Raw genomic sequence first — 232569 nt, 5'->3', positions numbered from 1 at the left:
GTTCCCACCTCGCTACAGCCTCCTTTCAGGGAGTTGTAGACAGCAATGAGGTCTCCCCTGAGCCTCCTCTTCTTCAGGCTGAACAGCCCCAGCTCTCTCAGCCTCTCCTCATAGGGCCTGTGTTCGAGTCCCTTCACCAGCCTGGTTGCCCTCCTTTGGACCTGTTCCAGGACCTCTACATCCTTCTTAAACTGAGGGGCCCAGAACTGGACACAGTACTCGAGGTGTGGCCTCACCAGTGCTGAGTACAGGGGCAGAATCACCTCCCTGGACCTGCTGGTGACGCAGTTTTTGATACAGGCCAGGATGCCATTGGCCTTCTTGGCCACCTGGGCACACTGCTGGCTAATTAGTTTTCTGTCTCAGTGAGAGAAGCACCCACGACCCCAGAAATTAAATTTGGCCCCTGAGCTAGATTTGGTGGCTCTCACAACCTGGAAAGCCCAGGCTGTGCTACCAGGGGGAAAAAAAACCTCTTGGAAGAAGAACTTTTCCTTCTTTTGAAGTCAGAATGGATTTGCAAGGGTCTTATGTGACGAGGGGACAGTTTTAAGTAGAGGGGATATGTGTATAATTTTAACCATGTAAATAGTCCTTTTGCAGCCTGGGAATCTTCAGAGTTTTGGAGGCTTTAAGAAGTTGGCCCTGCATACTTGTTAAAATCAGTTTAACCACTTGCCAAGAGGTTTAAAGAAAGAAGACACCTATTTTGCATGAATAGTAATATTACTCTGATGAATTTAGTTATACTAATGGGAGAGCTTAAAGAATATGCTCCTGCCCACGATGGGTTTTTTTTTTTTTTAAGGCAAATAATAAGGTTCTGGAGGGTGTAACCTAAAATAGACATTTCATAAAAGATTCATCCTTGAACAAAAATGTCATGAAAGCATGAAATGAAATATAGACGACAATCAGAGTTCCTCTTGAAGTGCTTTGTAGTAATTATTTTTAAAAATCCTCACAAAAGGCTCTCTTTTCAATTGCAGAATAGCAAGTGAGGTCTGGACAGTTCAAGGCCAAATAATTTCTGCAATGGAAAAAAAAAAAAAAAACCAAACCAGCTTCAGCTCTTCAGCCCTGATGGAAGGTATTTAAATGGGCACAGGCTTCAATTATTGAATTATTGCTTCCTTCTCCCCAGCTTCTGTGGGACATTGACTGCCCCCAGCTAAAAGCCTTGCTCTGCAAAGGGATGACCAGCATCATCTGCAGCTCTGATGCTCCTGATTCCATCATGACACTGATTTATCCTTCAGAGAAGGATCAAGGGGCTGGGGGCATCAATTACAGGGCTGGAGACCCCCCCTGTGCTGCTCCTCAGCAGATGATCCTTGCTCCTGGGTGACTAAGAATAGACAAGGGTGGGAGGGTTGGAGCCTTTTTTCTCTCTGGCCTCTCCACAACCATCTCCTTGCATGTTCCTGGAGGGTCAGGGGCTGCTCCACTTCCAGCCCTTGGGAAAGGAGACCATGAAAGCAGCATCTCCATAACTCTGGAGAGGGGTCTAACGGAGAAAATCAGCTCCCCACCAGCCTTTCCTCAGCATCCTTTCCCCTCTTGTCTTCTTGTTTATGCTTTTTGCCCCTTTGGCAATTCTAATTTTGCACTGAAAATCCTCCTGGTCCTTCTTAAACCTCGGGCTGACCCACGTTTAAGACTTCAGTGTTTGAAGCAGGACCTATTCCCCACCAGAAGATTTTAATTTTAAGCTAACTGCTGTGCTTTGTTTCCAAATGCTTTATTTAAAATTGCTTCAATGTGCAGCTTTCCAAAAAATTATTTTCCCTTTTCTGAGGCTTTTCTGGCTTTGGATTTTTCCCCCTCCTGATTTTTAAAGAGTTTGCTTTCTCCTTTCCCAGGGAAACCATACCCCCCCTGAACCACATCTCCTGCAAACTGCCTCCGGGCTTTCCCGCAGCAGCATCACCTCCTGTGCCTCAGTTTCCAGAGGTGTAAAAACCCAGGGAACATCATTTCCCTGCCTCAAAGAAGTACACTGAAACTTAATTAAACTAACTGCTGCCTACAAAGGGATCCCATATCCTCAGGTGGACAATCTGCATGGCAAACACACTTCCAAGGGAGCCCTATGAGCATTTCAGGATGAAGCTCCAGCAGCAGGAGATCACAGGGACTTGGCCACGCTCCTCCTCCAGCACCAGCACTGCCTGAGCATCTGTTTCCCCTGAGGGACTCATTCAGAGCCTTTGGAAGGGAGCTGGGTGCCAGGTCTCACTCCTGGGATGCTCCTTGGGAAGGGCCATGGGACTGAGGAGCTGTGGAAGTGCCTGCAGGAAGAGGAGTCGGGGCTGGGATGCTGCTGGAGGGCATCAACAGCTCCAACCCCAAACTTCAGGTCTTCCCTTCATCCAAAACCCCTTCAAAGACTTCAGAAAGGACCAAAATGTTGTTTTCCTGTGGTGTGACAGCAAGAGGAGAAGCACTTGGGATCCTGGAGGAGCTGAGCCTGATTTAAGGCAGGACCTGAAGAGGGACCCAGGACCATGCTGGGGGCTGAACCCCAGCAGCAACTGGGGAGGAAGAGGTGACCTAACCTGCTACTGCTGGACCTGAGGCACCAGGTAACTCTTCCCAGGGGAAGGTAACTGTTAATATGTATGAACACAACCCAGAAGGCAAAAAAAGCAAAAAAAAAAAGTATGTTTTCTGAGAGACAACAACACACTTGTCACTCTCTCAGCAAAACTGCTGCCTAGGTGATAAACACCAGCCCATGCCCCTCTGCATGTGCTTGGAGATGCACATCTCATTACACCTATGACAAAAGTAATTATTGATTACTTCATGGCCTCAATGGCATTTTCTTTTTTTTTTTTTGAAGCATGTGAATAGATTAAACCTTATTCCCAGCAAAAAGGAAAAGCTATGGATCATTATAAGCTGGAGCAAACAGACCTGATGTTACTCATTGTTATGTGTTTAGCTAAGTCAGTACTATCTGCATGGCTGAAATAACCTTAACAAGTATTTTTCCTCAGTGGCTGCCAGAAGCACTGCTCTACATTCTGCAGTCAGAAGCAAACACTGTATTTCTAGTTTTAAAACTGTTTAGGAAGCTAAATCAACCCCAGGTGACAGGAGGTGCCTGCCTTAAACCCAATCCTTCAGCTGGATCCACGGCAAGGGTGGTTGGGATGGAAGATGCAAAACACCATAATTATTTATTTATTGCACATGGCTCCCTTGCTGGCTTTTTAGGAGAAGCAGCAACAAAAGGGTTTTCCCACATTCCCTGGACACTGATGTTTTCTTTCCTAATTTCTCCTGTAATTTGAGCAAAATCTGGGCCAGCCATATGGAAAAGCTTGGGAAATCTCTGTGTCTCTGTGCCCTGGTGCTGAGGAAGATGGTCTAGACCTCCCCTCACCACCAGTCCCACATCCAGCCAGGCTTTTGGAAAGCTCTGGTTTTAAACTAATCTCTGTTCCTCCTGCCTGGCTCTGTCTGGAAAGGTGTTTCAGGACCTTACTTCCCTGGAGGCTCCAAACCCCTTCTACATCTCAGCCTACATTTGCAAAGTGACTTTGTGCATTTCCCCTCCTGATTCCTGGAGATTTTCATGGCAAAGGCAGCCAATGCTCTCTGAATCCATCCTCACCTCTCCTGATTTTCCCCCTGCCTGCTCTTTCAATGTGCATTTTCCCCCATTTATCCCCAGTTCCACTCTTCCCTTCAGGACAGAGATCTGGTGATGCTTTTGCTCATTTGCAGCCAAACCTCAGCTCCAAATACAAGATGAGTCCCACTGGAAAGTTAAAGCTAGGAAGAAGCTCTTGAAGTAATCTACAAAGTAAAATACAAACTTCAAGCAGTCACCATGGGGATAAAATGTTCAAGTGACAGTTTAAGCTGTCAAACATTAACAAGTGATGCTGTTCATTACCTTCCATTGGCTACCTCCTGCACATCACCCATCACACTAATGACTTTTCTGTTATTAACCAGGGCTTTCATGGTCATTAACTCGAGTTCAGCTAGTCACAGATGACTTTATTAGGCATGGCTTTGTTAATCAGCATTTTAATTGCCCAAGCTGTCCTCTGTGCCCACCCTCCTGAACACAAGGTATCTTAAAGTTGCAGGAATGTTTTCCTTTCCATTGGGCAGCTCTGTGCCATCCCATGGGACACTTTGCCACCAAAGGAAACCAAATAAAATAGTTCAGGGTAAGGGTTTACACACTTCTGGGCTGCCCTGAGGTCTGAGCCACATCTGATCAGTGACTCAGCAGAAGTGAGACCACAAACCCCACATTCTGCTCAAGGTTTTAATACAAAGCTTAGTGGGAAAAGGAGGGGAGAGGGGGCTCAGTCAACAGAGTGGATCAGGCTTGTGGTCACCAAGTCCAGCAGCAAGTCAACAATGGAGAACAAACCTGTCTGCTTCAAAAAAACTACAGCAAAAAAGCTTTTTACAAGCAATCACACAGCAAGTGGCTGTGCCAACCCTGCAAGAGGTCACACCAGGACCAAACCCCACGTTGGCATTGCTAAAACAAACTGTCCTTGTGCAAATTCCCCTTCCTTACACCACTTCACCCCAAGAAGTGTCCGAGATGAGCACCTCATCCCTTTTGCTTGGCTCAGATAGAAGTGGTTCTCTTTTTCAAGGAAAACATGGATTAAAACTACAACTGAAGTGAGAGGTGAGCAAGTCATGCACTTGGTTATCAGCACTGGGGCTTGGCTGGGTCTCAAGCAGCATCTCATGGGTGCTGCCATCATCAGCAGAGCACAAATATTCTGATTTTGCAGCTTCTGGGTGGGAGAGGTTCCCTGCCCCTCACCCAACCACTCAAACACCAACCCCCATGGACAGAGCTTTCCAGGCAAGTAGGAGATCTCATCAGAAAGTCACTCTCTACCCCTCTCCTCTGCAGAGGAAATGGTCCAACTTGATTTGGTTATCAAGAAGATACAAAACAAAGAAAAAAAACCACCCCCAAACCACAAATTTCAATACACCAACCAACCAAAACATCCCCCAAACAGAGGGGGAAAAAAAAAAAGTTTAGAAAGTTGATATTTTTCCTACTATACCATGACCTCCACGGAATGTGATTTCTGTGAAACTTCAACATTTTGAAGTGTAAGAAAAAGTGGATAAATTTCCACCAAACTGGATTCCACACCGAGCAGGGCACGGACAAATTCATTTCTGCATGAACTGAGTTAAAGCACATTTACCTCCTCAGGGCATGGAAACACGAGGTTACCACGCTGCAGCTGACACAAGCCCTGATATAATCCTCAGCTCTCAAAAAAAAAAAAAAAAAAGAATACAAACCCCAATAAAACCCCAAAATAAAAAAAAAACAACCCACCTCCCAACAGCTACAGCACAACCCAGGTCAACAGATCTTTCCACAGGAAGTTTTCATGGCTATACTACAGGACCACATCCTTAGATCTCCCCTTCAATCCCAGCTGGATCACTTCTGCCTTTTATAGAGACCCTTCCTGATAACTTTTATTGCCCAGTTTAAGGATGTAATACAGCATGTGAGAAATACTTGTGCTTGCTCTGCACACACAAATGGTTTTAACTTGCAGCTTCTCCTCAGTAATGAGTGTCAGGGTATTGTGTTAATAAAAAATTAAATCACAGTAGTGGGGTGTCAGGATACATAATTTTGTAACCTAATGCTGTTCAAGTTTTCATGTCATGTGAGCTGTAATATACAGTAGCAATGAGCAGACATTCCCTTTCCCTTTGGATTGTGCAGATGTTTTGTGCTCCCAGAGAGCATTCTAAAGAGAGACAGACTCCCCGAGTATGTATCTATTATAACATTATTAGCCACACTCCTAATTAATCCTTAGGAATTCCAGGCATTTTTCATTTAGTTCTTAGGAAAGGAAAGGGGGGAAAAAGGGTGTCTTAACAACTATTTGCGTCGTAGAGTTCATAAATGAGCCCATCACCCTATACCAGAACTGCTATAATTTTATCGGAATGAAAACCATTCTCTTTGATCTCCTCCAGTTCTTAAATCCAGCAGTTGTGTATTCAAACATCAATGGAAATGTGGTTTCAAGCTTCCTCTTTCATTATCTTTCTCAAAGATAAAAAAGAGCAAAAGAAAAAAAGAAAAAAAAAGTTCTGAGCTTCAGAGATGAGGCAATATTTTTACAGTAATTTCTTTATCTGATTTCATCCTGTTTACAGAAGCTGCTGTTTGGAAGATTCTCTTCCCCCCCCCCCCCTCTCCTCCATTTTCAAGATGGCTTTTCTTTAAATAAACGTATATTAAAAAATAGAACAGACAACAGAGTCAGCTTCCTGCTCTTTCCTTATTGTAAGGGAGATAAGGCTGCTAAATGCTCTGCTATCTGCCTGGGGTTCAGTGCGTGACCTACATGGATCAAGATGGAAATTTAATCATTAAACTTTACTACTTTATCTTCAGCAAAGGGGAGGAGGAAAGAGTACCCAAACAAACTACTTATGTGCTGGCCTGATAGAATTAGAGTTGGACACAATAATTAACTCTCTGGCACATTCCTGCCAGGCTGCAGATGGCATTAATGGCTCTGAAATGTCCCCTCAGCTCTTCCAGAACAAGCAAGTACTCTACAGAGGATCCTGGTTGGCAAAATGCTTTTCAGCCCTTCTTAGCTGATTCATCCAGACCACAGGTGAGTTTTGTGGTTCCTATACCACTGATAGACAGAATTAGGAGCAAACTCAATTAAAACAATTCATGTCCTTGATCTCCCAAACCCACAGCTTTTAATCCCTTCCGTCCAAGGCCCTCAACTCCATCTCCCTGCTTGCTTCTTTACAGCTCTTGAAATACATCTTCATCCCTCACACCCAGATAACATGACCCTTTTTGCTTCCTGTTACACATCCAGTGTCTCTGAACAAACTACAAGAAATACTCCTTTAGGTGGTTCCAAGGCTGCTCCTCCTTCTCCCTCCCAAGCCCATTGCAAGTAGATCCTCAGAATCTTGAATTAATTTGCTACAATGCAAACTTCAAAAGGGCTGGCACTCAACTTGCAGTGGGTTGGGAAAACTACACATCCTTCTGCATGCAGCTCTTGTGCAAAACAAAACAAAACAAAAGGCAAAGCACCCCAAAAATCCAAGCAAACTCAAAGTCCACCTGGGTTCACCATAGGCCTCCTGAGTTTGGAAGAGTCCAGATCAAACTGTGGACACTGGCAGTGGTTTTGTTGGTTTTGTTGTGGCTTTTTTTGGGTTTTTTTTTGCATGAAAGCCACATGACATGCAGCAAGCTTAATGAAGTTTGTTCTTAGCATTATTTCAAACCTCCAGGGCTGCTGTCACCCACGTGGATCAAACCAGGAGGATTTATTTGCATCAACTCCCACTGGAAACAGAAAGCAGCAACCACGAGGAGCAACATCCAGAAGAGCAACAAACTCCCTGCACCTCCAACACCAAAAAAGATGAGGATTACATCAAAAGCACAACTCCCTCTCCACCTCAGAGCACCAAAGTTCATTAAAGGAGAGAACAAATTTAAGATCTTACCTTCCAGAAATCCCTGCAGAGCTGCCACAGCAGCCATCTCAGGTGCCAGAGTCCCAGGGCAGCCCCAGCAGCACTTTGCACCCTCCCTGCCCAGCTGGGAGCATTTTCCTTCATTAACAAACCCACATACAGCTGAGAGCAGCATTTCTGCCCCCTCCTCCTCCTCCTGAGGTGTTAGCATAAAACCCCAGCTGCCCCCAGTTGGGAGAGCTTGATTAGTATGAAAAGGTTTGTAGGAAAACTGGTTTTGTCTCTGTTTTTTTTTTCTGCTACCGTGCTTGGAGCAAGGTGGGAAGAGAAGTTGTCCTGGTGCTACACTGTTGGGTGGTTCTTCCATTTCCTGGTAAGCAGCCTGGATGAAAAGTGAGTTGATTATTTTTATTTTTTTTTCACTTCCAGGAGCTTTTCCTCCCCTTTTTAACATCCCCCCCCCCACGTTCCTCACCTCCCTCTGACCACATCCCAAAAATTTGACTGGGACATCCAGTGCCAGCTTAATCCTAGAGCCCATTCCTGGTTAAAAGTGTTGAAAGGAAGCAGCCTGAAGACACACACAGTGCTTGCTCCTCATCAGGGCAGAGGAATTCCATCCTAGAATGTCACAAATACTGTCAGAGCCAGAAACTGAGCTGCTTCTAGAAGCTGCTCTTTGGTAGAGGGGAGCTGATGCAGTGGTGGCCATCATGCAGCTCTTTAATTACATTAAATTACATTATTTTGGGTTCCCTGCATCACCTGGTGTCAGCTCATTGTCTTCTTAGCTTTAGAATCCTCTGGACAACAACCACAGATTGGCAGCTTAGTGCTAAGGTATCCATTAACTGGTGATGAGAAGCCAGATTTTGGTGTTAAAAAAAATAAATAAATGAGAGGGGATAACTCTGTGATTAACCCCATCAGTCCCATGTCTTTCTAAAAGAACTGTGGGAAGAAGAGATTTAAAGAGATGACCTGGTTAAAGGTAGGATGTAAGATGTCTGACTGAGGGCTGGGAAGTTAAGGCAATGCCCAAGTGAAACTTCAGGATGAAGTTTTGGAGTCACCTATGGAACAGCTAACCTGTTTCCCTTTTAAATCTTATTACATGGCTTCTTAAAAATGAGGCATTTGGCAAGGGAGAGCCAAGAGAAGGGAGGTTTTTCCAGCCTTGAGGAAAGAAAATCAGAAATCCTTCTATGCTGCCCCAACTGGGCTGGTGAAGGGACTGGAGCACAGACCCTGTGAGGAGAGGCTGAGGGAGCTGGGGGTGTTGAGGCTGGAGAAGAGGAGGCTCAGGGGAGACCTCATCACTCTCTACAACTCCCTGAAAGGAGGTTGGAGCCAGGGGGGGGTTGGGCTCTTTTCCCAGGCAACTCTCAGCAAGACAAGAGGGCAGGGTCTCAAGTTGTGCCAGGGGAGGTTTAGGTTGGAGATGAGAAAGAATTTCTTTCTGGAGAGGGTGATCAGCCATTGGAATGGGCTGCCCAGGGAAGTAGTGGATTCTCCGTGTCTGGAGATATTTCCAAAGAGCCTGGATGTGGCACTGAGTGCCATGGGCTGGGAACTGCAGTGGGAGTGGATCAAGGGTTGGACTTGATGATCTCTGAGGTCCCTTCCAACCCAGACAATTCTATGATTATGAACTCTATGACCCACGTTGCTTGTCACACTGATAAATTGGGGACGTTGCATGAAATAAAATAGAAAACAATTAAATGGCACATGGCTCCCCGAGGGGGTAGCTTTACTTTGCAGAACTTGCATCAACATTTTCTTTGGCTCCAATCCAGGCTGCTCAGAACCCCTTTGAGTCACTTAAACAAACCCAACCTTGAAAGCAAAACTCTGCCAGAACTTCCGAGTCTCCCCCAGCTTCACGTTCACGCCAGGGGAATGGTCAATCCCACACGTGAGGTGGTTGCAAAGGGCCACAAATCTTCTCCCAGGGTTTCTGCACAAACATGAAAAAAATTCCTTGCAGTTATCACATGGTTTTTAAGCTTTTTGATAAAGATTCAACACAACCCCATCCAATCTCATGCCCAGCTTTCTGGGCAGGGTTGGGATGGAGGGATAAAGCTCAGCTCCACCTTGAATATTTAAGTTTCAAGGAGATGGGCAGATCAGGGGTTTTTGCTCCAGAAGAAGGTGGAGGGGGTTCTGACCCTATGAGGAGAGGCTGAGGGAGCTGGGGGTGTTCAGCCTAAGGAAGAGGAGGCTCAGGGGAGACCTCATCACTCTCTACAACTCCCTCAAAGGAGGTTGGAGCCAGGGGGGGTTGGGCTCTTTTCCCAGGCAACTCTCAGCAAGACAAGAGGGCAGGGTCTCAAGTTGTGCCAGGGGAGGTTTAGGTTGGAGATTAGAGAGAATTTCTTTCTGGAGAGGGTGATCAGGCATTGGAATGGGCTGCCCAGGGAAGTAGTGGATTCTCCGTGTCTGGAGATATTTCCAAAGAGCCTGGATGTGGCACTGAGTGCCATGGGCTGAGAACTGCAGTGGGAGTGGATCAAGGGTTGGACTCGATGATCTCTGAGGTCCCTTCCAACCCAGCCAATTCTATGATTCTATGATGTTGGGTCTGGATGTGGCCCCTTTGCCTGAGGCTGAGGGATGAGCTGGGGCTCAGCAGTGACAGAAGTTCTGATGCACAGGGAATAAGCAAACTGGTGCTTATTAAACCCCAGCCAGTTTGCTCCAGCAGATAGTGAGGATTTGTTTGGTTTATGGCAAAGTTTGCAAGTTCTAGAGCAAACTTTTTGTTCCATAAAGCTCAGAGCAAGCTGCTGGCTCACACTAATAACAATATTTTGGGCCCTGTTATTATTTTATTTAGAGGTTTGGTTTTTTTTTTTGCAATTAACCTCAGCCCTCAATGTTTTTTTCTTTTGATGAGGTTATTTTCATACAGTGCAGGTTGAAAGGGGGCTTTGACAGCTCCATATATGTATTATAATCATATTTGAGCCATTTGTGTTCTTCATCTGTTTAATGTCATCTGCACTGCCAAAGTTGTTAAGCTCCTCCAGGGCAAAACTGCCTAATGGGAACTGACTTTCCTGATTTACTGTCTCTCTCTGCAGCTATGGGAGAGAGGCATTGCTAGGTCAGAGCTCTCCCATCCTTATTACTCTATTACTGTTACTTTTACAACTGAATGTTACCCTCCTGATCCCCATTAGCTGCTGTCAGATGCTGCCTGTGTCCACAAATAGCTGGTTAGATAGGAATGGGAATTTGGCCCCCAAATGAAAATCCAGACTTGGGTTTTTCCAGCACTTGGGAAGAACTCTGAGGCCACAGGCAAGGAGATTTGGACTAATAAGTGATTGGGATAAGGGGGAGATTGTATGGAAGCAAATCCTTCCTTTCTGATGGGCTCAGACCCCATCCTGGGACACAGACACAAACTCCACTCTCACACCACTGCTGCTCCAACCCAAAGTTTTGGGGTCTGGATCCATTTCCCACATCTGTGCTCAAGCTGTGAATGTTGAGTTAGCTCCAGCCTCCTGGAGGAGATGTGAGGAGGGGGATGTGAAGGGGAGGTTGTATCATGTGCTCTGCTTTAGACATCTCTGCTTGACAATTAATAAACAAATGTCAAAATCTGCCCTCAAAAGTGCCTGTGCCCTGATGTCACAAGTGATGGGCAACACGAGGCTGGAGTGATGGGATGGAGCTGTCTGGCAACAGATGGGTCTCCTCTTGCCATTCTGCTTCATGAAGCCATCCAGAAACTTGGGGTAAAAGAGTTCTGGGGTGGAAGAGATGAAAGTTTAATTTTCTCCCTGTCCTGTGTGGCAGATCTGCCTTCATCCCCCCAGCAGGGTGAACTCCTTCCTCATCACCTCCTCATCCCTCTCCTTCCTCATCACCTCCTCATCCCTCTCCTTCCTCATCACCTCCTCATCCCTCTCCTTCCTCATCACCTCCTCACCCCCCTCCTTCCTCATCACCTCCTCACCCCTCTCCTTCCTCATCACCTCCTCACCCCTCTCCTTCCTCATCACCTCCTCACCCCTCTCCTTCCTCATCACCTCCTCATCCCTCTCCTTCCTCATCACCTCCTCATCCCTCTCCTTCCTCATCACCTCCTCATCCCTCTCCTTCCTCATCACCTCCTCATCCCTCTCCTTCCTCATCACCTCCTCATCCCTCTCCTTCCTCATCACCTCCTCACCCCCCTCCTTCCTCATCACCTCCTCATCCCCCTCCTTCCTCATCACCTCCTCATCCCTCTCCTTCCTCATCACCTCCTCATCCCCCTCCTTCCTCATCACCTCCTCACCCCCCTCCTTCCTTTGCTTGTACTTCCAAACCATGCCACCAGAAGTCCTTTCTTAGGTCCTTCTCATCTGCCTCGATGTTCCCTGAGCACATGAAGTCATTTAACAACCTGGAGTAGTAATTGAAGCAATTACTCTAACACAGAGGTAAACACAGGTTCTAACACCCTCCCAGAGAGGCTCTGAGTGAATTTGCTTAATGCTTTTAATTACAGTTGTTAATATGACAGATTGACAAGACTTTTGACAGCTTCTGTTTTGGCTGGGATGTTCTGGTAGTAAATGCTCCAAAGCAGCAGCACAGGAGACTGAGTCACAACCATTTCCCAGGGCATTCTATCAAATTCAAACTATTTTCTTCTTCTCTTTTCAGTGGGGAGTTTTTACTCCTTCACCTCCCAGTGTGAATGTGGATGTCTGAGCAACGAGTAGCAATGGGAAAGGAAATGCAGAGAAACCACACAACCATTTACTGGGGCTTTAGGAAAATATTATCATTCTTCATGTTTGTCAGCATGTGACAATTTTCTTTGAACCAGGGATAGTTTAAATTCCTTCTTGCTTTGAAGACTTAATTTTCTCCCATAAAGATTATGGAGAGTGTCCTGGATAATTTGAGGACTTAGGCACACTGTTTGCTGAGCTCAGGCATGTTTTGCACCCTGTATGTTTTCCTTGCCACCTGCCAGCTAGTGTCCACATTTTCCTGAAATCTGGAGGTCATGGACAAATCCTGAGCAAAGTTTTTTGCTCTGGCTTGTACCCTGTGCTGGACATCCCCAGCCTGAGCACCCAGCAGGCAAGTACCACTTGAGAAATAACATTTCCAGGCATGGGAGAAGTCCCAACCTTGCCCACAGTGGTGACACTTTGCAGACACATAAATCCACAACCAGGGGTCTCCTGGTGGTGATGCAGAACCCCCCAAGCTCAGTGAGTGAAGATGGGTAGGGAAGCAAGGTTGGGAACCTGAAAAAATGTCTCAGTTCCTCAGGACTTCTGCCACACTCTGGTCTGGCCAATGCAGAACAGTCAAGAAATGTTTGGAGATGACAAAAAAAAAAAAAAAATCACCATGACCCTGGTATTAAGTAGAAGATGGAGCTGCAGGAAGCATTTCAGAGTAAAACATCTGGGTCATTGGTTAGGAGGGGAGCACAGTGGGAAGAATAAAAAGATGAAACCTGAGGCAGCCAAAACAGAGCCCACAGATACAGCAGTCATTGTAGGGTATTTCTGAATGACTATTGTGCCTATGGTTGTGTCTGCAGATGGTTAAATAGAGGGAGATTTTTGTCTTTATTCACACACATTCCCTTGCCCTGAGCTAACTTCCTTGTGCCCAGAAATAAATTGTCATAACCACTGAGCTGAAGTGCCAAGCTGAAGCTCCTGGCTCCAATGTCTTCTCCACTCAAGACCAGTTTCCTCCTTTGAAGTGATGCTTTTGCCAAGCACAAGTTGTACCTCAGTGAGACACCACTTATTGGACTTGATACGGATGGAATCTAACAGCCCATGAAATAAAGATCAGCAGGGAAAAAAAAGAAAAAGTTATTGAATGGGTTCTTCTGGCTTCAAGTCTATGAATCTGCAAAAGGTTGGTGACTCGTAGCCACTGTCATGGTGTTTTTCATGGTATCCTTTGATAAAGGGATTAGGAAGGACCAATATTAGTTCAAAAAAGCTGCTAAAAAGTCCCTGACATTTGGTCATTACCAACCCTGAGTCTCTATTGATTGGTGCCTGCTCCAGAGCTGCTTCATCCCATGCAGGGAGGGACCAGAGGCAGATGCAAGGGATCAATATTGGACCAGAGGGATGCTCTGCTCTCTGCTGCTTGTGATGGGAGCCTAACACTTGCTGTAGGTGTTTTAATAAGCCAGGCCCAGTTGGTTGGTTCTGTTTTTTTGGTATTTTAGCAGATTATTCTGCCAAGCCCTCTGGGCAGCATCTTCATTTCTCAGACCAGGAATCACCATTTTGCTGCTCCCAAAGAAGTTACCAGAAGCAAACCCTCTGCAAAGAAGAGTGGTCCTGAAGCATGAATATTTCATGGGACTGGTTTGGGGGAGATTACTTATGGTTGAGTTTCCGTGGCCAAAAATTAGATTTTTGTGACTATCAGCACTTCTTTGGTAATCTAAAATTCACTTGAAAAGAGAAAGGAGCAAAGTGAGGCTGTATGAGTACAGCCAAGGTCTTGTGCTCCTACAATCCTGTGATAAAAGTATATTGGTTCAAAAGTATACTTTGGAATATTTAAGAGAGCAGCAGCAGGAAATACATACCCATGTATATGTATAAAACTAACATTTTGTGAAGGGTGTGGGAAGGAGAACGTTTGGGAATCAGCACATTTCTCACCAACTCTATTAAGGGCACCCAAGGGTGATTTTTAAATTTATTTTCCTTTAGAAACACCCCCTGTAGTGCTTTGGGTTTCTGGACATGAAAACTAACAATGAGCTTTACAAACACACAAATCACAAAACCTCTCTCAAAGCAAAGTGGACACAGGGGCCACCCTGCTTTGCCCCAGCCCCTTCCCACAGACATGGTTTGGGTCCCAAAGAGCTCAGATTTCTCCTCAAAAGACTTAAACCTGCCTGGACCTGGTGGCTGGGACAATTGGAGGCTTTTCCTGCTGCTTGCAGGAGCCATCCCACTGTGCCTCCCCCATCACCCACCCCCAGCCAGGAGCATTTCTGTCTGGATTTTCAAGGCAAGAATTCCTGTTGAATGGGAAGTCTCATCTTTGTGTGCACATCTGTCAGAAACATCTCTGGGCTTGAGTGGTGCTGAAAGCTTGGACTAAATATTTGAACCATGTTTAGTGCAGTTTTACCAGGGACATAACAATTGTGATAAAACTCTTCCTTGGAGACATTTCTCAGCTCCCTCCTTGCTTCCCAGACAGAATAATTAATAAGCCAGGAGCACAGAGAACTGCACTGGCATCCTGAGAAAGTGTTCTCCCTTGCTATAGGGGGATAGCTTCTCTCAGTCTCTCCTATTTGGATTATTCTACTTTCAGAAATCATCGAATTATCCTTTTTTTCTTTTCATTCTTTTTCCAGGAACTGGAATAAAAAAATCCATCAGAAAACAAGGAGGAAAAGATCTGCAGGATTTGTCCTGGGGGTTAGGACACTCAACTTGCAGTTTTCTCTCTTTCTCACTCATGTACCAATGGTGCCAGTGGAGCTACTCCTGGTGGCCACTGCTGAGAAGTGTCAGGAGAAGTCAGTCTGGCTTCTGCCTTGCTTCAGCACCAAGCCAAGCCCAAGCTACTGCTTTTTCCCCTCTCCTTCCTAGTGTATTTCACCTTCACATTAAGTGGTCAATGGCCTGGCCTGATCTTGGCCAGGTGTCTCCTCTCCTTGTACCATAATTGGGATGGGAAGCCCTGCCTGGGGACCACAAGTTTGCAGAAGGGACCCTGAGATCTTCCAGACCTTTGGTGCATTTGCTCATTTCCCTCTCAGCTCTCTTCCTCTTGCTTTTCAAATGAAGGTGCACAGGAAAGCAGAGTGGTTTCTGATCTCTCCTCCACCTAAAAAATTAGAACATCAAAACCAGTTTTACCAGCAATAAACGAAGCTACTTTGAAAAGGGAGGCAAAGGGATCTATCTGGAGTCAGTAAGACATTGTTAGGATCTCTTTGATCGGGAGCCTTAAATGAAAATTATCAAATGGTGCTTTAAAACATACACCCTTTTGTTTGATTAGCCTGCTGCAGATAACCTTTATTAAACCTGATCTAAAATTACAGCCATGCACTGGTGGTTCTTTGATGCCTTGGCTGTTTCATTTCCTGTTTATACTATGATACACGTTGCACTAGGAGATAAAGCACTTCTGAAGGATATTAAGACATGAAAGTCCCTTGGCTATTTGCTGGCACTGTTTTGATGTTTTCTTGCTCTCTAGAAATTAGCATATCCTTTTCAAAGCCTGCCTCTGATGAGAGTAATCCTTTGCCATGATGTATTTGCTAAAAGTCATAAATGATAGTATATTGTGTAAAGAAATGACACATAAAAGGGACGATGCTAGATTATTGATAATGAGGCAACTCGTGCAACTCTGCTTTTGGCTTTTATAAACCACATTTTTGACACCCTAAATACATTGAGCTGATATTAATGAGGATTTAATACTTCTGAGATTTTTAGAAACTTGCTTAGAACAACTTTTCAAAAGAAAGGGTTTTGGGGGGAAGTTTAATGTTTTTGCTAATTTTGATAAGATGTTCTGTTAGTCACGTTTTGCTGCCTTCCTAACGAGGGATGATGGAAAGGTTTTTAGCACAGCTTTGCCAGAATTAGACCTCGTTGGGATATTTATTTTATTTATTTGTATAGCATCTGTTGCCATGGGAACGAGGTGCCTTAATTATAGGAATTTGCAACAAAATCCCACCTTTCAGAAAGAGAAGGAAAAGAACTTTGACACAGATAAAAGCAAAACAGGAGGAGCTGATATCTCTAGGTCTAAGTAAGGATTGCTCCATGGAAGCTTTGAAGTGACAGTGATTTACATCACCAAAAGATCTGTCTCCTCTTGTCACTAACAAATGACCTGAGCATTTTCACAGAAGAGAAAGCCATGACTGGATGACCTAGAAAATAAAGACCAAGGTGTTGGGATGATAGAGGGATGAAGAAGAGCAACAACAGCTTGGAGATCTTCACCAGTCTCTGTTCCGAGGCACTTTCCAGGACTTTTCCAAGGTGACACATTCTAAATCAGACTATGAAATTCCTGTAACTCTATGAAAATCATCATCACCTTTCCAGAGCTTTCCTTGCCCAAACCCTCTCCCATCACACTCAAAAGCATGAGGAGGTTTGGACTCTGCTGGGGGTGATGTGGGTCAGGGATGGTGGCAGTGCTGGTTCCACTCTCTGCAGTGATTTCCCTGGGGTGTGGTGAAGATTTACACTTTGCTTTACATAAAGAGCTTTTTGTAGACAGGCTCAGGGACCTGAAGTTTGTGTTTTTCAACATACCCGAGGCTGTGTGTAACACACCTGAGGATGAGGGGGTTTTTTTGGTACCTAAATTAACCAGGTGATTTTGCAGTGACTCAGGATACCTGAACTCACCCCTCCTAAAAACCCAGGCCCTTATCTGTAGCCTTTAAGTGGAGCTGAGACCTCACCTTAGATATCCCAAGTTGATAATCCTGCCCTGGGGAGCCAAATATCTCATCTGATATCCCCTGAAATCAATGGAGCAATTGACTGTGGATGGCTGCTCCAAGGAGCCCTGAGGGGTAGAAAGGTCCCAGCCAACCTTACAGCACAGATGTCACCAGTACCTTCCCAGTAAGCACCAGCACAGACCATTTAGAGTTGTGACCATGCTCATCAGACTCTAATCATCTCCCTGCATCCCACCAGCTTGGGGCAGGGACCAGATTTTGGTTGGATCAGGTAAAAACTGCAGCTGGCCATGAAGGGAAGGGAGGAAGGAGCAATGGGAAAGGCAGAACCAGATTGTTCCTCCTGTGATGAAAGGCAGTGCAGTGAGGCAAGGAGAGTGCCAAGATGATTGCAAGTTAAGCATGAATTAAGCAAACATCTCTCCTTCCTTCCAGGCCTCCAGTGGAATTGCCTTCTCCTACAGTTTGCAGGAGTGAAAACTCATGGAATGACAAAATTACATTTTTTAATGGCTGCAAAAAGAAAAAAAAAAAAATCAGAAGCAGTTGACAATTCAAGAGAAAAAGACTTTTTAAAAATTGATGTGTGGGGTTTTTTTTTTCTGTATCCTTATCAGAAAGCCTTTCAACTTCTCCCTTGGAACGCAGAGACATGAAGAAGGTGCTGGAAAAAGGATTTCTGCAGAGGCACCTGCTGTTATTACTGCAAGCAGTGGCAGGGAGCAAAGCCACTTAGGATTAGTCCCTTAAGAAATGGTGATTATCAGGACTACTTTCTGCAGGACCTTTGCTCATCAGCCTACGTGCCACCCTGTAACAGGATTTGCCTGACTCCAGACAGCTACTTGGAGAATCTGTCCCATTCCAGAGCTTTACCAGATGTCATCCAGGATTCGTGGCAATGAGCATGACTCACAAGATCAGCTCACGCCTCTATAAGGTTTTTCTGCAAATTTGGGGTGGTTTAACTAAAAGTAACACATGCAAGGCTCACCCTGAGCTCCTATTCCAACCAAAATAAAAAGGAGTGAAGGAAGGCAATGAGCAGAAAGCATGTGATGCCCTCGAAGCCAAGGGACTGAGGTTCTCTTGGAGGTCCTTGACAGAATCCTGAAGTTGTCCCCTGAACCACCCACAGGTCTGCATGGGCCCGAGCCAGAGGAACCCAGTACTGCTCTGGAATCCATCCCTGCTCATCCCAGCCATCCCCAAAGCATCCATGAGGGAGGTTGGACACTCCCTGCTGTAACGGAGCCTTCCAAGAGCCTCCCAGCCCAGCCAGCAGGAGAGAGGCAGCCAAGTCCTCTGTCCTGCCAGGATGTCACAAGACTGGTGAGTCAGGGGAGGATCACAAAGTGTTGGTCTCATAATAGAGCCTAAGAACAGCCAGGGTTAAGGTGAAAGCACCTGTGGATGAGGCAGTGCTTGACTCTGTAGCCTTGCAACAGCTCTGCTGGGATGCTCGAGCTCAAAGGTCTCTGAACTCGCTTCATCCCTGCTTGGTTTTGGAGGGGGTTTGAGTTCCAAGTGCTGCTATCTTTATTTCCAGCCTGCCAGCCAGACAGGAGCTCCAGAACCAGCAACAAGAGCTCACCAGGTAACACAGTCCCTAAAAGCCATTCAGGTGCCTGGGGGAGGACATTGGGTCACCTGCAGATTTTCCTGCTCATTTGCTGCCACTGAGGATGCCCCTAGCTCCTCCTTGGCATGCTCAGTGCTGCATCCTAATCATTCAGACATCATCCAGAAGATTTGGGTCCAAAAGTTGACCTTTCCCTTTGGAGTTCCTCCAAACCCACACCCAAGGCACGCCCTTTGTTTGCCTCCTGAGCATCCTTAGGGTTCACTCATGATCTCAGAAGTGCTAAGCTGATAATCATCCACCTCAGCTACTCCACACACTCTGTCAGGCACATTGGTAACAAAAACATCAGGAGTAAAGATCTCCCCTTCCCAAGGTAATGGAAAACCTGAGTGGAGACTGACATTAGAAACGAGACCGGCGGCCGGAGCAGCCAAGTAAAAAGCAGGAACATCTGGTTCTGTTTTAGTTTGTGAAATTATCTCACACTGACCAAGAAGTACCTTCTCTGAAGTATATAAACGTTGAAGACACACACACATGGTTGTTATCAAATGGTATTGTGCGAAATTAAATTGGCTACTTTATGGTGAAATGGAGAAGGAAAGCAGGCATTGCAAACACATGCGTGGCTCTCAGCGAGGTCTGGAAGCGATCAGGATGCAAGGATGGCTACTTTAAAATATCTACAAATAGTTAAGGCCATTCTGTGAGATGAATAAGCTGGGGCTGAATTTAATAAAGTTATCAAGGCCATAATAACACAGGGGCCAGTGCCTGAAACTAATAAGTGGTTTGGTGAGCATGAGATAGTTCATATGTGCAAAGCATTCCTCCAGCCCTGACTTGCAAAGGTAAAAGCACCGTGCCAAATTCCTCTAACTTCACCAAGATGTGCTGAGGGGCTGCAGGAGGGGACATTCAGCATGGCTTTGTCACAGGGGTTGTCACAAGGCTGGCATCTCCTTGGCTGAATCCAGCTGGCAGGTCCCCTGCATCAGGAACAGGTTTGTCCTTAGCACGTGTGCTCACCATGGCAGTTGGTAGCACGTTAAGGATTTAAGAAGAGAGTAAAAGAAAATCTGCACCAGAAACAACCTGATAGGTCAAATTTTTATCTGATGTTTTTCATCAGAAGCTTGGGTAGGTTCCTCAAGGCTCCAACCTCCCTGCCCATCCCCACCAGAGCTGTGGGACCTTGCTGGTCCTTGGAGCTGGGCAGGAGATGAGGATGCTGTGCTGGCAGCTGACCATGGGTGTGGAGGAATGTTCTCCTTTGCATTCTCCAAAAAAATTAAATTTTCCATTTATGGAAAATTCCACATCTCTGATTTTTATTTTTTTTTCCCCCTAATTCAGAGGAATATTTTAGATATGAGAAATTTTCTCTGGACTGGCAGTTCCCGTTACCACACATGTGGAGAGGAAAGTGTTCAGTTTTTCCAGCAGGCTGGTGGCAGAGCAGGAAGGAGGGCTTGGATTTCCTGAATTCCACTCCAGAGCTCTGTTCATCCAGCCACACAGCCTCTGCAAGACTTTTGTTTGGATAAACCCACCTTTCCCACAGAGCTGCAAACCTGGGCGAGGAGTAAAGTAACAACCCTATCTTTTTTTTTTTTTTTTTCTTTAAATTTCAGATTCAGCAGCAAAAAACCCAAGAGCAGAGTCAGGGCTGGCTTCAGGGAATGCAATTCTCCTTCCTTTGAAAATTCTTGTTCTGCCAGTTGGGAGTTTTGTTCAGCATTTCCCTTCCCAGTTGGTTTTGTGAGGCTGAGCTTTCTTAAGATGTTGACTATGAGGGAAGAAGAAAACAGAAGGCAGATTTTGTCTAACTTGGCTTTACCTGGGGAGTGATTTGCTTCCAGAGATTCTAACCTGAAACCTCTTCTTCCCACTCCCCTCTGTAGTAGTTTACAATCTCTGATGTATTCAGGGATGGATCATGGCTCTGTTAGCACCAACAGGACAGGCCAAGCACCAGGGGAAGGGAGAGGTTGGCATTTTGGGTCACCAAATTAAGGATCAAATTTATCACAGCCATGGCTAAGGCTCAGAACAGTGCTGGGCATCCCACTCCACACTGAAAATCACAGCATCCATATAAAACCCTGAATTTCATGCTCTGTAACCAAGTTTGCCTGGGTAGGGGAGTCCAGGTGAGCTTCTGGACATCTGCTGGGGCTGATTCTGCTGCATTTAAGCCTAAAACTCTCCATTGCATCTCCCCAAAAAGGCAGGAGAGGCAGATGTGTCCTTCAGAAGGAATGGTTTACTGAGAAAACTTTCAAATTGCCTTGGGAAACATAACTCTGAGCCCCAAGTTTCAATGGAAACACAGTAAAGGAAACCTCAAAAAGCAAACTACAAGCTCCTCTCCCAGATTTCCTTTTCCTTTCATGGTGCAAATTAGAGAATACAAACTTGGTGGAATTGCAGGCATCTAAGAATAGCTTTGATTTTCCTAAACATTTACAATTCTGTTTTATGTACCTCGTCAGAAAAGGAGCAAGGAAATACAAAATGTAAATCTTTAAATGAACCTGAATACCAAGGAGACTTTACATATCTGCTTGTAACAAAGGGGGTGTTGCAGCTAAATCTCAAACAGGGGAATCAGAGAGTTTCAATAGGCGTGGATGCACGGAGTATAATCAGACATAGGATGTCTCATGTAGGGTCCTTCTCTCCCTCCTTCCCCTCCTTTGCAGGTTAAAAATATTTTTGTGGCTTGCTACAGATCTTGCTGCCTGAATCCCATCTCCAGTTCAGCAACAACAAGCTCAACTGGACACCAAAATCCTCCCTGGAAAAGGGGCTGGGGGTCATCCTGGTCTTTCTGGGATGCACAAGGGATGGATCCCCTGTCACACACACCAAAACCCACCCAGAAGCTGCAGGTCTGAAACCACCTCCAGAGGCAGAAGATTTGCAGGAGTTCCAGAGAGCCTGTTGGGTTATCTTTGATAAAAAGTCACCTTCCCAACAGGGATATTGTACTGCAAGGCTGAGAGGAAAATAGAATCTGGGAGGAGATATTAGCCCTTTCCTCAGCAGGACAGAGCAGAAGGCATTAAGAAAGCAATTTAAAAGACATAATTCTCAGGAAGCACCTAATTTTACTACCAGCTGGGTGTTAAATTAATTGTGTGCAAGTCGAACGTGGCACAGGGTGGAAAAGTCAGGCTTTGCAGGATGGGTTTTTGGGTTTTTTTTTCTCGGAGAGGTTTTGTTTCTGGGTTGAAAGCAAGGAGTGTATCTCATGGAAAGCATCAGGTGATCAGCAGAATGATATCATGATGGATTAGCCCAGTTCATGCTTGCCTGGAAATGCTCAGAGGTCAGGAGCAGGTTATAACTCTCTCCAAGGCTGAGTTCTGTGTTTCCATCCCTCTGGTTGGGTTTTTGGAGGGGGAAGGAGCCTGGGAGGGCTGGGCAGTGATTCACGTGTCTCAGCAGACTGAGTGAACACAGAGGAGTGAAACCTGGGATACCACAGAGCCTGATAAGTGTTCCCACTCCCATTTTCTCCCTGGGTAAACTGAGGTCAGAGATGCTTTTTGACTTGCCCAGGGTCATGTGTAAATCAGTGGCAGAGCCAAGACCTAAAAGCCCCCCGGTTCCTTTCACTGCCGCCACGTTTTCAGTCGCAGGTGCAGAAATGTTGCTGTTCAAAAAGAAGCCATTCCCTGGCTGCAGGACCTGCAGAAACCTCAAGAGAGATCAAATAGCCCCGTGCTGGAAAGGCATCCAAGAGGAGCTGCCTGCCTGCTCAGTGCCTTTTAGCTGGGGATGGCTGCAGCAGCATCACTCCTGGGTCCCACCGAACACTCTTAACTGAGATGGATGCAAGCAAGAAACTTTCACTTAGACATGAAACTTCCATACTTGCTCAAAACAACCAGAAATGTTATTTATACCAAATTTACAGCTCAAAGCTACCCACTGCTAAAGCCCCTCTCTGCCATAAGTTTTTTTTTTTAATGTATTTATTGGTCAGGGTCTGGTTTTGGCAATACCCCAGACTGTCCTTGTTTTGCTTGTCCTGTATTACATGGATGAGGTGCCAGCCCTGAAGCCCTGCCAGATAAAATCAGGCATCTTCTAGCACTGAAAGGAACTTTCCTGAGATTATTTATCAGTCAGGTCACCCTGCAAGTGCTCTGCACAGAGGGCAACACTAAAAATGTCAGGGAAACCCAACCACTTCAGTGCCCAGGGCTTACATTTGGGGTGATCCAGGGTCTCAAGCAAGGCTGTGCACCCCTTGAATTCCCCCCAGGGATGGGAAATCCAACCACCATCTCCTCAACTCCTTGTCCAGCTCTGGGCAATGTTTGCCTCCTGGTGGGTTTGGAGCCCAAATGATGGTTGGTTCAAGCCTGAGGCCCAGATTCCCTAAAAAGATCTGAGTTTTGATGAACATTTTAACTAACTTGGCCCAAACTCCAAGCTCAGAGCAGAACACAGCCTTGGAGAAGAAAGATTCATCTGGCTCTTGAGTTGGCTCTGGGTCTGGATGTGTCTCCTGGGTCACTCAGGGAGGGTGGATGTGGGCTGACCCCAGCATTGCCATCACAGCTGGACAAGCAGAGCAGCTTGCTTGTTTTTCTCAATTTGAAGTGATTTTTAGTTCCACTTGGTCTTTACTTTAACTTAATTTTGGCCTCCTGAATGATCCCTTCAGAAATCCAGCTTTCTCTCTGCATTTTCTCTTGCACAGATCTCAAGGTGTAGGTGTGATATCTTAGCAAAGAAGAAGGATTTTTATTATTATTTTATTTTTTTTTCCTGGATAACTGTGATGGGCAGGAAATAAAAATGAGCTCTGCTGAAGGAGGTCCTTGGGGTACTTTGGGGTACTTGTGCATGTCACCAGCTTGCTGACCTGTAATCAGCTTGGCTCAAGTCTGGCTCAGAAACCCAAACTATAAAGACAAGTGGTTTTGAGGCACCTCTTTCCTGAAAGAATATATCAGAAGCCTTTCTAGGAGCAATTGCTGAAGTCCCTCCTGTGATCTCACACAGAAGACCTAAAAAGTAGATTAAGAAATGTACCAAGCTAAAGGAAAAAACAGAGTGGTTTGATCATTTATTTTATACATTAAGGAGAACACTGACCTTTGAGATCTCTTTTTTTTTTTTTCCTTCATTTTCATGGTGATGAATAGAATGTATTCTGACTTTAAATGAAACAGAGTGCTTTAAAAAGAGAGAAAATTAGCAACATATGGGCCAAAGGACCTGAAGAAACGAGGAAAAAAAGGAAGGGGAAGAGAATGACTGGAAGTTTCAGATGTTGCTGTGATCCTGCAGCAGAAGATTTGATGTTGATGCTTTTAGGAGTGGTCAGACCCCCCCTTTGGACATCTCCCCTTGCATCACAGGTGATGAAGCCTCTCCCTGGGCAAGACAGAGCAGAAATGACCCTTCCTTCACTGCAAAGGCTCCTTTGCCCTGCTGGACTGGCAGATGCCATGGAAGAAAGAAGGATTTTCCAAACAAGGTGGTTTTTTCTTTCCCTATCCCCTCACTGCTGTGAACCAGAGATGCTCTGTAATGTAAGATGCAACCTGCACTCACACATATTCTATTTTTTAGGAAATAAAAATAAAAAACCAACCAACCAAAAAACCATATTTCCACATCCTGTCCCTACTATAAATTTTACCATAAATTTTCCTGAATTTTTTTTTATTTTATTCTCTGAGAGAGGGGGAATTTCAGTGGTTTTTTCCAAATGACACCTGAAAAAGTCTGATTTCTAAAAGATAAAGTGCACTCCATGAGGCACGGGGGGGTTAAAAGTCATTAATGCCACAAATGAACATTAATGACCTGGACCTTTTTGCTTCTGGAAATCCTCATCAAACTGAGACCTAGCTAAAGCTAGGAGCTGAAATATCAAACTCTTCACAGCTAAATCTGTGTAATCATTTAAGTGTCTTATTCATTACCTCAATATTCATAATTAAATTCCCAAACACTCCCATTTTAATAAAGAACTTGGAGTTAGGACTCCCAGCTTCATCCTTGCAGCATATGTGTTTAGAGAGGCCAAATCCTGATGGGAAATACCTCCCTGGGAGGGGTATTTAGGGCAGAGGATCCAACCTGGCTGCCAGCTCCACACTGACCCTGGGAAACATCACATTTGTACATTATTCAGACAGCTCTGAGACACAAAGTGTTGGGCTTTTTCCCCCAGCTAACCCAAATCTGGGTAAAATTAACATTCTATCTGGGCTCGTGTATTTAGTCCAGATCCAAGGCTGCTTATTTTTTCCATTCTTCCTCTCTCATTTTAGCTTATTTGTCTCTCAGCTGAAAAATGAAGGGGAAAAAAAAAGTCCTTTACTATTGCACAAGCATGAAAACAGTTCTGTGCTCCCTACAACACCTCTGAGCTTATGGATCCTCTGTACCTCCCATAATATAGATTAAATGACTATTTTTTATTTATTTATTTTCCACAGCCCTGCTATTACATTACTTTTCCCCCCACTATATTTTGGAGCATCTACTTAAAACTTACTTTGGGGCTTTGCTTCTCCTCCAGGCCATTGATACGTTTTGCTTTTGCATAGGATGCACAAATAGTTCTCAGAAAACCTTTTTTTTTTCCTTTTTTTCAAGTGCTACTCCCTCTTTCCAGAGCAGCACATGTAGAAATCAGCCAGAGTCTTAACAGCAAGAAAGTAAATAGGAAAACTCCACCAAAATACTCTACAGCTCTCACAGTAATAGCATAAACTCATTTTACCATTAACCATGGCCCAGTTTCAGGAGGGACAGGAGAGAATTTCATCCCCTCTTGGCTTTGGCACTTTGTAGGAGGTTGTTGATGGCTCATGGATTATGGAAATCCATCAGCAAATGGGCTCTCAGAGCAGCTCCAAGTCTTGGCCAATTCTCAAAGTGGAAGTTAAAGTTCTAAGATAGGGTTTGAAATGATGAATTTCAGGACCAGATGAATAAAAACTCCTCCAGCCTTTGGTTTCACCACCAGCTATTGCAGAACTCAAACTTCTTTCTCAGGGATCTGCTCAAAACTCCAGCCAGCTCCACCTGCTGCTCCCTTGGGCATGGAAAGGAAGCCCCCCACCCTTTCTTATCCAAACTCCTCCAGATGGCCATGCTAGGGATAAAAAAGAGTGATGGAAACAGCACTCAGAGGTCATGTTTTGCCCAGGATGAAGCTCAGCATCCCTGGCTGGGCTCAGGAGGAAGGATGCCTGCAGCCCAAGGACATCAGGCCATAAACCTGGCCAAAACATGGCATCCTGAGCCCTGTGCCATCCTCTCCACCTCCAAGCCTCTCCCAGGCTTTCAGGAGGCAATTCCTTTCCCTGACTCTTCCCACAGCTCTGCTCACATCACTTCACGTGGAAGATCTGCAGGTGATGACCATGCTTATCCTCTCAGCTCAGAGATGTGACCAGGGAGAAGCTATTTGCACTCAGCTTGTTCTCCACCAGTTTCTCCACATCCCCTTAGGTCTTGCCTTGGGGACCAGAAGGATTTGGGGAAGGTGAGTGCCCCAACCCAATGGTGCCCTCACCTGGCTGAGGCTCCTGAGTGCTAAATATCCACTGTAAATATTCCTCCTCATCCTCCTCTCCATACCAGGAACAAGAGGCACAGCCCCAGCTGGGCTGAGATGTGCTCGTGCATCATGTCCAAGGTGGGCTGGCCCCACAGAAGCCTTTTTCCACTCATGCTGCTTGGCTGCTTTCCCAGCTCCCTCTCCCCCTCTCCCTGGCCTCTCCAACTCCATGCTGTGCCCTAAAAGTCCTCAGGTTAGGGTTTTTAGGGTCAGATCCTTTTGCTTCCCCAAAGGGCATCAGGAGGAGCCCCGAGAGCAGAGCCGAGGGGCAGCGTGTGCCAAGCAACCTCTCTCAGACAGGGTTGGAAAATGTCAGCAGGAGTTTTTTGGGGCTTTTGTATTTTGGTTGCCTTTATTTTTTGGTCTTTTTTTTTTTTTTTTTTTTTTTTTGCCTTTCAAAAACTCACTCTTGTGGTTCCTTCCACTGATGTTGCTGGAAGAGATAAGGCTGCTTGTTTGGCCAGGGGCCAACTCAACTGTTGACGGAGCCGTAGGGTTCAGCTCTGAGCTGCAGGACTCTTCCTCCAGAAGAAAGGGTCCTTTTTTTTTCAGTTTATAGACACAAATAGATGAAGAAAGGCATATTTCAGGCGTGATGTCTGAGGATATCAATCAGATAACTGGAACTGGCGTGCGTGTGGAGAAATTCCTGACGTCATCTAAGTTGTACAAAGAAGAAAGGAGCTTTCATTAATCCCCTCCTTGGAATGTCACTTGTGCACCAATAAGTGATTCAGTAAGAACTTGGAAAAACAAATGAAGCCATCGCTTTCAGCTATGCAGGAGCCTCCCAAATTACAAGAGCAAGTGACTGCACAGGGTTCACAAACAGACAGAGATTGCCAGGCCCCAGAGAGGGCTAGAGAACTAGCAGAAAATGCAGAGCAGGTATGCATAAATTATGCTGATGTGTCCCAAAGAGAAAATGAAACAAATTGACAATATTGGCTCTTTTCTGGTTTTCTGGGAGGAAGAAGTCACCATAATCCTGCAAAAGGAGTAAGATCGTGAGGATGGGAGCTGAGGAAAATCCTGCTTCAAATCATCTTTTGTAGTGAGTATAGAAGGGATGTGCTGACTCCTGACAAGATTAAGAACTTCCTACATTCAGGTGTTGTGTCCTGTTGGGATTTCCAGTTGGAGACAGACCCTTCCATCCTGCCCTTCTAGCCCCAAGAACACAGGAGAACTGCCAGGCCCCGGGGCACTCTCACAAGCACTAACAGTGGATTCACCCTGCAAAATCCAGTGCTGGATATAGGTTTAAACATCCTGAAGTGCAGTAAGTTTGGGTTTACTAAAAAGCAGGACATTAAAAATAAATGAAAAATTTTATTTGAGCCAAAGAAAGGAAATTGAATTTAAGCGGAAATTCCAGCATCAAAAATTCCTGCACTGAGCCTCAGCCTTTTGGCACCTACAGGATGGTAAATGTGGTTTTGTACTCTTTGGCCATCTCCTTAAGTGCCTTTTGTGGAAGCACAAGATGATGGATTAATAATATTATGATATCTTTGAGAGTTTTTTCTTGTCTGACAGACTCTTACGATTACTTTCCTGTCATCTTTTCTTATTTAAGAGGGGTATTTATAAGGTGGCCAACACGTGGATATCCAAGTGTCAGGTTTTTTGCTTGGGTTCTTTGATTTCTTTTTTAAAAAGGTAATTTCATACCAAGTAAATGAAGTTTTCATTTTCAAAAGTATTAAGAGAATTGTTATTAATAAGGAGGAAACATCTCTCCAGGGACAGGCTGTATCTGCTTTACAGCTGTTGTGGCCCATTCCAGCACTTCCCTAAATGTGGTTATGCACCATTGATGGTCCATGGCATATTTGCTGGAGCTCCACAGAGATCTTGGCTCTCTTCCTCATTTTTGGCTCCTAAACTATATAAAGAGACAGCTTAAAACTACACATTATTTCTTAAGGGAGCTTTTCCAGCTCAGCAGCTGCTGCCCTTGACAGAAGGAACTCTGGTGGGGCAGGAAGGTAATCTGTACAGCTACAAAAAGGGAATGTAGGGGCAAGAAAAGTAGGAATTTTTATCTGGGAAGATAACTGGGAGTATTGGAAGATCTCCCCCAGGATAGGCTGCTGTCCACACAGAAGGATGCAGCTGTCCCATTGCTGGTCTCGTGCTCCTGCCAGTGACCACGTGAAGGGAACACAAACTGCAGAATAAACTTTTGAGTTCTTTGCCTGTTTTTCAGGTTCAGCAAATGTGGCTCCATCCACCAAAAGCCTCCTGGATGCTCTTAGTGTTGGATCACTCTTGCAATGAAACATGAAGTAGCAGCAAGGGATGCAAGTAAGCAGCAAGATAAGAGAGGACAGGTTGTAAAGGGTTAATTTCCCAATCACCAGCATAAAAGGCAATAGCACTGATCAATGAGAGTGCTGGGAGAGCAATCAGTGACAGCAGTGATCAAAAAAAAATAAAAGGTGCTGGTGCTTTGGGGTGAATAAAGTGATTTTAGCAACTCCCATATTGGTAACGTTCTGGTCCTTTTTCTGCCACTGAGAGGAGAGCTGAGGAGAGGGGGGTTTGTAACTTCATGGAAACCTTTTTCATGGGAAGATGAGGAATCTCAGTGTGGTCAAGGCTGGATCTGGAGCTCACTGCCAGGGCCAGGTGATGATGGAGGAGCAGCTCTGGGGCTACCTCATCTCTGTCTTTGGTTCTGATTCATTCCTCTGTTTGGGGTGAATAAAGTGATTTTAGCAACCCCCATATTGGTAACGTTCTGGTCCTTTTTCTGCCATTGAGAGGAGAGCTGAGGAGAGGGGGGTTTGTAACTTCATGGAAACCTTTTTCATGGGAAGATGAGGAATCTCAGTGTGGTCAAGGCTGGATCTGGAGCTCACTGCCAGGGCCAGGTGATGATGGAGGAGCAGCTCTGGGGCCACCTCAACTCTGTCTTTGGTTCTGATTCATTCCTCTGTTTGGGGTGAATAAAGTGATTTTAGCAACTCTCGTATCGGTAACATTCTGGTCCCTCTTCTGCCACTGAGAGGAGAGCTGAGGAGAGGGGGGTTTGTAACTTCATGGAAACCTTTTTCATGGGAAGATGAGGAACCTCAGTGTGGTCAGGGCTGGATCTGGAGCTCACTGCCAGGGCCAGGTGATGGTGGAGGAGCAGCTCTGGGGCCACCTCATCTCTGTCTTTGATTCTGATCCATTCCTCTGGGGTGAATAAAGTGATTTTAGCAACTCCCATATTGGTAACATTCTAGTCCCTTTTCTGCCACTGAGAGGAGAGCTGAGGAGAGGGGGGTTTGCAGCTTCGTGGAAACCTTTTTCATGGGAAGATGAGGAACCTCAGTGTGGTCAGGGCTGGATCTGGAGCTCACTGCCAGGGCCAGGTGATGGTGGAGGAGCAGCTCCGGGGCCACCTCACCTCTGTCTTTGGTTCTGATCCATTCCTCTGCAAAGGAGGAGATGTTTCCAGCCAAATCCTTAAACATTCAGCTCAAATCTCCTAGGGTATTTGGGAACACCTTGCCTGGAAGCAGGCTCAGCACCAGCAATCCCTTCAGAGTTCTCTGATGAGCCAGGACTCGTGGCTCTGCCATCACTGGGGTCATTTTCTGGCTGTCCTCAGGGATTTGTCCAGGTTGGGAATGTGAACACAGGGACACAACCAATTGCCCAAGGACCACTCTGGTGCCCTGAGTGCTGCCATGATGCCTGTCTTGTCATTCCCTCTGCTTCTGCAGAGCATCAGAAAGGACTCTGCCCACTTCAAAGGGAAATGGTAGCAATTATGCTGAGCTAATTGTATCTTGGTAAGAACACCAGCTCCATTATTCCATCCTGGTTCACATTTTCATATCTAACTTCTGTTTATTCAGAGTAAACTCCCTCAAATTGGGCTTTCTTACCATTTTTATTTCCAGGGATACATGTTCATTAGAGATAAGGTGATTATAAAAAAAAAATCATTTTATATTGCTAATTGGTAAGCAGAAAACAATAAGCTCCTCATGAAATACACACAAATAATGGACCACTCAGGCCTCTGATACTGGAAGTTCAGTAATTGGGTTTTTGATAAAATGTTTTCAACTTGTTAGTATTATTTTTATAGCTTGAAATCTACTTTTTCAGACAATGGGCTGGGAACCCATATTCCCTGCATGTTTTAGACAAATAACTCACACACGACCAAAAGCAATGGAAGAATGGTTCCTGCCTGGTGGGTATTATATTTTTTAATCTCCCAATAAGTTTTGTTTTTCTTTCATTTTGGACTTTTCCATCAAGCAGTTGCAAACTGTAAGCCACAACTGACCTAACTACTTATTAAAAATGCTAATATGCTTTTGTGCTTTGATGTCTGGTGAACAATGAAAGGGAGAGAGTTACTCTGGGACACTGTAATCCTTTATTTGTCACTAAGTTATGACACCCAGCAGAGCTGTGTGACAGTCCAAATCAATCATCCCCCGTGCACTGCAGGCCCTCGCTGCCTCCTGCAGAGCCTATGCAGTTTAATTAGCTTTTTTTCACACTAGCATAATGTACATCTGCAGCTTCAGCAAGAAAAAGAAATGGAGGATAGTTCACTGGGATACGGTGCCTTAAAAAAAAAAAGTTCATATTAAAAAAAAAAAAAAAAAAGTCTGAAAGAAGAAACATCACAATCCTTTGTAGTTTACTTCAGAGGAGTTTGCAGTAGAAATCTACAGGACTGGGTACTCTATATTGTTAAATGTAGATTTTTTTTTTTTTTAACCTAATAAAGGCCTTTTCAGCTAAAATCTCAGATGGCATTTAAAGCCTTGTTCTTTTCTAATGGTCTATATCTTTTATACCTTCTTCTCGTGGTTGATCATGCAGCAGCTCATTATCTGCTCCTCTTCCCCTCCCCACGGTGGAGCTGCTACAATGGAGCCTTCAAACCCATATTTGCTGGCTCAAAATTGCTGCCCCCATCCCCAGGCTGGAGGAGCCCAAGCTGTGTCCCCTCTCCCCAGCACCCAGAGCATCAGGTGATGGGTCCATGGCAACTAAAGCCTCTCTACAAGTAGCCCAGCACCAAGAGCACTGGTTGAGGGGGAGGCTGAGCCCATGGCATCCCCTCAGCTGGAGAACAAAGTCATGGGAGAGAAGGTCCTCAGGAAAATGGGAATTTATCCTCCAAAATATTTCTGGCCAGCAGATCTGGTGTCTATCCAAGGAAAAATGAGTGAGTCAGGCCCTGTCTCACTTCAGAAAGGGCAATATCCTCTTCCAGCCATCCCAGCTGATAGAGCTTGTTAACTTGATGGCACAAGCTAATGGTCTTTGGCTTTTATTTATCTTTTCTACCCTTTGTGCACCACAATGAAGGTTTAAAGGCACCGTTCCCTGCTCTGTTCCCCCGAGTGTGACCACAAAGGAGTCACCTGCAGAACACAGCAGCTGCTTTAGTCAAATAATAGATTGTATTACTGGAGGCTTGTCACTCCTAATAACCTCCCAACAGGGAAATGCATCTGGGGAGGCGATGGGTTGGGTTCAGACAGGAACATTCATCCCCATTCTGTGGGGATGCTCCTCAATGGAAGCACTTTGGAAAAGCTCTGGCTGCAGATGGGTCCAGAGGGTCACAGAGTCCATCACAAAAAAAGTGGTCCAAGACCTTGATCACCCCCTTGATTTTTAAGTAGAATTCCACCCACAAATCACACAGCAATTTGCTTGATTTCTTCTAGGACTGGGACATTTCCTTCCAGCACCTTTGTCTGCAAAGCACAGACCTGATCTACAAATTCTGGGCATTAATGACAGCACAGGAGCAGTGACCAGACCTACTGTCAAAGTCCCTTTCAGAACCATACCTTAAATTGTCTTTTAAGCAGCACCTCTCTAATCCTTCAGTGCAAAAAAATACTTTATCCTCTTGTGGGAATTATATATATTTCTCAGTTCAAAGAGGTATGAAATATAAATGTACTTCTGTACAATTCTGCATTAATAGGAGTAAATAGTGTACACTGCCTTTTCATCTTTAGATTTCAAGTTGCTTAAGCACTTAGAGACTACAGCTGGCATTTCTTGATGTGCTGCTTCTTGCTCTAATGCTATTATTGAAAATACTTTTATCCCAGGCCTTGGCTTGGGTAATTCATTTGAAACATCTCACTCCACACTTAGGCCAGCAATTCTTCACCCTTTTCCCCCTTTTAAAACAGATAAGTCATTAAGACCATAATATGCAGTTTTAATATGCTTTCAGTTTGGGGTCTGGTGGATGTGAGCAGAGTTCTTGTTCAGAAGTGAAGCATTTTGAAACTATAAAAGGGATCTGGCTGAGCTGTGGGGACTGAAGAGCATCCATGATCCACATGAGAGACCCCCAAGGGTCACCCCCTTCAGCCACCTCCTGGGTACATCAATTCAGGTCCCCATTTCCCTCCCAAAGTACCACAAAGCTCAGCAGACAAGATCTTCAAGGACTTGAAGAAAGACAAGGAGAGAAGGAACATCTCTCAGCTGTGCTCTCAGGTATGTTGGAATTCTAAGGAACCCAACCAGAAGTGCTGCACCAACTCCTTCTGCTCTTTCTCCAGACACCAAATGAGTTCCATGGACATTTTGTCAGCCAACACCTTTCTCCTGGCCCATCTGCCCAAACCACCACATTCCCAGTTCCTCTTCCCAGGAAGAGCCTGAGGGATTTTCTTTTCATTTCTAACCCCTTCCTTCCTGGCCAGAGGACAACCCTCACCCCAAAACAGGCTCTGAGACAGGTATTGCAGGGTGCTGAGGAGTGTCACTTGATTAGAGGAAAGGATGAAAAGTGAGATGAAGCTTCACCCCTTCCTCTTCCTTATGCTCTGGTAGTGGAAATCTTTTGGGTATGAGGAACAAAAGAGAACTTTATGAGATGATTTAAAAGAGAAAGTATTTTTCTTTGTCAGTCAGCAGGTTAAACATTAAAGTGAAAAAAAATAATAATAAAATAATTTGTGAACCTCTGAATACCTTTGTCTGGTTCAGGGAAAACATTGCTTTGGTGAAGAGCAGCCTGAGGAAGAGGAGGAGAGGCTGGTTCTGGGAAGAGGATGAAATGACTGATTCTCTTTTTCAGAAGGTCAGGGGAGAAGGTGCTTCCCCTGGAAGATGACACAGTGAGACAGGGGAGACAAGTTGGAGCATTTACCCTCTGTTGCCACACCACACTTTCCTTCTGGGAGGTCCAAAAAGGAGAATTTAGGGCTCCAGCCCTATTAGGGCTCCAGCAGGGGAGATGTGCAAAGATGCTGGTGCTGGTGCTGTCCCATCACCTCCCTGAGCTGCCCCTGGGGGAGATTTCTGCTCCTGTGGTGCAGGGAACCAAAGGCTGAGCCTGGCAGAACAAATCTCCTTTCCTCCCTCACCCATCCCAGTGAAGTCACTGGGTTTTTGTGTTGCCAGCTCCAGCAGGGAGTGGTGGGCAGAGGGTAGGACAGCTAGAAGGGGAAGTGAAGGTGTGATAACATCACCAACCACCCTGGCAGGATTTGCCAGAATTCACCTGCCAGACCCCCTGAGTCAGACAGGAGAGGGTTGGATCCCTCTCCAGGGTTGGGTGGTGGCCTCCAGCAAAGCCCAGACCTGCTGTTCCAGTGAGGGTGCATCAGAAGGATCCATCCCACCCTACTCCTGATTTTGTAGCTTCCACTTTGCTGACACTGGAAAGGCATCAGAGGAGATAGGAGGATACTTATGCAAAGCCTTCTATCAATGGGGAGGCCCAGCTTCAAAGCTTTGATTCTACCAGGTGCTGGCAGCCCTTCTGAGAGCTGTTCTTGCTTGGGGGGATTCCATCTCAGAGTCTTCACATCACAGGAAGGGGAGTCCTACTTTGAAGGCTCTCACCAGCAATGGGCCAAGCCTCCTATTTGCATTTCATTTTTTGGCTCTCTGAGGGCTGCTCCCTGGCACCAAACAAGCATTTTGCAATCTTTTTCAAGCAACGAGGTGTGGTGTTTGCTGACACAGCTCAACACCAGGACTTGGATGTGTGCATCCAACTGAGAAAGTCACCAGCAGTTTAGGCAGGTGTGGGTGAGTGAAATTGGAGTTAAAACAAAAGTACTGGTGCAGTTGGAGTATGCCCATCAAGTTGCAACAAGCAAAAATGTAATGTTAAATTAAAGGATCTGCTTGTAGTGTTTGCACTCGGTGGTTTGGTTCCTGAAGTGAAACCACAAAGAGAATTTAAGGTTGAATTTCTTTTAAGGCTACTTTGAGTTGCCTTGCTGACAGTCCTGGGAATCTGTGTCACATTGGACCGGGGCAGAATTTCTGCTGGATCCCCAGCACTGCCAATGGGACCTGTCTGGTCAGGGAGCAGCATCCTGCAACATTTCAGAAGTACAAAAGGCATCGCCAAAGGCCACTCGATCTCCTTTTTAACTCCAGCTTTGTCCAACTCAAAGTTTCTTTAATTTCCTAAAGGTTCTTAGAATATAGGGCAGTGCTGACATAATCAAAGCAGCCAAGTCTCCTGGCTCAGACACTGCCTTTGACCTGTCAGTGGCTCATTTTCCCTCTGCTACTTACTTTGCAGTGGAATTGCAGAGCTTCACCCTCTAGTATTTGAGGAGGAGTTTGGAAGGCATTTAAGAAATGAAGGTTATTAGACATTACCTTTCCTACTGCAAGCCCTTGCATGATGCACAGAGGATTATTATGCCATTGCCCTTTGGTGTAAACAAACCTTTGAGATGTTCTTTGCAATGCTTGTGACCAGAACAAAGCCCTTTGCCTTGTTAAACCTCTAACATAAGAGAGACTCAAGGAAAAGCTGTTTATCATGCATAACACAAGAAAGGTTCCTGAATAATCCAAGACAAAAGGTCTGTGCTGGGAAAGTACAGAGGTGGGACTGCTGGTTTCCCTTTTATGAGGATCCCCAGATTCCCCACTTCTCCATTTGCCTGGCACAAAGAGCCTGGAGCTCCTGGTCCTCCTTTGCTCTGTTCTCTGTCTATAGAAGACTTCAAGGAGTGCAACAAATTATATGTCAGGTTCAGAAATCCCTTGTGGAATTGGTGATCTCTGAGTGCCTGGGGACAAGTGGAGAGAAAAGGGAGTTCCCAGGGAGGCAGAGCTTTGCCCTGAACACTTCATGCACAAAGAAACTGCTTTGAACTGTGTGTGACTTGGGTCCTGCTGCAGAAAAAAAAATTCTTTTAGGTTGGGCTGAGCTTGAAGCCCAAAATTTGGTTCAGAAAACCCATGGAGGGGGTGTGGGCCAGCTCAGCTTCCCAGGGAACAACCTGGAGGGCAACACCAGAGCCAGCTATGGAGCTGAGGAACTTTCCAGCCCCATTGGGCAGTCCTGGGTCATCTCACAGCCCCTTTTATTGCTGCACCAGAGCTCTGAGCAGCAGAGAGGTACAAACCACCTCCTTTTGCCTTCATTTTCAATTATTCACCTTCATCTCCATGCATGGTCCTGCTGCAGGAGGCCGTGGAGGAGATGGCTCTGGTTGGTGGGCATGGGACTGGGCTGGCAGGGACTTTGCAGAGCTTCCTGCTGTCCCCAGCACAGAGATGGCAATCAAAGCCCTGCACACAAAGGCAGGTCTGAAAGGAGGAGGTCTTCTGCTGCTTTGTTTAAATCCTGGCCCATTTGTTGACTTGGAGGCACCCAGTCCTTAGGGGTGGCAGCAGCAGTGAAATCAGAGAGCACTCTAATGAGCGTCCCTTCAATAACCATTGCCCTGAGTTTTGATACCTGGAGAGAAGATGCACCAGCTAGGGAAGAATTTATCAAAACCACACCACTGACTAGACATCAGAGGGAACCTCAAAGGGACAGTGAACTAGAACAAAGAACAAAAACATTTACAGAAGTGCTACGACAAAAAAAAAAAAAAAAAAAAAAAAAAAAAAAAAAGGGAAAGGAAAAAACTGAACTAACAACAGTAACAAGGTCAGCCATAAAACTTGAATTAAAAGGCACTGCTGGGGAAAAGACGACGACTCAAAAAAGCACCAAGAACTAAGAACACAGCTTGCCAATCAGATCTACACAGATTCCCCTTGATATCTTCCCACTAACAGCCTTTTCTGCAGGACAAGTAAAAAGTTTAAGCAACTGCTCTGGGGAAGTGGGCTGGAAGCCAGGGGAGCAGCACTCATAGTTTTTAACACAGATTTTCAGGTTCTGCATCACTGGGATGGCTCAAAGGAGCAGGGGTTCTGGGAGCAGGGCTGGGAGCAGCTCTCCAGCGAGGCACCAGCCACAGCAACCCCCCTGAGGGCCACTTTGTGATTGGAATTATTATTATTATTATTATTATTAACAGAGTTCATCACTGGAGGGGACTGGCTGTATCCTCACTGGCTGCCTTTGCTGCTCCTCTGACTCCAAGCTGGGAGGATGCTCCAGTGTAAATCAGCACAAATAAAGGGCCAAGCCTGAGCTTCACCAAAGTAGGGCTGAAATGAGGATTGGATGAAGTCTTGCAGAAAAGCATTTCCTGCAGCAATGGAAGTTTTCTACTCCACAAACAAAAGCTGAATATTATTTTTTTTTTAATTTTTTTTTTAAGATTTCAACCAGTTTGTGGGGATGTGAAAGTTTTTTGCCTTCCACTAAAATACCCAGGAGCTTTCCTACACAGAAAGGTCGTGACACAACAGCCCTCTCTGCCTCCTGTGCTCCAGAATGAAGATTTACCTTCTGTGCATCCATCCCTCCCTCCTGTCAGCCTTGGTGCTGACATCCCTACAGCAGATAAGGATCCTCCCCCTATGGTTGTGCAAACCAGGTAGACCCCATATGAAAAACTAAAGGAAGAAAATCAGCTTGAGATGTTAACTCTGAGTTTTCCTTTTCCCTCCTCATTGCAGAGTCAAAGGCAATTCCCAGCAAACACTGGTACCAAACTGTGAGTGTTCTGGGCACAGATGACAGAGAAACTTTCAAAGTCAAAGCATCTTCCCACTTTAGTCCTGTACTCTGGGCTCCTCATTTTTCCTCATAGAAATGCCAAGAAAACTGAGTGAATTTCCCCCAGAAGCAAGAGCTTTTCTGTCTCCCAGGCCCTGCTGCCACCCCATCCATCCCAGGCAGGCACCACGTCACATCTGGGTGGAGCTGTGCTTAAAGATGGGTGAGCAGATGGAGGTTTGAGGTGCCCAATCTCTGCACATCCCCTCAGCAGGAAGGAGTCTCCCAGCAGCTCCTATCACCCCCACCAGCCTGGGCAGAGCTCCTGTGTGCCCTGAGGAGTCCAAACTGAGCTGAAATACCCACACCTAGGTCACAGGGCTGATATCCCAGAGCTTGAACTATCAGCATCAGCAGGAGAGCTGGTTCCCTCGGCTCAGCAGTGAAGACCAACAGGTTCCTCCAGAGGAGGAGAACAGGAGCCAACCCCATCCTGCAGGAGCCCCTCTCTCACCAGGAGTGATGCTCTGAACACCCAAGATGAAGCAGTGTGAGTACCCTGTAACCATCCACCTCCCACCAATACCTCTGAATTCAGGACCATTTCTATGAGCTAATATTGTTGGGTACTAACATTTCATTTTTAAAGTCGGTCCTGCTTGCTTTTTTTTTTTCTTTTTTTCCCCCCATTGCTTCCCCACAAAGCTGTGCTTGTTAGCAAAAGTGAGGAGACTTTTGATTTCTAAAGCCAATGTTAGAAAGTGCATTTCCCCGTGAGAGCACCTGGTTCTCCTCTTTAATGAGTAAACACAAGGAAACAGGCTCAAAGAATGATTGTTCCCAACATCATTACTTCTGAACCCGACATTAAAGAGAAGTAAAAGACAACAGCACAGCAGTTCTTTGTTTTGCCACCACTCTTCCTTTAAAAAAAAAAATATATATATAAAAAAAAATGTCTTTAATGAGACACATTTGAAGTCTAACACGGGGCCCTTCTCCTAGATTCTAATTGATAAATCTCCCAAAGTGGTGTTGGGGAAGAGATTGTGTAATCATCACTTGTTTCTTTTGAGGAAATAAATAAAATATGAAAAGTGTCATTACAAAAGCAGCAGCACAATGGGCTGAGCGGGTTTCCTGCCGACCGGAGAGCCAGGATTTCCAAAGCCTCCCAGCCAGAGCAGTGTGGGACACGAGGAGGCTTTTGCTGCTGCTTCTCTTTGTTTTCCAAGTGCCAACCATTGCAGTTGGAGTCAGGGGTTTGTTTGAAGCCCTCGTGTTTACTCCTGTAAATTCCTGTTGCTAAAGATGGGAACAAATCCTTCCCCTCTGTGGGCTGGGGGTTGTTGCCTCCTCCCAGCAGTTCCCCGGGCAGATGGGGGTGATGGGGACATTCCTGTCCCCCTGGCATGGTGGGAGGTGTGACATTCCCTGTGCAGGTATGGTTTGCCTTGCCCCCCAGCTCCTCTTTGCTCTGCTCCCCCCATTCCCAAATTTTCAGACCAAACCAGGCTGTGGTTTCACCCCACAGTGCAGCTCAGCTCTGCCCCTTCCCCATCTTGCTCTCTGTTGGGGTTTTACACCACTGACCCTGCCCTGGGACGTGCACCCCAAAAACCCAAAACACCAGAAAATGATCATTGAGTTCTTCCTGCTGGAGCATCTCCACCATGCAGATCCTGCTGGCAGCAGTGCTCCCAGTTTACCACTTCCCTCTCCTTCCTATGGAACAGAATTCTTGCTCTGGTTACTTTAGAGAAAAACACAAAACCTATTGGGAAGACTCAGACTGGGAAAGTTGCTGTTTCTGATGAGACACAAAGATTTTTCCTGATTTTTTTCACCAGAGCAGCCTTAGCCCTGGCTGAGCTGGAGCCAGGACCTTCTGGGAATCCACCTCTTCTCCCCTGTGCAGCATGGAAAGTTCCTGCCCCACTTCAGTCAATGAATTGTTTGGGAATTCTCAGCCTAACCCACAGATAAAACTTTCATTCAGCCTTAAACTAGTTCAAGTACCAGCTTTCTGATTCCCAGATAAAGCTGTCAGATCTATATTCAAATATATATATTCATGCCTTCCAGACCTTTTCCTTTTCTTGCTTTTTTAACCATTGCTTTGAACAACAACATGCAAATTTAATAGATTTAGAAGGCTTCAAGCCAATTCTCCCCTTCCTAATTTTGTAAAGTGTTATCATAAATGTTTTATGGTGTTTAAAAAAAATAATAATAAATCTTTCCTTAAAGTAACAATTTAAATTTTTCATGCCCAATGAAGACCTTTATCTTATTCACAGTTGTCATTTTCTGTTTAGCATCACAACACAATACTAATAAACAAATGCAATTGGATTGCCTGAAGCAGTTTTGCTGATTTTAATGTATGGTCCCAGCTTTGTTTGTGTTATTCCTTTCTATAAGAGCATCCTCAGATCTTTCTTCCCCAAGAACACCATTTACTGGGCTTTGGAGAGGGTATGTTACCTACAGACTGTGCCTTCCCTACAAGAAAAAACCCCCCAAAATACATCACTTTTGGATTCAGATAGCAACTGGTAAAATTCTAGCAAAGACAGTGATAGAAAGACAGAAAATATATAACTTTTCTGAATTATAATCATGCTGTTTGGTCTTGACCCTGCAAATTCCAGGCTGATGAACACCCAGGAGCAATTTTCAGCACAGTGATAGAAAGTATTTCACTATGAAACCAAAGACAGAGCAGTGTTTGCCTGCAGAACAAACATTTCTTGGCTGAGTTTCCTCCTCATCTGTTGATCCAGAAAAGCATTTGGCTACAAATAAGCTTGAAAGGCTCTGAAAACTCCTCCTCTAAACCTAAGCTACAGGTAAATTCATCTTGGAAGTACCAAAACATGGGGCAGGACAAGAAGTATGAGCCCAGGGAGAGTCCCACATATGAGAATGGTCTCAGGAATGAGAAATCCCCAGGGATAGAGGCTGTTCCCTGTGGTGCTGGAGAATCATAGAATCATAGAATGGGCTGGGTTGGAAGGGACCTCAGAGATCATCAAGTCCAACCCTTGAACCACTCCTGCTGCAGTTCCCAGCCCATGGCACTCAGTGCCACATCCAGGCTCTTTGGAAATATCTCCAGACACGGAGAATCCACTACTTCCCTGGGCAGCCCATTCCAATGCCTGATCACCCTCTCCAGAAAGAAATTCTTTCTCATCTCCAACCTAAACCTCCCCTGGCACAACTTGAGACCCTGCCCTCTTGTCTTGCTGAGAGTTGCCTGGGAAAAGAGCCCAACCCCCCCCTGGCTCCAACCTCCTTTCAGGGAGTTGGAGAGAGTGATGAGGTCTCCCCTGAGCCTCCTCTTCTCCAGCCTCAACACCCCCAGCTCCCTCAGCCCTTCCTCACAGGAATTCTGCTGGATCCCTTCACAGCCTCCTTGCTCTTCTCTGGACCTGCTCCAGCACCTCAATCTCCTTCCTGAGCTGAGGGGCCCAGAACTGGACACAGGACTCAAGCTGTGGCCTCACCAGAGCTGAGCACAGGGGCAGAATCCCTTCCCTGGACCTGCTGGCCACGCTGTTCCTGAGCCAGCCCAGGATGCCATTGGCCTTCTTGGCCACCTGGGCACACTGCTGGCTCCTCTTCAGCTTCCTGGCAATCCAAACTCCCATGGAGAAGAAATGGATCTCTTGGGTCTCCCAATGGAACAGATTTGCAGCTTTCCAGGCTCTGGGCTCCGAAGTGCATTTCTTTCAAGTTCCCAGGCAGCAGATTTTTTTCTCTCCATCTTTTGCTTTTGAGAATTCTAGGAGCATCTTCCATTAAACACAAAGATGCTTAGCCTTTTAACCCTCTAAATGTGATAGCACAGGCTCTAGTGATCTTTTGTCAGTTAAATTCACCCTCTCCACTTTCTACTCCAGCCTCTCTCTTGGATTTCCTTCCCTGCTGCGTGCACTTATCCCCGTGTTGAAAATACTAAGACAAACTATTGGTTATTTTTAGGTATCAAAGCCTTTTTCTCAAGATCTTTCTTCATTAATTCACTAATTCACTTTTTTTTTTTTTTTTCTTGATCCCATTTGCCCCGTGTTCTTTATTATCTCTTAACCCTGTTGCTCAAAAGGTGCCACCACAGATTAACAGGGAGGCTGATAGCTTCTGGAGAGCAGCATTTCATCTTCTCCTGCATCCTTTAATCAGGTTTAAACTCTTGTGGCCTTCTGCTTAAGTTCAGTTTCAAAATAGCCAGTGATCCTCAAATAAAACACCAAATAAAATCCATCAGCATCCCCCCTCCCTTTTTTTTTTTTTTTTTTTTGTTTGTTTCCAAATACCCAGCAGTGCAATAGGAGGAAGAAAAGGAAAACATTGCAGTGGGAAACTCTTGCCCCTTCTATTAGTTCTGGAAATAATTTTGCTTGAGTTAGCTAATGAGAAGGGAAGAATCAAAATGAGATGGCACAGAAAAACCTCCATCCTACCTCCTGCCTGGCAAATCAAGTATTGAGGCCAGGAGATAAGTTCTGCAGAAGCTGTGCCCTAGGTCTCTGCTATGGACATCTCTGGAAATCCACAGTAATAGATCCCCAAGCTCCAACTCTTCTGCTTCACCACTCTGAGGCTTTTCAGTATTCAATCCTGCAAATCCTCTGAATTTGCAGCTCGAGTCCATCTCGAATCACAGCCCAGTCCTGAATAATCCATTCTTGTAAAAATGGTGACTCTATCCCCATAGATTCCCTGCCCCATGAGCAGCTTTTTTCCCAATTGCTTTTCCCATGCCAGGATGAGGCAAGGCTGAGCTAGGAGTTAAAGCAAGGGATTGTGAGCTGGGGGTCTGGGGTCTAATCCCAGCTCAGCTCCTCATATATTTGGGAAAACACTTTGCTTTTCTGACCAAAAAAAAAAAAAATAATGAGGTGACACTACTTTGTGCTGAGACTCAGTTCATGAAAGTTTGCAAATGGCTTTGAAATCCCTAACTGAAAGGTCAGAGTCTAATTATAAAATAGCTAATAACCTCTTCTGATTTCCTATTGCTGGGCCTAGCTTAAGAAAAATAATTTAGAATAAAACCTTGGGAATCTAGGAAGACTTATGAGAAACCTGAACTGGCACAAATCTTTCCCATATGGATGTCCCAGTGATTGATTTGGCCTGAGCAGTCCTGGAATTATCTCCTTGGAAAGTTTCAGGTTCTTTCTCCAGTCAGAGAGCCCAAAGAGGCTGAAAGGGACTTCAGGGAAGTGCTCAGCAAGGGCAAGAGCTGCTCAGGCTGGGGAAGAGAGGACAAATTAAAAGGGATCTCGTGCTATTATTTCAGAATAATTTCATTCATTGCTCAGCTTGGGCAATGCCTTGGCAGTGATGGTGAGAGAGCCCCAAACAGCTCAGGCAAGGGCTAAGCCCGGGGTCTGTGCAGGCAGAGCTGCTGAGGACACCCGTGCTGGGGGAAAACCTCTCCTGGGAAAGCACCAGAAGATTTCTGGAGTAGTAGAGACCACTTTCTGCTTCCTCAAGCTAAGGGTGAAGCCTTGGGCAGCCCCGGCTAAGCTGGGGCAATCTCCCGAGCTGCTCCGCTCGAGTGCCCGCACTCTGCTTTCTCTTGGTATCCAAAAAAAAAAAAAAAAGAAAAAAGTCAGTTTCTGCTAAGCAGCACATCCTTGTCACCCCACCTCTGCCAATCACCAGATAAAAGGAGTCATTATTTTAAGACCCCTGCAGATGTCTGTCTGTCTTTTGTAATGAACTCCTGAGCAGCAGCCCCGGTCCCGGCCCCGCTAATGGGAGCGCCCAGCGTGCATCCCGCCTGTGTCCCATCACTCCTGCCTCTTCCAGCAGGTCTGCTTTACAGCCAGACATCCATGTCTGCACACATTTGGAGCCAGGTGTCTCCAGAAAACCAGGCCAGGTTCCTTTGGGAGATTTCTCAGCTCAATGTCTTCCAGAAACCTGCTCCCCATCTCCTCCCGGGGTTGACAAGGTGTCCCATTAGCTTTATGGAAACCAGAACCAGGTGGCCACCCAAGCACTTCAGCTTCTGCCTGGCTTCCACCTGCAGCAATAAGTTCAATCAGATAATTAATAGCAGCCTTTTCTACCTGCACTACTGGAACTGCCAGGGAGAACACAGTTTTGTTGTTTTTTTAAAGAGCTTTCATGTTGTTACTGGGATTTACGAGAAAAATCCTCACCCCTCCTGATAGCTGTGTCTGTACAACTTGCTTTGTATTTTTCTCCCCCCCTTTCCATTATTTTTGGGTTTTCAAACCATGTAACATTGACATGGCACTGGGAGAACAGGGAAAGAACAGAATCATCACAGAGATGTTTGAAAACCCAACAAAACAATTCAGCAGCAGGTCTGGGTTAGTTAGCAGCTTTGCTTAGTTTGATTTCAACTTGAAATGTATTTACCAGAGAAAACCTGGCTCCAAGATGCCATGTCTGCTTTTCCACTGAGGATGTTCCAGCATTTTTTTTTTTTTTTTTCCAAGAAGCAAGTGAGGAAATCAGGGCCACTCCTCTGGAGTGATCAGACAGCCACAAATTACAAGTCAAGAAGAGATGCCTGGACCTGAGCACACGAGGGGTCTGGCTTGTTTTGTTGAGCTTTTTTTTCTTGTTATTATTTTGGACTTCTTGTGATCAAGCACAAAGTTGCCTCCTTTGTGAAACCAGGCTTAGCAGTCAAGGGTCATGATGAAAGCTGGAAGTCAAGGTTCCCAGTGCCTTTTCTCAGTGCTTTAGGGACAAAAAGGCATTTTTAGAGCCTACATGGTGAACAGGAGAGTTAATCTAGCCCTGCATCACCCAAACTAAAACTGGGCTTGGACCATGCTGCCTTCCCCTTTCCCATCAAGAGAAGGGACCAGGAGGTGGGATGGTGTGGTTGAGACCTTGGTGGGAAGGAATGCATCACTCTCAAGAAGCAGTGGGAAAGGTTTCAGTTCTTTTGAATAAAGCAATTCTTTTGAAATACAAGTTTGTTATTTCCTGAGAGTCAAGTTAAAATCAAATCTATTAAATACCTGTCAGCCAAATCCTGACCTTAACTTGAGAGAACATTCAGGCACACGTTCCTCAAGTGTTTAGGTGGATACATGACCATTCCTCAGGGAAATGGTACAGGTCCCACCCTGCCCAACTACACTGTAGAGATGAGTGCAGTGATGCTGGAAATGTCCTGCAAGCTTTCTTCTGAAGTTGTAAAGAGAAAAAGGTGATGGCACACAAGGTGTGTTGGGTTAGGGTGTTGCAGGGACCCTCAACAAACCTTGAAGTTTCAAGCCTTGAATGTTATCTGAAAGCAAACATCAGACCAAGTATTTTAAGTATTTTGTTAATCAGGCTCCTAAACCATTCAGGAGGAAAGAGAAAGAGTCCCACATGACAGAGCTAATTTGCTAATGCCGAAGGAACAATGAAATTTAACTCTTTCAGAATAACCAGAGAAAATAAATAAGATACAAAGACGTGCAAATAGTTTGGAGTAATAAATAGCTGTAGCGTTCTCTATCACTGACCCTCTGGATTCTCTGGTGAACTCTCTGCTTCAAGGGAAAAGTTCAGCTTCTTTTCTTTAGCCATCAGCACTGCAAACATCAGCTGCAGGCTGAGAGCAACCAGTTTGACTGGGAAGTGGGAGCAGTGGGGAGTTGTGGCTCACTCTGAAGCAAGGAAGAGCAGAGCATCACCTCCAGGAACACGCCAAGGAGTTAACAACACTCCCCAGAAAAGGCCACTCTGACAACACAACCTCATCCATCCCAGCCTCCTGAGGACAGCTTTATAGCTGTTAGGAACCAGCCTGGTAATTACAACACAGAAATGCAGCACTCAGGGTGTTCAGAGACCAAATGGCCCAGGGGCAGACATCTGCATCTCCATCATCCCTGGGAGCAGCACTGGTTCTGCTCTGGCACTGCCCAAGCTCTTGGGGCTCTTTGATACTAAAAAGGGCAAAACTGCAGGCTCAGAGAGGAGGAATGATGAAGACAGAGGCATCTCCTTGTGTCTTGCTCTGCCACATGGATCCAAACACCTGGCTGAGAGGGCAGCATCACACCATGGCACAGCCTCCCTGATGGGGAATTGGGGGACCTTTTCCTTCCCTCCCCAACACCAGAGCATGCACCAGGCCAGGGAAAATAAATGGAAACACTCTGGGTTTAGCTGCATTGTTGGCATCTGATGCACTGTTCTGAGCAAGGGCTTTAAATCCAGCCCTGGCTTCTGGGGGCTGTCCTGGGATCTCCCCCTGGGTGCAGGGACCCCCCAGGGTCTGGGAAAGACAGAACTTGCATCCTGAATCAGACCTTCCCCATTAATTACAGCTTTGTAGGGAGGCTGCCAATGGGAAAGCATTGCACAGATGGAAGAGCTGCAGCCTGCTCCATCCCCTCCTTTTATGCTTCAAAGATGGGCCAAGCAATCTGGTAGCACATGGAGAAGCTATCAGCTTCTCATTATTCCCAAAGCCTCTGGGCTCTCTGTGCATGGAGAGCCAGAGTTAAACTCTCCCTGGAAAGGTAACAGAGCATGGATCCCGACAGGAAAATCACCAAGAACACAGAATGTTTGCAAGGGCCTGAGACCCTGCATGTCAATATTTAGAAGTCTGTCCAAAATCCTGAGTTCTAAACTTAGCTCCAAACATAGCACACACAGATCTGAATCTGTTTTGTCTCTGCCAGAATAAAATGTTCTGCAGATTTTATTATTTATTCATCTCATTTCTTTCCCTTGGTCATCCAGAACACAAGATGGGAATTATTTTCAGCCAAGATCCTGGCTAGCTGCAATTAGTCTTTTACCATTACAAGAAAAGCATGTTCTGGGGAATTTTCAAGTTTGGAAAACTGGCATGGAGGCTTCCCAAGGCACCAACACAGCAGGACCCAACACACCCAGCAGCTCCCCAGGGAGAAGGAACAGAAATGCAACCCCTGACTCAGCATCCATGGGGGGACAGGATCTGCAGAGCCTCCCAGCTCAGGTCCTTCCCACCAGACAGATGCTCCATGGCCCCCAGAAGATGCAGTCTGCTTCTCCAGCATCCATTTCCTCCCAGTCACTGTTGTTATCTTTGCTTTTCATCAGGACTTCTAAGTGTGGGTAACTTGATCTGCAGCTTCAGTATTCCTGATTTGTCTATTTGGGTCAGATTGGGCTTTATCCCATGGGTTTGATCACTGGAAGGATCTGTCTGACACACTAATAACCTCCAGGGAAGTTGGGAAGCCTTGACAAACACCAGCTAAGGACGTGGCTTCTAGTCCCAGTTCTCCTTTGATTTTTCCCAGCACCAGAACCAAGAACACTTTCACTGCTCAAAGTACAACCTCAGCAAAGGCCCAACAAAGCTGCCAAGAGAGAAACAGGGCTGCTCAAAAGGCTTCTTGGAGAAAAGGAAAGGCTCAGCACTACGTGGTGATGGCAGCTCAGCCAGGTCCATCCAGAGGAGGATGGACTCCCAGCAGGAGCAGCTGGCATCCCATCTTCTCCCAGGCCTTTGCTACAAGTGGAGCAACTGCTTCATTTTATTTTATTGTTCCCATGATATCACTAATTGCAACCAGCAACATTCCTCTTGCTGTGCTTCCAAGGGCAAATTGCCTTTTTTTGGTTTGTTTTTTTTTCCCCCTAGTGATGAGATCAGTTGACAGATGCTGTGGGTCCAAGGCAGAAAGGGGAAGGAAGTCCTGGGAGCCAACCCAAGGCAGGCTGAGGAGAGCCATAGAAAAGTGTCAACATACATCTATGGTAGGCATAAGCTTGCATACAACCTATAAAACTCATGAGAACTGTTCAACAGCTTCACATTCAGCAGGAAAAATGGGATCTTGGGTGACATCCCCATCAGCCAGGGGATGGAAGCATCATGGAACCAGAGCTGCTGGTCCCCAGGGATGCCCCAAGCTGTTGGGCTACAAGGAAAGTTCCTCCAGCCCAAGCATCACTCACCTCAGCTGTGTGAGGGGAATGGACACACCTGAGAGCAGAAGGGTATGGAATGAATATTTGTAATTCCTTGGAGAGCCTCAGATCACAAGTACCACTAGAGGAGGGCAAAGCATTGTATTAGCAAGAGCTGGTTGTCATCCTCTGCTCTTGAGATCTGCACCATGCCCAGGCCATTCTGGTTGCTGAGGATTTTTTTCCTTTTGCATTTTCCCTAACTGAAAACTGGAAGCTGGCAATGCCACGTGCCTGCATTCAGAGGGATCCAAGTCCTTGCTAAACAGAGGCAGCCTTCATCTGTCCCCATCTCTCCCTGCTGCTTATCAGTGAGCTGAACCTTTAATAGAGGCACAAGAAAGGGAAGAGGCTTGAGCTGGAACATGGGTTCAGTCCAACTCTTAGATCCTGAGAATGGAAAACTTGCAGTCCCTGAAGAAGAGGGAGGATGGATTGTGGTTTCTAGAGGGAGAAATTTAATACAAGTTTGTAGAGTAAATAAACTGCAGCCTCATCCCTACCCCTGGCATGTGAGAACCTACAAGGAGGAAAAAAAAAATCCTGTCTTTAGTGGGTGCTGAAGCAAAGCAAAAGCAGCTGGAAGGGCAGGACCAGCCCAGGCAGCCCCAAATCTTTTGGGCTGCTCCTTCCCAAGGGCTCCACATGTGCTGGGAGGTGATGGAAGCTGCTGCTCACAGGAGCCCTGGGCTGGGGATGAAGATGAGGATGCTTGGTCCTGCTTCAGGGGATGGGACAGGGACAGGAAATTTCCCTAACTCCTCTTTCATCCCACCTGTGTGTCCCAGAGCAACACTGTTAGCTTAAAAAATACCCACCTGCAAACTTCTCCTTCCTATAAAAATACTGAGCTGAAGAGCAGGGTTTGAAGTCAGTGGCCATCTCTGCAAACTGTTGGTCCTGGATTTATGTTCCTGAAGTGTCTCATTTCTCTCCCTCTCCAAAGGGAGCAGGAAAAATCCTCTTTCTCCCCTTTCTTTCTCTCCTCCTCACAGTTGCTCTTTGAGTAAGGCCGTACCTAACAATTACTCAGGGAAATGTTATGTTGACATTACTGTTTATAAAATAAAAAAGGGTTTTTAAAGCTAGAGAGTAACATCATGACCATACAGCACTGGTGAATGATTAAAAATTTAGATGACTGCCTTTGAAACAATAAAAAGCTTTGGAAGCTCCTTAATGAGCAGCTATCAGAAAGGAAGCATTTAAAACTTCAGAAAGTGCCTCTGTGGAAATTTCATTGTCTTTGATGCTGTAAAATAACTGCAGGGTGGATTCATTTCAAGTTCTTTTTAGCATACTGGTCGTTTAGAAATATTGGGAGATATCTTTCTTAGCAATATGTGGGGAAAAACAATGTCTTGGTCGCTTTCATTTATCTGCAATTTGACAGGAGTGCAGTTTATTAACTTGAAAAGAGACAGATACATTATCTGAAACACAGAGAGTACAGTGGGTATTGCCTCCTTTGCAGAGCAGTGGGAGTCCATGACACTTTGAACTTGCTCACCATTAAACGCCTTCCTGAGTTGTTGAAGAGGCCTTTAAAAAGGGAGCCTGTGCATTTATGATGTAAATTCCTTATTTTGACACTCTTTGAAATCTGTCATATTCACGTCCAATTTAATGCACTGCAAAAAATTCTTTTCTTTTAAAATACTTTTCTTTTAAGATTTCAAAGCCATTTTCATGTAGAAAACTATTGTTATACCTAATATATCCTGAAAGTGTTTTAGCAAAGGAACTTATATGATTCTGTTTTAAGTCATGTCAGGTTTTAAAACATGTCATTTCTTCAAATAAGCTTTGACCAGGCTATCTTTTTTTTTTTTTATTTTATTTCATTAGTTAAAGTGCACTTGATTTCCATGGACACAATTAGTCAGAATATATGCCAGAGGATCATCATGGGATCAAACAGGCTCCTTTCAGGCTGTATTGGGTGAAGCAATTGCCCACATATCCGAGATCAATGCAGCCCAGCACACAGGTAGACAGAGATGCAGAGAGCTGAGGGCTGGTTGGGAAAGTCAGGAATTGGAGTGGAACACAGAGGATTTAACCAGAACCTGGACCAGTGGGAAAATTAAACTGCTCCTTTCAAACCCCTGAGCTCTGAGTATTTCCTCTAAACCTGGAGTGGGGCGAGGAGGAGCAGGCCAGGAGGGGGCTGTGCAGCATCTGATGAAATCCAAGTTGAGTTTAATGCTGGGCAAATCCAAGCTTCATCCATTTCAACTCCATCTTCAATCCAAACAAACCTCCTTAGGCTCCCTAATCCTTATTACACAGTGGATTTTAGCTGTACCTGCACTTCTTTATCAGTTTGCAAGATATTTTCAGCTGGTATAGAGGTCTTCATGCAGCTCTGCTTCAAAGCAGTGTACAGAGGAGGTTCTGTACTGAGTTTCAGAGAGTGTTTACAGATGCCTTATCACTCTGGGAGAGGAGGAAGGTGGGCAGGAGGAACACATTTCTCCAAAGCAGTGAAGAATCATCCTAATCTGGGGAAACGATCAAATAAGAGTTTCAAAGATCTCATGCTACAAAGGAAGGCATTAAGCTCACTCCTTGCCTGCCCAGGCTCTGGGGCTGGTTTAGAATACATGGAAATGTCTCTTTTCTATGATGGGACCTTGCACTGAGGGTTTAAGCACCATTTCATGTGTCCCCAGTGGCTGGGTTTGAAATGCAGTGGATCCTGAGTGAGATAAACCAGGAGAATCATTACTTCAGTGGCATTTAACCCTATAATTGGGTGTTTTTTTTTTTCCTGCACTGATTTTATAAGGTCACCCTGTTATTTCCTTTGCTGGCTGGCTTGTGATGGTGCTCTCATGTTATTACTCTCTTCCATCACAAGGAATGATATTTTGGGATTGAAAGGGGGAAAGATTTGTCAAAGGACTGTCCTTTCCCACACTGTGATTGCCTGAAAGCTTCAAACAGTCAAAGGCTGAGTGTAAAGGTGCTTTAGATGGTGTCTCTGGGGCAGAAATCATACCTGGTCTAGGGGTGGGGAAGAACTGTAAAAGGATCTGATCATTTTATAGCTGGATCCCCTTGTCACTCTGCAAAGGCAGGATGTGCTTTCTTGATGGAGCTTGTGGTGGATAATAAAGCAAAAAAGCCATCCAACCTCACACCTTGAAACAGGCAGCTTGATCCTTGAAGCAGGAGATCCTGCAGTGCTTGCTGCCATCTAACCTGATGGTCTGGCTCTGTTCACTCACCAGATTCATTCCTGCTATCATTTCCCCCACTTTCAGATTTTGTTGGCACAAAAAAACCCCAAAAAAACCTTGGGCTGCCTGAGCAAACACTTTGAAATGGTGCCTAATTGGTTTGGGTCTGGTTCAAGAATATAGCACACCACAGAAACCACCATAACATCAATCAGAGGCAGAGAGGATGTCCCCACGTTTGGCTTAAACTCCAGGGTATTTCCTTTGCCAAGAGCATTTTAATCACACTTAAGTATAGGTTTGTTGGGGCAAAAAAGACCGACCCTGTTCCACTCCTTGATTTTTCCCACAGAAGGAAACTTCTGTAGGGCAGCAGAACAGCCCAGGGTTCATTGCCCCAACAGCACTGCCTTCCCCAGCCTTATCATATCTCTCTCCTTGGTTCCCCTCTGCACTCCCAAGCCATGTTTTGTGCTCTGTCAGAGTCCTCTTCCCATCCAAGCTTGATGGCATTAAACTCAGTTTCTGGGATCCATGCTCCCTTCCCCCCTTTTCCTGGGTTTTCTGCCCTTTCCCCTCTCCAATTAGTGCTGGTTAGCTCTGATAGTGTCTCCCTGGTAGAGAGGAAACAGGGGCCAGTTGTCAGGAATATTAAAAAAAGTTATTTCAGGATGACTGCTGAAGGCAGACAAAATCCTGTGGTTCTCTTGGTTGTGCTTACCCTGCCCCAGGGAGCCTGTCTGCACCCAAAATTCTGACATCTTCAAGCCCCAGGAGGCTCAGAGATGAACCACTCACTCCTTTAGTGATTTTCATTGTCAGACACGACTGTTGGGTTGAAATGTCTCAATTTTTGGTCATGAGAATGTCAGACCCTCACATTTTCTCTAAGCTTTGAGTCACCTCTGTGAAAACCAAGGTCTCAGATAGAAGCAATCACAATCCCATTTGAGAAGTCACCCCCATGGCTGTTGTCACAAAGCCACCAAGGGGCTGATCCTGCCTTAGAGCAACAGCTCAGTGACAGCAACACTTGGGCTGAGGTCAGTTCTAGGACAAGTGACACTGCAGACTGTTTTATTATTGCCATAGCTGGAGTTACTGAGCAGTCAGTCCCTTCCTGGGCATGCAGGGAGCAATCAGCAATAACTGTTCCACTGCCCAGCTCAGACAAGAACCCTCCTCTTTATGTCATGAAACAGTAAAAATTGGTTTACAAGGGAGCAAGGGAGACAGGAGGGGAATGGGGGAATGGAGCCACCCTGATAAATCAGCCATGCAGCAGGAGGAAGGATGAAAACTTCAAAGAATAAAAGCCCAGATTTCTAAGCAAGCCATATACAAACCCAACCATCTTATGCCATGGTGTAGGAGAGTCCTGGGCTTGTGTGTCTGCAGCAGCACAGGGACATAAATGACAATTCTGTCCCTGCTGATGCCACCCTTAATTTCTAACCTCTAAGGTTATCAAGTCCAGCTACCAACCCAACACAGCCACTAAACCATGGCCTGAAGTGCCACATTTACACTTTTTTAACACATCCAGCATTTCTCTGGGCAAAGAACCCCATTTAATAAGCAGCCTACCAAGTCCTGCTCTCCAGTAACTCCTAAAAGGCTTTGAGGCACAGACCAGGTCCTGTCCAAATGGGAAAAAGAGTGGCTTCCAGGAAGCCCAAGGAACAGATGTTATCATCCTGCAGCCCTAGGTCCTATTGCAGCCCTGGGTCTGGATCCTAAGTCCTGTACTTGACATCAGCACCTCTGGGACTGGAAGGAAACACCACTTGTACTCATTTAGGAAAGAACTCTTCATGCTAATGCAAATATTGCCCAATTGTGTGAGAGGCCTCAGCCTCAGACACACGGATGCAATTCAGGAAAGAATCCAAAGGAGGCAGGATCAAGGAATCCTGATCTCTTGTGCAATGGGAAGCAAAGAACAAATCTGAAGAGGCACTGAGGAACATGATGTGTCCAGTTCTGGCCCCTCAGCTCAAGAAGGAGATTGAGGTCCTGGAGCGGGTCCAAAGGAGGCAACTGGGCTGGGGAAGGGATCCAGCACAGATCCTATGAGGAGAGGCTGAGGGAGCTGGGGGTGTTGAGGCTGGAGAAGAGGAGGCTCAGGGGAGACCTCATCACTCTCTCCAACTCCCTGAAAGGAGGTTGGAGCCAGGGGGGGGTTGGGCTCTTTTCCCAGGCAACTCTCAGCAAGACAAGAGGGCAGGGTCTCAAGTTGTGCCAGGGGAGGTTTAGGTTGGAGATGAGAAAGAATTTCTTTCTGGAGAGGGTGATCAGGCATTGGAATGGGCTGCCCAGGGAAGTAGTGGATTCTCCGTGTCTGGAGATATTTCCAAAGAGCCTGGATGTGGCACTCAGTGCCATGGTCTAGCAACCGCAACGGTGGTTCAAGGGTTGGACTTGATGATCTCTGAGGTCCCTTCCAACCCAGCCCATTCTATCATTCTATGAAATCCCCACCCCACTCTCCCCAGTTTTTCTTGGGCCTCCTCACATCTTACCCCCTCACCCAGGCTGTGAAGTTTTAGAGCAGTAATGCAGGTAACAAGCAAAAAAATAATAATAATAAAAAAAAAAAAATAGGGGGAACTGGGCAGATTTTCTTTTGTCAGAAGGTCTCCCTCTCACCCTCCTCTGCCAGGAGCTGTGGAAAGCTCTGCTGATGTTCAGCCTCAGTTTTTTTCCTGGGGAAGGGAGGGGGAAGGTTTTGTTTCCCAGATTTTCTCCTGCACTTACATGTTTGTCCATAAAAAGAGAAAATAAATAAAAATCCTCTATTGTAAAACTTGTCAGATGAGACCACCCAAGTGGCTGAAGGGAAGGATCTGGGAAGGAGAAAGAAATGCCTTGAAAACCATTTTCTTTTTGATGGTTTAGAAAGGGAATTGAATGTTATTGTCTCACTTTAAATATGTTCTTTATGAGGAGGTCATGGAGCAGGCACATCATTTCCTAATTACAACCATGCAGATAACATGGAAACAAAATAGAGAGATTTTCCAAAACAGAGGATGCATTTTCAAACAATACACTGTACAGTTCATCTTCCAAGCCCCAAATCAAAGAGCTTTACTCAGAAGGAACTAGGTAGAGTTGTAAGCTCTTAGTTGCTTCCTTTTACCCACTGTTTTGTTGTCAATAAACTCAGTCACTGGATAATAGCTGGAAAATGTTGGCTGGGTTTTGGGGGAGTTTTCTTAGGAGGTGCTGGTGCTGTCCATGGAAGCAGCCAGGCTAAACCCACAAAGAAAAGAACTCAGATCCACTGTGATCCTGAGAGAATTGCAGGATCAAAGCTTAAATTGTCAGGAAATGAAGCTGGAGTGAAAACTGGGTTTGCATTTGCCCACCATCTCCCCAGTGCTGCCTCCTCCCAGCCCAGGTTTGTTGGGTAGAAGTGAGGTGTCCTGCACTGTCCCCATCCCCTGGGACACCTCCAGGGTCTCACCAGCAGGGTGGGACATGCTCTGGAATTAAAGGAGCCACCACTCAGCTCTGGTGAGGCCACAGCTTGAGTCCTGTGTCCAGTGCTGGGCCCCTCAGCTCAGGAAGGAGATTGAGGTGCTGGAGCAGGTCCAAAGGAGGCAACTGGGCTGGTGAAGGGACTCGAGCACAGACCCTGTGAGGAGAGGCTGAGGGAGCTGGGGGTGTTGAGGCTGGAGAAGAGGAGGCTCAGGGGAGACCTCATCACTCTCTGCAACTCCCTGAAAGGAGGTTGGAGCCAGGGGGGGGTTGGGCTCTTTTCCCAGGCAACTCTCAGCAAGACAAGAGGGCAGGGTCTCAAGTTGTGCCAGGGGAGGTTTAGGTTGGAGATGAGAAAGAATTTCTTTCTGGAGAGGGTGATCAGGCATTGGAATGGGCTGCCCAGGGAAGTAGTGGATTCTCCGTGTCTGGAGATATTTCCAAAGAGCCTGGATGTGGCACTGAGTGCCATGGGCTGGGAACTGCAGTGGGAGTGGATCAGGGGTTGGACTTGATGATCTCTGAGGTCCCTTCCAACCCAGCCAATTCTATGATTCTATGAATTCTATGATTAATGGAATTCCATAACATTTGGTCCAACACTTGTCTGGGTTTTAGAAGGCAGCAACGACCAAGTGCCTGGGCCCAATGCAATCCCAGTCTGTCCATGGAGATGGAAAGCAGTGGGAAAGAGGTGGGAATGTGTCCCTAGGATGTTTCTCTTGGTCTGTCCTACCTGCTGAGGTTGAACATAGGCACCCATTTGGGTAGAAAATCAGGTCACAGGTTATCTGGGATTTTAGCTCTCCCCAGATCTGTCTCCAGCAAGAAAGGCATCCCATGAGTTGCAGGGCTGACAAAGATTTTGTGCAAAGCCCCATCTCTGGTGGAAACAGGGAAAGTCTCATCCTGGGGCACATCAGAAGGACCAACATGGAGCAAGGCAGCTACTGACTGCTCCAAGAGTTTTTCAACAGGAAAATCCTTCCCCACAGGAGATGAGAGGATTTACTGCTTGTGTTTGTTTAGTGGCTCTCCAACATTCATTTTCCCAGCAGACAAAAAAACCTTAAAGAATCCCTCTGTCTCTGTCCAGCTGAAGTTGACCATAATCAGAGTTTTGCAAAGAGGGTGAATTTAAATGTGTTTGCATGGCCACAACCCCCCTGCTTTATTTGGCTGAGATGCTCAGGATGAAGGGGCTGTCCCTGCTCTCTCTGTATCTGAAGCATCACAGTAGTTTGTGATTGAGAGGAGAAGATTTTCAGGCTAAACTGTTCTGCTTACAATCCTGTGTCATGATAAATTATCAAGCAGATGCTGAGCTGGATTCTGAGCTTCTGATTTGGGAGAACTTAAAGATACCTCTCAGGTTTCTTTATTCTCAGCCCTCCCCATGAGAAGGAAACCCATCCTTCTCCTCCACCTCTTTTCCTGGGGCTCAGGACAGGAAACTTCACACACACAACAGCTTAATGGGCTGGCAGCTTCTGACAGAAGGACAAAAATCCCCCTTTGATAGCCCCCTAAGTAAGTGGTGCAACCAACACACACCTACTGCTCCTGCTGGTTGCAGTTACAACACTGAGTAAAGCTCACGTAACCCAACTTTCCCTATGGCCTTAAGAAATGAGAACCAAAAATACAATGGCATAGATTTGTTGTAGGATGAAAAAAGAGGGAGAAAAGCCTTGAATGAAGCAAAAGGAAACCACATTGATTAAGGAAATAAAAAAAAAAATAAAAAAAAGAACAGCAAAGGACAGAAAGGGAAAGCAGGATCATGCTCCAGGCAAAGTAAGCTGCTCTTTTTGTTTAACTCTTTTCTCTCCAAGCCTGCCCAGCATGAAAATCCCCTTTTTAAAAGGAGGCAGAGTTGGAATTCACACCTGTAAGCTGGACCTGCTGCTCCTGGCCTCGGGATGGCCACAAAGCCCCAAGTCAGCTTGGATCAGTGTCAGGGCAGCAGGGACAGAAAGGGAGCTGAGCCCTTCCCTTTCCACTGCATTACTCCAGAAGAAAGCTGCATTTGTTTGAGGTGCTCTGAATAGGCTTGGGGGGGGAGGTTCTGGTTTGAGTTTTGGGTTTTTTTTTTTTAGTGGCTTGCTTTTGTTTCATTTGGGTTATTTTGTTGTTGCTTTTGAGTTGTTTTGCTCGGGTAGATTTTTGTTCTTGTTGGGGTGGGTTTGTTTTTTTGTTTGTTTGTTTGTTTGTTGTTTTTAAATCCACTTTGTATCTATTTCTGTTCCCAAAAGGGAAGCGAGTTCTGCAAATTGACATTAAAGCTTCCTCAGACAGCAGCCAGGAGGCTGTTCTGTCCCTGTCCCCTTGAGCAGGAGCACAACTCACCAGGATGCTCCAGTAAAACCCCTCATGCCCATGAACCAGCTTTAAGAGATCACTGACTCCATCCCAAACTCCATTCCCTGATCTCACACCACCAGATCTGTTCATTGCAAACTATTTTGAGCCTGGAGATGATTCCATGCCCAAGATCCCAGAAAAACTGCTGCTTTTCTAACCCAAATGATGCTCCCAACCCAGCTCCATGGAAACACTCAGGGGGATTTGTGCCAAAGCTGGGGCCAAGGTGTTCTGATATCCTGGCATTGTACATTTCCATGGATTTTTGGCTGCTACAGGACTGTCATATACCCACAAGCCTGGTACCCCTCAAGGACAAGTCCCTGAGCATCTCAGGGTGCAGCTTTTCCCCCTGATGCTTTACAGGAGCCACCAGACTGCCCCCAGTCCCATTCCAAGGCACTGAGTCACTTCTCCAAGCCCTCAGAAACCACAAGAGGTATTAATGACCAATCAATCCATGCTGTAATTTCTGTCCTTAGCTTGGGACAATTCAAAGCCCAGCATCTGCCTTGTTCTGCACATTTCTATCACCAAGCAATTCTAATGAGGTCAAAATTATTTTCCTTCCTTTGCTCTAATCTCCTCCAAGAACAAAAAGAAATAGGAAAAGAAAACACAATATTTTTTGTAAATCAGTGACTTCTGCATTAAATGATCAAAGTGTGTTTGCTGCACACTTGAAGTTCAGATGCAAAGGGATTTCCAACTTAAATAAATAAAAGATTGTTTTTCTGTAATGCAAATTGAGAAGGAGCAAGCCACCCCAAGCAGTCAGACAGGCTCTGCAGAAGGACAGTCCCACTCCTATACCCCACAGATTTTGCATGCCTGATGCTCTTAATCTTTTTCAAAAGAAACACCACCCCACCAGGGCATGGTCCTGTGTGCCAAGGGGGGGCAGAGTGGACTCTACTTGAGGTTTGATGACAATATGCAGCTTAATCACATAATTTCTCAGTGCAGATATTGATCCTTGGGAGAGAAGCAATGTAGGGAATAGATTGAAGCAGGGGGTGGAGAAATATCTGCTGCCTGTTTTCTCATCTAACAACTCCCCAAAGAGCCCCAGCATTACCCATCCCACATATTCCAGTGTGACAAGGGATCAGAACTCACTGGGGACATGCACGGGGCCTTTCAGGTAGGTTATACCATTATTAATGATCATAAAAGAACCTATCAAGGTATTTTGCATTTCTTTCATCTGGTAAGCCTGAGGAGCACGGTTATTAATTGAGGAAGCCTGACTTTTCTGCAAGGGAGATTTTACTATTTCTTTTCTACATCCAGGAAAACAAAGCAGAGGGGTTGTACTGCTTGCTGAGCATCCCCTGGGCAGGGGGCACAGCCCCACAGTGTCATGGAGCAGCATTGTCCCTTGACATGGGAAGGAGAAACTGCCCTGCTCCCAAAGCTCAGCTTCCAGCCAGCCTGCTCAGGTGCCAGGCTGGTGGGAGATAAAAAGCCCCACTCAAAGTTGGAATCTACTCCATATTCCCCCAAAATGCAGGTCTCAGGTCATCCAGCCCTGCTTTCCCCCCCAGCCCCATCCCCACCATCACCCTTCACTTCTCAAGGAGAGCCAGAGCTGAGAAACTTCTCCCACTTCAACAAAATGGCATTTTCTCCTTTCATGTGTTTTTAGGAGTTGTTCTGGTTAACCCCCCAATCACCACAGCTACTGGCATCTCATGTGTCAGGAGCACTCCCTCATCTCCAGGAGACAGATGGAACCTGAAGTCACCGGAAAAAAATCCCCACTGAAGATTAGGGACACCCTCACATCAATATGTCCAAAGGGCAGCAAGGGGATTAGAGCATCAAAGTGAGTAATTAGGGGAGTGGGTTACTTCTGAAATGAGGCCAGCTTCAAATTGAGGGCTGTGAAATGGAAATTGAACCTGAAATATCTGTGGCAGACTTTTGGTTCCTGGGAAAACCAGTACACATGTTTCCCTGCACAGAACTGAGGGCTCCTGTTAAGAGGGGGGAAGCAAAACATGTGCTTAAGTGTTTGCAGAATTCAGGATTGAATCTAAAACCGATGGAGATCAACATTTGAGGAGGATAACTTACCCTCCACAACTTCAAGCAAGCCATCTCCCAAGATCCATTAAGGAAGGGCAAAGTTCAACCACAACATAGCCCAAGCTCACTTGTACAAGTCCAAACTTTGTCAAAACTACCCCAGAATTTTCCAGTTTTTTTCACAAAACCAGTGTGGCTCCAGGCCCTGCCCAAGGATCCTGCTGCAGAGCTTGGATCCAGACCAAAACTCCTCCAAAGCTCAGGACTCTCCTGTCTCCATGGTTTACAGCCTCCAGCCCTACAATGCCCTTACCCAGACCTTGCTCAGCCCAAGAACAATCTGTCACAGCCTCCTGGGATTTTCTTACCATGACCACCAGGAGCTGAGCACAGGCACTGCATTTTAAGTCAGCTACAGCATCATCCTCTGTGCCCCAGCTGGCAGGAGCAGCAATGGACCCAGCTCAGCAGGATGCTCTTTGGCTGCAAGTCCAGAAGGGGCCTTTTCCTTATGGATCTGGGTGAAGGGCTGTATTAACACTTAATTTTTTTTTCAAATGGAATAAAAAGACACTCGTATACAAATTAGACATTGCTCTATGTGTGCCCCCTAATTAGCAGGTAATATTCACTCTTTACCTTCAAAAATAAATTGTTATGCTAAGTAGAAGGATTTTTGCCTAATTACAGGCTAATCCCATTTCCTCAGAACATGTGATATTTTCTTATCTCCCCAAATGGAACAGGCACACTTGAATGGGAAGGATGTTTGAGTGTTTTCCTACAACACACACATTCAGAGGGGTCAGAATTTTCTGCCCAGCTGCTTGCTGGGGAATAACAAGACAATCCCTAAAGCAACACAGCCCAGGGGGCAGAGGATGCTCCTGGGTTTGGCCAACCCTTGCTCCAGGTTCCTGGCTCAGCCTGATGCTCCCTCCATGACACTCATCATCAGCAAGCCTGGGGATGAAATTAGAGGGTTTGACCCTTATCTGAGCAGTTGATGCATCAATCTTCATGCTGCAAAGCCTCAGTTCCTACCCCCAAGAAGGGGACAAAAGATTTCAGGAGATGAAACATGCTGAGGATCCTGCAGTGTGAGCATCCTTCATCATCTTGGTGCCCAGCACAGCTTTGGTGCTGAGGTTGCCATCCTGGGTACCACATCCAGCCATGGACAGGGAGGTTGAGCAGCCTGGGAGGATTTTCAGACATATTCATCAGTTTATATCTTGCTAGAAAGCTTTGATTGCCTTTGAAGACAGGCAGCAGGGCTGATTAAACAAGAGGTCCTCCTTAATATCTGTTATTTCCCCAAAGGCCCAAGGAATTGAGAAGTACAAATGACTTAACCTGCACAAGTCTTTTGGTTGGAAGAGTTTATCCTGCCCAATTACAGCTAAGAAAAACCAAGGTCCAGAGAAGCAAGGCAGAAACCTCCTGTGGGGTCAGCAGCAGGGACAAACTCACCAGCCAGGCCCTGGCTGGCAGCACCTTCCTCTAACCACTGCTCTCAGTGGCTTTTGTGTTTCTCCTTTCCATTATGCATACCCTTCCCTTAATGATTTAGTGATGTTTGTTCCCTCACACTGTGCACAGAGCTTGCAGATCAAAATAGCCAGTCATCTAAAAAAAATTTCTTTCTCCTTTGTTCTTCAAAGAAACCAAATAATCTCAATCCTTTGAGAAAACTCAAAGGGTGAAGGCAAAGCATCAGGACTGATGAGAACAATAGCAGTGTATCCCCTGATGAACAAGCATCTCTGGTGCTCTGTGGTTATTAAGAAATAAATTCCTTGTAGTGAAAATTCTTGGGTCAATTACTTGTTGCCACGGGGAGATTTCCTAGGAGTTTTATTGTTATTATCACTGTTCACTGATTATATGTAGCAACACAAAAGTGAATTTTTATGTGAAGAGATGCAATGTTTGGTAAATCTTAAACAACAGAAAGTAAAAGGGGGTGGAGTGATGGGGGATCAAAGGCCTTGTGATTCCTGTAACGTTTTAGAGCCAATGCTAAGCACTTACTGCTGCTTGCAGGGGTCTGAAGTATTTTCTCTCACTTTGGAAGGTTAAGGAGTAGGCTGATAGCAACTGAACATACCAACACAACATTTCTGCAGTCAGCACTGGCTTTTTTGGCCAAAGACACTCTCACTGCTCTGTCCTCAGCTTGCAGAAACTGGAGGAAAACCTTTCAGATCCCCTCAAAAAAAAAAAAAAATCAAAGCAGAGTTTTCCAAAGCACCCATGATGTCATTTTGAGAAGGACACAGCTCTGTCTGGACTGAGAACATTGTTTCCAACCATCACTTACCTCTGCTTTGGTTTTTACCCATCCATTTTGGAGCCCTTCATGCTCTCAGCATCAGTGCAGAGCCCACATCCACCCCTTGGAGCTCAGAGCCAGCTCCCCACCACACCACTTGCACTCCAGCTCCTCCAGATCCCTCTCCTCTCAGCAGAAAGTGCTTTTTTTTGATCCAAATACAAATCACCTCCAATTCTCTTTTTGGTCTGGGTTGGCACACACTGAACACCTTTGCAGAACCTGCCTGCAGGGTTTGGGAAAGGCTGCTTTGCCTTTGCTTTCTGAAGGAAGGCTCAGAAAGGGAAGAGGCTAAAAAACATTTCCACACATACTGTGGACACAGAACTGATGCTTTTCCCAGTAACCTGATCCCAATTCTTTCCCTTTCTCCTGCTAGGAACACAATTTGCACATCAGAATCCCATCCCAGGGGAGCCTGGGGTACCCCAGTCACTCAGAGCACCCAAGGTACTTTGCCATCACAAGCCTGGCAGAAGCAGGGCCAGGAGAAGGAAATGGTTCCCACTTCACTGGGTGCCTGAAAAGAATGAATCTGGTGAATGTGTGCTCTGAGAAAGCTTGGTTGGGATGTGAATGAGAGGAAATGCTCCCTAGGTATCAAACAGGAAGGTGAAATATGTCTATCAAGCCAGCATTCTTTGATCATCAGAAGTCACTCATCATTTACACATCACAGGAGGATGCTCAACTCCAGTCAGTCAGAGGGGAAGAAGGATCAGCTGAGTATTTGTGCCTTAACAATGTGCAGCCATTAAATAAACACCAAAAAATCACCACCAAGCCTCTAAGGGCAGCAGCACCTTACACTCAATTTACACATGTGCCACACAACCATTAACTCCAGTGCTCAGCAAAGAGGGAAGAGGTGTTTTCATTCCTAGTGTCACAGAACAATCTCACTCCCAATTCCTCCTACAAAATCATCCCACAGGATCTCTCCTACATTATTTACAGCCTCTCAAGAGCTGCTCCATAGCTGACTGGCAGGACAGTGTTTCAGAGACAGGTTTTGTGGCCAGGAGTCAACTCAAACCAAATTCAAACCAAGTTCCAGGGGTATGACCACCTGCAGCTCATGGAATGGCATCCCAACACACACCACAGTACTAAAGGAAACCTCCAGGAAAGCTGGGGAGGGACTTTTTATAAGGACATAGCAATAGGACAAGGGGTAATGGCTTTAAACTGAATTTTTTAGGTAGAATTCATTTAGATATTAGGAAGAAATTCTGTAATGTGAGAAAAGGCAGAGCCTGGCCCAGGTTGCCCCATCCCTGGCAGTGTTGATGGGGTTTGGAGCACCCTGGGCTGGTGGGAGGTGTCCCTGCCCAGGGCAGGGGGGGTGGAACTGGATGAGTTTTAAGGTCCCTTCCAACCCAAACCAACCTGGGAGTCCCTGAGCATCCCAGCTTGCTTTTCCTACACGATCAAGAATGAGTGCAACACAAGGGATTTTTAGACTATGTGGTTAAAAACCCTTTCAAACCAACATCTTCTAAGGGTAAATAAAACGTCCACTGCTTGGGAGGAGGGAAGACTTCTCTGCCTGCTCTCACACTGCTCCCAGCACACAAACTGCAGACACAACCCACCCACCCTAAGGCAGGGGCCCTGGCAGAAACTCACCCACTGGTCTTCTCCTCCTGGCCCTTCAGAGGGGATGCTCACCAAAGCACAGGTAAGGACAACCCCATATTGGGGTTCTCTGCCCTCATATTGGGGTTCTCTGCCCCCCACCTCCCAGGGAAGGAGCTGGGAACTTCTGCAGCTGCTTTTAAGCACAGGTTCATTGGGGCTCCGTGTGCTCACAGCCTCATCAAGGCAAAACAAGAGACACCTGAGCTCCTTTCCCCTCCCAGCCACCCTCTGGGAAGGGTCCTTACCCCCACCACCCTCCTCACTCCCCACCTGGGCACAAACCAGCTCCCAGCCTCCTCTTAAATGCCCATCTCTGGGCATTTCAGTACAAACCCCCCCAACTCTGTCTCTGCTGGCTCCTTGTTGGAATTTGAGTGTTCAGCTGAGCTTTGTCCAAAGCTTTTTGCTCAAGTTTGCAAGCTCCTTGAGTGAACCTGGTCCCAATTTTGAGCTGGTTTGAACTCAATTTGAGCTGATTTATAGTTCAGCATTAGAAAACAACAACAACAACAACTCTTTAAAATGGCAACTTTGACCATAATTTATGCAAGGCCAGATGGAACTTGATGTTCCCAATTAACTTTCAGCTGGGTTTTGTAATTTTAGGTTTTGTTCAGAGCAAAACATGTAAGGAGGGCTGGAAAACAGCAATGAACTCACATAAAACATAATGGGGTAGGTATACAAATGGCTTGTAACAGAGTGGTGTCCTCCCATCTCTGTCGAGCTGCAAATGAAGGACAACAGTGGAAGTGTTGCTTTGGGTTTGTCCCCATCCTCCTTGGCCAGAATTTCTTTCCAGATGCCAAACCTGACTTTGCAGCCCCCTTGGATCAAGTTTGCCACACACCACACTGCTGCCCAAGCTTTGGGTCCTTTCCTTGAGATCCCTATATTTTAATAGGTAGGATCAGATCCCAGGAGAAGCTGAACCTCTGACATTTCTTCCTAGCAAGCAGCTCATCAACTGATGCTGATATTTGACTGTGCTCAGCAGAGAGCAAATCAACACTTCCAAACTTCACTCCTCCCCGAGGAGCTGAGCCCTGGGTATTTTGTTTTTGCAGGGGAATATCTGGAACCTTTTAATGGATTAAAAATAAGTTGCAGTGGAGCATTTGTTTGCAAGACAGAAAAGGCTTCAAAGATACACGAGCGGATTAAGCAGACGTGTTCAGATGATTCACAAGCTGATACAGGCCGCCAGTCAGGAAGTGTCTCAGATGACTTGTTCCTTTGTGCCCACATCAAAGCCCCACGGGGTGACTGGCAGCATCCCTCCTGGCCACCTGCCCAGGGGGACAGAGGTGGCAGCTCTGCAAGGAGCAAGGTGGGGAGGAGAGAATTCAGCTCCCTGCTCACCCTGGTGCAGTGCATCTGCACTTTGTAAGGAGAAGCTGGTGCTAAAGTTTGGTTTAGAGCTGGCACCTTCTCCTCCCTTTGTTCTTCTCTCTCTGCTTCATCTTCTCAGCCCCTCTTTGTCCTTTTGTTTTTGGCTGGCCAAGATGAAGCCACGTGAAAGCAAAAGTCTGCAGCCTCAACTACTCACCCTCTTGGCCCTTGTCCCGTAGCCAGGGCTCCTGTGCCAAGAAATGTCACCCCAGAGGGCATGGTGGCACAGAGGCAGGAGGTGGCTGAGGGTCACCTCGAGGGAGTGGGACTTAGAACCCAGTGAAGTCAATGAGAAGAACACCAGTGACATAACTGGGATGTGGGTGATGCCTTGGGCTGACTGATTTGGGAAAACACCAGTGAAGGGTTGGAGAAGAGAAGCATCCAAACTGGAGAAGTGCTGCTGGCAAGTTCTGAATCTACAAAATCTCCCTTTTTCTTTCTTTCTGCTCTTGTTTTGAAGCTTCTAGGAGGAGAAGGGAGCTCTCTGCAACCTCAGCCCTCCAAACCTGGGCACAGATGAGTAAGAGCAAAGGTTAAGGTTAGGATTATGGTTAGGGTTAAGGTTAGGGTTAGGGTTAAGGTGGGATAACAGCAAATTGCAGCTCCTCAGGAGCAATGCCAGCCTTGGTGAGTCAAGCATTGTGTGGGTAGGTAGAATCAGTTTAGATATTAGGAAGAAATTCTGCACTGAGAGTAGGCTGGCCCAGGTTGTGTGCCCCAAGCATTGTGTGGTTCAAGGAGAGGGTCCTAAAGTGGCTGAGGATTCATTCATCTGAGTTTCCAGGAGTTGGCATTTCCCAAGGTCAAACTTGTGCTCAAAAGCTGGCAAGGAAAAGTTGGCCCACGGGGTTAAGAGGCAGAGAAAGCTCACTAGAAGGGATTTGTGTGGCCCTGGGACCTGATTCTGGAGGCCAAGGATTAAGCCCATTGATCTTTGCACAAAGGCTGCTGGAGATGAAGGCTGCCCACAGTAATTCAAGGCAGATACACAAGCAGCAGCCACATGTGCCATGTGGCAGGAAGAACCTTCAGAGTTCATGGCAAAGGATGATTAAATGGAGTATACTGTGAAATTAGCAAGGAAAACTCTACCTAGAGGGAGGAGGGATATTGCATATCCAGTGTGTGAGATCATTAAATTACAGAGACTTTCAACACCGTCTCATAAGGAGACACTGAAAAAGCCCTTACAAGAGACTAAAAAAATCCTGCACCTCTTAACACCCTGCACTTTTAACCAAAGGCTTAACTTGCACAGAGAGCAATGCTTTTCATATTTAAATCCCATCAGCACGATGGCAGGCCAGGAGGAAATCTATCCAGGCTTTGGAGCCCAGCTATGAAGGGGGAACATATAAAAAAATGGGGTCAGCTGGGAAAAGAAGCTGGCAGACACCCCAGTGCAGCCACCAGTTCACTTTCTGGTTTTGAAAGGCAGTGAGTTCCTCTGTTCTACCAGCTCCCCTTCATCCTAACGTGGATCTGGTGCAGCAGCTGCTCTCTGAAAGAGCAGGAGCTGCTCCCCCACCAGCAGGAGAAACTTCTGGCCAAGCCCCCCCGTGCTTCACAGTGATTTGTAAAGTTCTGAGTGGAGCTTTAATGGTGAGGGGAAGTCATGGAAACCCCTGGCTGTTCCCTCCTGTGTCAGCTCAAGTGACCTCTGCAGCAGGCAGAGCAAACAAGGGTGGCTCTGACCCCCATCCTGCAGCCTCCAACCCTGCTGATGCTGCCCAAGCAACAGGAGCCCAAGCACAAGGGCCTGCAGGTTCCTCTCTTGGCAATCCCTCTGCCAAGCTCTCCAGCCCTTCTCCTCTTGGATTCATGCTCACAATGCAGCTTCCAGCTACTGGACCTGATGTTGCTTTCATTTGCTGCCAGAGAAAACTCTCAAGCCACAGCTCTGCCCAACCATAGGGCTTGCAGCTTCCCAGCTCTTTCAGAGCAGCTCTTTATTTTGAGTTTGGTGAATCCATTGGCTTTGGCAGGAGCTGCTGCTTCTCTGTGGATCTGGGGTACCTCTTCAAATGGCTGTGGCTCCCTCTGATCCTTTGGGCATGGTGAGTGTTGGACACCTTGCCTCAGCTCCCCACACGTGGAGATTTTCAGATGTCTCCCTTGCCCACCCCAGGGTGGCTGCACAGGAGGGTGCTGCCAGCTGAGCAGAGTCCAGAGGTTAAGGGCAGGTGGGGAAAGAGCCTTCTAATGTGTCTCAATAGTTGATGCTTCTTAACAAAGCAAAAAAAAAGAGGGAATCTTAATTAGATGTGGAAAGTACATCAAGCTCATTAACTAATTACAAGGGAAAGTCCCTGCAGCAGATGCCTGGATTGCCTGAAGTGCTGCTTGCTCTTAACTTTGGAAAAGGATTCTGCTATTAAAGCATTATTTGGTTCCAGAAGCACAACAAAGTCATTTATTTCTTTTTTATCATGTCTATCCAAACTAACCCCTCATGGCTTTTATAAAGTGTGTGTGTGTAAGGCAGGGGGCTGGGAGCATGGGAAGACATCCACACATTCCTGGGACCAGTCACAAATGGCACCAGCTGCTTTTGGAGAGACCATCCAGTACCTGGCAGCCATGATCTGGGCTTCAACTGGTGCCTCTCCAGCTCTGTCAGGAGCAAAACACCAAATGACCTGAGGGATGAAAGCTGAAGCATCAAGTTATCAAGTGGCCAAGAATAAACTCAGCCAATAACCTCCCTGTGATCATCAGGAGACCTTCCCCTTTTCCTTCCTACTGCTAGCTGGCAAAGCAGGAGCAGATGAATCTTTGGGGGTGACAATCTCAGGGGTGACAATGACACCAGCACTGAACAGCACAGAGGAGGCAAAGGAGAGGCTGTCTGTGAAAACCAGAGGATTGAGGCAGGGATCAGCTCCTTGCTATGGGATTTCTGGGCACTCCTGTCACCCCAATAACACTTCCTCCCTATTCAGTCCTAACAAGAATAAGGGAAGTTTCAGAGAACTGCAAAAAAAGAACCCTAATTTTGCAATAGCTTGTCCCAGCATAAACTTCTGGAGCCTGAGGGACCTCTGATTCTTCATCAGGAACAGCAGCTTGAGCTCATGGCTGCTTCCCAGCCCATCCCTGGAGAAAGAGCCAACACCCTCCACCAGCAGCCCTACGTAGGAAAGCTCTTCAGATGTTTATTCCCTGAACTGCAGACACCAAACCCTAAATATTTGTCCTCCTCCCCTCTTGGGGCTGAAGGAATGCCTTCAAACAGTTTGAACTGTGTAATCTCAGCCATCACATGACCTCAGCCAGAGAAAATGGCCAAATTCAGAGGAAAATCTGCTTAAAACTCTCATTAGCTCCTCCCTCCCCTTTCCCAACCCGTTTTAAATAAACAAACAAACAAACGAAAAACCTCACAGCCCTTACAGCTGTTGTTGTTTTCCTTTCCCTGGAAAACCTGAGGAATTGCACGGGGAGGGCACTTGGAGCTATTTGAAGAGGCCACAAAATCCCCCCCTCCAGCCCCCTGCTTACGGGAGCATCAGCCCTAAGGAAAGTCATAAATCACCCCCCTGAACAGGAACCCAAAGACCAAAGCCACGTAAGTCAAAGAGGCTCAAAGCAAAAAAAGTCCCTTTTAGTGTCAGGGTGGTCTGTGTAAAGTTAGGAGACACCTGCTAGCAAGTCCTGAGACACCAGCATCTGTGTAAACTCGCCCCCTCCCTGCGCCCGCAGCCCCTGCAAGGTGTTGAATGAAGGAGTTTCATGAAAAAAGGCTCTGTCTGGGGCAGCTCTAAGGCTTACAGAGCCCTAAGGAAAACAGAGCCAGAGCTGTGCAGCCCTGGGATGGATTACCAGGGACCACAGGGAGGGCTGTGAATTATGGTGACAAGCTGATCTGCTTGCTGACTGGTGGCTCGGGGTGGGTGTGCAGGAGATAAGAGCCAAGGGGTTGGGGAGAGCAGAATAAATTGGAGAGGATCTGAGGAAAAAGGAGCAGGAGGGGAGAACCTGAAGCTGTACAGATATATCCAGCTGGGGATGGAGAGCTGGTGGGATCAGCCCCAGCTTCCCCTGCACCAGGGACCTGCTGCAGGACCAGACCGTGCTGCTTCCCCACCTCAAATCAGGAGTTGAACATTAATTTATTTTTAATTGGAAAGTAAAAGCTAAAGAGTGAAACCTCAGCATGCAAGGCCACGGCACTTCCTTATGAATTAAACAGTGAAGACTCTTGAACACCAGTGAAGCTGAAATCTGGAAATACCAATATTTCACCAAAGTGTTTTTTTTAACATGCACAAGTGTCACCCACACTGCTCTGAAGTTTCCTAGCTGTAGGTGAAATCTTCTCATCATCAGCTCTCAATATAAAATGCGTTTATCTTAAAGGACATTTGCTTTCCTGTGCTTACAGACTGTATTTGAATTGTCAAATGACACTTTGCTGAAATTATTAAAACCCAGAGGTCACAGAGAACCTGACTTGAAAGGAGGAACACACATTCTTTCGTCTGAGCAAAAGTGCATATCTGGAATTTTAAATGCAAATTTTTTCTTTTTTTTTCTTTTTTTCTGGAGGAAGAATCACTTCTCTGGCAGCCAAGCACAGACGACAGAGCATTTGAAAGAAGATTCTGCTTTAATTTCTGACAAGTGCTGTGAATATATACTCTGCTGTTCAAGGGAAGGGACAGAGCAGAGCCCTGGCTGCAGCTATGGGGAGCAGGGACTGTCACACAACCTCTCTGCTTGGGCACACAGCAGATCCCCCCCTGGACATCATGGTCCCTTGGAGGGGCTGTGCTGTGCCCTGTGTCCCCCCCCCCAGCCCTACAACTCTGGTGTTGAGCCCCTGCAGAGAGCCAGGCTCAGGCTGCTGGGATGCCCACAGGGCTGGGGCTGAGGAAAGGCAGGAGGTGTCTGGTTTCTATATGCTGACTGCAGGAATGTTTTCTTTCTGAGGGATAAGGCTTATCTGTTCCCCTGGCTCATGCTGCCTTTTAGGGTGTTCAGCAAACAGATAGGAAGGGGAAGGAAAGGATGTTCAGCATCTCTCTCTCTCAGAAAAAATAATATTCAAGTCCAACCACCTCCCAGGACATTTGCAGATTGGTCCTATCCTCCCTGTTGTGCCTCTTGGTGGGATGTGCCAAGGGGCATCACCAGTCTGCCAGATGGTGCCCAAAATGCTCAAGCCCAGGAGTGATGAGCCAGTGAACTTGAAAGAGGAGGAGAAGTAAAACCTGGGTGCCAAACCAGGTCTGAGCTGCATGTTAGAGGACAACTGGGGGGCAAAGCCTGAGCCAGCAGAGCAGAGAAGCCTCAGAAGGTTTGAGTGCAGATTTTCCCCAAGAGGTCTCAGTTTCCCCCCCATGCTGGGCTAGATTTAAGACTGTAACATCTTGCACCAAAGCTTCAGAAGCTTCTGGCAAGGCTCCATTTGTCTAGGAGCTGCAGTGTGTGTGTATCTGCCTCCTCCTCAGCATCACTACAGAGCGACTGCTCCAGGGAAGGAGCAGAGAGGAGCCAGGGTGCAGGGGTGTGGATTTTAACTGTGCAGAGCTAAAGATGAGACCCTTGAGGCAGAGGATGAAGATTCAGCTTCCTACAGCCTTGAGAGGAGTGCTGGTGACTTCTGTGCTACCTCACCTACAGGCTCCAGGAGAGGACTCAGTGTCAGCCTCAGCCTCAGGACAAGGAGCAATGATTTGGAGGTCACTCTGAAGAAGAGGAGATGGAGGAAATCTGCACATGATGGCAGAGCAGAGCAAGGAAGAAATTTCCTCTCATGAAAGGCCCTTCCTTTCCTCCTCTTCTTCTGCTACAAATAAAGATGTGGTTTGAGGTGTGCAGACTCCAGCCCTACCTTGCTCCAGCTGCACCATTATCACCACTACACTTACCAGTGCACCTGCAAATCCACTCCATTTTCTATCCCCTGCTGAAATCCCAGCTGCTCACCTCCAGGTACCTCATCTACCCAACCTGCATTTTTTTTGCAGAGATGAGCTTGCAATCACCCCTTCCTTTTGCTCTGAATCCCAAACCCATCCTCCCCAACATAATGCAACCTGACTCGACTCTGACACTCCTCATCCCAGTGTCTTCCCAGTGAGGAGGAAGGCAATGATGCTGCCTGCCAGCTTCACACCCTCCTCACAAGCAGCAAAGCCTGCTCCTGGGCTCTGTTTTCATGCCTCCTGGAGAGCTCCTCGGTGCTGATCTGAAGTTTGGATGCAGTGTTGTTTTTATATATAAATGACATTATGACAAATGATGAAGGATTAAATTACACTTCAATCAAATCAAGACAAACCAGTAGGGATCAAGGTCCCAGTGGAAAGTATACATGGAGTTCCTGATTTGAATGACTTTGTTCTTCTTCCAGAGGAAGGAGGGGGGGGGGGACATGACAAAGAAGAAGAGAGGGGAAAGGGAGAGGAGGGGGGAATTTGGCCTAAAATGAAACATTTTCCTTTTAAGTTGAACATTTGAAAATGGCTGGGAGGAAAGAACTGAAACACTGTAATGGCTGATACTGAAGAACAGCCTGGGACTTTTGCTTTTCGAGAACAGACGCCAGGGAGAGAGCTGTGGTGTGAAAAAGACAACGCTGTGTGCCTTGAAGGGGAAGGTGTTTGCAGCAGCCCATCTCCTGCAGACACTGAAAACCCCCTGCAAGGCACTAACCCAATTAGCTTTGCAAGGAGCTGTGCTGTGTAAAGGCAAAGGCACTGACAGTGGTTTTGGTAAAGGCTAAAGACAGCTTCACTCTGCCTTGCACTCCCATCACTGTCACTTCATTAGCTTTGTGTTACCAGATCTTGCAAAGGTTGGCTCAAGAGCCTTTAGATCTGCAGCTCTGTCCAGCCAGGAAGCCTCTCCTAGCATCAGGCTGGCTTGCAGAACTGTTTTGAACATGGGAGCATTTTTTAGATGCTACAGAAATAGTTATTCCATGAATGAGTCTGTCTGCAGTAAGTGGATAGGCAGACAGACAGACAGACAGATGGGCAGGAAGATGCTGTGCTCTAGGGTTTGCATCAGGTTCTTTGCTCCAGAGGTTTTATGAAATACTCCCCTCTGTGTTCTGATTTCTGGGTGAAAATCTTGGGTGTTGTGTACAATAGATCCCATCCCAGCTAAAGCCCTACCAAGGGAGGCAGAATACATCATGGTTGTCTCTGAGACAGCCCACCAGGCTGACAGAGCTGTGACACACTTCACCCTTCCAGGATGGAAGCTGTCTGATGAGCTCAGCCAAACTCAAAACCTTCCTGGCAGATGAGGACAACATTTCAGAAAACATTTCTTAAAACTTTGGCACTGTGTCTGCAGGTGAATCCATCACATGCTGTCTGAGCCAGAGCAGGTAGAAAACCTTTTCCCACCTCTTCATTTGCTAATATTGCCTTCAAACAAGATGCACACCAGCACTTGGTGTCATCCAGTGACCTGCAGAAGGAGTGATGGACAAGTTTCTCTTTGTTTAAAGGACACTTTACATTATTCTGGTCCTAAGAGTCATGCCAGCCATGTGCTTTCCTTCTAGGAGGCCCTCTTCCATTTCAGGAATGAAAATTTTAGTCTTCCCAATATGAAAGGCAAAAAGGACACTTCAGCAGAGCTAGAAAATCACTCTTGGTACATGGTAAAGCCAATTCCACTGAGAAAATAAATGGAACCCACAAAAGCACCCACGTGCACACGTGTCTACTCGTGTGCTCAGGCACAGACCCCAGCCTGCAGCTCGATGGGGTGAAAAGCAGAAGATCACCCCTTTCTGAAAGTCTTTTTGCTCTGAATTTTCTCCCTGTATTAATAAGCTTTGCAAAGTATTTTAAGGAATAACTTAAGCAATAATTGCCAGGAAACCATTAGTTACCTATGGTTCACATCCAGCCCGTTCACATTACATCTCAACTTTCTGACACAAAAATCAAGGAGAACACTTGCAAGAAATCAAGATCCAAATTGGTTCAGCCTCTAAGGATAATAAAGACTTAGAAATATGTATAAGTTTAAGTGGTTTTGAATAAGGACAGCATTTCAAAAAGCAGTTGAATTGTTACTTTGAAATAAGCCATTATTTTCGGCTTCTTAAAATTCTCTTCTTTTATAGGGGACGAGATCCAGACCGCCAAGAACCAAGGAGAGTTTTTGATGCAAATGAAAAGCAGCATTTAAGAAGTACAAGTATCCCATAATAGAACTCATATCAAATTGCCAGCTCCCAGACTTGCCTGGAACATTCAGGGGTCCATCCAGCCTGGAAGATGAGAGCAGGAGGGTTTAGAGGTCCCATCCCCTCAAACATCTCCAGCTGAAGAGTGCAGAAGACACCAAACACAGGCAGATGTTGCCATGGCAGGAAAGGTCTGGGAGAAGAGACCCTAAAGTCCCCTCAAACTCTTTTTGTTCATCTTGTCCTTACCCAATGTCCCCAAAACTCCTTTGTTTTATTGGGATTTATGAAAGAAATCCTTTTTCTCCCATAGCACTGCATTTGGTGAAAAAACATCTGGCAAGGAAACGTTGCATGAGCATCAGTGGTTCACAAATCCTTGAATGCCCCACATTCTGGGGGTCTGACCCCAGCACACATGCAGGAGGAAAGTGGGGAACAGGGAGGGGATCTCCTGGAGCAGAACATGGGGAGCCCTTCTGGAAGCCCCAGAAGCTGTGGCTGCCCCACCCCTGGCAGTGTTGAAGGTTGGCTGGGGCTGGTGGGAGGTGTCCCTGCCCATGCAAGGGGGTTGGAACTGGATGAGTTTTAAGATCCCTTCCAACTCAAACCATTCTAGGACTCTACGAGAGCAAAAAAGGCCCAATTAGCTGTCCTCCTGCAAACAAACAGCCCCTCAGCCCAACTTTTCCAAAGATGGCTCAGAAAGGAAAAGGGCCACAGCACTGGAGGGATCAACCTAAGTCATGTACATCTATTTAACAAGAAAAGTCATTGATAAGCAAACCACCTGATGCTTGCACAGCAGAAAAGAAAACACCTGGTTCTGCCTGTGGGTTGATAAGCCAATATCTTTAATCTTTTTTTTTTTTTTTTCTTTTTTTTTTTTTCTCTTGATGACTGAAGTACACACTCTGTGCGGCCCTATGCTCCAGCCACATTGGTAATAGTAACAAAGCTTTGATGTCCCCCTCATTCAACAGAATGTTGTTTAGTTCAAAGCGAAGAACAGAGGCAATTCTTTGCTTTTAAATTATTAGCTCCCTAAGTCTTCTGTAATGATATAGTTTGACTGAAGTGTGCAGTTTATTAACTACATAAAGACGATATTATTAGAGCGGAGAAAGGCAGCCGAAAGTTTTGCCTTTCAGCTCAGCAGCAGGGGTTTGTGATACTTTGATCTCAATCAATGCTAAATGTCTTTGTGAGATAGAGGGAGCAGCAGAAATTACCTTTGGCACCATGACTACATCAATTATTTAGCTCTTTTTCTTATAAATTAAAGTGTTCTTCAACTTTTGGCCCAATTTTTTCTTCTTTTTTTTTTTTTCCTTTTTTTTTTTTCCCTTCAGTTGATTGGGAAAAAAAAAAAAAAGAATTTAAAAAGCTGACTGGAAGAAGTCTGGCTGAGAACATTAATAAAAATCCCACTGACCTTTCCCAGTCCTGGTCTGGGGTGAGGAGATGGATTCATGTGAACAACAACAGCAAAAATCCACTGTGTTGTTTAACCAAATGACAACACAGGTTGTGTTTGCACATTTGTCTATGTCTAGCCTGGTTTTTTTTTTCTTTGTCTTTTCCAATATTGCTGGCAAGAATGCAGCCAGAGAAATGGGACACCTGATGGAAACAAAAGGATTGTTCTAAGCAGGATTTAAAGTGGTAGTGGGGTTTTTTTAAAAGTTCTTTCCATCACTCCCCACATAACAGAGGGAAATTTTAAGAGCAAGAATGAAGCAGTCCCATCTTGGGGAACAAGAAGAATAAATGGAAGTGTCCTAAGGCTTCCAGCAGAGCTTGCAGAGAACCAAATCAGTGTAGCAGGGGCTGCAGCAGCTGTATGGGTGCTATACGTGTCATTAAAGTGCTATATGAGTGCTATATGTGTCACTAAAGCCTTGGGTGTCAGTGCCCATATATCCAAATCCCACACACACAAACTGTCACCAAATCCTACCCATACAGAAGTTGTGTCCAGACTTGAGTCAGCCTCCTGCAGCCTTTTCCAAAATTCTCACCCCATCCTAAGCTGGGTGACTGACCCCATCCCTGGGGACAGAGGGACCCCAGCATGATGGGACTGGAGGTGAGTGGGGCTAATGCAGCCCAGTGCTTCTGCTGGATGACAACAAAGTCATCTCTTTTTCATGGAATTTGTGCTCTTTTAACACTCCAGGGAAGAGGCCAGGCTGATGGCCAGAGAGCAGAGCCAAGGGAGGGTATTCCTGTAATTTTGGGGACAGGAGCTGGTGGCTGGGCCTCAGTGCTGTGCTGTACCAGAGTGTGTTAGAAACCACTGGAACCAGAACCTCAACTGGCAAGACAAGCAGCAGGCCCAGGGAGATGCTGAGGAGACAGCTTTATACCAAGGCTCAGCCTGCTGAAGCTCAGAGCCTTACAATGCTGGCCTTTGGCCAGGGAAATGTTTTGTGAGTGAGGAATAAAAGAGGTCTTTGCAGAGATGTTGAAGCATGAACTATGGGAACTTCAGTATATTTATATGTAGAACATGTTGGAGAACAACATAATTCTGTTTTCATGGTGATCAAAGTTTTGCAAGAAGGAGGACTTCAGACAGTGTGCTAAGCTGCTATGGCAACATGAATTTTAAAAAGTAAACTGACTTGCAAGAGCTTATCTTTGCCTTTTTAGTGTGGTGCAGAGCAGATCTGGGAACCTCCACCCTCAAAAGGACCCTGTGAGGTGCTCACCTCTGTTTCCAGGACAGGCATGTTGTAAAATGCCTTAAACATCCCTCAGGGCAAGGGGAAAATTACCTCAGTGACTGAGCTTCTTCCTGCACCCCAAAAAGCCAAGTCACGGTGACTCCTTCATAATATCCTTATCATCATTCAGATATTCAGATGTTGGGGTGAACGTACCATGAACCACCACAGTTTGACTGACATCCTATTCTGAGACCCAAGGAGGATGTAAGGTGATGCAGCACCTGCAGAGAGGTGAAAATTCCACCCACACAGCACCCTTCCCAAGAGCATCGTGACGTGGGCTCAGCTTTCATCCCACCCGCAGAAAATCTAAAGGCAAAGGGTGTCAGGAGTGTTCCTGAGGGCTCCTCCTTTCACAAGGGGAAGCTGTGAAGAGCTGTCATGCTCTGAGTCAGCTGTTCTGCCAGGGCTGGCATTTCAGGCAGGAAGAGCCCTGCTGCAGAGCTATCCCAACCACGCCGCCTGCCAAAACCACACTGGGAATCTCATGGGAACGAGCCCTCTCCTGAGCCAGCTGGTACTTCCTGCTCCTCAGGCCTGATCCTGCTGGATGCTGAGCATTCTTTGTTCCATTTTTAAATTAACGAGACTTGAGCAATGCGAAGCCCAAGACTTCAGAGGGAGAGCAGTGCCTCCGTGGTTTGGGCACCCGGGTTTTTACATCCCAGCTGGAGAGGAGAGAGTGAAATGTCAGATTGAAAGGGAGGTTTTGAGAGACAGAGATCGCCTGGAAAACAGATCTCCAGTTTGGACCTCTGGATCAGGGTCACCAAGCTGGCCATGCCCCTGCAGACACCTCTCCTCCCACTACCATGGCTCCTACCCCAGCCCCCAGTACAGCTCCAGCACAGGATCCACCTCCTGCCTATGACTCTAGCAAGAGGCTGAGGTTCAGAAGCTTGGGACTTGCTCCCATCCTATCCCAACAGTGTCCCCTTGAGGCTGATGGCTGAGGCGACCTGGAAAAGCCCTCACTGAGGTCTGGAGGAACCCCAGAAGCTGTTTTGGCTTTTCAGGCTGGCCCATCACTGCAGGGTGAGCATGCAAACAGATGCCAGCAGCATCCAGGGGTCAGCCTGAGCAAAAGACATTGTTGGAACCTCCCACGAGTGGGGTGTGGGACTTCCACAGGAGTGGAGCACGTTGTAGAACCACGTGGCTGATGAAACACCCTCCAGGTTCATTCAAACAATATCCCAAATCCCACCATCGTGGCTCTTCTTGCAGCCCATCAGCTCAGACTTGAAGTCTGGGGAGCTCTTCCAGGACCTGGAGCAAGGCCATGGCTGCTCCATGGATCCGTGCCAGGCAGGAGCCCCCCCAGAAGTGGGAAGGAGGGGAGCAGAGCTGCTGTGGTGAGGGCATGGGGCTTGCCTTGCTGCTGCTGCTGCTGCTGCTGGAGTCTCCTTTCTTCTGTCAGCCAAGCAGCAGGGAGTTTTCTGAGAAACTGCCCACAGGGAGCGATCACTTTTTCCAGTCATTAACCTTACACATCCCTCCCATTATGGGAATACCTTGGATGTGGAAGTTTGCTGCAGTGAGCTCATTCTGCCAGGTGACTCCAGGCAGCGTTAAATGGGCTCCTGCACAGCGAGGGGATTTGAACTGCCTGAGCTGAAAGCACTCCTGACTCCAGCACGCCAGACCTCCAGCAGGGCCAGAGCCTCAGATGTCACCGTGTGAGAGCAGAAAGGTGGCAGGAGGGATCCAGGGCCTCCAGAGAAGCAGCTTTCAACCTGCAGCTGGCAGGAGCCTGGAGGGGTCCATGGGTGGGAGGAAGGGAGGGAGGAAAGCGAAGCACAGGCTTGAGATGCCTGGCACCAGGAAAAGAATTGTAAGGGTCCCCAGGTTGAAGGAGACTGGGGATAAAAAGCAGTGCCCTGAAGGGATAAATGTTGAGGACCCCCAGTGCTGGCCTCTGGGACAAGTGTGTACCTGTCTGTCTGGATCTGTTGTCATCAAGCCCTGACAGAGCAGTCAGTGTTGGAGCACTGAAGCCCTTCCTCTGGTTCTTAAGATAAGCATGAGGCCAAAATCATCACTGTGTGATTCTCTGGCAAAGATGGGGACATCTTCATAGTCCATCCCCTAAGGAGCAGAAGAGGTGACCAGAGAGCATGAGTGTCCCTGTCACCTGTGTGTGAGCCAGGCTGGTCTCAGGCCAGCAGCCACAAAGTCATTGCTGCAAATGAGCTGCCCCAGGTCACTGGAAATAAACTCAGTGATATTTCTACAAATATTCCCCCCTGTGCCTCCTTACAGTGAAGGAAGTGCCACTGGGGCCAGAGGGGATGAGTGTCATCCTGCTTGACAAGGGTTTCTTGGTGTGTCTCCTCTCCCCTGGGGCTTGTGAACTGTAGGTGGCTACAAGAAGGTCCCCGTGGTGGCTGGTGACACACAGCACCAGTTATGTTACTCTTGCTAAGCACATAACAAGAGCAGTGCCCAGGCTCCTCATGGAGAACATGTGCTCACCAGCATGGGAAACACAGACTTGTGTCTTCCTCAGCAAACTGAGGACATCAGGAGCAAAGGTGTTGAGGAAGGTTGAGTGTTGAATGCCCACCTTGGTTCCCTGCATGCTGAGAAGGAAGAGGAGGATACCACAGATGAACAGGTTCCATGTGCAGCTCTTTCCACAGAACACGACCCATTTCCCAGCCCAGATACACACTGCTGAGCCATGGCCACTGATGGAGCAGAAGACAAGAAAGTGCACAAGAAGAACCCCAAACCAATGAGAGAAATATTAATTGTAGAATAGCTTTGATAATGTGTACATAACATTAAATAGAACGTTATTAACTCTTACACACCAGACTGTTTCCTGGGTTATACATTATCAGTCAGGAGCAGCTGAGGAACAACATTAACAAAAACAATCACAAAAGGCACCACATTTGTCTTGCATGAGTAATAAGTGGCCACCACCAGTGGCTGCCAAAGCAGACCCAGATCCTCCTGACAAAGCAAAAGCAACAAGAACAAACTCACATTCCTACAAGAGAGTCGTGGCAGCGGGGGCAGCACTGCTGCTTCCTTCTTGGGAAAGAGTCTTTGGAAACAGAAACAGACCTGGGGGAAACAAGGAGCACTGAGCATGCATGAGGAGAGTCTTAAATCCCAGAAGTCAGCATGATGGAGCATGCCAGCCACACAGGCAAAGCTCTGCTTACATTTCCAGACACAAAATAGCGAGAGCAAAAGCCACAGGCCATAAATTACAGGCTAACAACCCACGTCACACACATCTAGGAAACCCCTCCACACCTGAACACATCTTCAAACACTGCCATGACACAAGGAAAGCAACGTTCTAACACTTCTGCTAACAACACACTTAGAGACTGTGGTAATGCATCAACCCGAGCTCGAAGAGGCCCAAAACACCAACATGGATTTGATTTGGATCTTCTCAGGTGCTGCCAGGGTGTGGTACAAGTCATGGTTTCAAAACCCATTCCAGCACTGAGAGGTCACAAAAGGGAAACTGGAGCTATTGCTCTGGAGTCTCAGCTCTTCTCCTGCACTGCTTGATCTTTGGGATCATGCTTTGCTTGGATTAGGGAGTGATGCTATGCCATACAGGACACAGCTTCTCATAAAGGGGTTACTGTATTTTCCCCAGCACTCTCTTAATGAACTTGCTTTAAAATTTAAAACTTGTTACTAATAATAAGAGGTGGCCCCAAGCTGGGGACACAAACATGCCCCAATCTTGACTCTCAAAAAATGCCTGCAAGCTCTGCTCCAGCTGTGCTGTGTACAGCGTGCTGACACCTCATGGCCAAGCAAGTAGTTCAGATAAGACACCATTTCCCAGGGTACACAGATACACATAAATTCTCCATAAAGCATGAAGCAAGGTTCATTCATCAAGAAGTTGGCAATGAATAGATCTAAAGATACCAAAGACAGAAAACCAGTCCAGAAATGGTTTGAATTCTTGAAACATGGGTCTGTTACTCACAGCTTGATGCTGAAGGGTGGCTCTAATACACCTCAACAGCAAGGGCCATACACTGAGCCATGGCTGGCACACATTGTGGTCTCAGGCTTGGGAAGAGAAGGTTGGTGTCTGGATTCACTGTCACCCAGCTCTCCCCTCTTCCATGGGGTCCTCCCAAGGGCAGATCACCTCCTTCACAGAGTCCTTAGGAGCTTGCCAAGAGCTGTCCTCTCCCTCCAGAGGGTCCATGGGGTAGATCCGGCTTTCCAAAGGAGGAGCATCCATTTTTCTCTGGAAGAAGCTGTGTCATGAAATAAAAACTTGTCATGCATTGATGTGCTCGCGGAGACAGAGAACACCCAGCACAGAGCCTGCCTTTGAGTCTTCCACTTGTTCAAACCCCAAATCCCAAAGCAAAACTCCTGGGCCCGAGCCCACAGAGATGGAAAATGAAGGGAAGTGGAAGCTCCTACCCCTTTGAAACAAAACTGCCCTGGCATGGAGCCAGGTGGAGAAGGAGCCCTCAGATTTCTGCTTTGGAATTTATAATGCAGACTCAGATACAGAGTGGATTCAAACAGAGTGAAGACATGGTGACCTTAGAGAGGAGCACGGCCAGGACTTGGTGACAGCCCCTCCTGACAGAAAACCCCCCACTCTTACACATCAGTGGTGACAACACTCTAGTGACATGGCTGCAAGAGTGCCTGGTGTCCCCACAGGAGGAGAGGCCATCCCTGGCAGTGCCACGCTGTTCCCTACAAGGAATCATCCCTGTTCCAGTGGCAGGGCCAGCGGGAAGGTGCGCGGCCTCCATTTTGTTGCCTCACGCCGGCTCCTGGCAGCCGCCGTGAGATGCAGCCTGAGAGGAGGCGAGATGGCGGCACATGGAGCACAAGGCGAGCTTGAAAGGGCTGAGCTGACACGGATTTACCCCTGGGATAACTGCAAACCAAGCTGATCCCAAAGTGAGCCCTTCATGACCACATCCAGGTGGATGGAGCCACAGAATCCCAGGATCATCCGGGTTGGGAAGGACCTCTGAGATCATCGAGTCCAACCCTTGATCCACTCCTGCCGTATTCCCAGACCACTGAGTGCCACATCCAATCTCTTCTTAAAAACCTCCAGGGATGAAGAATCCACCCTCTCCCTGGGAAGCTCATTCCAATGTCTGATCACCCTCTCTGGAAAGAATTTTTTTCCTACTATCCAACCTAACCCTCCCCTGGCAGAGCTGAAGCCCATGGCCTCTTGTCTTACAGATAAGTTGGAGAAGAGATTGACCCCTCCCTGGCTCCAACCTCCTTCCAGGGAGTTGTAGGGAGCGATGAGGTCTCCCCTGAGCCTCCTCTTCTCCAGACTGAAAAAATGGGGATCGGGGATGGTGATCTGGGAGGTTTTGAAGGGCTCAGCAGGCACTGGGGACGTGGAGAGGAGGCCAGGGACTACCCAAGGCTTGTGGAATGGCAGCGTTAGGGAATGGGGTGAATTTGAGATAATGGAAGAGTCCTGACCCTCGTCTCCTCCAGACTGAACACCCCCATCTCCCTCAGCCCTTTCTCCCAGGACCTCTGTGGGATTCCCTTCACCACACTCACCTGCTCCCTGACGCCTTGGTGTCAGGATGGAGCCGCCCTTCCCGCTCTCCCAGTGGCCTCACCTTCCCGTGGGACACAGCCGGGGGTGAGAGCGTGGCGAGGAGGGGTGAGTTCCAGCAGCCCCTCCTCAGGAAACGTCTGAGGGACAACGTGGCCCCACGGGACCTCCCGCTGCCCCAGGGGAAGGGGCTGGGGCCGGCAGCACTCCCCGTGCTGCTGAGGGGTGCGGGGCAGGCGGTGCTGCGGGGCCATGGAGCGGTGGCTGTGCTGGTGCAGACAGCAGGGATTGGGGCTGGGGAAGCCAAGTGGGATGGCTGTGGGGAGGAAAAGGAGAAAGGATGGTTCAGGCCTGGAAAAGGGGCATGTTGGAGGGTGAGCTCTTCTCCCAAGGAAGAAGGCTTCTCACAGAATCATTTGGGTTGGAAAGGACCTCGGAGATCATCCAGTCCAACCCTTTAATCCACTCCCGCCGTGGTTCCCAGACCACTGAGGGCCACATCCAATCTCTTCTTAAAAACCTCCAGGGATGGAGAATCCACTCTCTCCCTGGGAAGCCCATTCCAATGCCTGATTACCCCCTCTGGAAAGAATTTTTTCCTAATACCCAACCTAACCCTCCCCTGGCAGAGCTGAAGCCCATGGCCTCTTGTCTTACGGATATATCAGAGAAGAGACCGACCCCTCCCTGGCTCCAACCTCCTCCTTCCAGGGAATTCTCCTCCTCTGGAAAGGCACAGGAGAGACCAGACTCAGATGGGAGGCAGCTGACAGCCACCCCAGCTCAACCTGGGCCAGTGTCCCCCTTTCCTACAGCTCTGACCCCCTCCCTGCCCTCCCACAGCAGGATTTATACATGGAAAGCCATGGAGATCATTGCCACCAGCCCCAGTGGGTGCTGAGAGATCCAGCCCTGCACCCACTGGGATGCTGTAGGCCACACCAGCTTGTCCCATTCCTTACAAAGAGCAGCTCCAGACACAGAGGAGTCTGCTATCCCCAGAATGTGATCTTGGTTATAAATGGCATAACCATGTCACACCCCGAGCACCATGTGCTGGCTGCTGTGGTGGCCAAGAAAGAGGACACTGAGCTCCCAACCCTGATGAGTGATAATACAAGAAGCCACGTCTTGTACTGAAGCTCCCTGTGTCCCTGGCTGGTGCTGTGAAGTTTCCAGCTGAGCTAATGCAGCCCTGAGGACAAGCCTGAGCAGAGATTCATCAGTAGAGGACATGCTGCTGCATGCCAGGGTCTCCCCTCCCATTTCCCAAGGATTTGCTCCCAGAGGAAATAAAATGCAGTTCAAGTGTCCAAAAAGAAGTGATGAGAGCAGAGGCACGCACAGCAAATGCACGCACAGATGGCAGAGAGATGACATAGTGAGGGATGAACACAATGAGACAAGACAGAGAAGGATGAACTCAGTTCTTTTTTCATTTTCTAAATTTATTTTTATTAGACAGATGAATGCGTGGAAGCGATGGCCAAGAAATGAAACAACATATTGCTCTGATTTCCAATGGAAACAAACAATTTCTTGGCTGGCACAAAGTTCAGTTAGTACTGTGGTCACACTTTGTACCAGGCAACCTTCCTCTGCAGAGACTGCACAGCAAGGGACTGAGGACATGGGCACCCTGGGCCATGCCAGATTATTCAGCCTCTAAGCAGAACAGAGCCAGCTGCTGCCTGCAAGTGTAGGACTGGTGTTTCACAAGCACAGTGACTCCAGAGCATGCAGCCCGTGTCAGGGGTAGAGTGATGCAAAGCTGAGATGATGAAAAAAATCAAGAGAAAGGAACAGGGGAGAGACAACATAGAAAGCAAAGCTGCAGACAAAACAGTGGAATCAGAGGGACTGACTGGAACATAGAGATTTGTTATTTATTATTTATACTCTGACTTGATCTTCCACAAGTTCCTACATCCTGGCAATCCCAACATGCTCAGTGCTCCATGTTATCCAAACTGAAGAGACTGTAGAGCTCATCACATCCAAGCAGCTCTGGACCAACCCTGCCAAGTTCTTGAGTATCCTTCAGTGCCCTTATGTCAAGGTACTCTGGCAGTGCTTAGTATCTCACATAAAAAAAAAACCCTTGTGGTTTTAAGCAGAAATGAAAAAAAATTACCATCTGTGCCTGCCCACACTTATGGAATTGCAAAATCTGCAATTGCTTCCACTGGGAATAAGAACAGAAACTTAGAAAGTAAACCTTGACATCAGAGCAAAAGACTTGGGCAAATTGGTTTCAATTCCTCTGAGAAGGTTTATCACCAGCAGGTTCACAGAGGTCACAGAAATCTCCCTGGCTCAGCTGCCAAGTGAAGGACAGGAGCTCTGCAGTGATCCAGATCAGCCCAGGTAGCCCTGATTCTGAGCTGTGATAACAAGCACAGGGAGGGCAAGAAGCTCTTTTCAAAGCTCTTTGGGTCACAGTTATTGCTTCACCACCTCCTTGTTCACCAGGGACTGGTCTGAGGGCTCCCACTCAGCCCCAGCTTTCCCCATCTCTCATTTCCTGTGAAATCATTCCAGTAGGAAAAATGGATGAACAACACAAACCAGAGAGGAGCTTCCCAGGCCTCAGTGCTTCCCACCCAGTCCCTCTGCTTCCCCTACGGTTTAACAAACAGTGAAGCTTTTCTGCCCCCTCAATTCCCTTTACTGAGCTTAGCAGAAATCCTTCCACTTCTGGTAAGCACTGGCCAGGTCCATAAATGCTGGGGTTTCCCAGAAAAGCCTGGAATCTCCCTAAACTCTTTGCACTAACTTAGTATTTTAGGTTGTCTCATTCTAAAGAGCAAAAAAAAGACAGAGCAAATGAAAAAAGCAAAACAAAACCAAACAACTAACAAACAAAACCAACAAAAAAAACCCAACAACTAAAAGCTGAAATCAGTTTTTAACACCTCTACCCTGATTCTTCCTGGCCTCTGGGCTACAAGCCAGTGACAGTGGGAACTCCCTCCAGTTAGGGTTGTTTCTATTTTTTTTTTTTAACAGCTGAAAATAGAAGAGCAGGAAAAAGACAAGACAAGAGTCAGGAAGGATTCAATGAAAGAAACACAGAGCCAGAGCTGCATCTCTCAGGCTCTCTTGTGAGCCAGCTCTCTACACCTGCACACCTTGCTCATCCTGCAGGGGAGCCACAGGGGAGAGCAGAGCATTCCCCTGGTCATTTCCAACATGCCAGGGGGGACTTGGGAATGTCACTGAAGTTCAGTGGGTCAACTAAACCTTCAGAAACACTCACCCTACACTTTTCACAAGAAGCCAGCCCTGCTCTGCTGCCTGTGACTCCAGTGCCCTGGATAAGAGGTGCAGGATCCTTCAAGGACTCCCCGTGGGGGGTTGGGTGCCCAGGATGCATCCCTTGGGAGCGTGCACATTCCCTGGAGAGGATGGACACCAGCTCGGAAACACTCTGAGGTGGGCCACCTCCTCCTGCTGCCTGTCAGGTCATCCAATCTCTGCTCCCAGGAAGGCTGATTTCAACCCAAAGGACTGGGACAGCAGAGCTTTCCCCAGCCTTGTGCCATCCTTCCCTTTGGAGGAGCAGGAGGCAGGGAGAGGCAGCAGCCCAGACGGCATCCTGCACCCCGAGTCCGGCACAGCCAGCAGCCTGGCTCCGGCAGCATTCTCATGCCTGACATGCCTGGGAAGTGACATCTGCTGCTCCAGAAGCCATAGAAACAAAGGTGCGGGAAGCAGGCTGTTGGCAGAGCCGGGCTGGGAAAATCTAAAGCAGCACTGACACCTTCAGGAAGGGGAGACGAAGCTCAACACCACCAGCCTCGCCTTGTCTTTTCCCTGCGCTCTGCCCTGCAGGGCTCAGAGCCTACTTGGGAGGAGGTTCTTCCTTCTTGAGCTGGCTCCTGCGATCCAGCTTGCTCATGACCTGCGTGATGTCCACGGTCGTGGCAGCTTCTCTGGCTTTGGCTTCTTCCTCCTGCTGCCTCAGGATGACGGGGCTGGGGCTGGAGGGGAGGTGACGGCGTCCGAAGGGGAAACCCGAGCTGGGTGGAGAGGGAGGGAAAGGAGCAGAGCATTACTGAAAAGCAGAAAGGCACCAAAAACCTCATCCCTGGTCAGCAAACTTACCAGGAGGGCAAGCTCAGACACAGAGCCACTGTCACCCACACCACGAGGAAGCAGAGATGTGGATGAGGTGGTTCAAAGCAGGACTTGGTGACTCAGTGTCACACAGCAGCTACAGAACTGCTAAAAGCATCAAGTCAGACTTGGTCCTGGTCCTCATGAGGAACTCCAGGGCCAGGAGATGGCCAGAGTGTTAATCCTTTTCTTGTAAGCATTTGCACATAAAAAACACTCAGTGTAAATGCAAACAGTTGCCATCAGTAGAACTTTTTCTAGTGTCCTGAATTAAGCACAAGATAGGCACCAGTCTGGCTGCTTCTGGTGTCTGTGACACCCTCAAAAAACACCCACTACCTGCTTCAGCAAAGCCATAGCCAGCAGCCCTGGGAACAAGTGTTAAGCTCTGGATGAGGTAGGAGCTCTCTAGCTCCCCCAGGGTGCTGAGAATTGTGCCTCCAGAACACAAAGGTTGTCACCAGAGGTCAGACAGCATCTGCCAGTGACCCTGGGACATGTGGTTCAGGGAAAAACTAACCAAACCCCAGGGAAAAATTAACCAAACCCCAAGCAAGTCAGCAGAAGGGTTGGTTTTTTTTTTCCACTGACTTGAAATGGGCATTGGATGAAACCAGAGTGTGAAAGTCCTTGATTCCTCTTTCTCATTTGCTAGTTTGGCAAGTGGAAGAGGAACAGAGAGAAGCACACCACCCAGTCTGGCCCTGACATTGCAAAGCCAGCTTGAAGAAGAAACTGCAGTTCAAATGTCATAAATGTGCTAAGCAACCTTTATCTTAGTCTGAAAAAAAGCCATTGCAAGCCTGCCCTTTCTAAGGCCATCTATGTTGTGCCAACTGTCATTCCCAGGTAAGATGCTGCTTGCTCTCACCTGGTTGCCTCTCACCTTCTTTTCCCAGGGGATTTGTCCAGGCAGACCCCATGGAGAACCCTGTGTTGGCTCCGTGTCATCCCTGGCAGCCACTGTTTTGTGGGCAGGAGTTTTCCCATGCCCTGTACATAATGCTCTCTCTCTCTCTCCTTCCAGGAAAGGAGCCCTGATGAATTCAACAGTCCCAGCCTTTCCCAACAGGCCCAACAGACAAGGCAGCTGAACAATCACCAAGTTGTTTCTGACTGCACACAAGGCTCACAAATAAACAGCACCACCAGTCTAAAAGGCATCTTTTTACTGAAAAATTGTATTTAATTCAGCAAACATCTAAATCAGAGCAAATTTGCTACAACTCAGCCTCTTTCTACTCTTGCTACAACAAGAGAAACAAAGCCCCCAGTGACATCCAGTTTCACTTGCCTTTTTTTGACAGTCTCTTGTGGCACAATGGCCTTGGCCAGCATTTCCTTGTACACTGGAGACTTCAAATAGCGGCCATAGGAGTCCTACCAGGAGGAAAGAGAGGAACTGGTAGTTATGGGCTGCAAACACCCTCATTAAAATCACCACCAAATACAGCTGGCTCAGGAGCCAGGGAGGCTGGGAACTGGATAATCTCCCCCAGCAGCCCAAGGGACTTTGCATCTTTCAGGCAAATTTAAACCAATCTCCTTTCATCTCAGTGTTAAATTCCCAGGATTTTCCATCTCACAAGAAAACTTCCCAGGTGAGATCCAGACCAAAAGGTCTGAACTGAACTTAGCCCAGGTGAGGTGCTCATATTTCAGGAGCCAAGCTTTTCAGCAGCTTGTGAAAATCAGTGTAGTTCTGCTGCTCTGTGTCAGTTTGCATTAGGTGATGGTCTGGCCCATAATGGTCCTTCCTACCAAGTGTATTTTGTATCATTCCTATGGAATGATGATGGAGGAGTTATGAGTTCTTTGTGGTCACCACGGTACCATGACATCCTGTATGCTGACACCAGCCTGCAGCATCAGTCAGACCTAAAAAAATGTGTCCATCAACAGAAATATGTGTGAAAACACTCAGTAGAACTCAAGGTGGGGCATGTCTGGTTATGCTCTTTGTACAAAACCCATGCAGTCATACCACAGCTGCTGCCACCTTTCTCATCAACAGCACAAATCCACTTGGATTCAGGCAGGCATCTCACAGGAATACCTGATGTGGCCCACAGACCAAGGTAAAAGATTTCTTCAAGCTTTGAAGAATGAGCTGGTGACAAAACTGGTGTTAGAAAGCAGGACTTGTAGCAGACACCTGACCTCCACCACCTCAGGGACATCGTGCCTCAGAGGGAAGGAGAAGCAGCAAAATACATAAGCCCAACCTAGTGCTTTTTTTAAGTCAGCAAATTTGAGAGCTTTTTCAAACAAAGGCCACTTGAAAGTGCCAGCTGACAGCACACAAAGGCATGGGAAGGCCCAGAGAACTACAGTCCCCCTAAAACTTGGAAACAAATACCAAACCTTTTTCATCAGCATGTAAATGTGGGTCTGAGCAGCATCTAAAACATAACGATGAGGGTGCTTGAGGCCTCTGACTGTGATTCCCATTGTTGTCCCATCAATGTTAATCCAACGCCTTGCTCCTGGAGCCAGGAAGAGCCTGCAAGGAAGGAGGAGGAAGCAACAGTGGCATTAACAGCTGGGAATTCCTGGGGATCCCTCTGTCTAGGCTTGAGAGGGAAAGTTCCTTCAGCTCCCCCCTACATCCTGCTGTCCTGATCTTCAGCAGTCAATCTCCTCTTCAACAGTTCTACCTGAAGTCACTTCCCCTTGCACTGTTAACACAATATGAACTACATTTTAAACCCACAGCAATCAAAAAGGGTCTCTCCACTCCCCTCCTGGCACCCCCAAGATATTTGCTATTCCACACATCTACAGAATTATACACAAAGAGCTAAAGGTAATAGTGGAGAACAGAATAGTGGAAAAGCAACTATATAACAAAATAATGCTTAAGCTTTCATCTTCAAAAGCTCCTTTCCTAGGCAGGGAAATAGGAAAGTCACATTTTGATGACAGCTTGCAAACAAAGTCTCAGGAATAAATCATTTAAAGAATGGTAACATGTAGAAAAAGGAGGTGGAACTCATGTACTTTGAGGATGTTAAATTATCACACTCACTTGTAAATTTCTTCTGCTTTTTCTTTGACCTTGGATTGGTCTCCATACTTGAGATCCTCACAGGCTTCCCAGAAACCCAGATTCTCTCCTGCACAACAAGGACACAGTCAGCAGAGAGCAACACTGAGGAAAACACAAGCCCACTTATTAACTCCTAACTGGAATTGGTTTGACTCAATATCTCCTGGCTCAATTCAGTCCTTCCAACTCTTACCCATTGGGACTGAAGGAGGAAAAAGAGTTCCCAGCCAGTTCCACCTTGCTGGGTGGTGGCACTGGGGGTGTCCTGGTCTGTATTTTGCATCCTGTGCCACTAGATGGTACCGCATGCACTGCCTGTCAGCCACTGCCACCAAACCCACTTCTGCCTTCCCTGGGGGACACCAAGCCCTGCAAAAGCAGGGATTTCCCCCACTGCTGAGCCTCAGCTGTGCGAGGGGGTGGCCTGGGGAGGGAGAGAGACTCAGCAGACCTACCACTGAACTCCTTCTTCAGGAAGAGCTGGAAGTTCTGCCGACCTTTGGGGTCCCGCATCAGCTCGCTGAAGTTGAAAGCCCAACGCTCCACACGCATCCTGGTGGGGATTTCCACCCTGCACAGGTTGCAAACAAACAGCACCTGCCAGTTTCAGGTAGGCTGATGGATTACAACCAAAATGCCCTTTGTTGGAATGCCAAGAGACTGCTCAGCATTTCCCAGAATGCTGAAAATTGCTCCTGTCAGCCTGCTAAGTGAGCTGCAATGAAACAGCTTGGTGCACAGAGGGATGGGGATTTATATGGGATTTGTGCTGCTCTCACAATGACAGGGCAGCTCTGCTGGGGGTTTGACTCAGTCTTCTTCTGGAGAAATCACTGGCTTCTTATAAAGACATTCTGAGAAAGTGTCTTTTGGGGCTATTTAACGGGGTATTATCACTCTAACAAGATTGCTGGGCTCTAATGAGAATCAGTAATATGCTGTATGCTTCGTGCCCAGAGATGGCACTGGATAATTAGCAAATACTCTCTGAATGGAAAGCCAGAGGAGACCTCAGAGAAGGGATGGAGCTTCAGAAGTGCTTACTGCCATCACCAGTTCAGGAATTTCTGAAATGTTAAGGATGCTCTTCTTGAAGAAGATAATGCTGGAAGTTCAGCATGGAGTATTTCCCAGAAACAGTTTCTTTATCATGGCCAAGCTGTGTCAGAGAGGGAATGCTTCCCTGTTCATGATCAGCAACCAGATATCATGAGGAAACCAGGGCTTCCCTTTTTGGATTTCTCTCAGCATACAGGCCAGTATAAACCAGGAGTTGGGAAAAAATACAAATACATACAGCTTTGCATTGAGATCCCAGAACTCAGGGTCATCTGTTATCCAAGGGTTGCTGGGGAGACATCCAGACACAAAAGGATCATTGGAGAGGAACTGCTCACTGTACTTCACAAGCCTGCAAGTACATCCAACAAAACCAAAATATTACTTAGCAGGCAGAATAGCAGCCAACCCCATTAGAGACAAATAAATGCCTGCACAGATTGTAGAGATCTTCAGAGGTGCAACTCTGTCACCACAGGGATCTGTAATGTGGCCCCTGCTTTACTAGGAAAAAATTATTAATTAACTATACTAATCTTTTTCATTTCCTTAACAGTAATCTCATTGTCTTCCAAAGCAGTGATTTTGTCAGCTCAAGTGCAGGAAGAGATCAGATTCTCTTCCATCACCTCCTTTTGCCTCTCAGCTTCAAGGAAGTGGAACTAAGCCCCAAAGAGCTTCTGTCTCCTCCAGCAGTTGGCAGAGGCCAGAGCCTGCCACACATGGCAGTTGATGGTTGAATTTGATGATCTTAAAAGTCTCTTCCAACCTTAATGGTTCTCTGTTTACAGAGAGGAAAGTGCCAGAGAAGAGGAAAGCAGAAAAGGTTCCACAGCCTTCCCACGGGGTGTGGGAGAGCCCAGGCTGAGGTGTGGGAGTGCTGAGGGCTCAGCTTCTCCTTTCCTCCTCACCTACCACCCAGCTCATTCCTCTGCAAATGACTCTCAGGGCTTGGCACAAAGGAAAAATGTCTCTATCCTAGCAGGAACCAGACAAGCACTTCTCCTACCTTCTAAGTTGGCCAGACTTGTAATTACAACCGATTTCACTAATGTCCTGGAATTTTAGCTTTCTCCTCCTTTTTTTATTCTTGTGAAAAAAAAAAAAAAAAATCATCTGGTTTCTGCATTTAAAATTCCTTCCAGGCCAAACTGCTTTCATATGCTCAGAGCTGTGAGTGCACTGTCCAAGGACCCATTGCTAACGGGCACCTTGGCACAGATCCTGCAATTATCCAATGCTCCTCCTGCACAAAGCAGACCACAGCCTTGGCACCAAAGTGCCTGATCCTATCTTCTTACTGGAAATGCCAAGGCATTCAGCACCTGCATAATTCACTCCAATCCATATATTCTAATCAAGCTACAAATCTCAGCCTGTCAACTGGGGGAACACTGCTGTGTCCTTTTAATGATCAGTGCTTTGCAGCTCCTTCTAAATCAATGCAATGCTCTGGTGTATGCACAGTATCTACTTGTTGCTCTCATCCTCATCAGCAACAATCCTCCAGCTGAAATGGAGTTCCAAATTTCCTGAGGAATTTTTTTGTCCATTATCCATCAGAAAAGTAGGACCTAGGTGTGAAAAGTTCCATTGCCAAGCAGTTAAGCACCAGAAAATTCCTGGAAGATACTCAGGTGCCCTCAGTTCCAGCCCATAGACTGGAAAACTGAGGCTGGGGAGTCAGTGACAGATAGAATGAGCAGAATGCTGGTGCCTTGCAAGATGTTCACTGAAGACAGGACATTGCATCCTTCCTCCTGTCCCAATCATCCACCACTGCTTTCTCCCAGGGAACAGGCCTGAGCACTTTGTTTATCTCAGGTTGGGTGTGAATCTCCAGGAGGCAATGTCTATGGAATACAGACTGCTGGGGTAGACTGTGCCTCCAGGCAACTGGGAGCACATGGGAATGCAGGTGAGAAATGCCTGAGGAAAACACCAGTGGGTAATGGGAGGACTGGGGCCTTTGCACTTCACCGGCTTCATCAAGAATCTGGTCAGGAAAGTCTCCCATGGGGAGGAGGAATTGCTAATTGATTGCTTGGACATTCATGGCTTGGACATTCTTCATAATAGAAAATAACCAGAGACTTCCCCAGCTCTGCTGCCTTCTGCTGAGCATCATCATACAAGCAAGAAGCTTTAATGGGGACCAGGGACAGGAGGGTCAGTTTGTTTGTCTGCCCTGCTTCCTCCTCCTGCACAGGCAGAGGGCACAGGACACACAGACTGCTGCACCCTCCACACAGATGCTTTTCCAGGCTACAGAGGTGTGCTGCATCCCAGGATCCAGCCTGAACATCTCTGTTTCAGAGGGAATCTCAGCTGAGAGGCTAGCATTATTCTGCAGACATGGATTGCAAAGCTCTCCTCAGCTCTTCAACGTGACTGGGACTCCTCAGCCTTGTGCTTCCTGGCCCAGGCAACACAGCCCAGACAGCACAAACAAGCTCGTGTGTGGCCACCACATGGATTGGGCTGAGTCACCAGGTGTCAGAGCAGATAGCTTCATCATCTCATTAGAAGATAAGTGCTGAAGACTAATTAATGTGTGGACAAGAAGGAAATCAGGACTTACCCTCCGATAGAGACAGAAGATTTCACTCTGGGCTTCTTTATGGACTGCTGGTAGTACATGATCTGAAAGGGATCAGACACATCCATGGTTAGGAGCAGGGAGACAGAAAGACAAGGTCTTCTCTGTCTTGACCTCAAGCATGCCCTCTCCCAGGCAGTAAGGCTAACTACAGCACTAACTGCTTCTTCCCTAATTACTGGATGTCCAAGGAAGCAGAGAATCCCTAAACTGTCTCAGTAAAAAGTCTGTTTCCACTGAGCTTATTGCAAATGTCAGAAGAGCATTTTGCAATGTGCAAGTAATTAAAAAGCACTCCCCGTGCTATATAAAACTTGAATAATAGCTCCCATTCTAGGCACCTACAAATGTGCTGGATGATTTAGCATGTAATTATCATTGATCCTTGGCTGTCTCTGTGCTGGCGCCACTGGATGTATCTCCTACCACTAATTCTGATCTATTGGATTTTAGCCTTGATGTCTGTCTGGTCCTTGCTTGAGCCTTCCCATCACTGGGAGAGCTGCTGCCTGCCTGTCGTGGGAGGTGCAGAGGCAAGGAATGTCCTGGAAGCACACTGACCAAAAACTCCATGGGGCAGAGACTCTGCCAGCCAAACCCAGGTCCTTTTAAACCTGCTCATCCCCTGCAAAGGGGGCTTGGGGTCTGATGGAAGGAACACACCCAGGATGAACACTCAGAGGTGTAAGTAAGAACACTCACCTCTCTCCGATAAAACTCCATAGTTTTTTTCTGTAAAATAATAATAAATAAAAAAAACAACAACAAAACCCATTAAATTGGGATAGGTGCTTTTGCTCACCTTTTTTTCTTTTTCTTTTGAGACATGAAAAGCCCATTGCAGGGCTGCCGTTGTGCAGAGCTCTCCAATTAATTCTTATTACAATTAAAAATCAAACCCAGCAGCTCAGCTAATCAGGGTATCATCAAAGCTAAGAGGATCCTCACACAGAAAATCATTCCATTAGCTGTATTTACTGTTTAGCATTGCTTCTTCCATCACAGCCTGCCTGTATGCCTTCAATTAAGGGGTTATTCTAATGGAGCTAAAATAGATTCGTTTATGAGACACAGATTAGATCATTCAATAGTAGCTAAAGGAGACAGGAACCAACACATTGCAAAATATAAACACCACAATTAAAAGCCTCAGAAGCAGTATCTGCTGTGCAGAGGGTGCTTACGTTGTGATTTGAATAACTCAGACTATGTTACATGTCATCCACAATTGAAGGCAAGAAATTAACTGCAGGGTGTTTATTCACACAGCTTCCTTTGAAGCACAGTTACTTTGTGTGAAATAAACTTGAGGAGGGAGAAAGAAAAAGACAGGCTAAGTCAGGGATGTTCCCAGCAAGCCTTTAGAGGTTTTATGCAGTGTTTCAGTGCTTCATCTCCCATTTTAGCCAGCAAAATAATGCATATCAGAATTATTCTATCAAACTAGCCCTGTGGCACACACAGGTCCAACAGGGTGCCTTGGGGAAGTGCACTTTGTGAAGGATGAGGGATGGAATGCCACAGGCAGCCTGCTTCCCCCACCAGAGGACCTGCACCCTGAGGTGCCCTTATTTTGGGAAGGGTAAGAGTCTCTTCTAGAGCTGCTCTGGGAGGAGACCATCATGGGGACACTTGTTTTGCCTTTATAAAGTGATCATCACTCATTGTTGCCCAGGAGGGAGAAACTGTTCCCCAGATGGAAGAAAAAGATGCCTATTTTGCTGCAACTTGGTTGGTTTGGAGAGGGCAGACTCACCATTTCAGCAGCAGGAACCAGCCATGCAGCACATCAGCCAAGCTGTACAGCATTACCACAAAATCCAGCCCCAAAAAAAACCCCAGCCTGGCCAGTGCAGTACTAACAGAAATCCTCACTGTGGCATTGCAAGGGGAAAAAGCTTTTTCTGCTGGAAATCTGTAGCTCTGAACAGCTGCAGTGCACATAACCTCAGCAGGGACAGAGAGGAAAGCAAAGAGGAGCTACACAAGCAGTGATGCTCTGCTTGGCCACACACAAGGAACTGTGTGCCAGGGGGTAAGGGCTGACACATCAGTGGGAGGAAAAAGCTTCTGGGCAACATGGGCTGTGCAGCTTCCATTGCTGATTCAAAGCCCCCATTTCTCCAGTGTCATCATAGTTACAGCTAGACTGTGGAAATGGGAGGCAAAAAAAAAAAAAAAATTATAATTCATCTGCTTGTGTAGAGAAACTCACTGCATTTACTGTCCTAGAGGTGTTCTGTCCTCTTTAAGGAACTTTGTTTCTGCTTCCTGCACAACAGGAGTTCACTGTCTCCTTGGGGAACCTGAGATACAAACCAGGCCCCATCAGATTTACAAGTGCCAGCTTGTAAAGGAACTTCAGTGGCAACTTCAGGAAAATCAACACATTCAAATCACTGTTAGATGGTTTTAAAAGACCCCTCATTTCTTCCTCTGTTTTGTCAAGTGGGTGCCTTGAACAGGCCTGCAGCAAGGAGAGGTAGATGCTGGCTTGAAGACATCTCACTTGATAGTAAAGTTGTGTTATCCTCTACAGGGGTCTTAGAGGTGGGCAGCACACCACACAAACATGATACAAACAGCTGGGGGGAGAGAAAAAAGAACACAGTAAGTGAAATGTTATATAGAGCAAGAAAGGCATGAATTAAAATGCTATCACAATAGAACAACTATACGTGGGTGAGGTAAAATCAAAGCTTGTGCCATGTCTGCAAATAAAGAAAACTGGAGTGGAACCAAGGAGGAGCCCAGTGCTGAACACTCTGCTGAGGGCTGCAGGTGCTGGCTGTGCTGAGCCCTTCCCAGTTCTCACATTCACAGTAACTGGGAAGGATCAGCTATTTGATGTGCATCATTTCATGTCCCTTCCTCCCACAGTGCTCCCATCCCCAAATTCCAGCTTTGCTGCTGCCATGGAGGACCCTGGAAAACTCTGTGTCCTTTTTATCACTGCCAGTCATCCCCAGCATCCTTCTCCCCTGCTACTGCCAGCAGCAATGCTGAAGTGCCCTGTACCACCCACCCCTCATCTGGAACAAAAAAGTTCCTCTAATGAGATTAATTTTGCAATGCCCTGAAGGAGTGACTAGTGCAATTACAGGGGATAAACTCCCCTGCCCTGTCACATCCAAATGGCAATGAGTGAAAGAGCTCAGGTCAGTCTCAGGCCACCCAGACACACACAGCAGCTCTTGCACACCTTGCACAGCCTGGTCACACCCTGCTGTCACCAGCTGAGCTCCCCCCATCTGTGCAAGCACTGGCTGCAAAACTCAGCTGGGAGCCAGCCAGGACCTGATGAGATGGCTGAAGCCACAAACTCCTAGAGGAGTTGGGACATCTCACTGCCAGCTAAACCATTCACATGGATCTCTTCTGCTCTGCTCTCAGTGTGGGGCTTCCTGACCACACTGTGGAGATGATGGGCATTATGTTCTGGCTGGCCTGGCCACCATTCAGGGTTTGCAGAGGCCATGAACATCTGGACAACAGCTTTGGAGCTTGGCATGAAGAACAAGCACAGGCAACTCTTATCCAGAGCTCATTTTGGAGCAGGGCACAGCAAATCCTGCTTGCACTCAACCCTGAAGGCTGTGCTGCTCTCTGTCCATGCAGGCAGCTTGGCAAGATGTGAGGATGAGCAGGGAGCAGATCCTTCTTCAGCTCCTTTGCTGCAGAACCCCAGCAGCACTGCCTCTCCCACACTGTGGAAGCCAAGAGCAGCCCAGCAGGCACACAGCTCTGTTTCTGCACACACAAACACCTCTTCTTAGGTGCAGACCTGGGCCTTTCCCTGCACACAGCCAGCTGGGAGCCCTGCACACCAGAGGCAAAGTCTAAGAGAAAATCATCCCAACCTGCATGGTCAGGGTGCTGGTGCTTCCAGCCCAACAGCTGGGAATCAGATCAGTTCACATGCCCAGTTTCCTCCCAGTTGCTGGTTTTCCCCTCTCTTGTTTCTCTGCTTCTGACTCTGCTGTTTCAGAAGATGTGATGGATGCAGCAGAAGTTACAAGTTTCTCAGGCAGCCAAACTGACAGAGGCTTCAGAAATTAAAGGCCAGCAATAACTAGAACAATCTGTGGCTGATCTGTACAACAAACCAGGCCCTTTCATTCCAAAGCCCCCAAAATGCATCCCAGTGATTTTTGGCTAAGCTAAAGCACTTTTCACAAAGCCTCTCTGGCTCCAAGAGAAGGCAGAAGCTCAGTGTGTACCTGCTTGGGCAGTTGCCTGGTAACTCCCTAAGCAGAGAGGCTGGATCATGAGCCTGAGACCTGGGTAACAAAAGGCTAAAGCAAACCTTAATTGGGTGCTCACTGGATGGCTACTTCTGCCTGATTCCTCCTACTGAACTGCAACTCCTGACTCATTACAACGAGGAGGGATGCTCATGGGTGAGGAATAAAAGCCTCTGTTTATCCCCAGAGGTCATTATCAATTAGGGAGGGAGCAGCCCACCAAAGGGTCTGAGGCAAGAGAAAGAGAGATGTTGGTGTCAATACCAGCTTCAAAGGAGTCATCCTGATGGCAGGAATTAATTATCACCAGGAATATTTTCTTTCTCAGCTGTCAAGATAAAAGAAAACTAACTGGCCAACAAAGTGAAGACAGACTGAGTGGGAACATGGACAGGAATCAAATAAATGGGCAGTAGATTCATGTCCTCATTTTCCACTCTCATCGTTTCACCTATGTCAGAGCCAGAGGCTGAGCCCACTGCAAGCATCAATAAAAGTGCTCAATAAAAATCCAGCTTTTACCAGCAGAGCTTGGGCCATCCTTTCTGCTCACCAAAGGCTGTTGAGCTACACGTTTGTGAGAGTAGACTGGAAAAATAATCTTTAAAAAAGGCTGGTAGTCCAAAGGTGGCTCTAGGTGGGCTTTTGGCTGTCTAGTGTATGGTCAACTGCTCTTTCAAAAGCAAAGAAAGAGCAACCAAAAAAAGGAGCAATCAAAAAAAGGGACCAACCAAAAAACAACAACAAAAAAAAAAAGAGCAAAAGAAGGCTCAGCTCAGAGACCAGTTCAAAGGAGAAAGGCAGTGAAGTCACCCAAAAGCTGATGTCCTATGGCTCATGCCCTCCTTGGGGTGTCTGCTGACAGGGATAACTGATCATCTCTCTCATGTCCAGGGTGGAAACCAAACAGAGATCCCTCAGCTCACTTCCTCTGGGCTACTAAGCAGCTGGCAGCTGGCTACAGGCTTGCAGATCATTTGCAAACCTCAAATCTCTTCACATGTAAGCTGTAAAAGAGTGGGCGAGAAGTTGGCTTATTCCTCTTTTCCCTCCCTCTCCCTTTCCCCCACTCTTCTTCTCTTAAAAAAAGGTTTTCAGCAGCTACTACTTACAGCATGAAAAAATAAAATCCACCTCATCCTACATTTTGCTCATTTTCAGTCACTATAGCAACAGAACAGAGTTGGCCAAAGCAATTATTCTGCCTCTAGCTGTTGAGATGTTTAAAGGCTGTTACAAAAATGAGAATTTGTGGGAATACAGTCAGTGTGATCACAGCAACATTTGCATTTAATTGCTGACAGACACTTTGACTTTACTTCCAAATGAACACCATTAAATTCACAAATGCAAGATTGCTTAAAAGGACTGATGAAAAGGAGAAAGAGCAGAGCAACTCCAGCTCCTCACCCACTGACTGCATTTCTCTTGTTGAGGACTCTGAACCAGTCCCACCCAGTTACAGCTTCCATGCTGTCCATTCATTAATTCTGTTTGGTTTTTTTTTAATGGCCTAGCTATACAAGATGCATTTTTAAGCAACATTTTGTGTCTTCTATCCACCACACCAACTTCTCCATCTTCTTGCCACACATTACCCTTTTGGGGTTATTCTGCCATTTTATTTTAAACCTGGATCTTTCCTCTGATCCTTGACACCCCACAGCCCCCCTCCCCACTCCATTCAGCACTAATGAAAAGGCAGCAACAACTACCTGGAGGTAGAGGATTCCTTAATTCAGCCTCACCAGCAGAGAAAACATGTCCTGTAGCTAAACATTCACTCTAACTGGTGTGGCAACAAAGCTGACAAAGTATTTTCAAGCCAAAAGACACTGCCAAAGCCTATTTTGAGGGCTCCACCCCTGGACAATGAGACAGCTTCAACTTCTGGCCTGTTTGGCTGTGTGATGGCTGAGCTGAGCTGCTCAGCCTGTGGTGTCCAAAAAACCCACAATCCCAGGGACATTGTCTGGATCCTCCCAAACAAATTCCGTAGGTGTGTGAAAAAACAAAACAAAACAAAACAAAACAAAACCCAAACCTGTCTCACCTGGTTTACCTTATTTTCATTGGGATCCGTTGCCCGATCTATCCCATACTCCAGGATGTCAGTCATGCCAGGCTGTTAGGAACAAGCAACATCAATGACTTTTTAACTCATCTGTTTTAAAAGTTGGTGGTTCACACAAATACCCCTCAGTGTGGGGGAGTTTGTCTCAGGTGGATGCAGGGAAGGCACTCAGATCACATCCTCTACTTACAGGAGTTCTGTTGACAAGCCAGTAGGCTCTCTCCTGGCAGTCCAGGGCATACCTGTCTGCCTTATTCCGTTCCTTCCCTGCCCTGAAAAGCCAAGAATTCAAGAATTTAACCCTACCAGAGGAATGAATGAATTTTGCTCTCCTAAAACCAGTGGGATGAGAAAGGGAGCACACTCCCAGCCTCCCCTGCCCCGTGGGTCCCAGCCTGCCAGGGCAATGCTCTGATGCAGCCTCCTGACCACACCTCCCCCTGGCTACTTCTGGACTGCAGATCATGCTCTTCATATGGCCACACACGATTGTAGCTTTTGAGAAATCATCATCTTCCTGAGCTCAGGCACATCCTCTTTTGATTAGACAGACAGCCCTTTGGTAGGATCTACCACTACTAACTTGTAGTCAGTCCTGCTGCTTCGTGTTTACCCACCTCTGATGGACATGCAGCACCTCAGGACTGCCCTGCAGAGGTACATCCCAAACACATCTCATCTCTGTCTTGCAGCAAAGAGGGGCATTTCTCACAGAAATTATTTGGAAATGGGGCCAAGCAGTGTTCCCAGGCATTAAACCCCAAATCACCTCTACTATTACCCAGAAAAAGCACCAGCGTGGTTTGGGCTTGCACCAACTCATTCTTTCCCAGGCAAGTTCTGGGCACAATTTTGGGACTCAGCATGGGCAAGAGAGCATTCCCCAGGGGCTGTGTGCATTTGGCCACCCTGCTGTGGTTAAGAGGGTGGATGTGGACTGTTCTGCACCAGTCTGCCCCAGCAGCACCATCAGACAGTCTCAGACGTGTTTCATCTACCAGCTGAGACACAGGCTGGGTATCCAACTTTAAAACTCTGCCTGGCATCTTTGCACCCAAGTCTGACCTCAATTTACAAGAACAACAGTCTCATGTTTAATGAGACACTTATCTGATGAGCTGCATTCTGATGCCTTGGCTGCCAGCCCAGGGAAGACAGAAACACTGCTCAGCAGCAAAGGCAGTGCCTGCTGTGCTGGGAGGTAAAAAAAAGGTAGGAGGAATCCACAGAAGTAGGAAAGATCCTTTCTGCACTAACTTTCCTTGGGAAGTTGAAGGATTCAGCTCCTAAAATAATTTTGGCTGTGTGCCTAATTATGGACTTGAGAGTTTTCTTCAGAAGTCCCTGCTGGGAACATTTACTGCTTCTTCATTCAGCTCAGTTGTGAGACACGTGGAAAAAAAACAACTGAACCAGAGCAAGGAGAGGTCCCACATCTAGTGCCCTGAGCCACAGATGCTCAGGGACAACCCTGAGCTCCAAGCAGACATCTCTAACGAGGGTGTGCAGCCCCCAGCTTCTACAGGGAGTCACACCAGGGGCAAAATCAAAACCTCCCCTTGCACACTTACAAAAATCAGTTGCAGAGGGGCACATGTCAGCAGGAAGGCACCCAGCTCTCACAAACCACACCAGGTCCACAGCTTTGGCACACAGATGCCAGGTAGGGAAAGAGAGGCAGGTGCAGTGGGCTTTGAGAGCAGTGAAGTCATTTAAAAGAGCTGAAATCTTCACTCACAAAGTGTGAAGTGAACAAAGTTCACTTGTTCAGTGAAGGAACCCCCAGCTGCTGGGAAAGGCAGGTTTGTTTCACAATCCTGAGAGGCACTTGCATATTATTTTAAAGCTGCAGTGTATGGATTTAAACTGAAATTTACCAAGAGAGTGAAGCTCTGCCTCCTCTCACCCCCCCTGATGATGCAAAGAAGTCAACTCACTTATACTGCTCCTTGGCCTGCATGATAATAAAATCCCACTTGTAGTTTATTTTTTTGATTGAGCATGTTGTAATGTTCCTGGAATAAAAAGAAAAAAAGCAGTTAGCATGAAAATCCTGGAAAAGGCTCTCCCATGCAAAGGGAGTTCTAGACTCTTCATAACTCAACTGGGCCAGGCTGGCAACCAAGCCATGAGATTTGGATTGTTCTGAATGTAATTACACAAATTGCAACAGTTCAAAAATACCACCTCAAGGAGAGCAATCATCCCCACTCAAATTATAACTGACCAGAGTATTTTCCTGTACTGGCCACTTTCTCCCTTCCAAAATTCTGATTTTTTACACTGCTGGGGTAACACCTCATGGTGCTGAGGAGGTGATTTTTTTGCCACATTCCAGTTTTTAGCAACAGATGGCTAAAGCTGTACCAAATGAGAGGCTTGCAATGGAACAAGTCCAACACCTCCTTACCTTTTCATATTCCTCTAAAATCCCTTTCCTCTTAATGTTCTTCTTTGCTAGGTAAATTGCTGTGGAGGGAGAAGCAAACAAACATTCACTTACACTCAGACCAACAGACCCAAGAATAATTAAAAATTTACCCACATGACAACCACAGGAATCTTTGTCCCAATATCTTCCTGGCCATAAGCTCCAAGCTCACAAAAGCTCACAGGAGAAAAATTAACTTGGTGCTTTCACTTTGTCACTGATGCTTCCTGAGCCAGTGCCCAGGCTGGGAACAACCATGCAGAATGGGCAGTGTGTGCCTCCTGCCAGCAGCCACTCCTTTGGGAATTCAGCCAGGGCTTCCTTGGTCAAAGGACACTGAACCAAAAATCTTTAAGATGTTGATGTGATTATGACCACGATGTTTTCCAAACAAGGGCAATGTTTTATTACAAGTTCTAGTAACAACATTCCAATCTAAAACGGGCTTTTTTTATTTCTCCAGAAGATCTACAGCATTATGCAGATAAAAGCCACAAGAGGACAATCTTGGTGTAAACAAATTTGTGAACTGCACAGCCCACAGAAGCAAACCAAGCTTCTCAGCACAAGTTTCATGACCAGTCCTACCATAAGAAGCATTTAAAAGGCAGCAAAAAAATGATATGGAAAGAGACATCAGGAGATTCTGGGAGCCACTGTGCATTATAGAAAGAAAGGACTTGATCCAGATCTACAGGATGACAGTCTTGGGCTCAGATCCAGAAACATTCAGGGAAATCTAACCTTGCATTTAAAGCTTTCTTTACCCAGCAGAATATTTCAGATGTGTTCCAGTTTGATGGGTCTTAGTGGAACATTAAAAAAGCTCCAGCACTTTCTCTCATCAGGTCCAAAGCATTCCCTGATTTCAGCTTTACTGAGAATTATTCATGAAACAGCAGGAAAGGACAAACATGGGCTGGTCATGGCTTGTGGACACAGCACAAAAAGATGAACAACAAGGGTGAAGCAGGACTGCATGCACAAACATCCAGGCTTGCACCTCTCTTACCATAATCTGTGTCATCAGCAGGCAAGCTCTGCACAGGCCAGAAATAGGGGGTCTGCAGAAAAAGAAGCCTTCCATGAGTGCACAGTAGCCTTGAACTCCCAGCACCATCTGCACTGGTAGGACAGGAAACCTCCTGGGCCATACTGGGAGCCTCAGCTCCTTAGGTGTGTGCCAGCTCCCATTATTACTGTGGTTTTTGTGTACTCAGACTCCCCAGATCATTGTTTTCCACCATAAACTCCACCTGCTACTTTAAGGCACATGTTTGGAAGAAAACAAAGCTAATTTGAACAAGTGCAGTAATTTAGTTGAAGGAAGTGTCCCAGTTTCCCTGTAAACTATAATGTGACATAGAGAACTGGGGGAACTGGCCAGAGATTTCTCTGTGGATCCCTTCCTCCTTCTTCCTGCACACTGAACAATCAGCACAGCCACACAGGGTGCTCTCATGACTACACCTCCTGAGCAATTGCCCCTGCTGCTTCATTTTAAAATCAGTGATCTGCTTCTCAGTGGTTTTATACAAGGTGCAACTCACTTGGAACCTGTACAGGCTGCCATCTGGTTTAAGGGTGAGATTCTTTGGCTCCTGAAGAGGGTAGATGTATCCATATTTGACAAACAGGTCCCCCAGGTGGAGTGCCTCTGGAAATGGAAGAGGCAGATGTTTTGATTGCACAAAAACACTGCACTGGAATTTCAAAGTGAGATGAATTTATCAACGAGGTTTTGACTGTGGAGACCCTAAAGTTTAACAGTTCAAAGCTGCAAAAAGCTCCATTGTTGCATTTTTACCCACCTTCCTGAGTGATCTGCAGGCGCTGGAGAATCCACTGCATTATATCATTACCTGGAACACAAAGAAAATGAACTGGGAGTGTGCCAAAATCCATGGGACAAAGGTGAATCCTCCAATCTTCACCTCTCACTTTGCTCTTGAGCCCACCCAGGGTACAAACCCCTCCTGCCTTGCAAATCTGCTTTCAAATGTACCAGGCAAGAGAAGGAGAGATAAAACACACTGCCAACTCTCAGGGGCCGTGCTGACATTCAGGCTTTCTCCTGATCATCATCCTCTGTCAGAGGGAGCTCAAGGAAGGCAGTGACCTCTGGAAGAAGCACAACACTTAAACCCTCATCACTGGCTTAGAAAGGACTTAAGCAGTGCAACAGCTTGAAGAGCCAGAGAAGGTGAAGTGCTCCTTGTTCTGCACCAGTTTGCTCTGCAAGATTCACTGTGAAGCATCTCCAGACTCACAGAGCTTGGTCACATCTCAGTTTTAGTAAGAGAGAAGTGATGGGGCCTCTGGAGTCCTTGAAGAGACAGGACTCCCAGTGCAGAAGGGATTTCCAAGGCTCAGATCCAAGCAGCAGTGGTAACAGGACATACCAAAGGGAAGCATGGTTTCTGCATTCACAAACACTTCACCTTTCTCAGGTTTTTTTGGCAGGGTGTGGCCATGAACCTCCAGCAGTTTTAGTTTTATGTTGCAGGGCATGGGGAGAGTGAGGGGTTTCCTCCAAACCTCCCCTAGGATTGCAGATTGAGGTGTTGACCTTTCCTGACATTGCAGTGCTGACTTAACTTTCTAATAGGGGCTCAGAGCTCTTATCCTACTGCCTGCTTCCTGAAATAGATGAAATTAAAGGATTATCTCATCACTCATTTCTAGACAGCTCCTTGTAAGCATTTTCCCCCAAAGGTGAGCACTTAACATGGAAGTTTATTTCCTTTTTCTGCTGTCAGCCACTTTACTGACACCAAACTTAACTAGTTAGCTTCCTGCAGGTGAAGGGCAAAGCTCTCTTTGGTGGATCTGTGTCCACTGCTCTAATGCCTTCACCACTCCCTCACTAAACATCAATCAGTCACTTTTGCAGCACCCAGGAGCTGACCAGTGTAGCTGTGACTTGCACAGCACCAAAAATAATCATCACCCAGAGGGTGCTGACTGCCATGCAGGGAGACTGGAACTCTCTTGTCTATCAGAACTAGAATTTATGACTTCTGCAAGAGGAAACTTGTAGCAATTCTGGTTAAGGAACCAGAATGAAGCAGACAGCACGCAAAGAGGGTAAGACCCATCAGGCATCTTCCTTCCACATCTAGCCCCAGACATTTGGGAAGTGGTATTTCAGACTGTTCAGACACCAAGAGAAGTGCTTGTTCCCCCTGCCTTGGTCTAGGTGGCATCTTCAGCACAGCAGAAACTTTGCTACAGTGCTGCCTGAACTGTTCACTGACAGCAAGGCAAAGCACCCCACCAGGTCCAGCTGCCTGACAGCTCTGTAAGCCAGGATATGGTTTGTAGAAGGCTTCAGATGTTGTCCAAGTTCTCCTTACCTTCTCACAGTCTGACTGTACCCATGGGCAAACAACTTCATCTCAGTGCCCCTGCTTCCTCATTTAAAAATAAAATAAAACAAAATAAAATAATAAAATAAAATAAAATAAAATAAAATAAAAGGGGCAAACAATACACAGGACCTCCAGGGCTCAGCAAACACGGTGGGGAAAAAGTGATCTATCTGGCTAAGTTTTCTCCTGAGCAGCTCAGAGCAAGCTCACTGGTTTCAGTGGGAGTTTTTGTTCTGAATTTCAAAGTGCTGCAGAAGACCAGGAGGAAACTTTGGTACAGTATGTGTGAATATTTATGCTGGGGGATCCTGACAAGAGCTTTTGTGGAGGCTTGGAGAAGAGGGAAGGAGAGGTAGTGATAGTGGCCTGTGAAAGGAGCTAACAGGCACAGCACAGCTCCCCATCTGCTGCTGCTTCAGCCTGCTTGAAGGAGGAAAAGCTGTCATTTAGTGGCAGAGAAGTGGGCTGAATATTTTGTTCTTTTCCTGCATAGTGAAGATAAATAATTATTAGCAGCAAATGTGAAAAGGGAGACTAATTGTTGTTCATTTCTGAAGTTCTGTCTGACTTCAGGGTGTCTATTTTAAGTGGATTTTAATATTTATCCTTCTTTGTGACCCCACTAGGGAGACAGCAGGAGGGTGAAGCACCCATTCACCTAAGAGAATGCAAGGCTACTTGAGTTAACCTCATGTGAGACAGCTAAAAGCATCTCAAGCTTTCTGTCTTTGATTCAAAGAGCTAGAAGTGCAATGAGAATGAGTTAAAGGGAGCAGGAATGTGTCAAGGGATGTATGGCAGATGTATCTGGGAGCATGGGATGGCCATGGGATCCACACACAGCTTTTCCTTGATGAGCTTCCTTGACCCAGTGCCTTCCCCCAGTGAGGATCTCACCTGTCACAGCGTGGGGGATGTTGGTGATCATCACAACCTGTGTCTGAGTCTTGATGCCCGTGTCTGGACTCTGCATCTCCATCATAAGTGCTTCAATCTGCAAGGCAAGGAGGGGACATCTTAGAGGAGGTGACAGGAGGGACTCCCAGGAACACCACAGCTCTGGGCAGCATCCCAGAGAGGTGAGCAGCACCTGGCCACAGGAACAGATGCAATGACCACAGACATCTCCAAACCTCCCCCCTTTCCATGGCATCATCAGAGATGCCACCTCCAAACCATGTCAGCTTTCAGCACTGACTCAGTGTCACTCCCTTCCACAGAAGGGACATGCACAGTGGGGGTTAGCAGAGGAGGGACAGGATGTAAACACTCCATGAGAGATGAGCTAAAAATAAAAGGAAATCTCTGCCACACCACAAATGTTCTTCTCTGGCTCAGTGGGCTGTTTGCTGGGGCAATAAGAAAGAAAAAGGGAGGAGGAAATAAAGTCTGTCCTTCTAGTGCACAAATCCCCCAGCTGTGCACAGCCTTGTAGATGTTGCACCATGCACCAAGAAAAAAAGCAATATTTTGGCTGAAGATCAAGCAGCAAAGGTTCTGGTTTTTGGTCTGCAGATAATAACCAGACAGGACTTAGGAGGAGCAACAGGAAGAGCACACCACTTTGCTGCAGGGCTGAGCAAGAAGCTCAAACCCAGGGGAGATGAGAACAGCCTGTCCTTTGAGAAAACACAGCCACCACCCCAGCCAAGGCTTTGAAAAACTGACCAAGGAGTGATCAGAGCAGGGACCAGAAGTCACATGTGGGAAAGCAAGCTGCAAACCCAGAAACAGAAACCCCCTGGCAGGAAGGAGATGCCCAAGGGACACTTCAGCCATTCCTGTGGATGTTGCACCCACCCACTTGGGGTATCAGCTCCCTCTGGGCAGCAAAGGCCAAAAAAGACCCTTTGGAGCTGGGACAGAGAAACACCATCCACACAGCCACCCTGCTCTCTGGCAGCATCTCCTGCCTTGGAATCCCAAGGGCTGCTGGTGATTTGTTTATAGACTCAGATCATGATACCCAGGATGAGTCTCACCCTCAGGGCCACACTGCTTTTATTTGGGGTTCCCAATTATCTTGGTTTATTTCTTCCTTTTAAGAGGTGGAGATTTTAAAGGGTGTGTTCCTCCTCTCCCATCTGACTGCTTGCTACCAGCATCCTAAAAGTGCAAGATCCTCCTGCTTGCACCCAGGATCCTCCACTCAGACACTCCTTGGACATGCTCCTCATCTCTTCTTCCCCTCTCACCTCAGACTGTCATCAGAGAACCTCCCATAAAGCTGATGCTCCCCTTTTTCTATTCTGCTTCCAGAGATATTAAATCCAAACTAGTCCAACAGGACCAATGTGGTCTCTCTGCACATTTGGGGCAAGGCTGTAGCTTTTTAACAAGAATTAGAGGGTTTAATGCCTGGGACTTGATGACACCCATGCATAATGAAGGGTATTGTCTTCACAGGCACCACAGTGACTTTGCTCCTAAGTCTTGCCAAATCCAGTGAGGATTTAAGCCTGTAGTGACAGGATGCACTCTGAGCCTGACAGTAAAAATGGGTTTTCAACTGCTTTTTAAAGCCAGTGTCAAATTAATACTGAGATGGGGAAGGCTGGTAAAATTACACACAAGTATTTTTATAAATGCTTACAGAAAATATTTTAAAACAGCAAAACCAGACCCAAAATGATGAAATAGGAAAACTCTTTTAGGCCTTTTAACTGAAGCCTCAATTTTGGCCTCTGCAAGATCAAGGCAGGGTGTGGGGAGATGCCCATGTGAGACAAGGCAGGGCCAAACAACCCAGCAGGCAGGGAACCATTTAGGAAATTGGGAGTCAGTTCCCTGCAAGCAAACAGGGGTGATCCTGGGGAAGTCACTATCTCCATCCCAAATATCCATAGGGATACTGGGGGCAAACACAGTGCTGCTCATCACCTCCACACCCCAGTGCCAAGACCCCCAGACAGGTCCCACCAGCCCCCAGCAGGATTTGTTCCCTACAAGTGGCACAGCCTGGGGCTGCTGCTCAGTCCCTGGTGGGCTTGAGGATGGGTTTTAAGCAGGAAGAGTGAAGAATTGGCTCAGAAAGCCAAAGAGCCTCCCAGCACAGCGTGTTCCCTTTCTTCAGCCAGCACAGAGCTCCAGCCTCTTGTTGCCTTCAGACCCCCCCGGGCTCCCTCTTGTCATTGGAGAAATGAATATGAAAAAGAAAGAAGTGAGATGAGCCAGGGAGCTGCTGTCAGGGGGGTGCCTGCTGCTCTGGCTGCAAACTGAGCAAACCTCAGCTGCCTCTTCATCTCCTCCTAAGGGAAGACTCTGGGGATTACTGGGTGCTGGGGATGAGGAGCTGCCAGCACCAGCCCCCTGGGAGGTGGGGCAGGTGGGTTAAATACAGTGGGGATATTTCCTCACTCTGCTGAGGGCTCTAACCCAGCTTTCAGCTAGGGAAGCTCTGTCTGGTTTGATTTTTATAGAGCCAGAAGCCACTTCCTGATGCTGGCTGATGGGTGGAGATGCCCAGAGAGGTTAAATATCAGCAGGAGGACTGCTAAAAGGAGCCAGGTTCTGGAGGGAGATCACCTCAAGGGCAGGGACACCAGGATGCACAAACCCCACCAAGGTTTCCCTTCAGAATCTCTGCATGGAGGTGAGCTCACCCTGAAAGAAACAGAGAAGGCAACAGGAAAACTGTCCCCATCTTATCACAAGAAGGCAGAGGGTTCACTGAGTGCAAAGCAAAACTCAAAACTCACAAATGGTAAGGGAAAAAAAACCCAAAACAAAGCAAAACATCCCTGCATTTTAGGAGGGTGAGGTCCTCTCTGTGAATGAGCAGTGACTGATGGGGTGCCCATGGTTCTGGAGAAGGAGGATGGATCCAGCATGGATGGATTCAGCATGGATGCTGGATGCCCCCCAAAGGAGGAAGCAGGAGGGGTGATGAGAATTGATGGATTGCTTGGGGGAGTTGGCCTGGGTGTGTTTCCCATCCTACAGAGCAGCTACAGCACTGCTGCTGGGGGTTATTATTCTGCACACACACACACACACCCCAACTCTATTACTCAGTGCAGATTTTGGCTCAGAGTATTTCCCACAGCAGGGCTTCCCAGCTAAATTTACCTTGAAAGGCACAGCACCAAGGAAAATACCTTCCTTACTTCATCTAGCACAAAAAGTACAGTGCTTGTATGCCTGGCACCTGCTCCATTTCCCCCTGGAAACCTCCTCAGGTGGTGGGTGTTGCAGGAGAGCTGACTACAACCCAAACAGCAACTGGCTGGCTGTACTTGTCACTGGAAATTCAGCTAATACCCCTCAACAGGATAAGCCAGGGGCAGGAGGTGGGTGGGAGAAAAGCTAGCTTAACACTCTGCTTTTTAAAATCTGCAGATATCAGTTGTACTAAAACCAGCCACACTTTTGAATGAATGGTACAGAAAAAAATAACACCCAATGCTTTACAAAACTACCCATCACATCCAAAAGTGTAGGCATTCATCTTCCCACTCCTTCAACTGTTTCTGGTCACAAATACGCTCGTTTCTGGAAAAAAAAAAAAAAAAGCAAAATACAAAGTGGGAAGAGGCAGAGAGCAGCCAATTGGCCACGACAATTGTGTGATCCTCTGAAAGCAGCCATCAGGTGGAAGCCCTGGGAGCACAGACACTGGGCTGAGTGTGGCCCAGAGCTGAACCCAGTGGTCTGGCACCACATCTGATGAGTTTTCTCCTGGGAAAAGACAGTTTGGGGCATCTTCGGGGAAAAAGATTGGAAAGAGAGAAAACGTTGTCAGGAGAATACTCTGCTGATGCCAAGCTACAAAAATAAATAAAATCCCAGTTCCATTTCCTCCATCACTTCAGCACAGATTGCCCCCCAGCCCTGAATCCTGGAGCCAGATGGGATCCCCGGGGCTCTGCAACAGGTTTGTGGCTCCCAAGACCTGGTGATGGGGCTGTCACCCCTCGGTGACACCCCCAGAGGTGCCCCGTGGCTGAGCAGCATTCTATGAACCGGGTACCGCACCGCATCACCCCGCCCGGACACCGCGCCCGCCAGAACCGTGCAGCTGTTCCTAGCGCTGCTCAGCCCTCACCTTTTTCAGGAAGGCCATCCGAGGCCGGTACCGCTGGCCCTGATCCAGCCGTGTGATCGTCATGGTTCCGAACCGGGAAGCGATGAGGACGGATCGAGCAGAAGAAGCGGCAGCCCCGCTCCGCAGCACCTGCGGGAGGATCGCCCCCCCCCAGCCCCGGCCACCGCCACCGCCACCGCCTCCTCTGCCGGCCGGGGGCGGCGCCAGAGCCGCGCGTCGCAGCCAATCAGCGCCCGCCGCCCCACGCTCATTTGCATGAAGAGAGGGGGCGGCGCGGCTGCTGCCTCGGGGCGCTAGTAAGGGGTGGGGCCTGGGTGTGGCAAGGGGTGTGGTCTGGGTGTGGCAAGGGGGTGTGGTCTGGGTGTGACAGTGGGTGTAGTCTGGGTGTGGTGGTCACACGTGGTCTGGGTGTGGTCTGGGTGTGGCAAGGGGGTGTGGTCTGGGTGTGGCAATGGGTGTGGCCTGGGTGTGGCAAGGGGTGTGGTCTGGGTGTGACAGTGGGTGTAGTCTGGGTGTGGTGGTCACACGTGATCTGGGTGTGGTCTGGGTGTGGCAAGGGGGTGTGGTCTGGGTGTGGCAAGGGGGTGTGGTCTGGGTGTGGTAGGGGGGAGTGGCCTGGGTGTGGCAGCTGGGTGTGATCTGGTCAGGGTGTGGCCAGGGAGGTGTTGGAGGGGTGTGATGGAGGGAAAAGGTGGTTTGGAGGTGTTGTCCATGAGACAGACTGGGAATGGCCCTTAGAAAAGGAGGGTGTTTGCACAGGGAGGAGGTGTTAGGGATGGGGAGGTGGGAGCTGGGGAAGCCCCCGCTCACCCCTGCCTTCTGGGGAGAGGAAAAACCCTCCCCAAAAACACTCCCAGTCTGGGGAGAGGAGAATCCTTCCCCAAAACCACTCCCAGTCTGGAGGGAAAAATGAGGCATCCAGAACCCAAGCATCTTCCAGATGGAAGCATGGAGATGATAGGAGACAGGCTGAGAGAGCTGGTGGTTCAGCCTGGAGAAGGGAAAATGAATTTATGGATATTTTTCTCTTCATACAAAGCTCTGCTGTGTCTTTGCTGCAGGTGCCCAAGGTCAGTTCAGCTCTGGTAACATCTTTAACCAACCCAAACCACGAAACAGAGGTCAGAACTGGACCTCCCCCAGCAGTTAATGCTCCACAGCAGATCTGCCACCTGAACCACGAGGCATTTAAATGAGGTTATACAGACTTGGTGAAGGGCAAACACCCCTGGGCCTCTAATCACAAAACCTGGGCTGGTGGAAAGCAAAGAATTCGACAGTCACTGACACAACCTGGCCATTTCTTGTGGGAATCTGGTGGTCAAGAAAGTGAGGGGCTTGAATGGTAGGGGAGAGTGGAGGAGAATCCTGGCAGCATCCGTGTGGATTCCTCACTGATTTAGTCCCAGCCCTTCTGCACCCCAAATTAATGAGAAAAGACATTTCCTGAGGAATCCAGGTGTTTGCTTTCTACAGCAAATGTGGTGTGATTTACAGAACAGTTTACACAGGGAACCCCCCCACTTTTATTTTCAAAATTCACATTTCCTACCTGGTCTCCCCTTCTTCACACATCAGAAGTTGAATCGTGCAACACAAAAGGCATGTGGTGAGTAAACTTTCCATCTGAGGAAACGAGGGACAGCCCTGAGGGGAAGGAAGGGGTAATGTAAGTGAAGCATCAAGAATGGCACGGTGTGAGATTTCAAAGCAGTTTATAAAAAAATTAACCTTAAAAAAGAAAAAAAAAAGCAAACTGTGGTATAGAGAGAGAGATGAGTTAATCTCAGGTGTCCTAGAAAGGTGATAGTTAAAGCAGTATCTCCAGATACTCCCTTGTATCTCCAGTATCTCCCTTGTCCCATCTGGTAGGACACAAGCACTCAAAATGAGAAGCTTCCTTATCAGCCACATGGGAAGAGCTGGGAGCATGAATGGGCAGCATTTGCTTCCCGTCATTCCTGGACTTTCCAGGGACAGGAAAGCTAAGGAAAGAAGTGGCAAAGAGGAAGGAAAAAAAAAGGCAAAGCAGAGAACAGACCTTACGCACTCTGCCTTGGAGATGAAGCCTGGCTGCTGGGGCGAGAGGATGCAGCTGGGATAACACCTGACTCAGGACTGGGAAATCTGGCTTCCTCTGCTGATGTGATGCTGAGCCCACCTCAGTGTCCTCTCCAGGGAGCATCCTCAGTGCAGGAATAGCTCACTGAGAGCCGTGTCCCTGCACCAGGAATCACAGAATCCCAGGATCATCCGGGTTGGGAAGGACCTCGGCGATCATCCAGTCCAACCCTTGATCCACTCCCACTGTGGTTCCCAGATTACTGAGTGCCACATCCAATCTCTTCTTAAAAACCTCCAGGGATGGAGAATCCACCCCCTACATGGGAAGCTCATTCCAATGTCTGATCACCCTCTCTGGAAAGAATTTTTTCCTAATATCCAACGTAACCCTCCCCTGGCAGAGCTGAAGCCCATGGCCTCTTGTCTTATGGATAAGTTGGAGAAGAGACCGACCCCTCCCTGGCTCCAACCTCTTTCCAGGGAGTTGTAGGGAGTGATGAGGTCTCCCCTGAGCCTCCTCTTCTCCAGACAGAAAAATTAGGGATTGGGAATGGTGACCTGGGAGGTTTTGAAGAGCTCAGCAGGCACTGGGGACGTGGAGAAGAGGTCAGGGACTACCTGAGGCTTGGGCAGGCGGACAGGTGGAATGGCAGCGTTAGGAAATGGGGTGAATTTGAGAGAAGGGGGGTGGCAGCAGGGATGTGTGAGCCAAGGGAGAGAGCAAGAAGCAGATGCTGGAGTGTATTAACTCAGTAATGGATAAGAAGTTCCACTTGCTTTCCACCCAGCCCTGATGCGAGGCCCAGACCCCGTTAGCTCAGCCACATCCCAGCCGCACTGGAAAGCTCTTCTCAGAGGAGCAAAGCGGAAGTACGTGCCAAGTTGTTCAAAGCGTTTTAACGAAACTAATTTTTTTTTTTCTTTTGTACGGAGAACAGAAAACTGCTTAGCTGGCAAGCTTCACCCTGACCGAGGACTGACCTCCCGCGGCCGCTCGCCTATCAGCAGCTGCGCGGGCGTGGCAGAGCTACCACCGGCGGGCTCGTTTGAGCTGATTTTTCTCACAACACCGCGTTGCTCCGGTACCGGGGAGCGGGAGCAGAACCACCGCCACCTCCTCCTTCTTCTTCTTCTTCCCCCCCGCCCTCTTCCCGCCATTTCCTGTCAGGAGCGGTGCGTGGGCGGGGAGCGGCGCGGCGGGGTCAGGTGACGCGGTGTGCGCATGCGCGGTGTCAGAGCGCGGTGTTGCGGGCCGGGCCGGGCGGGCGCTCCCCTCGCTGGCAGTGCTCGCTAAGATGGCGGATTTCCTGCCGTCCCGCTCCGTCCTGTCGGGCTGCTTCCCCGGCTGCCTGCTGACCAGCGGCGAGGCCGAGCAGCAGCGCAAGTCTAAAGAGATCGACAAGTGCCTGAACCGCGAGAAAACCTACGTGAAGCGCCTCGTCAAGATCTTGCTGCTAGGCGCCGGGGAAAGCGGCAAATCCACCTTCCTCAAACAGATGAGGATTATTCACGGGCAAGACTGGGACCGGGCGGCCCGGGAGGAATTCCGGGCAACTATCTACAGCAACGTGATCAAGGGTGGGTGAGCGGTGGGACCGGAGGCAGAGAGACGGCGGCCTTGGAGGAGGAGGGGGGGGTACGGCCCGGCCCGGCCCGGGGTGGGTGTGGGGTTGGCGGCCTCAAGGCGGGAGCCCCCCGGGGAGGTTCGGGGGGGTCCCTGGGGTCGGTGGGAGCTGCGGGGTTGCTGTCTCCTCCTTCACGTTCGTCGGTTTCGCTTCAGGAGCCTCACCCTTCCTCCAGCCCCGCAGTGCCGGGTGTGTGTCAGCCCTGCCGGGATGGACGCCGGGCCGGGCGCGGCCCTCGGAGCTGGCCAGGGCGGCTTCGGGTCTTGGTGTGGGAGCGGTGGGTTCGGCCCCTGAGTTCCAGAGCTTTGCCATTTCCTGGGGAGGCGGTGGCAGAGCTGAGCGGTGATGTTTATGCTCCAGATGCACCTGAAAAGTGCGAGAGGCTGAGACGTGTCCTGTGCCCAAAGGGGGAAGCGCTCTCGGCATTGCCCTGCAGCGGGGGAAAAGCTTTGCCATGGTGTTGACACATCAGTTGGCATTAACACTCACCCAGGGCCACTGTTCATAGATGTGTTGCCAAAAAAATGTCCACACGTGCTTTAGGAGCTCTCGATTTACCCTGCTGTCATCCCCACTGCCTTGGTCATTCTGATGGATTTTCTATTTCTGACCTAAATCACTTGTGGGATTTGGGCTGTGTAAGGGTTGGGAAAAGTCTTCACTGGGTTTCTGGGAGCAGCAAAGCATTGTCAGAGCTCAGCCCCATTCTTGAAGGGGGCTGAGGTCCAGTGGTTCCTACAGTTTTACAGGGCTGTTAAGGAATTGAGACTGGAAAAGCTATAAATAGCAAGGCAGTAGAAATCACGAGCGTGGAGGTTGGCCAGGTTATAGTTTATTAATGAAGCAAAGTACTTCCTACTCTGTGAAAGTATGTGTGTAGGAACTGCAGATCTTTTTTGGAGGCTTCTTTCCTGCAGTCATTGCTTTTGACAGGTAGAAAAATTACAGAAGGAGAATGAAGCCTGAAAGAAATACTTAGCATTTCACAAGTGTTATCATCCAGTCATTTGTTATCACATCTTAATTCTTCTCTCCATGCCTTTACAGTTGCTTGTTCATATTGTTTATTTTTTAGGCAGTAAATTTAGTACCAGGATTAATTTCCCAGCATTTCCCTTATCAGTATGATCACAATTCTTTTTTTTTTTTATAAGGCCTTGTAGAAGAGAAGTTTACAAATATCATTTGTCTATAGAGTATTTACCAAAACAACAAGGAAAAGTGCAGTGTTTAGGTGATACAGCTCCTTCTGCAGTTAAGCAGTAAAAACTTACTTTTAAGAAAGTGTTGTGATTTTAGTAAATGTCTTCAAATGTCTGAAAACATGAAAGGCAGTGTTAATTCTTTACAGTTAATTATATCTAGGTACCAAGTTCATAAGAATACAAAGTCCTAGGGAACCTTAAAATGAGCCATCAGATGCTTTAATGTGTTCTGAAATGTGCTTTTAAACACACTTACTTGTCTTGTATTCATGCCAGATAAGGTTAAATACTGCAGAATGACTCTGGAGATCAGAGGGAAATAAAAATAAATTTTAAAAAAGTTTTCTTGGTAGCACAGTCTGTGGATTTAATAATTAAAAATAGCACTTTTTCAGGAGTTGAGCTTGTGGTGTTGGTATTATACTGCTGATCACAGCTGTGGTTTTCAGAGCTTTTTCAGAGCTTTCTGAGTTTTGCTATTACCTGAAAACAGTGCTTTGAGTCAGATTTTTCAGCAGCTTTCTGATTCCCTCAGGGGCTGGGCAGTCCTGCTGAGCTCTGCCTGCACAGAGGGAGCACAGCCGTGGGAGTCCTCGCTGACTGGCAGGCTGGTGAAACAGGAGATGCTGGGAAACTCTAATTGTGCTGCTCTTTCATCTCCTTAAAGGTGTGAGAGTCCTGGTGGATGCCAGAGAGAAACTTCATATCCCTTGGGGAGATCCAGCAAACCAGAGCAACGGGGACACCATGATGGCTTTTGACACGCGGTCGGTCACGGTGGTGCAAGGCATGGTGGAGACAGCTGTTTTTTTACAGTACCTCCCAGCCATCAGAGCTCTCTGGGCAGACAGTGGCATCCAGCACGCGTACGACAGGCGCAGAGAATTCCAGCTGGTAAGATCTGTGTTTCAGTGGGTTTTAATCAAGTTTCTGGGATTTCTCTTCCTCTGATGCTTTTCCGTCAAGCGCTGATCCGGCGCCTGCCGCCTGGGTCTCGGGGTGGCAGGATGTTACCCTGTGGTGTTGCAAGCAGGTGTGTTTAGCCAGTTCCCCTCCCCTTTTTATTAAAATCAAGAATTATAAAGAGATTCTGACGTAATTGTCCTCATTTCATATGTGAGAAAGTTGAGGTAGAGAGGGCTTCAATGGTTTGTAACAAAGCAGGTACCTATGTAGTGGTACCGTGTGGTTGTTCCCACCTTTTGCTAACTACTCCATCAACTTAAACAACAACCCAAAAAACTAACAAAGCAAAGAAAAGAATTGGTTTGCAGTGAAGGAAGATGTAATGTGATTTTTAAGAAAAGATATGCATGGGTTAATGAGAAGAATTTAAAAACCACTCCCTTCTGTATCCCAAATTTGAGCAATCTAGCAAACATTCCCTTTGTATACTTCCTGTTTAATTTTGAACGTCATGTAATGAGATTTTTCTTCTACTGAAGTTCTCAGCTGAAGCTGGAGTATACAGTTTAATAGTGGAGTGTGCAGTGCAGTAGGGGGATTTGTAAGGAAAAAGAGATGTCTTGATTCCTGAACTGTTTGTGACAGATAAAGTCCCTTTGCTCCATTCACGTGCAAATGCTGCAAAAGAAAACAAATGATTTAAATTTTCTGTTGATTGGTTCAAAGACTTGTCTATTAAATGTCAGTGGCATAGGGTTTTGTGTGAGTGGGGGTTGAGAACCTTAAAATAGATTAAATCTGTTCTTGTAGGTCTCTTAGACCTAAGTGGCTTTGTGTTTTTATGTCTTAAAAATAACCTTTGTCTTAGTGTGAATCTGAACAATAGATGATGATGGCTCCTGTTGAGCTATTATGAATGCTTGTGCAATCATACCCTGGCTTAAATAAGTTGTGTAAATACTCTATAAATATGGATTGCCCTGATCATGGAATGTCTTCCAGAGATTGCAGAATGGGCAGGTGCTGGAGCAGCCTATCCCCTGCCCAGCCTGGTGCTGAGCTGTGTAAATAAGTTCCTACTAAGTCCTCTTGCTTCTTGGATTTTGCCTTCAAAGTGATCATAAAAGGATAATTGCTCTGCTATAGCTTCTTCTGGTTGTAGATGTGACTTCTAGTGATGTAATTGCTGTGCTGGAGTGATCTGTTTTAAAATCCATTAAATAAAATTGTTTTGTCTTTGATTAAGCACATTGAATGATTTCAGGCTAAGTAGCAAAGGGAGCTATTACTATTCTGTCATCTTGAGTCTCTGAGAAGAAGGTTCTTTCCATAACTGAGGCATGGGCAGAGTTTCACTTTGAGTAGGATTTGAAGAATGTGTTCTTCTGAATCTGGCAGGAAAAACCTATTGCTTTTTTTTTTTAACCCCTGTGTCTGCATACTGTTCTCTGGAAAATCATGAATCATGTTGTGTTCTAGGCAGATCTCAAGGATATTTTTTAATTGCTCTGAAGAGTTGAGTACTCTCCTAATACTAATTTTTCCAAGTAAGGTAACTGCTTTATTTATCCTTACATTGCTTTATTTCCTAAATCCTTTCAAAATCTCAGAGATATTTATGCCAAGTTATAAACAGGAAAAAAAAAAAAAAAGGCTCTGAGTGATGTCATTGCATTGAGTGCAAGCAGTGTGATCAGTGCTGGCCAAGCATGAAGCCTCAGTTATACTCCAGTGAGCTTCCAGCTTCAGTTATCACAGACCTCCATGTGGGCAGCAGAATTCTGGAAAACTCCTGAAAGCAGGAAGTATTTTGACTGTACCTGAGAGGTGTTGGAGAAGAGAGTTGAGATCTGTGCTGTGGTATGGAAGGAAGACACAAAATGGTTAAGGAGGCAGAGATGGGTGTACCCAAGTCAGGAGGTAGAACAGGGGGAAGTTGGAGGACATGCAGACACTTCAGCTGTGTCAGTCCTGACTCTTGAAATAAGGATTTGTGGCTGAAAATTGTTAGTGTTGTGGAATGGGGAATATGAGGAAAATACTGATTTACTTCCAGTTCAGCTGCTTGTGGCAAAAAAATGTCATGAGAGCAGAGAGAAGTGATCATTAGATGAGTAGGAGAGAGGGAAAAGTAACATTAAAAATAAAGAAAAGGTGAAAAATGGGGATGGTAGGAGAGTATTATTTAACTGTGAATACACTTAACTTCTTTTCAGACTGCTGAGTGAGTTTTAACTGTTTTCTCTGGATGGGGTTTGACACTGCACTGAGAAACATGGTTCATATTAAGAGAGCACAGGCAGGAATGCTGGGAAAGTATTGTCTGTCAGGGGATTAGGACACTTTGGACAAAGGTAGAAATGAGCAAATGAAGAACAGAGCAGTGGTGGATAAAGAGTGAAAAATATCAAAATTATACATAGAAATATCAAAATTATACATAGAATTTTAGAGGAAAGGAAACAAGAGTGTGTCACTCTAGACACCATTTGTAGCTTGGGTGGCTGGGAAGTCCAGTGAAAAAGGATTTAAGTTTAAAGTTTCTGCATGTGTAAGATTAAAACTTAGTTTTATGTACATTTGTGAGAGATCATGGAGCTATTCTTGCTCTTTTCCTTTTTCTCCATCATCTTCCACTTCCAATGCCAGAGAATATGCTAGGAGCCTAAAGAAACAATGTGATCTTTTTATAGCAGCATGAGAAGGGGGGAAAAAAACCAGAACTTGGTTGTATTTTAAGGGAATTAGAAATCAACATTTCCATGCTTAGTTCACAGGAGTGTCCTTCCTCATTTGGTTAATTTAAGTGGTCATGGGGATAGTGAACATGATTTATTTTCCTTGGTATAAAAATAGAGGCCTTCTGGCCACTAACAGCAGCATTTATGAAAATTCATTAGTTCACACTTGTGTAGTGCTTGAAGAGCTAATTACAGCTTAGTAAAATAAATGCCACTTCAATACTTCTTAAGTGGTTAATATTATAATCCCTCAAATTTTACTACAAACTGAAGCAATTTGGGTGATAGTTCCACTGACACTGTTAACTGAGGACTCTTTTAGCTTAGTGTCCCTATAACTTACACTTAGGATTCTGATCATCCTCAAGCTTTCTCTCCTTCATCTACTGAGCTGATTTCTCCTGGCCTCCAGTCAGGTGGCTGACATGGCTTAGCTCCAGGGTTAGTCTGAATCAGCCTAATGCTTTCTGACACCTAATTAACATTTTGGGGTTTCTCCTTGCAAGCTGATTTCCTGTAAAAATGACTTGGATGAACATACCCATTATCTTGATTCCCCAGCATGCAAACCAGACATTTCCTAGCCTTGATATTCCAGCCTGTGAGCTGTTCAGCACTTGGGAAGGTTTGGTGCTCTCCCTGAGGTTTGCTCAGAGGCAGCTGAGGAGGGGCTGGTGCTGTGCATCTGGTAACACCAAGGAAAGCACTTGTGTGTAAGAGCACCCTTGTGCCTCCTGCTTCCTGCCTGTGCTGTCAGCTCTTGATTTTGCTTCAAGGGTTGTTAACAGAGAAGCATTTGAAGGAGCCTCCAGGAGCCTTCACGTTCTCTGAGAATGGAAAACGGGATGAGAGCCGAGTTGCTCAGATGCAGGATAAGCTTTGAATATGTGGAAGGTTTGTTGTTGTTCAAAGTAACTTTTGGGTGGGTTTGGATGTTTGCTACCAGCAATTGTTGATCTTTGGATAGATACTTTTTACTCTACTCGCAGATAACACTGAATGTTCTTTGTTTGTTTATTTTTTATGCCACAAACCTGCAATGCTGGGGGCAGTGGTGACACTTTATTCTGTCCCGTTTGCATAAAACTGCAGGTACAGATGGTACAGTAAGGATGATTGGACATGCATTTACCTCTGGATCCTGTTTACTTCTGTGTCATGTCTGCAAGTGCTCGATCAGATTATAGAAGACAGGAAAAGGTGTGTTCAGCTTGAAGTTCTGCTACTTTTGCTGCAGCTTCTCTGTAGCATTTTTCTGTCACAGAGCAGCGTTTTTGGAGAGTGCATGTTCAGTTCACTGGGAGATGTTGTTCTCTCTTGTTCTGGTTGGACTTCTCTCAGTTCTGTTTTGGAGTATGGGTGGGACTGTCATACACATGAAAATATAAAATTAACACTACTGGAAATAATTAGTTCTCAATGTCCACTGCAAAGCATTAGCAAAATTGACCATTTCTTCAGTTGCATAGGCTTCATATCCTTGAAATGTTTTTAGTCATGGAGTAGCCATCCCGCAAAGGTCAGTGGTGGCTGAAGCCAGACAAGGCAGCCAGATTTTGAGATCTTCCTCTTTCTCTATGGACACCCATCTTAGGAAGCAGCTGTGAGCTCAGTACTTCAGCATCTTCTACAGTCAAGAGCATCGAACCTGAAAAAAGATCAGAGTGTCTGATCTGTCACATCTGCACCTTATTTGTGACACTGAATTTCAGGAGCCTGTCAACAGCTTGTGCCCTCTATGCTGTACATATTATTCATCCTCTGTAACCTCCCCACACCCCTAAGCTGGGCATAGAGATGTCTTTCCACCCTCCCTTTCCCACATCTCCTCCTGGTTCTGGGACTGAGTGTTCAGTGCTCCCACACTCTTTTCTCCTTGAAGTATGTGGGTGGTGATTCTACTGGGACATGCTGGAGTGAATAAACTGTGTAGAAAGTTTCTCAGACTGACAGAAGAATCTTCTTCATTACAGCTATGAGATAAATCACCCAGAGTCTCTGCAAACATGTGCATTGATTGTTTGGGCACCTAAGCATCCAAGTCAGAGCTATTTAATTTAAACAGAATGTTGTGATTACACTGAATACTGCTTATTTGGGAGGGTGAGGGGGGAACCAAGAAGCTGCTGCTTTGTATGTTGTGAAATAGGAATTTTTTTCCCCTCTTTCCCCAGTCAGTATACCTGTCAAACATCAAATGATGACAGGATGGCATGTGTACAGTTAGCATGACTCCTTAAAGCATCTGGAAAGGTCAGAGCTGCTTGCTGGTTTTTGGTGTTTATGTGCAATGGATTTATCAAAGGTTGTTGGTGTAACTATGGGAAAAAAAGTGCTAATTTAGACTTTAAAACGAGTTATTCAAATCCTCAGAAAAGACTCTGAATTCTTGAGGATTTGCTGTTTTTCATGCCCCAATAACAACATAATGCTGGCTTTGAGTTTGTATTAATAAGGCTTCATAAAGGGATTAACACTAGAGTCAAACAATAAGGAGGCTTGAGTTTCCTTATTCTTGGGTTGTGGCCAGAAACCCTTCAATGTGTATACTGGTGCTTTGGTTGTGAGGACTGACTGTTGTATTTTCACTGAGCTGAATGATCTTCTGGTGAACTTCTCTACTCACTTAACACAAAGGGCCATTTTTTTATCATTTTCCAAACTGAGATTAGGCTTTCTGCTTCACCCTCTGAGTTACTGTGCCTTGAGAGCCTGCTTCTGGGCCTGCCTTTCTTCCCTTCCCACCATTCTTTCTTTCTTGCCTGCTGATTTTTCTTATTAGCAGTAAAATACTGAAGTGTTTAGAGAGGAGTGGGCTTGTGTTGTTAATTGTTGGTTGCAGAGCAAGCTGGGCTGGTTTCACTGAGGACCATCTTTGCCATTGTTTTGTTTTGGTTTTTTTTTTCTGAATGCTACTATTTTCCTTTTTTATATTTTTAATTTTCATGACTGTTATTTCCAAACACAGATGTGGCTCTGCATTGAGAGGTCTTCCCATGGGAGCTGTCTCCATGTGCACATTATCCCAGCACACACATGTGCCAGACAGAAACATGCTGGGTTGTCTTCTGACCAAGACTTCTGGCAACTTTTTTTTGGAGGCTCGTTTGCTACACTTAGCTCAAATGAACCCATCTTTTCTCTGTGGTTTAAGTGCAACCCCTGAGGATGGAATTCTTCAATCAGAATGGAACCAGATGGGTTGATGGGGAACCACTGCTTTTAAAATGCTGACTTTCACATGGCAGTGTGGGAGCAGTGATGTGTTCTCACATGTACCCTCTCTTGAGCAAGCTAGGTCATGCTGAGCATTTTAGTTTCCTAAACATTTGGTTACAGAAAGCTAAAAGGTGACCTACTTTCTGCAAAAATCTGGATTTCTATAGCTGAGCCTTGATTAAATAGAAGTAAAATATCAGTGCCTTCTGATTATGCTGAGCATGCCAGCAGCCTCTAAAGAGTTCAGAGGGGACTTTCTCAGCCTTTCACACATCTTGGATATGTGAACCTGTTCTCAGCAGATTCTTTTAAATAGGCACAAATGTGTTAGATGAGCTTTTGCTGCTTCTGCTGCCTCGAGTGTAACCTGAGACCTCGGTACAAACATTCATTCAGAGCCCGTTTCCTTGCAGGCTGCCAAGCTCCAAGATAAAACATGTTTGTACCTGTAGCACTGTCTCTTTTCATTGCTTCACAGAATTTCAAAGCAGCAATGGCTACACTGTTCTCTGTCCCATTAGAAGTGACTCACTAAATATGACCCAAATCTCCACTCCAAAGTTGCAGTATTCATAGCTGTCAGCAAATCTCCATGCTGGCAAACCCTGTGGTATGAAAGCAGCCCTGATCTGCCATCTCTATAGGTGAAATTAATTTTGCTCCTGAGGCAAAGAGTGTGGAGTCATCTTTTTTCATATGTAAATATGGGATCCTTTAGGATTAAGGTGTGATGCCAGGGGCAGTGTTGATTTGTGCTGCTGTTCCCTGATTTGAGTGTGCTGGAACAAAACTCCAGCCTTACAGGTTAGTTAAGTTTGCTCTCCCTGAGCACATACTACATTTGGCTTTTATTTGAATGACTGTTTTGGCTGTCTTTATTGACCTAAACTTGAGTTCATCATAAATGCTATTTCTGTGTTCTGAGTTCATGCTGTACCTCTTAAGCAGAACTTGCAAAGTGGTAGGAAACTTTGAGCTTGTGGTGGTTGAGGAAGTTGCTTAAGAAAATGTGAGAAAACCTACATGCAGCTGACCTTACTATGTAAGAAAAGCAAGAGAATAATTGTACAAGATCATCTCCATACCACCATTGTGTCTGCTGGCACATTTCCTTGTAACTCTCTGAATTTACCACGAATCAGTTGAAAAGTTCAGGAGGTGCAGAATTCACCTTTCTGTATCACTGGTCCTGATGGACTCAAGCTGATGTCATTTATTACTGATGCTGTAGTAATTAACTCATAGTTTTTCAATTTTTAGTTAATTTCTAGTATGAAATTCTACATGTGATGTGAAATATTTGCAGGCTCTGGGATGTTCTTGCTATTCAGGGAGCCTTGGGTACTTTGATGTTAATTCCAGTGCTTTAGCTTGTGCTAATTTAAAAAAACTATTAACACTCATCAAATGATACGTGTAACTCTCTTGCAATACATGATAAATTATCAGGGAATGTTGTCAGATAGTTTGTAACAAGAGTTGATACATTAGTTATGTCACCCTTTGCAAACAGAAATACCAGAACTTAATTGAAAAGGATTCTGCTTAATTGAGGCAGAGAAAGGAAGTAAAAAGCATTTGGTCATCTAGATTTCTCAGGAGGCTGAAATAGGAACCAAATGTATTTTATAAAACTGAATCCAAGAGATACTTCAGTGGATGCATCAGTATCTCACTGAGTGTTCTGCTGCTGCAATTTTGTGATTTTATTTACAGACTATGGAATAATGGGGTTTTCAAGTATCTTAAAACCTGAAACTGGACATATTGAACTTTGTTTTGTTTTTGAGAGCCTTCGCTGGTCTTTTACAGCTTGGAAACAAGTCTCTAGATGATGGATGGCAGATTTGCAGACTCACTCCTGCTTCAGCCTTGGATTAAATGCAGTTTGAGTTGCAAACACATGAAGTCATGGAGCCAGTGGGTCAGTTCCCTAAAAGAAGAGCAAATGTTTACAGTCTGGTTCCAGTCTGTTTTGTGTGCAGAGCATCTGAAGTTTATATAGATGCTTTCCAGTGTGTAAATAGTAATTGAGAGGTAGCTGTTTTGTCTTGGTCAGTGCATGTTTTCATAGGACTTGTAGCTCTGTGTGTGTGTGTGTGCCATGACTGGGCAGATTGGTTTCATCAATGAAATCAGGAAATCTTGGGCAAAGTGTTGGTGTCTTTCCTTAAAGTCAACTTACTGGGAAAGGAGTTTGGAGAAAGTACAAAGATCTTTGCAGAAAGGAAGAGCAGCTGATCTTGTGGGCAGCATCTTCTCATTTGCTTTCATGGATTGTTTTCTATTCAGGTTCTGCCAAACAGAAGAATCTTCACTGGATGCTCTGACTCTGCATGTGTTGTGTCCATGTGCCCCTTATTGCATTCCCTAACCCGGCTCTGTTATCTTCAAGAAGCTGCAGTAGTTTGCTTCTTATTTGGAAGCATTGGTGGTCCTAAGCAAAACACCATTCCAGGATAGATGCTGGATCTTCCTTGGGTTTTTAATTGTGGGGAAAAGTCTCTTGGGTTTTGCTTTTGAGTTGTAGAGAGTATCATGTCATATCACTCATAGCTGCAAAGTTGCTTCAGTTTCTCAACTGTTCATAGGATATGGCACATGCTGGTTGCCAAGGAATGGTTCAGAATTGGTTGGAAAGATGAAAAAAGTGTGAAAGAAATTGTAGTTCTGCATCCTTTAGTGGAATGCTGTTCCATGCCTAAAAGCTGTAGTGAATTTTTGTATTTTTTAGCAAGTTTTGTTAAGAATTTGGCAGTTACATCCCTTCTTCAGGAGAGGGGGATACCTGGAGAAGCCAAATGAAATTCATAACTGGAACAGTTTGCTCTGTGGTATGCTAGTATGCAGATGAAGTTTTTTCTTAGTGCTTGATCATGTTTTCTTTTGCTTAATTGGGGTAAGCATCTGAAACACTGGGAGTCCCCTACTGACTGGAGAAAATCCCAGCCTGAGTTTGGGAAGTGAATGTGGCATTTTGAAGAGCAATGCAAAACTGGTTTCAGGCTGGGAAGAAGGAGATGATACTGGAGCCTTTTTTTGGAATATTTGGTTCTCCACTGACTTGCTGGTGGCTTGCCTGGTCTTCCCTCTTCCACCCACAACTCTGTGCTTGGGGCAGAAGCAGATGTTGTAGTGCAGGGGTGAGGCTGCTCTGCTCTGTCTTCTTCCATTTCTTACCCACATTTTGAGAATTCTGGATTAATTGGATTACCTGGTAAATAGGGGATAATAGATTAAAGGGATATTATTGGGTTAAAACCCTTCTTAAACCCCTTCACCTTTCTTTGTTAACACCATTATGCAAGATAACAATGTCAGCCATGAAATGAACTTAGTGTGATTCCTTCCTTTGTAGGTGCTTTTGTAGCTTCATGCTGCTCAGCACCCTCAACCTTCCCTCCTCCCCCTTTTTTCTGTTTTTTTAGGACAGATACTCGGTTTGTATGACCAAACACAGCACAGGTTTCACTTCTACACCGTGTGATGCAGCTTTCATTGCTTTCAAAAAAGTCAAAGACAAATTGAGCTCTCTGCCAAAAAGAGGAAATAGGATATTGCTCTGGGCAGAGGTGGGATGAGCTGTGATGCAGTTGTGACGTCTGCTGGGGGAGAACAGGATTATTTTATGCTCCTGCATAACAAGCAAATGTCTGAAACTCCCCAGTCTTCCAAACAAGTGGCAATTAATCCAAATGTACATTAATTTTATCTTTGAAAATTGACAGGTCAGCTTTAAAATAACTTTTGAAGTGGATGAGCTGGAGAGAAAGAAGCTCTGAGATCCTGAAATGTCTGCTCTTGACAGACAGTGCCTTGGACATCAGATATCTGTGCTTTAACCCTTTCAAAGCTGGTCCATCCCCTGCCTTTGCAGAGCAGTTTGTCCTTGCTTGGGAAGGCAGCTGGCAGGGGTGTTCCCATGGACAGAAATAGGGACTGCTTTGTTCTGGAGTGCCATTTTGTGCTGGTTTTAACATCATTCTGGCCATAATTAACAACTGGGGAAAGGAAACGTTCTTCTCTCCAGGAAATGTTTTGTGTTAGAATACAAATATTTTGATCCAGACTTGAAGTTTATTGAGTAAATACACTGCTGAGTAAATACACTTTTCCCTAAATACCTTTAGCACCCTTCTTTTAAAATACTGTATGTGTTATGGTGCTCTCTGATACCTCTCCCACTAGGAAATCTGTAGTGATTGGACCAAAACATTTCTCCATTCCTTATCTCTGTGCTCGTGACTGAAATTTCAGAAGACATGTGGTGCAACTTCAGCCTTCTTTTCAATCAGCCTGGGGCAGTGTTTCAAGAAAATAAAGGTTAGAGAATCTTTGCCAAAATCCCCAGATATGGATTTATCTGGATTAAGCCTCTAATAGGGGAAAAAAAGCCAACACCCAAACTATAGATAATGAAGTGTTTGTTATAAGGCTTATTAGAGCATTGTAAGATGAATTGCAAGGCTCTGGTTATTCATCCATCATCTTGCTTCCTTCAAGCTGCTTTTCCAGTGTTTGGCTTATTGGTAAATCTAGGCAAGTACATGCCAGCCTCAAAACATTGTAGTTACCTGTTCTTATTCTAAACTGGGCTGTTAAAAAAGCTTTTTGTGTTTTGGTTTGGTTTGTTGTTTGGTTTCTTTCATTGAATAAAATAGGAAATCCCTGTTTCTCTTTTCCCAGAGATTTGAGTAAGGTCAGGATGAGAATTTTTGGTGGTTCCTATAATTCTCATCTAAGATACTAAGTTGTGTCTCTTGTTTTCTTTAACTATATGATTTATTCTTTTAAATACTTCAGAACTCCTGTCAGTGCAGTATGTTCCACTGAACTTGCAGCCAAACATTGATGGTTTGATAAATTGTGAGTTTCTTTCTTTAAACCTTGTGATGACTAGATCTTTATTTGATCCTTTTTCTCATTTTTTTTTTTTTTTTTTAAGTGATTGCTGTTGGAAAAAATGCAGTGTCTGTGTTCCCTCAGAACAGCTAAAAAGGCATTTGGCCATGCTAAGATTTCAACAAATCATATTTAGATTGCTGACATTGTTTTCATGGAAACCAAATAAATTGGTGCCACTTCCTGGGTTGAAAAGATGTGTTCATCTGTTGTGGATTTCATGTCATCTTTTTTTTTCTTAAGAGTTTTTTTTGTGCTTGCTTTCCTTTAGGCACTGGCTAGCAACCTTTCAGACAGCAGTAGTTCTCTGTGCCATGTTTTGTTTATGAAAAATAATTAATCTGCTTTACTTAAGATGCCAGGAGCAGTTCCAATATACAGCTGTGCTATAGGTAACTGCCCAGGACAGGCTGGAATCCTCTCCTTGTGGAAAGAGTGCATTACATTGGAGATATTTCACTACACAGGCATGAGCAAGGCTCATAAAATAAATGCAGTGCTGTAAGGGAAGCTGTTGTAACACTTAATACCTTGGTAAGAAGATGATTTAGTTGTGTTTTCCTGTAAATCACTTGTACATTGATCATGAAGTGACTTGGCTGGGCTTGGCTTTCTTTAGTAAGGATCACAAGACTCCAGGAGGCACACAAGCTGTTTTGAATCAAACCTTTCTGAAAATGGAATACTTGACAGTTATGAATAAAGTTATTTAACAGTCAACTTCCTGTGGTTTATATGCATTTCTGAATCAGGAGGAGGCTGAAGGGCTGCAGCTGAGATGTGTATGCTCCATCTGAGCAAAGAAAAGGACATCTACAAGCAATCAAAGTGATTGCTTAAAATCCAAGATTCCAATATGGTTTATTTGAGTCCTTTATTAAAGGAGTAAAAATGTAGTCTCCTAACACTGGAAGATCTTTGGAGCTAATGTGTAGACCACTCATTCTGTTGGACTGGTTCAGGAAGGATTTTCAAGAAGTTTGCTTTATTGCAGCAGACAAGAAATGTGCTCCAGCCTGGGTTTGGCTTTGTTGCTTCCATTGGCACCTTTGGGCTCTGTGATTTAAGCAGAAGGAAGAGGCTGAGTAGGGCTCAGTGATGTGGTTCCTGCAAGGTAACTGGCCACTGGTGACCTTTAACTGAACTTGAGAAGCTTCCAGAACTGCTCAACTATAAAATAGATTTTAAAAGGTTCACCTGCATTTATATAAAAAAACAAAGGTTCACTTGTGACTGATCCAAGGCTTTCCCATCACTGTATTTTTGAACTAGTTTTTTCATTTCAATTTCCATTGTACTGGTTTGAAGACAACAGGAATGTAATGGAAGAGGAGAGAGCTTTTTTCTGGGGGCAACTCCTGCAGTTTCTCCATCTCCTCTTGGGTTTGTCCCTGGTGTGGCTCCTCACTGGCATGATTTATCTCACGTGGCAGGGCCTGGATGCTGTGAGCCACACTGCAGGGAGTGGGGAAACCCAGTTTCTTCTTTCTGGTCACCTTGGGTAAGGCAGAGAGTTTCCAGTTTGTCTAAAGGGAAATTTTAGAATGCAACAACTGTTGAATACAGCCATGTAAATGGAGCCACTGTCATCAACTTGCAAAGTGAGGTTTAGCTCTGTGTTAACACCACCAAAAAGTAGCTTAAAACAGAAGCTGTTGTAAAGGATTGTGAATTTTCTCACTCATTTTTAACAATTATTGGCATTAAGGTTTCCTTGGTTGCTGTGTAGTGGGTTTTTTCAGTGGGTTTCTCTTCCTAAGTGCATAACACTCCTAGGTTAAACCATTTGGAAAATGACCATAAGTCTTGCCTGGTTTGCTTTGTAATGCTGCTTTTTTTTTTTTTTTTTTTTTGGAAGCTTGTTTAAAGTGGGTCAGAACTCTTCATTTCCACAGCAGTGCATTCTGATAGCAATCTGTTAGTTGTGGTAGCTTGGTGTTCAAAACTACCTGTAGTTAACAGAGCTTAGCCTGCTAATGGGAAGCTGACCAGGTCAGATGGAACATAACCACTGGTCCAGGCTTGTAGCTGTGTGATATGGAGGGGTGTCTGAAATGGGATGGAAGAGCAGATAACAAATTTGAAGCTGCTGTAAATTCTTGATGCCATACAAATTGATTAAAGCCAATGCTTGAACAACTTCTGTCCTCAAATCCAGAGTTGAGTCCTGCTGCCAGCACTTGCTTGGTGTGTTGTGTGGGCTGGCTGAATGGATTTTCCTAAGGGAAGAACCCAGTGGCTGCACTGGAGATGCAGAGGAGTGAAGCAGGCATGTGACTGCTTTATTAACAGGATTAAGTTTGCAGCTGGTTGCTTTTATAGTTTGATCTCCTGAGTTTCAGGAGGGCCAGCTTGATACTTGGCTGCCACTGGCTTTAATACCCAAGAGCCTAGAAAGCTGAGCAGTCTTCTCAGTTTGTGTCTTCAGTGAATGTTTCTTTAGGGAGCAGGCATGGCTGTAAATAGTATAAAAAAGAGCTAAAATTAAAATAGATGTGTGGATGCACACACACACCTGCATGCTTACAGCCTCTGTAATTCTAGAAATAAATTCACTTAATGAGTCTGAAATCTGTAGTTAGGGTGAGAGGGTTGCCAGCTCTTACTAGAACCCAAAAAATAAATTAAGTCTGACCTTAAACTTTATTTTGTCTTAACATTCAGCTACAGACAGTGGTCTTCATACTTGGAAGGCCTGAATTCTCATCCTGTTACTCCTTCTTGGGAAGCTTGATGGATTTGTGGATCAAGGTTGTGTATTTTTATTTTCTGTGAAATAGGAAAGCTCTTGCCCCTTCACTTTGCTTACAGGGTTGAGGATAGACTGGATTTCTGAAGTGCTGAAAAAGAAGGAGGTGTAAAATACTTCTGCTCTCATTGCTCCTGTGTGCCACCAGACTTTAAAATGGTTCTTAGTGTGACTGCTGGAGTTTGTCACCCTGGAGAAAAATGCCAATGTTCAGTTAGATAGAAGGTAATGTGAGATAGGACTGCATTGGACTCTCTCCCTGCAGGTGTGTCAGGCACAAGGCATGTTTCAACCAGAGTCCCAGTCTTGCCTAATTAAAACTTGATGCCCAAATTGCACACTCCAAGGTGTGGCATCTCCCTGTGTTATGTAACTTTTTTTAGTGCCTTGCAAAGGCCTTGTGTGTCTGCCACAACCCTTTCTGGAGTGTTATTTGCTCTGTTTTACTGCTGCTTGGATGGCATGTTTTAACGTTGAGGTTTGATATTCTTCCTTAGTAAGTTTGCAGAGTTCAGTTTCAAGTGAGGGGAAGTTGTTATCAGCAGGGTGGAAGTCCTTGTCCTGATTCACTTGTCTGGCTTGGATGGAGTTGGATGCTTCTTGAAGTTCTCATCAAGACAATTGAGTCAGAATTCTTGCTCTTCCATCTGCAGAGTGAAAACACAGATGGTTTATTTTCTGTATTTACTCTAAAGTAAATAAGTTACAGCTTGATAATCAAGAGCTTTCAAAAGGAAGCATGTTTCTGCTTCTGTGATGATGGGGAGATTCATAAAATGGTGATGATGGGGAGATTCATTACCTCCTGCAGGTGTACTCAGGCTCAGCAGCATCCTTGTAAGAGTTCTGCCTTAATCCCAGACACCTAACAGAGTCCTTGAGAGTTGACTGGAGTTCAGGCTTAGAATAAAAAAAATCTTCAGTTCTGCATTACTGGAGGGATTAAAACCTGCATTTACTATTTGCAAGGACAGTGATGGCTTGAGTCTGGAAGAGAACCTGTCCAGTAGCTGTGATATCATGCAGCATGGAGCTGTTTGTTACTCCCAGAGTAAGGAGTTCTTGTCCAGCGTGGTCTCTGAAAGCAAAACTTGAGTGAAATGTTTCATCTGTTGTGATTTCTCATCCTCTGTTCTGCAAGTCATTCACTGTGCTCAGGGGAAGTTCCTGTAGGAATGGGGCTGTATGGCAATGCAGTGACAAATTAACTTGTCCCCAGTGATTAACCCCTGTCTCAGAGTGCCTCTGTGTGCAGAGGCTTCAAAGGGATAGAAGAGCTGAATGTATCTTTTCATAATGAAGCTGTGATTGCTTCATTGATCCTCTCTATGAATAACACTGTAGGATTTAGTTAGCAATTCCCAACTTGAAAAGAACTGAGCTGTTATAAACGTGCCTACCTCTGCTTTTAAGTTTGGACTTGGTTGTGTTCTTAGGACACTTGCTTTAAAAATGGCAGTGATTAAAGCTTACAACAATTTAATGTAGATTTCAGTAAAATAATTGGACTGCAGAATGTAAACTGTTGGGATTAAGTGTGTCACTTATTTAAATAACCATTTGCTTTGTTTTTAGGGGGAATCTGTGAAGTATTTCTTGGACAACTTGGATAAACTTGGAGAACAAGTAAGTTCTTTTTGCTTTTTCTGTCTTAAGTAGTCTCTGTGATCTCTTGGTTTTAAACTGATGAAATGGAATTAGTGGCTACTCAAAAAACTTAAGTGAACTTTGTCCCATTATCTCAGCAGTTCATCACTGACATCTCAGACACAGGGCAATGGAAGAGGCAGAAGCTTTTCTGGAAATAAAGTTTTGACAGAAGGTTGAACAAAAAGGAAGTTTCAAATGCTTGTCCAGTGGGAAGAGTGTTAAAGTATCACTTCAATACCAATTGATATAAAAAAGTTACTCCTTTTGTTTTTACATATCCAGGTAGCACCACAAAGTTAAATCAGTGCCCAGGTCAGTGGTACCTCTCTGAAGTATCTACTTAAAAACAGACAAGGTACAGAATAAAATTGATTTTCTCCAAGAGCAAAGCTTAAGCTTGTGTAGAATACTTTTGGATAGAAGTGGTGACCACTGTTGAATTATGCAGTTGTGTGCCCACACTCATCAGTTGTTTCACTGAAACAGCATGTGGAAAAATTGCCTTTAAACTGGCATGCTAGCTTCAGCCCCCTGGGGAGGCAGTTCCTCCATGGTCATTTGCAGCTGATGGCAAACAAATGATGAAGGAATCCAAAACACTTCAATTGATTCCTGTTACATCATGCTTAATTTCATTTTTCTTCTTCTTTTCAACAGATAAAAATTAAATTTTATGCCAGACTATTCTTCTGCTTTGAACTGTCATTTTCCTAACTAGAGCACTGGTGATCATCTTGCAGGGTGAATGATCTTCCCAAATAGAGACCTTGCTTGGGAACTCCAATATTTGGTCTCTGAATTTTGATTTGATCTTGAAAACTGCACTCCCTGTACTGAACTGCTGCACATTCTGCTAATGGTGGATTTCTCATGGGCTTTGAATCCAATGCCACTTTAGTTTCAAAGGTTGCTTGTTGGTTTTTTTCCCCCATAAATTTGTGTACATTTGGGTAAAGATTTTTCCATCTTCCTTTTGAAGTTCTTGGTCCATTTTTTTTGGTTAAAGTGTGAAACTAGTCACTAGTTTTTTATATTTTTGTATACACGCCCACTTATTGTGGGTCTGGTGTTGCTGGGGGAACACTGAGTTCTGAATTACAGTGTTTCTGGTTTCAAGTGAGACCAAATGGTGCTGAGATACAGAGAGTCTCTTCAAGATCTGCTGTGTTAGATCTTTCTGGGAAAAGTGCTGGGTAAGTTTTGTTTCTGAGTCAAAGATCTGATTTATTCTTATCTATCTTCAAGATTTGTCTAATGATTACTTCCCCAAAACTCTACCAATATAAGTATTTTTCTGGGTTTTTTTTTTTGTTTTCTGCTACAACTGGCTTGGCCTCCAACTAAATTGCTTATAAACAGATCTACAATTCATGTGCTTCTTGCCAGAAGGGAGCTGATGTTAAGAGCACATAGGGAAAAGAACTTAATGTTCAGATTTAATCAGATAAGCAAAATAAGAGTAGCTAGCTGGCATATACACTTGGGATTGGCTGGATTCCTTGTAACTGTTTGTTGTTATTTCAATTGCCAATGCAGGCTGTATGTATTCAAAATATCTCACAGAGAGACACAGCTTTCTGTGTTGGGATTGGATCTTATTCATGCCTTAAATTCTAACATGAACTATGCAAACAGGGATGTGGTAGCCAAAAGAGCTACCTGATAACCAAAGTAAGTCCTTTAGAAGGAAGTAGACTGTAGAGAATTTGAGGCAGGAGATAATTCAGAAAGAAAGCAAATGGTTCAAGTCAATAGCAAAAGGTATCCTTGGAAATAAAACCAAAAACCCAATAAACCTCTTAACCTTAAAAAAAAAGCCCAGAAATGGATGGTGAAAAAGAAAGATTGGAAGATGGGGCAGTGTATAGAAAAGGGGAGTGTACTTGGGAGTGGTTGCAGACAAAGCACTGATAGATTCATGAAACATTGAAAGAACTTAAAAATGATGCTCAGTGGTGTCCAAGGAAAATCCTCACCTAATGCTACAGCCTGCAGACATGGAAAATGGGATCAACAGTGAGGAAGAGGCTAGTCCAGAGCTGCTGCAGTCACAAGCTGCTAGTATCCCAAGGACTGGGGCATGAGGGAGAAAGCATAATTGTCTATAAAAAAGATTAAGGAATTTCCCAGTGTTTCAGCTGGGAATTGTGGCATTTGGTTTCCTGGAGCCAAATGGTGGCTGGATACCAACCACTTGACTTCCAGTGTACTAATTTGCAAACTGCTGCATCTGAGTAACATTATCTGGTATAAAACATGGTAGATCTTCTGTGCATGTCAAACTTGAGAGCACTTGAAAGGATTTGATTTGTGGTTTCAAGTGTGGAAGGAATTTTAAATGAGTAATAGTACTTGAGAGGAAATTTCTCAGGAATTCCAGGGATAAGCTCCTTGTTCATGAAAGCTTTACTGAATAAACATTACAGGCCAACTCCCAGCATAGTTTGCTTTGTACTTGTCTCAATATTGAAGGTATATGAGGCTTTGCCTATTATATAAATTTTTTATTTATTTGCTTTAATGATTTCAGGCAGTCCTGAGATTTCCTGAGACTTTCTGGTTTTGTTCTGGGAACTTGAAAGTAACCTCCTGAATAACAGGTTATCTGTTTCTGTTTGAAAGATGGAAAAAGTGTTGAGCCTGCAACATGTTAACAGTCAGCATCCCTTCCCATGTGCCAGCCACATCTGATACACTCATTGCTCTAATCTTCTCATTGTTCTCCCTCTCCAGCAATTTTTTTTTTCAGTAGAAAAGACCCAAGAGAAATGTAACAGAAAGGAAAACTCTTATTATCCTTTAAAGCTGCATCTCCTGATCAGACAAGGGGTTGGCAGCTTGCTCTGCTTGGAGAGACCATGGTGCTGTTTTAGCAGTTCAACTCCTGCAGGTTTAGGTGGGGTGGGGTTTGGATGTGCAATGGTGCTCCAGCAGAATGTGCAGGGTGGGGAGGCTGTGCTTCAGAGAGCTGCTTTGTAATTCATGCCATGTTGAAAATCAGTGTCTTAGTCATGGGCAGCTCAAATAAAGAAACCCAGGAGTTCAAACAAAACTGCCTTTCTCCAGCTCCTTTGACTTTTCAGCTCACATAGTAAAGCAAAGTGATACTTGAGTTTTTGGAACATTTTGCTCAGTTCATGAATACCAGCATTTAAATAGCCATGTACTTGTGTGTTTGTTCCCCCTCCCCAACCCAGCCTATTCATTGACTCAGGCTTTTTTTGGACCCTGGTCTTGCACATCTTTTATGAAAGCTCCAAGTCTGGTAACTGGTCCTGTCAAAGGAAAACCATAGATAATGCACTGAAATTCCAAGTCTGAAACCTGAATCACTCTGATCTGAAGCTGTGAGAAATGCTGGGAAAATGTAAGGAAGAGTTTCCATAAAAAATGAACAACAGAGCTTTAAACTTCAGCACCAGCCAGCTGTCTGTTGCAGATGCACTTTTTTAAGTAGCAGAAAGACTTGGAACCTAAGCAAAAGTGTAATTCTAAGAATGGAGGAATCCCCAATACGAGTCTTGAATTTCATGCTGTCGAAAGCTGACTAACAAGAATTCCTCTTCCTATTAGCATCTGCATCCCCTGATGATGCCTGTGCATGGAAGAGTCAAAAAATAGTAAAAATAAAATCCACTTACCCTGCCTACTTAATTCTAAGGAAAAGGGGAAGCTGGAGAACTTGAGATCCAAGGCTAGAGGTTTTGATTTTCTGGCATAATTGATTTCCTAAAAATCACTGAGTGGAGCAGCTCTTTTTCTAGAAGCAGTTGTCCAGTGTGAATGGGAACATGGGAACTGAGTGCCCACAGCCAGCACGAGCTACTACTGTGGTTCCTGATTTCAGAAACCTGTTTTAGACCCATTTGTTGCCTTGCAGTGTTGGCAGGCTGTGTGTTTTCCAGCTGTGTGGGACAAGGATGAATACAGCCTCAAATAATCCCAAATGATGGTAACTGGCACGAGGAATCAAGGATGCACCTCTTGGGTTGTTTATGGATCCTTGTCATGTGGCAGATGGAAAGCATCTGTTCTCTGGGGTCCATGTTTTGATTTAGTATGGGGTGTGTTTCCTGCTTTGGACTCTACCTATTTCCTAAATGTTTCAATGTTAACATATAAATATCCATACATGTCTGTATTTATTGAAAACCTCACACTGCTCCTCTGCAAGCTTCCCTCTTGACTCCAGCTCATCTGTGATCACTGTGCCTCTGCCTCAGATCCTAATTGCCAAGCTCTCCTATTATTTTATTTATTTTATTTTTTTTTTAGGATTCAAAACTTCACACCACTCCTCTGCAAGCTTCTCTCTTGACTCCAGTTCAGCTGTGATCACCATGCCTCTGTGCCTCTGCCTCAGACCCCAATTGCCAAACTCTCCTTTTGTTTTATTTATTTTATTTTTTTTAGGATTCAAAACCTCACACTCTTCCTCTGCAAGCTTCACTCTTGACTCCAACTCAGCTGTGATCACCATGCCTTTGCCTTAGATCCTAATTGCTAAACTCTTATTTTATTTTATTTATTTTCAATTTTGTAGGATTTTTTTAGGATTCAAAACCTCACACTCTTCCTCTGCCAGCTTCCCTCTTGACTCCAACTCAGTTGTGATCACCGTGCCTCTACCTCAGATCCCAATTGCGCCAAACTCTCCTTTTATTTTATTTTATTTTATTTTATTTTATTTTATTTTATTTTATTTATTTCTTTTTTCTTTTTTCTTTTAGGATTATCTTCCCTCACAGCAAGATATCCTGCTGGCACGAAGGCCCACGAAAGGGATTCACGAGTACGACTTTGAAATCAAAAACGTCCCTTTCAAAATGGTCGACGTGGGCGGGCAGAGGTCCGAACGGAAGCGGTGGTTCGAGTGCTTCGACAGTGTCACATCCATCCTTTTCCTGGTTTCCTCCAGTGAATTCGACCAAGTGCTGATGGAGGATCGGCAAACGAACCGCCTGACAGAATCCCTGAACATTTTTGAAACAATAGTCAATAACAGGGTGTTCAGCAACGTCTCCATCATCCTCTTCCTAAACAAGACGGACTTGCTCGAGGAGAAAGTGCAAAAAGTCAGCATCAAGGACTATTTCCCAGAGTTTGAAGGGGATCCCCACTGCTTAACAGATGTCCAGAAATTCCTGGTGGATTGTTTTCGTACCAAACGCCGGGACCAGCAGCAGAAGCCCCTCTACCACCACTTCACCACTGCTATTAACACAGAAAACATCCGGTTAGTTTTCCGTGATGTCAAGGATACCATCCTCCACGACAACCTCAAGCAGCTCATGTTACAGTGATGTGCAAAAAGACATTTTTATTTGAGTAACTTTTGTGTTGGTTTTGGGGGTTTTTTGTTTTGTTTTGTTTTTTTAACTAGAAGTTTACAGCAGGAGTAGAGAAATCCAGATCCTGTCAGACTTCTTGATATGTGGCTAAAAGCTGCTGCTGAACACATTATTGCCAATTTCTGCAGAAATTCAGGCTTAATCTCTTCCAGTGTAGCTTCAAGTTGACTCAAGTTGTAATTTTATAGCAGTCCTATGTCTGAGTTACCTGTAAAGTGAAAAAATTGGACCTTTTACAAACATTATTCTAGAAAATTCATTCCACCTTCAGAATTCCCAGTCCAAACTTCAGTGAGGTTGCTGCAGTTGTTAAGGCTGTGGCAGTAATTTAAGGGGGGGGGGGGTAAGACTTTTCATATCTAATTTCATGATGATGACTGTGATACCATAGCTGATTTATGATTTCTCAGGTCTATTGTTGGTTAGGAATCCCATAAATCCCTTGCTGGAATCATCTGTTTGAAGCCAGGATTCCTGGCTGCAACATACTTCCTGTTCAAGTGTCAATCATGGGGTTTGACTGGGAGATGCTTTAAAAAAAACACTTGGCTGAGGAGCCCTCAGGAAGTTTTGTTGCAGGCAGAAGTCTGGTGATGAGGAGTTAGGGAATGGCACAGTGCATGGTTTCACTCTTAGAGCCATGAGAAGCACAGAGCACTCTGAAACAATCCTCTGAAGTCTGATGTGGGGATGGGGAGCAAGCTGAACTTGTATTTCTGATCCTCACTAACCAGCTGTTCCCTGTAGGTACCTTACCTTGAAGTGCTTTCATACAGCACTGCTTTCTTTTTACTTGCCCCACGTGCCTCATCTTGGTCAGGAAGCATTTGGTGATGGAGAGAAGTACTTGCAAACCTAAGTGCCTCCTTCTGTTCTGTCCTCCTCCAGGATTATCAGTGGCCTTATGTGTTCCCTCCAGGGGCCTTGTGTAGCTGACACACCTGTGAAGATGAATGTTTTATTCTGAAAAACAAACAAACAAAAAAAAGAACATGTCACAGCAGAACCTGCTTCAGCTGGTGCAGTTCTTTCTGAGACTTTCCAATTGGGTCTAAAACTCCTAAGTGTACTTGAGCCAAATGTGTTGCACAGCAAACTCCAGAGTGCTGCCTGTGACTGAGAATATTTTACCAAAAATTTCCATTGTGGTTTCGTTAATTTTTTTGAGTTTGTTTGGTTTTTTTTTTTTGTTAAGGGGAGGTTGTTACTGTTGCCATGTGATCAAAAAAAAAAAAAGTGATAAAAACTACCTTCTTGCCCATCAATCCTCCTTACATCACCCAGCATACTACAAAGTGAGCTTATGGTTCTAAGAGCAGTGCATCCCCCAGCCTGTAGTGCCAGGTAGGCAGTTCAGCTTCCCACTTTATCCCATGGACCTGGCCAATTCCTGTGGATCATGATGGTGGCCAATACTTCCTTAAATTAATTTTTTAATGACCATATCTCACGTGTGGCAAACGTGACAAGAGTCAGCTCACTGCTTGGAGCAGTGTCCCTGCTAGAACATAGGAAAGCTGCCAACTTAGCCTTGTACTTACTGTGACTGTAAGTTGTATTAACATCTCTGTACCTCCTTCTCCTCTCAGTAGAAGGGGAAGAGTGTATTTTTATTTAGGTAGGTGCTTTGAAAAACTTTTATTTTTGTATATTGTTCAATGAGTAGTCATAGGGATTTCTGCAGTAAGGCACTATTGGGGGGGAGGAAAGAACTCTGAAAAGAACTTGGGAGAAGTCACAGTGCATAATCAAAGCCTGGGTGCAACAATCATGTCAGGGGCATTAATATCATCTTTAGGGATTTTTAATGTAGATTTTGTGTCCTTACTAGACATGGAAATGATTATTCCTGGTTTGACATCTTTAGGTCGTGTGTGAGCAACTCAAGAATGATGAACTAGAGACCCAAAAAAAAAGACTAATGAGGCTACTGAAAGGATTGGACAACATGTCTATAAGGAGAGTCCAGAAGTTCTCCATCTCCCCTTTGTGGAAGGGTGACAGGTTGATTGAGCTAGAAATGGTACCTGAGCTGACAACAAAGCTGTGTAGTAGCCTCAAAGTCTGCTGTTGGAAAGCAGAAATTGGACAAATCTGTGCCCTTGTTAAACAAGAGGAGCAGTAGGTTTGGGGCTTTTTCTCTGTTGCCCATAGTTGTCTGATCAAATTTCTTTTTTGAGAAGAGATTGATCTCTGCTCTGGTTAAAATAATTAATTTGGGAGGGGTCTGTAGTACATGGTTTGCAGGATGTCAGGCTAGGTGATTGCAGAAAAGACTGAAGATTAAATAGTGAATTGCATGACCAGGAATTTGTCTAAACAAACACATTTTTGTAAAATGTTAATGAATTGGGGATCAAGGGACCTGTTAAATGTACTAAAAATCCTCAGAATTGATATCAGTTCAAGATTAATGGTATTGCCAAGGTGCTGGGCACTTCTGACATGAGCTAAAGCAGGAAAAACACTCAGCAGGCTTCTCCCCTGACCCAGCACCCAAAAATCCAAACGGTTTTAATCCTTTCAGATGACTTTCCCTGTGAACACCAGGGTGGAGCCCAGAGTGTTGGGTCACTTCTGACAAAGTGGGCCCTGGTAGATAAGCACTATATGAATCTCAGGCAGAAATGAATTATTTTAATGAAATGATTGAGTCAAATCACTCTTGTTTCCCACCCTCACTTCCTCTGGGGGGGGGGTGAGGCAACTGACCTTGCTTAACTGTTTACATGGATCCTCTGCTAAATAAACTAAATAAACTGAATGAAAGTTGGGCTTTTTTTCATCTTCAAACTGAATTAGCTACCTGAAAAGGAGCACAGAGGATACTGTTCTTCTTAGATTTGTTTCTAAATATTATTTTCTGTACAGCAGGATATCATTTTGGTACAAGAGCTGAAGGGCTGATGTTCTGAACAGACTGATTTTTAATCCTGAAGCAAACAAATGAGTCATGGTTGGCTAGGAAGAGTGAAGCTTGTTTGTGTAAACCAGTCTGTGGTATAAAATCAGGACATAGTTCTAGTGAAAGTGGGGAAGCAGGTAGAAAATCAGGGTTCCCAAAACTTCCTTAGTTCTCTTTGATGGAGTGAGCTCTGTTAAAACTTATCACTGACCATATGGAGATAAACCACTGTCTTGTACAGCCTTCCTGTACTTGAAGGTGAAATTGGTGTTTTAGCAACTGTTCTCTGCTGCAGTGTGTTGAACTCAGTTGATTGATACCTGAAAACTGTGGCTGTTCATCAGGGCTTTAAAATTACTTTTTTTATATATATATATTGTATGTGGGAGCGTAAGCCATCAGTTTGTGTAAAACTTAAGCTTTCTTCTAGAGTATCTGCTCTTAAAAAAAAAAAAATAAATAAAGCCAGGTGGGTTCATTGATCTCAAAGGCTGTATATTGAACTCATTTGTCTAGTAAGTAGCTTTAATTTTTGCCCATCAGAATTATTCTAGCACATTGCTGCAGTCAGGTGGGTGTTTCCAGCTCCATCACACACAGCTAACAAAGGTATTTCTGATCAGGCCCAGGTAGTGTGGTCAAACTGCATCTGCTTGTCACGTCTGGGAGATGAAAAACTGGGCATGTTTGACATGCTCGTTGCCATTGGAAGATTTCTCTGGTTATTTCTCTTTAGGAACAGTTGCAGAAGGTTCATTTTCCAACAGGAACATTTCCTGCTTCACACTGCTCAGAAGTTTCGTGCCAGACTGAGTCGTTCACGAGTTAACTTTACAGGTCTTGTCTCTTTGATGGTACCATTAACATAGTTGTTTGTTTTGTTGTTTTTAATTACACAGCATTGCAACCCAGTGCCATTTTGCAATTTCTTTGCATTGTACTTGAAAATAAGTTGAATTGCAGACTATTTAAAACTGCTTTCCTGCGCTTCCAGTAGCAGTGAGAGCTTACCTTACGTGAAGCCTTTATGTAAAAATATATTTTGTAACAACCTCATAGATCTTTAACAAAACCAAGATTTGTATTAGCTTTGTATAAATGTTTGTGGCTTACAATTTTATATGTTTAACTTTTTATAAACTTTCCAGGGACTACTTTTTATTGTAAATTTTTTTTTTTTCTCTCCTTGCTTTAGTTTAAGATTGGCAATAAATTATTTCTAAGGAAGGTCTTAGAAGAAAAAGCATTGCTTTCTTTTTATAAAACGGTGAAATTGATGAATAGTTTAAAACCTCTTACACTTGCTTGTACATTGCTCTGTACATACTCTCCAAAAGTGTTGCCTTTCAGCTATTAATATTTGCCTTGTGTACAAAAATTACTGACTATGAATAAACATATACAGCCTCATCTTGGGATCACAGATTATTTTTATTTTCTTTTTTTCCAAATTAATAATGTGTGGAGGCAGCCAAGTGACCGTTTTGGGAGGTTGGTTCAGGCCAGCTGTTCTGCTCCTGCCACATCTTGTGTTTCAAATAAAATATGGAATAGAATTAGGCTCTGGTCTCATGCAAGCTCTTTGCTAAAAGGGCTCCTCCAGATTCTTGTTCAGCCTCACTGCTTCTCTCCAGTAGAGCAGCAAAAGGAAATTGCTGACTTGCATCTGGCAGACAGCGTGGTACTCAGTGTTTTAAATATTGATGACACCCGTGTGTGTTCTGTCATGAGTGGCAAAGCTCTGTATGAATTATGTATCTTCAGTAGTGCAGGATTAGGGGTTCTTAATTTTTTTCTGAATAAAACAGGCTCTGCCTCCTCTAGAAATGGATCACGGGCTGCAATCTGAAGCAGTGCTTTGCAGCAAAGCTGTGATTTCTCCTTGTCTGTTTTTACAGGCTTGAGATCTGCTTCATTTTCCACACCAGCCCAGGATTTGGCCAGCATGCTGTGGACACCCCCTCTGAATAGAGCCCAAGTCATGCTTGTTTGTGGAGTTAGTGCTCAAGGTTAGTGTTTGTCTTGATAATGGAAATACATAAACTGTAAAAATTCATCGTGTGTGTGAACATGCAGTGGATAAACAGAAAGCTGCACCCTCTCCCACAGCCTCTGCCACCTCTGAAATGAGAATTTTAAACCTCCCAGGTGCCCTGAGCCATAACCCAGCTCTGCAGGGCACTGGTGACCCAGTCCTGCCTGTCCTCAGGGGTTTGTTTGAGGAACCACAACCTCATCTCTTGACCACTGAAACTTCCATCCAATGAGCACCATTTGTGGGGATGCTCTGACTTCAGAAACCAATTCCTTCAGTGCTTTTTGAAATAATTTTATTTTTCTCCTATTTTATGTCCTACAAAGCAGGGGCCACCTGAGGAGTCCATGACAACATCTCAAGCTCATCTCCACAGACTGTGTTTGTTTGGGGGGGGGGGGGTTTCAAGCCAAACATGAGAAGTGTAATTACATCAAGATTCACCAGGACTTCTTGCTCAGCTCTGGTTGACTGGAGCTCTGACCTGCAGACCTGTTCCAGGCTGGATGTGAGCAAGGGGAAGTTTCATCACTTTGACAAAGCTCCTGATGTAACAAAACCCCTCTCTGCGTGTGCTGCTGGATGTAGGTTGGGTTCTCAAGCCTCTTCCTTCCTGCAGAGGAACTGGGTGATTGCACAAGAAGTGACACGGGGGAACTGGAGTGGAGCTTTAAGAGCTGACCTCAGGAGACCCATTCCTGCAGGGGACCTGAGCTGGTGTTCAACCAGAGAGCAGCCAAAGGACAAAGTGCTGGAGGAGCAGGAGCCTTCGGGGAACACGGCTGGAAATAGGACAGGAGTCTGAGCTGGCACTGCTGCTCTTTTGTCTGAAAGAAACAAAAAAAGCCCAACCCAGAGCATCAAGTTACTTCTGGGCAGCCCACCTGATGCACTGCCTGGCTGGGGTTGTGTAAGCTGAAATGTTTTCAGTGTGTATGAAATGAGAATTACTGGATTAAATTAATGAGGAGGGTCTCTATGGACCATGCCCCACAAGGTTCTGCAGTAGTGGGGTTTTTTCTGTGCCTAACTTTCAGATAGCAGTGGATTTCTCTTTCTTCCCTTGTGTCTCTACAAGGGTTAAGATGTTTGTTCCTCTTGGGGTGTAACTTTCACCATCAGCAGCTTTGCGGGCTCTGGGGTTTTTGCTCCTCAGAGAAGGTCCTGCAAGCTCAGAGTGAGCCCCAGGGTCAGTCCTTAGAGCCAGGTTCAGCAAAGAAGCTGCAGATGTGTGGAAGATAAGGAATGAAACCTCCAGCAGGACTGAGATGTGCACTGAGGCAGGAGATGAGGTCCCTGCTGAGCTGTGCTGAGATGGAGGAGAGTTTGATGCAGTGATGAGCACAGGATCTGACAAAGCTGGGTTGGAGGGAGACTGTTGTGAGCAGGGGTCTGCCTGAGACTTCCCAGAAAGGTAAATATTTAAAGCTCTTAAGTAGCAGGTTGGGCCTGAGCTGCTCCTCAAGGCAATGAGGGCTCAAGGTTCTGGAGATTAATGGAGATTAAGGTAGGAAAGTGTTTGTCAGCAGTAAGTGAAAAAAAATCTCAGTTCTCTGCCTGGATGGTTTGAAACTTGGTGACCCGGTGAGATGATGGTGATCAGTGCAGATTGGGTTTTAGTAATTTAGGACTTACAGAGCAGGAGGAAGCTCAGGACCCCATGCATCCAGCAAAGTGAGGTTTCCTCACTACCTATTCCAGTGTTCAAAGCAGTGAATTTTGGCTCTTTACTGTCTAGGAGATGCTGAGTCCCTTCACAGGCTTTTTCCCCACTGGTACATAGCAATGTCCAGAGCCAAAATCCTGCCTGACCCCCAATTCTCCCTCCTACACAACACCAGGCCAGACCTTGGGTAGTTTTCAGCCACATTGCAGGCTCTCTCCTATGTTCTCTTTTATTTATCATCTGCAGCCTGGGTAACAGCCAACTCCTTTCACACAGGAGCAACCACCCCTTTATCAGATGCAAAGGGGAAGCAACAGTGGGGGGGAAAAAAAAAAAAAGGCATTTATTTTAAGGTTCTCTCTCCCCCAGATGGCTTTCTGTGCTGATGGAGAAGCTGAATGACTGTTTCCATGTTGACTGTATAGACCATCCAAAGGATGTCTGTGGGATGACACTAACCAGGAATGATTTCCCTCTGACAGATCCCAACACCAGGCTGAGCAGTCATCTCCAGCACTGATGTGAGTGAGGTTCAGCTCTGGGTGCTCTGGGTGTCTCCTTTTCACCTTTTCTAGAAAGCAAAGGCAGGACCTACAAATGAGACAGAACTTCATGTGGCTGCCCAGGCACATTGTTTTGCATCTGTTCTGTATGAGCTGGGTTCTCTTGGATTCATCCAAAGTCTTTAACAGTGAATTGATGACTGTTTCCTGCTGTAGCCTCCATTTTCCCTGAAGAAAAAGGAAGCAAACAAAAAGAAATCAGTGAAACCAGCATTTTCAAAGGGTTATTAACATCAGGAGCGAGTTGAGCAAGGCTTCAGCAGGAACAGCCTTCTTACATCATGTCTGGCATCTGCTAAAAATTGTCTAGAATTAGGGGGGAAACTTCCTCTTCTATTCAGGACTCTCCTCCCTCTTTTCCATCCCCACTTAAAAACCTTCAGGAGGGAAGGGGATGTGGTGCAGCCCATGCCCAGCAAAGTGCTGGGGGTCAGGGCAGGGAGCAATGGTACCAAGTGCTCAGGGAATCGCTGCCTGCTGTAAATCTGGGATGCCCTTCCTAAAACCACAACCAAAGCAGCATCAGGATTTCTCCTTCTCCCATCTGCTGTGCTCTGGGGAAGGGGACATCAGCCTGAAATGATTCTTTTGGAAAGGCAGTCCCACTTTTCTGAGCTTGATGGGATAGATACACGGAGAGTATTTAGATATTTAATACTCCAATTAATTGCCCAAAGTAGTTTCTCTCTCTGAGAGGCAAGCAAGGTAGAGTGTTTTGGTTTGCCCTCTTCACAGAAGCAGGGAATGAGTATGAAAGGCTCTGGATGGGAGCCAGCCCTTCCTCTGGAGCCAGGCTTCCCACTCCCTGTCTCCATACCCTGTCTCATTGCCTTGCAGCAAGACAAACTCTGCAGAAATGATGATGCTGAAGTCAAGAGAGCAAAGCAAAGAATGCACAGTCTGGCACTTTCTGCTACAGTTTTCCTGGAGTTCCATGGCTCCCAGGGTAGGTATGGAGCCTGCTGTCCCACATTTAGGGAATTTTTCTTGGAGCCAGCAGCTTCAGCAGCCACCTGCAATCAATAGGTTGCTCCAGAGGGCACTGCTCAGCCTGACCCAGTGTCTCAGGTGGGGCAGGTGAGGTCCTTCCCGTGGTGCCAGAAATGACCCAGCCCATTTCAAGTGACACAGAACCACCTCTGCCCCAGCACTTTGCACTCTGCTTCCCTGCTAAAGAAAGGCAGAGTGGTGTGAGCATGGTAGTGTAGAGCACTCCTGAGATCCTTGGAGGAGAAGTCTATATTCCTGCTGAGGATTCTTTTCCATGCAGGGCCCTCCAGAACCTCTTTGGAGCAGGATTTCACCGGTCCCATCCCCACATTCCCTCTTCCCACAGCCACAAAGCATTGCAAATAAATGGTTCCAGACCTTGGCAGTGGTGTAGGAAATAACCCCACAGGTTTGACAGGTCCTTAAAGGCAGAAGAATGGCTAAATCCTCATTTAAATTCCCACTTCCATAGCTGGAGCTCTTTGAGTAACTCATTTCTTTCGTGTGGGCTGGGATTTTTTATTTTTTTTTTTTCCCTTGAGCTGTCTCTGTTCACTTCAGACTGAATCATGAGGAAGGAGCAGGGAGGCTGAGGGAGAACAACCAGGATCTGAGCACAGCTCTGGATTCCAGGAGCCAGGATCCCCCCCAAAAAAGGTGTCACCCTAAGGACAGGTGTGAAACTCAAGCCCTAGCACCACACCCAACCTTTTCTCTGCTTTATGTCTCCTTGCAGTGCTTGAGAGAATAATGAAATTTCCCAGGGGGAAAAAATAGAACATTAATATTAATTATTATTTATTATTAATACACATTAATAGATGTATAATGGAGCCACGGGCTAGATTTTTCCTCTGCCTGAACACAGGATGTTCCAGCAATGTCTGGGAAAGCTCCTGACCGCAGAAAGCATCATCTAAGTGTGAAATATTGGAATTCTTGTTTGCTTGTAGGATAAAAACACCGGAGCGGTGCCGGGGGGGGACTCGGGAAGGCTCCGGGCAGTGAGGGAGGAGACTCCTGGGTCGGGTCCTCTCCTCCCGGCACCACGGCTGAGGTTCACCCGCATCCTGATGAATGAAGGCGGAGGGAATTGGGCTGGGAAGCCCCGGGTCCCGCCGGGATCGGGATCGGGATCGGGATCGGGATCGGGACCGGGACCGGGACCGGGAGGGCGCAGTGCCCCGGGGGGAGCGGCAGGGGGCGCTGTCGGGCCGCGAGCCGGGGAGGGAAGGGGGAGCGGGGGGGGATGGGATGGGATGGGATGGGATGGGATGGGATGGGATGGGATGGGATGGGATGGGATGGGATGGGATGGGATGGGATGGGATGGGATGGGATGGGATGGGATGGGGTGGAACCCCCTCCCCATCACACGGGGAGAGGAGGGAAACTTTGGGATCCCCCCCTTCACATAGGGAGAAGATTGGGGAGAAGTTTGGGATCCCCCCTCCCATCACACAGGGAGAGGGGGGAAGTTTGGGATCCCCCCCTTACACAGGGAGGGGATGGGGGAGAAAATTGGGATACTCTCCCTCACACACAGGGAGAGGAGGGGAGAAGTTTGGGATCCTTCTCACACAGGGATAGAGGGGGGGAAACTTTGGGATCTCCCCCTTCACATAGGGAGGAGATGGAGGAGCAGTTTGGGATCCCCTCCCTCACACACAGGGAGAGGTGGGGAAACTTTGGGATCGCCCTTGACACAGGGAGGGGATGGGGAAGAAGTCTGGGATCCCTCTCACCCAGGGAGAGAGGGGAAAACTTTGGGATCCCCTCCTCACATAGGGAGGGGTTGGGGGAGCAGTTTGGGATCCTTCTCACACAGGAAGAGAGCAGGGGAGCTTTGGGATCCCCCCTTCAAATAGGGAGGAGATGGGGGAGCAGTTTGGGATCCTCTCCCTCACACACAGGGAGAGGAGGGGAGAAGTTCGGGATCCCTCTCACAGAAGGAGAGGAGGGGAGACCTTTGGGATCCCCCCCATCATACACAGGAAGAGGAGAAGAAGTTTGGGATCCCCTCACTCACACAGGGAGAGAGGGGAAAACTTTGGGATCCCCTCCTCACATAGGGAGGGGTTGGGGGAGCAGTTTGGGATCCTTCTCACAGAGGGAGGGAAGGGGGGAGCTTTGGGATCCCCCCCAGTACACCGGGAGGGGATGGAGGAGAAGTTTGGTATCCCACTCCCCTCACACATAGGGAGAGAGGGGGAAACTTCGGGATCCTGCCCCTCACACAGGGAACAAAATCTTTAAGGTCCCTCAGAACCCAACCCTTTCCCTGCCTCGGACAGGATCCCTACCCAGCGGTACCGGTGCCGGTCCCAGCATCCCCACTGCTTCCCCTGCCCTGCCAAATGCCAGGAGCCCAACTCCAGCCCTAGAGCATCCATCCATCCATCCATCCATCCATCCATCCATCCATCCATCCCTCATCCCTCTTTCCCAAGGTCTCCAGGGTGTCCAGGAGCAGGGTGTGAGCAGCAGGATGCTCCGGACAGATTCCTGGGAGCTCCCTGTGCCTGCCTGGGCTCCTCCTGGGAAACCTCCTGCTTGGGATTGGGTTACAACATCGGTGGTGTGCATCTGTCAGCCTCGGGTTTTGACTTCCTCGCAGGAGGAGTTTCACAAGCCCTGCATGAGTTTGTGTTTCAGCTGTTGCTGTAGATACTGCAGCTTCTGCCCTCGCCTGCTTTCTTGTTTTTCTCCTCTTTCTCCGGCCCTCACCGACGTAAAAGCTGAAGGAGCAGATAAATTCAGGGTTTCCAAAGGAAACTGTGGTCTGAGACATGCAAAGAAACGTCAGGGCTAGAGAGTTAGAGTTGTGGTTAGTAACTGTTTGTTTGTTTTGCTAAGTAGAAGCAGGTGTTCAGAGGCAGGGTGTTTGGGGAAGAGGCAGGAGGGTTGTGCTGCTCACATGGGTTGGGGGTTGAAAACCTTCAAGCCAGGATTAACCACACTGGTTCTGAGCACCCTGTAGGGGAGAGCCAGGCTGGTTTTTAGTGTTTCACCATTAAGATTTAAAAATAATAATAATAATTTGACTTTCTTAGCTCGTTTTCATGCAATGAAGACCTTACTAGCCAGGAATGCATGAAGCTGATAGCAAAACAGTGGCAGGGCCCCAAAAACCCTACAAGTGCTGAAGGAGAACTGCAAGTGGTTACTGAGATGTCTTGGTGTGCTGCAAGACCAGAAGCACTGCAGAGTTTGTCCAGAAAAGGTCAGGGATTGAAAGGGTTACTCTCTGCCATTTACCTCGGACTATTTTAAAATTTACTGTCTGACAAGAAACTACCAGGGCTCTAAAAATTCTTCACTGAAAAGCTCATGTTTGTATCATCTCTTGGCTGACACTGGTTGCTAATGTGATGCTCCACTATTTGGTCTCTGCTGATGCCACGTGCACCCAGGAATGTTTGTCTTCATCACTCCTAAATATTTATTTTATAAATAGGGTCTGGGGTGTGCTGTGTCCCACACAGCTGGTTTTTTCTTTATTTTGCAAGACTAATAATCAAATTGGAGGAATGAGAGTCCCTGTGTAGAGAGAAAAGGGGATCCACACGTATTTGCAGACATGGTTGCATCTAAAGGTTTGCATTAAAATCAAGGGAAGATGCCTTGAGTTCTAAACAGGGTTGTTTACATAGTTCCTTTTTTTTTTAATAATAAAAAAAAGTTCACAGATTTAATTAGAATCCTTAGAACCTTAGAACTGGCTGGGTTGGAAGGGACCTCAGAGCTCATCAAGTCCAACCCTTGATCCACTCCCCCCGTGGTTCCCAGCCCATGGCACTCAGTGCCACATCCAGGCTCTTTTGAGATATCTCCAGACACGGAGAATCCACTACTTCCCTGGGCAGCCCATTCCAATGCCTGATCACCCTCTCCAGAAAGAAATTCTTTCTCATCTCCAACCTAAACCTCCCCTGGCACAACTTGAGACCCTGCCCTCTTGTCTTGCTGAGAGTTGCCTGGGAAAAGAGCCCAACCCCCCCCTGGCTCCAACCTCCTTTCAGGAGCTTTGTGCAAGAGGTTTGATTTCCTGTGTCAGGTTATTATTTTTAATTACTGTGACCAGGATTTAGTTAGGCTTCCGTTCCTCTTTACATCACCAGGTAGGATGCTTCCTTCTCGGAGCTGCTAAATTGAGTCCCTCATACCAGGGCCCCAGATCAGGCTGCCAGAGGAGAGTTCCCACTGGGCACAATTTTCAGGATTAATTTTTACTCTCTGCTTCACAGGTTCTACTTCTGTGCTCCCTTCCTGGTCTGACACCTGTGAACAATTAAATTCTCTAAAGTGTACCAATTATCTGCTGTTAAAGGCACATACCAGAGTGCAGCTCTATAACTTTTATTTAAATGACTCTTCTGGAGTAGAATCCAAGGTATATTCTGACAGTCATTGCTGTTGTTTCTTTGCTTATTAAAATGGAATTGGACTAAAAATATAATTCATGCCCAGTTATTGCTGTTAGCTGCCCAGTTTGGCCTCCCAAGTTGCTCTTTTTACCAAGGATAACCCAACACATAGGTCAGGATGCAGACAACCTGAGGTTGGATGTCTTCTCTCATCCAAAGCTGAGCCAAAGAGACTGAATAAAACTCTTTGAGATACCAATGAAAATATTTCAGGAACTGAAGCCTGCATGGGGTTTTGTACTTAAATATTGGGGTGATCTCTTTGCATTAGGCCTGGCTGAAACTGCAGCTGGGGGGGGTGGATTTCCACCTTTTCTTTTCTGACTTCTCTTGATTGAGATATTGGAAAAAGCTGTGAAAGGTTCTGTCCCCTCACTGGTGAGGCAGGAGGAGAACAGGAGGAGGAAGGGAGGAAAGACAGAAAAGTACCTGCAGACCCTGGTAAAGTTTATTTCATGTGTTTTACTTCTGGTAGAGCATGGGGAATTGCATGAATTACTGCAAGAAGGTCTTGCAAGGCTGGTGGAGTTTCTGTGTGGCCAATTTGGGGTTTTTAAGCTTTGGTGGTGCCAGGGCAGGGCCCCTGTGCCCTGCATGGAGTGGGGTTTGGGTGCTTCAGGCTTTTCTGCTGTGTCCAGGGGAAAATCCAGCTTAATTCTGGCTGTCCCCAGCAGTATTGAGCTGCCTGGTGTTCTTGGCTTGCTGGGACCAGTTGTCAGGAGCCCATCCCAGGACTGCAGCACCCGATAACGTCTGGGGGTGGCCAAAGGGGCCTTGGGGACAAGGCTGAGAGTGGCAGGTGCTGATAAGATGAACCCCAGAGGGGAGTGAGAGAGGAAGATACAGGCTCATGGGGTGTTTTCTGGCTGTTATTTGGTACAGACTGTGAACTCAGAGCTTGCACTGGACCTGGGGGAGGAGGGGAAGGGAAGGGAATGATTTGATGGCAAGCAGGGTCCCTGTGGTGGGTGGGAAGGAGCTGGTTTTTGGGGGGGTTCAGCAACAAGCAGAGCACAAGCAGCTGCTTGGAGTGTTTTCTAGTTTCAGATTTCCTGGTGTAGACTTTACAAAGTTGTGGCCCCCAGCTGGAGGGGCAGCAGAGGCACAGCCTGTCCTGCATCCCCAGGGACTCCCTCACCCTGTCCTGCATCCCCAGGGACTCACTCACCCTGTCCTGCATCCCCAGGGATTCACCCTGTCCCATGGCAAGGTCACCTTTGGGTGCTGGGATGCAGAGGGAGCACCCTGCTGGGCTCTGCCCTCCTCCCTCTGCAAACCAGAACCTTCTTCCAGGCCTGGCATGGGCTCTGGAAGAGAATGCCATGTGGGAATGTTAAGTGGCCATGCCTGTCCCCTCGTGTCCTCCTCGTGCCCTGGCTGGCAGGGACAGCTCCAGCTGGGACACACAGCTCCTGTGTGGCACTGCCAGCAGAGAGAAGCAGGGATGCAAACCTGCAGGGATTTGGGTAATTTTGGTCAAATGCTGTGCCTGGGAGGGGATAAAAGGCTGCAGCAGCAGGTTTGTCTGAGTGGCAGTGCCAGGATCAGACCTTGCCCCAGATCCTTGAGTCTTCCAGGTGTCCATCACTCATTTAATCATTCCCTGACACCCAGGTTACAACCTCTGCCAGAAACTTTCCCCACCACCCACCTGGTGGGGAGCAGGGACCTTGTGTAGAGGCTGCCAAGGGGGGTTTCTGGGGGAGGTGATCCCTGGTGGCTCTGTTCCTGGGGTGAGGGTTGGGAGGATGCTGAGCTCAGGCTGTTGGGTGGGGCTGCTCTCTGTGCACCCTTCCTTGAGCAATCCTTGAGCCTCAGGTATAACTCCAGGGCTGGCTTTTTGCTTTTTCACTGGTTATTTCGGGGCTTAGTCTCAGTTTGCAACATTAAAAAAAAAAACAAAAAACACCAAAAAACCCCAAGAAAAACGCCAGCCACATCAACAGCAAAAACACCAAAAAGCCTTGAAGTGCTTAAACTGCACAATTCTGACAGCTTCCCATAACACAACCACAAGCTTGCTGGGGATGAAAAACAAATTGGTGGAGCCAAGAAGCAGGCAGTGGGTAGCAGCAGGTCAGGGGGGCAGGAGCAGAGGGGGATGTTTGCCATCACCTCTCTGGGACTGGTTTGGGCCCTTCCTCTCTCTGCCAGGCTGAGGGCAGGGAGCAGCCAGCAGTGGATAAAGTGGGAAAAAAAAGAGGTTCACACCATGAATGAAAGCTGTGACAAAAAGGAAGCGAGGGGAAACTATTGTCTCCTCTGCCTTACTCCTCATAATGTCTGCGTGTAATAAGTCTTTTGGTTATGCTTGTGGCTTCTGTGACAAAGGCAGTGATTTAAGGGGCTGTCTTGACAAAAGCAGAGCTGCTCACCCGGGCCAAAGTGCTGGTGAGTAATATTTTACCACAAATTGTTGTAACTGGAGCTTGACAACTGCAGGGGGAAGGAGGGTGGGGGGATTTTACGTTTGATTTATGACACGACTTAAGTGCAGTTTGCAAGGGGGGAGCTTTAAGGCTGGTGAGGCCACCGGGCTGCATCTCCTGCAAGGAGAAGTCTGGGGGGGGGGTGAAAGCAAGGAGGGGAAAAATTCAGTGGTTTTGGCTCTGCCAGGATCGAGGGAGTTTGCTGGGAGCAGCAGGAGCCACAGAGACACAGATACATCCTGGCTGAGATGAGGATGCTCCACCTGATGGCATCCAGGGATGCCCCGGAGCCTTCCCCTCCTCTCTCTCTCTCTGGTCCCATCAAGGATATAATGTCCCATCGAGTATAAAATAAGTCCTCTGGGCTTTCTCAGCCTTCACACCTTTAGGGTTAAAGAGGTGTTTTCCTAACCCTGACCTGTGAAGCATCTTAAAGAGCAACTTTAAAGAGGGAGGACGGGAGGGAAGGAGGGAGGGGGGAAGCTGCTGCTTGGGCTTGCATCACTCTGAAAATTCAGGTCATGTTTACTACGAGCAGCTGGAAAATGATGATCTCAGATGCTAACAAGTAACATCTGAAGGGAAGCATTCAAACACTCGAGCTGTTTTGTAAGCACCTCCTTTACTTTGGGCCAAAACCAGTTTAGCTATTTTTAAGACTTCAGTTGTCCTGGTCAGCACCTGATGTCAGCTTGTCTAAAATAAAAGGAACAAGAAGTTGCCCTTCCTTTAAATTTCAAAGGGGAAAAATGGGTTTGTATTTTATAAAAACAAAAAAAAAACAAACAACCCCCAAAACCCAACCCCAAACCAACAAACAAACCCACCATACAGCTTCCTTTCTGCTTCAGAAAGGACAGATCCCTCTGCTCTGAGGGCTTTTTGTCCTGCTGCAAGCTGACCTTGTGCAATTTCCTTTATTTACATTGGGCTGGCACTGGCTTCATTGACTGCAGGAGTTTATAAAACTGCTCTAGAGGAACTCTGAGGCTTGCAGAAGTGAGCTCTGCCCTGCCTTGTCCTCTTATTTACTGGTACAAAGTAGATACACAATGCTACTGAATAAAAAGAAGTAACCTTACATCCCATTTTGTCCTGGATTTAATGCTTTCAGACCAGGATAAGAGGGGAGGTCATGAGCAATTAATTTAAACCAGGTGGAAAAATGTTCTCAAGATTTGGTTCTGTGCAGGGAGACATCTGATAGCCTTGGAGTTTTATGTGCTTTTACTTATGGGAGCAGCATGCAGCCTTTATAATGCGCTTTTTTTTTTGCTTTTTTTTGCTTTTTTTTTACTATTGGGGTTGTTTGAAAGAAGCTGTTGCAAATAATGTTTGTTGACTGCTGTAATGGAGCCAGAATCAAATTGGGAGGCAGATTAGCTTCCCAGGACTTTGGTGTTTGTGTTCAGTCTGCTTGCATCTGTGATCACCTCTGTTCTAGAACTTCTGCAAACCAGAAGGAAAACAAACTCCCCTTCATCCAGACCAGTGGCATGAGGATTCCCTCAATCAGTAATTAATCTGCAAGTTTAATCCCTGAATTGAGAGTTGGAATGAAGCAGCATGGCAGGGTTACTCCTTGTAGGGTTTGGTGATGCTGGGAGTTAAGGGCTAAGGGTGGATCTCAGCTGGTGTGAAAAGAAAGAAGGTTTGAGGGAGAGAAAATTGCCCTTTAGTGCAACTATCCTGCTATTTAGTAGCTTGATTTCTGATATATGAGCCGCCCAGCCTGGCATGGAGAAAGTATTCTGCAATTTAGAGGGATGATAAAATAATTACATGATTGCATGCTTCTTGAAGGCACGAGGATAATGTTCCTAAGTGCCACCAATCCAGTTACCACTCAGCAGAAGGAAAAAAGGCTCCTTTCTAATCAAGCCTCCCCGGGTAAGGGTTTGCAAGAGTACCCTTAAGGTCAGCACTAATCTTCCAGCTTCCAAGCAACCCCTTCAGAAGAAGGCAGGATTGCCCAATCTGCAGGGTAAACAGGCTGCTCCAGGCTGAGGAAGCAGCATGTGACAGCCACACTCAGAGCCCTTTGGGGATGGGAAGTGGTGGCCAGACCCTGACACAGCCCCACGGGGTAAAGGGTTGACCCAGCCTGGCCCTAGGGATGGAGAAGAAGGAGAGAAGGAAGGTTTCAGAAGGAGAGAAGGAAGGTTTTGGGGGTTTTTCTTTGAGCGGGTGTTGGTTGTTTTTTAATTTAAAAAAAAAGAGAGAACAAAAAGGAAAAAAAAAAAAAAGTTTATTGCAAAACTCAGTGTTTTAGAGTATTTCCAGAGTCCACTAGGTACGTTACAAACAAATCAGTAAATCCTGCTCTGAAGGCTTTAAAGCCTCCTTCTGGGTCTGGGTGCCTGCACACACACATTCTCACTCGCTCCCCTGCTCGTGCCACGACACAGACAGGAACAGAAAGGTGAGGTCAGTGACAAACATTATTATTTGAGCTGTATTGGAAATCGTTGTATATATATATATAAAAAAAAAAAAAAATTACAGTAGAACCCCACAAATCTGCAGAACAGGGAGCTTCCACACACACGCAAAACCTGGAGGCCTGATTCTACTTCCAAGCAGAGTTGTCCTAGCAAAGTGCTGTAGTGAGGTCTCGTATCACAAAAAGACTTGAAATCATCTCACAATCCTACAGAACGTTTACCAAAATGCTTGAAGTATCATAAATTAACAATAAATAAAAAAAAAAAAAACAAGTACACCTCGAGGGGTTGTTTTGTTCCTTTACTCACTGATTTTTGTCTCTAAGGGGTCTTCCAGTCCTGGGTGCAACGCAGCGAGGTTCTGCTGGAGGTGATAAAGTGCTGAGGCAGAGGAAGGACACGAGACTGAAGGTCTCGGGCAGTGAGGATGAATTGCTCTAGTAGCCACTTGGTTGTAAAGAGTGTGCCTGTTTTTTTTTTTTTTGGTTTTTTTTGGACATTTAAGACAGAAAAAAAAATAAAAATCGAGCACCATCCCCCCCAAAAAAATAAAAATAAAAAAGTTGTGGGTTTGCTTTTTTTTTTTTTTTAACAGATTGTCCCACGTTTCTATGGCTGGTAAAATCCAAGACAGGTCAGTGTAGCTGTTAATGAGGATGCCACTTCCACTTAAATAGACAGAAATGTTGGTTTGGTACCTTGCAAACCAAACCAGACTTGATTTATTTGTCCCCCTGAGTTGCCTAGAGGCGTTAGGATGCATACAGGTGGGGTAAGCAAGCATGGGGTGCTGTGAGGAGGAATCTCTCCCATTAAGACTAAATGAACAGCTAGTACCTCATCTCTTGTTGGCCCCTTCAATGTGCACAGGCTCCACTGCATTCCTCACTGAAGTCAGCAGCAAAAAAAAGAAAAAAAAAAAACCCTTCTCACTGGCTTTGGGGGGAGATGGGGAAGGGTCCTGATTCAGGCTCCCTGCACCCCCTTCCCCCTGGGTGCAGCAGATGGTGAGAGGCTGAGGGATGCAGGGGGTTCCACATTCAGTCTGTGATGGGGTAAAAGATTTTGTGCACTTGTAAGTGAAGGTTTCAGGTACATTAAGACATCCTGGGCCAAATCCTCCCTGTGGGTTGGGCTGGTTGGGGCAGCCCAGCTGGGTCTGCTGACACCAGCTGAGGCCTTCTGGAAAAAGATGCTGGAGCTGTAGTTAATTTTTTTTTTTTTTTTGCTTTTTTTTTTTTTGCTTTTTTTCTTCTTTAAATAATAACTGGGTTACCTAAGACCTACCTATTAAAAACAGCTACATAAGAGTAAGTTTCCCAACAATTTCACAAGCTAGCAATGCAAGATAGGTATTGAAGAGATCGGTGTAAAGACAGCTTTCCATTATGCAAAAGATGATTTTTCCTCTCTAGTTAATTAAGCTAACCTCCTTTAACAACCTTAGAATAAATTAATAAATACTAGTTAAATTAGAAACAGTACATCAGATCTAACTATCAAGAGAAAAAAGTTTCAAGGATACCAATCAGGAGAAGAAAAATCATCTTATGAAACATGTGCAGTAAGAACTGGCCGTAAGGACATATGGAGCCTCCAATTTCCCAGCATTTGTGACTTTCAAGTTAATTAGAACATTAGCAATGGTTTAAGTCAGCTATCTAGCCTAGCCTCCTCCTCCTCAGATCTAAAAAAGTCTAGATCCTTCCAGAGGAAGATTGAGTTGGCTACTGGTGGTGTCTGAAATGCTCATCTGTGTGAAATCTGCAGTAAGGGAATGGGTGAGGACAGTCAGAGGCTGAGCTGCTTCTGCTGTTGTCAGCTTTTCTGGGATCAAACTTTTCCCTATGCTTGTTACTGGGAAAGCAGGAGTGTGTGCATCACATCTTCATGCTAGGCAGAAGTTATTCTTATGTGGCTATCCATATTTTCTATGGAGATTTCCATTGTTGGTTAAAAAAAAAAAAAAATTCCTTCTAATAATTAAAAAAAAAAAAATAAATTTGTTGGTAGCAACTGTTCACATTTAAAATTTCACATTCTCCTTAGAATGTAGTTTTAAAACGTGGAGCAGAGCTGATTGGTTTTTTTTTTCCTCCCCCCCTCCCAGTCTTACACTGAGTACATGAGATGGAGAAGGAACAGATTTTTTTTTTCCTTATGCCACACCATCACAGCCTTTTCCTGAATGTTCTGCTTTTCCAATATCCATGTCAATAAAGTCATCTGGCAAGTCTGACACGACCCCCCCTGGGCTCTCCTCTGCACCTTGCTGTTGCTGCTGCTGCTGCTGCTGGTGGTGGTGGCACAGCCCAACCTTGCATGGCCTCACCAGGGACAGAAACACAGCACCCAGGACCATGCCAGCAGCACAGGAGTAGAAGGCTGAGCTGTAGTTCTGAGTTGTATCCACTAAGACACCTACAGAAAAAAACATTTAGAGCAGTTAGCCCCAGCTGGCCCTCCCCTCTTGCCCCTCCACCCCTCTCCTATAGAGTTTTTCTTTTAATCCAGGCACCACTGCATCATTTTATCCGCAACAAAACCACTCAGTGAGGAGATGGTACCTTAAAAAAGGGACAAACATGATGCTCAGGGGGTGTAGTGCTGTCTCCAGGCAAGTCAGAATCCTTTGGGCACTGCAGAAGCCCGAGATGCATCAGGCACCTCTTTACTAGGACAGAGGCTTCACTTTCCTGCAGTGTGTGGCAGGGACATGTGCACAGGGACAGCAACTTGTTTCTGCCCTTTGCTGAACTGAACTGATGCCAGTTTTAGGTTTCCAGCAGGAGCAGGGGAGCACTGCAGTGTTTTCCTTCACTCTGAGGTTCCCCAGCAGAAGCTGCCTCACTGATGGGACGCTGCAGAGCTGCATTGCAGCACTTCCCTGGCTCCAAGAGCTTCCTAATACTAGTTGCAGGGCTTTTAGGATAGTCCTGATTAGCACTGCCAGATGACTTTCTAGACAGAGCTCAGCACCAACAGCTGCTGAATATACTAGGAGGAAAAAAAAAAACGAAAAAAAACCCCAAACAAAATGAAAGTTTAAGAGTTACCTGCAAGGGGTGGTCCAGCCAACCCAGCTAAGCTTTGAATGAAGACGTAGACCCCAGCAGCAGAAGACATCCTTGCAATTCCAACCACATCATCTTCTGCCAGGAGGGGGATATGCGTGCCCGCTACCGTCCCGAGCATGAACCCAAAAAATATGCTACATATCATCAAGCCCCAGAACTCAGAGGCAAAAGGGAAGGCAAACAAGGCTACAGAGAGCAGGACAACGCAGATGAGTTCGATGTAGATCTTGCGGATGGGTTTTTTGTTGAGGACCCAGCCAGCTGAAATTCTTCCAAAGACCTCTGCGATGGCCATGGCCGAGAGGATGTAGGCAGAGTGGTCTTTGCCAATGCCAAGGCTGAGGCTCAGGGGGATGATGTAGAGGGAAGGAGCAAAGAAGCCCAGGGTAGCAAACAGGCCAAAGAATGCATAACAGATAAAGCTATAGTCTCTCATCACAGAAAAGTCCAGTAGTTTGGTTTTTGGTTCTGGAGGGGTGCTGTTATTTTCAACAAGTATCTGCACGGGTTCCTTTGGTTCTTCACTTTTCGGCTCCGCTTTGGTTTTTCCAGGCACATTGCTGGGTGAGGTAGTTATTTCTACTCCTGAGTCTATGGACTCTATTGAGGTGCGTGTTTGCTCGTTTTCAAGCATGTACTTTGTCTCCGTGGGCTCTTCTGGAGGCTGCACTTTCACTTCTTCTTGCTCCTTGATGAGGATGGGTCGCAGCAGAGATCCACAGATGACAATGCTCAGCTGTAGCACCCCGACAGAAAGGAGGCTGTACCTCCAGCCAATCTGCTCCTTCAAAGCAGTAATTGCTAAGGGAAGAGGGCAGAAGAGGAAGAAATTATAACAAGAAAAGCCTGGAGTCACCCCAAAAAGCTATCTGAATTTACAGCTAGGGAAGGGACTTCAGAGAATCACCGAATGTTTAGGTTGGAGGCTCCAACCTTTAACCAACACCATAATCCAACTACTAAACCATCTCCTTAAGGACCAGGTCCAAACAAATGGCTTTTAAATGCCTCCAGGGATGGTGATTCCACCACTGTCCTGGCCAGGCCATTCCAATGCCTGACATCCCTCAACTCTTCATCACTGGAAGGTCCAAAGTTCATCTGCTGTTGCAGCGGTCCCTCCTGGTCCAATCTGCCCAGGGTCACCCAGGGGCCTGGCGCCCACGTTCCTCCCATCAGCTGCAGCAGACAAGAGCTAGAGCTTGCATTTAACAGGTGGCTAGCTCAAGCTATCATCTCGGTAGCCACTTTGGATGGCAAAGACAAAGGTGGTGTTATTTTTACTGAAGGAGAGCAAATTCAGTTGGGTTTCCTTTCTCAGCTGGCCCCACCCTGAAACCAGCTTCTAGAGGAAATCTCTTTGCTCTGCTCAAAGATGCATGTCCCTGCTTAATGACAAGCAACCTTCATTTCCAACCAAAGCTGCTTTGCAACGGGTTAAAAACAGGTTAAAAAGCAGAAGACCACCTGAAGTGGAGAGGACAGGATGCACCAGGGACGTGCTGCCTGGGGACAGGTTTGGGGCAGTTTGGCAGTCGTGCTGAGCACAAGCCCCACTAACCTTTCAGAGCAGTTCTGTGTACTCTGGGTGTGTGTTTTAAATAGCTGAAGTTTCTCAGCCTTATTTTTAGCCTGCTGGATCTATATAGGGAACCCATTGGGCTGTGTATCAGAGGGAGGCACGTCCTGCCCTGGCAGGAGATGCTGGGGCATCGTTAGATGGGTCTCTAGAATTACTGCTGACCCTGCCTGCAGGACACGAGTCCCACTGCCACGTGGGCAACCACCTGTGGGCTCCAGAAGCGCGTGGGAAGGTCCATGAGGACCCTGGTACTGATGGCTCCCATTTGCTGGGGAAAAGGAGGGGAGCAGTGCTGTGCTTTAGGCATGCATGGATGAACTCGGGGAGGAAACTGTACCTGGTGCAAAGGAGAAAACAGCAAAACATTCCCCTGTAGAAGCCACTGCTGTGACCAGCGAACGTCTTTTGTCAAAATACTGTGATAAAATGGTGACAGTCGGGAGGAAAGAGAGGCAGTATCCAAGGCCTGTGAATAAATGCCAAAAATTGCCATAACAACAAGAAAGGGAGAGGGAAACACCGATGGGAGAACACGTTAATTCAGCTTTCCCCGTGGCGAGATTACAGTATCATTTCGGCCAACTCAGCAAGTCACCCTGGAAGAAAATCATTGGGGAAACCAGAATGTTATTTTCTTTTAAACTGGAAGGGGGATTAAAAAAGAAAAAAAAAAAAGAAAAAAAACCCAAGAGACCCAACCTCCCAAACCTGCTAGATATACATATATACCTTCTGTTCCCCAACAGCCAACGGGGTCCACCCTCAGGACCTCATCTGCCCTAAGCATGACAAGCTCCTGATCACAGATGTCAGCAGGACACCCAGGTCAGATGGGAGAGAAGGAAAAGTATCAGGAAAAAGATAAGGAAAAAAAAAAAACAGGGCAAAAAGGACACAGAGGGAGAGGTTAGAGGTCCATCAGAAGCCATCAGCAGAGCTGCACTAGCCCAGTGGTTTGCAGGACCAAGTCCCAACGTGGTCCCCAGGGTGACATGGGGTAGAAAGCCAAGCCTTGAGCCCAGTTCATCACCTCTGCTTGGAAGGTGAGGTCAGCTCAGAAGGGGCAGCAGCATCTCTCAAGCACTCCCAGAGTCCTGGGGAGTCAAACAATCCCTCCCCTTACACACACAAACACCAGATCTGGACTTGCAGGAAGCCACAGGAGGGAGCAAAAAGTGTCTGGCAGGTAGAAGAACAGGAGAACTCACCAGAGATGATGCCAATGGTGACATACATGTCCACAACACTGCGGGCAAAGGAGGCAGTGACCATGCCTGTGCTGACCAGAACCCCTCCAGCCATCACCACAAAGCGGTGACCAAAGCGATTGCTGAGCACCGTGGAGAGAGGAGCTGGGTGGGTGGGAGAAGAAAACAAGAGCTGTGGTCAACACCCAAGTCAGCAACCTCCCCAGCTATCACCTCTTTCAGAAGCTCTCCTTCTCCCCTGTTGACATGCCACCACCCCTGCCACTTGGCCTCACGCCCAGGAGCCATCCTTGAGTGCTTCACAACATTTAGGATGTGCTAAAAAAAAAAATAAAAATCAGCAGAAGAAACCCAGAGGGGTGCGTGGCAGACTGGGACAAACCAGCAGCAGCACCCAAGACACCAGTGGATTTCAGTGAGGCTTAAATCATTTCTCATCCTTTTCACAACAGTTAAAAGTTTCAAACCCTTTGATTTCCCCCCGTGCTGATGAGAGCTGAATGCCCAGGCCAGGCTCAGTGACACGGGCCATGAGTTGGGACTCAAAGGGACTGCTGGGCTGAGAAAGAGATTCCTGGGTGTTCTAGAAGCATGCAACCTCTGGACTTTCTGGCTGTTATTTATAAAGGAGCCATTAGAGACACCAAAGTCACAGGTACCAGGTCCTTATCTGCTGAGTCAGCAGTATGACTGCCCCTTGCACTCGTGCTCACTGCCTGCTCTGCTTACCTGTGAAGGTCTGGACAAACACACATATGGATATTATCCAGGATATCCTGCTGTTGGTTTCATCAAAGCTTTCCATCAGGTCGTTGAAGAAGACACCAAACGATTTGATAATGCCGTACGTTAGAGCTTCCACAAAGAAGAAAGCAAAAGCAACTGTCCAACCCCATCCTCCATCAGGCACTTTAGCATAAACATTTGGAGCAGTGCACGGCATTTTTACAGCTTTGACAGTCATTTTTCTGATCTGGGAAAGAAAGGGGAGAAAGAGCCAGGCATCAGTTTAAGATGAATTTTGCTGAAAGAGGCACAGCCTAAGCAGCTGTAAAATCCCCAGGGCACTGCTGGCTGCTCCCTGTGCTGCCAGAGATTAAATGCAAGGGTTGGGCTGAAGTTTCTGCCTTTGTCACCCCGTGGGGCTCATATCTGCTGGTGCCCTTTGAGCCCAGGACCAGAAACTCTCTGCTCAGCACCCAGGCAAGCTGTTCCCAATCAGCAAAACCTGGCACCCGGGAGCTGTCATCTGTATTTTGGTGCATGGGGGTGGGTGGATGGATGGATGGAGTTCATGAAAAATCCACTGCGGGACCCAGCACAGGTTCCTGGAGCAGCAGGAACTCCCCAGGATCTCCCCAGGAGCTCCCCGTGATCCCTCTTGCCTGGCCTGGGGTGGCACTGAGGTGCCACCCATTTGCCACAAGGTTTTGTTGAGGATACAACCCACGGGCAGTGTCCCAAACCCACCGAGCTCCCCACTGGCACTCGGGGTGACAGGAACCCCTCGGGATCCTGCCTGCTCCCCAAAATGGCTGCTCCAGGGCTGCCAAGCCCCAGCTGCCCAAAATGCAGCAGTAACCTGGCAACAGGGGATGGGGACACCCCCACTGCCACCAGCTGTCCCCTGCAGCCCTTGGGGTCACCATCACCCCCAGGGCAGGAGGCAGCCGGAGCCCTAAGGGTTGCTGGGGGGCAAAGGGAATCACCCCATAAGGTCCGGGGGGGTCTCTCCAGCCCTGCCCTGTCTCAACCAGGAGCTGGGGATGCTCCAGGGGCTGGGGATGCTCCAGGGGCAGCTTCTGCCCTGCAGGGATCCAAACTGAGCACCTCCTCACCTGAACCGGGGGGAACACGACAGTCCCAGGTCAAGCCCCAGAAGGGGACAGCGAGTTGGCCATAGGCAGCCACCTCGTGGGCTACTAGCCCCGTGGGCTACCGACCCCGTCCCCACGCCCGCCGTGTCCCGGGCACGGCGTGAACCTGCGGCTCTTGCGGGCGTCGCGTTTCCTCCCCGCGCCGCCGTCCCCAGCAGCCACCAGGCACATTTCCCTCCTCCATTTTCTACTCTAGATCATCGGCACGACTTTTTTTGCTCGGCAAGAGGAAACCAGAGCGGCTCCGGCAACGCTTCCCCATCCCACCGGGGGAACTTCTCTATCAGGCGAGTCCCTGCGCGTTCCCGGTGCCACCGGGGACCCCGTCAGCCGCCCCACGGGAGACCGGCCGGAGTGAGTGGGTGCCCTGAGCGGGGTAGGGGGGGGTCTCAGCAGCCCGGTTCCCCCTCTGCAGTGCTGCATGGTGGGTCAGGGCTGGTGCACGGTTCCCTGTGGGGGGGTTTGCTGAGGGATGGAGCGAGGCGTGGGCTCCAGCATCCCTCCTGTGCTCTCCTGCATCCCGGGGTGAGGGGCGCAGGCACAGGACCACCACCGTGTGCCCAGGAGGGAGTTGAGCCTCTGCCCGAAGTTTGTGGGAAGTGCCTGGATAACCCCCCGAGAGAGGCACCGGGGCTGCAAGGAATTCCTGTGTCACACTGCACAAGGAATGAGGGAGGGGGGGGGGGGGGGAGAAGATTAGATTAGAAGGAAGCACGCTATTTAGAAGCGAGGGGGGGGAAAAATAAAATCAACACATCCCCCATAAAAACCTAAACCACAAAGCTTGGCGTAAATAATGTATAATTAAAAATTAAAAGGAATTGCGACGGGGGAAAAAAAAATTAAAAATTCAAACGCTAGAGCTCAGGGACCCGGCGTGGTCCCCCCCTCCCCTGCATCACTTTCTGAACATTTCAGACCTGATTTCTGCATCGCCACCGCCGCACCGGCTCCTCGGCTGGGCGCCGGAGCCGCCAGCTAAAAATAATGGGGTGCGGGGGAAAAAGAAAAAAAATTTAAAAAGGGGTAAGGGGAAGCAAAAAAAAAAAAATTAAAAATATATTTAAAAGAATAATAATAATAAAGGGCAAACTAACCCCCCCCTTCCGCCCCCGCTACCCCGGAATCCCCGGGCAGGAGCCCACTCACCGGCGGCTCTGGCTGCTGCGGCGGGGTTAGGGGCTGCCCATGGCCGGGGACCCTCGGCGGGGCGGCGAGAGGAGGCGGCCCCGCTGCCTGCCTACCCGCCCGCCGGCCTCCGGCCGCTGCTGCTCCCGCTGCCCGCGGCGGCGGCTGCTCGGCTCTCAGCTCCCAGCCCTTATATACCGGCTGGAGCCGGTCTCCGCCGGCGGCTCCGCAGCGCCATGTGCGCGCCCGGGCCCGGGCTCGCCCCAGCGCCGGCGCCGGCCCCGCGTGTGCGGCGGAGGGGGCGGTGCTGCCGGGGGCACCCACCCCGCCAGGGTCGGCTCCAACTCACACCCGATGCCCCCCAAGGTTTGGGGTCGGCACCTGCCGGAGCGGGTAGGGATGCCCCCCCCATCCCTCATCCCCCGCACACCCTCCCCCCTCTTCCCCTTCTTCCCCGGGCAGGTCCTCGCCGGTTCGGATCGGTCGCGCTGCGGGGAGGGAGCCGGTCCCCGGGGGTCGGCGGGTGGGGGAGAGGAGGGAGAGTGCCGGCAAGTGACAGGTCTGGCGGTGAAAAGGGTGTGGGGTGAAGGGGGTGCATTAGAGCACCTTCCAGTGTCCAGAGGGGCTACAGGAAAGCTGGGGAGGGACGTTTTATAAGGGCGTAGCAGTAGGACAAGGGGTAATGGCTTTAAAATGAATTTTTTAGGTGGAATTAGTTTAGATACTATGAAGAAATTCTGCAGTGTGAGAGTAGGCAGACCCTGGCCCAGGTTGCCCCATCCCTGGCAGTGTTGATGGGGTTTGGAGCACCCTGGGCTGGTGGGAGGTGTCCCTGCCCATGCAGGGATTTAGGATTCGATGGTCCTTAAAATTCCTTCCAACCCAAACCATCCCATTGTTCTGTGACCCCCGCCATGCCCTGTGCAGGTTTGGGTCTCCCCGTCTGGTTTGGTGCTGAAGTTTGGAAGCCCTTTGTTTGCAGAAGAGGGCCCTGAAGGGACAGGGATGTGGTGGTGCAAGTTGGGGTGCAAGCATGGGAGATCCCTCCATGCTTCAAGCCCTTTGGCAGCACATCTGGGATCAGAGTCACATTGCAAGACATCTTGGACCCCTGGCCTTGGAGAGCATAGGGGTCCTTGTGAAGCAGGCAGGGAGGTTTTGAAGCCTCACACCACTCCTTGTGGCTTGTGGGCAAGTGACTTGTCCACGGGTGATAGCAGAGAGCTCAGAGTGGGGGCTGTGATCAGACCCCCTCCTCACCTCCCTTCCTGGCACCCCACTGCCATTTGGTGGCAATTCTGGAGTGAAATCACCCAGGTTAAAATGTCCCTTCAGTGCCTCACCCACCCACCAGCCAGGGCTGCTGCATTGGGTTGGCAGGAATCCCTTCTCTTGGTTTCCTTTTTTTTCATTACAGTGAGAGTTTCCAGTGGGATGGTGCAGGTAAAGGAGCAGGCAGGGGGGAGGCAAAACTCTGCAAACTTCTGACAAATGAGGCACAGGAGTTACTGCTTTTGTTCAGTAACTTTGAGAAAGCTGCTGCCAATTTCTGATGGCATTGAAGGTCCAACAGCTGCTGATGCTCTTGTCCTCTCTGGGAGGTTTGGGCAGCTTCACCCCGAGCAGTTCCATCTTAAATAAACTTAAATCCAGGTGCTGGGCCACAGGAAATGATACAGGGAGCACTGGATTGCCCCCTCTCACAGGAAACCTCTTCCCCAGAGGGGTGATGCCTTCCCTGGCTATGGATGAAGGGCAACCACCTCCTCTGGCCTCCAAATGCTGATACCTCCTTACACAAGCTTTTTCTTGAGCTGTAATTCTTCCTGGCAGGACAGTGCAAGTGGTTATTGGGACAACAAAAGAGGTTTGTGCCTCCAGGGGAGAAATAAGAATGCAAATATCTTTGGCATGAAAAAACAAAGGCGATTTACTCCTTGGTATTTCTTGTCAGTACTTTGCATCTGTCTCTGCTTCACCTTCTCATTCCTTTCCTTTGGGCTTTCCAAGTGCAATAAGGAAAAATGTGGGCTGGAGGGGCCCCAAGGGAGGGACCTCACCAGCCCAGGGTTTCACCCAATGTTGCTCACCTATTTTTTTGGGGGGGTTTCTCTTGCTGCAGTCAGGGCTGTGTCTTTCCAGGACACTTTGCTCTGACACATCCATGCTGGATCCTTCCAGTGTCTGGCAGCAGCTTGCACCAGGATGTGCTTTTCCACCTTCTTGGGGGACCATTCCCAGTCTGGGTGCATGGCAGGTGCTTGAGAGCTTTGCAAACCAGAGAGAAGGAGAGCAAGTGTCCTGTTGGTGGGCATAAATCATCCAGGAGCTGGATGGAGAACAGGGCGGGCTGGAAACAGAAAGGGAGAGTGGGCCCCAGCTCTCTGCTGCCGGATGGGTCAGGGACTTCCAGTTCATTTATTCTGCTGGGGTTTGCCCAGCCCTGCTCGGCATGTGTAATGTTTTTTCTGAAAGACCTAGCAGTTAAATGGGTGAAAAACATTCCCCTGTCTCAGGAGCTGGCAGAAATCCTAGCAAATCTGCAGAAGTATGTTTTGGTCGGTGCTGCTTACTCTGTTAGGGGAACTAGTAGAAACTATTCCAGCAGAAAACCTTTTCCTGGAATAAAATCTTGACTCTATTCAGAGCATTGTCAGGACAGTTGTACCGGGAATGGAGCTTTGCTAGTAAACACCCTGGGACTGAGGGTGCCTAGTGGGGCAGAAACAGAGCTCCAGCACCCTCTGCCCCATGGCCAAACCCCTCACAAGGCACCTGCTGCCCTTTTGCCACGCTCAAGGCAAAAATAAAATCTGTGTGGTTAGTTTGGGCAAAAAAAAAAGAGATTTTTTTTTTCTTTTTTCCTGCCTGTCCCTTGTGCCACCATCCATCCTCTCCAGGGTGGGGTCAGGGACTGTGCCCCGAGTCTCAGTGTGGGGACACATCCCCATCCTGCGTCACTTGGCAGCCATGAGGTCAGCACACGGGCTCAGCAACCTCTTCTGTTTGTCTGCCTCAGTTTCCCTGCCCCCTGCCCTGGCAGGAGGGGGGATGCTGGCAGCCCCTGGAGTGGTTCTGGGATAGCAGCGGGTGCCCTCTCTGGTTTGAAGCTCTCATCCCCTGCTGTGTCCTTATCTCCCTGCTCGTGGCAGCTGGGATGGGGATGCCTGCTGAGGCTTTCAGCAGAAAAACAGGGATACTGGTGTGGGTTTGGGCTGGAGATCAGAGCTGTGATGCCCCGGGTGGGGTGGGAGCCCTGGGTGCTGGTGGGGGGATGGCTCAGCACAGCTTCAAAAGGCAGCAGGTTTTTCTGGGCTCCAGCTGCTGCTTTGCTCTCCAGGCAGGCGTGAAAATGTGAAAGAATGTGAAAAATGTGAAAATGATCGTGCTGGCCCCAAGATTTGTAAACTTCTGGTTAATGTGTAATAAATACAAGACAGATACCAGCAGTGCTGGGCAGGGGACCACGGCCACTCGGTGGTGGTGGGGCTGGTGGTGGCATCCCCAAGCTGAGGAGGCATCTTCCCTGCCTTGAGGCCAAGCCCAGGGTGTCCTCAACAGCACTGGTTGGAGAGGCTTTTGGGGCTTTTCTAAACTGGTTTATCTGGTTCTGACTTATCCCTCCAACTTCTTGTGATCCGCCTTGTCTGGATTGCAAAAAAAAAAAAAAAAAAAACCCAAAGAAAAAAGCAGTTTAATTTATTTGGTTTAATTCTTCCCTGGTACAAGGTGTGAGCTGTGATGAAGCCTGGGTATGCACAACTTCCAGTCCCAGTGATGCCCAGTATGGTGAGAAGCTTGGTGCTGGTGGCCCAAGGGGCCTTGGATCCTGGCTGGGATCCTGCCCAGGTGTCTCACCAGGCTGTATCCATGCAGTGGTTCCTGTTTGGCATAAACCAAGGAGCTGCAACAATCATGTTCCTCCCAGAGCCAGCCTGGGGCAATCTCTTCTGAGTCACTTATTTTATTTTATTTTATTTTGGGGGGGGGAGTCAAAAATAGCTAAAAAAAAATGGTCCTTTAGCTTTGCATGGTCCAGGTGGAGTAAAGCTACAGGGGAAGAGAGATGGAGGTCATGGTGTGGGGGGGAGTGGGGACAAGGGGTTATCCCAGGGAGTCTCCCCATGACCTCGTGGGCACTGCTGGAGGATGAGCAGAGCATCCTGCGTGGGGGCAGAGCCAGCACAGCCCAGACTCGCCCAGGAATTTGAGATCAAAAGGATTGTGGAGCTGCCTCTGCCAAGGAGCAGAGAGTGCTAGGGCTGATGCCAAAGGACAGCCTCATGCTCCACTGGGGTTTGGACCTTGCTGTGGGTGAGGATGGTTCTGCAGGAGGCTGGCAAGAGCCGTGCCACATGTCCCACCTTTCAGGGGCTGTGTTCCACCTCTCCTTCAAGTGGCCTCTGAGCATCAGAGATCAAGAAGTTTTGCCTGACTCTACTGCATACATTTCAGCCCTGAGTGACTTTCCCCTGTCATTTAGAGAGAAGAGGGTGTCCTTTGCAAAACGGGTTTGGTTGTTTTACTTAGCAGTGTCATCCTGGCATCCCTCCCCAAGGAGAGGACAGAGGTTTGTGGTTGAGCATGGGTTCATCTCCCTTGGGTTTCCACTTGGTTTTTCTGGGCAGCTGGAGGTGCCAACGAGGGTCCCCAGTGTTGAGCAGGGGACAGGATGGGGTCAGGGATGGTGCTGTGGGGAGGGTGGTGGGGTTGGGTGTGGGAACCACCTGGCAGAGCCCTGTACAGCCTCTCCTGCTGGCCCACCACCTCCCACACCCTGTTAATTCACCTCCTGAGAGCTCCCAGCCTGCTGGATGGAAGTTTATAAATTGAGGCTCTGGGCTATGAATTATGAATGGCCTCACATCCCTGATCACTGCAGTGCCAGGCTGAGAGGGCTGAAGCTGCTGAGCTGAGGGACAGCCCAAAGCTTTTAAGATGTGAGCAGCAAAATCTGGGAATAATTTGCTTTGCCAGCTACAAACCTCGTGGCTCACAGACTGGGCTCATCTTATGCCATCCCCTGCCTCCTCCTGTCACCTTCTCCTCTTCTGTTTTCCATTATTTTCTCCTCTCCTTGCCCCCTCCCAGGTCTGTATTCATGGCTGTGTTAAGCATCCCATTGGAGCTGCAGCACCTTCCTCCTCCAAGGTTGCTGGTACCAAATGGAGACATCAGCCACAGTGCTGGTCCAACTGGGTCCTGCTGGACCCCTGGTTTTCCCCACCCAGGTCTCCATGCCACCCCCCTGGCCAGGGCAAAGCTCCTCACACAGGGCTCGGTGGGATTTGGGCAAATCCCCAGAGCTTCACCTCCCTTTGGCTGAAACTTTGTGCTTGTCTTGTTTTGTGTCTTGGTTGTGCCTTGTTTCTCGTGATGCTGCAGCCATGCAAGGGGAGGGACAGACTGACAGAAGTCTCTGGCAGGCACACAGCAGTTTTTACCCTCCTGAAGCAAGGGCAAAGAGTTCTTGGGTGAGCTGAGTGTGGTCTGCAGGGAAAGAGCTGTTTGGGGGGCACAAACATCCCCCTTGGCTGCAGGCAGGAGAGAGGAGCTGCTGCCAGAGATCCAGCACCCTTCCAGAGAGATAAAACATCACTGGGGTTTGGTGTCTAATTAGATATTTACCAGGCAGGAAGGAAAGTTAAAAAGAAGGTGACAGTGACTTCAAAAGGTGTGTGTTTTTTTACTTCTAAGAATAACACTTCTGCTGGTGCTGGTTTCAGGAGCATCATCTGTACCTGGGTGTGAAAGACAGAGGAGATCAGAGGCACAGGATGTGATCAGAGACCTTGCAGCCTGGTGGGCAGTGGAGGGACCAACCCAGCCCCGTGGGAGCAGCTGAGGAGGGGACATTTGCATCACTGCCAGGACCTGGGGAGATCTCAACACAGCAGAGAGAGTTTGGAGAAGACAAAGCCCCTGGTGCCCCAGCGTGGGTGGGAGGGGGGGGTGGCACCATGGGGACCCCCTCCCCAGAGGTGGTGCTGGTGCTGGTGGTGCTGGTTGGGCTGATGGGTCTCCGTGCCACGTGTGGGCAGCCCAACTTCATTGTCATCCTGGCTGATGATGTGGGCTGGGGGGACCTGGGGGCCAACTGGGCAGAGACGAAGGAGACCCCACATTTGGATGAGTTGGCAGCTGAAGGGACAAGGTAATGTCTGCCCCACCCTCCCCATCCTGCTCCAAGCACCCCTGGTTCCTCTGTCCCACAGCAAGGTGGGGGGCAAAGGGATTTCATTGATGTGGTTTTGGGTGCAGGGGGAGGGTGGAAAGAACCTGGGACTTCAAGGTGCAAATCTTTCCATCCCTGCTGGCACCTCTGCTCCAGACCCTCATCTCTGGGGACACAACCAAGGGAGCAGGGAGGGATGAGGAGGCATTTAACCACTCAGGGGCTTGCAAGCAAAGGTTTTGGGCTTTTTTATTTTCTAGGTTTGTGGATTTCCACTCAGCTGCTTCCACCTGCTCTCCATCCCGTGCCTCTCTCCTGACGGGGCGTCTCGGGGCACGCAATGGGGTCACCCACAACTTTGCTGTCACCTCAGTGGGTGGCCTCCCCCTCAATGAGACCACCCTGGCTGAGGTTCTGAGGGAGGCTGGGTACAGCACGGGGGCTATAGGTAACTAAGCTATAGGGAACTAACTCTGCTATAGGTAACTCTGCTGTAGGCATCTAGCATGGGGAGATGGTATGGGAAGAGTGAAGATGTAGGGGTCTGTCCCTTCTGGAGAAGATAGTGCAGGTAGTTAGGTAAATGCTAAATTAAAGGAAAGCCTTTAATTTAGAGAGGTTTTGCACGTGTTGTGCTGGCAGAAAAGCCCTGGGTTTCTCCTTTCCCCCAGGGGTTTTCCAGTTCTCCCTCTGGGATGGGTGCATTTGGTGGGAGCAGGAAGGTGCTGGAGGTCAGGGGATGGAGCTGGTTGTTAGGGAGGGGTTAGAAAGTCATCTCCTCTGAACACAAATGTGTGGAAAAGCCTCTGAAGGCTGGAAGCACTCACTTTGCAGAGGCACAAGATACCTTGGGCATTTTTTTTGGAGTCTCTGCAACAAGAAAGGCATCCTGGAAACATGGCCAGCACAAACAAGCAGCCTGTTTGCTGCTCGATTAAAACCCTCAGCCCTGTGGGCACCTCGTGGGTGATGGGTGGCAGTGACCATCACTTGGTTAACCTCTGAAATGAGGCTAACACTCTCTTCTGTGGCTTCCATGCAGGCAAATGGCACCTGGGACACCACGGCCACCATCACCCCAACTTCCGTGGTAAGGGCTGCACTGGTGAGGGTGAGATGAGCATCCCGTGGTCACTTTACCCCCACCAACACCCTGTCTTGCCCCTCAGGCTTTGACTACTACTTTGGGATCCCCTACAGCCACGACATGGGCTGCACAGACACCCCTGGATACAACCTGCCCCCCTGCCCACCTTGCCCACGCCACGGCATGGCTGACAGGTATGGGGACACGTGTGGAGGGGGGTGTTCAGGGTGCTGGTGAGGGGAGGTGGGTGTTCCCACCAGCATCCCCAGCCCTGAGAGCTGCCTTTAGCTGTGGTCACCTCTCCTTATGCTCCATGCACCCATTTCCCCCCCCATTGCAACCCTGGGGGGGAGGGTTGGGTCCCCAGAGCATCACCCCCTTTCTGCTCTCCCCTTGGCTGTGGCTTTCTGCAAAGTGACCCTGCTCCTGGGGCTACTGACAAGTGTGGGGTGGCTTCTTCCCAGGAGGAAGGACTGTTACACAGAGGTGGCCCTTCCTCTCTTTGAGAACATCACCATCATCCAGCAGCCTGTCAACCTCAGCAGCCTGGCAGCTCGCTACGCAGAGGTGGCAGCACGGTTCATCCAGCAGGCCAGGTGAGATGTCACCTCCATGTCCCCTTGTCCTCTGCACCAGGAGAGCTCCTGGGGTCACTGCTGCACTGTTGCTACAGTGCCAGGTGGGAATGGGAGTTGCTCCATGGTCTTGGGAAGCTGCTCCAGGCTTCCCATGGCTCAGCTTCCCAGCCAAAGAGCAGGAAGCCACCCGAGGTTGTCACCAGTGTCCTGCAGTGTCCTCCATCCCTCCCTCTTTGCAGTGGCACGGGATGTGGTGGCTCTGCTGGGTGGTGGAGATGCCTCTTGGGATGGGGAGAGGTGTTTAAACCCACCCCATACGTGGGCTTTGCTCCATTTTGAAATGTAAAATGTTCTGGGGTCTCTGGGCTTCAGAGTCTGCCTTCCCCAGCTGGGCAGGGACAGGAGGAGCCCAGGCATGCTCTTGCCTGAGGAGCAAAGACCTGAGACAAGGACCCTGAAGCTCTGCTGATGGGTTGTGTAATTTTAATCCCCTATTATCTGCGGATTATGAGCTGTGACTTTGCAAAACACCTCCCTGCAGAGCCAGGAGGGGAAACGCTGCCGGGCATCCGTGTCAGAACCCATCCTGTGTCAGCATCCAGGGATAACACAGATCCAGGGAAGGGGCACAGCTGGGGGGGGGGGGGTTGTCTGTGGGTGTTTCTGGGAAAGGTTTGTTTAAAGGTGCAAAACCAGGGCTGGGCAGGGAGCAGCCTGTGGGGAGATTACTCCTGATAAGCCTGGGTGCTGTTTTGCATGCCCAGTGTCTGTAATTTATCCCCTTTGGGGACCAGGAATCAGACAGACAGGATGCTGGAGGGGGGACATGGGCAGGGGGCTGCCCATGTCATTGTCCCTCCCATGCAAACCCCCATCCCTCCGTGCTGGAAAAGCAGTGTTCAGCTGTGAAACCAAGCACGTGAGCTCTGGGTTAATAGGAGGAGAAACCTTTAAACTCCCAATAGTATTTGGGGGTTATCTGCGTTCATGGGGAACAGGATTAAGCAGGTGCCTGCCTTTTCTCTCCTTCTCTTTGATGGCTTATTCCGGTTTTCCTCTGCCTGACTCATTCATTACTGGGCAACAAAACAAAACAAAAAAAAGGCAAAAAAACCCTCACCGGATTTGTCACCTCAGTGTTTTTTTAACCACTTGTGTCAAGGTTGAGCAGTACGTGTGGCAGTGAGAGCTTCCCAGGACAGGCAGAGCCCCGTGAACTAAAGTCAAGGGCATTGGTTTTGGGTTATTAACTGAACATTAGCACAATTTCCAGGAAAATTCTGCTGTGTCAACCTGAAAAGCAAGCGGGGACGCTGTGGTCATGAGTCTGCCTGGATGCTGGAGCCCACCTGGTCCAGGAGAAAACAGCTTTCCATGTTCCAGGTTCTCTGGAATCCCAAAGGGAAAGGTGCCAGGGAGCCTTTTGGCAGCAGTGATTTGGAAGGGGTTCACCTGCAACCCTGGACCCCCCGGCATGGTGTTAAGGGGGGGGGGCACAACCCAAGCCCTTTCCCAGGGCTCCAGCACCACTTGGGGAAGGATGCGGCAGCTCCGGGCAGGATGGGATTTACTGATTTTTCCATCCCCAGGTGGGTGATGGGTAAAGGAAGGAAGTGCTGAAACACACGTCTGTGGGAAAGAACCCAAAAGTTTTCTGGAGCAGCCATGGGGCGGCCGGAGCCCGGCGCGTGCGCGGGATGGGACACGTCCCCAGGATCCGGCCCCTCCTCGCTGCTCACCATCCCACCCTTCCCCTCCGAGGTCCCTGAGGAAGAGCAGGCCTCCTCCTCGGAGATAAATATAGCTGTAAACAAGAAAACAGGACATGTTCTCCGGTGATTTAAACCCAAACAGGCAGCGGGGCAGCGGGCGGCGAGCGAAGGCGCTCGGGGTTGGCCTGGGCATCCTCCTGGGGCTGAAAGCACTGGTGGGAGCTGAGAACTTGAGGAGGAGGAGGAGGAAGGGGCAAAATGAAGCTTTTGAGAGAAGGGAGTGAGTGGCAGGGGTGGAGTGACACGGGGTGTTTGGGAGAAAGGATGAGCCTGTCCCAAATGGGAGGACAGTCGTAAACGGGGGACATCCAGGAAAGGTTTAAGCAGGGGCAGGGGAAAAGTGGCTCCCCCTGGTCCAAACATCCCCCCTGCAAGAGGAGTGGATGTCTGGAGAGTCTGCAGCCAGCTGGTGGATTTTCCCCCAGGAGCTGTGGCAGAGGCAGAGGTGGCTGCAGGGAAAGGAAGAGCGACCACTCTGTGTCCCCAGTTTTGGCAGTGCCACCACCATGGTGTCCTCCTGCTGCCACATTCCCCCTTGCTGACCCTGCTGAACCCTCTCCCCCTGCTGAACCCTCTCCCCCTCTTCCCTCCACAGCAACAGTGGTCGCCCCTTCTTCCTCTACCTGGCACTGGCCCATATGCACGTCCCCCTGGGGGTCCCCTCACTGCCCACCCCCCGGGGCATCTATGGAGCTGGCCTGAGGGAGATGGATGCCCTGGTGGGACAGATCAAGAGGGTTGCTGACAGCCATGGGAAGGGCAAGACACTCCTGTGGTTTACAGGTACAGCAGGAAAATCATCTCCGGGGGGCTGGGGGTGGTGCTGGTGGTTGCATCAGCACCAACCTGGGGAGTGGGTGGGGGGTGGGGGGCAGCACCCCTGTTTGTCCCCTTGTCCTCGATGCTCTTGGCTGCTCTGTGCACAGGGAGCTGTGGCTGAGCTTGCCTAGGACTGACCCATCATGGGGGACAGGGGGTCCTGGGCTACTGAGCGGGGTGCCCACCCCATCACCCCTTTTATCCATGGGGCTGAGCTGGCCGGGCTGTGCCTAATTAAACCACAAATCCTCGTTCATTAAGAAGCCCAAATCCGCTCTGGCTGAGCAGCCTCCCTAATGAGGACGTTTTGCTCCTGAGGACAGGAACTTCTCCACTGCTCATTAACACCTGAAGCTGGTGGTAACAACCCCCTCCCTGAACCCCAGCCCTGCTCCAGCCCTTAACCCAGGCTCAGGCCACCCCAGCCCTTGAAATCAAACTTTTGGACAAAAGAATAAATAATAATAAGTCCTTGCTAATGTGAGAAAGCATCAGGGGGATGGGAGGGAGGGATGCAGGAGGGGTCATTTGTCCTTGCTCTCCCCCTCTCCCACTGCAGAGGTGCCCCCAGGTCCTGGCCCTGCTCATGAAGACGTTTTTCTTTCTCTTGCAGGTGACAATGGCCCCTGGGCACAGAAGTGTGAGCTGGCAGGACGGCTGGGGCCGTTTGTGGGGGCCTGGCAGAGGCAGCGAGGTAACCTGGCAGCTTGGGGGGAGTCCCTGGGGGGAGCAGCTCCAGCAAGCCCTTCATTTCCCACAGAGGGAGACACGGGGGGGAGTATTTCAGCCCCCAGCCTTTCTGCTGCCCTCAGATAGCCTTGAAGACACCAGAGAATAATTTTTGTCTTACAAGCAATCAAGTTTTCCCCTAAAACTTGGGGGAACCGGGGCCTCTCCTGTCCCTGTTGCCCCCGAGCTTGAGCTGAGCAGCTCCTGGCTTTGGAGGTGGGATGCTCTCACCACCCAAACACTGGGACCATCATCTGCAGCAGGGTCCTGCAGCCCCCAGCCCCGTGGCACCCAGAGGAGAGCACCCAAAGGAGAGCACCCAAAGGAGAGCACCCAAAGGAGAGCACCCAAAGGAGAGCACCCAGCAGCCTTCCCGGCACCTCCCTGGCACTTTGCTTTTCTTTCTCTCGGCCGTTTTGTTGTTTCAGGGATATTTTTTTTTTTTTTTTTTTTTCTGCCTTTCCTCCTTTTCCGGCCAAGCCATCTGCTCGGTGGGTTTATTTCAGCTGGGGCAGCCAGAAGCATGCATGAGTCAGGCATTTCCCACTTCTGCTTGTATTACGCGGTGTAAATGCGCACCGGGCTCGGTTCTGCCCGGGGTCAGGAGGAGGAGGAGGAGGAGGAGGGGTCGGGGGGGGGAGCCATGGGCACCTCCTCATCCCTCCCCCACTTCCTGACACCCAGGAGATGGATCCAGGGCCACTTACTCTGGGCAGACACAGCCTCTGGGCTGGCTGGCTGGCTGGCTGGCTGGCTGGCTGGCTTTCCCCTTCCCAGTGAGGAAATTGTAACCTTCGTTTAATTTCATTATTTCTTTTTTATTTATTTCAGTAAACAAACCCTGCTGACGACCTGGGTTGCTCTTGAGCAACCGCCGGGTCACAAGCTGAAGCAGATGGTACAGGCAGTTCAGCCTTTTTGGGGGAAAAAAAAAAAAAAAAAAAAAAAGCTGGGAAAACACTGTCCCCTTTTCCAGCATCTCTGGAAACATCCCCAGCCCCTGCAGGAGAGGGGTCGGGCTGGAAACATCAGCTGGACAGGGGGGATCCTGAAATCCCTTGGCTGGTTGGAACCCCTAAAAAGCTCTTGAACTGCAGCTGCCTTCCTGGGAGGATGGGCTGAAATGGGGGTTGCTGTGAATTGCTGCAATATCCTGGGGTGTCTGGAGGCCGGGCAGGCACCCTGGTCAAGCTGGAGGTGTTGGAAGTGCTGTCATGTTTCTGATCCCCACAAGAGACCCCAGTGCTGGCTATGTCCCACTGCTCCAGGCCCCAATTCCACTGGGGGGGAAACAGTGAAAGTTTGGGTGAGGAGTGGGAGAGTTTTGGGATGTGCTGCAAGGTCAGAAACCTTCTCCCTGGTGCTGCCATCCCTGTCCTCCTCTGCTCAGCAGCATCACTTGGGATGGCAGGATCAGCCCAGCTGCCCAGGACTCCTGAGGGGCCAGGCTGGGATGGGGACCAGCACAAGGACAGGGAGGATGAGGAGGTCACCTCTCTCTTGGCTCTGCCTGGAGGAAGTGGCTTTGGGCAAGCACTGTTGCCATGTGCATGCTGAAAAGCAGGGGGACAAAGGCTGTGCCTGGGAAGTTTGCTCGGTGAATCCGGTTGGAATTTTCTGTTTGCCCCATTCCCAGCTCCTTCCCTTCCAGCTGCTGGGACCCTTTGGGCTGCAGCCAAAGTGGAGGCTCTTTAATGCCTTTGCACCTGTTTCAATGCTCAGCACCCCCCATTTCACTGCTCAGCACCTCTGTTTTGGTGCCCAGCACCCCTATTTCAATCCTCTGCATCCCAGGTGGAGGAAGGGACCAGGCAGCTCCCCCACACTGTGTGCATCTCAAACCCAAGGGCAGGGCAAGGGCATTTTGGGTGATGCCAGGCCAGGTTAATTAGCTGGCAGGAGGGTTAGCAGCAGGATGGTATTTTTAATGAAGCAGGTTGTCAGCAGGCTGGGGGGAGGGAGCTGCTGCTTTACCACACAGAGCTGAATGCACGGGGCTGTTTGTGCCCTCTAGAATATATTCCCGTATTTCTCTCCTGCTCCACATTCTCACCTGATATCAAAAGTGGGTGGAAAAGTGGCAGCTCCAGCAGCTCTCTGTGATTCTCCTCACTTGCTGGAGCAGAGAAACACAAAGCTCAGCCAAACTGAGCCCTCTTTTCCCTTCATTTTCCCTCTCTCTCTTTAAAACTCCTCTAACTCTCCTCCCTCCCTTGACCCAGCTCCATCTCCAGGGAAATCACCTTCCTTTGGGGTCATTCACTCCATCTCTGTGTCCCAGTAGCTCCTTTCCCAGGGGAACTCCGGGGTCAGGAGCTTTTCTCATTGCCACGGAGCTCCTGGGATGCAGGATGCTGAGCTCTCTGTCCTTTCCTCTTGCAGGTGGCAGCTCGGCCAAGCAAACGACCTGGGAAGGAGGACACCGGGTCCCAGCACTGGTTTATTGGCCCGGCCACATCCCTGCCAGGAGGACGAGCCCTGCTCTGCTCAGGTAAGAAGCACCCCGAGGCACACGGGGGGAACGGGGCTGCCTCTTTCCTTCCCTTCGGTTGGAAGGACCCAGGTGATGATCTGGATTTTGGCAGGCTCTGCCGCTCTTTTGTCCTCTCCCGAGCCCCTAAGACTTTAATGTTTGGGCAGTGAGGAGTTGAAAGGGCTTTTTGTCAGGCTGGTTGGCTCGGCCGGAGCAGGCGCTGGGCTCCGTGTGCCTCTCGGCCGCGGTGGCTGCGCGCCTCCCGATAATTAAAAGATGACGATGTTCCCTCTCCCCACCGAGAAGCAGGCTTAGGCTTTGTGGTTTCTGTGAATGGCTTTATGTGGAGGAAGGAGGGGTGCGGTTGTGGGAAAGGCTGCCCGGAGAGCTGGTGCTTGCAATCAGCGCAGGATGCGGCCGGGGGCAGGCAGCGACTTTTGCTGTTTTCGGCGAAAATGGAAGGGGAAGGGCTCCGGCAGGATGCTCCTCCCCGGGGAGGCTGTTCTGCCCAGGGTGGCACGGAGGGGACCTTATTGCAGCAGTATTGCATCCCTGCATGCTGCCATTGCACCCCTGCACGCAGCCATTGCACCCTTGCATGCAGTGATATTGCATTTCTGCATGCAGCAATATTGCATTTCTGCAGGCAACGATATTGCACCCCTGTATGCAGCAATATTGCACCCCCGGGTGCTGCAGTATTGCACCTCTGCAGGCAGCAATATTGCAGCTCTGCAGGCAGCACTTGCACCCCTCTTTACAGCCCCCCCTGTGCAGCCTGGGCTGGAGACAGTGGATCGGGATGTCCCTGTCCCTTGAAGCACGGCATGGTGGAGGTCAGGGTGGTGGGGCCAGGGGGAGGGTTGCTGGGTGTTGGGAAACTCCTGTCCTAGCTGCTGGAAGCAGCTCCTGACTGGTGGGGCCGAAGGCCCATGAGATAAGCAGGAACCACTCATTCCTTCCATGGCCCGAGGGCAGCTCTGGGAACTGGAGTTTTGCAAGCAGGGGAAGGTCCGAGGCTTGAGGTGTGGCACCGATGGTTGGCAGAGCAGCACCCCTCGGGTTTCACAGCCAAACCCTTCCCTCATGGCTGGGTGATGGGGTGACCACCAGGAGATGGGCAGAGCTGCCCAGTCCTGTGCAGGATCAGTGCCCGTCCCCAGCTCCCTGTCCCCCCAGCCCTCTCCTATCTGCCTCCAAGCCCAGGCTCCATCCCCTTTATCTCCTCCAAGACCTTATCATCTGCACTTCCCAGATCCAGCCCAGCAGGTTGGACAGCTGAAACCCAGAGAGCCAGCTCTGCTGCATGGTGGGTGCTTGGGAAGCAGCTCCCTGGGAGTTTGTTTCTTGGGTTGGAGTTTGGGTTTTTTTGTTTTTTTGGTTGGCTTGTGTTGTATTTTTTATTTTTTGTTGGTTTTTTTTTTTTCTTCTGGGGCTGTTCTGGTCCATGCACTGTCCTGCAAAGCACCCTTGGCCTCTCCAGCAGCTGGTGTGGTCTTTCAGGTCTTGCCCACTGATGTCCCCACTGCTGGATCCTGTCCCATCACAGGGCTCCTCTGTAGCACTGCCCAGGCCCTAGGGTGAAACCTACCTCAGATGTGGCAATTTAAAGACAACCCTGAGGTTTTCAGAAGGTTTTGAGTGTTGGAGCACTGAGGCAGTTGACTTTTCTCTATACCCAGAGTCAGCCTGGGGGACATCCCTGGAGAGATGAGTGTGTGCTGGGTTAGCTCCTTGCTACCCCTATGAAACAGGGTGGTGGGAGACTTCTCCCCCCAACTGATGGGGACGTCCAAGAAGCTGGAGAAGGAATGAAACCTGAGTGCAGATGTGTCTGGGGGACCTCAGGCCAGTGGGATCCCCTGGGAAGGGCAGGGGCTGGGTGAGGACAGGGGTTAAGGACCTCCATGATCCTCTTTCTGCCCCTGAGGTGATGAAAATGCTGAAACCATCTCCATCTGGCTTAGGAGAGGAGCCTGTGCCTTGCCTCTCCCTGGCATTGCTCAACTTCACATCGTCCCTGGTGCAGGGAGCAGAGAGGTGAAGGTGGGTGAGCATGCCCAGGGGGCTGGGGAACCTCGAGCCAGCTGAGAAATGCTGATGCATCACCCCAAAACCTGCACCTGCACGTCGGTTTCTGCAGAAAATCTGCCTCGTTGGCTTTTTCTTAATTACATTTAATTGTTGGAGCCACTGACTCTGCTTCTGCCCTTCCCTGCCCCAACCCAAAGTAGGGCAGGGAAGAAGTAGGTCAGTGGGGTGGTGAAGAAGCCAATTGCACCATCCTGGCTGTGCTGGCAGCGTGGGGCTGGGCAGGTTGGGCAAGGTGTCTGGGGTGGGGGCAGAGCTGGTTCAGCTGCCTGCACCCTTCCCTGCTGCCAGCCTGCTCGGATTGCTCAGCACCAGCCCTGGGGCAGCAGGCAGGGTGCTGCCCATCCCCAGGCACTGCAGGACACTTTTTCCCTTGGTGTTTGGGCTGGCAGCAGGACACTGGAGTGACTTTTATTTATCAGATGTCCCTGGGCCAGGGCTGGGGCTGGCAGCGTGGCTTCCCCTGCTCAGCATCCCAGATGTCCCCTCTTGCTTCGATGACAATTTTGACCCAAATCCTGATTTTTCAGGCCTTTTCCCACATCTGCCCACAGTCGAGGGCTCCTTCAGCCACCTCTACCCTCAGTCACTCCATCCTCCCACTCTGGTGACACCTCCCAACCTCGGTGACACCTCCCAACCCCGGTGCCACTTTTCCAGCGGTCCCATCCCTCGGCCGGTCCCATCCTCAGTTCAACCCTTCGAGCATCCCTGGGCACCTGGCTGGGATCCTGAGGGTGCTGCCCCCGGGCTGTCATTCCTGTTGGACCTGGGCTGACCCCAGTGAGGTGCCTGCAGGGATGTCCCCTGCCTTGGGCACCGCGGGGAGCCAGAATTTTTTGGTCGGCGCCTCCCGGCCGGCCTGGCCACGGGGGCCGTCTCGGGCTGCGCTGTAGCGGGGCTGCTCCCAGCAGTGTTTGTTCTTATTTGTTCTCTCCGTCTCTTAGCAGCTGAATTAAAACTCGGTGAATGGGAGAACCGGGGGCCCTTTAGCCCTGGGCTCTGTTTTTTCCCTCTCTGCTCACGCAGCCGCCATCCCGCAGCCGGCAGGAGAAATGCAGTGGCAGGAACGGGGATGGGGGAGGTGTGGCAGGACCCTGCGTGTCCCCAGCTTGGGCAACCTGGTGCTTACACCTCCTCCAGCAGTTTTCTTGCCCTGACAGACCCCCCTGAGCTACCAGCACGAAGGTTTCACTGCTGGAGGGATGCTGGCTGAGTCCCTGCTGGCTGCCTGGCACCAGCGACTCTGCCAGCTCCTTGGCTCCCATGCCACAGCCTTGTCCCTTGTGATGTGTCACTTGACATCCCACTCTCCCAAGGCCGTGGGACACCCCTGGTGGCTCATTTTAGAGGTTCAGGGTCAGGCAGTGATCACTGGTGAGGGATGAGCTGGGTGATGGACACTTGTGCTGTGCAGGAGTGGGATTTGGGGGGGGCAAGGGACCCCTGTGGGGACTGTCCCCATCCCAGACCCCACTGGGTGATGTGGCTAGTGGAGGTGGAAGCCTGTGCCCTAGGGTATGGGGGGGCCTGGTGACAGGGATGGGTGGTCCCTGTCCCACCCAGCAGTGACTTTGCACAACTCGTGGTCCCTCTGCACCGTGGGGACACGCTGGGGGGAATGGCCCTGGGATCACAGGTAGTGGGGTGGGAAAGCAGAGACTGACACTGGTTCCCTGCCCCTTCCTTGCATCCCTCTGAAGTGGGAAGTCACCAAGGATGATCCCTGAGTGCTTTTTTTTCTTGTGGCTGAGGTCCCTGAAAACCCCCGAGAGGTTTATGGTGGAAATGCTGACGGGTGTTTTGGTGGGAAATGCACATTTTCCACCCTGGCTGTGGTGGCTCCTGCTGCGCCATGCAAAAGCAAGACCACATTTTCCTGGGGTGTTGGGATCTGCTGGCACGGGCATAAAAACTCCCTGTGCCAGCACTTTCTCTGGAGGGTGACCTGCTGCCTTCACCCTGGGGACTGGGGGGACACAGGGTGGGAGGGGGCTGCCCCACTCCTCCTGCCCCTGCCCTGTGGATTCATTTAGAAGCAATTCTTCCCTGTGAGGTTGCCTGGAGAAGCTGTGGCTGCCCCATCCCTGGCAGTGTCCAAGGTTGGATGGGGTTTGGAGCATCCTGGGCTGGTGGGAGGTGTCCCTGCCCATGCAGGGGGGTTGGAACTGGGTGATCTTTAAGGTTCCTTCCAACCCAAACCAGTCTGTGAATCTGTGGTTCTCTGCAGGGTATGCTGGGTGTAAGGTATCCTGGTGGGACCCCCAGAGCCTGGTGAGCAGTCAGGGATGGGAGGTGTGGGAAGTGAGGAGTAGCTGGGGCTGAGTCTCTGCTTCAAGCTGGTTTTCACCTTTCCTGCAGAGCTCAGCTGCTGGGATGGGCGCTGGGAAGCAGCCAGACCCCAACTCCAAGGCCACCCCTGCCACCAGTGCACCCAGTGCCCCCAGGGTTGGGGTGACCATCTGGGGATCTTTGTGCTTGGTTCTGATGAAAGCCACCTCTTTCCCCAGCACCCTGGACATCTTTCCTACACTGGTGGCCTTGGCTGGGGCTGTCCTGCCCCCAAACAGACGTTTTGATGGCTTGGATGTGTCCCCAGTCCTCTTTGGGTGGTCGGATGTGGGGCACAAGGTAAGGCAGAGCCACCCCTCCTGGTGACATCCCCTTCCTGACAGCAGGTCCCACCTCCTCTCAGCTAAGCCAGGTAAGTGGGAGGTGGAAAAGCTCAGAGCTGGCAGTGTGCAGACCCATGGGAACATCATCCTGTTGGGATGGAGGAGGAGAGATGGAGGTGGGAAGTGCTGGACCAAGGCTGGGCTGGGGGTACTGGGGTAAAAGGGCTTTTGGAGTGATGAATTGTTTTATTCTTGGTTCATAAATCTGGGATTAGAGGTGAAAATATCCCTGGGAGGAGCTTGGTATGTATTCCTGTGCACTGGCAGGGCTGAGGGGCACAATCCCATGGGATGCTTGGGGCACTACAGCAACCCCGTGGTGCCCAGCATGGACTGGCTCCTTCCTAATCACAAAAGGTACATCAGTGTGGGGAGGAAAACACCCCAGGGGCTCAGACCTAGCTGTATCCACTTTATTTATCTTGTCAGATGGAGAACTGATGAATCCAGTCCCTCCTTCACCCAGCTCCTTGGCTGGGGAACATTCCCATAAGTGATGCCCAAATGGGGCATCCCACCCTCTTCCCTGCTGCTCCATGTCCATACAAAAGGAGCTGCTGACAGCTCCCTTGAGCAGAGTGAGCAGAACCAGCAGTATGGTGATGCCTTTTGCTGGGAGTTGCACAAGATTTTTGGAGAACCAAAAGAAAAAGGACAAAAAAAAAATAGAGGGAAAAAAATAAATTAAAAAAAAAGGAAAAAAGTGGCTCTAAGAGCAGTCCCACAGATAAAGCCTGATTTTGCTTTCAAAGTCCACCCTCCTGTGAGCACCACAAGCCAGCTCCCAGTGGGGGGCTTGGATTTGCTTTCTGTGTCCATCAGGGTTTTGGTATTTGCTTTGTATTTATGGAACTCTGCACTGAGCTGGGAGATAAAGTGGGGAAGCAGCTGGGATGTGGCCAATGGGCTCCACTGGGCTCCTCACCATTAACCCCCTGCTCCTGCCTGGGGGGCACTGGGACTGGGGACCAGGGTTTGCTGGGAATAATGGTTTGCTGGGAGTGATGGTTTCCCAGGAATGATGGTTTATCTGGGAAAATGGTTTACTGGTAGTTGATGGTTTGCTGGGAGTTGATGGTTTACTGTGAGCAATGGTTTACTGGGAGTGATGGTTTGCTGGGAGCAATGGTTTACTGGGAGCTGATGGTTTGCTGGGAGTGATGGTTTACTGTGAGTTGATGGCTTACTGGGATTGATGGTTTACTTGTAGTTGATGGTTTGCTGGGAGTTGATGGTTTACTGTGAGCAATGGTTCACTGGGAGTGCTGGTTTACTGGGAGCAATGGTTTACTGGGTGTCAGGGCCAGGTGGAGGGATGTGAGCCCACACCTTTCCTTCCTGCCTGTGCCAGACCAAGGAACAATGGAGCAGGGAAGCACCACCTGGGCTGCCCCAGCATCATCCCTGCCCAGTATTTTTATTTTTGGGGGGATGTTGTGCCAGGGAGAGCCAGGGGGACACAGCCAGCTTGTTCCTGCCCATCCTGGCAGCATCAACAGGAGATGCCACCCCCTGGGATGGGACAGGGTGACCTCAGTAGGGACACAGAGCTCCATGGGGGTGATGGGGATATCCCTCACTCCCTCCCCCTTTGCCTCTCTGCTTTTCCTCCCCCACTGATCACAATCAGGGGGGGTCTGACAGGGTTTTCCTCCCAATCCTCCCCAAAGCTGTTCCTCTGCTCCCTTCCCAGCCAGGGTTCCTGGTTAACCTTGCTGCACAACCTGTGATGGGGCTGGGGCTTTGCCAAGGTCCTTTTCTGAGGGAAGGCTGTTTGCAGGAAAAATAAACACATCCCAGGAAATGTATCAAGGGTACAAGTGTCAGGCAGAGAAGGTTTTTCCATCAGCTTAACAACAGAGGGGTGCAGGCCTGCTCCCCATGAGCTGGTGAGCTTGTGCCAGCAGCCCTGAGCACTGAGTTCAGACAATGGGTTTTCTGGAGAGAAAAGACACTTTTTTCCACTTAAAAAAGAAAAATTAAAAATAATTAATATAACCGTGTCAAAGATGAACAGAAGGATTTCAGACCTGGGAATGTTTCTTGAAAGGGCTCAGTTGAGATGAGCTCCTTAATTGTGCAGTAAATTGTAGCAGATTTTCTTAGGGTGGTTTTATGAGGGAGGTTTAGGACCCTGCTTGGTGGTAGCAAGAGAGGTTTGAGTAACTTTCTACCCAGGTGGCAGTGTCCCAGCTCTGCTGCTAGAGGGAATGCTGGCTGACAACAGGGTGTAGGTGAAGCTTTAGGGCTGGAAACAGATTAATTGTTCCAGTTCCTGATACCTTGGCTTCATGGGCCCTTAAATACTTGCTGGTTTCTGCTTTGGGGATGTTTTATTCTGACCAAGGAGCATCAGCATAAAGGGACCTTGTAGCAGGGGTTTCCTCCTTGTGCCACCTCATCCCCTAATTTTTCCCCTAAACCACACATTTGAAACCCAATTCCAGAGTGCAGATTTGGTTGGGTTTTGTTTCTGAATTTACCTTGCAAGGGAGGGCAACAATGGGAAAAGCATTTAGAAATCATCCCCCACCCTGAATCCTGGCATTTCTTGGAGGAATTCCCTGACCCAGTGGTCACACCTGGACCAGGCAGCACAGGATCCACCTCCAGGAGTAGCTCGGGGCGGGTGGTGCGTGCGGGGCACCTGCTCAGGCATCCCCATTCCTCCCCATCAGCTGTGAGTCCTGTTCCTCAGCTTGGCCTCCAGCTTCAGCAGCTGTTTCTCATTTTTAGCACAGTGGAAATTTCTTGAATCACTTTTAAAACTCAGTTCCCAGGGAGGAAACCTCGAATGATTCATCCCTCGGTGAAGCCATTGGCTCGGTGGCCGATAGGATCTGAGAGAGGAGCCTGCTGAAGCCTCCAGCTCACTTGTCTCCTCTCTCCCCTGTGCCAGAGCAGCCTTCCTGTGCTGATCAAATGTCCTAAATACCCAGAGGCAGAGATGTGACCCACCCTTCCCTTCCTTCTCAGCCCCATTCCCTCTGCTGGCTCGGCCGTTGTTAGGGAAGGGAGCGCTGGCCCAGCGGGGTGAGTCAGGGCTGGGGATGGACTGGGGGTGATGTTCCAGCACCTCACCTACCCGGGCAGCCTCTGCTTCCCATGAGCTCACCCTCAGCTCTGGCTTTTTGCTGCTCCCAGGCAACCATTCAGCTCCATGAGGTGTCCTGGCCACTGGCTGAGCTCTGAGACCAAGGCTGATGGGGCAGTGGTGGGTGATGGGAAGCACCTGAGACTCTCCTGGCTCCAAAATATTCTGTCTCGCTCTGCTGAAAGCCCCCACACATTTCTGCCCCCTTTCTTGCAGTAGAAAAATGTCTGGGGAGATGATTTTGGGGGGTCCTGCCTGCAGGCACAATTAGATGCTGGTGTTTCCCCCTTTTGGCATCTCCCCACCCTTCAGCAAACGAATCTGGGTTGGTTGCTCGGGGTCCAGGGGCTAAATGGTGTCTCTAAACGTGGGCATGGGGGGATGTGGTGTCTTCTGGGGAGGGCAGAGGTCTCCCAGGGCTGGTTTGCTCTGCAGTGGGCTGAGGGGCACTTTTCTGTTCTCCCTTCAGGTTCTGCTGCACCCCAACAGTGGGGCAGCTGGGAAGGACGGTGAGATAGAGACCCTGCGGCTGGCACAGTACAAGGCCTTTTACACCACAGGTACCCTGTCCCTTGGGGAGATCATAAAGTTGGGGAAAAGACTTCTGGAACTCTTGGTTCCCTGTCCACACAGGTAAAACCCAGCTCAGGCTGAGCAAGAGCAAACCCAGCGAGGAGCAAGGATGTGTCCCTGTGTCTGGCTGATGGGCTCTGCAGCCGGGGGGGTTGGCCTCAGTGTTCTTAGATTAGCAGCAGGACCTGGGCTCCCAAAGCTGGGACTGGGTCATCACAGATGGGTGAGGAATACAGAAGTGATCCCTGGAAGCCTGGGACTCATTGTTTTTCTCCCTTTTCCTCCCTAGGAGGGGCCATGGCTTGCGATGGGAGTGTTGGGCCAGCTGAGCATCACCAGCCACCCCTCATTTTCAATCTGGATCTTGATATCCAGGAGCAGGAGCCTTTGGACGTGGCATCCAGGGAATATCAGGCAGTGCTGCCCACAATCAGCAGGGCTTACACCCAGGCTCTGGAGGACATCTCAACAGACAACATCTCGGTGGCAGATTATTCCAAGGATCCATCTGCAACCCCTTGCTGCAACAGGCAGCACCTGGCCTGCAGGTGCCAAGTGCCCCTGTCTCAGGCAGCCCCACTGGACCCTGGCACAGAAAAAAGAGCACCCTGGCTTTGTTTTTAAGCAAATAATTGCTCAGGTTGCTCCTTTCCCCGAGGCTGGTTCCTGGGAGTTGTTGGGCACCAGGTTGGAGGTTGGCCAAGGAGGAGAGGGATGGAGGCTGCTCCGTGGGATGAAGCTGGGAGGTGAGTTGGTTGTGGGTCTGTGTGAGAGGTCCCCTTTGCTGCAGAGCAGGTCTGTCCCCCCAGCAGGATTGTCCCCTGTCCCCCCAGCAGGATTGTTCCCTGTCCCCCCAGCAGGACTGTCCCCTTGGGCTGGAGGAGCTGGGCACTGCCATACCTGGTGGCACATGGATGGAGATGGACTTTTTGTAGGGGTCTTAAGTTGAAAAAGAAAGTTTGGGATTAAAAGTACAGCTGGTTTGGGGAGGGAATTCTTTTGGGAAAGTCACTTGGCTTTCCCCTAGAATGGAGTGGATGGTTTGGAGCACAAGACAGGGGGACAGGACTCACAGCCTCTGAGTAAATGTCCCTCCTGGGGCTGAGATCCTGGAGATCTGTGGCTGCAGGGAGAAAACTCCTGGCTGGCACAAGGAGAGTGCTCTGGGAAAAGGAGCACCTGCCCTCCAGCTGCCCAGGGACATTCATTAATGGGGTGACACTAAAGACCCAACTGTCTGTAAAGGAAGAGGGTGCTGGGCTCTCCTGTGTGAGCAGGATGCTGGGCTTGTCCTGCAGCAGTCAGGGATTGAGCTGATCCAAGAGCCCAAGTCCCAGTGTTTGGAAAACCCTTTTTTTTGAGAAGGTGGAGAACTGTGCACTGCAGAACTGGGGTAGCTGCTCCCCATCTCTGTGGGAAAAGCAATGGTGCAAAACCATTTTGGTTTTCAGGGAGGGCAGGAGAGGTCCCTGCCCTGAGCAATCCCAGCAGCTGAGGGCTCCAGAGGGAAAAGCTGCTTCTCCCCATCCCAGTGGGATGCTGGGGGGGGGGGGCAAGTGGGGTGAAACAGAGAATGGGGCCATTTCTGGGCATCTGCAAAGCCTGGGGAGCTGCAAAATCAAAGGTGCAACTGAAAGTTAAGAAACCACCAGGATTTCTCAACAGGTGAGCAAGGGTTTTTTGAAACAATTTTGGCCTCTAGTTCCCACACCCAGCTCTTTCTTTGGACAAACTGGAAGGGGATTTGTGTGAACTTGGCCAGGTGGGTTGGGTGGAAGCAGCTGTCCTCTCCCCAGCCCCTCAAACCCCTCTCCCACTCATAAATCTTAATCAAGACTGACATCTTTAGGGCCCCACAAAGAACAGCAGGAACAGAGGCAATGAGCTGCCAGGGACAGACTGTGACTTTATTCTGTCTTTAAACATAGTAAATGGGATCTTCTTCTCTAATAATCACTGCAAAAATACTTTGCCTGGGTAAAATAGTATGTATATACTGTACAAAGACATCAGTTTAATATATCTCCCTATAAGTACATTTATACACATAAAACAGCATAAATTAGAAAAGGGACAAGTGGGTATATAAAATTCTGGTTACATACAAATCTGATTAAATTAGCATTTACACTGTGGTTCTACCAGGTAAGTTTGTTAAATATAGCCATGAGCATACAGTACATAACACCCCACCCAGACAAGAATTAAAACAAGGGGCTAACAGGGCCAGGTAGTCCCTGAAACATACTGTAGGAAAAAGGAGAGGCCCACCTTGGGTTTTGAGATTTTGAATTTTTTTTTTTTTTTTTTTTCTCCTCATCCTGGGGATTTGTGACTCTGTTCTTCGAAACTCCAGGCTCTTCCAAAGTGCTTCCCAGCTCCAGATGTTTGCTTCTCCTCATGACCTCTTGGCTTTGCCCGGCTGACCTCCTCGGCACAAGATTATCTACCAAAATCAAAACAGAGCAGCCTTATTTTTCCCAGCAAAAGGGTGTGTTTTGAGCTGGTTTTATGCACATGGGAGGAGAAAAAGAGAGGGATGTCCATGGTGTTTTACTTTCCATTCAAAGGCAAGGTTTTGAGAGTGGTTTATTTATTTACTCTCCCCCTCCCCAGATTTACAGGAACCAGCCTCTAGCTGGCATGGCAAGAGGTTGGGTGCTGGGGGTGAAGTGGTTTTGATTTGCTCAACCCTCCCAAAAAGTGGAGGCCCTGGCATGGCAAGGAAGGGAAAGGAGTCCCCAGGCTCTCCAGATGGAACACTTGGATGCCAGACTGCATCAAGTGAGGGAAAACATCAGCACCTGAGGCTGGGGACTCAGTGGACACCAACCACCAGCCAAGGGAAGGATTTCCAGATCCTCCAGCAGCTCATGAGCTGTGTCTGCCAGGGGTATGGATGGGATCCTCCTCCTGGGATCTGTCTCTCCGTGGGCTTCAGGACCATCACTTGCCCAGTTCTGAGGCTCAAGCTTTGGCACTGGATTGCACATTGCCCAAGGGACTTCAAATAATGCACCTAACCCTGGAATCCCCAGCTGCCCAAAATGCCTGACCCCCCCAGAGGGACAAAAGGTGACTCAGATTCTGCCAAACTTCCTGACAGAACAGCAGCAAAGATTTGGGTAAACTGGAAGAGATGTTTAAGGTCATCAAGTCCAAGTGTTAAACCATCATCCCCTGTGAAACATGACTACTAGCAGAACCTCACTCCAAAACCTATGGCCTTTCCTGACAGCCAGCTGTTAAAAAGCAAAATCCCTTAAAATCATTAGGTTTTGGTGCAACAGAACGGGTGAAACACCTTCCAGCTGGGAGCCAGGAGGATCTTGGGCCTGGAAGGCTCAAAAACACCCAAGTTCTTTCTGCCCAAGATCAACAGCAGACCTGAGAGCACCTACTCCACCCCATCAGTGCCAGCCAGAGACATAACTGAACCTGTTTAACCTCTTTAACAGGATCCCTCAGCAGCCCTGGCACAATCAGGAGCAACATCCACATCTGCTCTTGTTGAGGCCACTTTTTGTGAGCCCTCCTCGGGCTTCTCATCTTCTCTGATCTCTCCCTCCTTCCATTTAATGAAGAGGCAATTTTCAACAATCAGCAACAGATTTTCTCTAAGACTGAAGCTGCTTGTCCTCAGCTCTTCATGGCTCAGCCTCTGAAGTCTTGCTTGAGGTCAGGGGGAGGCAAGATGTTTCAAAATGGAGAGGAACTGCTGGGTCTGAGCACTGCTTTTTCTCCAAAAATATGTCTTAAGTTCAAAGCCATACTCGTGGCGTGGGCTGTGGGTGAATATTCCATTTTGTCACAAGTTTTTGAGGTTTTTTAAATGTCTTTTTGTTGCACGCTGGAAAACAAACAAAACCCTTCCCATGTTTCCGCAAAGCAGAATGCTGTCAAAACATTTTTCTTGGATAAGGTCAGGTTTTCTCTCCCTCCTTCTCTGCACACAAGTGACTGATGCCTGAAACTCCCCCCCTTCCCCTTTGAATGCCTCATTGAGACCCAACATCTCAATGCTAAGAAAACAGCAAAGTTCAGTGAAATTCCCAGCATCCAAACATCCCAGGGCAGGAGCTGGAACTCTAGCTGCAACCCACGTTCCTGGGGCAAAACCCAGGTCCTAGCTGCAGAGATTCCAGCTGGGATTGCTAAGCCATTGTTAGCAGGGAGGACTCTGGAGAAGCACCTTCCCTCCCTCCCTCTTCACCTCCTCCCTACCATTACCCACCAGAGCTGTTCCGTGGGGTTAATGACAACACAGGATCCTGACAGATCAAAGTTCATTGAATAAAAGTCCTGCTGGTGCACAGCAGGGGCTTTGGGGCTGCTTTTAGAGGGCCCAGACCCAGCAGGAAAGCTCATTCAGGAGCAGTGGGATTCCTGCTGGCTGGCATCTGCTTGTCCTCACGCTCCATGTTCCAGAGCAGGTTGATCAGAAGGAAGCAGAGGATTTCTCTCTCTCCCCCTGCTGCTCCTGCCAGGAGCATCAGCTTCTCCATGGCTGCATGGCCAGGAGCCTCCTCTGCTCATGGTATTAAAAGGACATTTTAAAAACCCTTCTTGAGTACTGGAGTAGGGACAGCTAGGAAACTTGCTCTCAGTTTGCACCAGGCTACATTACAGGTTACCAGAGAGTGTTGGTCTAAGGTTTATGCAACTTAAGTTGGACTCAGGCAGTGTTGTTTCAAAGGGAATCAGGAGCTATCTTTTATCTAAGTAATACTTTGCACCAGTTCATAGGGAAGTGCCTCCCAGAGGTCAGGCTCAGCATATGGAACAAGTCCTGGGATCCTGATAAAAAGTTTTGACTTCCTCCTTTGCAGGCAAAACTCCAACAGCAGGATATGTAAAAATGGAGTAAGGGACAGAAAAGCCTGCCAAGACTACAACTTGAAAGTCATTACAGTATTCTGCTGTATTAATGCAGTACTATAATGATGACACTGCTGATTATAACCAGATCATAGCACAGTACCAACATCTGTCCACTCAGGGGTTAGATAACTTCACACAGTAAATACTTGTGATAGGAAAAGGAGCTGGAGAGACACTGCCAGGCTTCAGTTAGATTTTAAAAGCAAGTATCTTCTTCCAGTGCTGAGGAAGTGCTATATAAAAATCATAAACCAGTTTAATAATCTGTTATGCCTCTCATTTTCACACTTGGAAAAGGAGTTCCCTTTCAGTTAGCTTGGAAATGAAAAGAATGGGGAGGTTCAGGTATGTCCCAGTTGCATTCCATAAACTAATTAATATAACTGACTGTAAATGCAACAGGGAGTGTGAAGTTTTTACTTCTTAAAAAGTTCAACTGTTCAACTTAAACCCCTTCCTGTGGGTTTAAGACCCCTTCCTGTGGGTTAAACCCCTTCCTGGTAATACCAGAAATCTCTGCAAGGCACAAAAAGTCATTCTGGATCTGAACATCATTCTGAATTCCTTCAGCTTGGATCCTTCAGATCCATCTCTAATTATTCAGATTGATCCTTATTGCCCCCTCCCTGGCTGCCATTTAGTGGGGGTGAACTTCTCCTGGCACTGTCCCTGTGGTTTAATTAGTTAGTACAATCTACACAGGGAACTGGGATGAGGTGGGGGGCAGCAATATCTCTTGTGTAAGAGGTAAATACTTTCTTCTGAGCCTGAGGCCTGAACTGCAGTTTTAGGGGTCCCCAATGCTCACAGGAGGAAACTCATTCTCATCCTCAAGACACACTGGTCCAGTGGCAAACTCGTGCTCTGGGATAACCTCTCCTCGCAGGGCACCACCATCCTCTGAATAACCTGTCCAAGGAAAAATACAAAGTGTTACAGGTCAATGGATGGAAGGAGGCTGGAAGCAAACAGTGGAGACACTATTTTATCACCTCTTTAGGTTTCTCTGGCTTTTTGGCAGAGCACTAGGAGACTGAAGAGAAAGGCATCTTCATTGACACTACAAAATAGGGAATGGACTACATGGCTCCTGTGGCAGCAGCTTTCTCCTCCCACCATGAATGAAAGCACCAATTCCATAAGATCCCTATTTTTATGTGGATCTTCACACTTGTGGATATAATGAGACAGTCACACAGTTTTCTCCTGCAGCACTTTAGTGCTTAGGGTAAGGTGTAACAGGTTCAGGGGAATCTGTAATGATCTTGCCACAAAAATAGTGGGATTTGACTTCTACACCTATGGTTTTAACTCCTGGAAACCATCCTGGCAGCAGCTGCTGTCTGACAGACTGTGAGGCTGCCATGTGGGTCCTGCTCAGCAGCTCCACACCATCCTACCCCCTAAACTCAGCTCTCCAGCACTCACTCCTGCCTGGAAAAGGTGCCCTGAGCACGGTGCTCAGCACTCTGCTGCTGGAGGGATCTCCTCAGGCACAGCCTATAAGCTGCATAAGGAGGAGAAGCACTAGCCAAGGGTCTTGGGAGGCAGAACAGAACATTCTTGCCCAGTTTGGGGGGCAGAGGATGAAGCGGGTGAGCTCCAGAGGGTCCCGCTGCCCCAGTCTGAATTGCACAAGTAGAGTTTCTGGCTGAAACCTTGGCAACTGGAAGACTTTCCACTTTGCCCCAGGTACTTTTTGTGCTTCTGCCAGAGGAAAGGCAGAGAAGATGCTTACCTGGCATGGTTGAAGTTGAAGGCACTGTACTTTGTCTGGCTACAGTTGCTGCATAAGATTGAGGTAACGGAGGCTGAAGGTCATTTTCTTTGTTCTCTTCAATCTTTCCTGAGCCGAGCAGACTGTACGGGAGCAAGAGAGGGGGAGAAAAGTTAGTTCTGATCCCAGCCACTCCTTCCCCAGCACTGGCTAAGACAAGCAGAGGCACCCAGGTCTCTCTGGAGCACATCATCCATCGGCACCACTGCATCTGGGCACTGCCTGCAGCCCCGGCAGCGCTGCGGAGGAGGAGGAGGAGAGCATTGTGCTCTACCAGGAAAGCAGGGGGGGAAGGAGAAGATAGGGAAAGCACCACTTCAGCTAGAGGACAATGCTGGCACGAGAATAGAAGGGAACAGATTGACCACAAAAGCTTTAGGTTACAAAAGCAAACAGTGTTTCTAATCACAGAGGGGGCTCCAAAGGGCTTCCAACAGGAGCGGACTAGATGGGAAAAGCAGCCCTGGCTAGTTTGGGATGGAGTTTGAGCAGAGATATAGTATGATGTAACATAACTCATGACCCAAGGGCCCTTTTCAGTCCTCTGATGCTAAAAGGAACCCACAAACAGACTGGGACAGCTCCCAGAGTGGGGGCAGGAGGGTGTCAGTAGGATTGGAGTGGTGGCCGGAGCAGGCGGGACAGTGTGGTTCCACACCACGGCTGCTCGGTGGCTTTGCAAAAAACTGCTGGCATTTTCCTGGCTGTCAGCCAGGCTGTCAGAGCACATGTTACATCACACCCCACCCCAAAGGCTTCACATCTGGAGCCAAGTCACCCAGATGTGTGTGTGTGTGTAGGTTAATCAAAGTTGCACACAACTGGGACAGCAGGGCAAAGACTCCGCTTTGGCACTGCAGGACTGCATCTGTAGGGGGGGTTATTTAGGGAAGCTCCCAGCATAGCTCCACACCATCCTACCCCCTAAACTCAGCTCTCCAACACCCACTGATGCCTGGAAAAGGTGCCCTGAGCATGGTGGTCAGCACTCTGATACTGGAGGGATCTCCTCAGGCACAGCCTATAAGCTGAGATGTCCCACGACTGCCCACGGATGGGAGATGCCTCTGATTTCTTCTGGAAAGTGCCCCTGGATGGAACCTGCTGGTGGGGAATCACCTCAGTACAAGGCAGCTAAAATCACAAACTCAGTTCTTATGTTCCTGCCCCTCAAGCTCCATTTTGTTCTTTCAACTCCCCTTGCAACTTTGTTCTTGAAACTCCCCTTAATTTTTTTTTTTAAAGCTTGTCCTCTGTCTCAGGTATGTCTGGAGGGGCATTTACCTGTGTTTCTTAATTAAGACACACTCCCCTCCATCTTGTGGGTCCAAGTTATAGATATAGAGATGTCCATCTGAGGTGGTCACCAACAGTCGGGGCAGCTTCTGAATCCTGATGGGAAAAGCATCATCAGCCCAAACACAACAGCCCCAACACAACAGCCCAGGGCTACAGCCCACACCCCCACTGTGTGCTCTGCAGGCACGGGTACAAGATAAGGGCCCCAGTGGTGGTGTTCTGCAGAGATAAGTGTGTCTGCTGACAGGCTGGTGTGGCAGAGGGCACAGAGATGTCACTACGTACGTGGAAAGGGCACAGATGTTCCTCTGTCCAGAGATGTTCAGGCGGACGGTGGCAAAGGCTCGGTCCTGGTTCATCATTCCTGACACCTGAGCAGGGAGGTAGTTGGTGGCAGCCTGGAACATCTTGCCCATGTAACCACTCCAGGTTGGAGGCTCTTCTGGCCGGCTGAGGGGGGGTCATAAAGCACCATCAGCAGGGTTTTGCAATCAGCCACGACAAAAACATTGTAAATGAAGTCATCCTGATCTCAGATAAGCCCAGACTTTCTTTGGAGCACCTGCAAACGGTGTGCACCAGCCTAGCTGGAGACACAGGGAGGAGGTGGGGGAACCAGGGGCAGCTAAAAGACCTAGAGAAGCCCTGGAGAGGCTGCCAGCAGGGATGCAGTGTGTAGCTTGGCCAAGGAGTGAATCCCACAGGACATAAAGCCAGAGAGACACTTGGCAGAGAGACACATGGAGAGTACGTGGTGAGGAAATGGAGAGCTGGAGCTGCAGGAAGGAGTCTGAAGCAGAGGCAGCTCTGGGGCAGGCAGGTGAAACCCCCTTACCTGTCTGTGAGGTGCTCCAGTTTAAAGATGTGCACGGTCTCTGTGTTGCTGGAAGCACAGAGGAACTGGGAGTCCATGCTGAACACCAGGGAGCCAATGTTCACATACCTAGGGCCAAGGACAGAGAGGAGAGGTCACCTAATGGCTTTATTGTTCAAGGGGAACTGCTGGGTTTTGGTGACAGAGAAGAGGCTGGAGAGGAAAGACACCCATACCCAGTGAGGAGTACCCTGCCTGACCAACATTTCCTCAATCCCTTTGCTCAGCAGAGCTTCAAGGTAGTGCCAAACAACCAGAGAGGTGGAAATGTCTTTGCTGACAGAGCTGTCTGGGGAGTGAGCATCTGTGCCAGCCTCACTACAGCAGCTAAAGCTTCTGGTACAGCAAATACTAGTGAGGTTATGCCAAGTGCAGGGGAGCCAGAGACATGCAGCAGCTCCTCCTGTGCAGGCTCAGCAGGGCTGGGGTGTCTCAGTCATGGCAGTCTTTGTTCTTGCAGAAGTTGGTGTAAAATCACAAGGCAGGGATGGGGAAGAGGGAAAAGTCAAGAAAAGACCTACTGAAAACATCTGAGGGAGCTTGCAGAAGGGCAGCAAGAGCCTCTCCCCACCATCAAGACATGGGCTCTGTGCAGATGACTTAGTAGCTTCAAAACCTCCTTTGAGAGGGCAGGGGTTGGGCTGATAACTTTGGGGACTTGATTACTTCAAGTACGAAACAAGAAAGGTCAAATGGACAGAATCTGCCTCTGTTCTCTGCAATCACCCTGTTCTGCAACACTGAATTGAGTCACTAAAGTTGCCAGAGGCAGCTGGGTGCAGTGTGGCTGTCTGGCACAATGACATTTCTATCTGATACGCTCACTCTTGTTTTCTTTTTGCAAAAGATGCCAAAGCCACCAGGATCTGACGTTGCCCTGTCCCTGTGTTTACATTTCTGCTCCAGGAGCCCTCTGTGTTCTTGTCACCAAGAGAAGAATGAGCTGACCTTTTCATCCCTCGGCGGAATTCATAGAGCTTTTGCCCACCAGGAATGGAAAATACACGAATGACTGTGCCCTGCAAAAAATGCAAATGGAAATATCAGGCAGGAGCAGGACAAAGAGTGCCAGCCCTTTCTCTGACACACCCAGGAAACTTGGGAGGTAGAAAGGCCCCTCCTGTTTGCCAGCCAGAATCAAATCTCAGCCTGATGCACTGGCCTCTTACAAGTCGAGAGGCCTTTTAGTGGTTCTCCTGTGTTGGAGAATGGTCCTGCTCTCTGTGCTGGTCCTGCTCCATGTGCTCCAGGCAGCAGAACTGGCTGGGACCCCACTGCCAGCTGCAGGCAGCAAGCAGAGGCAGCAGGGAGGGTGCTGGCAGCAGGGAGGGTGCTGGCAGCATCACTCACTCAACTCACTCACTTTTTCGGAAGCACTTGCCAGCTTCGAGCCAGTGGAGTTGAAGGTGAGAGCAGCCAGGGGACCATCATGGGCAGGGATGGTGCAGGCTGTTTTCTGTAGGGCAAAAGGTAATGTGAGTGCAAACAGACAGAAAGACAGACAGACAGGCAGGTTGCTGCTGGTGACAGGTAAGGGCACAGTGTGCCCTGCCCCATGCCCTCTCCAGCCCTGCTGATATGGATCCTTGGGATCCTATCATATCATTCATGATAAACCTTCCACATCCTCAGCACACCTTGTCTTTGCCCTGCCTTGAGCTCACTCCCCACCTAACTGCAGCCTCTGTGAACACAAAGTTCCTTCCAGGGACAAGCAGTCCCCACCTCTCCAGGATCAACACCGTGTCCTCTCCAGAGCCTGGCATGTCCTTGTGCAGGGACAGAGCTGCAATCTGCTTGGCTGCACAGCAAATCCTGCTGCAGTGGCACCACCCTGATGCCTGCAGGGAGCCCAGGTCCTGCCTGGTACCTTCTCACAGCAGCAGAGTGGTTTCCCCCATGTGCTCTGCTCCTCCCCTGCTGCAGATCCTCTGCTCCTGCTGCACGTACCCAGCCTTATGTAATCCAGAGCCTGGCACAAACAGCAGAGAATCATGACCCTGCTTCCAGCCAGGGACATTTCCTGAGGGGAACTTTGGACACCTCACCCTCTCCGTGACTTCGGGTCCAGCATCCCTTCCAGCCCGTGGCAAAGGCAGCTGTGCCTGGAGCAGCTCCAACCCTTCCTGAACATCCAGCCCTTGTCACATCGATCCCACGGGATACCCTGCTCTTAGGAATCCCCTGGCTGCAGCCCCTGGGATACACTGAACATCCCAGATCGGGTGATGGATATCCCGGTCTCCAAGAACTCATCTGCTTCACATGGAGGAACGTGCCTGCCCCGGGCAAATCCCTCCCGGTCTAGCTCAGTATTTATTCATCCTTCCCAAAGGCCCCTTTGGCTTTGCTGTGGTTCTGTTTGTTTTCAGTCCCTGCCGGTCTCCAGAAGGGGGGGTTCACACTTACCAAAGTGTTTCCGTCGTAAAGCGCGATCTCTCCGCTGGTCGCGCTGCCGGGATAAGCCAAGAAGGAGTTGGCGTGGTTGATGGAGAGAGCACAGAGCCCTGGCAAGGCCAGAAGGACACAGCTGAGGTTGTTTGTTGGGGGAGGAGAGGGAAAGCCAAGAAGAAAACGTGGCCACGGAACCGGCGGGGGGTTCGGACTCTTGGCTCGTTTTGGGGCAGTTTCTTGGCACTCGGTGAACCGCCCCGGCAACGCCTCGGCCGTGGGGACACCTGCTGGCATGGGACAGTACGGCTGGCTCCTGCCAGCCACCCCAAACCCCAGAGGGAACCCACAGCCTGCTTCTGGGCTTCTCCCCTTTAAGCGACCCCTTTGAGAAGGCAAGAAAAGGAGCTTGAAACAAAGCAAGGGACAGCCCGGTGAATAGGGTTCCTCTCCAGGCACATCTGGGCAGCTCCAGATGCTTGAAGGGTGTAAGGTCAGGAGCTCAGATGAAGCCTGGCACATCTGGGCAGCTCCAGATGCTTGAAGGGTGTAAGGTGTTGGGTTAGGAGCTCAGATTGAAGCCTCACACATCTGGGCAGCTCCAGATGTCAGCAGGGTGTAAGGTGCTGGGTGAGGAGCTGAGATGAAGCCTGGCACATCTGGGCAGCTCCAGATGTTTGCAGGGTGTAAGGTGTTGGGTTAGGAGCTCAGATTGAAGCCTTGCACATCTGGGCAGCTCCAGATGTCTGCAGGGTGTAAGGTGCTGGGTGAGGAGCTGAGATGAAGCCTGGCACACTGAGGCTGGCATGGCCAGGCAGTGGCCACGGGGATGGGCAGCACCATTTCCCTTTTGTCTGAGTGGAAAAGGGAAGCAGAGAAAGACAAAGGAAATGGCAGAGTGTGCAGGGAGTTTCCGGCAGACAAGGAACTCAAACGTAGCTGAAATTTTAACCACAGGGGGAATTCTTCCTCATAACCACCATCTGCTTTTATGCCAACGTGAGCATTAAGGTTCCCAACCACTCCTTTCAAAGTGAGCAGGAATTACGGGATGAGACAGGGATGGATGGATGGATGGATGGATGGCTGGCTCCATCTGCCTGTCCCCCAGGTGACCTCAGAAAAGAGCATCTCTTCCTGCTTCCCATTTCTGCTGCTGGCTGAGGATCCATCCTGGTGAATCCTGTCACATCCAGAAACGGGTCTCACTTGCTTCCTGCCCCACGTCCTCCCAAATCCAACTCCAGGCTTCAGCACGCCCTGAGCTTCCTGGCTCTGGCCCAGTTGATCCCACCTCATCCTCCATCCCCTCCTCCTCCTCACCCCGTGCAGAGGAAGCTGCAGGGTTAAAGGCTGCTGAGGATGCTGCCAGGCACCCCAAAAAGGACCCCCAGATGTCCGTGTAGGCACAGAGAGACACATGTGCAGGGACACACGTGGAGTGCAACCCCTTGGGTCAGGACACAGCCCTGGCTGGGGATGGGTCGGCTGAAGTTCTGGTTTTAGGTCATTGTTTATAACCAAACAAAGAGAGCAGGGCAGAGCCAGGAGCTGCAGGATGGGCCAGAGGCCCCAGGGATCCCCTCCCTATCAATCAGAGGCATTTACATCGTGCCAGGGACAGCACCGGGGAGAAGAGGAGCAGCAGGAAAAGTGCAGGCAAGTGGAAGAGGGAGGAAGGCAGAGACTTTGCTCCTGATGAGCCAGGGTGGCTGTTCAGGATGGTGTTCAAGGTTGGTGGAGGGATGTGAGCAGTTCTTTCTCTGAGCAGAGGATCTAGAGAAGGCTGGAGCTGAACAAAGCGAGCTCAGAGCTGCTGGGCTGAGTCACCCCCTCCCTCTGCTCCATGCCTGGCAGGGAGAGGCAGCTGAGAAGCCAGGCCAGGGGAAAACAGGGATGTGAGTGCACTGGGTTGACCTCAGGGACACACAAAGAAGGGTGATGAGGGACACGGGCAGCCTTTGAAGATGCTCCTCTGGGTGGCGTGCAGGTGGTGGTGGGATCAGGAGGGAGGGGACTAAGGTGCTCAGGATGGCACCTCCAGGAATGCCACGTTGCAAGTGGCTTCCTTGAGCAGCATGGGAAAAAGCCACCACCTCCCCAGAAGCCTGGCCTTGCCCCCAGGAGACAAGTGAGATGGTTTCCAGAGTTGTCTCCAGGATGTGCCCCTGTGTCACCATGAGCACTGTGACCTCCTTGGTGCAAATGCCACCCCTGACATGAGTGACATGAAAAGATGTTTGACACACATGAAAAACAACAGGCTCACCCACAGTGGGTGTTTTCCTTTCCTGAGTGGAGAAGGCTGGACTAGGAGCCAGGTCCTGGCCAGGAACTGGCTGGGGGGTCTGCAGGAGATCCTCACCATGCTGGTGCCCATGGTGCACACTTCATGGAGGTGGTACACTTGCTGTGCTATCCTTAACCTCCTGAGCACACATCCTTGCTCCAAAAAGGATTATCCACAGAGTAGTGAGGCTGGACTGCCTTGGCCTCCTGGACACACTGCCCTCAGGGTGAAGCTTGGGACCAGAGCAGATGGTTTGGGGACACAGAGGGCACGTGTGGCACAGCACTTGTCACTCAGGTCATTTCAGTGACAGCTCGGGGTCAAACTGCATGCCCTACAGCTGTGGTAAAAGGGGTTTAAAAAATTAAGCCCCTTGGAAGCCCTGGGATCTGCAGCAGCCTGGCTGTGGCCTCACAAACAGATTGCTGGTGCTCCCAAACCAGGAGCTGATCATTCAGCCTGGCTGCAGAACAGCTCCAGGCTGGGCTATCCCTGCCCTCCTGCCACTGCTGGGCTTTTAGGGGAGAAGGTTTTCAACTTTAATTATATCTGCAGCATTTAGCATGTTTAATCCACACGGAGAGGCCATCTGTTGGGATGTGAAGTAGGTCAGGGGAGCTGCCGGAAAAGCATCCCTTGGCAGCCCAGGGGCCAGCTGAGCACATCAGCAACTTCCCCACCAACAGCCCTGAACCCTGCAGGCTGGGAGAGCACAGCTCCAGGCACCCTGGCACCATTCCCTATCTGCCACTAAAAATAGCTCCTCTCCCAGCAGCAGGAAAGCCAGGCTCACCCTTCACCATACAGAGAGGATCTGCTGGGCAGCCACCCGCCCTGCCCCTTGAGCTTGCAGGGAATAATATCAGGTGGCAAGCCCTGGGTGATACTCCCCGTGCTGAGAACTTGGGGAGGTGACCCCAAAGCCCATTCTGGGAGATTCCTACTTTGGCAGAGCCAAAAGAGCAGCAGGGTTAAGCACAGGGCTGCTGCAGAGCTGAGGGGCTCCTGGTCCTGAGAGCAAAAACCCCGCTGGACTCGGATGGTGAAGGGAGGGCAGGGAATCCTGCAGGGAGTTTCAAGTTGTCCTGAATGTGGGGGGAAACTGGTAGTCCTGGCCTGCCTTCTGGCTTTCTGCTTGTGGAAGGGTTGTGGATTGCTGCCAGCAGCACCAGCATCCCACAGGACAACAGGAAGGGACCAAACCTGGGTGGTGAAGTCAAACCATGCTGACCACTTCTGCTCTCCTTGGATGTTTTTGCTCAGGACACAGCAGAGGTTTTTTGGGGGGGACAAAGCAGGATTTTGCTCAGGACACAGCAGGGTTTTTTTTCAGGACAGAGCAGGGTTTTGCTCAGGACACAGCAGGTTTTCTACTCCCCCAAGCCCCACTGACTGCCTCCCTGATGCTGAATTAGGAGATACAAACCAGGCCGGTTTAAACTCCAACCTGAGTGTTGTGGCTCTACAAAGCTCCTGCTGAGCTGATCTCTCCCTTCCACGCATTTTTTCTGGGCTCACCTGTTGTATTTGGAGGTGTATCCACAATAGTCTTCAAAAGCTTCATGTCCTTAATGTTATGGATGTAAATTGACTCCTCCAGGCAAACAACCAACCTCTGCAAGGACACAAGGGACATGCACAGAACCTCCCCACACAATGCCTCTGTCTGCTGCTCCCACAGCTCACACCCCCACATCTCCACTGGCAGAAAAACTCCAGAGGAATTTCTCAGGCACTGAAATGTAACAGAAACTTGATCTCTCCTGCTTCTCCATCCCCTCTCACAGGACAACCTTTGATTTTTCTATCACTCTGCTTTGGAGAGCTGCCTGCAGCTGGGCTGGCTTTAGAAAGACTTCTCTGCTACTCCAAGAGCTGATTTTCCACATCTCCAGACTCCAGGAAGAGGAATAAACATCAGGATCACACTCCAGCCATGTGGCCCTGACTGCCATCCTTTCTAATCCCAACTTTTCTTTGCAGTTCTTTTCATAGCAAATGACTTTTTGCTCATCAAGGCCAGGCAGCCCCATCCTGCTTGTCACCATGCCTACAGATGGGATTGCATGCTCCTTGCCCAGACTTTTTCCTGATTTAGGAGCAAACATTTAGGTGATGAGCCTCACACTGGTGCATCTGTTCAGCACATTCATGTTTCTTTTCCCATTCAGCATCAGCAGGCAAGACTCTGCTGGATGTGTCCTGCAGAACTGTGTAAAAAATGGGCTGGGAAACATCTGTTTAGGGACAGTCACATTTACACCATCCTGGCAGATGGGTCAGGTGTTTCCTAGTGAATGTGCTTGCACCTCTTCTGCTGGACTCATTGGGCACAGCCAGCCAAGAGGCAGCTGAGAAGAGAGAAGAGAAAGAAGAAGAGAAGAGAAGAGAAGAGAAGAGAAGAGAAGAGAAGAGAAGAGAAGAGAAGAGAAGAGAAGAGAAGAGAAGAGAAGAGAAGAGAAGAGAAGAGAAGAGAAGAGAAGAGAAGAGAAGAGAAGAGAAGAGAAGAGAGAAGAGAAGAGAGAAGAGAAGAGGAAGAGAAGAGAGAAGAGAAGAGAAGAGAAGAGAAGAGAAGAGAAGAGAAGAGAAGAGAAGAGAAGAGAAGAGAAGAGAAGAGAAGAGAAGAGAAGAGAAGAGAAGAGAAGAGAAGAGAAGAGAAGAGAAGAGAAGAGAAGAGGAGGCCAAGTGATGGGGAAGAAAGGCAGAAAGGAAAAAGTGAGGCTGATGCTGTAACCTTAGCACCAGGCCACCATCCCTGTGACCATTCAGCTCTGTGCCTCAGCTTGGACCAGATCTCTACGTGTTACCACAGAGGCATTTTGCACAGAAGCTTTTTTTGGGACCAGGCTTTGGCTCTGCCTGGAGTGTTGTGCTTTCTAAGCCCAGCGAGTGCACAGCTCCACCTGTGTTAGTGCCAAGTGTCCAGAAGCACTGAAAACATCCCAATAAAAACCTTCAGGCCAGATTCCATCCCTGCTCCTGAAGTTGGAGCACCCGAATCCATGTCCAGGAAGCCTCCACCTCTTTAGAAATGAGGCCACTTATTTAGTATCTAAATGTGGAGCTTAGTCACTAACTTGAAACACCCACATTAGAAAATCTTTGCTTTGCTCCACCATTACTCTCAGATCAAACTCTTTCCCACTTCTATTCCTGCTAACCACAGCATCTGGGGCTGTTGTCAGAGCCATTCTGCATTTCCAGGAAGACTTTGCTTTTTCTCCAGTAAGAGGCACCAGCTTGCAGAGACCATCCCAGTAATATTTATACAGCTGATTTCAGCAAAGCCACCATCTGCTTTCCCAGAACTGCAGAATGCCCTTGCTGTTGATGGACAGGTGAAGGGAGGCTTCCAGATGACAGCCAGAGCTGCAGGACAAAATGCTGGCATCAACTGGGACAAAATCCAGGAAAGTCATGGGGGTGAGAGGCCAAGGAAGGCTGGAAAAGCTCAGCAGGAGCTGGAGAGGGATGGATCCCTGCCTCCTGCCCTGTAGCCCATGCTAACATCAGTGTAAACCCTGCTGAGATGAGGAGGGGGTTTCATCCTTCCCTTGTGAGCCTCAGGAAGGTGCCTGGTGCTGTGGTGGCTACAGAGGGTTCCAGACACCACATCTGGTACAACAGATCACTGCTCAGCAGTTTTTTTCTGTAGTCCTTCAGTCTGACATGAGTCAGGTTACTGAGGTGTTTGTTGAGGACCTGAAATGTGCTGGGCATGGACAGAGCCAGGGAAAAGTACCAAACCTCTGCAAAGAGCTCAAAGAGGGTTGCAGCAGTTGAATGAAAACCCAAAGAGGTTGTGGGAGAGCTTTTCCCAGGTCCCACAGCACAGCCCTATTCCCCACCTGAAAACAAATCCCCATCTCCTGTCACACCTTGGAGAGGAGTGGTGCTTGGAACAAAGAATTCCCATGGATCAACAAGAACCAAGGGACTCAGCTGTTGGCACAGGAAGGGTTTTTTCACTGAGAGATCAAACTGAAACATGCACCTTTTGTTTGAGGCCTGTTCCTATTTTATTTCCCCCTCTTTTCCTGGGGTTTGGCCTCTCAGAGAAGTATGGCTTGGGCTGCAGAAGGGTTCAAATGTCACAGCAACCTGACTGCCACCACCTGAAATCTTGTATGCAGACTAAAAGAGTGATTTCTCTCTACCCAAGTTATCTGCAGCACCTTCAAACCTCTCCAGGGGTGTCTGTGCTACAGCTGGAGGATGAGCTCAGCCCAGGATTTGAACCCAAGCTCATAAAGCAGCTGAGGAAAGTGGCTGCAGGGCTGGGTGTCTGCATCATCTTCAGGCAAACTGCAGTGCAGCACATGGGGAAAAGCCTGAATGTATTTCATTCTCACACTAATCTCCTAAGCAGAACCTCCCAGTTTATTTTTATCCGTGTCCATCTATCTGCAATTCAAAGGAAGCCCTTATTTTGCCAGCTCCATTGTAAGTTTAAGTGAAAAAAATCAATTTTAGGCCAGATTTAATTGTAGTACAGGAACTTCTGGTCAAACACAGCTTTACTGGAAACTCAACCCAGAGTTTCCTTATGTGAGAGCTTTACTGCAGGACTTGGTGTTGCTAACTGAGGAGAGGCTGATTATATACAATTACACAGACTGCTTATTTCTTCATTGTAAAATGTCCTCTGCTCCTTATGGCATATACTTTGAAAATAAGCATGGACAAAAAAGAAAATAGGACTTAAAATCCTCCAAAAGGGCTCAGGGCTGCACAGGGCTGTGTCAGTTCAGAGAATAACACCCTAAAAGCCTTCTTTTAAGTGGCCTGAATGTTTTCTATAGCTTTAAAAGTAAAGCAAGGCTGCTAGCAGTACCTGAGAGGCAGCCTTTTGCCTCACCCACAGAGTTCAAGTTACTCCTGGGTTTTGTTTCCAGCCCTGAAGGTCTCATTTGCAACCAGGATGGCAGAGGTGGGCCTGGAGTCAGGATGTGGAACCCAAAGGAGGGAGGAAGAAGATGAAAAGGTGTCTTTTGGGCAGAGCTGCATGCTGAGCAGGCAAGAAGGCAGACAACAAAAAGACCTTTGTGTGAGTGCTCTGAAAACAGGGATTTTGCTTCAGTTTCCTGAAAACAAAGCAGTTGTGGCTGATGATGTCCACAGCCACCTTGCTCCTCTCTCAGAGGAGAGCCACCAAGCCTGAAGTGGAGCTGACAGAAGAAGCCAGTCCCACTTCAGTTTGCTCTCTGCAAACTTCCCTTGGCTGCCAGCAGAATCCCAGCTGGAAAAGCAACAAAGAGGCAAAGAATGGGAGAGCTCTGGTGAAGCCCTTTGCCCAGCCCCTCACCTGGCGATTCAGTCGGATGGACAGGATGTTACTGGAATAGCTGTAGTTGCAGATCTCTGTCCCTTTCTTGAAGTGGTAGACATTCATTTGCTGGGGCTTGGCATGACTGACCACAACCACAAGGCTGCTGGAGAACAGGCGTTCCACGATGTAAACATCTGGGATTTCATCTGGGCACAGAAGGAAAGCAAGAGAGAGATTTGTTTGGTTTGTTTTTTTTTTTTAATGGTTGGGTTTGATTGCAGCAGCAAGTAAAAAGAAGGAATCAGGTTGGGACACTCAGTGCTAAGGTGCTCAACATCTGCTTTTGTTAAGAATTTTGCCAGGCTTGGCACAAATTATTTAGGACAGAGCAGGAGGGGGTTAATGAGCCTTCCCCTGAAGGCAGGATTCAAACCAGCCCCCTCTGACAGTGCTGGTGTGCCTCTCCTGGGCAGGGCAAGGCCCTTCAGCTGATGTTAATCCTTGGGTCCTCCAGCTGTAGTTAATCCTTGGGAAGGGGATATAAAAAGGAGGAGCTCACCCAACTTAGAAAAAGGCTTGGAAGTGGGGTGTGAGCTGGGGCTTAGTGGGGTAAGGTGTAAGCAGGGTGTACCTTGCTGTTTGTTGGGGGGGTGTCTGCTTTCTCTCAGCCTCCTCAGAGGTTGAGGTGTTTAATCCCTCCCTGTCACTAGGGCTGTGGTCTCTAGAGAGCTTTAGCATAGCTGTGGGGAGCAGTGGTGTGGTTTGCCTTACAGAGACTATGCTGGGGTGACTCCTGGGGTGTTGAGAAGGCCCCATTACAGTGGACCTGGAGGTAAATCATCAGGAAGTATGATTTTTAGTGTAGGGCTCACTAAATGGTGCTCAGTGCTTGGGCTGTGTGGTCAGAGGTACAGGAACTGCTTGTGTCTCAGCCCACCCCCTCAAGCATCTCACCAGCAGGGAGTTGTTTCCCTTTGGTCTGACTCTGGAGGCAAACAAAGCTCCTAAACACTTTAAAAATAAGTCTATGGCTTGGTGCTGTATATAGCAGCTGAGTTACCCTGTGAGGTAAAGTGAAAAGGAGCCTGGAAGGTGTCCCAGATGATGCAGCTCTGTCTGGCTGCTGAGGCTGCCTCTCTAGCCAGTGGGTAGAGCCCAGTATGTCCCAGTTGGGAGGTGGATCTGTGGTGCAGCTCAGCTGAAACACTTCTGGCCATGGCCTGAACCAACCTGAAGTCTGTGCTCCACGAGGCCTGCCTTGTTTTGGGCTGTTAAGAGCACTGCATGGTGCTGTGAGCACAGCTAAGAGCTGAAAGCCTGCTGTGAGTGACCTTCCTGCCTGGGAAACCTGGTAAAAACATCTTGCTTGTCATGAACTCCAAGCCAGGGAGTTCTCCAGCAGCTGTGCTGGGAGGCTGGGCACCTCCTGGCTGGCTGGCTGGAACTCAGCAGTGGTAAAACTACCTCTGAAAGCTGCTTTGCAGGACAAACAAAACACTGCCTGAGTGACAGCAGTGACAGAGCTGGATGCTCAGCTTGGGGGAGTCCTCTTAAAGGGCTGCTGAGGTTTCTCCAAGGCCAGAGCTTGCTCTAAAGGCTGCTGGGAGCTGTTCCTCTCCTGGTGTGGGCACAGAGATGCCATCTGGCCAGGCAGCAGTGAGGAGAATCAGCCCCTCAGGGCAGCAAGAGGGTTAAAGCCTCTCAGGCAATATTCCAGTGCAGTGAAACAGGAGACTTACTGCTTTCGTGGACCTGGTCCAGTTGTTCCACAGAACTTAAGGAGAAAAGCCTGTATCCAGTTGTGGTTCCAATGGCCAGGGAGCTGCAAAGAGAAGAGAAAAAAAACTTACTGGGTGAGATGTTGTGGAGTCCTTGTGTGCAGAGGAAACAGGTCCTGGCACAAGGGACAACTTCAAGCATCCAAGGTAACAAATCCCAGAACTCTGCTGCAGCCTCCAGAGACAGATTCCCTGTATCCCTGGGAGCCAGCAAACCAGTCCTGTGGTCCTGAGGAACAGAGAGGCAGATCTGCACCTGGGGGAGCTGCAGATGGAACATCTGGGATAAAAACAGGAGCTGTTTATGGGATACAAACAGGAGCTGTGAGCAAGGAGCTGATCCATCTCTATTGACACAGTGACAGGTGAGGGCTGGGGCAGATTTGGTCTCAGTGCTCATTCCCAGAGAGAGTGAAGCAGAACCATCAAGGTTTTTAAATCAGCAGCCAGCCCAAGTGTCCTGGTTTGGGCCAGGATAAAGGTAATTTTCTCTCTTGTAATTCTGCTTTCAGCTGGGCCTCTTGTAAGGAGCTGCTCTTGCTGAACTTAACAGCAAGTTTCTCAGTCAGTGTCTGCTCTGGGAGTGATAACTCCATGGTTATAGTTCCAGCTGGAGACTGGTGTGCAGAACCAGGGGCACTGCTCAGCTCTGAGGAACATTTTGCCCTCCAAAAGGAGAAAAGGAGTGAAGAGGTCACACCTGGAACCCTCCTCTGGGGAGGAGCAGACAACAGAAATGACCAAAATTGACCAAACAGAGGATTCCATCCCATCCACCTCATCCTCAGGATGAATTTGAGGGATCACAAGGGCCAAACCCCTTCCTGCTTCCCCTTCTTCACTTGTCCCTCTTTGCTTCAGCATCCTGGGAGGATTCCATCCCTTCCTCTGCCTCTGCTCCTGATCCATCCCAGCCTGAATCCCTGTGTTCTGCCTCCAGCTCCAACTGCTGCTGACCCCAGGATTCCAGCCTGGACTTTCCCAGGGCTGCCCTGCAGTCTCGGTGGTGACGTGAGAGTTATTGGGGGAAAAATATATATATAGGACCAATTTCCCTGTACATTTGTATAGATTTAGCAATTTCTCCTATTTACCACTACTGTTTTATTCTGTAGTTCAGTTTCCAACCCATAATTCTCTCTCCCTTATTCCCTCTCCTTCCTTTATCAGGGAAGAAATGGGGATTAAACCCATCTGTTACTGGGTTCATTTGCCAAACCCAGGCACAGAGTTGGTGGCAGGGGCCAGCAGTCCCTGGCCATTCATCCAAACCCTCTTTGTTCCCACAGGAGGGCTCCAGAGGTGGATCCAATTCCAGAGGTGGATCCAGTTCCAGAGGTGGATCCATTCCCAGAGCTCAGGGTGGTTCCGTTCCCATCTCCTGCTCCGGGCTCTGCCTCCCAGCCCTGCTCCGTTTTCCCTTTGGGAAATGCTTCCTAAATGTGTCTGAAGGAGTTAAAGCCCAGCTGGAAGGGCAAGAGGCTCCAAGGAACCCTGGATACCTGGGATGGTTCTTTTGGACCGGGTCTCCCGCTACCAAGCTGTGGCCAAAGCCCTCGGAGGAAGCCGCTTCATCCACCACTCCAAAAACGCAGCTGGAGAGGCAAACCCCGGCCATCCCCCTACCCCCCAACATTCCCTTCGCTTCGCTGCCGGTTCCGGGCTCTCGGAACCGCAATCGGGACCGCGGGAGATGGACAAGGGAGGGGCGGTTCTGCCGTGTGGATCAGAGCCCCACCCAGGACCCTCCCGGCACCGCGATCCCAGTTCACACCTATCGGAACAGCCCTACCCAGGGGGGTCCCCCCTGCTCCGGGTTCTGAGGCCGGCTCAGCCCCGCCCGGTCCGGTTCGGTCCGGTCCGGTCCCTGCGCTGCCGCCTTCCCCGCTTACGTGCAGTCCTGGTTGTAGGAGAAGCAGCTGAGCTCTGCGGGTCCCCCCGGAGCCTCGGCCGCGGCCTCCATGGAGCGGGCTCGGTGGTTCGGGCGGTTCGGCCCGTTCCGGCCCGCTCCGGCCCCGGCGGCGGCGGCTCCCGCAGCCCGCTCGGTGGCGCTGGCGGCGGTGAGGGGCGGGGCTTGTTCTGATTGGTCAGCGCGCAGCCATAGTCACCGCCCAATCTGTTGATGGATGGACGGGTAAGCCAATCGGAGGGGTGAAACGGGGTTGGCCCCGCCTCTGGGTGGGTCGGAGCCGCTCGCTATTGGCTGGCGGAGGGGGGTGGCCACGTGGTGATGTTGTGGTTGCATCAGACGGGAGCGGGAGGGTGCGGGAAGGCTGCGGGGATAACGGGGGATGGGGACGGGGATGGGGGACAGGGGGACGGACAGAGGGACAGACGGACACTGAATGGAGGACTAGCACCCAGGGGGGTGGGCGAGGGGCTGCGTGGAAGCGGGTGATGACGTCACGGGGCGCGGTGGAGGGTGCGGTGACGTCACGGGCTGGGTGCGCTCCGTCTGTGGGGCTGCGCAGGGGATGCTTTCACTTGTTTTTAATGTTTTATTAATCTTTTTAACCCGGTTTAGCTCGGAACAGCATCAGTGGTGTGGTTGGTACCGGTCCTTGTGAGGCCACATTTGGGGGAAGGGGAGGGAGAAGGAGGGAGGGAGAAAAATAATAAAAAAACCCAAAATCCCGGAGCTGAGTCGTAAAAAAAATGTTCTGCAAAGAGCCCGGAGAGGCTGAGCCTGCAAACCCCCTCCTGAGCTGAGTAATCCTCATGTGAGCGCTGAAATCATCGGGCCCGAGGGTTCCGCAGGATTCCTGGAAAAAAAAGAGCCCCAGGCAGAGTCCGGGGGGATAAATCCCAGATAAATCCCTCCTGGAATCTAGAATCATAGAATCATAGAATGGGCTGGGTTGGAAGGGACCTCAGAGATCATCGAGTCCAACCCTTGATCCACTCCCCCCGTGGTTCCCAGCCCATGGCACTCAGTGCCACATCCAGGCTCTTTGGAAATATCTCCAGACACGGAGAATCCACTACTTCCCTGGGCAGCCCATTCCAATGGCTGATCACCCTCTCCAGAAAGAAATTCTTTCTAATCTCCAACCTAAACCTCCCCTGGCACAACTTGAGACCCTGCCCTCTTGTCTTGCTGAGAGTTGCCTGGGAAAAGAGCCCAACCCCCCCCTGGCTCCAACCTCCTTTCAGGCAGTTGCAGAGAGTGATGAGGTCTCCCCTGAGCCTCCTCTTCTCCAGTCTCAACACCCCCAGCTCCCTCAGCCCTTCCTCATAGGATCTGTGCTCCAGTCCCTTCCCCAGCCCAGTTGCCTCCTTTGGACCTGCTCCAGCACCTCAATCTCCTTCCTGAGCTGAGGGGCCCAGAACTGGACACAGGACTCAAGCTGTGGCCTCCCCAGGGCTGAGCACAGGGGCAGAATCCCTTCCCTGGACCTGCTGGCCACGCTGTCCTGAGCCAGCCCAGGATGCCATTGGCCTTCTTGGCCACCTGGGCACACTGCTGGCTCCTGTTCAGCTTCCTGGCAATCCAGACTCCCAGGTCCCTTTCTGCCACTTTGTGCCCAGCCTGGAGCTCCCCATGGGGTTGTTGTGGCCAAAGTGCAGGACCCGGCACTTGGAATGTTGAACCTCATCCCGTTGGGATCATCCCAACTCTCCAGTCTGTCCAGGTCCCTCTGCAGAGCCCTCCTGCCTTCCAGCTGATCCACACTCCCCCCCAGCTTAGTGTCATCTGCGAATTTGCTGATGATGGACTCAATCCCCTCATCTAAATCATCAATGAAGATACTGAACAGAACTGGGCCCAACACTGATCCCTGGGGGATTCCCGGTGTCCATAATATTCCCCTGCCACAAGAGAAGGATGAGACTGGGAGGATGGAAAAAGCTGGGAAAAGAGTTGGCTCGGGGTGTCCCAGGATGTGGGGGCCACTGGGAAGGCAGCAGGGAAATCCTTTTAAAAAAAGAAATAGAAAAAGAAGAAAAGACAAAAGAAGAAAAGAAAAAAGAAAAAGAAATAGAAAAAGAAAAGAAAAAAAAAAGAAAAGAAAAAAAGAAAAAGAAAAAGAAAAGAAGAGAAAAGAAAAGAAAGGAAAAGAAAGGAAAAGAAAGGAAAGGAAAGGAAAGGAAAGGAAAGGAAAGGAAAGGAGAAAGGAAAGGAAAGGAAAGGAAAGGAAAGGAAAGGAAAGGAAAGGAAAGGAAAGGAAAGGAAAGGAAAGGAAAAAAGAAAAAGAAAAAAGAAAAAACCCCAAACCAGTGGTACCCTATTCTGGAGGAGGCAGCAGCAGCAGCCCAGCTTTTCGGGCCGGTTCCGCTCCGGTCCCGCTGCTCCGAGCTCTCCTACAGCCGGTGCTGCCACCTGCTGCTCCCAGCCCGCTCCTCACTGCATCCAGTGCTCCAGGGATGGGATGGGATGGGATGGGATGGGATGGGATGGGATGGGATGGGATGGGGATGGGATGGGATGGGATTTTCCCTCCTGGCACTGCCAGTAAATTGGGACCAATGGGGGGAAAAAACCACTGGCTGGAGAAGGCAGAGTCCTGCTGGGAAAATGGTACAGGAAGGAATATGGGGTTTACATCTAATAGAATTATCCTCTGGCTTTCATGGGTTAGTTCTTGTTTGCATCAGGACAGAGAAGTTTTCTGTGGTGTTTGTTTTGTTTTATTTTATTTTATTTTATTTTATTTTATTTTATTTTATTTTATTTTATGTTGTTTTGTTTTGTTTTGTTTCGTTTTGTTTCATTTAATTTTAACTTGGTTTGGTTTCTTTTATTTTGTTTTATTTTATTTTTGGACCTGCTCCAGCACCTCAATCTCCTTCCTGAGCTGAGGGGCCCAGAACTGGACACAGGACTCAAGCTGTGGCCTCACCAGAGCTGAGCACAGGGGCAGAATCCCTTCCCTGGACCTGCTGGCCACGCTGTTCCTGAGCCAGCCCAGGATGCCATTGGCCTTCTTGGCCACCTGGGCACACTGCTGGCTCATGTTCAGCTTCCTGGCAATCCAGACTCCCAGGTCCCTTTCTGCCACTCTGTGCCCAGCCTGGAGCTCCCCATGGGGTTGTTGTGGCCAAAGTGCAGGACCCGGCACTTGGAATGTTGAACCTCATCCCGTTGGGGCTACACCTGGCTCCAACCTCCTTTCAGGGAGTTGGAGAGAGTGATGAGGTCTCCCCTGAGCCTCCTCTTCTCCAGCCTCAACACCCCCAGCTCCCTCAGCCTCTCCTCATAGGGTCTGTGCTCGAGTCCCTTCACCAGCCCAGTTGCCTCCTTTGGACCTGCTCCAGCACCTCAATCTCCTTCCTGAGCTGAGGGGCCCAGAACTGGACACAGGACTCAAGCTGTGGCCTCCCCAGAGCTGAGCACAGGGGCAGAATCCCTTCCCTGGACCTGCTGGCCACGCTGTTCCTGAGCCAGCCCAGGATGCCATTGGCCTTCTTGGCCACCTGGGCACACTGCTGGCTCCTGTTCAGCTTCCTGTTACCCCAAACTCCCAGGTCCCTTTCTGCCTGGCTGCTCTCAGCCACTCTGTCCCCAGCCATGGGGTTCTTGAGGCCAAAGTGCAGGTCCTGGCACTTGGAATGTTGAACCTCATCCCCCTGGGATCATCCCAACTCTCCAGTCTGTCCAGGTCCCTCTGCAGAGCCCTCCTCCCTGCAGTCCATGGGGCTGTGCCATGGCCTCCCAGCTCCTGATGGTTTCTGCAGGAGTTCTCAGGTCACTGCCTTGAAGCTTCTCCCAGAAATTCACTTGCTGATCCCCAGGACTGCAGCACACAAACGTCTCCTGGGCTTGGCTGCACCCAGAAAATGCTTTTTTGTTGCTGCAGGGGGATTGTGGGGATGGAGCAGAGCTCAGTGACTTCCATGGGAGCAGCTGGAAATCAGGGATCCAGAGCTCCATCCCCTCATCATCAGTGTGCTTCAGCTCCCAGCTGGGGGGGTGGGAAAGGCTATGTCCCATTCCTGGGGCACACAGCAGGTGCCAAGGGAGCCTCAGCTGACGTTTCCCAAGCCCAATTGTTTTTCCAGTGGGTTCCTTCCATCTGGGAAAACGTTCTGTTATCTTAAGGGGGAGGGATTGCACCAGAAGTCACTCGATTCTGCCCCAAACTCCTTTGATGTGGGTCCAGACATTGTTGGGCTCTCAATCCAGACCCAGAGTAGTGGATGTGCAGGATGTGTTTACTTTGCCACCTGCTTCCAGAGCCCAGCACTGATCCAGAGGGTTGGTTTGGATGCTTTTCTGTCTGCCTTGAGCTTGCAACACAACTGGGTCACGGGGGATGCTCAGAGGGAGCCCTCCCTGGGCTGCTGCTCTGTGAGAAGCAGAGGAACTGAGGGTTCTGTTCAATGGGGGTATTTACATTCCCTGACAAAACAAACACTGGTGACATTTCACATGTGTTCCAGGAAAAGAAGTCACCAGTAGCTGCCCACTCCCTCCCTGCTCTTTCCCTCAGCTTGCGTCAGAGTGATCCCAAAGTCAGGAATCACATCTGCAGATGCTTGGGAACTTCAGGAACTGCTGAAGCTGCCTGGGGGGGGGTTGCATAAAGTTAACAATGCAAACCCAAATTTTCACAGCCCAATTGCTGCTTTCCCACCTTCCCTTTCTTAGGAGGGCTGAGAGCCCCAGCAGGTCTCTTTTTGTGGTGTTTCAGGTGATGTTTTCTCTCTCTGGGTTCCTGGGAGGCTTCCTGGCACCCTGATCTCCATCTGGTTCCCACTGTGCTCATCCCTGTCCCTACTTAGGGTTGGGAGAGTCCTTGAAGTCCTTCAGACTGCTGCACAGACACCCAAGCAAAGAGTATCCAAGAAATAGGGTCAGGAGGGTGCTGAGCAATGGGGTCTAGACACAGCTTTGGTTGGAAGAAAAAGGAGGAGGTTGAAGTTAAGGATGGCTGGATGGCACCAGGACCTGCATTAGAATTTTCAAGGGGGTTTTGGGGCTCCATCCAAGTGTCCCTGAGCCTCTCCTGGGTGCCATACCTCATCCCCCTCACTGCTGAGCTCGTCAGCACTTTGCTCAGGAGGGAAAAATCTTCCCAACATTGTCCCTGGGGTGCTGGAAGCCTTCCAGCTGGGAACCACACTGAGTGGCTTGCAGCAGGAACGTCTGGCAGATGGGAATGGGATCCCTGCCTGGGCTATCTGTAAGATCTGGGCACTTCAGGGCATTTTTATTTTTATTTTTATTTTTATTATTTTATTTTTCTTGCTTGCTCTGCTCTGAGCCTTCCCAGTCGTTTTTCCCTCTTCAAAGTAACACATGGAAATGATTTGAAATCTGCTGCCCAAAGCAAAGCTGGGGACAGTTTCAGCAATTCCCTGCCCTGCTGATGTGCAGCCAGACCAAAGCCTTCCCTGCACCAATTTCCAGGGTCCAAAATGGTTTTTAGCCCATGGCACAGGTCACGATGGGGTTAGAGGAGGAAGCTCCAGAGCTCTCTTTCAGGCTGCTTTTATTTATTTTTTTTTTAACACATCCATCCCTTGCTTTGTTCCTTGATCACCTTTCACGTGGCAAAATCCCAGACACTGATAGCAGATTTATTTCTGCTGCAGCTCATCCAGAGGCTCAGACTTCTTGGCAAACACCGTTGCTAAGCACCCTTCTGGTGTCCTTGGGTGCAGGGACAGTGGAGGTGTCACACTGAAAGCTCTCAGGCCTGCAAGAGCATCTCCAAACTTTGGCCTTGAGCCCCAAAGCCCTCAGATACTCTATTATTAAACAGGAATATTTTTTTTCTCTGTTTATTGGCTCTTAATCTATGGATTTTCCTAGGAATCACACCACGGGATGGGCTCGGTGTGCACCAGGATGTTTTCTGTGCTTAACACACATGAGATGCCCAAAGGACACAGCATGAACCCTTCTTCTGACATGGCCAGGGCTCAGCAATCAGCTCAGGGGTTTGAATTCCACTGCCTTTCTGTTTGCTGTGGATTTTAGGGCTTTTTGGGCTAATGGCAGAAGAAATTCCCCCCCTAAAGACAGCCCATGCAGCAGTCACCCTGATGGAGAGGGCTGCACCTTGAACTCTGCCTCTTTGGACCTATTTTAAAATCTGTCAGATTAAATATCTGTAGCAAACCTGGAAGAATTTAGGAAGCTGAAAACTTATTTTCCTTGGTGTTGTGATCCCAGACATTGCTGTTGCTTCCTTCTTCAAGTTGTCGTTTTTCTGTGAAAATCACAACACCACCAAGAGATCCCCAAACCTCAGCTGCAGCCCCTTGGCCCCTGCTGGTACAGATTTCCACCATTTCACATAGAAAACAGGGTGGGTGTGGGGGGGATAAAGTTTGGCTGCTTTAGTCTGACACTTGATTCATTTTCTTTCAATCCCAGGGGCTGCTCTGAGGTCTGGTGGGACCTCCTGGGCTGGTACCTTCGGCTGCTCTGAGGTCTGATGGGACCTCCTGGGCTGGTACCTTCAGCAGCACCCCCTGGGCAGCATCCCAGCTCCCCACTGTTGATTTTCCTGCCCTGAAAATACCCACCAAGCAGCTTTTTGTCCTGTGCACACAGCAGGAGTGATTTCTATGCTCTGCTTTCTCATCTTGGCTGATAGAATCATTTTTTTTTGCCCTGAGCTCCCTGCTCCCTGCCCTGCTGTTATTCCTGGCAGGATTCAGTGGCTCGTGGAGTTATGTTTTCTAGCCCAGTGACGTTTGTTTTTTTTTTTTTTTTTTAATTATTATGATGATTTTCCTTTCAGATGGATCCAGCAACTCCTCAGCCACTTCAGCTTCAAGCTGCTTGTCACTGCTCCTCGTGTCACCCTCAATGTCCTATTCAGAGTCACCTTTCCCAGCTGCTTTTCCCTGGATTTGCTCCTCAGCTCTGCTCCCCTGGGGGGTTTGTTTGGGTGCAGGGGGGTAAGCAGAGCAGGAAAACTTGGGACTTTTTTTCCTTCCCAGTGGCCATTCTTTGCTTCTATTGCTGTTGATCCCTGCGTTGATAAATAGCACCATAAAAATTAGGGTAATAAATGCAGTCTTTGTCAGAACTTCTGGGAAGACTTTGTTAAAAAGCAAACAAATTATCTCCCCACTTGGCTATTGCAGATGCTTTCTGCAGACAGATTTATTGGATTCCAGAGGAATATGGATCCTCCAGGACTTAATGCAGAGGGGAGATGAGCCAAGTGTCTGAGCATGACGAGGTGGCACTGTCACCCAGCTGGTGATGATGGTGATGATGAAGAGTGATGAAGGCTGCTGGGTTTAATCATGGAAATTGGGTTTTTGACTCCTCCTGAGGAGGCTGATGCTAACCAGAGGAACCTAAGGGTAAAAACGGAGTGGACATCCTGGTCAAGGTCCTCTTAACATGCAGGGACCTGAATATCTCTGGGCACTTCCACTCAGAAGCTGCCTGGTACTTCAGGCAGAGTTTCTGGGTTTAAAAATGAGAGCAATCAGGCTCCCAGAAATCCAGGAATTCCTATCTGCAGCTTTCTGCAAATCCACGCTGGGATAGATGATCATTCCCAGCCCTTGCCTGGGGACTCATCTGGGCTGTGCTCACTCTCCCAGTATTTACCAGTTTGGGAAGCTGAGTGTTCCACCACCAAGCTCAGGAGACTCTTCCCATCCCTGTAATCCCTGCAGAGCTGGAGTCTCACTGGATTTCTCTAAAAAAAAAAAGAATATACTGGTGCTTTAGGGCCAGGAGATGACTGCCAGGACAGGAGATGAAACAGAATGAGAGCAATTATTTTATGGAGCTCTTGATAAATGTAACTACAAGCTGCAAGAACAGCTCTGTGCACACCCAGTCCCCTCCTCACCCTTCCTGGTGGTGACTCCCTGGCTGATTTTTCCTGCTTGGATTCTGCTTTTCAGCAGCCCCAGGCATCAGATTGCTTCATGAGAACCCCCAGTGCCTCCAACTGCTGGAAATGAAAGTTGTGGGGATTGTGCTGATGGGAAGGTGAGGGATTTTACTCAGGAATGTTTAATTATTTAATCAGACAGCTAATAGCAGGGGCTGGCTCTTCAGTCAAGCCAGACCACAGGGAACAGGGCTTGGTTTTCTTTTCTTTTCTCTGGGGTTTTTAGAGGTGTAAGAATGAACACGTGGATTTGTAGGAACAGAGGATTGTGAGAAGTTTGAATGAATTGAATGAATTTTCCAGGTAAATCAGTGCTGGCTCATGAGAAGATGCAGGTAACAAGAGGGACCCTGGGTCAGCATCCTCTGCTCCCTTCCTTCCATCCCTGCATCCAGAGCAGGCTGCACAACAATGTATTTATTTTCTTAGCAAAGAGAACGTTGCAGAACAGGTTTTAGGAGGGATCTGATCTTTCTTCCAGATGGGATCTATCCCAAAACAACACCGGTGGGACTGGTCCAAACAAGGAGCGTGGTGTGGCCAGAGCAGGCAGCTTGCTAAATGGGATTTTTTTTTCTTTAAACAAGCAAAAAAAACCCCAAAAAACGTCTAGAAGGCACGTCCCTGGAGCCTTCTGTCCTATGGGATGAGCAACCCCAACCCCATCCCCATCCATTTCCACCCCCAACCCCTTTCCCATCCACATCCACATCCCCATTTCCACCCCCAACGCTATCCCTCTCCCCATCCTCATCCTCATTCCTATTTCTATTCCTATTCCCATTCCCAACCCTCTCCCTCTCCCTCTCCCTCTCCCTCTCCCTCTCCCTCTCCCTCTCCCTCTCCTCATCCTCATTCCTATTCCTATTCCTATTCCTATTCCTATTCCCATTCCCAACCCTCTCCCCATCCTCATCCCCATCCTCATCCCCATCCCCATCCTTCTCCCTCTCCCTCTCCCCATTCCCATTCCCAGCAGAGCTGTTCCGGAGCTCTCATCATTCTCTGGATCCATTCCAACACCTCCCTTCCCTCCGGGGATGCAGACCCCAGCGCCGGACAGCGCCTGCAGGGAGGGATGGGTTCGGCCGGACCGGACCGGACCGGAATCGACCGGCTCTAAGCCAACCCGGCCCGGCCCGGCCCCACCCCACCCGACCCGGCCCGGATCGGCCCCATCCGACCCGGCCCGGCCCCGCCCGGCGCTGCTCGGTTCGGTTCGGTTCGGTTCATCCCTGCCCGCTGCCCATAGCGCCGCAGCAGCTTTCTCCCCCGATCCATCCTCCCTCCTCCTAAAGGGGCAACGCCCAGCGCCCCCCCCAATTTCAAGCCGCGCTGTGCACATTGGAACCGCGGCTCCCGGCGTTGCCCCTTTAAGGTTACCGAGGCGACGGGGCCGGGTGAGAGCGAGGCGCATTGACGTCACGGCGGGCGCTGATTGGCTGCGCCCCTTGGTTTCCGGTGGGAGCCGCCGCCGCTGCTGTCGCCGAGGCCGCGGCCGAACCGGGACGGGCGGGGGGCGGTGAGAGCCCCGCGGAGCCTCCCGCGTCAGGTGAGGGCCGGGGGGACACACCCGGAGGGGTGCGGAGACGGGGATGGGGCTGCCGGGAGGGACGGGCACGGAGCCGAAGGCCTGCGGCCTTGCCCCGGTGAAGGGAGCGGCCCCGGTGCCGCCGCCCGCAGCTCCCGGGCCTGTTCGGAGGTGGGGGGGGGGGGGGAAGGGAAAAGAAGGGAAGCGTCCCCGTTGCTGCCTCAGCCGGCGGCCCTGAGCTTCGGGGGGGAGAGACCGAGCTGCGTGGGGTTGGCGGGCGTTGCCTCCCAGCCCCGGTTCGTGTCCCGGTTCGTGTCCCCCCGGCCCCGGTTCGTGTCCCGGTTCGTGTCCCCCCGGCCCCGGTTCGTGTCCCGGTTCGTGTCCCCCCGGCCCCGGTTCGTGTCCCCCCGGCCCCGGTTCGTGTCCCCCCGGCCCCGGTTCGTGTCCCCCCGGCCCCGGTTCGTGTCCCCCCGGCCCCGGTTCGTGTCCCCCCGGCCCCGGTTCGTGTCCCGGTTCGTGTCCCCCCGGCCCCGACTCGTGCCCCCCCGGCCCCGCTTTTGTCCCCTCCTCCCCCACGGCCCCGGTTCGTGTCCCGGTTCGTGCCCCCCCCGGCCCCGGTTCGTGTCGTCCCGGTCCCGCTTTTGTCCCCTTCTCCCCCCCTGGTCCCGGTTCGTGTTCCCCGTTTCCCTGGTCCCGGTTTGCTTCCTCCTCTTCCCCAGTTTTGTCTCCCCCTTCCTGGTCCCGGTTCGTGTCCTTCCCCCGGTGCCGGTTCGTGTCCGTCCCCTCCCCGGTCCCGGTTCGTGTCCCCCCCGGTATTTTCACCGCTGGGCCCTGTGGGAGCCGCCTCCGGGGAGCCCCGGCCCTGCGGTGAGGGGCGGGCTGGGCCGGGCCGGGCCGGGCTGGGCAGCCCCGGGGCGGGTGGGACGGGCCCGGTCGGTTCTCTGAGCACAGGAGTGTGCGAAGGGTTTGCCATGAGCAGGAAAAAAACCCCAAAACCCCACCAAAAAACCCCCCTCCCCAAACCACCTCGTAAAAATGCCGGATTTTTCATGATTTAAACAAAAAAATATGTATTTTTTTGTGGTTCCTGCAGTGCTCTCCTGAGCAGCCCCTGCCCATCCTGCTGTGCTTTTATTTCCAGGGATTTTCCAATTTGGAGGCTGTCAGGGAGCCCCTGAGCTCCTTTGGGGCTGTTAATTGGGGCTGACCTTCACTGGAGGAGCTGTCAAAACAAAAGGAGTAACTGGAGAACCTTAAGGTGCTTTCCCAGCCCCTCTGGAGCCCTTTCTTGGTGTTTATACAACACAAAGTACATCTGGTTGGGCACACTTAACCAGGGATTAAGTGTGACAGGAATGGGACCTGTTTGAAGTGTTGGCCATTTCATTTTAACTCTCATCCCCCTCTAATCTCCAGCAGCATAATTCCAAGGGGCTCAGTGTCACAGTTGCCTCTGGGACCTCTTGTTTCTCAACCTCCTGCCTTAGTAATTCATTAGTAGGATGAATAAAGAGGGTGTAACACTGCCCTCTCACTGCTCAGAATTATTTGTGGCTCAAAACCCATCTTTTCCCTCCCAAAAGCTGATCCTGGGATCACCAGCTCTCCCTGCACCTTCAGGAGCTGTTGTCACCCCCTCCCTGGAGCAGGTAACTGGCTTTGTGTTTCCTCAGAAATCCCCCTGAGAAATGCTTTGCCTCTCTCTTTAGCTCTTGGGGTGTAAATTGCTTCACAGGAAAAAAAAAACAAACTTGTGTGAAGAGTTTCTGTGTGTCTGGATATGTAAAGGTGGGGTTTAAAGGGCTCCATAACCTGAAAAGGAGGAAAAACCTGCACCAAGAGCATCTTTAAAAGCATTTGAAAGCTGGCACTGCATCTTCTAAGTTTTCTGAACCCCTGGCTTTGTAACAGAGCTGGTTAACCTCTTGATTAGTGACAGGTTTGGAGGTTGCAGTGTATCCATGGAGATATTTGGGTCCATACTTCCCAATTTAAACTAGGGAACAGCTTTTTAGGAGAAACATTCCTAATTCTCTTGAGTTCTCTTGGTGGATTCTGCCTTGGCATTTGGCTTGCTGCCTTTGGCTTCCACCTGGACACGTTTCACTTCCTAATAATTTGAAAACTGCCCTCTCAGATTCCCAGCACCCACCCACCTCTCCCTTGCTCATCACCCACATGACAGCTCTGGGAACCTCCAGTCCTGGGAAGCACTCATTTTAATCAGGAGAAACTTGAGGTGGAAGCTGCTCTCACTTTGCTCACAGGGCTTGGTGAAGCTTCTCCAGCTCAACCACTTTTCCATTTGCCCTTCTGCCTACAGAGCACTCAGATTTATTTTTTTTTCTCTCTTCCCAGGTGCTGAAGAAGTTGATAGTTTGGTTTTGGTTGTTTTCAGTGTGCAGCTTGGTTACTTGCAGGTAGTTTTATGCTGTGCTATCAGTACCCATGCAACATAACTATTTTTTTAGGCAGCCTAATGTGTTTGACTGGATCAAAGAGCAGCATTTCCCCAGGTTATTTCATTTTCTTTTTCTCTTTTCTCCAGCAATGGCAGCTTCAAGCAGCAGCAGCAGTGAGGAGGAGAGGAGCCTTCGGGAATGTGAACTTTATGTCCAAAAACACAACATCCAGCAGCTGCTGAAGGATTGCATTGTACAGCTGTGCACAGTGAGGCCTGAAAGACCCATGGGATTCCTCAGGGAATACTTTGAGAGACTGGAGAAGGTAAAAACACAGAGTGGGAAGGGGGAGAAACCTGAATTTATGTCACTTCTTTGTGGTTTAGAGGCTGAGCTTCAGCTCGGGCCACTCTTTGCATGGGCCATTTGAAATGGTGCTTTTGGGGGAAAAAAAACCTATTTTCCTGCTAATCCTCTGTCTGCACAGGGCACTTAGGGCACAGTGTAAGCTGATGAGGAGGTTTCAGGTGTAATCCTGATCTGGTGCTTGCTCAGAGGAGCTGCTCAACAGCTTGCATGTGGCTGTGGTTAGATGATAACCATCTGGTTTGACCTTGGGCAGGCAGCAGTTTTATGGGAGTTTGGTTTCTTGTATACAGTAACTTGGGCTCAGCAGAGGAGCAGGAGGTCACTGGTTGTTATCCAGACCTGGCTGGAGTCAGAGGGAAGAATTTTCATTCCAGATCTGTAGGAGAGAGCAGTCCTGCTCTTCCTTCCCTGGGGAGTTTGGGGCTGATGTTTTGCTTTGTTTTTCCTCAAGTTTGGTGGTGGTGTTTTTGTTGTTGGAAGCATTCTGGGATCTGGGGAGTGGAAAGCATTTTCTCATCTCACTGCTTGTATTGAAATGGTGGCTTCACATTCTTCTGAAGTGTTCATTTTGTGCAATATCTGAGCTCCCAGGGAAAGAAAATGGGAGGTTTGGAAAGCTAATGCAGAGGAGAGGTCAGACACACCAGCTGGGTTCAGAATACACCTTCAGTAAATAATGTAGCTGTGACCTTGTACAGCAGCTGTTTGCAGGTGCTGCTTTCAGTACTTGTATGTAGCAGGAATATAGTTTTGTCCCTTGAGTTTTCACGAGTCACTGGTGGCTGTTGTGAAGAAGAAAGAAATGAACATGAGAGATCACGAATGTGCACAGTGGGAATTGACTTTTAGTGGAAGTGTTCAAGGGAAATACAAGAAAATAACCAAATGCTGCAAACTCACCTGCTAAAACTCAGTGTATTTGAGGAACATTTTGCTTATTGAATGAACAATAACTCTGTTAAATATTTGGCTTTTTAGTTTTTGTTTTGAGTACATCACAGAGAATACCTGACCAGGGGACAGCTAAAAGCTTCTGCACTGCTCTGCTTGGCTGGGTGATGGAGTTTCAGCTATGGAAATTTAATGTAGAGCTCATTATTACAGCCTGCCAGATGAATCCTGAATATTGGGGCTGGCTGTCCTCTGGACTAAGGGCAAGTTTGAAATGCTGGGTGTAATACAGTTCTGGGCATACTTTGCTATATTAAAACCTGGAACTCTGAAACAGGATTGACATCAAGTTACTGTCCTTCTTCCCCACCACAAACACATCCCTGAATATTTTCCTATTTTCTGGGGTGTTCCTTTTGCAAAATGTAGTTAGGAAGGAACTTTCAGCACTGCTTCTTTAGCTTCTGAGTGTTTTGCATTTGTATTTATTTATTTTTTTTTTAATTTGTGGAGAGCTGGTATAAATTCCATACTAATTATCCAGGAGAAGTTGAGGCTGTTTCTGGTGTAATGACAATTACCAGATGCCAGACTGCACAGTGTAAAACATGATTCTAAAAACTGTGGGGGTCTTCTGTAGTTGATAGTTACAGATCTCATAGCTTTAACATTTTTTACCTGTAATAATTTAAGTGGACTCATAGCTACTTATGTTTCAGGAGAAATAAATAGACAGTTAGTGGTTACAGACACTGAAAACTCTTTGAATTATGATTATAATTGCTTCATTAGCTGGGAGAGGAGCATAAACACTTGGATGTGATAAATAGATCCTTTAGTATTAAACTTTTTAAAGATTATGGTAGTGGTAGTGAGCCTTTGCCTCATTGAGCAGTGCTTTGATGCACAGCTCCCTAGCTAAATGCTGAAGTGTTTCTGAGAGTCACAAATCTCAATATTTTATATTTTATCTGATGCTGGAAAAAAAAAAAAGCAGTGTTCACTGAGAGAAAAATTATCCAGTTTTTCTTTAATGTTCTGTATCCAACCAAAATGTTTCTGTGCTTGGGGACATTGCCCACTTTGTGGAGAGGGAGTTTAAACCCAATTCACTTTGTGGAGAGGGATTTTAAACCCAATTCACTTTGTGGAGAGGGAGTTTAAGCCCAATTCACTTTGTGGAGAGGGAGTTTAAGCCCAACCCTCACTGCAGCTCAAGCTGTTTTTCCCAACATCCCAGCTGAGCCTCCTCTCCCTAAAACCAGAGGTTAGAAACAGAGTTTGAAACACCCCTCACCCCCTGCCACTTGGCAACGTAGCACTATTTTATCAATGGGCAGAGAGCAGGAAGTGAAATATCACTCTCTGGGTCAGGGCTTGCTCTTTGGCTGGCTGAGAGGTGTCAGATGTGAGCTCAGTGTCCCGGTGATCTGATGTCTCTTTTCCTCCAAGTGCTGGTGTTACACGTGGCCCCCGTGCACCTCCGGAGCGTGGCAGCCAAACCAGGAGAGGCCATGGTTTGGTCAAGGACACAGGGACAAACCCAGCTCTGGGAGCTCCTGGAGAACAGATGACTCCTTGTTCTTTTAAAGCATGTCCCCAAACTCCTGGGTTTTTTTTTGTGCTGGCAAAGTTATGGTGCAAATGCTCTGGCTCCAAGGTTGGCTGTTTGTTTGTTTGTTTTTTTAATTGGATTTTAATTGATTCAGGTGAATCTTGTGGTAAAGAATCAGATTGCTGTGTGTTAGGTTAATGACATTTGGTTGTCAGTACACTAGCCTGCTACAATATCACTGCACCACAGCACAAATCATTGAAGAAAAGAAGGAAAAGGTGGAACATTTGTGCAAAGTTGATGAATTTGTGGTGTGTGGAAAAAACCGTGGGTGAGCTCTAGCATCCTCCCTCCCCCTCTTTTGTGAGCAGTGTTCCTAGTGCTTTCTCCTAAAATAACTGTTGGTTTTTGGGTATTGAGCTGGCCCATGGCTTGACCTTGTTTCAAAAGCTTCTCCTGTCACCTGGATTTCTGAGGAATTGCTCCTCTGGCTTTCAAATCCAAGCAGGCTCAGCACCTTGCTGCTGAGGGAGGGAGCTGCAGAGTTTGCAGGATGTCTTCACTGGTGGAAAAGAGGATCAGCTCCACTTATGAAACCCTTGGTGTCACTTATTAAAAGAAACACTATTGTGCTGAGAATGTCATGAATGAGAAGCAGATCTGCCATCTGTTTGGGAAGCCTTTGATCTTGGTTGCTGCAGCCTCCTGTTTGCCTTAATGTCAGGGTAACAGTAGCCAGGAAGCTGCTTTGCCTGGGCAGCCCGAATTGGAGTATGACATAGGTTGACTTCTTTATTTTTATTTTTATTTTTTTTTTCTTTCCTGGATTATGTGACACAAACATGTCTTCCTTCCTGTGCAGGAGGAAACAAAACAGTTGTTGAAGTTGTCTGGGTCTCGTTCAGACTCCAGGGAGGATGAAATCTCTCCTCCTCCTCCCATGAACCCCGTGGTTAAGGGCAGAAGAAGGCGTGGGGCCATCAGTGCAGAAGTCTACACAGAAGAGGATGCTGCATCTTATGTTAGAAAGGTGCCTCAGCTTTTAAATGCTCCTAAAAATTGCATCTGCAGTCCCAAGAGTTGATCTAAAGCCACCTCCCCACCCCCTGTTTGAAGTAACACCGAGTTCCTGTAGGCTCCTAAGTCCTGTGATAACTGTAAAAAGGAAACCTCTGTGTGGAGCTGTTTAACTGGAGGGTAGAATAAACTGTCATGCAATTAAACCATCTAAACAGAGCTTAGACCTGTTCCCTTTGAAGTAAAATATACTTAGGTGGACCTATATTTATATATTATATATAAACAAAGTGTTTCCAGTTACTTGACAGCTGCAACATAAGGAGTTACCTTTAGCCTAGTGGCAGAGCAGATGGGCTGTTATTCATTGGAAAACACAAATGGAACAGGGACTTGGACTCTTGCAAAAGAACCTACAAATTTAGCATGGAATGATACTTTTATTATTGCATAAAATAATACAAGATTGCATTTGCCTTCTGCATCAAACAGCTGCAAACATTGACTCTGGTTTTAGATCTATAGTGCTTGAAATAAGCTGGAAAAAAAAACCCTCAGTGATTTAAGTGATTTTTTTACCTTGATGAATGCAGAAATTTTTCTTGAAGAAATGAATGATTTCTTTTTTCCTATTATATCCCAGGTTATTCCAAAAGATTACAAGACTATGGCTGCTTTAGCAAAAGCCATTGAGAAGAATGTGCTGTTTGCCCATCTTGATGATAATGAGAGAAGGTAGGAATAAATCTTTGTTGGGCTGGAGGTTCAGATGCATGAATGCATGCACAGGTGGCAGATGTTCAAGCAGTTAACTAATTTTAATGTCCTTTTTTTTTCAGTGACATCTTTGATGCAATGTTCCCTGTCACATACATTGCAGGAGAGACTGTCATCCAGCAAGGCAAGTGACAATGTTTACATTGATGAATAAGCTGGAGATGGTGAGCAGAATCTGGCCTACTGCTCTTCTTTCTTTATTTGTATATTTATTTATGTATTTTTAAGTAAAAACACAGTCTGGGTGCAGTGCCCCTTGCTTGTTATGTTACCTGAAGCACAGCTCTTAAGTGAAGAGTGGAGCAGTTGTAGGGAGATGTGGTTTCCTTGTGTCTATTTCCTTGTGGAAAGATTGCAATTGCTCTGGGTGGTTCTGTAGAGCTCCTCCTGTCAGCTTATGGATCCCGGAGGGGTTTTCAGTAACCCTGGAAACGCTGCTGCTCTCCCTCACACCAGTAGGTGTCCTCTTGCAAAGGGCTGGGTGTGAAATCAGCAAAATGTGACATTTCCCCCTGGAAGCTGTGCAGGTTGTGTCCTTGCCAAGCTTATTAGATTATAAGATGAAAGCTGGCAGAGATGCCAGTTCTGTGAAGCATGAGTGCTTCTGAAGCTTTACTCTCTTCTTAATGTGTGTTTGTTTTTTTATTTTTCTTCTTTAGGTGATGAAGGTGATAACTTCTATGTTGTTGATCAAGGAGAAATGGATGTAAGTATTTTTGGTAGTTCATTAATGCCATGTTCATCCTTAGCAGAAGAACAGTCTGATCTCTGTAGGTCTCTTGCACAGCTCCTTCCTTTAGCAGCTTTTCTTATAATCTTACTGATAGAAGTTTATTTTGGTTTGGAGCCTCTTTAAGAGCTGGCTGCACAGACAATGAGTTGTGTTGAGTTTCTACATGAATGATTCAGACACCAGCACTTTACAAGTGCAGGGCAGAGTCTGCCTGAGTTGTGGGATGGGCTCAGAGCATGACCAAGCTTTTTATTTTCCCATCCAACTAATCTATAGCCACCTCTCTGTGAGAGGCTTTTATTGAAGTTTTACATCCTACCAAAGGGTCTCAGGAGTCTTAGATTAGCATGTCCTGTAGGAGAGAGTCCCTTTGTCAGGGAAAGGGGCTGGGGTTGGCTGTGAAGTGGTGATAAAACCTTGAAATGGTCAAATCTGTGCAGAAGTGAGAATTTCCCTTTACAATAAAGGAAATATGGGGGGCAGGAGCTTTGGGTTGTCTTCAGCCAGCTCCTAGGAGACCAGGGGCCTTGGCTTACCACCCTGAACTGCCTTCCAGGTTTATGTCAACAACGAGTGGGCAACCAGTGTTGGGGAGGGTGGAAGCTTTGGAGAACTTGCCCTCATCTATGGAACTCCCCGTGCTGCCACTGTCAAGGCAAAGACGAATGTGAAGTTGTGGGGCATTGACAGAGACAGCTACAGAAGGATCCTGATGGCAAGTATTTTCCCAGCTGATACATGGCTTATGGACTTCAGCTGTGTGCTAGCTTGGAGTTCTGCTTTTGGTTTTGCTGTTCATCCAACTCACCCTGATCGTTTGACCTTTTCTCTGCTGGAGTTCTTTATTCAAAATCCTGCTGGCTTTTGTTTTCAGAAGCTGATCACTCAGCATGTGTTTCTCAGGCCATGGGGAATGGTTCACTAGTGACTAAAATCATAGCAGTGCCATGTAAACCAAGTCTAAATATGTAATACCTCCTGGTTAGCTTGATATATATCTAATATTTGTGTATTTTGGTGAGGTTAAACATGAAGAATACATTTAAGAAACATTAAGGCTGCAATAAATGCTAAGTCCTTCATGAAGGCTGCTGAAATATTACTGAAATAATGACATTTGCAAACACATAATCCTGTGGGTTTGGGGTTTTTGAGGTGGGATGCAGTATGTCTGGTTAAACATGTTTTTGTCTTAAGTTTTTCCTTGAAGCCTCACGTAAAACATAAATAAAACCTTTGTGTTGTTCTTGTTTGTTTGTTTTTTCTTTTCAGGGGAGTACTTTGAGAAAGAGAAAGATGTATGAGGAATTCCTTAGCAAAGTATCTATATTGGGTAAGTGGGAAGATTTTTGCACTGAAGTGGAATCAATTGTAGTGCAGCATTATAGTGGTGACAGGCTCGTGTGGCAGCATCCTTCTAAACAACTTCTGATTCAAACCTTGATCTGGGGTGCACAAATGTAGCCAGAAATAGGTTGAGAAGACAGAGCAGGAAGTACAGCTTGTGTCTTGAAAAGATCATCAGTTAATAATACCAGTTAATGAGCTGTGAACTCTGCAGAATCTCTGGACAAATGGGAACGCCTGACGGTGGCTGATGCCTTGGAACCAGTTCAGTTTGAGGATGGACAAAAGATTGTGGTCCAGGGAGAGCCAGGAGATGAGTTCTTCATTATCTTGGAGGTAAGTTCAAAATTAAAAGCTCAAGCACTTTTTTTTTTAAAAAATGAATCTAAATAGACAGAGAAAAATGAAATGTATGGATGTAGGGGATTCCTAAGGAAATACAATACTGCTGGACATGCAGAAGCTTGTGTGTAGTTTTGCTATTTTTCCTATTTTTCTTGTACCATTTGTAACAAGTTTCCAGCTGAAATCAGTTCTTCTTTTTCAGAAGAGCAGAGGCCTGTTCTAGATAATGAGTCAGGTCTTTCTAGTGTTGCCTTGTCTGATTTTTTTCCATATTTTATTAGTGGTACAGTAATATTCTTTGTGTTGTGAGCAAAACCAGGAAGAAATCAGTGCTGCAGATACATAAATACCCAGGACATTATGCTTAGAGAGGGCCAGCACTCTTTGTAGAGCAATCCAGTGAACTATGCAAGGACCCTGAAGTGTATTTTAAAGACTGAGACATCGTAACAGTTTTTCTGCAAAGTAGCTGATTCCTTTGTGGAAGTAAATGCTTCAAGTGATGCTGGAAATGTTTCATTTTGGTTTAAAGGGCACAGCTGCAGTGCTACAACGTCGGTCAGAAAATGAGGAATTTGTTGAAGTGGGCAGATTGGCACCTTCTGATTATTTTGGTGAGTTATGGAGTGACAACTGTGATTATACTTTATCTGTGCTGTGGGGGTGATAGTGATGGGATAGATGTGCTTAATAACTGTTTTGGCTGACTCTTGTGGTTTCCCTCAGTGTCAGGTGAGTATCAGTCACTTGACATTCAGGGGATGTGTGTGTGTGTGTGACAGAAATGTGATTGTTCCATGGTACTTTAATTTAGAAGGGGTTTTGGTGGAGATTTGGTCAGACCCTTCAACTTCAACACAGAGCTAACTGTGAAATTGTTGCATCTTGCTTAGGGCTGTGTCTTTGTGGCTGGAGATCCCACAACCTCTCTTTCTCTCTCTGGGCAGTTTCTTTCACTGTGAAACCAGCCTTGTTGTGAAGGATTTTTTTCTTTATGCCTGACAGGAATTTCCTGTTCTGCACCTCTTGGCTCTCTCTCTGCTGTCACTGTGCAGAGGCCAGCCAAGTTTTGCCTTTATAACAGCTGAAAACCCAAGTGCAAATCAGGGTCTTTTCTCCTTCTGTTGAAGCTACAAGTTATCATTGTGCATAAGTTTCTTTGGCTTGAAAAAGCTCACCTCTGCTGGCAGTCTTTTTTAATATTTCCCTTGAGATTCCTAATCCTAAATTTAATGTTTTCTCTACCATTGTGTTGAGGTGCTCCAGACCCCCAGGGGTTTAACTCTCCCTTAGAACCTACTTACTCTTTTCCAACCCTGTGTTTTGGAGGCTAGTGAGTTCAACAGTTATAACTGGGCACAGAGGAAAAGTTTTTCTCATTCCTTTTCAATGCCCCTTCTGATAATGTGGATAAATTTATTCTCTGAGGAGCACTGAGTTCTTTCCTCAGTCCTGAACATGGAGATAACCAGCACAACTGCTTCAAAAACAGCCCCCAAAGCTGCTGTGATTTCTTTCATGCATGCTGCTAGGAATATTGGGGTAGCTGTTGATAGAAAGAGGGACTTACTGAGAATTTTACTTTCAATTATGTTGTTTAGCAAGTGTAATGGGTATTTGAAACAAAGCTTCTGGCATCTTTATGCATAACTCATGAAATGGGACTTCAAGGTCTTCCACACCCCCATGGCAAAGTCAGATTCTTGATTCTGGTTGGCTGTGGGTCAAAGGCTTCTGCCTTAAGCTTTAATGTGTTTTATTTCAATCCCATCATCTCCTGGTCCTCACTTTCCTAGAAACAGCAGCATTGCACAGAAGCACATCTCGCACATGAAGCAGGTAACTACTTGTTGGCTAGGAAAATGACATGGTAAGTTGAAATGTGATCTTTTCTCAAACAGAACCAATGCTGAGCTTTTCTCAGGCCTTCAGAGGGACTCAATTATAGACAGTTTTTAACCAAATAAAAGTTCTTTAAGTGGCATTTGTAGTTGCTTCTAATGGAACCACATAGATACTTGTTCCGCTCAGCGTTAAAACCTGACTTAACTTCTTCTCCATTCCTGCAGCAGCTTGAAATACAACAGGGTCATTTCACAGAGTATTTAGGTTGGAAGACACCTCCAAGATCACCCTTTGACCAACACCATAATCCAACAACCAAACCATGGCCTTAAGGACCATGTCCAAACACCTCCAGGGATGGCGACTCCACCGCTGTCCCGGCGTGGCCCTTCTGATTTCTTCAGCGATTTTGCACCCGTTTTTGTTTTGTTTTGTTTTTTTAACACTGTTCCTCTTTTCCTGTTGCCCTAGGTGAAATTGCTCTGCTGATGAACCGTCCTCGTGCTGCCACAGTTGTTGCTCGTGGCCTCTTGAAGTGTGTGAAGCTGGACCGGCCCCGCTTTGAACGCGTCCTGGGTCCCTGCTCGGATATTCTCAAGCGCAACATTCAGCAGTACAACAGTTTTGTATCACTGTCTGTCTGAAACCTCCTGCCCTCTCCTAAACATGCTTCACCAGTGCAGACTGCTTCATTACCCTTGTGCAGAGCCACATTACCACTGGCATTTGCAGCTTCCTGTCTGTTTAAAAAAAAAACACAAAGAAAAAAATTGCTTATCACAGCACTGTTTTTTTTTTAATTTAGAGCATATTAGTTCTGTGCTCTCTGCCCCATTAAATCAATAGAAAAATGCTCTATGGAGATGTTTGCTGTTACAGCTTCTCTCTGTGCAGCAGTGGCCAACTGGAGGCAATGCAGCCTTGCTTCAGCAAGGGAGAGAGCTCCTGGCACCCATGCTAATTGCATGCAGGAGGGAGGTGACAGAAATGGGGGAGGAAATTGGGTTGGGTTTTAGTTTTGGTTTTTTTTTTTGAAAGGTGTTTCTCTAGTTGTTGGACAAATTTTAAGGCTGTGGTCATCATCTGCTGTATTTCTTCTCAAATGAGAACTGCCCTTGTAATTGAGTTTCCTGGGGGTTGGGGTTTTCTTTCTTTAATTTTCTGGGTACTGTAATCCTGGGTTCAATCGTGAGGCATCAGCTGCTAGGAAGCCACAGCTGGACTTTAGCAGTGTAAATGTTCCTGTGTCTGCTGGTTTCAAGATTGCTTAGTTAATGTTTTGTCAAGTGTAAATCAAAGCTTTCAAGGTTCATAGTTCTGGTGAACTACTGAATTTATTACTGAAATTTGCTGACTTGCCACAACTGATTATTTTTTTTCTCCATGTTCTTTCTTCCACAATAGAGATGCCATTTAAAAACTCTTCCTGTTCAAAGTGGCAAGAACCAAATGTTACAGTAAATGCCTACCTTTGGTCTCTAGCACCTAGATTGGTGTAAGAATGGTGCAGCTGTCCAGCTCTTAGGAATGTTCAGGTATTTAGATTGGTGCAGAAACCAGAAATAGTTATTTTCCCTGTGATTCTTGCTCCCTTATGTAAATCCTCAGCTGACTTTAAATGATCATTACTTCAGGTGAACCTTTCCTTTTCTAGGGAAAATAAATGCTGAGTCTTTATGGCCAGCACCAGTTGCAGGGGTTGAGGTGGCTGGTCTAAAGAGATGCCATGATTTTAGGGAGGGAAATGCAAGGCAGAGAAGTCCCAACTTTCCTGCAACACTCAGTTATTTTAAGCTGTTGGGTTGTTTTTTGTTGTTTTGTTTTTTAAAATCACTCAACTTATTCTTTTTAAAATAGTTTAAATACAAAAGGTGCATCCTCTTTCCTTGCTCTGGAATTTACATGATCCATCTTTCATACTCACTCTTTTTTTTCCACGTTCAGTATGTTGCAGAGTCTTTAATGTGTTGCAGTCTTTACCAGCTTTATGTTCCATTATTCCTGTGCCACACCAATACTTCCCAAAAAGTTTTTACTGAATTCCACGGTTCAATAATGGTAGGCAATGCAATTTTAAAGGTTTCCTTTAAACTGTAATTTATATAAAAGTAGTGTAGGTTTGTATCTGGGAGTGACAGCAAGCAGTTTTTGCATCTGTTGTGCAACTACTTCTGAGGATGGAGCCCTGATTTGTGTTTCCTTTCTGAAGGTGAATGTGGGTTCAAAATTCAGCCTTTCTCCCAGGCACGTAGCTAATGAGAGTCTAATTAATGCAAAATAATACTGAGGGTATCAAGCCTTTACAAAAGGTTTCAGGGTATTTCTGAACCTGAAATCCCAGTAATGGGATTTAAACACTTCTGTGGTTCAAGTTCTGTATTCAGAAGATATTAAGTAGAGGATTTCCTGCCAGAGTCCTTAAGAAGGTGTAAGCAAATGCTACCTTCTTTGGCTTTTTTTTTTTTAATCTAGTTTTGACTCTATCCAGGTTTATTTCTTCATATGTGTTCTTCGTGTATACTTTTAAAGCACCAAAAACTGTGTAAAAGTAGTTAAAGCTCCACAAAAAAAAAATGCACATTTTTTTTATAATAAGGCTTCTAATCAAGTTTCACTACTGCATCTTTTTAGCTTGCTGTTTACTCCCTTTTGTAGTTTTGCCTACAGGATTTAAGAGAAATCAGCTAAGTCTGAGTTAAATATTAATCACAGTTATAGCTTTACCTTTGTGTGCAATTTCAATATGTTTGAAACCACAATTGGCAATAGTTTTGCCTTAGCTAATATTCAGGGCTTTAGAAGTAATTTTTGCTAGCCCACCTTTACAAACTGATGAAATCTATTGCCCTAGAAAGCTATAGTCAACCAGAGGACCATTTTTTGTATTGTTACCTGACTCTATAAGTCGATTTACTGTATGTGCTAATATATTATATTCTATTCCTTTGTTATAGATTGTCCTAATGGCAGGTAAAGCAATAAAATGATATAAATTCTTAAATGCAATCAGCCTCTTCTTTTTCCCCTCTCCATATATTGTGTTTCCCTTTGCTCTCAGAGAGGATGGGAGGAACTCAGCAGACTAATGGGTGAGCTTTGTGTTAACTCTGGAGGATTGAGTGCAAGTCCTGGGTTACAGAACTGGACCTTTCATTCCAGAACCTGCAGCAGAACTTGGTCTGCACAACCCAGGAACTTCTCCAGAGTTCTGGCACTGGGTGCCCACGGCTGCTTTTGAAGTGAGGAGCTACCTGCATCCTGCTGGAGTCTCTCAGCACCTCTTGCTGCTTTCATCTCTTGTTCAGGCTGTTAATTCCCTTTGGTTTGAGCTCCTAAAATTGTCTAAAGTTCTCTGCTCCATCTGGGCTGCCTTTAGGGAAGCTTTTGAACACGTGATGGTGAATTGTCAATGAGTTCTGGTGGGCAGCCAGGGAGAAGTCAAAGAGGAGGGGACTTGGTTTCCACGTTATGAAGGAGAAGTTTGGGAAGTTGGGACCTGAAGCAGCTCAGATTTGGATGTTTTGCACCCAGCTCTGACAAAGCTGGCACCCAACTGTGAAGATACACAAAAAGCTACCTTGGAAGGGAGAATAAAAATAACAAGGCAACCTCACAAGCTGTCCCAGCCATTTCAGTAGCTGTGGGGTTTGTTTCCTTCCCCTTCCTTCCTTTTTTTTCCCCCCTTCCCCCCCCCCCTTTTTTTTTCCCCTTCCCCCTTTTTTTTTCCCCCTTCCCCCCTTTTTTTTCCCCCTTCCCCCCTTTTTTCCCCCCCCTTCCCCTCCCCCCTTCCCCCTTCCCCCCCTTTTTTCCCCCCTTCCCCCCTTTTTTCCCCCCCTTCCCCCCTTTTTTTCCCCCCCTTCCCCCCTTTTTCCCCCCCTTCTCCCCTTCTTTTCCCCCCTTCTCCCCTTCTTTTCCCCCCTTTCCCCTTCCTTTTTTCCCCCCCTTCTCCCCTTCTTTTTCCCCCCCTCCCCCCTTTTTTCCCCCCCCTCCCCCCTTTTTTTCCCCCCCCTCCCCCCTTTTTTCCCCCTCTACCCCCCCTTTTTTTTCCCCCTCTACCCCCCCTTTTTTCCCCCCCTTTTTCCCCCCCTTCCTTCCTTCTTTTTCCCCCCCTTCTTCCTTCTTTTTCCCCCCCTTCCTTCCTTCTTTTTCCCCCCCTTCCTTCCCCCTTCCTTCCCCTTCCTTCCCTTCCTTCCCCTTCCTTCCCCTTCCGTTCCCTTCCTTCCCCTTGCCTTCCCCTCCTTCCCCTTCCTCCCTTCCTTCCCCTTCCTTCCCCTTCTTCCCCTTCCTTCCCCTTCCTTTCCCCTTCCTTCCCCTTCCTTCCCCTTCCTTCCCTTCCTTCCCCTTCCTTCCCCTTCCTTCCCCTTCCTTCCCCTTCCTTTTCCCCTTTTCCCCAAGAAAGCACAAACCTTTATCACCTAAAACCCAAAGTCCCACTTCAGCCTTTCCTTTTTCCTTCTAAACTCATTTCCTCTTGCCGTGTTTTTCCAGCAGCCACCACGAATCATTCCACGCCAGGACCAGATGGATTTTAGGATTTCCGTGGGTGGTTGGAACACCCAGAAGCCACCAGCAGAGGGAGATCCAACCCCGGCAATCCCACGACCTGTGCGGGAACAACCCCGCACCCCGCATGCTGAGGGTAAGTGAAATCCTTTTAATTTCCTCTCTTCTCTGTCCCCAGGAGCCGAAAGGTCTCTGAGCCTTTCAACATCAAGAATTCTGTTAGGATGAGACAGTCTAAACCTTATTTTTGGGGTGAAATCTAGAAATGGAAGAGCATGGCTGAATGGAGAGGGACTGATGGAGTGTGGCTTGGCTTGGCTGGGTTTGTGCAGGGTGTTTTGCCAACCTTGGTGGCTTCAGAACATCTTGGCTGAGTAAAAACCCCTCCCAGATTTCCTCAAACCTAACAAATTAATTGAGGCAGACACCTTCAAGTTCTTACTGAAATTACAACCACAGTGTCCCCTGTAGTTCCACGGTGTGGACACAGGTGGGTTTGTAGCGATTACTTGCTGGGGGTTGTATGAAGTGGAAAACCAGGAGCAGTGGCCAAACAAGGTTGTTCCAACCTTGCAGGAGCCAGGCACTCTTTGGCTGCCAGGGGCCACAGAGTTCCCTTTAGCGTTGGGGCAAATTCCAGGCCCATGAGAAGGAGGAGGCAGTGGGAGGTGCCTGAGGAGGCAGCTCAGAGCTAGCGCCTGACAACTCTGGGGCTTTAGGAGTGTCCTCTGAAAGGGTCCTGGCAGTGCTGGGAGATGTTTTTATTTAATTAAGGTTCAGTTTAGACTGAAGCTTTCTAGTCAGATATGTTGGATAGCTTCTCATCTTTAAGGCTATAAAACAAAACAAACAAACAAAAAAGAAGTACAACCCAAAGTTCTCAGCTTCTTTCTACAGGCCTGCCAGAAGCTCAGTGGCAATCACTCCTGAAGGAAAAAGCTACCAAAGACCACCTTCAGTGGTCAAACCATTTAAGTTTTGTCCTTGAAAATGGAAGATACCAAAACCCCCCTCCCTTCTCAGTAATTTTAATTTTTCCCCTCTCCAATTCATACTCTGTCTCCTCAAAATGCAGAGAGATTGAGTGGTGGAGGGGGGGATGTCCCATTTTCTGTTGAGTGATTGCACAGCTACAAGAAGTGAGGAGATGACCTGAGATAGATGCCCCCCCTCCACACACACACACATTTTGGCAAAATGTTTTGATGAAAAGTGAGTGGTTTCTTGGGCTGGAACTGCAGTCCTGGGGCTGAGCAGTTTGTCCTGGGAAGTGAGATTACTCCTTGCTCACATACACAGCCTTGAACATTACAGGACCAGAAAATGAGAGGAAAAAAGGGTCTTGGCACCTCTTTTATTCAAGCCTCATCCTTGGATCTAGTTTTGTGTCCTTCCCAAGTCAGGCAGAGATTCCCCTGCCCATCCCAGGGCATGACCAGCTGCAGAAGAGGAACAGGAGAGGAAGATCCACTGCTTTTCCACCAGAAAGCTGGGATTTGGGCTTCCAAGGTCTGCAGCAGCCAGCCCACAACTTACCAACACGTTGGCCCAGCAGAAAATCTTTGGTTGAGCACCCAGCACAGAATCCCAGTGTGATTCTTCAAGGCCTTCTGAAGAGTTTCCCCTCTCAGTCTTGGCAAGTGTTTTTTTGGGGGTGTTTTTGTAGTAGATGGGGATTGCCCAGCTGTTAAAACACTTCCCTTGCAGGGTTTTTCCCCTCTGAGCATGAGTTAAAGACTTTTTTTTTCCCTCTTTTTCACCTCTGAGCATGAGTTAAAGGCTCTTTAGGTGCTCAGCTTCACTCTGTCAGATGCAGGAGGCTCCATGGTGTCATTGGCCACCACCTTGGCTTCTCCATAGGTGTCTATTGCATTTCCTCACAGCTTTCAGGATCAGCTGTAACCTTCTGTCCAAAGCCAAGAGATGGGGTTCAGTAAGGACAGGGGCCAGGGGGTCCTGCAGGAGGGATTCCCTCACACATCACTGAGCTGATATTCGGGCTCAGCCAAGAGCTGGAGTCGTAATAAAGTTGTCTTCTTTATTCTGGAAAAAAGAGAAAAGAGACATTTGAATGCAAAGTTCCCATCAGGAAACCAGCTGTCTGAAGCCTTGGCAGGAAGGGAAGGAGGGAGGGCAGAGATGGGTGAAGATCCTTTGGTGAAGAACTCTGGAACAAAAGGTTTGCTGTGCAGAAAGCTCAGCTCTGCCCGTGTTTTTCCAGACTG

The 232569-nt window shown here is 48.0% G+C and overlaps 6 protein-coding genes and 1 long non-coding RNA gene across 13 annotated transcripts; 3 read left to right on the top strand and 4 right to left on the bottom strand.

Annotated features, from left to right (window-relative positions):
- Nucleotides 1-82639: 82639 nt before the first annotated feature.
- Nucleotides 82640-107989, bottom strand: RGS9 (regulator of G protein signaling 9). Its single transcript, XM_030461652.1, is given in 18 exon segments — nt 82640-83881; nt 85273-85358; nt 86343-86481; nt 87007-87094; nt 87483-87598; nt 88325-88438; nt 90668-90729; nt 91388-91417; nt 96992-97054; nt 97194-97275; nt 98941-98993; nt 98995-99018; nt 99414-99472; nt 100447-100498; nt 100985-101091; nt 101246-101296; nt 103703-103799; nt 107850-107989. Coding segments are annotated over 18 exon segments (1464 nt in total). The 5' UTR covers nt 107913-107989; the 3' UTR covers nt 82640-83703.
- Nucleotides 107990-108826: 837 nt separating this feature from the next.
- On the bottom strand, nt 108827-111109 carry LOC115599298. The gene is made up of 3 exons (XR_003988289.1): nt 110895-111109; nt 109402-109496; nt 108827-108840 (listed from the first exon to the last, which is right to left on the bottom strand). It is a non-coding gene; the product is annotated as an uncharacterized LOC115599298 (long non-coding RNA).
- Nucleotides 111110-111147: 38 nt separating this feature from the next.
- Nucleotides 111148-138576, top strand: GNA13 (G protein subunit alpha 13). 2 transcript variants are annotated; one of them, XR_003988288.1, is made up of 5 exons: nt 111157-111491; nt 113411-113637; nt 128836-128886; nt 133641-134557; nt 135462-138576. XR_003988288.1 is itself a non-coding variant. In XM_008494536.2 (4 exons), exons 1-4 carry the CDS (start codon nt 111209-111211, stop codon nt 134211-134213), a joined length of 1134 nt encoding a protein of 377 aa, XP_008492758.2. In that variant the 5' UTR covers nt 111148-111208; the 3' UTR covers nt 134214-138576. The 2 variants fall into 2 exon arrangements, 1 of the variants encoding a protein (XP_008492758.2); XM_008494536.2 differs by having other exon boundaries at nt 111148-111491; nt 133641-138576.
- Nucleotides 138577-151508: 12932 nt separating this feature from the next.
- Nucleotides 151509-160846, bottom strand: SLC16A6 (solute carrier family 16 member 6). Of its 2 annotated transcripts, XM_030461752.1 has the most exons (7): nt 160614-160741; nt 160385-160442; nt 158317-158560; nt 157588-157731; nt 156717-156845; nt 154777-155598; nt 151509-154141 (listed from the first exon to the last, which is right to left on the bottom strand). In XM_030461752.1, the coding sequence occupies exons 3-7, from the start codon at nt 158549-158551 to the stop codon at nt 153879-153881; spliced, it is 1593 nt and encodes a 530-aa protein (XP_030317612.1). In that variant the 5' UTR covers nt 158552-158560; nt 160385-160442; nt 160614-160741; the 3' UTR covers nt 151509-153878. The 2 variants fall into 2 exon arrangements, with proteins under 2 accessions (XP_030317612.1, XP_030317611.1); XM_030461751.1 differs by lacking the exon at nt 160385-160442 and having other exon boundaries at nt 160614-160846.
- ARSG (arylsulfatase G) lies at nt 159280-192841 on the top strand. Of its 3 annotated transcripts, none has more exons than XM_030461750.1 (13): nt 159280-159818; nt 166319-166746; nt 167028-167215; nt 167810-167857; nt 167937-168048; nt 168319-168450; nt 170800-170987; nt 171637-171717; nt 174135-174243; nt 178827-178947; nt 182555-182645; nt 182948-183404; nt 185015-185099. In XM_030461750.1, exons 2-12 carry the CDS (start codon nt 166553-166555, stop codon nt 183280-183282), a joined length of 1599 nt encoding a protein of 532 aa, XP_030317610.1. In that variant the 5' UTR covers nt 159280-159818; nt 166319-166552; the 3' UTR covers nt 183283-183404; nt 185015-185099. The 3 variants fall into 3 exon arrangements, with proteins under 3 accessions (XP_030317610.1, XP_030317609.1, XP_030317608.1); XM_030461749.1 differs by lacking the exons at nt 159280-159818; nt 185015-185099 and adding exons at nt 160877-160985; nt 192396-192841; XM_030461748.1 differs by lacking the exon at nt 159280-159818 and adding an exon at nt 160877-160985.
- On the bottom strand, nt 184545-205258 carry LOC103529248 (WD repeat domain phosphoinositide-interacting protein 1). Of its 2 annotated transcripts, none has more exons than XM_030461753.1 (13): nt 205110-205258; nt 203179-203261; nt 201476-201645; nt 197689-197785; nt 193899-193996; nt 192853-192945; nt 192438-192508; nt 191451-191558; nt 190901-191065; nt 190601-190708; nt 189278-189399; nt 188348-188448; nt 184545-185104 (listed from the first exon to the last, which is right to left on the bottom strand). In XM_030461753.1, the coding sequence occupies exons 1-13, from the start codon at nt 205178-205180 to the stop codon at nt 185057-185059; spliced, it is 1335 nt and encodes a 444-aa protein (XP_030317613.1). In that variant the 5' UTR covers nt 205181-205258; the 3' UTR covers nt 184545-185056. The 2 variants fall into 2 exon arrangements, with proteins under 2 accessions (XP_030317613.1, XP_030317614.1); XM_030461754.1 differs by lacking the exon at nt 184545-185104 and adding an exon at nt 186433-186508 and having other exon boundaries at nt 205110-205238.
- Nucleotides 205259-214479: 9221 nt separating this feature from the next.
- Nucleotides 214480-226604, top strand: LOC103529116 (cAMP-dependent protein kinase type I-alpha regulatory subunit). 2 transcript variants are annotated; one of them, XM_030461844.1, is made up of 12 exons: nt 214480-214581; nt 216144-216209; nt 217109-217287; nt 220640-220807; nt 221438-221529; nt 221634-221695; nt 222231-222277; nt 222861-223019; nt 223577-223637; nt 223866-223987; nt 224529-224610; nt 226313-226604. In XM_030461844.1, exons 3-12 carry the CDS (start codon nt 217111-217113, stop codon nt 226483-226485), a joined length of 1143 nt encoding a protein of 380 aa, XP_030317704.1. In that variant the 5' UTR covers nt 214480-214581; nt 216144-216209; nt 217109-217110; the 3' UTR covers nt 226486-226604. The 2 variants fall into 2 exon arrangements, with proteins under 2 accessions (XP_030317704.1, XP_030317705.1); XM_030461845.1 differs by lacking the exon at nt 216144-216209.
- The last annotated feature ends 5965 nt before the right edge of the window (nt 226605-232569 follow it).

The sequence above is a fragment of the Calypte anna genome, chromosome 18 (genome assembly GCF_003957555.1).
Source record: "Calypte anna isolate BGI_N300 chromosome 18, bCalAnn1_v1.p, whole genome shotgun sequence".
Classification (NCBI taxonomy): Eukaryota; Metazoa; Chordata; class Aves; order Apodiformes; family Trochilidae; genus Calypte; species Calypte anna.
This window is presented reverse-complemented; position numbering and strand designations above follow the sequence as displayed.

Excerpts from the sequence above, each read along its gene's own strand:
- LOC103529248 (XM_030461753.1), bottom strand. The coding sequence starts at position 205,180 with ATGGAGGCCGCGGCCGAGGCTCCGGGGGGACCCGCAGAGCTCAGCTGC. Across the intron at positions 203,262-205,109 it reads TCCTACAACCAGGACTGCAC|CTCCCTGGCCATTGGAACCA; the intron begins GTAAGCGGGGAA and ends TTCTCTTTGCAG. Across the intron at positions 185,105-188,347 it reads ATGAGAATGAGTTTCCTCCT|ATAATCTTGTGCCGAGGAGG; the intron begins GTGAGCATTGGG and ends TGATTTTGGTAG.
- LOC103529116 (XM_030461845.1), top strand. The coding sequence starts at position 217,111 with ATGGCAGCTTCAAGCAGCAGCAGCAGTGAGGAGGAGAGGAGCCTTCGG. Across the intron at positions 221,696-222,230 it reads AGAGACTGTCATCCAGCAAG|GTGATGAAGGTGATAACTTC; the intron begins GCAAGTGACAAT and ends TTTCTTCTTTAG. Across the intron at positions 223,638-223,865 it reads TAGCAAAGTATCTATATTGG|AATCTCTGGACAAATGGGAA; the intron begins GTAAGTGGGAAG and ends TGAACTCTGCAG.
- GNA13 (XM_008494536.2), top strand. The coding sequence starts at position 111,209 with ATGGCGGATTTCCTGCCGTCCCGCTCCGTCCTGTCGGGCTGCTTCCCC. Across the intron at positions 111,492-113,410 it reads CTACAGCAACGTGATCAAGG|GTGTGAGAGTCCTGGTGGAT; the intron begins GTGGGTGAGCGG and ends ATCTCCTTAAAG. Across the intron at positions 128,887-133,640 it reads TGGATAAACTTGGAGAACAA|GATTATCTTCCCTCACAGCA; the intron begins GTAAGTTCTTTT and ends TTTTTCTTTTAG.
- SLC16A6 (XM_030461751.1), bottom strand. The coding sequence starts at position 158,551 with ATGACTGTCAAAGCTGTAAAAATGCCGTGCACTGCTCCAAATGTTTAT. Across the intron at positions 157,732-158,316 it reads GTTTGTCCAGACCTTCACAG|CTCCTCTCTCCACGGTGCTC; the intron begins GTAAGCAGAGCA and ends CCACCCACCCAG. Across the intron at positions 156,846-157,587 it reads CACCATTGGCATCATCTCTG|GCCTTGGATACTGCCTCTCT; the intron begins GTGAGTTCTCCT and ends ATTTATTCACAG.
- ARSG (XM_030461749.1), top strand. The coding sequence starts at position 166,553 with ATGGGGACCCCCTCCCCAGAGGTGGTGCTGGTGCTGGTGGTGCTGGTT. Across the intron at positions 167,858-167,936 it reads CCATCACCCCAACTTCCGTG|GCTTTGACTACTACTTTGGG; the intron begins GTAAGGGCTGCA and ends CTTGCCCCTCAG. Across the intron at positions 182,646-182,947 it reads CAAGGCCTTTTACACCACAG|GAGGGGCCATGGCTTGCGAT; the intron begins GTACCCTGTCCC and ends TTTCCTCCCTAG.